Source organism: Gymnoscopelus microlampas, assembly GCF_963454915.1.
Source record: "Gymnoscopelus microlampas genome assembly, chromosome: 11".
Classification (NCBI taxonomy): domain Eukaryota; kingdom Metazoa; phylum Chordata; class Actinopteri; order Myctophiformes; family Myctophidae; genus Gymnoscopelus; species Gymnoscopelus microlampas.
The window spans coordinates 49466411-49726410 of NC_139948.1; the positions used below are offsets into that span (position 1 = coordinate 49466411).

General features: G+C 42.3%; 11 protein-coding genes and 1 long non-coding RNA gene across 17 annotated transcripts in view; 8 read left to right on the forward strand and 4 right to left on the reverse strand.

The window, feature by feature from the left end:
- Positions 1-13362: 13362 nt before the first annotated feature.
- LOC311054833 (testis-expressed protein 2-like) lies at positions 13363-32692 on the forward strand (the record flags this gene model as incomplete). Its single annotated transcript, XM_084070835.1, has 13 exons — positions 13363-14094; positions 14622-14921; positions 16555-17064; positions 20443-20643; positions 22504-22852; positions 23472-23695; positions 24255-24476; positions 26598-26697; positions 27355-27487; positions 27683-27826; positions 29264-29473; positions 31780-31900; positions 32534-32692. 13 exons carry the CDS (start codon positions 13363-13365, stop codon positions 32690-32692), a joined length of 3405 nt encoding a protein of 1134 aa, XP_083926961.1.
- Positions 32693-35304: 2612 nt separating this feature from the next.
- On the reverse strand, positions 35305-52009 carry LOC311055091 (large ribosomal subunit protein uL3-like). The gene is made up of 10 exons (XM_084071187.1): positions 51906-52009; positions 48280-48472; positions 47428-47596; positions 46664-46799; positions 41821-42007; positions 40820-40980; positions 39929-40030; positions 38161-38256; positions 37449-37568; positions 35305-35588 (listed from the first exon to the last, which is right to left on the reverse strand). Exons 1-10 carry the CDS (start codon positions 51906-51908, stop codon positions 35526-35528), a joined length of 1230 nt encoding a protein of 409 aa, XP_083927313.1. The 5' UTR covers positions 51909-52009; the 3' UTR covers positions 35305-35525.
- On the forward strand, positions 50312-155427 carry LOC311055164. Its single transcript, XR_014601766.1, has 2 exons — positions 50312-50401; positions 155122-155427. It is a non-coding gene; the product is annotated as an uncharacterized lncRNA (long non-coding RNA).
- Positions 56443-60572, forward strand: LOC311055116 (NADH dehydrogenase [ubiquinone] 1 beta subcomplex subunit 10-like). The gene is made up of 4 exons (XM_084071218.1): positions 56443-56709; positions 57899-58037; positions 59010-59149; positions 60398-60572. Exons 1-4 carry the CDS (start codon positions 56562-56564, stop codon positions 60490-60492), a joined length of 522 nt encoding a protein of 173 aa, XP_083927344.1. The 5' UTR covers positions 56443-56561; the 3' UTR covers positions 60493-60572.
- On the forward strand, positions 89856-94222 carry rps2 (ribosomal protein S2). 2 transcript variants are annotated; one of them, XM_084071897.1, is made up of 7 exons: positions 89856-89888; positions 90224-90361; positions 91326-91415; positions 92054-92161; positions 92335-92668; positions 93601-93692; positions 94104-94222. In XM_084071897.1, exons 2-7 carry the CDS (start codon positions 90227-90229, stop codon positions 94179-94181), a joined length of 837 nt encoding a protein of 278 aa, XP_083928023.1. In that variant the 5' UTR covers positions 89856-89888; positions 90224-90226; the 3' UTR covers positions 94182-94222. The 2 variants fall into 2 exon arrangements, with proteins under 2 accessions (XP_083928023.1, XP_083928022.1); XM_084071896.1 differs by having other exon boundaries at positions 89880-89906.
- Positions 103783-111074, reverse strand: rnf151 (ring finger protein 151; the record flags this gene model as incomplete). Its single annotated transcript, XM_084072015.1, has 6 exons — positions 103783-104038; positions 105801-106078; positions 107134-107230; positions 108072-108241; positions 109463-109548; positions 111068-111074. 6 exons carry the CDS (start codon positions 111072-111074, stop codon positions 103783-103785), a joined length of 894 nt encoding a protein of 297 aa, XP_083928141.1.
- Positions 111397-155427, forward strand: tbl3 (transducin beta like 3). Its single transcript, XM_084071152.1, has 23 exons — positions 111397-111542; positions 112763-112814; positions 114449-114544; positions 114662-114709; positions 116011-116152; positions 117203-117287; positions 118073-118243; positions 118907-118982; positions 120138-120234; positions 121785-122005; positions 123765-123906; positions 127568-127626; positions 130013-130119; positions 132126-132261; positions 135902-136147; positions 138029-138099; positions 140267-140423; positions 144687-144745; positions 145643-145746; positions 149500-149571; positions 149910-150068; positions 150823-150916; positions 153524-155427. The coding sequence occupies exons 1-23, from the start codon at positions 111511-111513 to the stop codon at positions 154122-154124; spliced, it is 3027 nt and encodes a 1008-aa protein (XP_083927278.1). The 5' UTR covers positions 111397-111510; the 3' UTR covers positions 154125-155427.
- Positions 155428-157129: 1702 nt separating this feature from the next.
- On the reverse strand, positions 157130-166963 carry noxo1a (NADPH oxidase organizer 1a). The gene is made up of 8 exons (XM_084073104.1): positions 166777-166963; positions 165529-165609; positions 165315-165387; positions 164667-164853; positions 163370-163575; positions 163128-163256; positions 162472-162589; positions 157130-161038 (listed from the first exon to the last, which is right to left on the reverse strand). Exons 1-8 carry the CDS (start codon positions 166846-166848, stop codon positions 160162-160164), a joined length of 1743 nt encoding a protein of 580 aa, XP_083929230.1. The 5' UTR covers positions 166849-166963; the 3' UTR covers positions 157130-160161.
- Positions 166964-174069: 7106 nt separating this feature from the next.
- gid4 (GID complex subunit 4 homolog) lies at positions 174070-186655 on the forward strand. Of its 2 annotated transcripts, XR_014601788.1 has the most exons (7): positions 174070-174477; positions 177861-177920; positions 180494-180601; positions 181302-181403; positions 181521-181651; positions 182495-183643; positions 183874-186655. XR_014601788.1 is itself a non-coding variant. In XM_084071555.1 (6 exons), the coding sequence occupies exons 1-6, from the start codon at positions 174133-174135 to the stop codon at positions 182556-182558; spliced, it is 810 nt and encodes a 269-aa protein (XP_083927681.1). In that variant the 5' UTR covers positions 174070-174132; the 3' UTR covers positions 182559-186655. The 2 variants fall into 2 exon arrangements, 1 of the variants encoding a protein (XP_083927681.1); XM_084071555.1 differs by having other exon boundaries at positions 182495-186655.
- A 1084-nt stretch (positions 186656-187739) lies between these two features.
- drc3 (dynein regulatory complex subunit 3) lies at positions 187740-201028 on the reverse strand (the record flags this gene model as incomplete). Its single annotated transcript, XM_084070836.1, has 12 exons — positions 187740-187868; positions 188494-188625; positions 189657-189770; positions 190599-190727; positions 191486-191617; positions 192611-192772; positions 193776-193841; positions 194270-194389; positions 196984-197130; positions 197382-197548; positions 198015-198131; positions 200869-201028. The coding sequence occupies 12 exons, from the start codon at positions 201026-201028 to the stop codon at positions 187740-187742; spliced, it is 1575 nt and encodes a 524-aa protein (XP_083926962.1).
- A 2547-nt stretch (positions 201029-203575) lies between these two features.
- tom1l2a (target of myb1 like 2 membrane trafficking protein a) overlaps positions 203576-260000 on the forward strand; it is an 86032-nt gene continuing 29607 nt past the window's right edge. For all 4 annotated transcript variants that reach the window (XM_084071170.1, XM_084071171.1, XM_084071172.1 and 1 more), the window contains exons 1-7: positions 203576-203678; positions 236053-236137; positions 244738-244816; positions 251223-251372; positions 254163-254297; positions 254991-255167; positions 256561-256677. In XM_084071170.1, the coding sequence (XP_083927296.1) occupies positions 203627-203678; positions 236053-236137; positions 244738-244816; positions 251223-251372; positions 254163-254297; positions 254991-255167; positions 256561-256677 (795 nt within the window). In that variant the 5' untranslated portion in view covers positions 203576-203626. The remainder of the gene's footprint in view (positions 203679-236052; positions 236138-244737; positions 244817-251222; positions 251373-254162; positions 254298-254990; positions 255168-256560; positions 256678-260000) is intronic.
- The window catches only part of LOC311055748 (cytochrome P450 2K1-like), a gene marked incomplete at both ends in the record, with an annotated part of 2417 nt that continues 1267 nt past the window's right edge, over positions 258851-260000 (forward strand). The window contains one exon of the mRNA XM_084072016.1: positions 258851-259915. Within this exon, the coding sequence (XP_083928142.1) occupies positions 258851-259915 (1065 nt within the window). The remainder of the gene's footprint in view (positions 259916-260000) is intronic.

Sequence of the window (260000 nt, forward strand, 5' to 3'; positions counted from 1 at the left end):
AAGGTTCCCAGTTCGATCCCGGGCTGGGGCGCTCCCCTAGAGTTAGTGTCGAAGTGTCCTTGAGCAAGACGCTGAACCCTTAATTGCTCCCGATGAGCAGGTTGGTGCCTTGCATGGTTTCCTCCGCCATCGGTGTATGAATGTGTGTGTGAATGGGTTAATGGCACAATCAATGTAAAGTGCTTTGGATAAAAGCGCTATATAAATGCACCATTAACAAAGTCAAACGATACAATATTTTGCTGTTTGCATATCAATATACATTTTCCGATGCAGTTACTATATGGTTACACTTCTAGTGTACTGTATTTGCACTTCTAACTGTGTGATCCTGAGTTGTTCCAAGGCCAGTGTATAGATATAACCCCCCCCATCTGGTCCTTGGTATGCCCCATGGCCTCCTCCTAGCTGGACGTGAGTGGAATACCTCACTCACCGAGGAGGCACCGAGGAGGAGGCATCCGTACTACAATACGATGCCCCCCCAGCCACCTCAACTATACTGTAGCTCCACATAAACGAGCAGTGGTTCTACTCTGAGTCTCTCCCGGGCAGTGGTGTAAAGTAACTAAGTACATGTACTCAAGTACTGTACAATTTACAATTTTGAGGTATTTTTTACTTTCTTCAGTATTTACAATTTGCAATACTTTTACTTCTTCCCCACTACATCTCAGAGGAAAATATTTTACTTTAACTCCACTACAATTATATGAAAACTTTAGTGACTAGTTAACTTTGTAGATTTTGATTATAATTATAATAGCCTAAATATATTTCAGCCATTTGAAATGCCAGCCAGCCTCCCGAGAAAAGTCATGGTGGACGCTTGTATCTGTGATCTTGTTCTTTGGGCCATGACCCACATAAGATACGATACGATACGATTAAATAGACCTTTACCTTTAAATAGATATAGTCTCACAATGCGTCACGCTGCGATGCATTGTGAGCTTGTAGATCGGCTATTTTCTAAAGATTTTTATACATTTTGAACTTGTGAAATGGGACATTTCTGCATAATGCGTACTTTTACTTTTGTACTATAAGTGTATTTTGATACCAATGCTTTTGTACTTTTACGTAAGTCAATTTTGAATTCCAGACTTTTACTTATAACCAAAGTATTTCTACATTGCAGTGTTGATACTTTTACTTAAGTAAAACATGTGAGTACTTTTTCCACCACTGGTCATGGTTTTGTAATATACATGCCAGTAGAGCAACTGTGCCACGGTGCCACGGTGCCACGGTGCCACGGTGAAGCAGGCGTCAGTAATCACAGAGCAGAACATATGGAGGTCAGGGCTAGCTGGGATGTGGAGCCATGATGGCCACTGGCACCAAGGACTGTGAGAGCATCATCATTTGCGGTTACTACCATGTGCTGCATAGATACACACTATTCTTAACTAAATGATATTTGATAGATTGAATACTTTATTAGAGAAACACCAGAAATGTTAACATCACGACGTGGTACAGTCAGTCAGACATTAAAGCTAAGGATAACACCAAAAGGCCCCGGGAACTTGTTTCTATTCTCCTAGTCCTATGTATTCAATTCATCATCACAGCATAAAGAAAAATAACACAATAATACATGTCATCGACAAATGCAAGACACTATAATATAGTGTCTTGTCTTGTACATATTATGTACAAAGGAGAAAAAGGGAAATAATGGCAGCAGTGAATGACACCTCCTTTCGATGGGAATAGTCTTGATAGATGATTTTTCAGGACAGTTTTGAAGGAAACCACTGATTCAAATCCTTTAAAAGATATTTTTGAGTAGAGTAAAAACAGGAAGGGGCCCTGGGGGGCATTCTGGTGGTTTAAGAGTTTTTTTTTTTACAGAATCCTTCCTCTGATAAATAAGAGATGGGAAAGCTGCTTTTACTTTATACTCTTCCAGGAACGAGGGCCTCTCTCTCTCTCTCTCTCTCTCTCTCTAAAGCGCTCTGGTATCATCAACAACTCCCTTACGGTTGCACTTTTTTTTACGTTCCTCCAGCTCCAGAAAACCACTCATTCTGACCGGCTGCCAAATCTCTGCTGACTCAATATATCACCGTGAGGAAGGAAGGGGGAGATTTTCTCTCTTCTCTCCCTGTCAGCATGAATGGATCCAAACGGACTCTTTTTGGTACAAATTGATTGGGATTAATGTATAGGCAGTGGTGGAAAAAGTATACTCAAATGTTTTACTTAAGTAAAAGTATCAATACTGCAGTGTAGAAGTACTCTGTTACAAGTAAAAAGTCCAAAATTCTAAATTTACTTGAGTAAAAGTGCAAAAGTATCAGCATCAAAATGTAGGCCTACTTAAATAGGCTACTAACATTTTTGAAAATAGCCGATCTACAAGCTCACAACGTGTCGCGATGGCACACGTTGTGAGCTTGTAGATCAGCTATTTTCAAATGGCCTAGGTATAAAACAGGGCTAAAGTGGTTAATGTACTGTACAGTATGTTTCATAATGGAATAATTTATATCTGCAAAATAACTAGTAACTAAAGTTATCAAATAGTGTAGTGGAGTAAAAGTACAATATTTTGCCTCTGAGATGTAGTGGAGTAGAAGTAAAAGCACTGAAAATTGGAAATGCTCAAGTAAAGTCAAAATTCCTCAAAATCATACTTAAGTAAATGTACTTAGTCACTTTCCACCACCGTCTGTTAGTACAAATTGATTGGGATAATGTAGGGGTGTGTGTGTGTGGGGATGTGTGTGTGTGGGGATATTCTTTGGCACAGTGGGGCGGGCATCACTTTTGGCTGACATAGCAGCAGCAGCAGCAACCGCAGGCTGGCACTCTGCCAGCAGCACCTCCTCCGTAGTAAACAGAGAGGGAGGAGATCGATTATGATATAATAAAACGATGAATGACTCTGCTTAAGCTTGTTGACTGCAGATAAGTGGTCATGGGTCCTCTTCATTTCGTCATGTTAACATTATTAAGTGGACTTTCGACAACGTGTTTTCAACGAGCCTATAACGTGGGAGTTTGAAATTGAACGTCGGAGAGGCGTGTGTATGATCAAGTGAATAGGGCATAGGCTATCAAATATCTAAATATTGAATCGAGCAACTTAACAACTTGTACTCAAAAGACCAAATAGATGTGAAAATGATCCCAGGAGTGTTTTAAAGGGTTTTAATTATTTTAATTTAAGTCTCAGTCATCCAACATAGAGCCAAAGGGCAAAGCAAAGTTTGTTGTTTACCCAGGGTGTCGGACTAAGTACGAAACTTGTTTCCAGCCGGACCCTGCATGGAAGCCTTGCTCAAGGGCTATTCAGCGGTGATTCATGATCGATGTGATGAATTGGGGAATCGAACTAGGGACCTTTCGGTATCAAGGCCGCCCCTCTAACCACTAGGCCACCGCTGCCACATAGTGTGTCACCTCAACAACAGCGAAACATACAGTTGGTTTGTTCTTTAAATATTTGTTTGTATTAGAATTAAGAAATACATTTTGCATTTCTATGTACACATGCAGCCTCATCATTGCATTCCATTACCTTGACCAAAAACAGCAATATAGTATGACACGCTCACAATGATGTGTTTGTTAGACAGACAGGCAGACAGACAGACAGGCAGACAGGCAGGCAGGCAGGCAGGCAGGCAGACAGGCAGACAGGCAGGCAGGCAGACAGACAGGCAGGCAGGCAGGCAGGCAGGCAGGCAGACAGACAGACAGACAGACAGACAGACAGACAGGCAGGCAGGCAGGCAGGCAGGCAGACAGACAGACAGACAGACAGGCAGGCAGGCAGACAGACAGACAGACAGACAGACAGACAGACAGACAGACAGACAGGCAGGCAGGCAGGCAGGCAGGCAGGCAGGCAGAATCAGGAGCAATGTTCTCTAGCGTGGCTAATGTTTCACATATTAACCCTGCGTCTGCATGCATGCCTTCATATTCACAAGGGGGATGAATATAGACAAGAGTAATGACAGTATAGTTAGTGAGGATTGAGGAGCACATTCAGCCTCATAACTCGTCCCTTCTCCACACGCCACAAAGTGACTTGGACAGTGGCCCTTATGCCAGTGGCCCTAATGCCAGGAGCCATCAGGCTCCACATCCTAGCTTGACCCCCTTATGCACTGTCTGTTCTGTACTCTGGGATTACTGTCTACCAGACCAGTGGTGTAAAGTAACAAAGTACATTTACTCAAGTACATAAGTACATATACTTTACTGGAGCATTTACGATTTTCAGTACTTTTACTTCTACTCCACTACATCTCAGAGACAAATATAGTACTTTTACTCCACTACGATTATTTGAAAACTTTACTCGTTACTTTGCAGTTTGCAGATATAAATTAGTACATTATAAAACATACATATTAGTCCTATTTGTACATTTGAAAATAGCAGATCTACAAGCTCACAGCGTTTGTTTTTGCAGCGTCCAGGTGGCGCTGTGGCATAAAACAGCGCTGTCAGACATAGGATAGGTGCCTGTTAGTTGGATTGGTCCAAATAAATGTCACTCAGTAATCAAAGTTTTTTTTTGCGAGGATCAAGACATGAATGGCTTCTTTGGCTTGCCGCCCCGCCCCCATCACAAGTGCAGTTGTAAACAGAGCGGCAACGTGAGAGTGAGAGAGAGCTGTGAGATCTCTGAGATTAAATGACGTTTGCGTCATGTTATCTTGATCAAATATGGACCCCCAGCCCAAGCCCATGCCCAGTAAGAAAACGAGTGGTGGAGAAAGGACAAGTGTCTGTCCTGACTGTGAGGAGACTGTTTCTAAATGACTGATATATTCAAAGCCCTCTGATCAGTCAAATATGCTGCTGCAGTCAAAGTAAGTTACACAACACACTGATTCTTCTCAACACATGGGGTTCTCTGGAATACTTTATACCAGGGGTCTTCAACGTTTTCAGCCCAAGGACCCCTAAGCTGAGAGAGAGACGAAGCAGGGACCCCCATACATTGCATACAATTGTGTTGCAGACACTTTTTCATAGATTTCATTGATGGCTTCATTGACTATCATCATCAGTAATATTTTCTGTTCAGTTCAAACATTTAACCAGTTAAACCTTCAATACTTGGTACTTGATTTGCTTATTTTCCCCCTCTACACCAAACCTCTTTGCCAAAAATAGCGGATCTACAAGCACACTGCGAGGCGTTGTGAGCTTGTAGATCTGCTATTTTTGGCTAATGTTCATCAGAATAGAGATGCTAGGGTTCAAGTGGTTAATTTGAATTAATCATTTAGCAGCTCTCAGGTCTGTGGTCTAATCAATACATCATGCACTGCAGCTGTGGGTCTGTAACATTAAAGTTGAGAATCACTGACCTAGATGCCACAACAGACCGTCCACAGTTGGACATAACTGATATAATACTCAGTTATTTGTGTGTTCCTAGGGATTATGTTACTAAGCATTGTATTCTCACCAGCCTGTAACAAGCTGTAAACATTTGAAAATAGCAGATCTACAAGCTCACAATGCCACACATTGTGAGCTTGTAGATCTGCTATTTTCAAAAGATGTTTATATATTTGAAAACTTGAAATGGGATATGGGACATAATGCACAATACTTTTACTTTTGATACTTTAAGTACATTTTGATGCCAATACGTTTGTACCTTTACTCAAGTACATTTTGAATTATGCTTTTACTTGTAACAGAGTATTTCTACAAATTGAGTACTTTTTCCACCACTGGCTGAATGTTTAGCTGTAAAAAATAACCTTGGCATTAGGCTACTAATGTACAGGTTACTGTCGAAGCTTATTCCATTTAGTGCTAGTAGATGTGGTTTGTTGTGGTATTTTGTCTCTCCTCACAAACATAAAACCTACTAGTCTCTTATAGTATAGTGAGACAACTTTGACAACTTTTAATGTTACTGAAATAAAACACAAATTGATCGTTGCTTTTTACATACACTGTAGGCCTATAGCTCCATAAAGAACCTCTCACTCCGCTATACAGCTCCGAGATGAGGTTCTATGTCGTTCTCATCCAGGATCTTTTGAACGTCCGCCAAGCTCCGCTGTTTACCCTTTTGTATACATCGTATTCCAAAACTAATGGTAGATTCCAAACTGCACGGATGTTTAAGGTTTGGTCCGGAGCATAATATTTTAGGTCCTGAGCGAAACTACCCGTTTAAATCGCTTATTTAGTCAGCCTGTGGCCATGTTTCCCATTGTAGCCAAACCGGGAGCAGTACTGGCAGCGGACGTAGGGGGGTTTTCCAGGTTGAATGGGAAACATGGCCACAGGCTGACTAAATAAGCGATTTAAACCGGTAGTTTCGCTCAGGACCTAAAATATTATGCTCCGGACCAAACCTTAAACATCCGTGCAGTTTGGAATCTACCATTAGTTTTGGAATACGATGTATACAAAAGGGTAAACAGCGGAGCTTGGCGGACGTTCGACCGATCCTGGATGATAACGACATAGAACCTCATCTCGGAGCTGTATAGCGGAGTGAGAGGTTCTTTATGGAGCTAGGCCTACTACTGTATACGTTTACTATTCTTATTGTTATTCTACTCTTGTTGAGTATTGGTATTGGCATATTGACTATTGGTAAGCTAATTTGATGACAAAATAAGACAATCATGTTTTCATAATGCCATAGTATAGCATTATTTTAGGAGTCCTGTTGTGACTCTTGTGTTGATGGAAACATTTTGTTGACAAGATGTGATGGTATGTTGTATGTAGGAAATACAAAAGCACTGGACTGGATATAGAACGGTTGTGTGACTGTTGGGGATTAATGTAACTGTTTAATTCCTATGGATTGCTCCTGTGACATGCTGTACAGTAGAAGTGAGTGTTGTAGTGACTACTACTGTAGGCCTAAAGTGTGTGGTATATGTTTGTATTTTTTGTTTTTTTTGACAAGAAACATCTCAGACAAAATAGACTATTGTTATGGTCTGAGGCACTGTCAGTGCCGCAAGGCATGTGTGTGAGTGAGCGCGGGCGGCAGGCGCATTCGTGTTCATGTAGTCTAGTAGTGTTTGGGTAGGGTGTTCATGTAGTCTAGTAGTGTTTGGGTAGGGTGTTCATGTAGTCTAGTAGTGTTTGGGTAGGGTGTTCATGTAGTCTATAGCAGTGGTTCTCAAACTTTTTCATGTCAAGGACCCCCTAATTGACACTTATTACCCCGCGGACCCCCATTTGAAAAGATAAGCCAGGGACCCCAATAAGAGAAGGTTTTTACGGCTCTCTGGCAGTGATTCTCAACCGTTTTAATTTCAAGGACCCCCAGTTTGACATGCATTAGGCTACGGACCCCCATTTAATGGCATTTATACCTCTGGGACCCCAATTCACATTGTAAAACCAATGTTAATTTAACTCTGAGAGTGTACAAATGGAACCAAATGGACCCGTTAGGGTCCATTTGGTTCCATTTGTACACTCTCAGAGTTACAGACCCATAAGGGTCCATTTGGTTCCTGTCCATCATCTAGCTGGGGACCCCCTGGAACCCCCTCAAGTACCCCTGGGGGTCCCCGGACCCCACTTTGAGAACCAATGGTCTATAGTGTTTGGGTAGGGTGTTCATGATGTAGTCTATAGTGTTTGGGTAGGGTGTTCATGTAGTCTATAGTGTTTGGGTAGGGTGTTCATGTAGTCTATAGTGTTTGGGTAGGGTGTTCATGTAGTCTATAGTGTTTGGGTAGGGTGTTCATGTAGTCTTTAGTGTTTGGGTAGGGTGTTCATGTAGTCTATAGTGTTTGGGTAGGGTGTTCATGTAGTCTAGTGTTTGGGTAGGGTGTTCATGTAGTCTAGTGTTTGGGTAGGGTGTTCATGTAGTCTATAGTGTTTGGGTAGGGTGTTCATGTAGTCTATAGTGTTTGGGTAGGGTGTTCATGTAGTCTATAGTGTTTGGGTAGGGTGTTCATGTAGTCTATAGTGTTTGGGTAGGGTGTTCATGTAGTCTAGTGTTTGGGTAGGGTGTTCATGTAGTCTATAGTGTTTGGGTAGGGTGTTCATGTAGTCTAGTGTTTGGGTAGGGTGTTCATGTAGTCTATAGTGTTTGGGTAGGGTGTTCATGTAGTCTAGTGTTTGGGTAGGGTGTTCATGTAGTCTAGTGTTTGGGTAGGGTGTTCATGTAGTCTAGTGTTTGGGTAGGGTGTTCATGTAGTCTAGTGTTTGGGTAGGGTGTTCATGTAGTCTAGTGTTTGGGTAGGGTGTTCATGTAGTCTAGTGTTTGGGTAGGGTGGCCTGGAAGGGTGTATGTGTGTGCGTTTCTGTGTGTATATAGGTAGATAGGTAGGTAGGTAGATGAACCTTGTGTATTTTGACACAAACAAACACACAGTCGTCTCCTCATTGAACTGCACAGCGTGTGCATTTCTTTGTGGAATGCTCGGACACACACACACGGACGGACAGACAGACAGAGATTCAGTGTATGGTTGGATGTTTTTCACAGTAGCATCTTGTGACTCGTACACCTCCAGCACTGATGCCACCTCTTTACAGGTGAATGCCAGCAGCACACACACACACACACACACACACACACACACACACACACACACACACACACACACACACACACACACACACACACACACACACACACACACACACACACACACACACACACACACACTCACATTCTACCAAACCACTGGCCTCCTCCAGGCTCCTTTAGCCGGCTGTGTAATCTCGCCTGGATCTCTTGAGCAGCTAATTTGGGATTAGCTGCTGTCTGACTGGCCTTGGTCTGCGGGATTAAACCCGCCGTGCTCTGCTCTGTGCCGTCCTAATTCTCAGCTGTGTCCACTCCCACCACACACTGGTTATATATTTACGTCCAGATTGACTTGTGACCTGAGAGAGAGCGCACGCGCGCACACACACACACACACACACACACACACACACACACACACACACACACACACACACACACACACACACACACACACACACACACACACGTTTGTATTGCTATACTTGTGAGGACATCAACATTTTAGGAAGCCGATTTTATGATTGATTTATGTTTTTTTGGGGCATTTTTAACTGCAAGTCTAAAGCCGAAAAATAGCCGATCTACAAGCTCACAACGTGTCGCGCTGCGACACGTTGTGAGCTTGTAGATCGGCTATTTTCCGGTGTTTGACATCGCCGCACAACTAATTATAAACTAGGGGAAAATCTAACCCCACGGCCCCTAAACCTAACCTCTAAAGGTCTAATCCTGAACCTAACCCCAACCTGAATCTTTTTCTAATTGTAAACCTCTTTTTTCTAACCATAAAATAACGATATCTCTTGTGAGGACCAACAAAATGGTCCTCACAACATCACACAGTGGTGGAAAAAGTACTCCCATGTTTTACTTGAGTAAAAGTAGCAATACACACATTATGAAAATACTCTGTTAGGGCGCGCTCCCACCGCACTTTTATTTTACCTCTGGGGCAGAATCTGCCAATGCTTTGTCAATGCAAATGCGTGGATTCTTGGAAAAAATCTGCAAGACCAGGAATCCACGCCTTTGCATTGACAAAGCATTGGCAGATTCTGCCCCAGAGGTAAAATAAAAGTGCGGTGGGAGCGCGCCCTTACAAGTAAAAGGCCTGTGTTCAAAATGTTACTTGAGTAAAAGTGCAAAAGTATTGGCATCAAAATATACTTAAAGTACCAACAGTACTAAATGTTCTAGAGATGCTATCTGTCTAGATCACAACGCGTTGTGAGCTTGTAGATCAGCTATTTTCAAATAGCCTATGTATAAAATAGGACTAAAGTGGTTAATGTATGTTATATAATATAATGATTTATATCTGCAAAGTAACTATAGTAACTAAAGTTTTCAAATAATTGTAGTGGAGTAAAAGTACAATATTTGCCTCTGAGATGTAGTGCAGTATAAGTAAAAGTATTGGAAATTGGAAATACTCAAGTAAAGTACAAATACCTACACATTTTCCTTTTTGGGGGTAAATGTACTTAGTTACTTTTCACCACTGGTCCTTGGCTAGGAGGAGAGGAGAGAAAATAGAGGGAAAGCAGCAGACTTGAAGGAGTTGCAAGAGGTAGAATTTCTGCATGCTGACATCACTGGCCTTGACTGAACAGTAAAGCTGTACTGAGAGACTTAGGTAGGTGAATAATTTGACCAGCTAGACACCCTGCCAAACGCACTGCAGTGTGTCATCCTCAGTTGTTTGCCTCCACAAAGATCAATACAGTAGAAACCACAGTAAATTCATGGTCATAAATTTAGCCACAATCCAGTAGCAATTGTTTCACAGCAACCTCTCCAGCCATTGGTCAGAGGTTGACATCTGTCACATCTTTGTTTTTTGCACATATCTGCGCAGGGGCGCTGGAAGTCATTTATTCCAAGGGGAGCTGGGCTGGGCGGGGGACTGCGCACGTACACGATTTTTTTTTTCACACATTTGTTCGCGTTTTTTTCAAAATGTTCACATTTTTTTCACCTTTTTCAGCAAATATTTTATTCCCCAAAGTTAAATACATCATTGTTTTAATATATATGTGTGTGTATAGACTTTAAAAATGATATGTATTTTTTTAATTTACTTTTTTTTTTTTTGCTTCGCACCACCAGGGGGGCTGCAGCCCCCATAGCCCCCCCCCCTTCCCGCGCCACTGTTTCTGCGTACATTTATGAATCTCTCCATGTCCATGTTCAGGGTCACATGATCACATCGTCCTTCTGCAATCACCTATCATCTGTCAGTAGCAGTAAGGAGTTTGTGTTCAGCGACCACCTGAATTAAATCAATGGCTACAGTCACAGCCAAGCATCAATAAATAAGCGGTTAGAATGAAACTAAAAACATTTGTGTCATAAGATATTCACACTTTATGGACGGTTGAATGCTGAACACTCACAGTGAGTGTATTGATTCAGCAGAAACTTGATCCAGATTCAGTGTGCATATTTTATTAGACGTCCAATTTCCTACTGGGGCAGCAATGATGATGCTAAAGGGAAACGCACGCTTGTCACTACATGGTTGCATGGTTGCATGGTTGCATAACACGTAACATTGATTTTCACTCAGTGGACAAAAACCCGGAAAGCTGCTCCTATGTTTTTTTCCCCCTTTGTAACTGATTTAACCCATTAAGACCTGGAACGCATCTCTGTCACTTTAGACTTCTTTGGCTATTCAAAAATAGCAGATAGGCCTATACAAGCTCATAGCGCGGCACATAGATCATAGAAAAGGTAAGAAAACCTTAGTCCAAAATTCCACTTTAATATGTTAACTGTATGGAAATGCCAAACGCGTTTATAAACGTTTTTGGCACACAAAAAAAAAGTACCAAAAAAAAAATCCATTTTTTTTTTATTTTTGGGGTTTTTCCGTTTTTCAGTTTTTTCGTTCGTCACAAAGAACCAGGAGATAACATTTAGCAAAAAGTTGCTGCTCCATTCACTTCAATGTTAAAAAATAAACGGACAAAAAAAATATTTTTTTCCTAATTACTAGCTTAGAAAAGACTGGCAGAGGGGCTACAGACTGTTCTAGAGAAACTCTGGCAGTCTAAGAGTAAGACATATAGTTCAATGTCGAAAATGAGTGGTATTCCCCTTTTAACCCGAGCGGGATAATTAACTATAGAAGGTGGATTCTTTTTTGTTATAACAATTGCGGTGCAGCTCAGTGTTCAAACAACAAGGTGAACTTTACGAGGACATATTATGAACAAACCTCAGCATCCATTTCAAAGACAAATCTGCAGTGATAAATGAGAGGGGGGTAAATGTGCTGTGTGTCGCGTTTTCCTCTGCCTCGCAGATATATTGTGGCTGTCAGACAGTGGTGGAAAGTAACTAAGTACATTTACTCAAGTACTGTACATCAGTACAAATTTGAGGTATTTGTACCACAAGCTCACGACGCGACAAGATTCGCGTAGCGAGCTTGTAGATCAGCTATTGTTCGCTTAATGTTCACCTATTATGATGACATGGGCAGAATGAGGAGGAGACGCTATAGGGATCATGTGGTCAGTGGCGTGCACAGACATTTTGAGGGGCAGGTGCTCAAGTAAATTATACTTTTTTTTGTTTACTTGGTCTGCTCTTTTTTCCCCTCTACACCTATACCTCTTTGCCAAAAATAGCCGATCTACAAGCCCACAACGCCTCGCAGCGCGAGGCGTTGTGAGCTTGTAGATCTGCTATTTTTGGCTAAAGTTCTCCTCAGAAAAGGGATGCTAGGTTTCGAGTGGTTATGGTAAAAAGAAAAATCATGTCACATAAAGATTTGGCGGACCCCCTGTAGTAACTCTGAGGACCCCCTAGGGGTCCCAGACCCCCTGTTGAAGACCACTGCTGTAAACTGAAAAAATAAAAACTTTTTTTCCCCCTTTTTTTCAAAAGGGCACTTCTGGTCAAGAGGGCAAAGGGCAGGTGCTGTAGCGCCACCTAGAGTCTATCTGTGCACGTCCCTGCATGTGGTCAACGTTAATAGAAGGCCTGGCGTATGAAAATTATGTATTTTTCTTTTTGTTCATCTCACTATCTCACTGTTCATCTCACTATTTTTTCATCAGTGTCCACCTGGATGGAAAAGACTTGAAAAGGATGTTCCCAGAAACCCAGACACGGCGCTTGACTCCCTGCCTCGGCACCCTACCGTGTCCCACTACCACTGGTGTAAAGTAACTAAGTACATGTACTCACGTACTGTACTTAAGTACGATTTTGAGGTATTTTTTTTACTTTACTGGAGTATTTCCAATTTTCGACTCCACTATACATCTCAGAGGCAAATATTGTACTTTTACTCCACTACAATTGTTTGAAACCTTTAGTTACTTTGTAGATTTTGATTATTATTTCAAAACCACTTCAGCCCTGCATGCATACATTTCGACCATTTGAAAATAGCCGGAACCAAATGGAACCAAATGGACCCTAACGGGTCCATTTGGTTCCATTTGTACACTCTCAGAGTTAAATTAACATTGATTTTACAATATGAATTGGGGTCCCAGAGATGTAAATGCCATTAAATGGGGGTCCGTAGCCCTAATGCATGTCAAACTGGGGGTCCTTGAAATTAAAATGGTTGAGAATCAATGCTAGAGCCGTAAAAAATCTTCTCTTATGGGGGTCCCTGGCATATCTTTTGAAATGGGGGTCCGCGGGCTAATAAGTGTCAATTTGGGGGTCCTTGACATGAAAAAGTTTGAGAACCACTGGTTTAGAGGACCTTGTATTGTGAATTGTACTTCCATGTACTGTTACCATGTCTTTCTAAATAAAGCATTCAATCAATCAATCAATCAAACTACCCAGGTGTCTGATGCTGTATCTCTGGCTGACCCGCAGACAGCATGGACGACAGCAAGCTCACCTTTAACCTGGACCGCCACCACGAGGGTCCCGTCGTGGCCTTCTCCAAAGACACGCCCCCCAGAGCCATGCGGGGGGGGAGCGGGTCAGACATGAGCCCAGAGGAGGAGGAGGAGAGAGATTTGGGCTTGGACCTGCGCCCCGCACACCCCTCCTCCTCCTCCCAGGCCTTCCACGTGCCTCGCTCCCCCTCCTCCCCCGGCTCCCTGGCCGACCTGTCCTCCTTGTCGTCGGCGGCAGGAGGAGGAGGAGGTCCGCTCCTCCTCTCCGGCGGCAAACTGTTGGTGAAGTCCTCCTCCACGGAGCTGGATCCGTGCGGCGGCTTCCTGAGAGCCACGCCTCCTCTCCTGCTCGGCCTCGCCAAGTCCCCGTCCATCGAGATGTGTCGCCGTGGTGGCGGCGGCGGCGAGCCCGAGGCCAACCTCTCCAAGTCGGACTCCAAGCTCCACATGCACCCCCCATGGAAGCAGCTCACCCAGCAGCCCAAGCTCCCGGAGGCTGCGGCGGGGAGTTGGAGGAGGAGGCCCGAGGCTCTGGTGGGATTGGGAGGAGGCGGAGCGGATGAGAACGACGCCTGGTGGTCCACCTCCTCGCCGGCCTCCTCCTCCTCCTCCCCCCCGGGCGGCCTGTCTCCCACCGAGCCCCGGGGGGGTGGTGGCGGGGGCAACTCTCTGATCGCCGAGCTGGAGGACACGCGGAGGAAGTTCTCCGAGGTAGGGATGCAAATTATCGATTTAATTCATTCATTGATAATTGATAACCTTATATCGATCGAGTAACCGATTAATTGATAAGCAGTGTTTTTTAGGACAACATTTTTTTTCGGTTTCTTGCCCGAAACCGAAGATGAGGGCAGAAACATAATTGCCTTGATGTATATAACATTAACGAGCATCAACGAGCATCAGCTGGACACAGACACACACACACACACACACACACACACCTCCCCTCTGCAGTGCTCTATGGAGTCTGTCTCATTTCTCTCCAAAAGCCCTTGAATATGATGGAATATGATTAAGGATTACTGTGATTATGGTAAACTCACATTTGATATAATCACACACACCATACCTGTAACTTTCACTAGCCCCCCTCCCCTCAAAAAAAATAAAAAATAGAATATATATTCTCAAAAATATATATTTTTCAATGAATTGAAAATCGATCATTTTAATCGAACAAGTTCTTAACGGTAGTTAATTGATTATAGATTAATTGTTAACATCCCTACTCCGAGGCCATGCAGGACCGAGGGATGAGCATGCTGAGCAAGATGATGGGCGACGAGAGCCCCAAGCAGACGAGGGGGGGTGCCGCCTCCCCACCCCCCCTAGGGAGCTGTGGGAGGGGGGAAGGCGGCGGCGGGACGACGACGGCGGCGTGCTGCGAAGACGCCGGCGCCGGCGGGCCGGACGCGCAGCAGCAGCAGCTCCGGTGCCGAAGGAGGACCGACGGCGAGCCGAGGGGCGTGTCAGTGTGTGACACGCCCCTCAGAGGAGCCAATAGGAGCGCCTCCAGATCTTCTTTCCACTCACCTGTCAGTAATTATTACATCATCGTCTAGTCCAGTGGTTCTCAAACGTGTTCACGTCAAGGACCCCCAAATTGACTCTTGTTAGCCCACGGACCCCCATTTCAAAAAGATATGCCAGGGACCCCTATAAGAGAAGCCTTTTAAGGCTGTAGCAGTGATTTTCAACCATTTTGATTTCGAGGACCCCCAGTTTGACATGCACTAGGGCTACGGACCCCCTTTTAAATGGCATTTCTATCTCTGGGACCCCAATTTATTTCATAAAATCGATGTTGATTTAACTCTGAGAGTGTACAAATGGAACCATTTGTACACTCTCAGAGTTACAGACCCATAAGGGTCCATTTGGTTCCATTTATATATACACTCTGAGTTACAGACCCATAAGGGTCCATTTGGTTCCATTTGTACACTCTCTGAGTTACAGACCCATAAGGGTCCATTTGGTTCTATCTATCATTTAGCTGGGGACCCCCTGGAACTCCGTCAAGGACCCCTGGGGGTCCTCGGGCCCCACTTTGAGAACCACTGGTCTAATCGCAATTATTTGTATAATCGCAATGATTTTGTCATAATCGTCATAATCGTTTCCATGTTGAAAAGTGTTCATACATAGCAGAAATAGCAGAAATATCTGATCTACAAGCTTATAACGCATCACGTCATGACACGTTGTAAGCTTGTAGATCAGCTATTTTTGTTATTTTTCTTTTTTATAAAATGAATACAAACATTTTATTTTTCCTTTTGTATAAAATGATGAGATATGTAAATTCTTTGTATCTATATTTAAGATATTTGATTACGAAGCCTAAAAGGCCACTCAGAAATGTAGTTTATATTCATACGCTCCAATGTCCAATGCCAAAAACACAGTTAACCCTTCAAGACCGGGAACGCATCTGTGTCATTTTTAGATTTCTTTGTCTGTTCAAAAATGACAGATATGCAAGCTCATAGTGCGGCACCGTGCGATTTAAAAAAAATAGCAGATCTACAAGCTTGTATATCTGCTATTTTTGAATAGCCAAAGAAATGCAAAAATTACACACAGATGCGTTTTCTGTCTTAAAGGTAGGGTAAGTGATTTGCTTTGGTTAAAATAAGTGTTAAATAACTCTATATTCTGATAGTACTCATTGCTATAGAGTGTTTGTTCAGTAAAAGGAGTCTCCTTGTCTCTCCACCTCTTTATTAAACAGAAAATGAATTTTCGTTTCAGTTTCATTTCCATTTTTTTCCAACCAGGACAGAGAACTCAATCAGGATACAGATTAAACAAGTGAAATTGGAAGTGATGACACTAAGAAATGAGCTGACAATTTTTTAACTGGAACACTATACAAATTAAGCTTAAAAATGGGTACTTTCTCCTGATTGGCTGAGATTTTGACACCTACCGAAAAAAAAGAAAAATCTGTTTATTAAAGAGCTGGAGAGACAGGGAGATATCTGTTACTGAACAAACACTCTATAGCAATGATTACTATCACAATATAGTATTTTAACCTTTTAACAAAATACTTTTTGTTTTAACCAAAAAATATCACTTACCCTACCTTTAATGGCTTAAATCGTTAATAATCATTTGCATGACAATTAATCGTCAACTGACATTTTTGTAACCGTGCCACAGCCCTACTCACCTGAGGCCCGCAGCCAGAGCGGAGGAGACGACCGCTATGAGATCTGCACGTACGGAGACATCATTCAAGTGGTGCAGCTGCAGGGGCGAGGGGGAGGAGGAGGAGGAGGAGGAGGAGGAGGAGGGGGGCCCAGGGGGACGCGGCCGGCGCGGCCTCCTCGCCCGCCACGCCCTCGGAGCCTCGTCGTCCCCCCTCCCCCGGGGACGACGAGGAGGGGGATGGGGCCCCTGCCTTACGCCTGGCTCTTCTGCGTTGGCGTCCTGGCCTACGGGTTCTTGGTGCTGCCGCTGCCCTCCTACGTGACGGGGCTGTCCGTGGGGCTGGCCTGTGGCTTCATGCTGGGCCTGGTGGTGGTGTTCGTGTTCGCCCCGCGACGCTCGTCGTCGTCCACCGCCGCCCGGGCCGACCGAAGGCGGGCTCGCTGGCGCCGGCGCCGCCCGGTTAGCCTGGCTGCGGCAGAACCGCCGGACGAGGAGCTCAAAGAACCGCACGTCCTGGAGGTGAGACGCACGCACAAACCATTAACCCATTAAGAACCTGGGACGCATCTGTGTCATTTTTAGATTTGAGCTAAAAAGCATTATTTTCCGCTTTGGCTGTTCAAAAATAGCAGATATACAAGCTCATAGCGCGGCACCGAGTGCCCAGCCTGATCGCCAGAGAATTAGTATACATTGCACGGATTTGTGCACGTCATTCCGTGCATAGTCGCCTAGAAACCCCCAAATTCCGTGCATATGTACGGGGAGTCCCACGGTGGGCGTAACCAGTCGCAACCCGGAAAAACCAGGAAGTAGAGCAGTCCCCACAACAAAATTTACGATTCTGTGCCTATCGGTACGTAACTCAAACGGCGCTGAGTAGGCTCAAGGGAATGTCACAATGTTCAGGACGGCAACTCGCTCGCTTTAGCTCGCTCGGTGGTCCTTCACACGGCGACAATTCCCTTGAGACTGCGCGCCTCCGAAATGGTTTAGTCACAATGGGGGAGATGCGAGGCGGCTATGCACGGAATTTGTGGTTTTCCAGTAGTCTATGCACGGATTTTGAGAAACGTTGAAAAACGTTCAATGAGAACGTTTCCTCTGGCGATCGGGTTGGAGTGCCGCGCTACGAGCTTGTAGATCTGCTATTTTTGAAAAATCGTGAAAATGTGTGCAAATCTTTGAATATATATATATTTTTTAAAGCGAACATTTTTAACTAAAATCTTTGCTTCTGGGGGTCCCTGGAACAACATACTTTTAGATGGGGGTCCGCGGCCAAATACATATCATTTTGGGGGAGTCCTTGACATGAAAAAGATTGAGCACCACTGATATAGAAACATACGTTTTTCAGAAAACTGTTGGGATTTAGGAGACATGTAGAATCGGCTTCAGGTCTTAATGGGTTAAATGGGATTTTGGCCATAATTTGTGTAACCCCGGTCTGAACGAGGTGGGCGGGGTGGCCAAGAGAACAGCCAATGGAGAAATGGGGTTTTGGGAGTAATTTGTGCAACCCGGTGAGCGGGGCTGTAGAGATTGCACAATTCCACCCCATGGAATGAGGACATTTGGGTGTAATTCCTTTCCATTGAATGGGGTGATTCATAGTAGATCGGGTGCGTGTATTGATTCAGCTGAAACCTGATCCATGTTCAGTCAGTGTGCATATTTTATTAGACGTCCAAGAAATCCTTACTGGGGCAGCAGTGTTGCTACGTGAAACGCATGTCAACGCATGGTTGCATGGTTGGACAGAAACCCAGAGAGCTGCTCCATTCTTTTGTTCCTTTGTAACATATTTAACTATAATGGAATGAGCAGGTCGTGAAGCCTAGGACTGTAATACTAATATCAATCATAAAATATTTTTTTATAAGAAACCACATTTGTAAAGTGAGACACTAGCTATAGAAGAGACTGAGAAGCAGTGACCACTGTGTGTGGGTTCGCTCTAAAACGGTGGTTTTCAACCTTTTTCATGCCAAGGACCCCTAAATTGATTTAGCCGCGGACCCCCATCTGAAAATGTTTTGTGCCAGGGACCCAGTGTGCCAGTGTAAAAAAATGGCAAAATTTGACAAAATTCTTCAAACACTTTCAAGATTTTTCGAAAATGTTCAAAAATAGCAGATGTACAAAGCTCACAGCGCGTCACTTCGTTCCGCGCTGTGAGCTTTGTACATCTGCTATTTTTGAATAGCCAACGTATTCGATATGGATAAAGGGCTGAAAATGTATCAACACCTTTTGCTGGGGACCCCCTGGAACCCCCTCAAGGACCTACTGGTGGTCCCCGGACCACTGGTTGAAAACCACTGCTCTAAAACAGTTCCTAGTAGTGCTGCCGCCAGATTGCTAACCAGAACAAACAGAAGGTCCCACATCACTCCAGTCTTAGCCGCCTTGCATTGGCTCCCCATTAACTTCAGAGTCCAGTTCAAAGTCCTGGTGCTCACTTATAGAGCTCTACATGGTCAGGCTCCAAGTTACTTGACCGATCTGTTCCCACGCTATGTCCCGGAAAGGGCCCTAAGGTCTGCTGAACAGGGTCTGTTAAAGACCCCAAACACTAATCTAAGAACCAAGGGTGACAAGGCCTTTCAAGCTGTTGCCCCCAAACTGTGGAATGCTCTCCCCCAAGTCCTGAGAGACGCAGCCTCGGTTGACATTTTTAAAAAACAACTCAAAACGCTTTTATTTGAACAGGCGTTTGTTGTCGTTACATGATTTTATTTTCCTTACCTGTGTTGTTATTCCACCTGAGAGATATGTGTACAGCCTTTTTCTTTTGTGTTGTTTTTATTGATGTATGTAAAGCACTTTGTGAGACTCCTCTGTGAAATGTGCTATATAAATAAAATGTACTTACTTACTTACACACCTCATTCTCTATTATTTGATAGAGATTATAGTTGTATGTTTGTTACTTAGGCATGTTATTTAGACCGTGGATATTCATACGGTTTACTTGTCCACAAAGGCTGAGATATGTTGCATGTTGTTTAGACAGATGCAGGTTTGATGTTTAAACTGTTATCCTAGTAAAGTTGAAGCACTTAATGGTTTTCTCTGCACTTGATTGATTATCATTACAAAACATACATTAACCACTTCATTTTGGCCATATGCATTTTGGCCATTTGACAATAGCCGATCTACAAGCTCACAATGCATCGCATGCATGGCGACGCATTGTGAGCTGCAGATTGTAGATCTTCTATTTTATAAAGATTTGTACACATTAGAAAACTTGAAATGAGACATTCTGCATACTGAGTACTTTTACAATTGGTACTTTAAGTACATTTTGATACCAATACTTTCATACTTTTACTCAAGTAAATTTTGAATTCCAGACTTTTATTTGTAACAGAGTATTTCTACATTGCAGCATTGATACTTTTACTTGGGTAAAAACATTTGAGTACCTTTTCCCACCACTGCTATTTTCTCCCACTAAAAGTCACAGTTGGTACTTATACAGCAGTGGTTTTCAACCAGTGGTCCGGGGACCACCAGTGGTCCTTGAGGGAGTACCAGGGGGTCCCCAGCAAAATTTGTTAATAGCGTCACAATCATTTTTAACCACTTAGCTTTGGCTATTCAAAAATAGCAGATATACAAGCTCAGCTCATAGCGCGGCACCGAGTGCCGCGCTATGAGCTTGTAGATCTGCTATTTTTGAAAAAACTTGAAAAAGTGTGCATATCTTTGAACATTTATATATTTTAAAGCGAAAATGTGCTGATATCTTTGCTTCTGGGGGGTCCCTGGCACAGAACATTTTCAAATGGGGGTACGCGCGGCCAAATGTATATCAATTTAGGGGTCCTTGGCATGAAAAAGGTTGAAAACCACTGTTATACACAGCATAACTCTGGTTTCCAGGGCTGGATGAACGAGATGTACAGCTACGACCCGGAGACCTGCCAGCCCTCCCTCACCCACTCTGTGTACGCCACCCTGGAGGGCAGCCGGCTGCGCCTGGCCCACCCACGTGCCAACGTCCCCCGGAGGGCCGCTTTCGACGAGCCTCCCCACGAGGCCGTGTTTGTGCACTCATGCACCTACCAGCTGGCCAACTGCAAGGTCAGTGTGCACTGCAATGCAAGCGCACACACACACACACACACACACACACACACACACACACACACACACACACACACAGATGCACACGCGCACACACACACACACGCACACACGTTTGTGTTACTATATTTGTGAGGACATCAACATTCTAGAAAGGCGTTTTTTTGAATGCCATTCTTATAATTTTTGTGCCGTTTTTATAACCGCAAGCCTAACGCCGGGAAAATAGCCGATCTACAAGCTCACAACGCGTTGCGCTGCAACGCGTTGTGAGCTTGTAGATCGGCTATTTTCCCGGTGCATGGCACTGGCACGCAACTATGTAATAAATCATGTTTAAAACTCTATTTCCTACCCCTGAACCTATAACCTCTAAAGGTCTCATCCTGATCCTAACCCCCAAGCTGAATCTTTTTCTGATTGTAAACGTATCTCTTAAACTTAAAGGCATAGTTCACCCGAAAAAGGACTTATTTTCTATCATCCCATGAAGCATTGAATTAGTGGAGATTTTTTAGTTTTTGTCATATTCCTAAGTCATTCATTTGATGATAATAATAAAGATACTAATGTATCCGGTAGCTGACACAAAGGAGACACACACAGGTCCCCGTGCAGGTGAAAGGTGACCTCTCTCACCTGAACTCTCTCCACCCTTCTCTCTGCTGTCGACACCCACTCTGTCACCCAACACACACAACACACACACAACCACTCTGTCACCCAACACACACAACACACACAACACACACAACCACTCTGTCAGCCAACACACGGAGGTGAAGCGTCACTGCCGAGGCCATGACACCTGGCCTCCTCTGTCCCACACACACTATACTGCATTGGTTCTCAAAGTGGGGCCCGAAGACCCTGCAGGGGTCCTTGGGGGCGTTCCAGGTGGTCCCCCAGCTAAATGATAGATAGTTTGATAGGAACCAAATGGACCCTTATGGGTCTGTAACTCAGAGAGTGTACAAGTGGAACCAAATGTACCCTTATGGGTCTAACTCAGAGAGTGTACAAATGGAACCAAATGGACCCTTACGGGTCCATTTGGTTCCATTTGTACACTCTCAGAGTTAACCCATTTAGACCTGAGACCGAAAAAAAAACGCCATCTAAATCCTGACCTTTTTTTTGGCCACTACTACGTGGAGGAAAATAATGCTCGGCGCTGGCATTGCCTGTGAGGGGGGGGGGGGGGGGGGGCGATAATTTACGATTCTGTGCCTATCGGTACATAACTCGGACGGGGCTGAGTATAGGCTCAAGCGAACTTCGCAACGTTCGGCACGGCAACTCGCACGCTTTAGCGCGCGCTCGTTGGTGCTTCTCGTGGTTCAAGTTGGCTTGAGACCGCGCCCCTCCGTCGCACGGTCCAAAACTATACTTTATCGGCGAAAAAAAGTAGTCAGCGGATGTTGGAAAAAGGTAATGTGTTTAGCGGGAGTCGAACCCGGGAGGTGCAGATTGAAGGTCTAGTGATTATTAACGAGGCACGCCACTGAGGCCGGTGATGAGTTTGGGTATTTGGTCTGTATTAGAATCTGACAACGCCCACCGTTCCCCAACTCTTCTAATGTAGAGGGGGCCCTACTGGGCCACAGTGTTGCCAGATTCTGTGAGAGAAACAAGCAACCAGGTCTAGAAAAAACAGCCCAAAACCAGCCCAAAAGAAGCGACTATGGGCCACATGAGCACTTTAACATATACATCAGCTATTTGAAAATAGCAGATCTACAAGCTCACAACGTGTCGTGAGCTTGTAGATCGGCTATTTTCAGGTCTGGCAACCCTGCTGGGCCAGGCTACTGCGAAGCCATGGTAAAACGCTGTTCGCGTCCTCCCATCCCCCAGGTGTCGCTTTTGCCCCCTGTCCTGGCACGTAAGAGGCTGTGGAACAAGAAGTACCCCATCTGTGTCACCCTGGCCGAGGGGGAGGTGGGGGAGGAGGAGAGCCTGGTCCTGGTGGATCAGGGTCAGCAGCAGCAGGGGGAGGAGGAGGAGGAGAAGGAGGAGAAGACGACGGAGGAGAGACAGACCAGCCCTCCTCCTCTGCCGGACCCCCTGCAGCAGCTCCCCGTGGTTCTGTACCTGTTTGGCCGTACAGGAAGGGAGAAGGAGGAGTGGTTCCAGCACCTCCTGTCGGCCTCCAGGGCCGCCGGGGCCAGGAGCAGTCCGAGCCGGGGAGAGGAGGCCAGGACGGGTGAGATGGTCCACGTAATATAGCACAAGTTTTGCTTTTTTTTTTGCTTAAAATGATCCCTGGTTAATAAGCCTTATATGCCACCCTGTGTCAATTTTTGGTCGGTGTAACCGCCCCTATATGTGAGGTTTGGACATCGACATTCGCTGCACTGTGATTGGCCACCATTGTACCCCCCTAACCCTGCACCGTGATTGGCCACCATTGTACACCCCTAACCCCTACACATTCAATGCAAATCTATACCTTTCTTTAAGTGAGCTTCCATCACTGTGATGACCACTAGCTGTAATATGATTGGCTGACTTTATTAGCTGACTCTATTCAGGACTGTGATTGGCTAGTGAAACACATGACACATGTGCATAGCCCTATAGATAGGACTATGCACTTAAAAACAGATTTATGTTTTTTTTTTAAGTGAGTCGTGGGTCTGTGATGACCACTGTGACCACACCGCCCACTTCACACTGGGTGTGATTTTTTTTATTTCTTTGGCTATTCAAAAATAGCAGATATACAAGCCCATACTTAGCCAAAGTATAACATAACGGTTAAAGTGGTTACACAGATGCGTTCCCGGTCTTAATGGGTGGACATTCATTCTTCTCTCTCTCAGAGGTGTTGTGTGGTGGAGACGCTGTCAGAGGAAGCACCGAGGAGCTGAGGGAGTTTCCGGGAGGAGGAGCCACGAAGGAGAGGCTCCTATTGGACTACGGCTCCTACATGTCCAACCTCATTGGCTCGGGAGGAGGAAGCGGTAGCCCCACCCCCAGCCCCTGGCTGGTGCAGGGACCGCTTTCGCCGCACAGTGACCAGGGAAGCCCCACGGCGCGGAAGAAGGTACATCAGAACTAAACTATAGAATTTATAATGGGCTGTATAGTTGTAGTTTTATGGAGAGGCACTAATACTGATCACAGGTCAGATGGAGAGGAGTTTGGTTTCCATTCCTCTCCCTTCACAACCATATAACTACTCACCTGATAGAAACATGATGTACATACCGCACCCCTAAGACAGAAGTTAGCCTAATTTGACTCTCTCTCTCTATTTCTCTCTTTCTCTCTCTCTCTCTCTCTCTCTCTCTCTCTCTCTCTCTCTCTCTCTCTCTCTCTCTCTCTCTCTCTCTCTGTCTCTCTCACACACTCACAATCTCTCTCAATTCAATTACATTGATTAAAGGAATGTGGAACAGAACAATCAAAATAAAACAGTGTATGTACAATTAAATGGGAATAAAGAAATGTGTTACATTGCGAGAAAACTACTGTCTACTCTCTCTCTCTCTCTCTCTCCCCCTTTCTCTCTTCCTCTCTCTCCCCCCTCTCGACCGTTCTCTTACCCTCTCTGGCTCTCCCTCCGTCCTATTCATTCTCATCTCTCTCTCTCTCTCATGCAGATCCCTAGTGAAGAGAGCGTCTCTGGCAGCAGTAGGTCTGGAGGAGACGCGCCTCCCCACCACGGCCCCCCATGGGGGTCAGGGGGGTCAGGGGGCTCCTCAGAGGTCAACCCCGCCTGGGTCAACTCCCTGGTGGGAAGGATCTTCTGGGACTTCCTGCAGGAGAAGTACTGGTCGGACCAGGTGGCTCACAAGATCCAGAAGAAACTGTCCAAGATCAGGGTGAGACAGACCCAGATGGGTAGATACATAGATACTAACTATCTATCTTTCTATCTATTAGATCAGTGGTTTTCAACCTTTTTTATGCCAGGGACTCAACTATTTTGATTTCTTGGGGTTCCCAATTGACACTGTATCATCATCATTAATGTTCATCTAACTCTGAGAGTGTACAAATGGGACCAAATGGACCGTTAGGGTCCATTTGGTCCCATTTGTACACTCTCAGAGTTAGAAACACATAAGGGTCAATTTGGTTCCTAACTATTAGTTTGGCTGGGGGCCCCCTGGAACCCCCTCAAGGACCACTGGTGGTCCCCGGACCACTGGTTGAGAACCACTGTATTAGATAGAGAGTGTGTGTGTGCAGATCCCTAGTGATGAGAGCGTCTCTGGCAGCAGTAGGTCTGGAGGAGACGCGCCTCCCCACCACGGCCCCCCATGGGGGTCAGGGGGAGGAGGCTCCTCAGAGGTCAACCCCGCCTGGGTCAACTCTCTGTCTCTCTCTCTCTCTCTCTGTCTCTCTCTCTCTCTCTCTCTGTCTCTCTCTCTCTCTCTCTCTCTCTCTCTCTCTCTCTCTCTCTCTTCTTTCCCCCGACACGGTCGAGGCAGAAGGCCGCCACCCTAGAGCCAAGGGTCTGCCTGACGTTTCTTCCAGTTAAGAGGGAGTTTTTCGTTGCCACTGTCGCAAAAAATGCTTGTTCAGGGTGGGATTGTCGGGTCTCTTCTCTACATGTAAAGTGTCTTGAGACAACTTGTTGTGATTTGACACTTTAATAAAATTGAATTGAAGTGTGTGTGTGTGTGTGTGTGTGTGTGTGTGTGTGTGTGTGTGTGTGTGTGTGTGCGCGTGTGTGTGCGCGTGTGTGTGTGTGTGTGTGTGTGTGTGTGTGTGTGTGTGTGTGTGTGTGTGTGTGTGTGTGTGTGTGTGTGTGTGTGTGTGTGTGTGTGTGTGTGTGTGTGTGTGTGTGTGTGTGTGTGTGTGTGTGTGTGTGTGGAGTCTGCTGACAGTGGACTCTTTCTCTATGATTTCATTGGGAGATGAGGAGATAAGCCACAACATCCCATAATATGCTGTTCCCCCTGTTCTCCTCTCTCTCTCTCTCACACACACAGACAGACAGACAGACAGACAGACAGACAGACAGACAGACAGACAGACAGACAGACAGACAGACAGACAGACAGACAGACAGACAGACAGACAGAGACACACACACACACACACACTTCATGTTCAGCCTGGTCACAGCTGTTCTGCTACGTTCTGCTTTCAAACTCCCTCCACCTCCCCAGCCCCCTCCTTTACCATTTAAAGGGATAGTTCACCCCCAAAAGCATGTTTTTTTCTAGTGATTAGTCACCTCATGGAGACTTGAATTCATGGATATTTTTTTGTTTTGTCGCATTCCTAAGATAATAATTTGATGACCGCCAGCGGTTCTGGTAGGAGACACAAAAAACGGAACAAATTATTGGCTTAAGAATGCGACAAAACAAAAACATATCCATGAATTCAAGTCTCCATGTTTGGGGTGACTAATCGATAGAAAAAAAAAAAAAATGTGAGTGAACTATCCCCTGTAATGTATGCCCTGAATTGATTGATTGATGTACTTTATTTAGTAAGACATGAGAACAGTACATGGCAGTACATAACAGTACATGGAAGTACGAATTCGCAATACAAGGTCTACTAAACTGGATAGCTCATTAAGCACTTAGCTTGTTTAAGATGAGATCCCCATGCACACAAATCATGTTGACATATAAGAGACAGACAGATATACACACTACTATACAGAATGTCATACAATCAGTTTACAGGTTACTGGTATGAAGTATGAAGGGTGAAAAATATGTACAAAAAAGAAAGAGAGGGGGGGGGGTGAAGGGTTCTGTTGTTGTTGATGCATAAATCTGTATCTCATCTCACAGGAGCAGAGTCTCACCGCTAAAACAGAATGCAATATATAATTGCAATAAATGGTAAATGGTTAATCCTGAGCTGAAGTGTCAAACTAAACGGTTATTATGATGATGTAAATTACATAGTTAGAAGGCTACTGTGTTATATGTGTTTTCCAGTTGGCTGTAACGGTGTCGTTTGTCTCATCCTAGTTGCCGTACTTCATGAACGAGTTGACCCTGGCTGACCTGGACATGGGCACCTGTCTACCCCTGGTCCTCAGCACGTCTAAACCCTCTCTGGACCACAGAGGTCATTTACTAGAATAATAATAATAATAACAGTGGTGGAAGAAGTTCTCAGATATTTTACTTAAGTGAAAGAGGCAATACCACAATGTAGAAATACTCTGTTACAAGTGAACAGCCTGTGTTCAAAATGTTACTTGAGTAAAAGTACAAAAGTATTGGCGTCAAAATATACTCCTCCCTGTTTAAGTTCAAATCGCACAAATTTGTCCTAATATAAATACAAATAATCAATAGCATTCAGGAGGGGTAGTTCCAGACTATATATAGTATTCAGGAGGTGTAGGTAGATTTAGTCGACTATAATTGTATGATATTTAGTCAACTAAAACTAGACGAACAGTAAAACATTTCAGATGACTAAAATATGACTGAAACTAAATGGAATTTGATTCAAAAGACTATGACTAAAACTAAATCAAAATGTGCTGTCAAAATCAACACTAAAATCAAATCAAAAGCCTTCCAGTTGTTCATATCTCCTCTCGTTGCTTGCCCCTCTCTCTCTCTCTGTCCTTGTGATGGATTACGTGTGTGTGTGTGTGTGTGTGTGTGTGTGTGTGTGTGTGTGTGTGTGTGTGTGTGTGTGTGTGTGTGTGTGTGTGTGTGTGTGTGTGTGTGTGTGTGTGTGTGTGTGCGTGCGTGCGTGTTCTCTGTTCAGGCCTGTGGTTGGAGATGGAGGTGGTCTACACAGGTGGCATCCAGATGACCCTGGAGACCAAGATGAACCTCTGTAGGCTGGGCAAAGACAGCGGGGCTGAAGCCCCCAGTGTTCCAGAGACCCGTCCAATTGGGTAAGGCTCAAGGCCCCCAAGTGAAGCGGCCACGCCTGGTGGTCAAATCTGAGAATGCACTACTTCCGCATTTAACCCATTACGACCTGAAGCCGATTCTATAAATGTCTTCTAAATCCCAACAGTATTCTGAAAGAAATGATGTTTCTATATCAGTGGTTCTCAAACTTGTGCGTGCCCGCGTGCCTTCTCCAGGTCCAAACCCAGGCAGTGTGTTCTAGCTGACAGTGATGAAGAGTCCTCCAGCGCCGGCTCGTCTGACGAAGAGGAAGTCCCTCCCATTGAGCCCCAGGGAACTCTGGGAGATAAAACCGCATCGCCACCACCGGTGGCTGATGGGTAAAACTATTTACCTTTCCAAAACTTTTCTGATGACTCAGCAGGGATAATGTGCAGTGTATGTTGTGTTAATGTTGAGATTTACAATGTAGGAATTCAGCAGAAGCTTTATCTAGGGTGACTTACTCTGGATAACCACATACATAAAATGCAGAGAGACAGTGTAGTGCCTCAGTAATCTAGGATCACAGGTAAACCAAAAACCTGTAGCATCAGTCTGAATAATATAATATCAAAATATCATAATAATCTGTACATTGAAGCTATACAAACTATAGGATGCCAGGTCAACACATGAACATGGCATCTGTCTAAATAACATGCTTTCTAAATTACATTTTAACCTTTGCAGAAGAGTGCATGGTCATCAAGGCTATAGGTCAAGTCTGTACTATACAGTATAGTAGATGTTCAACCAACATGCATGTTGGTTGAGCAATGTGTGGTCCCGAACAGTTAGAACAACTTAAAAACATATCACAGGGGTCTTTGAACATTGTTCAGTTTTGAAGCCAAATGAATCAATACAATTTGAACATAGTTGGTTACTTGTTCACATATTAAAGATTATACTGTTCATTTGTCCATAAATGCTAACAATGTTATGTTTTTGTTTTTTTTATTGATAGATTCTAGGTTTGATGTTTACCTAGCTCGAAATTAACCCTAGCATCCCTATTCTGGGGAGAACATTCTGTAGATCGGATATTTTCTGCCAAGAAATTTTGTGTAGATTAGAAGGAAGAGAAAAAAAAGGAACAGGTACCTGGGGGACCAGGTCTAAGTATAGGGTTTAAGGTTTTAGGTTTTTGATTGATTGATTGATTGATTGATCGATTGAATACTTCATTTGCACTCTATTTTCATCGAGTTTACATTCACCCTGTTGTTTGTTGACTAGATTTCATGCCATTTACTGTGATCTGGCACTAGTGTTAGTATCTTTGGATATAAGAGTGTCTGCTAAATGCCTATGCTGTAAAATTGTAATGTAATGCATTGGTTCCCAGGGGTCCTTGAAGGAGTTCCAGGGGGTCCCCAGCTAAATGATGGATAGTTGGGAACCAAATGGACCCTTATGGGTCTGTAACTCAGAGAGTGTACAAATGGAACCAAATGGACCCTTATGGGTCTGTAACTCAGAGAGTGTACAAATGGAACCAATTCCATTTGTACACTCTCTGAGTTACATTAGTTACATCAATTGGGGTCCCAGAGATAGAAATGCCATTAAATGGGGGTCCGTTGAAATGCATGTCCTTGAAATTAAATAGTTGAAAATCACTGCTAGAGCTATAAAAAAATCTTCTCTTATGGGGGTCCTTGGCAAATTCTTTCAAATGGGGGTCCGCGGGCTGATAAGTGTCAATTTGGGGGTCCTTGACATGAAAAGGTTTGAGAACCACTGACGTAATGTGTTAACTGTCTTCCTCTCAGACACACCGGTGGCAGCACGGGTCGCAAGTTCCTGAGGTTCGTGGACAAGATAGCCAAGTCCAAGTACTTCCAGAAGGCCACGGAGAACGAGTACATCAAGAAGAAGTTCACTGAGATGTCCAACATCTCTCTGCTGCTGGCCGTGGAGGTCCTGGAACTCTCTGGAACTCTGGCCGTCAACATACCACCGCCCCCTACTGACCGGATATGGTACTGACCGGGTCTTTTTCCCTTCACGTTCATCTCAATAGAGATACTCGATAAATCTATCAGTCAAAGTTTATTAAAGGGATAGTTCACCCCCGAAATGACTTTTTTTTTCTCTCGCATTCCTAAGCCAATAATTTGATGACCAGCGGACCGGTAGGCAGCGGTTCCGGTAGGAGACACAAATTATCCATGAATTCAAGTCTGGCTCAAGACACATGGTCCATAGCAACATAAAAAATACAAATACAAAGACAGACAAAGGAGGACATACTGCAGTGTAGTCCACATAAGATCATAAATTCATATACAGGCTTACACGTCAATGGTTCCACAGTTTAGAGACAAACCTGACCCAACTCAACACAGGGTTAGTCAGGATTAAAATGATGCTGTTGGCAGAATGAGACAACCTACACATGCATTTGTTACATGAGGTTCTGCAGCACAGCGGAGCAGGCGGGTACACCGATACTACTAAACAGTTGACTTGCACTGTGTTGCATCGTGGCACTTTAAGCAGCAGTCTCATGCCGTCATTACAAGCCACATAGAAATTCTGCACACCCGTGTTGATTTTGACAGCAAACTTTGATTTAGTTTCAGTCATAGTCTTTTGAATAAAATTCCATTTAGTTTTAGTCATATTTTAGTCATCTGAAATGTTTTGCTGTTAGTCTAGTTTTAGTCGACTAAATATCATACGATTAAAGTCGACTAAATCTACAGTTGAATTAGTCGACTAAAATGTATGTTGCCAGTGCCTTGATGGCGTAGTAATGGCTGATCTTACACTTGGTTGCATGCTGAAAATAGCCGATCTACAAGCTCACAACGCGTCGCAGCGCGACGCGTTGTGAGCTTGTAGATCTGCTATTGTCAGAGCGCAACACCCACACGCAAGCACAAAATGACTTGTCTTTTAGTTCTACTGGATCTCTTCTCCACTAGTCCCTCACTAACATTTTAGCCTAGTTTTTATTTGTTGACGAAATTGTCAATATATTTAGTCTTAGTTTTAGTCATCATAGCTTAGTCTTGGTTTAGTTTTTATGTAGTTTTCGTCAGTGAAAAAAGGTAGTCGACCAACATTTTTTGTCATAGTTTTACTTGACGAAATTAACACTGCTGCATAGCCTACTGCTCTTTCTGTAGTGCCGCCACAAGTGGGCAGCATACATAGGTGTGCAAAAAGCTTGGACTTCACAGAAGCTGAACACATACTAAACACTTACTATACTGTTGTGTAGAGCCTGTAGTTCTTTCCTTTAGTTTTAACATTATTTCTTTCTTTCTGTCCATTCTTTACTTTTTTTATCCTTCTTTCTTTCTTTCTTTCTTTCTTTCTTTCTTTCTTTCTTTGTTGTGTGTCCCTGTCCTCTCAGGTAGTTTCCGGGTTAAGGTTTGTCATTGTTTAGTTTAGTTCATTTGAAAAGCAAAAACCCCACAAGGTTACAGCAGCTTGAGGACAAACACAACAAAAATAGATTAAATCTATTCATCTTCTTTAATGAAGAAAATACACAAATGCACATCAAATACACATCCACATGATGTTGTCAGCCAGGGAGATACTATTTCGCCTCTAGTGGCTCCAATTGAGATCGTGTATCTTCCTATATTAACAATCGTTGGTTATACACTGTGTCTTCGTGTCTCCTCAGGTACAGCTTCCGGGTTAGGATTAGGGTTATACACTGTGTCTTTGTGTCTCCTCAGGTACAGCTTCCGGGTTAGGATTAGGGTTATACACTGTGTCTTTGTGTCTCCTCGGGTACAACTTCCGGGTTAGGATTAGGGTTATACACTGTGTCTTTGTGTCTTCTCAGGTACAGCTTCCGGGTTAGCATTAGGGTTATACTGTACACGGTGTCTTTGTGTCTTCTCAGGTACAGCTTCCGGGTTAGGATTAGGGTTATACTGTACACTGTGTCTTTGTGTCTCCTCAGGTACAGCTTCCGGGTTAGGATTAGGGTTATACTGTACACTGTGTCTTTGTGTCTCCTCAGGTACAGCTTCCGGGTTAGGATTAGGGTTATACTGTACACTGTGTCTTTGTGTCTCCTCAGGTACAGCTTCCGGGTTAGGATTAGGGTTATACTGTACACTGTGTCTTTGTGTCTCCTCAGGTACAGCTTCCGGGTTAGGATTAGGGTTATACTGTACACTGTGTCTTTGTGTCTCCTCAGGTACAGCTTCCGGGTTAGGATTAGGGTTATACTGTACACTGTGTCTTTGTGTCTCCTCAGGTACAGCTTCCGGGTTAGGATTAGGGTTATACTGTACACTGTGTCTTTGTGTCTCCTCAGGTACAGCTTCCGGGTCCCCCCCAGGCTGGACCTGCACGTCCGTCCCATGCTGGGGGACAGAGAGGTGACCTTCACCCACGTCACCGAGTGGATCGAGAGGAAGCTGCAGTGTGAGTTCCAGGTCAGTCCAACGAGTCTGTCTGTCTGTCTGTCTGGTCAGTCCAACGAGTCTGTCTGTCTGTCTGCCTGCCTGTCTGTCTGTCTGTCTGTCTGTCTGTCTGTCTGTCTGTCTGTCTGTCTGTCTGTCTGGTCAGTCCAACGAGTTTGTCTGCCTGCCTGCCTGTCTGTCTGTCTGTCTGTCTGTCTGTCTGTCTGTCTGTCTGTCTGTCTGCCTGGTCAGTCCAACGAGTCTGTCTGTCTGTCTGTCTGTCTGTCTGTCTGCCTGCCTGCCTGCCTGCCTGCCTGCCTGCCTGTCTGTCTGTCTGTCTGTCTGTCTGTCTGGTCAGTCCAACAAGCCTGTCTGTCTGTCTGTTGTCTGTACTTGTCATTAAGCTACTAATTTAGACTGAAGACTGATAGACTTAGTAATTAAAGCGGGTCATGTTTGTAATTGTAACAGTTGAAATCAATAATATATCAGTATTCAGATATGAATCTGCGGGCCGCATTAAGTGAAAGTGGGGGCCGCATGTGGCCAGTTGCCCATGTATGGGCTAAGGCTTATCAAAATGGGCTCGTTCTTGGAATTAAAACGGTTGAGAATCACTGATCTAGTTTTCCGTCCGTCCGTCCCTCTCTCTCTCTCTGCTCTCAGAAAGTGCTGGTGATGCCCAACATGGACGACCTCTACCTGCCCCTGATGACCTCCGGGCTGGAGGACGACGCCCCCGCGTCCCCCCGCCTCCACTCTCCTGCTCCGTCCACCTCCCGCCAGTCGTCCATGGAGTCCCAGGAGTACCTGTCGGAGGAGTAGTATATAGCGCTCCCCCTGAGGCTGCGGTAGGGAAATAACCTGGGGATGTAATATCCTACTGTAATTCTACAAACCTCTGTAGTGATCGAGGCCAAAATGTGTTCTGCTGCCCGGTTCTCCTCAGTGTCTGGAGCAATTGATCTGGCACACTGCCATTGACCATTACCATGTGCACGGAACACCGAACGCCCGTTTTTTTCGATTTCACCAAATCTCAGTTTTTATTAGCGTTTCTGTGTAAAAAAGAATGTCGCCATGGTTACGGCTGCCCCAGCTGTGGGATGGCCTCTCTCGCGAGCTATGGGATGAATGGCTCCCCGGGGGTTGCCAGATCATGTGCGCATATCGCATATCCCCCCCCCTCCACGGGTATGGGCTAGTACCACATAACTATTGTAATATGTGTGTGTGGCCACTGGCACAACAAATCCATGAACCTGGGTGGGAAGGTACCCGCAGATGGACAACGTATGTAATGTATGGGTGGTACGGTAGCCACGGTAACCACAGAGTGATAGAACTATGCTCTGTGAGAGGGACAGAGGGGGGGGCAGAGAGACAGAGACTGGTGTCACAGCACCCCCTGCTGTTAAGAGAGAGCAGTGGACTGATATGAATGACTGTTGTGGGATTGTGTTTGTGAGTATGGTGAGTATTTTTCAATGTATGCCAAAAAAAAGAGGTTTCGTGTAAGGCAGTGGTTCTCAAAGTGGGGTGCGGGGTGGGGGGGTCCTTGAAGGGGTTCCAATTGGGGTCCCCATGCAGAAAAAGTAGTTAATATACCCCCCAAAAAAATCAGTTGAAGCACTTTATCAGCTATTCAAAAAAAAAATCTTGCACTGAAATGTGCAAAATGTGGAATATTTTTCAAACCTTTTATCAACATAACCTTTATGGGGGGGGGGGGGGGTCCCCTGGCACAAAATATGTTCAGATGGGGGTCCTCGGCCAAATACGTATTAACCCATTAAGACCTGAGGCGAGTCTTAAAAAGGTTTTCTAAATCCTAACATTTTTTTGAAAAAAAATCCAAAAATAAATGTTTTCAAGATTTTTCTAAAATAGCAGATCTACAAGCTCATAGCGCGGCACTCGGTGCCGCGCTATGAGCTTGTATATCTGCTATTTTTGAATAGCCCAAAGAAATCTAAAGTGACACAGATGCGTTCCAGGTCTTAATGGGTTCATTTGGGGGTCCTTGACATTGAAAAGGTTTGAGAACCACTGGGTCCAGAATTGGAAACAATCGCAACTCTATTGACGGTATAACGGCTCTCCGCTGCGCTCGCGAGAGCAGGTTGCCAGGTTTGGTGACTTGACAAAAGTCACCTCTGTGACAAAAGGCGAAGATGATGATGATGATGAAGAAGCTGTTCTTTGCGTGACTTACATCATGCTCGTCGTTGTGCATGTCACTTTTGGGACAGTGCAAAAATGCTTGTATTGTTCTGTCTTTGAAAACAAAATAAATTATGGTCCAACGCCTTTTGGATTTATTTTCGTATGTTAACGTCACATGCATGCGTGAATAATGATAGTGCACCGCAAGGCTATTATAGTTAACTAATTTTAAATAATTTTAAAATAAAAAAACATAATAGTTAACTGAAATAAAAATGGTGATTTATACAAACAAAACATAACTGAAACGGTATTGTGCGTTTACAAAACTAACTAAAACTATAGCTAAAACCAGATGAAATGTCGTTAGTTTCAGTCTTTGGGAATTTCTTTCATATACAAGTCTGGAATTTTGGGTGGATATGAAATCTATCCTCAAGCTGTGCCCGTTTTGAACTGTAAATTCATCATTTGTTTTGTTGAATTTTACTTTTACTCTCTCCTGACGAAAGCCAACAAAAAAGAAAGCTGAACAAAAACGGGCAAAACCTACTTTTAAAACAAATTAAAGCTAAACTGAAATGGAAAACAAAAGTTGAAACAAGAAAATAATAAACTTATGAAGAAGAATGCAAAACTATAATAACCTTGGTGGTGCAACCGGACCAATACGTGTTTTTCTCCTCTAGGCTATACCTTCACACAGTCACAGCTCGTTCACACTATACCAGTGGTTCTCAACCAGTGGTCCGGGGACCACCAGTGGTCCTTGAGGGGGTTCCAGGTGGTCCCCAGCTAAATGATGGAGAGTTGGTAACCAAATGAACCCTTATTAGATGTTTAACTCTTGAGAGTGTAAAATGAAACCAAATGGACCCTTATAGATCTTTAACTCTTGAGAGCGTAAAATGAAACCAAATGGACCATTACGGGTCCATTTGGTTTCATTTTACGCTCTCAAGTGTTAAATTACTGTTAAACATCTGCATTACTTAATTAACAAGAAGTGTACACAATTAGAGAATGGAGAAGGATTGTTATTTTTGATCAACGTTTGCCTGTCATCTCTCCTATTGGTACCAACATCAATACAACATGGAATTGTGGACAAAATCTCATCCAACGACAACAAAATATTCTACGTTTTGTTTCTGAGAGGCTAATTCTCATCAAACGGTGATGAATCCGTGGCTCAAATGCAAAATAAAATAATGGACCTTGATATGAAACGGGTTGAAAACCACTGCACTACTAAACGACTGACCACACGGTAACTTAGAAAGACAATTTTATTGCAAATTTTTCAGTTTGCCATGTTCTTTAAATTTTCATTTGAAGAAATAAAAAGAGGAAGCAAAATTCTGCCTTCTTTGTGTCCGGTGGATTTCTTTTTGTTGCTGTTTTAAACTGCTCATGAAGGAGAGCAGACGTCATGGAACACGGAGCTATGTTAGAAGCAGCTATAGTGTGTGATGATCCGGGTCCGGTAGGTTTAGTCCTCCTCTGGTACCGGCTCTACCGGGATCTTCTTCAGGGCATCCTTCTTCAACGGGCCCTGTGAACCAAACCAGGGGTCAAAAGGTTAGATGTTGTTGATCACTTAACCACATGAACCCACAACAACATGATCCCTATCATCTGGTGGAAAACCACAAAACCACAAAAAATGGCAGGCTGTGCCTTAGCAGAATCTGACGAGAAATATCGTCAGTGGCAGGCAAAGAATTAAAGGGACATGTTTGGGGTAATTTTAACACATTGATTTGATTGCCAAGATCACATTGATGCGTTTTTTCATTTTCTTTGGAAAATTCCACAAGGGCGACCTAACACAGCTTTGGAATGATCGATCGTCACTCAGAGAAGTAGAAGTGGATGTGACGTCGTTCCAAAAAAAACAGGAAGCGAAGTTTGGGATTTTCAGAAAAACGGGCTGTAACTCAGTTTCTTTTTTTTGCATTGAAAACCACTAGTTTTCAGCGGCATAGATATAGAAACCTAGATACCTCATTGGCCTCTGCAGTACATTGGAGCAACCTGTATCGCAATACTTGTATCACTTCCGCCCTTAGTCCACTCATAGTGACTACTGGCCAATCACAGCGCTCACAGCGCTTTGACTACTGGCCAATCACAGTGCGTCTTTTCCGGGACTTGTCAGTGCAGTGGTTCTCTGCTGGGTTAAGAAGAGACCCACCCCGACCTGCCTCTGATTGGCCTACCGAACGTCCCCTTCTGTGACGCACGAGACTAAGGGCGGAAGCTGGTGCGCGCCCGAGATACAGACGCCTCAGAGCCGAAGGAGGCGTCTACCTTTATATGTCTATGTTCAGCGGGCCGAAGCCCCAAAATAGCGGATCGCGGTTGGAACGTTGTCGTTCCTATGGCTACACAGATCCCTCCGCTAACCCACAGGGACTATTTTGTTTGTGTTTTTGGGACACAATGTCGGTTCCACAGCGTTTCAAATATCATCGGATTGAGGTAATTATACACTGGCAAGGGGATGGAAAACTATGTTTAATATCTTGGCAATCAATGTGTTAACTCTGGCTTTTGTGTTTCACCCCAGACAGTTTTTAAGTTGCTTGATTCAGTATTTAGATATTTGATATTCATTTTATCAGACACGCCCTCTTCCTATACAAACCCATTGTAACTTCAAACTCCATTTTAAGCATGTTAGATTCATTGAAAACACACGTCCTTGGTTCTGGTGACTGATATTGTCCCTCTAGTGCGTGAGGGGGCCGTGTTTTTTATTTTACGGGTACTTTCAGCATGCATGTAATGAAATTCCAACAGGTGCACATGAGGCGTACATGTGCACATGTTGCGCGCGTGCACACACACACACACACACACACACACACACACACACACACACACACACACACACACACACACACACACACACACACACACACACACACACACACACACACACACACAGAGGTTTGTATTACTATACTTGTGAGGACATCAACGCTTTAGGTCAGCCATTTTATGAATTTCATTTAAAAAAATATATATATTGCAATTTTTAACCGTAAACCTAAAAGCCAAAAAACAGCAGATCTACAAGCCCACAACGCGTCGCAGCGCGACGCGTTGTGAGCTTATAGATCGGCTGTTTTTCGGTGCACGACACTGACGCACAACTAAGTATAAATCATGTTGAACTCTAATTCCAATCCCTAAACCTAACCTCTAAATGTCTAATCCTGACCTGAATGTTTTTCAAATTGAAAAGGTATCTCTAAAAATATTTTTTTTTAAACTATAAAACAACCATTGTCTTGTGAGGACAATGGTTGTGAGGACAATGTATATTTCTTCAAATTCTACTATACTTGGTCCTCGCAAGTATAGTAATACACACACACACACACACACACACACACTATACACCCACCATGAACGCCCTCTTCTCCTGTGGTGTCTGGAAGCATCCGTGACCAAACTTGGAGGTCGTGTCGATGAACTTGAGCTCAATCTCCTCCTTGTGTTTGCGTGACGTGTGCACACGCATCGACTGTGAAGGGAAACCACACCCACATCACCAGAGAAACCACACCCACATCAGGGAAACCACACCCACATCACCAGAGAAAAGAACAGAAAGAAGTTTACCCCAAAATCAGTGTTGATTTCGTCGACTAAAACGATGACGAAAAATGTTGGTCGACTACCTTTTTTCACTGACGAAAACTAAATAAAAACTAAGCTATGATGACTAAAACTAAGACTAAATATATTGACAATTTCGTCAACAAATAAAAACTAGACTAAAATGTGGAGAAGAAATCCAGTAGAACTAAAAGACAAGTCATTGTATGTTTGGTTGCGCTCGGGTGTTGCGCTCTGAAAATAGCAGATCTACAAGCTCACCGCGACGCGTTTGTGAGCTTGTAGATCTGCTATTTTCAGCATGCAACCAAGTGTAAAATCAGCCATTACGACGCCATCAAGGCACCGCCAACATACATTTTACTAAAACTAGAAAAAAACGTAAACATTTCAGATGACTAAAACATGACTAAAACTAAATGGAATTTAATTCAAAAGACTATGACTAAAACTAAATCAAAATGTGCTGTCAAAATCAACACTACATCAGACGGTACCTTTCTGAGCGTGAGGCAACGTTTCTTGGGGCCGACGACGCAGCCCTTCAGCAAGAGGAAGTCATTGTTCACCTCGCCGTAGTGGGGGAACCCGCCCTATACAGGAAACGGGAAGTAGAAAAGACACGCGGGGAGGAGAGAGGACAAGACAGGAAATAGAAAAGACAAAGGTTTTCATGTCATCATGCGTTAAAATGATCGCAAAGATTTGTGTGGGATATGTATTTGTGTTGTATTGAAGGTATAGAGAGCCGCTTTGGAGGCTGATAAAAATAAGTTAGAGAAATCTTAGATTGCGTCATATAAGAACTGCGTTCCGCAGGGCTGGATTAACACCTCTCAGTGCCCCATGGGCAGTGGAACGGCAAGGCCCCCCCCCCTCATGCGTGAAAATGTTTTAGTTTATTTTTCCCTAATCTAGCTAATTTGACACTGTGTTATGTTAAATCTTCATTATTAATTACTTCTAAAATCAAGTATTTTTAATCATTTTAACATTTATTTTTATTATTCTAAAATGGACTTGGGGGGGGTCCACTCTTATTTATTTTGACATAATTTATTTATTTCATTCGTATTATATAACAACAAAATGGGGAAACTTTTCGTGAAAAAAAAACGGTGAAAAAATACAAATTTATCCAGAGAGGAATTATCAAATGTAACTCAATGTCATCATAAACGACAGAGAGTCTCATACCTGACAGAATCGTCGGCCTGATTTGTTTATTTTTGGAAAATTTCTCTAAGGGGATTTTCATTGGAAAAATACGTTACGTGACCCAGGCGTACTAGAGGGAATGACCTCAGGACTTCGGTTCTCTATAGCATTGGTTCTCAAACTTTCCCGCGCCAAGGACCCCCAAATTAATATGTATGTGGCTTCGGACCCCCACCCGATGTGAAAATACGTTGTGCCAGGGACCCCCAGAAGCAAAGATTTATGTTAAAAATGTTCGCCTTAAAAAAAAATAAAGATTGAAGGATTTGCACACATTTACAAGATTTTCAAAAATAGCAGATCTACAAGCTTGTATAGCGCGCACGGCACTCGCTATGAGCTTGTAAGATCTGCTATTTTTTAATAGCCAAAGTATAAAATATGGATAAAGGGGTTAAAATGATTGTGACACTTTATTAGCTAATTTTGCTGGGGACCCCCTGGAACCCCACCCCACCCCGAAGGACTCCTGGACCCCACTTTGAGAACCAATGCTCTATAGAAAGAAAATAGATCAGGGGTGATGCAACTTTGATGATGTAGAGGGACACTATATTTCCACACTCACTCCAGACCAGAGGGCCACATTGCATATTTTTCGTAAATTAATGCCGTACTTCGCCATTCTATGTCACACAAAAGTAGCAAACATAGCCAATCTACAAGCCCAAAACGTGTCGCAGTGTTGACGCGTTTTGGGCTTGTAGATCGGCTATTTTTGCTACTTTTGAATTGGAATCCTGAATTAGTTTTTGCTATTTTTGAATTGGAATCCTGAAAAGTTACATTTCTATTTAATTTCAAATGCATTTGTCAAATGCATAATGTTAACTTTTACTAGTCATTTAAGCTACTAATATAGACCGAAGTAATTAAAGCGAGTCATGTTTGGAATTGTAACAGCTGAAATCTATAATTTATCAGTATTCCGTATATTAACCTGTGGGCCGCATTAAGAGAAGGTGTGGGCTGCATGTGGCCCCCGGGCCACCAGTTGCCCATGTATGAGATAGATAATGCAGTCATGTGGTGTTGCAGTAGGCCTACCATGGGATTGATGGTCTTCTGGGTGACGTCAAAGTATGTGGAAGCGTTGTTGCGGATCACTTTGCCGTCCTGTACGTGGACTCCCTTACCCATGCGGTACACCTGGGTTCAAAAAAACAGTTTGTCATAACCATTACTGCCACAGGACGCATAGTAAACATGATAGGATGTTATTTAATTAGCTGTTAAGCTATTATTATGAGTCTTTTAATATTGTGTAATGTTTTCACCTATAATGACAGGGCCCATAATAGGGATGACCAGGTTGAAAGTGTTCCTCATCACAGTAAGGGGAAATCAACTATTCAAGAGGTTGCAACAATTAATCAAACCAATTGATTTTGTCAATTATTTAAAAATAATATTGATAATCAATAATTCAGTAAAATAATTGATTAATAATCGATCCCTATCCTGGGCATAACATTATAGGCAAAAACTTAAATAAAAAAAAGGTTTAAAGGTATGGTAAGTGTTTTTTTTTTGTTTTGTTTTTTAAAGGTTAAAGTACTATATTCTGGTAGTAATCATTGCTACAGAGTGTTTGTTTGGTCACAGGGGTCTCTCCAGCTCTTTAGTAAACAGAATATAGTACATTTTCAGGTAGGTGACAACATTTAAGCCAATCAGGAGAGAGCACTGAAAATGCATTTTCTGTTTAATAAATTGCTGGAGAGACATGGAGACTGAACAAACACTCTATAGCAATGAGTACTATCACAATATAGAGCTATTTAACACTTATTTTAACCAAAGTAAATCACTTACCCTACCTTAAGTGTTTCATGGATTTGTTGATACAGAAAACAGTTTTTTTTAAGTGCTTCTAGATTATTCGATTAATGGACAAAGTAATGGATAGTTGCAGCCCATAATGAAGACTGAACGGACCTTCTTGTTGAGCTCAGTGCGGTGGTGGTAGCCCTTCTGACCGGCGCGGGCGATGGTGTAGGAGACGCGGGCAGGATGCCAGGCTCCGATACACGCCACCTTCCTCAGACCCTTGTGTGTTTTCCTGGGCAGCTTCTTCACGTGCCAACGGCTGGTCACGCCTAGCAGGGGCAGAGACACAGACACAGGCAGGCAGACATAGTCAACTGCGATTTGATGGTGTGTGTGTGTGTGTGTGTGTGTGTGTGTGTGTGTGTGTGCGCGTGCGCGTGCGTGAGTGTGTGGTCTGACATGTTTAGTCCATCGACTATGACTCAGGGTATACTTGACATTACTGTACAAAGTGTACAACAAGCTTGATTTCTGGGGAAACTATAGTTATTATTTAGTCACAAACTCTTGTTAAAGGACTAGTTCCCCCCAAAAAATACTTGATGACCGGCAGCGGTTTCCGGTAGGAGACACAACAAGTCTCCGTTGTGTCTCCTACCGGAACCGCTGCCTACCGGTCCGCTGGTCATCAAATTATTGTCTTAGGAATGAGACAAAAACTAAACAATATCCATGAATTCAAGTCTCCATGGGGTGGCTAATCCATTGAAACAAAGTTTTTTTTTGGGTGAAGTGTCCCTTAAATGTTTGGTTGTGCTCGGGTGTTGCGCTCTGAAAATAGCCGATCTACAAGCTCACAACGCGTCGCAGCGCGACGCGTTGTGAGCTTGTAGATCGGCTATTTTCAGCATGCAGCCAAGTGTAAAAATCATCCATTACGATGCCATCAAGGCACCACCAACATACATTTTAGTCGACTAAATCAACTGTAGTTTTAGTCGACTAAAATCTTATGATATTTAGTCGACTGAAACTAGACAAAAACTAAAACATTTCAGCTGACTAAAATATGACTAAAACTAAATGGAATTTGATTCAAAAGACTATGACTAAAACTGACTCAAAACGTGCTGTGTGTCAGAATCAACACTGCTCCCAGCCGGTATTACCTTTGAAGCCGCGGCCCTTGGTGACGCCGATCACGTCGACCATCTCGTCCTGAGAGAAGACGTTGGCGACGGGCACCGGCTGCTCCAGGTGCTCCCGGGCCCAGTCCACCCGGTCTGCCATGGTTCCCCCGTTCAGCTGGATCTCCATGACGTGGGCCTTCTTCTGTCTGAAGGGCAGCAGACGCATCTGGACCACAGAAAGGGGGGTGGGGGGGGGAGAGCAGAAGAGATTCAGAACACTGGTTTAACTTTTTTTTTTTCATTTTAAGCACCCCCGACCTGATATGCATTACTTCAGGGGTGATGCAACTTTGATGATGGAGAGGGCCACTATATTTCCACACTCACTCCAGCGGGCCACATTGCATTTTTTTCGTAAATTAATGCCTTACTTTGCCATTCTATATCACACAAAAGTAGCAAAAATAGCCAATCTACAAGCCCAAAACGCATGTGTGTGTGCGAGCGTGCGTGCGTGTGTGTGTACCTTTGATTACAGCTTAGAGGAAGCCTTTCTAACCAAAGTGCTAAAATATCAGCTCTTAGAGCAGACTATCTCACAGTTAGGCTATGTAAACTTGTAGTTTTTTTATTCTTCGGGCCCCCAAATGTGTGTATATTTGCCCGTAGACCCCCATCTGAAAAGGGTTTGTGCCAGGAACCCGCAGAAGAGAAGATTTGTGTAAAAAAGCTCAATTACTCAAATTCAAAAACACTTTTAATATTTGTCTTGCGTTGTGAGCTTGTATGTCTGTTGTTTCCTTTACCCATGATTGATGTCTGCTGTGTCTGACAAGTATGTCAACTGTATTGTATATGTAAGTAACAATGTTCTGCCTTATAGGCACTTTGTAACTGGCTGTTTTCCTATTGTCTGACTGCACTGGCAGTGTTTATTTGTCCTTTGTACAATGTGTTTATGTGGACATAAATAAATATTTTGAATGTGTGTGCGTGTGCGTACTGTATGTGTATGCATAGGCGATTTTTGCCTCTGCCACCAGGGGAGGCAAAGAAAATATATGAACATATATGTTTGCCCCCATGCCCCCCCTAAAAATCGTCTATGTGCGTGTACTGTGCGTGTTGCTCCGTATCACAATGTCCTATTTGATTTAAATCAATTTCCAGTCTGTCCTGCTTAAAAAGAATTGTACAAACATTTAGACTGTTATGTTCCCAATAAAGACCACCTTGAACCTTGAAGTGGCCCGTATAGGTCACGCGTGAGGCAACTTGATGTACAAGTAGACCCCTCCCCCCTCCCCCCTCCCCCCTCCCCCCTGGGCATGACGCTATATGTCACAGGGACTTTTTATAGTCTTTGGTATGCAGTGCTGGAAAGTAACTAAGTACATTTACCTAAGTACTGTACTTAAGTACAATTTTGAGGTATTTGTACTTTACTTGAGTATTTCCATTTTCCAATACTTTTACTTCTACTCCACTACATCTCAGAGGCAAATATTGTACTTTTACTCCACTACAATTATTTGAAAACTTTAGTTACTAGTTACTTTTCAGATATAAATTATGATTTCATGAAACATACATTAACCACTTTAGCCCTATCTTATATATAGGCTATTTGAAAATAGCAGATCTACAAGCGCACAACGCGTCGCGATGCAACGCGTTGTGAGCTTGTAGATCTGCTATTTTCAAATATTTTTGTACTTTTACTTTTGGTACTTTAAGTACATGTTGACACCAATACTTTTGTACTTTTATTCAATTACATTTTGAATTCCGGACTTTCACTTGTAACAGAGTACTTCTACATTGCAGTATTGATACCTTTACTTAAGTAAAACAGTTGAGTACTTATTCCACCACTGGGTATGACCCAGTGTCAGGGCGGAAACTCAAACCACAAGGCCACTGAGCTGGTAATCCATTGAAATACAGGTTATTTTTAAAGGTTTCACGCATACAAGGTTTCCACCCGATCTATCTTCTTCTATATCGTCCTCCTTTGAATTTACAAAATTAATACTGTTTCAAAACGGACTCTAAACACAACGCGTGTCCCCAGTGTGAATTACTACTGAGGATTTGCTCCTACTCAGCATAAAATCAATAGCAATATCAGTGTCTCCCACAACCACTCATCATCTGACTCAGTGTTGATTTTGACAGCACATTTGGATGTAGTTTTAGTCATAGTCTTTTGAATCAAATTCTATTTAGTTTTAGTCTAGTTTTAGTCGACCAAATATCCTAAGGTTAGAGTCGACTAAATCTACAGTTGATTTAGTCGACTAAAATGTATGTTGGCGGTGCCTTGATGGCGTCGTAATGGCTGATTTTACACTTGGTTGCATGCTGAAAATAGCAGATCTACAAGCTCACAACGCGTCGCAGCGCGACGCGTTGTGAGCTTGTAGATCGGCTATTTTCAGAGCGCAACACCCGAGCGCAACCAAACATAAAATGACTTGTCTTTTAGTTCTTACTGGATCTCTTCTCCACTAGTCCCTCACTAACATTTTAGTCTATTTTTTATTTGTGTGTGTGTGTGTGTGTGTGTGTGTGTGTGTGTGTGTGTGCGTGTGTGCGTGTGTGCGTGTGTGCGTGTGTGTGTGTGTGTGTGTGTGTGTGTACGCAGCATTTACTGGCAACATAACGGTTTCCCCCGGGCAGCCATAGGGTTAGAGCCAGCAGATTATTTTTAAACTGCTATTTGAAACTCCACACTTGTGGAGTGCCGGCCTCACCTCACCGACAGAGAGGAGAGAGAGAGAGAGAGAGAGAGAGTGTGGAGACGTGTTTGTTTAGCAGTGGTGTAAAGTAACTTGGTACATTTACTCAAGTACTGTACTTAAGTACAATTTTGAGGTATTTTTTACTTTACTGGAGTATTTCAAATGTTCTGTACTTTTACTTCTACTCCACTACATCTCAGAGGCAAATATTGTACTTGTACTCCCACTACAATTATTTGAAGACTTTAGTTACTAGTTCCTTTGTAGTTTTTGATTATTGTAACAGAGTATTCCTACATTGCGGTATTGATACTTTTACTATTACTTTTACTAAAAAATGTGAGTACTTTTTCCACCAATGTTGTGTAGAACTGTGAAGTCAAGTGGTTAGACAGATGAGACGTCTTGTCTTTGCGTGGCATGTGATGAAGAGAATAACATGTTTACCTCTGTCCTTTCCAAAGGGGGGGTATATTATTTCCCTGTCATTCACTATTGAGCTGACAAGCACCAACACTGACAAGTGTTGGTTTCGTCGACTAAAACGATGACGAAAAATGTTCGTTGACTATCTTTTTTCACTGACAAAAACTAAATAAAAACTAAGCTACAACGACTAAGACTAAATATATTGACAGCTTCGTCAACAAATAAAAACTAGACTAAGATGTTAGTGAGGGATCTAGTGGAGAAGAGATCCAGTAGAACTAAAAGACAAGTCATTTTATGTTTGGTTGTGCTCGGGTGTTGCGCTCTGAAAATAGCAGATCTACAAGCTCACAACGCGTCGCGCTGCGACGCGTTGTGAGCTTGTAGATCTGCTATTTTCAGCATGCAACCAAGTGTAAAATCAGCCATTATGACGCCATCAAGGCACCGCCACAACATGCATTTTAGTCGACTAAATCAACTGTGGTTTTAGTCGACCTTAATGTTATGATATTTAGTTGACTAACACTAGACAAAAACTAAAACATTTCAGATGACTAAAATATGACTAATATGACTAAATAAGAATTTTTAAAAATTGCTGTCAAAATCAACACTGGCCAGTGGTTCTCAAACTTTTTTTCATGTCAAGGACTCCCAAATTAATATTGTATTTGCTGTTACTGTTGTACCCTATACTGGCTCACCTGCCAGTAAGGAGCCTCTACCGGGAGGACGTATATAGCGGTCTCTGTCCTACTCCCCCCGCTGACAGGCACTGCTCCAGTCCATCAGAATTCGTTAGCGCACCGACGAAGATCACCAATGTAGTGGATTCGAACCCTAGACTCCACGGTGGTGGACGGCTACTTTACCCTGCGCTAGCCTAGCACCCTGTGCTAGTTATATTTTATTAAGATATTCTGCCATACTTATTGGCTTTGAAATGCAAACTAGCCGACTAGCCGACAACAGAGGACTCCTGGATTACATCATGCCTTCCATTCCCTCCCATCCAGCGTCAGGATCCAGATCTCTGCTGTGTTGTCAGCTCCTCTGTCACACCGCAGTGTGTCTACGTAGGTGGTGTGCCTCGATCCTCTGTCACGCCGCAGTGTGTCTACGTAGGTGGTGTGCCTCCTCTGTCACACCGCAGTGTGTCTACGTAGGTAGTGTACCTCTTTCCCCTCAAAGCTGTGCCTTTAAGGGATAGTTCACCCCAAAAATGACTTATTTTCTATCAATTACACACCCTATGAAGCCTTGAATTCATGGAGATCTTTTGTTTTTTGTTGCATTCCTAAGCCAATAATATGATGACAGGCGGAAAGATGCTAATGTCTCCACCGCCGAGGCTCATCAAATTATTGGCTTAGGAATGCGACAAAAACCAAACAATCTCCATGTAATCACGTCTCCATGGGGTGACTAATCAATAGGAAAAAAAGTCAATTTGGGGGTGAACTATCCCTTTAAGGGTTGGCTCCAACAGTGTCAGTTTGTTCACTACCACAGTTCCGGGTGCCTGACGCAGTGACCAACCTCATCCTTCTCGCTCTCAGACCTTGTCCGTGGACCCTCGGGAGGTCCACGTTTCTGATGTGGTCATTAAAACGAGTCCCGGATTGTATCTTTAAATTTGAACTTATTTTCCACACTCTGAACATGTGTGTGTGTCAGTGTGAGAGGTGATGCTGGCCTGTACGTACCTGGGTGTGGACTATGACTCTGATGGCTGAGCAGTACTTCTTCATGGAAGAGAAGTCCTTCTCCAGTTGCTTCTTGCCGGCCTCATCCTGCCACTTCTTGCTGTACTTGGTGAAGGCCTTCTTCTTGCCCTTGGCCCTGGAACACAAATTAGTTTCAGTCACAGTCTTTTGAGTAAAATTCCATTTAGTTTGAGTCATATTTTAGTCATCTGCAATGTTTTTGTTTTAGTTTTAGTCTAGTTTTAGTCTACTAAATATCATGAGATTTTAGTTGACTAAATCTACAGTTCATTTAATCGACAAAAAAGTATTTTGGTAAGCTCACATCGCGGACCCCTGTTAGCATGTGAATTGGCTATTTTTACTGCTTTGCGCAACAGTGTCATACACAACAAAGTATAAAATCGGACATCCGGCATTCATTCATGAAGAAAGAAATCATGAAAAGACACAAATATGGACGATGTGTAGTCTTGACGACCATGCAAAGGTTAAAATGTAATCTAGTTAGCACGTTATTTAGACAGATGCCAGGCTCATTTGTTGATCTAGAATCCTATGGTTTCTATAGTTTCAATGTACAGATTATCATTATTATTATTATTTTATTGTACTTTTTAGAATGATGCTATAAGTTCTTGGTTTACCTGTGATCCTAGATTCCTACCACACCGTCTCTATGCATTTGATGTATGTGTGTTTACCTTGCTTACTGTAAGTCAGATAAAGAGCGTCCGCTAAAACGTCTAAATTGTAATGTGTACCAGTTTCTGTAGAATCTTCTCCTGCACTCGTCGCTGATGTGCTCGGCGAAGATAGTCTTGAAGGAGCGCAGGCCGCGGATGGTGTCGATGTATCCCACCAGCCCCACCACGATGATGGGCGGGGTCTCGATGACCGTCACCGCCTCCACCTCCTCTCGCTTGGCCTGCTCTGTTGAACGGGGACAAACACAGAGAGAGTGCCGCGCTATGAGCTTGTAGATCTGCTATTTTTGAAAAATCTTGAAAATGTGTGCACATCTTTGAATGTAGCTCACAACTGCTCACAACTGCGACGCGTTGTGTTGATTTCGTAGACTAAAACTACGACGAAAAATGTTTGTCGACTACCTTTTTTCACTGACGAAAACGAAATAAAAACGAAGCTGTGATGACTAAAGCTAAGACTAAATATATTGACGATTTTCGTCAACAAATAAAAACTAGACTAAAATGTTAGTGAGGGACTAGTGGAGAAGAGATCCAGTAGAACTAAAAGACAAGTCATTTTATGTTTGGTTGCGCTCGGGTGTTGTGCTCTGAAAATAGCAGATCTACAAGCTCAGCGCGACGCGTTGTGAGCTCGTAGATCGGCTATTTTCAGCATGCAACCAAGTGTAAAATCAGCCATTACGACGCCATCAAGGCACCGCCAACATACATTTTAGTCGACTAAATCAACTGTAGATTTAGTCGACTGTAATCTGATGATATTTAGTCGACTAAAACTAGACAAAAACTAAAACATTTCACACGACTAAAACTAAACAGAATTTTATTCAAAAGACTATGACTAAAAACTAAATCAAAATGTGCCGTCAGAACCAACACTGCTTGTGGGTCATGTTTACATACTGAGGCCGGTGCGGTGCACCTCCCGGAGGGTGTGGGTCATGCCGGCCTTGTAGCCCATGAAGGCGCTGAGGTGAACGGGTTTGCTGGGGTCGTCCTTGGGCCAGGAGCGCGGCCTCCCGATGTGCTTCCTGCTGCGCTTGCGGGGCAGGAAGCCCATGTGCCCGTGGCGGGGGGCCTCGAACTTACGGTGAGACTGGCAGGGAGAAACACACACACATGTTTGTATTACTATACTTGTGAGGACATCAACACTTAAGGACAGCCATGTTATGAATGCTATTTAAATTTAAAAATAATAATTGCCATTTTAACCGTAAGCCTGAAGCCGAAAAACAGCAGATCTACAAGCCCACAACGCGTCGCGCTGCGACGCGTTGTGAGCTTGTAGATCAGCTATTTTTCGGTGCATGTTACTGGCGCGCAACTAAGTATAAATCATGTTGAACTCTAATTCCAATCCCTAAACCTAACCTCTAAATGTCTAATCCTGACTTGAATGTTTTGCTAATTGTAAACGTATCTCTAAAAAATGTTTTTTTAAAACTATAATACAACCATTTGTCTTGTGAGGACCAGGAAAACGCTCCTCACAATGTATATTTCTTCAAATTCTACTATACTTGGTCCTCGCAAGTATAGTAATACAAACACACAAAAGTTTTATACAGTATTTATTGTATTTCTTTTAATTGACCTACTGTATATGAGTAATATACGGTAGTCTGTCAGCCATATGGCGGTGCTTTGTATTGTAATGTCCTTTTATGTCTGTCTTTTCTTGTGGACCCATGTCACCTGCCTGCAGTGGTGGAAAGTAACTAAGTACATTTAGTTAAGTACTATGTGCTTAAGTACAATTTTGAGGTATTTGTACTTTACTGGAGTATTTCCCATTTCCAATACTTTTACTTCTACTCCACTACATCTCAGAGGCAAATGTTGTACTTCTAATCCACTACAATTATTTGAAAACTTGAGTTACTAGTTACTTTGCAGATATAAATTATTATATTATAAAACATACATTAACCACTTTAGCCCTATTGTATACCTAGGCTAGGCGATCTACAAGCTTGTGAGCTTGTAGATCTGCTATTTTCAAACATTTTAGTACTTTTACTTTTGGTACTTTAAGTACATTTTGATACCAATACCTTTGTTCAAGTCGATTTTGCATTCCTGGCTTTTACTTGTAACAGAGTACTTCTACTTTGCAGTATTGATGCTTTTACTTAAGAAAAACATTTGAGTACTTTTTCCACCACTGTATATATTGGTATCCAAAAAAAAAATCTGTTTACTTAAGAGGCAAAAAGGGATCTCCTGTTACTGAACAAACACTATAGCAATGAATACTAACATAATAAAAAGCTTTATCTTTAACCATAATAATAATTACTCCACAGGGAGTAATACAAAAAAAAAGTCTTAAAAATGTTTTGCGACAAATGTTTGTGACAAAAGGTGATTTACGGCATGCGACCCCTATTTCTGACAGTGAGGCTCCAGTGTGCACGGAGGGCCCACACATGCCATTCTGGACTCACGCCCAAGAAACAGATGTCAGGAAGAAGAGATCTAGCTGCCGCTTGTATTTTGAGAATGAATAGAGGCATGACTGTGCTCTTAACAGCTACACGCGGTCACTGTCCGTCAAGCGTACAACAGGTTTTTGTGAAGGAACGCCACTCTACACAGTATCAATCATCTGTACGCCCAGTCAGGAAAGACATATGTCGCTGTCCATCTTTTTGTTTCTCCTAACTAATGCAAGGGTCTTCAACGTTTTCAGGCCAAGGACCCCCTAGCTGAGAGAGAGATGAAGCAGGGACCCCCCTCAATATCGTATAGAATTGTGTTTCAGATTCAATTTTTTTTTGTTTACGTGGTCTGCTCTTTTTTCCCCTCTACACCTATACCTCTTTGCCAAAAATAGCCGATCTACAAGCTCACAACGCCTCGCAGCGCGAGGCGTTGTGAGCTTGTAGATCGGCTATTTTTGGCCAAAGTTCTCCTCAGAAAAGGGATGCTATAGGGTTCAAGTGGTTAAGGTAAAATAAAAAAATCCTATCACACAAACATTTGGCGGACCCCCTGTAGTAACTCTGAGGACCCCCTAGGGGTCCCGGACCCCCTGTTGAAGAATTAGTTAGTAAGTAAATAGAACTTTCCTCTGTTTTACACATTCAAAACTTATTTTGCAGTTTACATATTCAAGTTCTTTTAGGAATTACGAAAAGTTAAAGGTAGGGTAAGTGATATTTTTTGGTAACATTTTTTTTTGTTAAGAAGGTTAAAGTACTATATTGTGATAGTAATCATTGCTACAGAGCGTTTGTTTGATCACAGGGGTCTCTCCAGCTCTTTACTAAACAGAATATAGTACATGTTCAGGTAGGTGACACATTTTAAGCCAATCAGGAGAGAGCACTGAAAATGCATTATCTGTTTAATAAAGAGCTGGAGAGACATGGGAGACTCCTTTTACTGAACAAACACGCTATAGCAATGAGTACTATCAGAATATAGAGCTATTTAACACTTATTTTAACCAAAGTAAATCACTTACCCTACCTTTAAATACTTTTTCTCTACTATTCTTGTTATTATTGTTACTACATTGGCGGGGAATCAAAAACCATAAAGAATGAGTAAAGAATTTTACTTTTGCGTACTTGCATATAAGATATAACCTTACAAATCTTCAATATTGAAAATACTTGACATAAAAAAAGAGTTTAACAGCATATACTGTATCATGAAAAACAAGGGGGCATGCACACAAGTCCCATTAAGAAGCACAGCATGAATTATTTCTTAAAGAGATAGTTCACCCCCAAAATGACTTATTTTCTATCTATTAGTCACCCCATAGAGACTTGAATTCACAGATATTTGTTTGTTTTTGTCGCATTAAGCCAATAATTTGATGACCGGCAGCGGTTCCGGTAGGAGACACAAAGAGTCTCCTTTGTGTCTCCTACCGGAACCGCTGCCTACCGGTCCACTGGTCAAATTATTGTCTTAGGAATGTGACAAACACAAAAAAAATGTCCATTAATTCAAGTCTTTATGGGGTGACTAATCAATAGAAAAAAAGTAATGTTTTGGGTGAACTATCCCTTTAAGCATGTGTGTCATTTCATATTCTCAGAAAATAAAAAAATCTGTTATGGGATTATTTTAGAGACAGCTGGATGATTCTACGGCGCCGTCCAAACGATAACAGAAGAGACAAATCTATACAGGAGGAACCACGTGCAAGAAAGCAGTCGCCATTTTCACCATATAATCCATGTGGTCTCATCTCAGACCATGCACCGGGACCAGAAAGTCTGCAAAATCCTGATTGTTAATTTACATTTTTAAATTTAAATTAATTTTGAAAAATGGAAATATCGAATGTAACTCTGGCAGTGTACAAATTTCTACACTTCCCAGAGTTAAATTTACTGTTACAGTAAGTCGTACAAATCCAAACAAATTCAGATATCTATAGAAGCCAACACAAACACACACACACACACACGCACAGAGACATAGTAGAGTTTTTAACAGTGGACACTGAGGTGTCCACTGTTAAAAAAGAAAACAAGGTCAAAGACGAGATAGAACAGAGCACTGACCATGTCTGTGTGTGTGCCTTCGTCCAGGCGAGGCACGGAAAGAGAGAGGAAAGAGTGCTGATGTCAAGATGTCATGCTTAAGACGATACTCTCTCTCTCTCTCTCTCTCTGGGCTCTAATTTGGTGGGTGGCCCGAGTCGAGGAGCCATATTCACTTTCAAACTTGGTCATTGCTGCCAAGAAAGGGGGGCGGGGGTGTGAGGGGTTTTGGGGGGAGGCGGGGAGGGGGGGCAACACCCCCATAAGGTCCGGGGCAGGTCAGGTGGTGCATGGGGACCGGAGGCCCAGTGTTCAGGAGGAGGGTGAGAGAGGGAGGAGTGGCTCTTTTTAAGACTGAGGAGAGACAAAAAAGATAAGACATCAGGGGTGCCTGGCGGCTCAGTCAGTTTAGTGCATGTGGTTCTCTTAACAATATCCATGAATTCAAGTCTCCATGGGTTTACTAATCGATAGAAAAAAACATTATTTTATATTAGTATAATATAGTATATATAGTATTATTTTGGGTGAACTATCCCTTTAAGTCAATGAGACAATGTATATGAATGACTATAGGCTTCACGCTCTCCATTGTTATTTTAGACAGATAGCAGAATTGTGATCTAAAGTGAATCTGATAACAAAAGTCTGTCTGGGATCGCTGACACAAACTTTTCACGTGGGATTGGCAGCCTAAAATTGTTGTAGAACCACTGAGTTAATGCACACAATGACTCCTTTACAAGGACCCGAGTTTGAATTCGACACCGACACCTGTCATGTCTCACATGTCTCCCTTCTCTCTGATGTCCTTTTCCTGTCTCTCCACACTCTGATCTACAAGCTCAAACTCAAACTCAAGCTCAAAACACAGCTGTGACGATGGGCTTTGAGCTTGTAGATCGGCTATTTTTGCTGCTTTTCTGTGACACTGCAGTATGACGAAGTAGAGCATTCATTTATGAAAAATAAAACATAAATAGTTGAAATATGGAGGTTTTCTACACGACAGCAACGATATGTAGTGAATGAAGACTTTGTAGGAATTGAATGAACATATTTTGTGAGGTTTCAGTGACCTTGACCTTTGACCTCCTATTTCCAACCAGTCGATCCTCAATCTCGGAACCCAGAGATAACTGAAAAGGAAAAACCTCCTCAGTTATACTCTGGGACAATGCCAACGTAGCACCAGTGCGCAAGGAAACCGGGGTTTAAGTCTGCCTTCACCGCTCCATTCCCACTAACAATATTTCTACACGGAACACTAACCCTGCGTTTTAACAGCGGGCAACTCTCGGCGATGCCGGGCGATATCGCCCAAAAAGATAAAGGAAATCCATCTTTCATCGCCCCCCCGCCCACTTCGCCCGATCGCCCGTTCTCATAGACTTTCATTATATTTTTGGACGACGTCGCCCAGAGTTGCCCGCTGTTAAAACGTACCGTAACACCACTTCTCCCAGAGAACATGGATGGTTTTGGTTATAAGCCCACTTGTTTCTATGATGAAAGAGTAAGTTCAAATGTGAATATCTTTCCGTGGTTTTGTCTGCTCCGCGGACGCTATTGTTAAATTCGTTTCGGTTAGTTTCCAGTAGGGAAGGATGGACGGACACGTGAATCCCGCCCACTACATTTGATTGGGTAAAGCGCGGCCTGCTTCCTGATCTGAAGGCATGCCCACTCCCACACAGTGTGTACACGTTCTGACGAACCTTCAAGACAGATTCCAACGCAGTGCAGAATCTGTTCTTGAGAGATTAGTCGATCCTTGAGTCCAACAATTGCCATGACATTTGAAAACCTCTCAAAGCGTTCCTGAGATATTTACATTCACCATGTTGGGACGTACGGATGTACGTATAGCTCTGGTCCATAGAGTTAGAAGGAGAGTTCTCCTTAACTCCTTCTAACTAGTGTTGATTTAGAATCAAATTCCATTTAGTTTTAGTCATATTTTAGTCATCTGAAATGTTTAACTGTTAGTCTAGTTTTAGTTGACTAAATATCATATAATTATAGTGGACTAAATCTTCAGTTGATTTAGTCAACTAAAATGTATGTTGGCGGTGCCTTGATGGCGTCGTAATGGCTGCTTTTACACTTTGTTGCATGCTGAAAATAGCCGATCTACAAGCTTGTGAGCTTGTAGATCTGCTATTTTCAGAGCACAACACCCGAGCGCAACCAAACATAAAATGACTTGTCTTTTAGTTCTACTGGATCTCTTCTCCACTAGTCCCTCACTAACATTTTAGTCTAGTTTTTATTTGTTGACGAAATTGTCAATATATTTAGTCTTAGTTTTAGTCATCATAGCTTAGTTTTTATTTAGTTTTTGTCAGTGAAAAAAGGTAGTCAACGAACATTTTTCGTCATAGTTTTAGTCAACGAAATCAACACTGCTTCTAATGCTATGGACCAGAGCTAGGATGTACGGACGCACGGACAGACAACCCAAAAACATAATGTCACTATTGTACATGAGAAATTGATTCATTATAGTGATAATAACACATTAGAATAGTCACTCATTAAAAAAAAAGTGTTAATAATGTGTGGGCTAATGATTGAACTGGATTATGGAGAAATTAAAACCACTCCTTATTTGGCTGGAGAGACCCCCTGGAAGCAAAGCAAAGCAAAGCAAAAGCAAAGTTTGTTGTTTACCCAGGGTGTCGGACTAAGCACGAAGCTTGTTTCCAGCCGGACCCTGCATGGAAGCCTTGCTCAAGGGCTATTCAGCGGTGATTCATGATCGATGTGATGAATTGGGGAATCGAACGAGGGACCTTCCGGTATCAAGGCCGCCCCTCTAACCACTAGGCCACCGCTGGAACCTCCTCAAGGACCCCTGGGGGTCCCAAGACCCCACTTTGAAAACTACTGGGCTAAGCATAGTTTGGCTGCAGAGATTGAATCTAAATTTACCAATTTAGGGGGTCCTCAGAGGTACTACAGGAGGTCCACCAAATCATTGTGTGATATGAAGCTTTTTACATTAACCACTTGAACCCTATTGCATCACAATTCTAAGGACAATTTAGGCGTTGTGAGCTTGTAGATCGGCTATTTTTGGCAAAGAGAGGGGGGGCCGGGGAGCAGACTAAGTACAGAGTGATAGTTTACTAAGTATCGATGGTTTAAGTGGTTAAATGTCTGAAAATACACAGTGACATGAATCCGACATCTATGAAAAAGCTTTTATCTGCAACACAATTTTATGCAATATATTGTGGGGGGTCCCTGCTTCATCTCTCTCTCAGAGAGGGGGTCCTTGGGCTGAAAACGTTGAAGACCCCTGATCTAAATATCAAAATAACTAACTAAAGTGTCAAAACATCGTAGAAGTATAAAATATTTAAAACAAAACTTAAGTGAAAATAGCCTACCTCAGATCAGTACTTATAAAGTAATTTACTGTCCATCACTGAAGTTCACAGCACGTGTGAAGTAAATCTGTGCTGTTCGCCTTGCACATAGTAGTTATCGGTCACTGGTTACCATAGAAACAAAGGCATTAAAATAGATGCAAGCCACCATGCATCAATCTCCACTGGTAACTTAACAGACTACTATAATTTAACACAAAGTTTGTGTTATTGCTATACTCATCCACTGATGAGTTCCAATCAGTCCCACAGCACTATCTGTAGAATACAACTCTTGTAGACGTATTTATGATTCTGACGTTTTCAATCTACGAGAGTTGTAGGGTTCACCCCCCATGGACACAGGGACTTTCAGCACTATACCCCGTAGACACTCCAAACATGTACACATTGAAAATAAAGGTGCTTCCCACACGATCAAAATGTTAATTTTTGCTACGGGTTAGTAGTTTAATGTAATAATCCATATCTTTCAATAAAGAAGTGTTTTAATGCCGTCTGTGGCCGAACGCCATTTTTTCACCCTCGTTTACTTCCTGTTTACATTTAGTGTAATTCCGGGTTTCACCGGATGCGCCCCGTCACTACCACCCATTGGGAACTTCCGACAGAATCAACCACAGACGGCATTAAAACACTTCTTTATTGAAAGATATGGATTATTACATTAAACTATTACCACGTAGAAGTAGTTAATATTTGGAGCTTGGGGCTAAGCACCTTTATTTTCAATTTGTACATTTTTGGAGTGTCTACGGGGTATAGTGCTGAAAGTCCCTGTGTTCATGGTGGGTGAACCCTACAACTCTCGTAAATTGAAAACGTCAGAATCATAAATACGTCTACGAGAGTTGTATTCTACAGCTACCACAGCGCCATCTCCTGGCATGTCCACGACATTACAACCATATATATCTATGACTACAACAACAATATGCCCGGTGCTGAACTTTTACCCCTGAACCCTGACCCCTGTGTCCCTATTGAAAAAAATAACATAACATTTTTTTTTTAAAACATAAATTTGGGGAAACGTTTCACGTTGCAAATTGTTGTTCCTTTTAATAACGCATAAAAGAAACAAAAAAAAATATATATACATCATTTGACCTTCTTCCTCCGCCATGTTTAGTCTCCCTCTTCTGCGCATGCGCTAACCTCCACAGCTCGAGCGGAAGGAGGACGAGGTCGTTGCAGGATCTGTGTGTTTGTGTTTATTTATTTCATCTAAAAACATACATATATACAGATATATAGATATATATAGATATATATATCCAGAATGCCGTCGGACTTTGATAAAGACGCGTATCCAGAGCCTCCTCGTCAGACTCCTGTCTCAGAGAAACAAACAGGACTTCCTAATCCAGCTCTGATTGTGTCTAAACTCTTCTACTACTCTGTGGATCTGCCTGTGACCACCTTCAGAGGTATTTATAATATATATATAATATATATACATATACACTACACTACTACTCTGTGGACCTGCCTGTGTCTACCTTAAGAGGTATTTATAACACTAATATATATACATATACATATACACAGATACTACTCTGTGGACCTGCCTGTGTCTACCTTTAGAGGTATTTATAATATATATATTTATATACACACACACACACACACACACACACACACACACACACACACACACACACACACACACACACTACTACTCCTCTGTGGACCTGCCTGTCTCCACCTTCAGAGGTACATATAACACCATATATCTATCTGTCTGTCTGTCTGTCTGTCTGTCTGTCTGTCTGTCTGTCTGTCTGTCTATTTATCTATCTATCTATCTATCATGTACTACTCTGTGGATCTGCCTGTCTCCACCTTCAGAGATAAATATAACCACGTTAATTCATGGTTAATTCAACTCTTAAGGGTACAGTTATAGACCACAGTTCCTAAACTATCCATAATTTTATCTGGGGACCCCCTGGAACCCAGCCAGTTACGTAGTAGACTACTTTGTTTATCTACTAGTCATTTGTTAGACAGCATCAGTGATTATTCTATTGTGTTTCCCAACATTAAAGAACCAACTATAGTACACTTCTGTATGTCAGTTAGCCCTACCTACCAACAAAAACAATACATTGTCTTGAGGTGGACTGGAGACATTATTTCTATTCTCTATGTCAATGGTTCTCAACTGGGGGTCCGGCGGGAGTCCAGGGGGTCCCCAGCAATATTATTCATAGTTAATCGTCACCATTATTACAGTTAATACTGTGATACGTGTTCACTGTTATCAGATCTACATACAAAGGAATTCTGGACCAAATCTAGGTGAAGGTCTTTCAAAAATAGCGAAAATATCCGATCATCTATTTCTCTGCTTTTACAAAGTATAAACTAGGGCTTTCGTGGCTGATTTTGTTTTGGACACCCTGGAACCCCCCCCCCCCCCCCCCTCCAAAGGACCCCTGGGGGTCCCCAGATCTCCCCAGAACCACTCTTGCAGAGCATAGAATGTTACAACTCTGACGGGACATAAGCAATGACAGTTCAAAAGTAAAGGCCTATAGTATAAACTGAGCTAATCCAGCCTTCCCCATCACATATATCTAACCCTGCTGTCTGCTCTACTAACTCTCCATCCAGATGCTGTGGAGAAGATCCAGGCTGGCAACAAGTCCGTCTACTACCACCAGAAGTTCCGGCGTGTTCCTGACCTGACCGAATGCCAGGAGGGGGATTTCCTCTGCTACTACGAGGCCGAGATGCAGTGGAGGAGAGACTAGTGAGTATCATCCCGTCGTCATCCAAAGGTTCTTTCAGTAGGGCTGGGCTCTATGTCGATACTGTACCGTGATATGAGACTACATATCAGCTGGGATTTGGGATAATATCGTGATATGGCATAAGTGATGTCTTCTTATCCTGGTTTTAAAAGCTGCATCACAGTAAAGTGACTCCACTACTGACTGTTCTAACTCAAACATTTCAATGATTTGCCTTCATCCACTTAATTATTACAATAATAGGCATTACTGATATCAAAAATATTACAGTGTAAACACAAAACAGTCCTGGGGATTTGTTTCCATTGTGGTCCTATTTACAGTATTCAATTCATCATTCAACCCGTAGCACTTGCCCTAGCCTTGTTGTAGCCTATGTTGACAATTTCGTCAACATTTAAAAACTAGACTAAAATGTTATGGAGGGACCTGGAAGAGATCCAGTAGAACTAAAAGACAAGTCATTTTATGCTTGGTTGCGCTCGGGTGTCGCGCTCTGAAAATAGCAGATCGACAAGCTCACAACGCGTCGCAGCGCGACGCGTTGTGAGCTTGTAGATCTGCTATTTTCAGCATGCAACCAAGTGTAAAATCAGCCATTACGACGCCATCACGGCACCGCCAAAATACATTTTAGTGGACTAAATCAACTGTAGATTTAGTCGACTATAATCTTATGATATTTAGTCGACTAAAACTAGACAAAAACTAAAACATTTCAGATGAAAATATGACTAAAACTAAATGGAATTTTATTCAAAAGACTATGACTAAAACTAAATCAAAATGTGCTGTCAAAATCAACACTCCCTCTAGTGTTGTGGCTGTGGGTGACACTCACTTTGGGGAAGTACTAGTTAGTCAGGTATGAGGGCGTGGAGGGCCGCTGTCCCTTTGATTATGTCCAGAGGTGAACCTAAACGCGCGTGTGTGTGTGTGTGTGTGTGTGTGTACTCTGCTGTGCTCCTCAGTAAGGTGGACCAGGAGATTGTGAAGGCGGTCCAGGAACGTCTGAGAGCCTGCCAGCAGAGGGAGGGTCACAGCTATCACCAGAACTGTGCCAAGGAGGTGCAGCTTTTCACCGACACCACCAAGGCCTTCAATTCACGATGTAAGTACTGTGTGTGTGTGTGTGTGTGTGTGTGTGTGTGTGTGTGTGTGTGTGTGTGTGTGTGTGTGTGTGTGTGTGTGTGTGTGTGTGTGTGTGTGTGTGTGTGTGTGTGTGTGTGTGTGTGTGTGTGTGTGTGTTGCACCTATGATAATATGTTAAGTTAGCCACTTGTCAAGTAACACTACATACATACAACACTACATACTGTATGCATATAGTGTAACTACTAGCATCTTTTGAAATACAGTAGGTATAACTATCACTAAGTCCATTGTTCTCAAAGTGGGGTCCGGGGACCCCCAGGGGTACTTGAGGGGGTTCCAGGGGGTCCCCAGCTAAATGATGTACAGGAACCAAATGGACCCTTATGGTTCTGTAACTCTGAGTGTGTAACTCTGAGAGTGAACCAAATGGACCCTAACGGGTCCATTTGGTTCCATTTGTACACTCTCAGAGTTAAATTAACATTGATTTCACAATATGAATTGGGGTCCCAGAGATATAAATGCCATTAAATGGGGGTCCGTAGCCTCTAATGCATGTCAAACTGGGGGTCCTTGAAATTAAAATGGTTGAGAATCACTGCTAGAGCCGTAAAAAAAACATTCTCTTATGGGGGTCCCTGGATTATCTTTTCAAATGGGGGTCCGCGGGCTAATAAGTGTCAATTTGGGGGTCCTTGACATGAAAAGGTTTGAGAACCACTGCTTTAAGACCTGGAACGCATCTGTGTCACTTTTTGATTTGAGCTAAAAAGCATTATTTTACACTTTGGCTATTCAAAAATAGCAGATATTCAAGCTTGTAGATCTGCTATTTTTTTTAAATCGTGAAAATGTGTGCAAATCTTTCAATATATATATATTTTTAAAGCGAACATTTTTAACTAAAATCTTTGCTTCTGGGGGGTCCCTGGAACAAACTATTTTGAGATGGGGATCCGCGGCCAAATACATATAATTTTTAGGGTCCTTGACATGAAAAGGTTTGAGCACCACTGATATAGAAACATACGTTTTTCAGAAAACTGTTGGGATTTAGAAGACATTTGTAGAATCGGCTTCAGGTCTTAATGGGCTAAGTAGTGATACAAGAAAATAAGGAGTGGAATCTGAAGAGGTGAGTCTTCAGTCCTCCTGACTGTGAGGAAGGGGGGGGTGTCATTCCACACAGCTTTGGAGCCAGCAGAGAGAATAGCTGTTTCTATGCGGTCACATGTTCTCATTCAACGTGTCCATGTGTTTGCAGATGGCGACCTGGGAGCGTACGCCAGTGGACGGAAATGTCTGATGAAGCAAAAGGAGAGAATGATCGAGGCGGCAGCCCAGGCTCAAAAAGCCTAATAACACATTTCATGTTCCCAAGCTTATGCCCTTTGTTGTATTAAATGTACTGTATAATAAAACTTTATGGGACAAACGTGTGTGCTGCTGCATTAATTAATTTACTAACTGTACATCCAGTGTTGAGGATGTAATGCAGCCCCCCCCACCTTCACTTAATGCGGCCCGCAGGTTAATATCGGAATACTGATATATTAATGATTTCAGCTGTTACAATTCCAAACATGACCCGCTTTAATTACTTCAGTCTATATTAGTAGCTTAATGACCAGTATTACAATTATATTGTCTTTTTTATGTCCCATGTATTTCTATTTAAGTTCATAAAGTTAACATAAATATAACTAAATGCATTTGAAATAAAATAAAAATGTAACTTTTCAGGATTCCAATTCAAAAATGGCAAAAAAAAAGAATCTGGATTCCAAATCAAAAATAGCAAAAAAATAGCAGATCTACAAGCTCAAAACGCGTCGCACTGCGACGCGTTCTGAGCTTGTAGATCGGCTATTTTTTGCTGCTTTTGTGTGACATAGAATGGCCCGACGGTATATTATGCAATGTGGCTCCTCTGGAGTGAGTGTGGAAATATAGTGGCCCTCTCCATCATCAAAGTTGCATCACCCCTGATCTACAACTAGAATGAAATGGCCTTAAACCTGGTAACCTAATGAAGATTAGTCACAGCTGGGGATAAGCCTCTGTATAGGGGTGTGCCGATATATCGTCTCGCGATACGTTTTCGCGACGATATGTATCGTTTTTTTTTACAATCATAATAATCAGGCATGCAAACGGCCCCGAAGTGAAAAGAGTGACAACATGTTTTTTTTTCGGGTCAGGTGTCATACTATTTGGATTCAAAACGGCTATTGTAGCTGAAAAGCTACAAGTTTGCATGTCTGAATAATGCAAAAACAGGATTATTTGTTTGCATTTTCTTTTTTTCTCCTCCATATATTTTCATAATAAAAAAAGTGCGTATCGTATCGAAATCGTATCGAAGTTGTGAGCCAAATATCGTATCGTATCGTTTAGTGAAATTAGTGTATCGGCACACCCCTACCTCTGTATATAACTGTACATGACATATTTGACCATAATATTTCAGGGTTTGTGCAGACAATGCCATGTGTGACATCCCCAAAGCTTTCTTTGTAATAGACAAATCAGTTGTCACACCCAGCTTTGTTTTTCAGGCAGGTATGGCTTTATCAACTTATGCTTAGTTACTGGATTCAAATTCAAAAGTAGCAGATCTACAAGCTCAAGCTTGTAGATCTGCTACTTTTGATGCTTTTGTGTGACACTGTAGGATGATCAGGTAGGGCATTCATTTACGGAATTAAGGTTTGGTTCTCAAAGTGGAGTACGAGTACCCCCAGGGGTCCTTGGGGGGAGAGGGGGGGGTTCCAGGGGGTCCCTGAGCAAAATGTGTTGATATTGCAATCATTTTAACCGCTTTATCCATTTATGTGTTGGCTATTCAAAAATAGCAGATATACAAGCTCACAGCGTGTCACTTTGTTGTGAGCTTGTACATCTGCTCTTTTTGAACATCACTTTTGGGGGTCCCTGGCACAAAACATTTTCAGATGGGCGTCCGCGGCCGCAGGCCAAATATATATCAATTTTGGGGTCCTTGGCACGGAAAGGTTTGAGAAGTTCTGTTTTATAGTGCTATAAAACAACTGTTTTATAGTACTGTGATATTTATATTTCTGTGGGTAAGAAGTTTATTTCTGACTCCTGCATCTATCTAGCCTGACACTCAGCCTGAATTTTCATTTTGTTTCACTCCATTATTCACATATCGACACATATTTAAAGGTTTGACCGATACTTCCGTGTTTGACAGGTGCTTGCCAAATGTTTACGTTTGACCAGCTCAATGGCGGAATGCCATCTCATGTCTTTTTGAAAGCAATGAGAAGCCGCCGGGTATGAGAGGTGTTAACGGAAGAAGAAAGCCAGTTGAGTACAAGCTCCTTTAGCTTACTTGGTGAAGTCAATGGTACACCATGATCCTAAAACGTAAAGATCCGCCTTTAGCTGAAGGCAAGGAATGCAACGAGGGGAAATCACTTTGGGCTACCGAAGCACATAATTGGTCCCAGTTCCACGCCATCATTTAACACATGTAAAGACATTGAACAAAGAATATGTCAGGATGTTTTAAGTCGCACCCACTTCGAATCAATCAGATGCTTCAGGTGCAGACCCCTGTCATCCAGCGACAGTAGAGTTGTTAGTGTTAGCTGTGGACAGCAGTCAAATTTGCTGAGGTAGTGTAATAACAGTAAATAAGTGTACATCAAGATTCCTGTTTCCTATCTATTCTTTCCTGTCATTCTCTGTCGCTCCATTTGTGTTTCTGTCATAAATCACTGGTGGATACGGTAAAGTATAGTATAGTAGTGTAGAATACAATAGAGCAGAGTACAATAATGAGTAAAGTAGGGTATAGAATAGAGTGTGTGTTTGTGCACCAACATGTATCTATACTTGTGAGGAAGAGGTCACGGCTCTGTATACAACAAGTCAGGACCTTTTAGGGAAGTGTGGACAATTAGCTCGTCTTCACTTAGAAACGTCTGTATTCGGTCCATGGGTTCATGGTGAGGCTGTGCACATGGAAACAATAAGGTATGGTAATGCGCGCGCGTCTGTGTGTGTGTGTGTGTGTGTGTGTGTGTGTGTGTGTGTGTGTGTGTGTGTGTGTGTGTGTGTGTGTGTGTGTGTGCGTGTGTGTGGTCTTCATTGTTTGATCTCCAGGATGGATGGGTTATGGTCGAGAATGGCCAGGATGATCTTAACTACCTTAGACGGTAGTTAATCTCCTCTTGCTCCTTGAGGGCGTCCACCAACTGGAAGAGCACGTGAAAGAGAGGAAGAGGAAGGCAAATGGAGGAAGAGAGAGAGAGAGAGAGAGAGAGAGAAAGAGTGGAAAGGCAATACAAGAGAAGGAAATGAGATTTAACATTTCCAACTACAAATTAGCCATTTAACAGACTTACAAAGTAGGGCTGCGCACTATATCGAAAATGTACCATCATCGCAATATCAACATGCACAATATAGGCTAAATAGCAAAATACAATACATTGTGCCATGTATTCACACTCTGCATATCAATACATTTAGTCACTCACTGCTACTCTTCAGGTTTTTATTCATTTCACCAAGCCAGGTATAAAGATATTGATACAGTGAGAAACTGTATTGCTAAGTACATATTCATTGTCAATAGCAGGTGCAAAGTTTTCAGTAAAACATATTGTTGGAAAGTGGAGTCAAATGGTCATCGCAATATTCAATGTTTCCGCATATCACATGTTTTCCTAATAGGGTGCAGCCCTATTACAAAGTACAAGAGAGCAGTGATTTGCACGGACCCTAGTGGACAACCAACAAGGTAATTGGTGGAGTAAATGGAAAACCTGTTGACTCCACCCCCCTTTGGTGGAGTTAGCTGGTGTAGCAGAGTGTTTGAGGATCCAATGGAGTTAGCTGGTTTTGTCAGAAGTGTTTTTTAATACTTTTCATTCGTTCAATATTTTTATAACCAACACACAGACGTTGGTTGGGGGGAACCTTGAAATGAAAAAAAGTTTGAGAAACAGTGGACTCACCTCGTCTCTGGAGGCGTTGTCGATCTCTGCGGCCAGAGACTGAGCCTTGGTGTGACAGGCAAACAGGTTCTTGGCCTCGTAGAGGCTCAGACTGAGGATCTGACCGTTGAGGTCGTCGTTCGGTTGCATTTGTACTGGGAAAAAGCTGTATGATGTTAGAATCTGTGTGTATACTTAGATTATGTGTACCGGTATAATCTATACTGGTAGGATATCCTCTCTGTCGGGTGTGATAGTTATGGTTAGTGTTAGGAAAATTAGATTTGAAGTCTAGAAGTATAATGAATGTGTTGTTAGAATAGTAAAAAAAAAGGGGGCACATAGTGGCTCTTGTTTATATCCTGCTGTTTAAACATATAACTGCTTTAAGTTTAGCTATTCTAATCACTTAAGCCACACAGTGATATATAGACTATTATACTGTGTAGCTGTATATATCCCGTATATTTTAATCATTAGTATGACTAAAAGTGTTAAGTTTTAGTTTAACTATGTCATTGTAACCTTATTCAAAGAAAATGTGTTTACCAAGGAGGAGAGGAGATCATAGTGAGAGAGGCCCTGTCTTTCCCTCTCTCTCATTCACTCCCTTTTCAGAGGAATGTCTTGCTGAAAATACAGGCACCAGTGATGCCATAGAATTAATATTAGGTCATAATAATCGCATACTATTGTTGTAATACTCTTATATTAATATAGTAAAAGCTTTAATATGGATATCAAAATGATATAAAATTACACAGCAGAAGTCAGAGTGTTAGTTCCCAGCGAGGAAATAGAAAACTAAAAATGCCATATACCTTGGCCAAATTATAATAGACAAAGGGTTCATAGACGCTTATCGCAATCAAAAGTAAGGGAGTGTAGGACCATCGAAGGGAGTTGAAGGAGTCCTGAGGCCTGTGACGGGGAAGGTGTGGAGTCAGCGTGAGAACAGCAGGAAGCCTCGTCCTCCGAAGCCAACATCAAGATCTAATTGATAATGTTTTTATGATGTAACGCTGGAATAGGGAAAGGATGCTTCAGTGCAGAAATCTCGCCCTGTCTCTAGCATCTTTACTCTGTGATGAGGGAGAGATTCTTGTATCCAGCGCGCTGTTATTTGATTGGTATTGTATCTTTACTGTTTGTTTGATAATTCATTCTAATAGTTTCATAGGCTCAGAAATAATTGTAAACTTAGTTTAAGGATAATAAATGATTTGATCTTACAAATTGTAAATCTCCTGTCACTTTATTTAAGGGTGTTTAACGTCTCCCCATTTCACAGAACCTCTGAACTTGCACCTTGGTTATTTCTTAAGTACCTTAACTTTATCTCTTATGGTGTGAAGGTGCAGAAGATTCATTTCAATTGGTGACCCCGTCGGCCCGTTCTGTGGGGGGACTGCATCCTTGGCAGGCGGACCGCCTGAACATCATTTCAGCCGCCGGTCGTGACGTTGCTTTTCTGGGTGATCAAACTTGCCTTCCGGAAGGTTAAAGCCAAAGGTAAGCTGAAACCTGTTGATACGAATTCAGTGATTGGACACTCTAAACTAAGTTTGTTTGCCTATGATAAGCAATTGTCATAATCCAAAAGCATTGATGTAAATTTAGCAATTGTAGGACATTGATTTATAACCAAATTTAGCGGTGTGAATGAATTGTCATTAAGCTGTGTGTTTTAACTGTGCAAAATCGGACTTGGGGAGTTTGAGGGAAGACTGTTATTTATGGGAAGAGAGATTACCAGATAAACTCAGTTATTTTTAACGCACGAGTGCAGCATTTACAGTGATCCAGTATCTTGTTGTCACACAAAGTGAGGTTAAACCGACGTAACTGCCGACACATACAGAGTATACCTGCCGAGATATTACAGATTATATAACTGCCGACATATACAGAGTATACCTGCCGATATATTACAGTATTATAACTGCCGACATAAATCAGTTTACAGTATAGCTGCCGAGATAAACTGCCGAAATATAACAGATACCTGCCGCGATATTACAGTATTATAACTGCCGACATAAATCAGTTTACAGTATAGCTGCCGAGATAAACTGCCGAAATATAACAGATACCTGCCGCGAGATTACAGTATTCTAACTGCCGACATAAATCAGTTTACAGTATAGCTGCCGAGATAAACTGCCGAAATATAACAGATATAGTCTTGACATTTATTGTGTGGGTGGATTCCTCACATAGCGCGCCGCGCTATGTGAGTTTGTATTTGGGGAAAAGCATTTGGGTGGTGTGTACTCGCGACAATCAATTAATTGTCGCATCTCTTCTGTCTATCTCTTTCTAGTTCACTGTTAAATAATTTTATGACGTACTACGGCTCATTGTGCTAAGAAGTGTGTGCTTTTTGTGCATTCTGGCTGCTCCTAGAGACTTTTACAATAAAAGTTAGAAAGTTGGAAGGAAAAAGAAAAAAGGAAAAAGGTGTGTAGGACAACAAAAACTTCTTAAAAAGTGTGAAGACGATTTTTTTGGAAACCCCTAAATAATTTTCCTAGATAGTACGGTTCTGGGCGCTAGGAACTGTGTGTTTTTTATGTATTTTGGCCACTTATAGCGATTTGTAGAATAAACACTAAAAGATAAGCCCCGGTAGTACATCATTTTAATCCTCGCCCTGCTAGGGGGGTTCACACAGGGAGACAGAGAACAGACAGGGGAAAGGGCTGCATGCCGGTGCTTGCTGTTGACGTAAAGCCAGGGGATATTGTAAGGTCCAGCAATCATTGGTTCGAAAGGGCTTTGTGGCATAGTGACGCAAATAATTCTCTGTGGCATTGTCACGAAAAAAATTATCTAGAACCGAGGTTACGGAGGCTCAGAGATATTGCACAAGTACTTCCACCACCAAGGGGCATAGATCTTAGAGATAGGATTAGAGCCCATGCACTGGATTTGGCATACGTAACGTTGCAAGCATTGTCTGAAACGGATTTAGGCCCTTTGGGGTCAGATAATCACTTAAAACCAGAAGTTACTGTTTGGAGAGGTGCGCAGGCAATCAGACAGTTAGTTGGAGACTATGAAGTCAGTTGTCCACTGTTAGGTGCTCTCCAGATTACTGCTAAAAAGCAATTGTTTGAAAGACACTTAAAGCCATTCACTAAGGAGTGGTTAGACGCCGGTTGTAAAGAGCTAATTGCAGTATACATTACTACGCACGTCACTGTAGTCCCCTGGTGTGTGTTAGAGTTAGCTCACGCAGCATAAGAACACACACACACACACACACACACACATCCATTACACAAGTGTGAGATTGTAACAGTGACAGTAAATAAGAAACGTGAAATTTGGTAACAATATTGTGCAGTGCATACTGAACTTACAAATAATCTAGAAGTATGGACTCATTTGGGAAGCAGTATGAATACATAGTCTCTCAAATTCTGATAGGAGAGACTGATGATAAAGTTAAAAAACTAAAAGATTTTCTCAAACTGAAAAGTGATTTGCAGCAAGCTGGGACGTGCCCAAAAGACGATGGAGAGCCAGATTGGGGTGGCATTTTTGCTCACCATACGGCTCTCACTCGCCAGTTGGGCAGTGTCACCGAGCGGTTGATAAAACCAGGCTTGCTGCAGAAAGGTAAAATCACGTCGGAGTTAAAAGACATAAATAAGAATCTGTCTCTAGTTACAGCCCTTATGAAAGCAATACAGGCTATGAGACGGGCTACAGGGAGGGGTTCACACACCATGAAGAGAGGTTATGGTCAGCAGCACTACTCTGGGCCTCAATGGCCTCGCCCTATACATTCAATGTATCCTGTACTGGAGGATTTAGATAAAACGCCAACAGTGCCGGGACCACCTCCTTATGAGGATGGTGTCGGCCTCCAAGCCCCTCTTTTAGCGGGGGAAACTGGAGTGGTCAAAATCACTGGTGGTTTTCTTGAATGTACGGCAGAGAGCAGATCCCTAGATGCTATTTGCCGAGATGACACTTATGCATTACGAGACACAACACAGGATGTAATAAAACAGCACCCTCATGGCACACACTCTACACCAATAGCTAGAACTGAGGGGTGGGTACAATCACAACAAAGCCAGACTAAAGACCAACAGCTACAGCGGGGACAGGCCCATGTTTTTTCCTCCCAGAAAGAAGCGAGAGAAAGGGAGGAAGATATCAATAAATATCCTTATACGGTTGAGGCACATATGGGTGCGTGTGGGGGGCGGTCAGAGGAGAGTAAGGGGTATGCGCTCTCATCGCCAAGCAACGAACACAGGTGGGACCAGAGTAGCCATTATCTCGGGAGCCCAGCGCAGTATAGGGAGGACAGAGAGAAAAGGCAGGAGGGGATTAGACAGGCATGGTCAGAGGTGAGAAAGTTAGACCATAAGGATGAGGAAATAGCACAAGCCAGGGAAGAGGCAGAAAGACTACATCATAACCAGGCCATGAGAATGCAAGTACAGGACAGACAGAGGGATGAGGAAAGCAACAGTGGCAAAGCAGAGCTACAGGGGGGTGAGGAGAGAGACGGCAGTCAACATAGTGCAGCAATCACAGGTTCTCATCACTCAGGGTTAAGCTCTCACGTCAGCAGTGTGTCAGACACCAGTGTGCCAGGCCAACAGGTTCAGATCTCGGGGGCCAACATCACGGGGTTCATCCAGGCTGTCACAACACCCACACACACTACACGCACTCGGTCCCAAACTGCCAATGATCCTAATCATCAACACACAAGCCTAGGTCAGACACTTAATGCACCACCCTCACACCAACTGCACCCATCCCAGGGCCACATTCCTGTGAGCACAAACCCATTTCAAAGTCCACTCACGACAGAGCCTCAAAGTACTCAGATGCCACTGTACTCTGTGGCTGGCCACCCACTCTTAGAGCATTATATTCCATTTAAACAGACCACATTTGAATTAATCAAGCAAAGGCTCCCTGACATCAGTGCTGGATTCTTGGCTTGGTATAGAACCTTTGACTCAGCTACTCAGGGTGAAAAATTAGCATTGGGGGACATGAGGCACGCTATTGCATCTTGCTCTTCCGCAGGTCAGTTACAAGCCATTGAAACAGAAGCATTCTCCTCCATGGTGTCTAACACCACAGCCTGGCATCACTGGAAAGCTCTCTGGTGTCAGATTATGACCCGCATTTGGCCCAACAAACGCGTATCGGGGGAATCGGTTCGTATGCAGCCAGGTGAGACAGCTCAAAAATTTTTAATGCGCTCCACAGACGACTGGGTAGATCAAACAGGGGCTCAACCCACAGATAGCCCAGCTAGTGAAATCTTATTTAGACGCGCTGTGCACTCTGCTCTGCCTAAAGAGGCCCAAGACAAACTTGACGACACACCAAACATGGACACATGCACCTACACTGACTGGAAAAATATTGTGATACACCATATTGACAGATACAATGCCAAACAGATCAAAGAAAAAGATACCATTTCTGACATGACCACAAGACTTCTTAAATTACAGCTCAAACAGATAGAAGAGCAGACTACCGCGGCAAAGAAAAGTGCAGTTAAGACAGTGCCTACGCAGGCAGTGGTACAGGAAGCAACTCCAGTAGTAACGCCAACACCACCAGCTCCAGTAGCAACACCCACCTCCGTACAGCAGCTACAACCGCAGACACCTACCACACACTCTGCACCCATGTTTTCATTTGAGCAGGTGCAACAAATGTTGTCGCAGCAGCAGAATAGCAATAATCAACAGGGGTACAATAGAGGTGGGGGGAGAGGGGGAAATGGTAGAGGGGGAGGGCGTGGGGCCCCGCGTGACATATCGCAGGTCAGGTGTTATAACTGTAATAATATGGGACACTTTTCTCGCGATTGCCCTCTACCAAGACGACAAACGCAGGGTTTCGGCCAGCAGGGGGGTCAGGGCCAGCAAAATTATCAGCAGCAAGGGGGCTATGGGCACAGTCAGCAACACCCGCAACAATTTCAGCAGGGCCAACAGGTCACTCACCAGCAGCAACCGCAACCACACTCGGCTCCGAACCAACAGCTCATGCCGGCGTTTCAAGCACCGCAGCAATGGACGGGATAGGGGTGCCTAGAGGTTCCTAGTGCGGGGGCATTGGCAGAGCCCCTGCTGGAGGTTGAGGTGGGAGGACGCATTGTGACTTTTATGCCGGACACTGGCGCTCGTTTTTCTACGCTGAACAGCGGTGTTTCCACAAGTGATTTATCCACCACAACCGTTCCCGTTACGGGTTTCTCAGGACAGCAACAAACAATGCCAATGACTAAGCCTCTACTCACTAAAGTAGGCTCACAAGTGCTTAACCACTCGTTCATGTACTCACCCAGTTGCCCAGTCAATCTACTCGGTCGTGACTTGTTATTGGCTCTACGAGCATCTGTTTTATGCTCACCGGACGGTATTGTGCTACAGTTTCCAGATGGAACGACTATACATTGCTCCGAACATCAAATGATTAATGCCCAAATGCCCCTGATGTCCTGCCCCGGTGGGGGAACTTGTTATGCTGCAGATATATTTTGGGGCCTCTTACAACCAACGCCGGCAGGGACTACTGGTCTTTTGACACAATTTTGCTATTGGAAAACATGGATATGTACTGTAGCCCCATATTTGACACCAGACGACCCACCACATGTCACACTTAATTATGAACGCGATGACACAGAGGAAAGTCTAGATTACATAGAACAATTTGATGAAATACTGCACAACACATACCAAACTATAACATGCACACACATATATGTGGGGAAACAGGGCGTAGTCGCCAGTGTTGGGTTACCACCCCTCCTCCAAGAATTCTACAAATTGTCATCTTATGCGAAACCACATGTATCACTGCTACTGTCTTCGGGGCATGCTGCCAAGGAATTAGGTTCAATGACTAAAGAACTAGATGACCTGCTTGACTCTGACTGGGAGCCACTTGACCATCCTTCACTTAGTTATAATCATAAAACCCAGGCTTATCGCATACAGTTTGACACAGTGACTGACGAAGTTTATATGGACTACACTAGCCTGGAGAGGCACCATGGTAGAGAACTGGACGACCATGATGATGCTAAAGCGCTCATGGCCTCTTTACCTGAGCGTCTCTGGTCTAAAGGACCAAATGACTTAGGGTTGTGTGACATGCCTCCAGTCACGTTCACAATCAAAAAAGACGAACCACCAGTAAATGTAAGGCAATACTCCATGAAGTATGACGCATACGAGGGCATCAAGACCGTCGTGCGTGACATGCTTCAGGCTGGAGCATTAGAACCTAGCTTTTCTGCATGGAATACTCCCATTCTTGCTGTCCCGAAACCAGGTAGGCCTGGACAGTGGAGGATGGTACATGACTTACGACGGATTAATGACATAGTGACTACCCCACTCTCGTCGGTACCTAACCCTTATGTAGCTATGGCGGCTCTGACGCCGGATCTAAAATTCTATAGCTGCGTGGACCTGACAAATGCATATTTTTCGATGCCACTTGCGGAGGAAGTACGTGACTTCTTCTCTTTCACGTTTGACAATCAGAAATTCCGTTACACTGTGACGCCGCAGGGATTTAAACTGAGTCCGGGCCTTTTTAACCAGCTTTTGAAACATCAACTGTCTCAGTTTTCCCTTCCACCTGGTGTGGTATTGATAATGTACGTCGATGACATTCTTTTGGCCTGTCATACGGCACAGGAATGCTTAGACACCACTACATCGTTGTTGGCATACTTGTGTGAATGTGGCTATAAAGTCTCTGCTAAGAAATTACAGTTCTGTCGTCCCCAGGTCTCGTTCCTGGGTCGGATTGTTAACTGTTCGACGACGTCGGTGAGTCCCTCACAGTTAGACTCCATTTTGCACCACAAGAAACCTGTAACGGTAACGGACATGATGTCCTTCTTGGGCCTGGCCGGATTCTCGCGTCATTATGTCCCCAGTTACATAGACAACACGTGTCATCTTCGTGCCCTAATCAAAGAACATGGTATGAGAAATGGCCATCTTAAACTGAACTGGACGCAAGAGGCAGAGGAACAGTTTATTGCCATCAAGCAATTGTTAACCTCTAGTGCCACTTTGGCAGTACCTAATTACCTGGAGCCCTTCTTTCTAGATGTTTCTGAAAAGAGGGGAGTGGTAAATGCAGTGTTGTTTCAGAAACATAAGGGGGAGAGAAAGATCTTGTATTATTTTTCCAAAAAACTTTTAATACCTGAGATGGGACTCCCTCCTTGCGCACGATTTGCCACTGGACTAGGAGAGGCCGTTCAAAAGACAGCACACATAGTTCAGCTCCACCCACTCACTGTACTCACTGATCATGGCACCACAGCATTCATTGGATCAAAATCTTTCACACTGACATCGATCAAACGCACACGGTTGGAAAAGATTTTATTGGCACCTCACATCACATACCAACATGAAGGGGTTAACATGGCAGATCATATGGACCCAATGCCACCACACAACTGCGAAAGTCAAACATACACAGATCTCAAACTCAGACCAGATTTGGAAAACGACCCATTGCATGATGTCACACGCACACTATACACTGATGGTTGTTGCTACCGAGATCCTGATACTGGTCTAAGAGCAGGTTATGCCGTAGTCGAACAGATGGATTTTGGGAGATTTGACATGATTGACAGTGGAATAGTTGAATATGCACCATCAGCTCAGAAAGCAGAAATTATGGCAGTCACAGCAGCTCTTAAGGCATCTATAGGAGACAATGTAAACATCTACACAGATTCTGCATATGCACACGGGGTATGTCATTATGAGCTAGCAGTGTGGTATCGAAATGGATGGTTAACCTCATCAGGCAAAGATGTAAAGCACAAAAAAGAAATCCAAGACCTAGCATTTGCTCTAGCACTACCCAACAGAGTAGCAATAATGAAGTGCAAAGGACATGACAAAAGCAACACAGACATCGCCAAAGGAAATGATGCCGCAGATTTAGCTGCAAAATCAGTAACAGGGTATCAAGGGCCAGCATTAATAATGTCATCCAACCCATCTAAAGTAGCCACTCTGCCCACATGTTCTCTGACAGATCTAATACAGGCACAAGCTGAGTCACAAGTGTATGAGCAACAGGCTTGGATAACAGGGGGTGCTACAAAATCAGTTCAGGGACTGTGGAGATCACAGTGTGGTAGAGTAGTAATTCCGGCAGGATTAGCTCCAATCATTATTCAAGAAGCACATGGGTTAGCACATTGCTCCAGAGCTCAGACTAAGAAGAATCTTGATCAATGGTGGCATCCTTATCTGAAGGACATGGTAGATAAACAGTTGTCTGAATGTCAAATATGTGTTGAACATAACCAAAGAGCAACATTCAAAACTCCTATGGGATATTTCCCAGTACCTAGTGGACCCGGAGAACACATAGTAATCGATTTCACTGACATGGGCAAAGAGAACCGCGTCGGTGGTTATCGATACATGCTTGTAGTAACTGATTCTTTCTCTAAATGGCCAGAAGCTATACCTTGTAAAAGAGAAACAGCTGATGTGGTAATTAAGTATTTGATCAATACACACATCCCGTTTCATGGATTTCCGTTGGTCATAAGATCTGATAATGGGAGCCACTTTAAAAATGAGGACTTGGCAACAGTAGAACGCTTGATGGGAATAAAGCATAAGTTTGGTAGCGTCTGGCACTCAGAGTCTCAAGGTCAAACTGAGGTAATGAACAAGACTCTTAAGAATAAGATAGCTAAGATATGTGCTGACTCATCTCTCACCTGGGTGCAGGCATTGCCTATAGCTCTGGCCAGTGTACGCGCTTCTGTTAACGCAACCACAGGGTTCTCTCCATTTCAATTGACTAGAGGTTATCCGTTCCCCGGCCCGGCTACTGCAGCCATAAGGGGGATAGAGGTCGATCACTCTAGAATTTCTCATGCAGGATTTTATAGTGCACTAACTACCATGATAGCGTGTATCTCTCAACAGGCATTGGAAAAACGAGAAGAGGTGCACCAGAAGAGAGAGGACCTACCAAGCCCAAAAAGGACAGTTCAAGCCGGAGACTGGGTACACATTAAAGTGATAAAGAAAAAGTGGGGAGAACCACGTTGGAAGGGACCATACCAAGTGATAAACAAAACAAAATACTCAGTCCAATTAGACGGCAAAGGCTCCACTTGGTATCACATAACTCAGTTAGCCCCAGCTGAACCTCCAGGAGAGAGGTCCCTGTCACAAGTCAGAGAAGACCTTAGGGAAACTTTAATAATAGATTGGAGAGATGATCCTGAAGCTGTCAAAGAAGAGAGAGAATCACGCAAGAAACACCCAATAGAGTCAGAATTAGAAGTGTCCAGTGACCTATTGGACTAAGAGATTTTATTCTTACTATTATTTTTCCATCCTTTTCTTTTTAAGACAATTGAAATATTGTTTATTCTGTGTATTTCTGATCTTTTTGTTACAATCTAACTATACTAACCATTTAACCATTTATTTTTAGGCATCTAAGACCTAACCAGATCCACAAAGATCTAAAACCTATGCCTCTTTTAGCTAGACTAACACTTGAATTGTTTGGAGAAATATCTTTCACCACTTACTATAGTGAAGACTGGCGTATAGAATTAGTCATCTGGGATTGCGTAGTAGAGGAACAAATTTGTGGGACTCAGGAATTGTGGCAACAGGGAATCAATAGTATCTACGATAGAGACATAGTAGACGAATATTTTGGGAATTAGCCATAACCTAAATTGGGACAGATCAAAGGGGGAATCGAATATGGGGGAACCTGATGTAAGGTATCAACCATTTGCAACCTATGACAAAAGAATGAAAAGATTTAAGAAAAAATGTGAAGCCAAATTATGTACCACAAAGGGAATAGCTTTACTGGGTGGGGGAACAGCACTGGGAATAATGGTACTTGTTCTACTGTTAATGGAAAATAGAACTCTTCCAAAAAAGATTCAGAGCCCAACGACCTCCGCTAGCCTAAAACAAATCGAGAATGACCTTCTGACTCACCATGAGACTGATTCCACTGCTAACTTAGGATTGCATCGTTCTAGACGTTATGTATACCTAGCAACATCCGGTGATTCCAACACCCCGTCTGGAACTATAGAATGCTATGCAGGGGAAACCTGTACATTCCTATTCCCTGACGCGTACTCTTGGTACTCTTACTATAACGGACCCTCTGTGTCCTACCAGGCCTATGTATGTGTTCCCCCATGTGAGTACGACTGTGAAGTAATAGCACACTCCCAGAAGTTACCTGCTAATACCTGCAAATGGGCCCCACAGGCCCAAACAATTGCACAAGACCCTCGTAGAAAATGGCAAATTGACCCTAAGGCTAATCCAACCTCTTTTATCGAGCAGGGCATTGATCGACCTAGGATACTGTTAACCCGTTACAATAGAAACCTAGGAGTTACTATCTTAAACCCAAAACAGTCAGATTCAGGAACTCTAATGGCAGGGATAGAACGAGCAGGGAAGGATTCCCTGTCTTCAATACTTAGACTTATTGTTTATCCACCTAGAAGTACACGACTAGAGAGACTCTTAGACGATGACTCAGCTGACTTGGATGACTCCCAATTAGAGATATGGATGAGCAGAAACCTGGACGAACATGTAAGGACAGGTTTTGGGTTATCCAAAGCACACGTAGCTCTAGCTATATGCCATAGTAATCTGGCATGCTCACAGGCTTTCCTACATGCCAGATCCCATGGGAACATGGCCTCATGGGTGGGTGTCCCTATGGACACCCGTCCTCGTACAATCCCATTGCATTACTTAGACTTACCAGAACTGATGGCTACTAAGACATGTCCAATCCCAGTGGTTATGCTACAATTCTTAGAAGTAGCACAGTCTATGCACTACATTCAACAACACACTGACTCTGACTCTGTACCCAGTATGGCTGTAAGTGGTAAGTGGACTACAAGTATTAAGTGCACCCCGGCAGTTACCTCAACTAGGCATGCTTTAGTTACACAGGTCACTCAAAAGATTGCACCTACCTGCCTATGCCAGAACTCAACAGGAAAAGCGTCCATTGGATTTTCCCTCTGTGACAATTTTCTTCATATGAATCCAAATGTTAGACCGAACTGCTCTTTCTCTGCTAGAAACACTACCTATAACTTTACCTGTCCTTTCCTTGCTAAACTGTCTGCTCATTCTTCCCCAGGCGTGGTGTGGGTGTGCGGGGACAAGGCGTTTCACCATCTCCCTGATGAGTGGACGGGCTGCTGCTACCCTTCTCTGCTTACCTCTGGCTATGACTATCGCTTGGCATATTCCACCCCGTTGATGACTCCGGAAACAGATAAAGTAAATGTACCCCTTGTTCCCTCTAGCCTCACTCTCATTCCCCCAGGCAACCACACTTCCGCTAACCTCACTGGGGTTATCTGGAGACATGGGCCAAACAAAGTAGCTGAATGGAACCAAGGCTTTGGTCCAGACGTAGACTATTATGGAACATACAGGAACCGCACGAACATGTGCCTACGTACAGGTATTTTAACCATATCTCCTGTATTCCCCTCTGATGCAGGTACCTACTATGTGGAACTGAATGGACAAGTTCAAAATGCAGCCATAGTAATTATGTTTAATCACACCCTGGTTTCCCAAGCAGATGCCCACAAGCCCCAAGTGTCCTCAAGTGCATCTGTGCACCGAGCTACCCGCTCACTGACACCTCCTCAGTCCACGGTACCGGTCAAATCCTTGATTGACCAAGTCAGATACAAGTACCCGAACCTAAGGTTCACAGACCCATGGACCACAGTAGGTGAGTCTGTAGGATATGCTATACTTCCCCAGATATCAGTACCAGACATTTATCGTAAGATTAACATGGTAGCTGCTGAACTCTTAGAAATAAAGGGAGCACTCACGGACACTGATCAAGCTATTGCATTGCTTAACCAAGAAGCTCTCCATGAGCGTGATGCCATATTCATGCTAAAACAGACCCTTGATCTGCTTACGGCAAAGGCTGGAGGAATGTGTAGAATTTTGCTTAACCACTGCACTTTTTTCATTCCAGATGTTTCTACTAACGTAACCTCTCTATTAGCTCACTCCAAGGCCGTTCTTGACTCACTGACCCCACCACCAGAAGGCGACGACCCCTGGGGTTGGTTCTCCTCATGGGGCTCTTCCTGGATGGTTTGGGTGGCCAGTGTGATACTTCCCATTCTTATCCCAGTGGCTGTCCTCCTGCTTTGTGGACCTCCATTGATCCGCTGTTGTGTAAACCGCTCACTAGCTAGCATCCCCTCACATGACTCCACTGCCCGACAACTTGCTCTGACTAAGGTATCGACCTATGACACTGACTTTGATCCAGCCAACCTTAGAGGGTTGCCTAGAGACTTGAGAAGCCTCATACCACATGACGGACAGTACATACAGACCCAGAATGACGTGCATGACATTTATCCTAGCCCAGACACACATGACGACCCATTTGCAACTTGTGACACACCACTGTAAATCTAGGTGTACCAGGTCCTTCTAATTTCCCTTTTTCTATTACACCTTCAAAAAAGGTGTAAAAGGGGGACTGTTAGGAAAATTAGATTTGAAGTCTAGAAGTATAATGAATGTGTTGTTAGAATAGTAAAAAAAAAGGGGGCACATAGTGGCTCTTGTTTATATCCTGCTGTTTAAACATATAACTGCTTTAAGTTTAGCTATTCTAATCACTTAAGCCACACAGTGATATATAGACTATTATACTGTGTAGCTGTATATATCCCGTATATTTTAATCATTAGTATGACTAAAAGTGTTAAGTTTTAGTTTAACTATGTCATTGTAACCTTATTCAAAGAAAATGTGTTTACCAAGGAGGAGAGGAGATCATAGTGAGAGAGGCCCTGTCTTTCCCTCTCTCTCATTCACTCCCTTTTCAGAGGAATGTCTTGCTGAAAATACAGGCACCAGTGATGCCATAGAATTAATATTAGGTCATAATAATCGCATACTATTGTTGTAATACTCTTATATTAATATAGTAAAAGCTTTAATATGGATATCAAAATGATATAAAATTACACAGCAGAAGTCAGAGTGTTAGTTCCCAGCGAGGAAATAGAAAACTAAAAATGCCATATACCTTGGCCAAATTATAATAGACAAAGGGTTCATAGACGCTTATCGCAATCAAAAGTAAGGGAGTGTAGGACCATCGAAGGGAGTTGAAGGAGTCCTGAGGCCTGTGACGGGGAAGGTGTGGAGTCAGCGTGAGAACAGCAGGAAGCCTCGTCCTCCGAAGCCAACATCAAGATCTAATTGATAATGTTTTTATGATGTAACGCTGGAATAGGGAAAGGATGCTTCAGTGCAGAAATCTCGCCCTGTCTCTAGCATCTTTACTCTGTGATGAGGGAGAGATTCTTGTATCCAGCGCGCTGTTATTTGATTGGTATTGTATCTTTACTGTTTGTTTGATAATTCATTCTAATAGTTTCATAGGCTCAGAAATAATTGTAAACTTAGTTTAAGGATAATAAATGATTTGATCTTACAAATTGTAAATCTCCTGTCACTTTATTTAAGGGTGTTTAACGTCTCCCCATTTCACAGAACCTCTGAACTTGCACCTTGGTTATTTCTTAAGTACCTTAACTTTATCTCTTATGGTGTGAAGGTGCAGAAGATTCATTTCATTAGGCATAGTTTTTGTCAAGTTAAAGGTTAGGGTTCAGGCACCACCTGGGGGACACGCCAAAGAAAGAGGGAGTCCCTTCAAAACGCACCGCGTTTCGGGCTTTTATATCTGCTACTTTTGATACTTTTGTGTGACACTGTAGTACGATCAAGTGGGGCATTCATTTACGAAAAAATGTGAGATAAGAGATTGAGGTGTAATTTGTAAGGCTGTTGTTCTGTTACTTGTGGGAAACAACTCTGTCTCATCCCCCTCCATCTAATTACAATTTAGCAGACCTGCAACATGCAAGAGTGCACCCTAGTAGTCAATAAACAGGGTAATTGGTGGAGGAAATAGAATGCAAAGAAAACAATTAGGTGCTACAAAGTAACTAGAATAGCAGGGCAGACATCACACCTACAGTAACATCTCATGTTTAAATAAAATACATGGTACATGTACAGTAGAACAAAAGGTCTCTGCTCTTTATGTAAAGGGTCAACTTGATTGTGATTTGGCACTATAATAAAATGTAATTGTTGTGTTAAATTGAAAGAAACAAGGAGAGCTAGGAGGTGTGAGTCCGCTCCCGACCGGATCATATGCTGGAAGGAATGCTGCCCAGGCTACGTTTGCCCCAACTGACACTCAAAGTGACTACTGGCCAATCACAGCGCGTCTTTCCCGGGATTTACACAACTCTCAACTTCCGCAAAAAATCCGCAGTGCATTCCCAAAGCTTGCAATGCTATGCGGCCAAGCTCCTCCCTGACCTCTAAAGGACATTCTACCACCATTTGTTCTTTTGCTCTACCTTCACTCCTCTGCCTGTTAAGTCGGGTCACACAGTGAGGTTCTGTGACCATCCTTTGGCAAGGATGTTTTGACGATTGATTTGACCTCTATGGACCCTTTAGAAAAGATTTAGCCCCCAGGTCCCTCCCAAAAATCCCAAAAATGGCACCCGGCGCCATCTCTAAAAATTAACTTTTGATCTGGATGACCTAGAATCATGTATGAAGGCACTTTTCCATACAAGTCAACCATGAGGATTCCAAATCTGACACAATTTTAATTTTAAGACCTCATTTTGACTCCGAAATTCAAGATGGCCGACATCCAGTAGAGTAAAAATCACACCCTGTGTGAAGAGAGTGGTGCCTTTGATGAGCCCCGTGTTATATCCCGTCTGAGTTCTCTATCTATCCTGATCCCGTATTGATGTTGTCATCAATGTTTGTTTATTGGACATACATACATACGGACGGACACACGGAAGTCAGATATAGGAGTGGTTGGCACCACTCAAAAACTTAGCTTTAGTTTGGTTAAGTAACAAGAAGAGGTTCTCTAGGTTGTTAGCCCACTGCCAGATAGCCCCATGGCAGATTCCGTGTGTTTCCCCTTTGCTTTCTTTCGGGTGGTAAGAGAGGTCATATTGTTGACATTTCTGGAGTGGACCAGCAGTTGTTTTTCATTTTGGAGGATTGGAGCCAGCCTGACTTCATTTTGCTGCCCTTGTTCATAGTACACTCAATCCACATGTCCCAGGCCATATTGGAATAAGAGTTATCTGTGATGGACTGAGTGAAGTTAGAACGAAGGAAGGCAACCTGTTCAGCAGGGAGAGCTGTCAGCATCGCCCAGAAGTCAGGCAGCCACCTCCCATACTTGTTGTCATATGCTACCATCCACGGCTGCATAGCACGCAGAGAGCTGACATACTCTTCCCAGTTGCAGATATGGACTGCATGCACATTCTGCATTAGTGCATCTGTCATGGACAGGAAGTCCCTCCAGTAGTCTGCCATGTCACTGACCTCTACATGCGAGAAAAGGTTGGTGATGAGATCCTGGAGATCAACATCATCCTCCAGAGCTGAATGAGCAGCAGCACAGGCTTCCTGGGAGAGACTTGTATTCCTCAGAATATCAAGATTCTCTCTTGTCCCCTCTGTTAGGTTGGGTATCAGTCTCTCCTTGGCCAGCTGGCTCATAAGTGCCTCATACATCAGCCTCAAGCAACGAAGTCCCCTCTTATAATGCTTGCCTTTCAGAGCGGAATCAACGGATCCCTCAGCAATAACTCCTACCGCTAAAAGTAGATCTCCTAGCTCACTCCCCTTGTAGCGCTTGTAGATGGCACTCATCATCAACTCACTGTGTATGGAAAGGACCAAGAAAGGGCACGATGTCACGGTACTTGTCTGGGTTCTCTACCTTGAGCAGAGTGACGAGGACGTACACAGGATGATCTCCCACTAAAAAGGCAAAGGGCATGCGTTTTGTGATGATGATGATGTGAGATAGCGTTTCCATGATGTCATTCACAACTGACTTGTTCGGCGGTTGATTGTAAGACATATGAAAATAAGCCTTGCTCTTTGACTGCTCCTTATTCAAGCTGGCATGAAACCCGTTGTAGGAAGGGATAGTCTGCTCAGCTGCATCAGGACGATCACCATTCTTGTTTGCACGAACAAGGGCATGAATAATGCTCCGCTTGCGCTGAGGCTCTGTACTTGATGAGAAAATAGTGGGCTTGGGGCGGATGGGAGGTTCCCCACGCTTGCTCGTCCTATATGGTGTAACTGCCTGCATCTCCGATGCCTTCTCAGTCAGAGCCTGTGAAACAGTCAGTAGTGGTGGGTCGTTTTATCGCATACTGTGTGATAAGAGAGGTGAGGGAAAGTGTGCATGGAGACAGATCTACCTCCTTCTTCCCCCGTAAAGCAGATAGCAGCTGAACCAGGAGAGGTGAGAGCTCTTCCTCCTTCCTCTAGCTCTTCAACCCTCGGTGGCCATCGGATGAGTTTGATGGACTTAAGATCATCCCTGATCCACTCAGCCACATTGTGCACCAGTTGCTCATTACTGACACCGATGGAGTTTAATGCTGCTTCAACATATGACCCACCCCCAGACATGTCATAGACTAGGTCACTCTGGTTCCTCCGTGAGTGTGAATGGAAACCAATCTTACTTCATAATTCCCGGGTCAAGATGTCTTTGATGTAAGATGATTTAACCCCGGATGTTGGGAAGCCGTACCGAGAGATCATAGAGTTGTAGTCTAGGAGGAGGCTCTGCAGTGACCTTAGCTCATGTTGATCAATAATATGTTTTCTTATGTGATTAAAGAACATAGTCTGTGCCTCACATAGTGTGACATTGTGCATATGTGGGAGTTTGTCATCGTCGGTCATTTTCTTGTATTTTGTTACATATTTCATCCATGTAGTGATATCTAATCTCAAGTGCATAGGGCTGATCAGCTGCAGAATCGATCAGGCAATTGATTCTGTCCCGCATTGTCTGATCTTCCAGGGCAACTGTATGGCTCTTGAAAGCTGCCCATGCATGATCATATGAAATCAGCATCAGCTTTGTTTCTGGGTGCTTTGGTGACTCGGGCTTACAACACCACACACATTTTGTTTTTTCGTGCATCTGCCCAAGACTTGATCGCAGTCGTTTGGCAGGTGGATCTGCAGCTGTGGAACAGTCATTCAACGTAGAAGACTGAGATGGGGATTCATCAGTCTGTTGTTTTTTGTCTCCGCCAGTATGGCGGAGAGTATGTTTTACCCTCCGTCCGTCCGCGTGTGTGTCCGTCTGAGAACACCTAACATTGGTCAAGCTTCACGTGACATCACAATATGTAATATAAATAGGTAAGACAGGATTAATCAGGAACAGTACTGGCGGAGACCTGTGCTCCGAGGAGCACATTTCCTAGTTCTGTCTTTTTTTGGCTTGTTCCAGTTTATTAGAATTGAATAGGGTCAACCTACATGCTTCATGGACACATTTTCCAGCCGGACCTTTATCCCAATCGACAGTTGTATAGACATGTCCAAACTTGTCAAGGCCACTCCATAACAGTGCCTTTTGTTTTATGTTTTCCCATCTCTGGGTTGACTTAATGGTATCTGTGGCTTCATTACACAGACTACCACACTGGAGAATACATGACTGTCTATCTGTCCCTGTTGGTATATTATTTTTTTCCATATTCAAGCAGCTATGTATGCTGCATGCACACTGTCTTTACAGAACAAATGTGTAGCTCCTCTTTGGGCTCAAAAGCATGACTGTGGCAACATTTAGGATAGCAGCAGCACTAAACAAGCAGCATGTGCTAATCAAGGTGTTGTGGGCTTGTACAGTAGATCTGCTATTTTCACAATATCTATATGTGGAACGGAATCAATCAAATTGGGGGTTGTTCCCAGTTCAAATATGATTGTTCACAGTACTAGATGGCAGCCATCTTGAATATCGCGGTCAAAACAAAGTTGTATGATTAAAACGGTGTCAGATTTGGAATCCTCATGGTTGACTTGTATGGAAAAGTGCCTTCATACATGATTCTAGGTCATCCAGATCAAAAGTACATTTTTAGAGATGCCGCCGGGCGCCATTTTGAATTTGGCTGTCTAGCAAAAAATGCCGGGATTTTTGGGAGGGACCTGGGGGCTAAATCTTTTCTAAAGGGTCCATAGAGGTCAAATCAATCGTCAAAACATCCTTGCCAAAGGATGGTCACAGAACCTCACTGTGTGACCCGACTATGTGTATGAAGACAGTAGAGACCAGTGTTGTTAAACATCACATTTCACGTAAAGCATGCGAAACATGTTTTGACTTTCTTCCATAGAATGGACATGGATGGGGAAGAAGCGCGACAGAGTGAGCCCTTGTAGCTGCAACCAGCTCAACTTTAATGGTAGCTTTGTAGATTTTGTAGCAGCTACAAATGCCGGGTGTGTCTTTGTATCTTCATGTCGCTGGCTTGCATTGGCAATAAATGGTAGCCTGTAACTTTGTAACTACCAGTGTGGATGCATAATTATGTCCAGGACACACTGACAAACACATATTTCATGATTCTCTAATACGTATATGTATATGAACGCCTGCACGAATCTGTGTCGTTCCACAATGGTTTGTGTGTAGTTTTATAGGGTATATCCGACCCTATTATATATTTTGTATTGGGTTTGTAATTCTTCACTACCAGGCACGTTTTGAGCTGGTAGCTGGTGACCCCTAGCGGAGAGAAAGGGGTCTTATTCTTCTCCGTGTTCGGTGACGTCATGGAAATTTCCATTACAATAGTTGTTTGTGTTTGTAAAATAAGTTTGTTTAACCGTGTTTACTCCAATGTCATATGTTCTTTGTGGATCTGAATCCTGGGGAAATGTGTACAATCGGGGGTACGGTTTGGTGGGAGTTATTCCGTTATTTTTGTGATACGACAAACGTCCATATTTACTTGAAACTTATGTTAGTTACGCCAAACCAACCCCTACTGAGGCGGGAGGGAGTTTGGTGCCGAGAGTTCGATGCCGGAGCAACATCGAGGGAGCTGCTTCACCACTAGAGCTGACGACACAGCGACGCGACCCCAGTTCGAGAGGAGGACGCGCGCTGGGCTGGCTGACAACGACCATCAAAGCATTATCATCAAAAGAAATGTGTGTTTTATATTTGACTGTGTGCTGTTATTGGACGTTGAGCCGAATGTGTTTGCTAGCTAAAGAACTGTACATGCTACCTAAGGCGCTTGAAGGCTAAGTTGCAATGAAAAACACTGCTAATGCTAACTAGCAGGACATTAGATCATGTGCAGGGTCGCAGGGTCGACTGGTCGCTGACCCGGAAGGAGTTTAGAGACGCTACCGACCTAACACCACCAGCAGGGGGCACCATAAGACATTAGTAGCTTACCTCTTGAATTCCTCCAGCACCAATAGACTATTTTTCCTTGTTTACCTGTAACTTCCAAGCATCCCATCGCTATTATGGCGTACGCAGTCGTTTTTGCTGGACTAAAAAAGAGACGCTCTGTGGCGCAAGCAACGTTGTCCAGACGGCTAACGAAAGTCAATCTTAGCCTAGACAAGATTACCGAGCTTGACATGACCGCTAATATAACAGCACTTAAGGACAAGTTTGATGGTATAATGGATGATAGTAGCGATTACGTGGAAGCATTGGAGGACCCTGATGCGATAGTGGACTTATCCGGGGCTCCAGGAGGCGGTCCGGGAAGCTTTGCGACTCAGCGGGTTGACGTTCCTTTTTCCAACAAATCGCCGAAACCAGCGAGGAGGTCGGTCGGTTTACCGCCGGATTCTGGTGACACTCAACGGTGGGACACTTTTGGGGGCCGCCGGACAGCGGTGATACGTGGCGGACATCTGCTGCGTCACAGCACGTTACTGCCCCGTTACTGGGGGGCGGCTGCGCCTCCTGGCCGAGCCAACCGGGTCCCTTGATTTTCATTTACTCCACTTGTTGGACAGTGTCACGGACGCGGTGAAACAGGAGCTCAGGCTGTCACGTTACTGGAGCGCGGAGGACGTTTTCCGAGTGCTGGACGGTCGTTACAGTAACGTGTCACAAATTGCCAACAAGATTATTATGGAGTTACAGGACATGCCCTCCGTGCGGAATAACCAGCCAAAGGAGGTGCTACAATTAATAGACGCTGTTGAAAGTGAATTAATGGACCGGCAAGATTTGAATTGTGAGGACGTTATGCGGAATCAGCTTGTGGTCACGTCACTGGAGAGTAAGCTACCGGACGCTATGTTGGACAGGTGGCTGCTTTTCCAGTGTGAGGCTGCCAACGGGGTCCACCAGGGGAATCTGTTCAACAAATTGATGGAGTTCTTGCTGGTTTAGAAGACTGTTCTCATAAGGAGGGAGCAGTTGCTGCCGAGGAAACCGGGAACCGCCTGGACGGGTGGCCCGAATCCCCAGGACAGACAGGGAGAGAAGAGGTCTTTCACCAGGACAACAGCAAGCGACGCCGCGGGCAGCACCGCACAAGGTTGGTGTGACTTGTGTGGACAAAGTGGGCATGCTAGCCAGGTGTATCGCTGCCGGACATTTAGAGAGGCAAATGCATGGGAAAAGAGAGACCATGCAAAGAAAGTGGGAACCTGTTTTAAGTGTCTGGATCTGCACGAGGGAGCATGTAGAAAGACATTTTTTGTGTCGCAAGGAAGAATGCCAGAGGGGGGGGGGGGGGTATAACCTCCCGGATCACCATTACCTCCTATGCCTCGAAGTACACCCCAACAAAGACACTGCAAGAGGGGTCGCTGCAGGGGTCCAGGGAGAGCAAGCAAGAGAGCCTCGGGGTCCAACCGCTCAGCAGAAGGCCATCTTTGCTGAGCTAGGCCTGACACCGGAGCAACTAAAGGGTGTTTGCAAGGCCGTGACAAACACGGCGGAAGCGACAGTGTGCGAAGAGAGGGGATTATTGGACAGTGAGCATCCAGTCCTCCTGATGCTGGTCGATGTTACGACCAGGAGGGGGTACTGGATGGGGGCACTGATCGATCTTGCCTCAGACACAAATTATCTCACACACCAGGCGGCAGCAGACCTTGGACTTGTGGGTGAGCCGGTCACGCTGATCGTGGAGGGTGTGGGGGAAATGAAGACAAGTGTGGATACGGGGAAGTACACTGTGTCTCTCAAAGTGGAGATGGAGGAGTCCCTGCAGAGTCACAGTATGATTTGCTATGGGCTAGAGGAGCTCTTTGAGGAAGTAAAGGTCGGGTCCACACACCAACGGTCAACACACCTTGCACGCTCCATGAGGACGGCGACTGTCGAGGTGAAAGAGAGTCCCTCAGAGGAGGCCGTGAAGGAGAGAGCAGTAGAGATGGCTGCTCCTGAACACGAGGCTGTGAAGGAGACCTCAGGAGGAGAAGCTGTGAAGGAGACAGCAATAGAGGAGGCTGCTCCTGAACACAAGGCTTTGAAGGAGACCGCAAGAGAGGAGGCTGCGGAGGAGACGGTCGGGGTGGCTGCTCCTGCAAGGGAGTGCAGGGCGGCAGGCCTCAGCGGCATCCTGCAGGGAGATCCAGGTGTGCTGGGCCCTGTCCTCAGATGCCCACCCGGATTGGAGGCGATCGTGAGGGGAGTTGACACCATCAGGAAGTTAGATGGCCTCTACCTCGAGCTGCCCTGGGTACGGTTTACTCACAGTGGGAGGCTTGGAGCGACGGAGACGACTTCGGTCCGGGCTACTCACAGTGGGAGGCTTGTTGCGACAGAGTGCAGGCTGGGGGCACTGGGTCTGCCAGTGCTGCTCGGGGAGGACTGTGTGGCAAAATGGTATTGCCGCGAGGGCGCAGGCCTAGGTGGAGCCTCCCCTTGGCATATGTGTTACGAGGGGGGGGGGGGGGGGGGTCAGGAAGGAAGATGGCAGGGACGTGCGGAGGTTGCCTGATCGCAGTGGAGGAGCAGTTTTATTTTAGTATTTTCGAAGAAAGAGACTTTGTGTTCTGTTCTTCGCGCTCGAACATTGTTTCCTTCGATACGGTTCATAATGAAATTTCCATTACAATAGTTGTTTGTGTTTGTAAAATAAGTTTGTTTCACCGTGTTTACTCCAATGTCATATGTTCTTTGTGGATCTGAATCCTGGGGAAATGTGTACAATCGGGGGTACGGTTTTATGGGAGTTATTCTGTTATGTTTGTAATACGACAACGTTCATATTTACTTGAAACTTATGTTTGTTTTGGTAAGAGAGTTCCACTTGGGATCTTGCACATGCACATTAGAGTTGTTTTGATCAGCGGGATTCATTCCATCGCAGCACGAGAGAGCAATAGCACGTAGATGCGAGCAGTACAATTTGTGTTGTGTGTGACATCAGAATAGAGCTCTGGTCAACTTAAATAAGATGGTGCACACATCCAGGAACAGAGATGCACACATCCAGGAACAGAGATCTAGAAATCTATTATATATGAAGAGTGGTCGAGAGAGACAGATACAAATACAGCGAGGAACTCAGAGACACAGGGACAGAGAGACAGAGACAGAGAGGGAGACAGAGAGAGAATGTTGTGCTGGACGTTGCCCATGAAAAGAGGTCCCATGCGTCCGGAAAAAGGCCTTCTCAAGCCACTTGCTTATGCTGCTGAACCAGCGGGGGACATAGTGTACTACTTCGGAGGGTACTTTAACAACAAATCCTACACCATGGATCCGATTGATGTGAGTGGCTTCAACACAGTGAATTTACGCTGGATGAAGTTCCCCCCAGTGACACCTATAAGAGGAGGAAGACGTCCTCTTGAGGTTCCCTCCATGCGCTGGGGCCACACAGCTGTGCTGATAGAATCTATCATCTACATCTGGGGGGGTGTAGTGAAATGTAAGAGAATACGTTGTGCCGAAGATCCCATGACTATCATCGAGGGGGACTACAGGGACAACGTTCTTTATGCGTTTGATGTTGACACCCACAGATGGTTAAAGCGTAAGATTTCTGGGTTTGTTCCTGAAACGAGGGCCGGCCACTCAGCCTGTGTCTTGGCGAAGGTCATGTACGTGTATGGAGGAACCACGCTGACTGGATTACCAAACAACAACATGTACAAGTTGGACACTTGTACAATGGTCTGGTCTTTAATTAAAACCCGAGGCACCCGGCCACCTGCTTCAGAACTTCACTCTGCCACCATCATCGGGACAAAGATGTTTGTGTTTGGGGGCTTTGGGGGACAAGAGAAATACTACAACAACATCAGTGTGTATGACACAGAGACTAACTGTTGGATGAACACATCTTCTGCAAAGCTTCTTCCAGAAGGACGTCTGCGTCATTCAGCTTTTGCGTACAATGGAGAGCTGTACATATTTGGTGGTTGCGTCCTCAGCAAGACAGTGGCAGTATGGCAGTACAATGATCTGTGGAAGTTAAATTCAAAGACCTTCTCTTTTCAGAAGGTTGAGCCCAAGGGGAAAGGCCAAGATTGGAGTTCTGGTAGGTGGTGTAGCATGGTAGGAGATCGTATCATACTCTTTGGAGGATACAGAGACCATGCACAGCCCGTCTTACAGATCTTAGACTTAAGACCTAGTCTTAAGATGATATGCAAGCTAGCAATTATTCAGTATGGTCTGCAGCGGTCGGGACTCCCACACAACATCAGGTGGGAACTGGCAGCCATGACAACAGGAACACAAAGAAAACACCATGCAATGAATGAATGAATGAATTATTATTATTTTCTATTTTTTATCCCACAATTTTGTAACCATTTTGTGTACAATCGGGGGTACGGTTTTATGGGAGTTATTCCGTTATGTTTGTAATACGACAACGTCCATATTTACTTGAAACTTATGTTTGTTTTGGTAAGAGAGTTCCACTTGGGATCTTGCACATGCACATTAGAGTTGTTTTGATCAGCGGGATTCATTCCATCGCAGCACGAGAGAGCAATAGCACGTAGATGCGAGCAGTACAATTTGTGTTGTGTGTGACATCAGAATAGAGCTCTGGTCAACTGGAACTGACAACAGGAACACAAAGAAAACACTATGAAATGAATGAATTATTATTATTATTATTTTCTATTTTTTATCCCACAATTTTGTAACCATTTTTCACACCCATGTAGTTTTAGCCTTAGCCCTAGACTTTCCATCGGTCTTCCCTCTTCCTGACATAATTCAGTCTTATTCCTGGAGTCAACTATAATAATAAGAAAGGTGCTGTAGTACACGAGACTTTATATATATTCAACTTTCCATTGTCCATTCCATTCACTACTAGTGGTGTGAACTAGCCTGGCTCCAGCCCTAAAAAAATATGTTCAGGCGATATGTGTCAGAATCGCCTGAACATATTTTTTTAATGGGCGTGGCTAGTGATTCATGGGCTGGAGCCAGGCTAGCATCTATCCTGTGTTTCATGCTTCATTCTCTTCTTACTGCAACAACCTCCTTCCTTACTCCACTGGAATCAAAGAAGCTCTTTCTCTCTTTTCTGTTTACATTGCCAAAGCAAATGTAAATGTAGACAAGGATGAAAATGTAAAAAAAAAAATAGAGAAAATATAGCAGCATTGCAGCAATCTATTAATCAAACTGAGCATAGGTCAATGACAAGACGCTGACAAGACAACCAACGCTCCAAGTAAACCAGCAGAGGGCGCTCTTCTCCATCTTCGTGTCCGGTCTGCTCAAGAAGGTTAGTCTCGCGAGAACACCCTAGTATAAAACCCCACCGGAACTTGTCATCGGTCTTCTTCCTATCTTACACATCACGTAAGTCGAGTGTGCTGGGTATGTACAGAGCTGTCACTTCCATTCACAATCCGCTATTATCTCATTAATCCGTCCATTAAACGCATGGGAATTGTAATATAAGTTATTATTGAACACTCTGGAACGATTGGGTTGCGTTATTAATTGACTTTGGATCGGATAATGTTAATTCATATGGCCCTATAGCCATAAAACATGGCGGTGATGCTCGTGTGCATTGTGTGAACACTCAACATGCTTATTAACTGCGCATAATGGCAGAACTACGTTGAATTCAAGCATTTTAAAAAGCTAGGGCTTGTTGTTAATAATGTGTTTTGTGTGTGCTACTACAGCAAATGGCGGACGACGCCGGTGGTAGAGGAGGTTTTCGCGGAGGTTTCGGCGGCGGGGGCCGTGGTCGCGGCCGTGGACGCGGCAGAGGCCGCGGTAGGGGCCGTGGAGCCCGGGGTGGCAAGTCCGAGGACAAGGAGGTAAGACCGGGCTGACCAGCTGTCAAAATGTCCCTGTTTTTAAGATGCTTGTGCTGATCCAGTATCTATTAAACCTGGTGGTCTTCAACAGGGGGTCCCGGACCCCTAGGGGCTCCTTAGACAGAGTTGCCGCCAACATTTGTATTATATAATATATTTATTATCCCAGCATCCCTAGTCTGAGGAGTACTTTGGCCAAAAATAGCAGATCTACAAGCTCACAACATGAAGCCAATGATGCTGTCATCTGAAATGTATGGAAAAGTAAAATCTGCTTACCAATTTGGTACAATATGTAGCGTGGGGGGGTCCTTGCTTCAGCTCTTTCAGCTAGGGCATTGGTTCTCAAAGTGGGGTCCAGGGACCCCCAGGGGTCCTTGAGGGAGTTCCAGGGGGTCCCCAGCTTAATGATTTTATGAACCAAATGGACCCTGACGGGTCCATTAGGTTCCATTTGTACACTCTCAGAGTTAAATTAACATTGATTTTACTATTTAAATTGGGGTCCCAGAGATGGAAATGTCATTAAATGGGGGTCTGTAGCCTAATGCATGTCAAACTGGGGGTCCTTGAAATAAAAATGGCTGAGAATCACTGCTAGAGCTGTAAAAATCTTATATGGGGGGTCCCTGGCATATCTTTTCAAATGGGGGTCCGCGGCCTAATTGTCAATTTGGGGGTCCTTGACATGAAAAAGTTTGACAACCACTGAGCTAGGGGGTCCTTGGCTGCTGAAAGGTGCAGTCACTTGGTGTAACTATATAAAAAGAATTTAGTCTCAACTATCAAATGTTAAAAATGTCAGAACTTGTAGATTGGCCATTTCTGTTGTCTGAAATGGGCGTGTTTGAGCCCAATGAATGACTGTGTGACCACATTACTTATAAAGGGCCCCTCTGTAACTGTTTGAAGATAAATGCATATAAACGAGATGGTTAATTGAGATCCATTGTCATCTCCTCAGTGGGTTCCAGTCACCAAACTGGGCCGCCTTGTCAAGGACATGAAGATCAAGTCCCTGGAGGAGATCTACCTGTACTCTCTGCCCATCAAGGTAAACGGTGGTCACTTAATGACAGTGGTCATCATCAAAGCGGGGTGTCTGGGGTCTTTGTGGGGGTAAATAAAACTGAGAAGAATGTTTAATAATGGGTATTTTGATAAGTGTTTTACTGTAATTTCTGGACAGTAAATAAATTCTAGACCAAATGATCATATCGTACCATTAACCGTTCTACAATAATGCTAAAAGGATGACGGCGAAAGCCCTGAGGACTTGTTTCCATTGCGGTCCTGTGTATTCAATTCATCAAGACTTTTAAAGATATATATAATACAAGAAATCATCAATATAGGAGCAGTAAAAGTAGATTAACAGGAAAACAGTGGGGGGTAATTTCTTTTGGCAAGTTGGAAGACTTGTCTAGGTCCAGTTGTAAATTGCAGACGGATGCTCTTTAATGGTGGTTTTGAAGGAGGGTAGGGCACTGTTTGATTCCAAATTTTAGTGGCATTATAGTATTCATCTCCATGTCCATGTGTTTGCTAATCTAGGGGAAATGAGAACAGAGAAATCTTATAAATGCCCATCTTGGGGTTGACTTTAAATGGGTTGAATCATTCATGAAATCAGAATGCTTGCTGTTACTGTATGCAGTTCTCTTTGTTGACACTTTGTAAATTTGTATCCAGGAGTCGGAGATCATCGACTTCTTCCTGGGCTCTGCGCTGAAGGATGAGGTTCTGAAGATCATGCCTGTCCAGAAGCAGACCAGAGCTGGACAGCGCACCAGGTTCAAGGTGAGCCTTTATGCCACACTGTAAAACTGTGACGCACCGTGAATGGCAGATCTATAGCCACAAGCATTGTAAGCTTGTAGATCGGCTATTTTCGGCACGCGACAATTCAGTCGTCATCTTAATTGGCTTCAATTAGCCAAAAAAACATACTAACAGCCTCTTGTTTCCTGTAGGCCTTTGTCGCCATCGGTGACTACAACGGTCACGTGGGCCTGGGCGTCAAGTGCTCCAAGGAAGTGGCGACCGCCATCCGCGGCGCCATCATCCTGGCCAAGCTGTCCATCGTGCCGGTCAGGCGAGGCTACTGGGGCAACAAGATCGGCAAACCCCACACGGTGCCATGCAAGGTGACCGGGCGCTGCGGCTCCGTCCTGGTGCGTCTGATCCCTGCCCCCCGTGGTACCGGCATCGTGTCGGCCCCCGTGCCCAAGAAACTGCTCATGATGGCGGGTATCGACGACTGCTACACGTCCGCCAGGGGCTGCACTGCCACGTTGGGAAACTTTGGTGAGAATCGCCTCTATACGCTCACCTCTATACGTTAACTTTTTTTGTGTTTCGTAAATTAATGCCCAAACTTGATCTTAACCCATTGAGACCTGAAGCCGATTCTGCATGTCTCCTAAATCTCAACAGTATTCTGAAAAACCTATGTTTCTATATCAGTGGTGCTCAATCTTTTTCACGTCAAGGACCCCCCAAATGTATATGTATTTGGCCGCAGACCCCCATCAAAATATTTAGCTCCAGGGACCCCCCAGAAGCAAAGATTTGAGTTAAAAATGTTCGCTTTAAAAATATATATATTCAAAGATTTGCAAAGCATTTTCACTATTTTTCAAAAATAGCAGATCTACAAGCTCGTAGCGCGGCACTCGGTGCCGCGCTACGAGCTTGTAGATCTGCTATTTTTGAATAGCCCAAAGTGTAAAATAATGCTTTTTAGCTCAAATCAAAAAATGACACAGTTCCAGGTCTTAATGGGTTAATACGGTCTCACTCAAAAGTAGCAGATCTGCAAGCTCGAAACGCGGCGTGTCGCCATGCGTTTTGAGCTTGTAGATCTGCCCGATTTGCAATCTTTTAATCTTAAAGTGTGAAGTTTCCACCTGACAGACAATGTAAACTGAATATGAGGCTGATACAGCAGCCCTGAGCCTATAACGGTGGTCATATAGACGATATATATGTACAGTGTGTCAATGGTTAATATGAGCAAATCACACATTTCTCCTGCTCTGCCCAGCTTCACCCGTACCGTGGTATAGCTGACTTACGAGGGAGAGACAGTAACGAGTATATGCAATGCACGGCAGAAAGACCTTTCCTAGTGGTCTCTTCAGTTACCCATTTCTATGCTCTACAACATCCTACATTTTAAAGCATGGCATTGCTGCTCTCGGCTTGATCCTAACGATTGATCTCTCGTCTCTTTGCAGCCAAGGCAACCTTTGACGCCATCTCCAAGACTTACAGCTACCTGACCCCTGACCTGTGGAAGGAGACAATCTTCACCAAGTCTCCCTACCAGGTTGGTACAGGCCTCAGCGTTGCCTTCCTATCCAGGGCTGCGATTGTTCTATCGATTATTATAATTTTGTATCTACAATGTGACTCCCAAAAACAGGGAGATTCCGTTTTCACTTGATATTGTGTAAAACATTTGGGTCCAACTGACCTTAAGTCGGGTACCTAAAATGTGAATTGTTTATATAATGGACCCAAATCAATTGACCACAAATACTATTTTATTCTTCGTTTGCTGATCTACAGGCTTGCAATGCGTCTCATCGTTCGTGACGCGTTGTGAGCATCAAATGCATTTTCATAATTGATAGGCTTAACAGTTGCAGCCCTTACGTCCGACACTCATTTTAATGTGTAAAGTAGAGGCTGGCAGAGATCATGGAACTGACTTTGCGTTGCTTGTCTTTTTTAACAGGAGTTCACCGACCATCTGGCCAAGACTCACACGAGGGTGTCAGTGCAGAGGACCGCGGCTCCGATCCCGCCCTCCTAAAATGTTTGTTTTTTTACAGAATAAAATGTTCTGAAACACCACTGTAAGAAAAGTCTTGTTTTGTTTGTATTCATCTTCCATCTGCATGAACTGAAGCAGACATGCATGTGGGTTTTATAAAGTGCATGTACTCTAGAACTGGGTCTCAAAACCTTTCAGGCAGAACCACTCTCCCAAGTAATTTTTGGAGCACTTGGAATTGCAGGAGTTGAGGCATTACATTTAGTTGGACTCGGTTCCACATAAATATTTTGAGTAATTCATCAAAATGTGTGCCTCTTGGCCAGTGTTAAGCCTTTTTGGTTCTTGATAAAGTGGTCTTAAATATTTAATGGGTATTAGAAGTCTACTTAAGTCCTTAACAACCATTAAGACGATTCTGCAAATGTCTCTTATAAATCCCAACAGTATTCTGAGAAACGTATGTTTCTATATCAGTGGTGCTCAAACCTTTTCATGTCAAAGACCCCCAAAACTATATGTACAGGGTCCCCACGGTCATGAAATTCCTGGAAATATTTTGAAATTAAAAAAAAAAAAATCCAGTACTGGAAAAGGTTTGAAATTGATCAAACATCATCAAAGGTCCTGGAATTTATCAAGGGTCCTGGAAAAATATTTGGCTATGCATTGTTTTTGGCTATTGATTTTGTTAAAACAAAACATTTTCATAAACATGAATAATATTACACGAAATATGTAACATAAGTAGTTTTTCGCCGAACGGGCTGTGTGACGGCAGCCTAATGTATGTCTCAAACTTTATTTTTGCTACACTGCCTATCTTTGGGCATTCTACATAGGAGTAAGAGACACATTATTGCGCCGAATGATTGTTATATAGGCCTGGAAAGTGGGCTAAATATTCTGGAAAAGTTTTGGAAATTCATTGCTAAAAATGTGTTTATTGTATATTTGCTATTTTTTAATAGCCAAAGTGTAAAATAATGCTTTTTTTTGGCTCAAATCAAAAAGTGACACAGATGCGTCCCACGTCTTAAAGGGTTAAATATCCAAATGTGCAGATACCCTGTATACCCTTAACACTATGTTGGTTTGTTAAATGAGTGAGAACTATTACACGTGAGGCAAATTATTAAGTGACCCCCAGGTAGTTAGAGGACCACTGCTGTAAGAAATAAAGTACGAGTGTGGTATAGTTCGGAAATCTACATTGGGCAGTGGAGACGTCTATTATGGGGAAATGATGATTAATGTGTTCCCTATAGTGTTAAGTAACGGGTCTCCAGCTCTTTGGTAAAACACATATTCAGGTGGGTTACACCTTCATCCACTAGGAGAGAAACTTGTGTCAATTTTGCCTGTTTTTTGTTCATTTCAAATTGAACTTGTGTATACTAGTGTATTCTCTCCTGATTGGATGAAATTGTTATCCCAAGACTGACCTGGAAATGTATTTTGTTAACTAAAGCACTTTCCTGTACACAACAGGAGACCGTGTTGCACGAATATCAGCGGAGTCGGACAACTTCTTTGAATGCAATTAAAAGCATTTATTTTCCTATAAGTTTAACAATACTAATAAAATCAGGGGAAAGGGGAGGTGGAACAATATGCTGGCACTTCATTCAACAAACATTTTCAAATCAGTCCATGAAGGCAGGTGTCTCTGTCTGCCTAATAAGCAGGTAGCCTGGTCTCTCTGGCACAGATGGGCTCAATCCCACTAATTAGGGATGACACTAGTATGACAATGGGCACTGTCCTGTTGTCTTAAAGGGTCCTATAGACAGATTTCCGCGCGACGTCATCACAGAGCAGAATGCGCAATCTGCGCATGCCCGGGTGAAGGCGCGTTCGAAAATACAGCCCTGAGCGGCAGTGAGCGCACTGGCCAATACAAACTAATAGGCGAGTGTGCTCCGGTGCGTAATTTCCAAACGCACCCATAGGCTTCCCCCCGCAGCTGCGCGGTCATATTCCTCTCATGTTTACTAACAGGAAACCTCTCTATAGTGCTTTAAACATTACATAAACATTTTCCACAATATATCTTCAACAAACTCCGGCCCGATGAACGTATGACATCAATAGTTCATCAATCCACTTCAAGATGGTATAGGAGTTGAATAGGTCTTCTGATGAACATCTTAGAAGATAATCTGATAGAACAAGCTCTGACATTATTGTCTCTTCCATGGAAAACCTCTACTACTCGTCCCATTTTCCACATGTGACGTGGTAGTCTGTCTTCGTGAATAAGAACTAGATCTCCAACCTTGAATAGAACTGGTTTTACCATGCTCGTACAGTGCGCTGAGCGCAACTCCATCAGATATTCTGTTTTCCATCTGTTCCAAAAGTTGTTTATTAGTCTTCGTCTGTAATTCCAACGTCTTGTCAGTTGCTCTCCGTCCACTTTTCTTGTCTCTGAAACATGAATGGGTCCTGAGGGCAACGTTGTTATTCTTTGTCCAATTAAGAAATGAGCAGGAGTGAGTGGTGATGGGTCTTCACTGTCTGTGTGCAGGTAAGTGAGTGGTCTTGAGTTGATCACTGCCTCCGCTTCTGTCAACACAGTTTGCATCTCTTCATATGTCAGATAGGCTCTCCCAAGCACTTTTCTGATACATGTTTTTGTAGATCTAACTAAACGTTCCCAAAATCCGCCCCACCAGGCAGCTCTTTCCACTATGTATTTCCATGTGATTTTCTTTCCTGAAAAGAATGTTTGCATTTCCTTTCCTTTCATCACATTCCACATTTCCTTTAAGTCTTTGTCAGCTCTTTTAAAGGTTTTTGCGTTATCTGAATAGATGGTACTGCACACTCCTCTTCTGGCAATAAATCACCTGAATGACAGTAAGAATGAATCAGTAGTCAAATCTGAAACTAATTCTAAGTGAACTGCTCTTGTAACTGCACATGTGAATAATGCTATATACACCTTTTGACTGTGCGGTTTGACATATAATGGTCCAGCAAAATCTATACCTACTACATCAAAGGGTTGAGTCTCTGTAATGCGGTCACGTGGTAAGGGTGCTGTATGTTGTTGTCCAGCCTTGACCTTGTACTTGCGACAGATAAAACAACACTTGACAATCCTCTTGGCGAGTTGTCTGCCTCGTACAATCCAGTACATTTCTCTGACTTGTGTCATTGTGTCCTGTAAACCTGAGTGCATTACCTCAATATGGCATCTTTTGATTAGCAACTCAGAATACTTGTCCTCAGATGGTAGAATCCATGGGTGCTTTTGTCCATATTCCCAGTTTGTTCTCTGAAGTCGGCCTCCCACACGCATGAGGTTATCTTCATCCAAAAAGGGTTTCAAAGAAAGCACTTTAGATTTTCTGTCCAATTCTTTTCCATTTTTTAAGTCTGTCATTTCTTTTGAGTAGCTTTTGTTTTGTGTCACTTTGATCCAATATTTCTCTGCTGAGATTATTTCTTCTGTGCGCAACTCTCCACTGCGCTTCTCCACGCTCCGTGCGTTGTGCGCAAATCTCTGGATCCAGGCTGTAATTCTAAGCACTCTGGTTAAACTACTGTATTTCTCCAACAATAGAATAGGTTCAGTTGTTAACTCATTATTTGTGTTTTCTGTACAAATTTGATTTTGTGTAACACACTCATCATCAATTGTCTCTTTAATTGTTTGCACACTGTCCGCCTCACTCATCAGCTGTGCGTCCGCTCCCAGCCAGTGCGGTCCATTCCACCATAGAATTTCATTTTTCAGTGCGTCTGCTTTTATTCCTCTTGTTCCTCTGTCTGCAGGATTGTCCTTTCCACTGCAGTGTCTCCAGTTTTCTGGTAATGTCATACTTTGGATTTCCGCTACTCGGTTAGCAACAAATGGTTTCCATTGTTTTGTGGCGCTCTTAATCCAATGTGTGGCTATCATAGAATCTGTCCAATAGTGACATTGTACATTTTGCATTTTCAGATTTTTGCTTACATAGCTGCCAAGTCTTGCACCAATTAAAGCTCCCAGTAACTCTAATCTAGGCAGAGTAATTTTTCTCAAAGGTGCTACCCTTGTTTTGGCAGATATTAGACTAGTAGTGCATCCCCCATCTGCATTGATTGTGCGTAAATAAGCAGCAGCACAATATGCACTTTCACTAGCATCGCAAAATACATGAATTTCTTGTTTTTGCTGTGACTTATCACTTTGTTGTAAATCATAACTTCTGTCTATGCACACTTTACTCACATCTGGTAACTCTGCGCACCACTCGTTCCATCGTGTGGCTAGATCTATAGGAAGATCTTCATCCCATTCCACACCTCTTTCCCACATCTGCTGGAATAGAATTTTCACCCTGATAATGAATGGGGACAGGAATCCAATAGGATCGAATATTCTTGAGGTGGTTTGAAGCACCGCTCTTTTTGTGAGTCTTTTGTCTTTCACATACTCAAGTAGATCTGTCATATCGAAAATGAAATCGTCTGTTCCAGGTCTCCAGACTAAACCTAGAACTTTCAATGGTGAAGACGATTTTAATTCCTCCGTGTCCTCCTTGGACCATTCTGCTTGTAGATCTGTGTCATTTGTTCTCCATTTACAGAGATCCATTCCAGCGCTCGCCATAATCTCTCTGGCTTTTACGCGCAGCTCCGAGGCCTCTTCTTTACTTTCAGCTCCACTAATATAATCATCTACATACAGACATTCATCCAGTGATTGCACCACTTTAGGATATTTTTCTTCATATTGTCTGAGGTGATGTCTAATGGTGGCTGCTAATAGAAATGGGCTTGATGATACTCCAAATGGAACTCTTGTCATTCTCAGAGTTGTCACTTTAATCTCATTTTGGAGCATTGGCTTTTCTTGTGTCCATAGAAATCTCAACACATCTCTGTCTCTTTTGTTGAGTGAAATTTGTAGAAATGCCTTTTTGATATCTGACATCATGGCAATTTTGTGCTGTCTGAACCTTATCAAAATACCCAAAAGGTCAGGATTTAAATTGGGTCCTGCTAATAAGCATTCATTTAATGAACAGCTGTCTTTCTCATGTGAAGATGCGTCAAATACGACTCTTAATTTGGTTGTCGTGCTCTCTTCCTTTAGCACTGCATGATGAGGTAAATAATAAATTTGGCCATTCAAATCATTGCTTTCTACTGGCTCTACAATGCTCTGTGCCAAGTAGTCCTGAATAACCTCATTATATTTATCATACAGTGTCGGGTTATTTCTGAATCTTCTGAGAAGTGAATCAAATCTGTTCTTGGCTGTGACATAATTGGAGGCTATATTCACCTGTTCGTTTTTCCAAGGTAAGTTGACTTCATATCGATCTCCAATAAATTTCACATTTTCTTCGAATAGTTTCATAGCCATTTCTTCCTTCTCAGAATGTATTTCTTTCATGTGAATTCCAAGGGATTCGATTTCCCAAAAGTTGCGTAATTGATCTGAGAGAGCTTGTTCCTCTCCGACGCTGACATGCATCATTTCAACGTCCACAACTTCAGTTATGATATTCATCGTGGTGACTTCTCCTTGCACCAGCCATCCAAACACACTTTCAAGTGCGACTAGGCCTTCATTGAGTCTCTCCATTTTTCCTGTGACCATTTTCCAGTACTGGTCTCCGCCAATTAGGACTCCCAATTCCACCGAATCCATCCCTATGACGGGAACATCAGCTATGGGCATTCCTTTTGTTTCCAAGTCCTTCCTTATCTTTGCATTTGGCGCTTTAATCATTGAAGAGCTCAGTTTGGATGTTTCCAGTAACTGGACATCAATACTTTGATTGCTTCTGATATTTCTCAGACGAGCCTTCACTTTCCTACATGTAATTCTTTGTGGTGTTTTGGAACCAAATACATACACATTTAGTGTCTCTTTTCCAATCACTGGCAGATTAAGTGCTCTGGAAATATCCTCTTTAATAAAACTGCGGGTGCTACCCCCATCTAATAGGCACCTTGCTACTTGGCTTTGTGTTGGTGCGTCTATCCAAATAGTAGCTGTCTGCAGTAATACTGTACTGTGGTCAGAATTGCATGGTGAACTTGCAACTATTGCATCTGAGGCACTGCTGCGCTCAACCTGTCTGTCGCTGCCGTGGTGCACATCAGAGCGTCTATCTTGCGCTGAATATTGACCGGCCGTTTGATTGCAAACTGTTTTGTGATGTCTGCGCCCGCACTCGTCACAGTTAATGCCTTGCGCTCTGCAATTACGCGCAACATGCCTGCTACCCAGACATACAAAACATCTGCCTTGTGTCCTCAGCTTTTCTCTCCTTAGTTCAACAGTTAGCTCTGTACAGTTCTTTGATTTGTGATCATTCCTATTACAAAATATGCACATTGAATCATCTCTGTAACTCGCAGCATGAAATGCGGCTGTTGAAGATGCGCCGCTGTAGGCTTTCCTTTTTTCCGTTCTTTTCTCCCAGGAGCGCTCCCTGTTTGTTTCTCTCTCTGGGGGGTCTTGCGCTCTTTGCGTATAATTGGCCGTTCTCTCACGACTCTCCACTTCTTTTTGCACAAAGGACATCAGGCCTTTTACACTGAATGCATTGTTCGTTTCTTCACCCTCCTCTTCATCACCGCCAGTTTGACGTGTGAAATCGAGGGCTATTTCCTCCGGTATCATTTTCATTAGAATTGGGCACAACAGATTTCCATAGGTATTGGATACAACTCCCATTGAATCGAGGCTTCTTACTTGTATCTCAATGTCATCATACAGTCTGCGTAATGCAATTACATCTGTGGCCTTTTTCACTGGAGTGAGATTTAACAGCTTATTCATGTGGGCATTAATTATTAAATCTTTACGCCCAAATCGACTGGTAAGCATTTTAATGGCATTGTCATAATTCTGGTCTGATAAAGCCAATCCAGCAACTACATTAGCCGCTGTGCCACTTAAGAATGACTTTAAATACGTGAATTTGTCAGACTTACTGAGACTTGTGTTTTTGTCTATTGCTGTCTCGAATTGACTCCAAAAGCTTTGCCACTGACTCACATCTCCAGTAAACTTTTCCATGACCAGTTTAGGCAACTTGACTGACTGTTGTCTTCTCATGACATTTTCTGAGTTAGATGCAGACTGATTAGATGCATTTTCTCCGTCTTCAGCATTTCTCCGAATGCGCCTTATTCTCGTACATCTCTGGCTTATTGAATCCAGATATTCCAAAGCGGTATTCACCTCTTCCTCCAGGTGTTCCATCTCTGTTTCACCTTCAATTTCCCGATCATATTCTGTTAAAGTTCTTTCTCTTGCCAACAATTGTTCCAGATACTCCTCCAATATTTCCACATTAGGCCGTTCCATTGCGATCTCCTGATCGATCTTCGTCAACAATCTAGTTGTTGCGCTTCTTACGGCTCCCCTTAATCTCTTATTTCTTTGAATGTCCGACATCCTTTCATGTGTCTGTGTATTCGCGTCTTCTTCGCTCATAGATCTTCTTGTAGATTTTCTCCCTCCCGGGTTTCGGCACCAAACTTTGTTGCACGAATATCAGCGGAGTCGGACAACTTCTTTGAATGCAATTAAAAGCATTTATTTTCCTATAAGTTTAACAATACTAATAAAATCAGGGGAAAGGGGAGGTGGAACAATATGCTGGCACTTCATTCAACAAACATTTTCAAATCAGTCCATGAAGGCAGGTGTCTCTGTCTGCCTAATAAGCAGGTAGCCTGGTCTCTCTGGCACAGATGGGCTCAATCCCACTAATTAGGGATGACACTAGTATGACAATGGGCACTGTCCTGTTGTCTTAAAGGGTCCTATAGTGCTTTAAACATTACATAAACATTTTCCACAATATATCTTCAACAGACCGTTACCGAACAAACACTAGCATTTGTTATGGGCGTATGTAGTTGTGTTGTCAGTGAAAAAGTTGTTGTCAGTGAAAAAAGTTCCATCACTACAAATTCTGCCCTGTACTATCCTAATGTTAACCCTTCTATTCTGTTATGGTAATGTTTGACCCATTCAAGTTTAAATGGGTAAAAAGTACCCATTACATTTCTTAATTGGAACAAGGCTTCATGATATTCTCAAATGGCTATTTCAACCCAACATTAGTTACCATTTTAGTTAACTTTGGTCTTTATAAAAAGGTGACATCTGTGGTGTTAAGGATGAAAAGTGTGGCTCAATTCCCCCCAAATTGTCAATATTCACAAGAGTATAATGTTTGGGTTTATGAAAAATAAATGACTTTACCTTCACTGTATATGGGTCAATTTTGACCTGTAATGCCACAGATGTCACTATTGTTAATAACTATAAACTATGTCTATTATAGCCAGATAACATTATGCATTGTCTTCATTATAGGAAATGTAAGTGAATGTTTCTTTTTTTTGTATTGAAAACGTGCTGCCTATATTGAAAGATGAAACCCTAACCCAAAATAATATTTCAAATGGTGTTTACATGGATATGAATGCATAACAAGTCAGCTATGAGGTGGGGGAGAAAAAATATTTATTTTTTGAGTATTTTTGGCCGAGTTAAATCACGGGTCAAATTTGACGCGCTAACACCAAAAGTGTCAGCAGGTTTCTAACACAATGCAAGTGTTAATAAGAATATGAGGACAATATGATAATAGTTCCTTTATTCACAGAGGTGGCAAAGCAACATGACTTGTCACAAATTCAAACATGTCAATTTGTATACCTGCCTACATCATCAAAAACACAATTTCAAAGAGAACAACCATGGACATTTTAAAATGAATTGCACACACACAAGCACGCATACACACGCACACACACACACACACACACACACACAATAAAACTGGTTCTCTTGGGGTCCGGGGAACCCCAGGAGTCGAGTGAGTTCCAGGTGATCCCCAGTAAAATAAGGGGTCCTCAGCTAAATTATTTATAGAAACAAAATGGACCTTTACAGATCTGTAACTCAGAGAATCTACAAAATGGATCAGTGACGAGTCCATTTGGTTCCATTTTGTACACTCAAGAGTTATGGGGGTCCGCAGGGGTGATGCAACTTTGATGATGGCGAGGGCCACTATATTTCCACACTCACTCCAGAGGGCCACATTGCATATTGTCGGCCAGACACCTCTTATCTCTGTATTTTATTCTATGATATGTATACGCCATTCTATGTCACAAAAGTATTCAGATTTCCAATTCAGGATTCCAATTCAAAAATAGCAACAAAAAAAACAGATCTACAAGCTCAAAACGCGTCGCACTGCGACGCGTTTTGAGCTTGTAGATCTGCTATTTTTGCTATTTTTGAATTTGAAAAGTAACATTTTTGTTTAATTTCAAATGCATTTTGTTATACTTATGTATAACTTTATGAACTTAAATACATATTAATACTAGTCATTAAGCTACTAATATAGACTGAAGTAATTCAAGCGGGTCATGTTTGCATGTTTGGAATTGTAAACAGCTGAAATCAATAATATATCAGTATTCCGATATTAATCTGTGGGCCGCATTAAGTGAAGGTGGGGGGGGCGCATGTGGCCCCCGGGGCCGCCAGTTGCCCATGTATATGTCCTAGTAGTGTGTACCAAACTGGGAGGGTCCTTGAAATGGAAATTGTCTGAGAAGAACCACTGGCTGTAACCCAACAACAGCACCTCTCTCTCTATGAGCTACTGCTGCTGTTGCTCAGGGTCCCAGCGGAGGAGGAGGAGTTTGGACCACCGTGGTGAGCGCTGCCCCCCTCCCCCAGGTGGTGGTGGGGGTGGGGGTGGGGGTGGTCCTCCTCCTCCACCTCCACCACCTCCTCCAGGTCGTCCATGACCTCCAGGCTCTCACAGATCAGGCCGATCTGCCTCTTCATGTGGGCCATGGTGCTCTGCATCCTCCGCATCTTCCTCTGCAGGGCGGCGGCGATGGCCCTGTGGTTGGAGTCACAATCAGAACCGACTTTATTGTCACATCACTGCAGTGTTGATTTCGTCGACTAAAACTATGACGAAAAATGTTCGTCGACTACCTTTTTTCACTGACGAAAACTACATATAAACTAAGCTATGATGACTAAAACTAAGACTAAATTGACAATTTCGTCAACAAATAAAAACTAGACTAAAATGTTAGTGAGGGACTAGTGGAGAAGAGATCCAGTAGAACTAAAAGACAAGTCATTCTATGTTTGGTTGCGCTCGGGTGTTGCGCTCTGAAAATAGCAGATCTACAAGCTCACAGTCACAACGCGTCGCGCTGCGATCTGCTATTTTCAGCATGCAACCAAGTGTAAAATGTGTAAAATGTCAACCAATACGACGCCATCAAGGCACCGCCAACATACGTTTTAGTCGACCAAATCAACTGTAGATTTAGTCGACTATAACCTTATGATATTTAGTCGACTAAAACTCGACAAAAACTAAAACATTTCTAAAATATGACTAAAACTAAATGGAATGTTATTCAAAAGACTATGACTGAAACTAAATCAAAATGTGCTGTCAAAATCAACACTGGGGTGAAATTAGTTTTTGTTATTTCCATAAAAAGAGAAAGGTAAGGGGAAGAGAGAGAGATCAATAAAAAACTATTTATCTACAACATATTTACACATGGTAAGTACCTGAGGTAAGACATAAGGTGTGGTAAGTACCTGAGGTAAGACATAAAGGTGCATGAGCATAGCAGCAGATCAATATGCTGTACATGATATGATATGGACGTTAGTTAAGGTGCAAGAATAATAAGAAATCAGTGCGTTGTACGTGGGATTAAGGTGCAGAGTGTAAGCATGTGTTATAGGTTCAACCGCATTGTCCACGTAAGGTAACTGTCACTGGTACAGTTATTATGGGATGGCAGGAGCTCAGGTGGAGGTATGAAGCATGATCCGTCTTGGAATTGGAAGGTTCCTGGTTCCAGTCTCCCCCTGGCTGCGTGTCACAAAGTGTCCTTGAGCAAGACACTTTGAACTCCTAATAACTGCTCTCAAACGAGCCACCCGATCTACTATGAATCACCTCATTCAATGGATAGTAATTCCATCCAAATGTCCTCATTCTATTTGGGTGGAATTGTGCAAATCTCTACAACAGAGCAGGTTGGTGGCTTGCATCAAGCGACTTTGAGTACTTAGAAAAGCGCTACATAAATAAAATTATTACGTTCCCCATGTTCCCAAAGGTAAACACACGATTAAATTATGAATCATAATTATTTGTATGACAGCTAAACCACTTTAAAAAAAAACATATGGTTGAACGGAGTCCCTCAGGGCTCTATACTAGTGTATTTTCTGTTACTGTGGGGAAAGCTTTTGCAGGAAAAATAGCAGATCGACAAGCTCACGACGTTGTCGCGACCCCACAACATGCTGTGGTTTAAGTGGTAACGGGATAGTTCACCCAAAAAATAACTTATTTTCTATCAATTACACACGGCGGAAAGATGCTAATGTCTCTGGTAGGAAACTCAAAGTTGACACTTTGAGTAAACTTTGACTCAAGTTGACACTTTGAGTCTCCTACCGGAGCCACCGCCACCGCCGGTCATCAAATTATTGGCTTAGGAATGCGACAAAAACTGAAAAATCTCCATGAATTCAAGTCTCCAATCGATAGAAAAAAATGTCATTTTGGGGGTGAACTATCCCTTTAATCATGGTGACTGACAGACAGCCCTATAGAGTACCTGTGGTTCCTCTGCCGGGCCTCGTACTCCTGCCTCAGCTGCCTGTAGCAGTTGTGCTGGGCCTCGGTGCGGTGGGACAGCAGCGTGCCACAGCCCATGTGACAGGGCTGGCGCCAGTGGTCGCAGTGGCGGGCGTGGGCGTCCAGGTCCCTGCGGAGCAGCTGTGCCCGGCAGCCCTGGTACGGGCAGGGGATGAGCTCGAACAGGCAGGACATGCTGTGGCAGTACTGCTCCGACAGCGCCAAGGTGTTCGGGCAGCCGCGGATCTCATTCTTGCACTGGGAAGAAAGTTCAATTAATGAGATTAAATGAAATACCTACCATTTGGGGTAACCGGAACGTTCCCAAAAACGCCCCAAAACACACTCGCCCCAATTTGTTTCCGCAGACCGCTCACGCCCCCCCCAGCGGTTCTTGTATTTTTTTATTCTTTTTTACTAAGGTTAAGGTTAAGGTTAGGAATAATAAGTTTAGGTTTAGGCATAGTTTTACTAAGGATAAGGTTAGGAATACGGTTAGGTTTAGGCATAGTTTTACTAAGGATAAGGTTAGGAATAAGGTTAGGTTTAGGCATAGTTTTACTGAGGTTACGTTTAGGAATAAGGTTAGGTTTAGGCATAGTTTTACTGAGGTTACGTTTAGGAATAAGGTTAGGTTTAGACATAGTTTTACTGAGGTTAAGGTTAGGAATAAGGTTAGGTTTTAAAGGCATAGTTTTACTGAGGTTACGATTAGAAATAAGGTTAGGTTTTAAAGGCATAGTTTTACTGAGGTTACGTTTAGGAATAAGGTTAGGTTTTAAAGGCATAGTTTTACTGAGGTTACGATTAGAAATAAGGTTAGGTTTTAAAGGCATAGTTTTACTGAGGTTACGTTTAGGAATACCTGGTGGCGACCGCTCCGAGGTCGCCGGATTTGACCTGTGGCGAGCGTATTTTGGGTCGAGCGTTCTTGTACCTGTAATCACTTGGGGTGTCAAATGTTTTTTATCGGAATAAAAAGAAATGAGCAACAATCGAATCATTAAATTGCGAGGAAGAGCGTGATTGGCACGTGCTGTTTGATGTTAAGAGTGCACACTGTAGTTAAAAGAAGAGCCATAACAGTACATGGCAGAAGGGGACTTTAGGCCAATAACAGCAACGGTGTGTTCTAGAAAGTTTAAATCAAAGTGAAATCGAACAGTGACACCCCTAGTAATCAATCACACATTTTTTCAGAGTCACCCAACTATAATTGTGCTTCGCGTTGTATACAAAATGCGTCACGAGAACGTGGTTGTGTTGTCAGTGTGTGTCTTCCAGAACTGGAGATGTTTTTGTACATTTCTTACCTTGACCTTTAGCCGTCCAATAGATTTACTCAACTTGAACATGACAAAGATCAAGTTATGATTGACAGCCTTTCTGCAGCAGGGACAGGTCTCCTGCCTATAAAAGGGAGAAATGACTGTTATCTGTATCTGTGTCGAGAAACCTTCTAAGTTTTGAGGGACAACCAACCAACAACCATGTGAAGTAGTACAGTATATGGTGAATGCATTCGCCTCTTGTTCTATGCAATCAATTACTGATTGATCCAGAATTCCTCGCTGCCCCCCCAGCAAATCCAACCTTACAGCCATCAGTGGTGGAAAAGGTACTCATATTTTCTACTTGAGTAAAAGTATCAATACTGCAATGTAGAAATAGGCTAGTTACAAGTAAACGTAACACTGTTAAAAAATGTTACTTGAGTAAAAGTACAAAAGTATTGGCATCAAAATGTACTTAAAGTACCAAAAGTAAAAGTGCTAAAATGTTTGAAAATAGCCGATCTACAAGCTCACAACGCGTCGCCATGCGACGCGTTGTGAGCTTGTAGATCTGCTATTTTCAAATAGCCTATGTATAAAATAGGGCTGAAGTGGTTCATGTATGTTCTATAATGTAATAATTTATATCTAAAAAGTAACTAGTATAACTAAAGTTTTCAAAAAATTGTAGTGGAGTAAAAGTACAATATTTGCCTCTGAGATGTAGTGGAGTAGAAGTAAAAGTATTGGAAATTGTGTAAGTAAAGTACAAATACCTCAAAATTGGACTTAAGTACATTACTTAAGTAAATGTACTTAGTTACTTTCCACCACTGACAGGCAGTCATATTGACCTCCTCTGTTTGGATGGACAATAAGCCATAACCATGACGGTTTGAATGCATTCTTCTCTCTCTAGTTCTATGAATCCATGGTGTTGGTGTTTGTGGTGAGGTGGTACTAGAGAGACGGTATACCTCTTCAGCCACTGTAAGATGCATTTCTTGCAGAAGATGTGGTGGCACGCGGCTCGTACGGGACACTTCAGGACCCCCTGACATATGGTGCAGATCAGGTCATAGTCGGGGGTCTCCACGAACATGTCCACGTCGTAGCCCCCGCTCTGCGATGACACGTCTGGGTCCGCCTGGATTGATTGATTGACTGATTAATTGAATACTTTATTTATACAGGGGACTTCAACAGGGGTCTTCAACACAAAAAGAGCAGACCAAGTACCAAGCCAAAGGTCAAGTTTACAAAGTATTGAGGGTTTAAGTGGATACATGTCTGAAAACACACATTTAACATGAATCCAACATGTAGTGGGGCGTCCCTGGCCCTGCTTCATCTCTCTCTCTCAGCTAAGGGGTCCTTGGCCTGAAAAACTTGGCCTTGAAGACCCCTGCTTTATTAGTCAAAAATGTGTACAGCACGGAGGTACAGTAAAACATTTAGGCTAATAGGATAACACAAGTCCTGGGAACTTGTTGTTTCCATTGTGGTTCTATGTGTTAAACAGAGCATAGAATAATGTATTAACCCATTAAGACCTGTCACTTTAGATTGCTTTGGCTATAGAGCGTCGCAGTTCCCGCCCACTTCCAGTTGCCGGAAGTAAATACTCAATGCATTTTTCCCATTGACTTTTCCGAAAATATTTATATAAATTAATTTAAGCCTAGAATCAAGCTATCCAGGATCCTGGTGAATCATGACCATAAAACGTTTGATTCTGTGAAAAAACTTTTTTGAAAACGGCAAAACAAAGGGTATTTATTAAACATAGTATATCATATCATTAAATATAAAATGTAAAAAATCACAGAAAAAAGGTTTTATGGTCATGATTCACCAGAATCCTGGATGGCTTGATTCTAGGCTTAAATTCATTGATAAAAATATTTTTGGAAAAGTCAATGGGAAAAATGCATTGAGTATTTACTTCCGGCACCCGGATTCTGCGCAACTGCGATGCTCTATTCAAAAATAGCAGATATACAAGCTCATAGCGCGGCACCGAGTGCCGCGCTATGAGCTTGTAGATCTGCTATTTTTGAAAAATTGTTTAAAAAAAAAAAGAATCGCCTCAGGTCTTAATGGGTTAACACATTAGTAAATGTCATCAACAAATACAAAATAGCTATATTTACAGAGGACAAAAAGGAAAAATGGCGGCAGTGTATGACCCCTCATTAGAAATGGGATTTGATATCAATCTCCATGTGTAGTTTTCTGACAGATCAGTTTTGAAAGAAGCCAATGATTCACATCGTTTTAATGGATGATGTCAGGACATTCCACATTATAGGTGGCAGAGTAGTAGAATGATTGTTTTCCCCATGTTTGTGCTAAATCTGGGGGGTACCAGATCATAGGTGCTCCCTCTGGTGTTGTGGCTGTGGGTGTTACTTTGGAGTTTGACAGGTATGAGGGCACTGTCGCTCTGAGTATCTTAAATGCACATGGACACAATGTTACAAATAAAGACGATACTGTACATCATAAAGACTTGATACGTGTGTTCAAGCTCCTGAAAACAACAAATGATGGAGCTTGGTGACAATACATTTGATTCTTGATTCTCATAATTCCTGGGTTATTGTGACTATAATACCACAGATCTTCTGTGTTAATATCTTTATAGCTTTACTTGCAGAATTATGTTTCAAGTAGGCTGTTTTTTTTCTCTCATGCTGACAGAAGCTACATCAAACCACTACATTTTCAGTGGCACATCAGCATAATAAAATAGTACCACATGGTGAGTTCTGAGTGCAGTTTGGCATCACATCAAAGAGAGAATTCTCCTTCTCCATCCATTTGTAGCTTTTACAGTCATATATTTGATTAAATCACTCATAAAATGTGTCATGAAATGTCGTAAACCACATTACCGACCACATTAGTTACAAACTAGTAGGTTCGATGTAGTTTATTATGGACTATATTTTTTAAACAGAGCTTATAGTATAGCTCAGTTACTTTTTATGAAGAGTATAACTATATCTAAATTGTTTAAGTAGCTAGACCAACACTGCAGTTATTTTGTATCAGACTGAGTGAGCTTGTCATATTCATAATGTCATTTAGTGATTTAGTGCAATTAACTTTAGTTTACGTATCTACTTGCCAAAACACTGTATTGTAAAAGCATTGAGTTGACTACACAGTAGCCCTAGAATGTCTGTGATCTTACGTACATTTCATGTATTACATGAAATGTATGTAAGATCACAGACATTCTAGGGCTAACTACACAGATGCACATTGTTGTCAAAAAGCATTGAAAAACTGAAATGACAATAGCCTTGTTCTGGAAAGTCACATGTGATTTAAAAAAAGCAGGTAAACATGCTTTTCTCAAGCAATTAAAAAAAGCCTTAAAAAAGAAGAAGGAATTATATAAATTTGCCATTGATTTAAATATTTGATCAAAAAAGCTTGAATCTCTAAAATCGAATATACATACAGACACTATGGAGTCAATACTACTAATACAGCCAACATACTATTACAACACATCAAATCATGAATGACGGTTTCAAAACATGAAAACGGACACATCTCAAATATGTATTTGAGGAGAACAAACACTTGTCATACTAAATAATAAAACTATTGTACTGCATAGATTTTAAATAAACAACTCACCATGACAATCCTCTGTGTTTACCCCCCTGTGTCCATTCCTGTTGTCATATTATCAGTCCCCACACACACAGACACACATACACACCCACCCACATTATCAATGCTCCACATACATGAACATTCCTGACACAACGTGCGCCTCACACACCAAACCACTTAATTATAGAAGGCCGTTCGTTGGAAGCCCGTTGTCCTTTCCGTGCCGTTCTAGACTATAGCAGCTAACCTGTGTCACTGTCAAAACACTAACTTTTGATGAATTCTCTCTCTCTCTCTCTCTCTCTCTCTCTCTCTCTCTCTCTCTCTCTCTCTCTCGCACCATCCATTGTACCTCTTTGTCAATGTCACTAAACGTGTCACTAAATTGTCAGGTTTTACAAATGTTGGTGTTGTAGGAAGTAGCTATAGTTGATGAATTGAGTGAATAAACTGAGATGTATTTCAACGTGGTGCTCTCTCGCTCTCTCTCTCTCTCTCTCTCTCTCTCTCTCTCTCTCTCTGTCATTTTTATTTTACCATTAAATAATATATGATGGTTATTTATGTTTTTCTTTCGGAAACCTTCCAGCCAATCAGCGCGTCGTGCGTCTGCGGCTCTGGATGACGCACAATGCGTGCGACGCACACACTCACTCACTCACTCACCAGCATGTGGGATTTGTTGATGGTTTAAATGTGATCTGATGTTAAAGACATTATTATTGATTATTGCTTCATTATTATCTGTAAAACCCTGTGTTTGTGTCCCGTGTGGTGAGCAGCATGGCAGACACCAGTCTACAGTTCAAAACCAAGTAAGTCTCGTGTTACATGTGGAAAATACACTGTATTACACTGGTTAGCTTTAGCTCAATGTGGCTAACTGAGCTACAACACAACATTCAAGATGGTTTTCATTTGTATTATTAGGCCTGCATCTTATTTATATACGAGTAATAAACACAACACTATCATTCTTTGGTTTCGGCTCCTCAACATTGTTGCAGCAATAACAACAATAAGAAATTAACATATAATGTAACAGTAGTAAAGTAGAAGGTAGAGAGGATGGAATATAATGTATGTACATTAATATCTGTATATTATATTATAATATTGTATAGTATTATATTGTCTGTATTTATATAACTGTATTGTCTGTATATCCAGTCATTTTGGGGCATAAATAAGAAGTCAATTTAAGTCTGATAATGATGTACCATGCATTTTCACATTACTTATACTACATTACTTAAAACCATTTTTCAAGTCTTTTATTTTTTTTTACATTTTTTTTTAACAAAATAGCAAATGTTACATTGAGGTGCCCACTCTTCCTCAGTGCCCACTCTTCCTCAGTGCCCACTCTCCCTTAGTGCCCACTCTTCCTCAGTGCCCACTCTCCCTTAGTGCCCACTCTTCCTCAGTGCCCACTCTCCCTTTGTGCCCACTCTCCCTTAGTGCCCACTCACAATATTGTAGTGGGGTGTGTGAGGGCTGTGATGTGCCACCGTTTGATGAGATTTTAGCCTCTCAGACCCAAATCTTAAAATATTTTGTTGTCGTTGGATGAGATTTTGTCCACAATTCCATCCATGCTGTAATGACGTTGGTACCAATAGGAGAGACGACAGGCAAACGTTGATCAAAATAACAATTATTTAATCAAGTAATGCAGATGGTTAACAATAATTTAACTCTTGAGAGCGTAAAAATGGAGTTCCATTTTACGCTCTCAAGAGTTAAAGATCTATAAGGGTCCATTTGGTTACCAACTCTCCATCATTTAGCTTGGGGACCACCTGACCTGGAACCCCCTCAAGGACCACTGGTGGTCCCCGGACCACTGGTTGAGATCCACTGGTCTATAATGTCAATCGTTCATAACCTGATCGCTTGGTGGAGGAAGTAGCTTTTCCTCAGCCTGGTACTGTCCTTGGTCTTGAGGATGCAGAACCATCATGTCATAACATGTGCATTGATTTCAGTATTATAACAGTGACTCAATCTATGTCCTCTGTCTGTTCCCCTCCAGCTATGCTGCTTCCAGCAAGATAGAACCGTTTTATAAAGGAGGAAAAGTGCAGGTGAGCTGTTTGACTTGACTTTTAATATCTGTCCTGCCTGGTCGTATATAGAGTACAGAAGTCCTGACGTCACTCGTTCATCCGCTGGTTCGTAAAGTAATGTCTCTATGGAGAATAACATTGGGTCATCTTAGAATCGTCTCATATAAGAATTGTGGTCCAAAAATAAACAAGCTATCCTGGCGATATTGTCAGGGAGGAGGTTCTATTGTTTATGATAGTCAGTCACTTATATTTGATACAGTCTGTTTCTGGCGAAAATGTAACTAATTCGGCGGAAGTAACATTATTGTTTTCTCACCGTCAGTTGATGGTTCATATCCATAAGAGTCAAACCGCCGGGGTCATTTGGTTATTTTTGGAACACAGTTCTTATTTGACGCGATATTAAACACATCTATGGGAATTCAGAATGGGGGTGGAAAACCGTGAACCAGGTAGGATGTGTAAATTATGTCAGACTTCGGTGCTCTATACTGTGTGCACTGTGCATCCAAAGTGACCAAATGTCCATGTAATGGACACGGTGTTTCTCAGAGTGGACCCCCCAGGAGTCATTGAGGGGGGGGGGGGTCCCGAACAAAGTGGGGATCAGTTTGATTTCACTGATATTTTACGTTTAGAAGTTATCACATAGGGGTCCCTAAAACCAAATCTAATCCCAATTGATAGATTGACATCTTTATTGACAAAACTGCGTATACATATACAAACATATATTTGCGTATAATCTGTAAAAATTATAAAACACAGTAAAGCTTGAGAGCTTATTCCCATTGTGGTCCATTTTGAATGGGGGTCGGACGGTGTACTTTTACATACCAAATTGAGGGTCCTTAAAGAAGCTGTTCTCCCCAAAAAAGGACTTATTTTCTACCAATTGCACACCCCATGAAGCCTTGAATTCATGGATGTTTTTTTAGTTTTTGTCCCATTCCTAAGCCAATAATTTGATGACCGGCGGAAACATGCTAATGTATCCGGTAGGAGACACAAAGTAGACTCTTTGTGTCTCCTACCGGGAATACACCCGGTCATCAAATCATTGGCTTAGGAATGCGACAAAAAAAAAAAAAAAAACGAAGTCTCGCTAGTCGACATTGAAATATCGAAATTGAAATCTCGTCTAGCGAGACTTCCGGTGGGGGCGCATTCAAGACAATCACGTTGCATAGTGTTCTGTCACTATGAACATCAGTTAACCCATTGAGACCTGAAGCCGATTCTACATGTCTCCTAAATCTCAACAGTTTTCTGAAAAACGTACGTTTCTATATCAGTGGTGCTCAATCCTTTTCATGTCAAGGACCCCCAAAATTATATGTATTTGGCTGCGGACCCCCATCAAAATATGTTGTTCCAGGGACCCCCCAGAAGCAAAGATTTGAGTTCAAAATGTTCGCTTTAAAAATACATATATTCAAAGATTTGCACACATTTTCACGATTTTTCAAAAATAGCAGATCTACAAGCTCATAGCGCGGCACTCTGTGCCGCGCTATGAGCTTGTAGATCTGCTATTTTTGAATAGCCAAAGTGTAAAATAATGCCTTTTAGCTCAAATCTAAAAATGACACAGTTCCATGTCTTAATGGGTTAATGTTCAATTCTACATTTTCCGTCCTCTTCTTCAGATCAGCACAGATGAGAAGTACATATTTTGCACGTGCGGCTCACGCGTCAACGTGCTGGAAATCAGCACGGGGAAGATCGTCCACAGCGTCGAGCAGGTCAGGAGTCCCACACACTCCACACGCTGACAAGATAATAACACGTGGTTAGCATAATATACCACGTTCGTTCCACTGTAACATCTACCCTAATTATTATTGTTATTATTATTACAGGATGATCAAGAGGACATCACGTCATTTGCGCTCAGCTGTGATGATGAGGTAAGAGCAAACACTGGAGAAACAAACATTCTTTTTATTTATTTATGCTCATGTCACTCTACTTCTAAAGCCTAATCTATGATCCATAGTAAGCCACTAGCCAAAAAAGAACAGACCTACAAGCTAATGACACGTTATTAGCTTGTAGATCTGTTCTTTTAGGCGAGCGACAACCCTGGTGTGATAGATCAGTGGTTCTCAAACTTTTTCATGTCAAGGACCCCCAAATTGACACTTACTAGCCCGCGGACCCCCATTTGAAAAGACATGCCAGGGACCCCTATAAGAGAAGATTATTTTTTACGGCTCTAGCAGTGATTCTCAACCATTTTAATTTCAAGGACCCCAGTTTGACATGCATTAGGCTACGGACCCCCATTTAATGGCATTTGTATCTCTGGGACCCCAATTCATATTGTAAAATGTTACAATGTTAATTTAACTCTGAGAGTGTACAAATGGAACCAAATGGACCCTAACGGGTCCATTTGGTTCCATTTGTACACTCTCAGAGTTACAGACCCATAAGGGTCCATTTGGTTCCTAGCCATCATTTAGCTGGGGACCCCCTGGAACCCCCTCAAGTACCCCTGGGGTCCCCGGACCCCACTTTGAGAACCACTGTGATAGATCATTATGCTGTTGTCGGAACCTTGTATCAAATGTTTTCGTAAATTGATGCTTCATCACACAAGAGTGTTGCACAAAAGCAGTGAACATAGTCCATCACAAGCTTGCAGATCGGCTATTTTCACTTTTTTTTTGATATTTGGAAAATAATAATAAAAAAAGGAATGTTTTTGGACATACAAGGTTTCCACCCGACAGCAACGATAAATTAACACATCGGGTGCCAGCATTTTTTCATAACAACTTACCGTGGGTGCCAGCATTCTCCCCATTGACTGCGCTTTGCTGTTTAAACTTTCCGCGTGCGTTACAAGCAAATCCACGCAAAAAAAAAGCATCGATTCATGTTCTGCCATGAGCCTGGCTACTGCCTGGAACCATAACATTCCCCTCGCGGGTTACAACGGGGGGGGGGATCGCGCATGACCGTTTTTCCCCACAGGAAACAGATTCGGAGATATAGGCGTTTCAAAGTAGGAAATAGACAGGAAGCGGATGGGGGGGGGGGGAGTGTTTCCGACCGTGTTCGGCACCGAAGCTTCGGAACCGCCACTATGTAAACACACGGTTCAGACCGTGTTTGGCACCCGATGTGTTAAGCACGACACTTTATCGTTAAAGAGACGTCGTATTGCATCATCACGCGTGTCTCTCTCTCTCTTGTCTCCCAGATGTTGGTGACGGCCAGCAAGGCTCTGGTCCTGAAGCAGTGGGACTGGAGGCAGGCTCAGTGCACCCGCTCCTGGAAGGCCATTCACAACGTACCCATAGCCAGCATGACCTTTGACCCCACCTCCACGCTCCTGGCCACAGGTCAGTCAGCTGACCTGGGTTGCCAGGTCTGCTTAGTATAATTTCCCCGCAAGATTTTATTTGAAAATAGCTGATCTACAAGCTCACAACTAAAAGACAAGTCATTTTATGTTTGGTTGCGCTCGGGTGTTGCGCTCTGAAAATAGCAGATCTACAAGCTCAGATCTACACGCGTTGTGAGCTTGTAGATCTGCTATTTTCAGCTTGCAACCAAGTGTAAAATCAGCCATTATCAGACACGCAAAAGTGTCACTTTTCAGCTACAGTCACCTTTTTGAACCCAAATAGGGTAATTGTGTGACACCTGCCCTGAAAGAAAACAACATGTCACCTTTTTCACCTCGGGGCTGTTTGCATGCCTGCATTATGACGCCATCAAGGCACCGCCAACATGCATTTTAGTCGACTAAATCTGTAGATTTAGTCGGCTATAATCTTATGATATTTAGTCGACTAAAACTAGACAAAAAATGAAACATTTCAGATGACTAAAATATGACTAACCCTAAACAGAATTATATTCAAAAGACTATGACTAAAACTAAATCAAAATTTGCTGTCAAAACCAACACTGCTCCAAATGACACCTTTTATGACCGAGCTGCACCAAATAAGTGGTATAAAAGTCAATCAGAGATATATAGTAAAATATCGCTTTGTATCTTTGTGACAGTCCTAGACATGCTCCCCTTCCCCCCACACACACACAGGAACAGTTTTGACGTAGGTTTTGACATATAATACTTTTGGAAATATTACATTTTTCCCCTTACACACAAGATTGGTATCGTTATCGGCTGATCATGAGAGAAAAAAAACGGTGATTGGGATCGGTCCCAAAAAAACCTGATCGGAGCATCCCTATTTCCTAATACACATTCTTTGCACTGGAACAATTGACCTAATTGGGAATTCTAAATAATTATGAATAATTATAAATAAAACAAATGGAACAATTACCCCAAGCATCTTTTTTCTGCATTATATTCTGTAAACCCAAGTTTTTATATTTGGCCATTTTAAATATATAAATATTGTGTTGTGTTGCAGGTGGCTGTGACGGAACCATTAAGATGTGGGATGTAATAAAGCAGTACTGCACTCACAACCTTAAAGGCTCGTCTGGTGTTGTAAAGTAAGTCCCCCAACTCTGTGCACATGAGACCACCTGCCTCTAAACTAAGCACTTGTAGGTTGAGAGCTTGTTTCTTGGTTTAAAGCAGGGGTCTTCAAAATGGTTCAGGCCAAGGAGTTCCCCGTGGCTGAGAGAGAGTTGTATAAAATTGTGTTGCAGATTAAACCTTTTCATAGATGTCATAGATAGCTTCATAGACTTCTTTGAATGACAGCACTATCATCAGGGGTGCACCTTTTTGGTCTAGTACTCAGAAGAACACCTGGCGATGTTAATTTGCCCACCAAATAAATGGTCAATAAAAGATTCCGGTTCCGACTGACTGTGTCTGTGTGTCAGGATTCGAGGCCACACTCACACAATCACGTGCAGCATGCGTCCCCTCCCCCTCCGCCTAATGGCTGTGTATGGGGCCGACTCGTGCTTTAGCGTGATTGTGTGAGTGTGGCTTCAGGAAGTAAATTCCTGTCCCAGCGGTCCCAGCTGTTGGTACGCGAGAGCGCTTCCCTTCGTCTGATGTGCCGTGCAGCATGCATTTTGACGACGCATGCGCACCAGTTATGTGCACCCCTGACTATCATCATGTTTTTTGTTTTTTTTTGTTATCTGTTCCATTAATATGTTAGATTCATGTTTATTGTGTATTTTCAGACATTTAACCACTTATATTTAACCCATCATGTAAAGCGACTTTGAGTATCCAGAAGAGCGCTATATAAATCTGAGATATTATTAATCTCAGATTTGAGATATCACAATAAGTGTTCTTCTTTTGTGTGGTCCAGCCTGGTCCAGTTCCATCCCGACATCAGCCTGCTGCAGCTCTTCTCCTCCTCGCTGGACTGTGGCATCAGGCTGTGGGACCTGCGCTCCAGTCAGTGTGTGTGTGTCCTCCAGGTCCACTACAGCGCTGTCACCTCCCTGGCCTTCAGCCCCGACGGTGACACCATGGTCAGGTTGGTACGATAACACCCACCACAGACGCTACGGTACACTACTCTACAGGACAAAAAAAACATACTTTCTGTTCCTGCTTGGGTCGACTTGATTTTGTCGACTAAAACTATGATGAAAAATGTTCATCGACTACCTTTTTTCACTGACGAAAACTAAATAAAAACTAAATAAAAACTAAGCTATGATGACTAAAACTAAGACTAAATATATTGACAATGTCATCAACAAATAGAATCTAGACTAAAATGTTAGTGAGGGATCTAATGGAGAAGAGATCCAGTAGAACTAACAGACAAGTCATTTTATGTTTGGTTGCGCTCGGGTGTTGCGCTCTGAAAATAGCCGATCTACAAGCTCACAGCGCGTCGCTGTGAGCTTGTAGATCTGCTATTTTCAGCATGCAACCAAGTGTAAAATCAGCCATTATGACGCCATCAAGGCACCGCCAAAATACATTTTAGTCGACTAATTCAACTGTAGTTTTAGTCGACTATAATCTTATGATATTTAGTCGAGTAAAACTAGACAAAAACTAAAACATTTCAGATGACTAAAATATGACTAAAACTAAATGGAATGTTATTCAAAAGACTATGACTAAAACTAAATCAAAATCAACACTGATACATTAGCTTTAATACTTTGTGTGTTGGTGTTTACAGCTCTGGCAGGGATAACGTCTGTGTGGTGTGGGATCTACAGACGCGTGTGGCCAAAAGAACTGTACCCGTCTATGAGGTGAGACTGTTTATGTAACGGGTATAAATGTTTTTATGGTGTGACGAAAAGCCAAGCCTCCTAAAACAATGTTTTTTTTTAGTTTTTAAGATTTTTTTTTGGGGGGTGTGGGCGTTTCTGCGGGGAGTGACATGCAGAAAAGGCCGCCAGGCTCGGGAATCGAACTGTCGACTCGCTGCATTAGAGCCCATATGCAGATATATATATATCTACTGTATGTAATATGTAAACTGAACACATAGAGACGTACTGTTGACAGCTAAAGAATGGACGGGGAGGCCATGCCGTTATTAGACTGAAGTCTTGATTTCTTATCCTTTACAAAGATGTATTGATTTCAGTGTCTTGCCTGTATTACATTTTATCAAAAATTGTACTTGTTTTTAGTATGTTATTATAACAAGCAAAAAAAAAAGTGGAACGTTATCAGCTTGCCTGCCGTTGGCAGGTTTATTGTGCTGACGATAGGGCCGGGTATTGCCTGCAACCTCACGATAGATACGTATCATGATACCAAGGCCACGATACCATATGTATCGCGATAGGCATTGATTCAATCAATTTGAAAAACTTAGTTGATAAAATTTAAACAAAAAGGAAATAAATACATATAAAAATAAATGTTTTGATATTTAATCATTAATAAATGCAAATGAAATATTCTCTTCATTTATTTTTTTTACTTCAACTCATGTCTGAGTCTCAGACACACACGCACGCACGCACGCACGCACGCACACACACACACACACACACACACACACACACACACACACACACACACACACCATAGCTGATGTTTTTTTGTTTTAAAGCCGTGTCACACCGGCCGTATCGATATGGTATCCTCTATTGATACGATTATCGCCAAGCAATACAATAAGATTATAGCCGTATCTATTAATTGAACACACCCCTAGCTGACGAGGGCGTTGCTTTTGCACACGTCGAATCATTGTGTTCAGGTTTTGGTACCCAGCATTACCGGCCGGGTTATTGCGTGGGTGGAATAGGGTCTCTCTCTCTCTCTCTCTCTCTCTCTCTCTCTCTCTCTCTCTCTCTCTCTCTCTCCTGTAACAAAGCAAGCAGTAGTATTGATGTGAAGGTTTTCGGCACCGTATGCCTGTCGCTCACATTGTTGTGTTTTGCCTGCAGGCTGTGGAAGCCGTTGTGTTGCTCCCTGATGATGAGGACCTCTCGCAGATCGGACTGAAGAACAAGGACTTGCATTTCGTCACAGCGGGCAGCAAAGGTCTGTCTGCTGCACTGACCTCACAGACAAACCCACATAGTAATACTGTCTACTGCACTGACCTCACAGACAAACCCACATAGTGATACTGTCTGCCAGTGTTGATTTTTACAGCAATTTCTGATTTAGTTTTAGTCATAGTCTTTTGAATAAAATTCCATTTAGTTTTCCATTTAGTATTGTAATCATCTGAAATGTTTTAGTTTTTGTCTAGTTTTACTCCACTAAATATCATAAGATTATAGTCGACTAAATCTACAGTTGATTTAGTCGACTAAAATGTATTTTGGCGGTGCCTTGATGGCGTCGTAATGGCTGATTTTGCACTTGGTTGCATGCTGAAATCTACAAGCTCACAACGCGTCGCGCTGCGACGCGTTGTGAGCTTGTAGATCGGCTATTTTCAGAGCGCAACACCCGAGCGCAACCAAGCATTACAAAAAATGAATGAGTTCTACCCGATCTCTTCTCCACTAGTCCCTCACTAACATTTTAGTCTAGTTTTTATTTGTTGATGAAATTGTCAATATATTTAGTCTTAGTTTTAGTCATCATAGCTTAGTTTTTATTTAGTTTTGATTTAGTTTCGGCAGTGAAAAAAGGTAGTCGACAAACATTTTTCGTCATAGTTTTAGTCGATGAAATCACCACTGCCGTCTACTGCACTGACCTCACAGACAAACCCACATAGTAATACTGTCTGCTGGCGTCTGTCGTCAGTGGCTCAGGGCCAGGGGTAGAGTGGCTGGTAGAGCGGCCGGATGGGAACCGTGAGGTTCCCAGTTCGATCCCGGGCTCCCCCAGAAGAGTTAGTGTAGAAGTGTCCTTGAGCAAGACACTGAACACCTAGCTAATTGCTCCCGATGAGCAGGTTGGTGCCTTGCATGGTTTCCTCCGCCATCGGTGTATGAATGTGTGTGTGAATGGATAAAAGCGCTATATAAATGCACCATTTACCATTTAACCACTTTCAACCTGGCACCCCTGTTTTGGGCATGTCATTATAAGCGGGGAAAAAATTGGTAAAAAATTACAGATCTTCACTTTTAAGTTTTTATTCAGCGTAGAGAGTAGCGTTCTTAAGACAGGAAAATATACAGTACATATGTATATTGATTTATTTTTCCCCATACGTGCAGACGAACATAACATGTACAGGACTTCACACCCAACATAACAACAAGAATATGAGATAATTGAATGGTTTAACTAAATGAGAACATTAAAAACAAAGCCAAAGACATTCCCTTACCCTTTTCCCTCCTACTTGGAACTTTGTCTCCCTCTCACCTCACCATATAGAAGGCATACAAAAGATATCTTGAAAATAATTGACTCTACAAAAAATCTACAAATTATAACGAAAGAATATAAAGTAAAAAAAAGAAAAATAGCAGATCTACAAGCTCACATCGTATGTCATAGCGAAGCGTTGTGAGCTTGTAGGTACGATGAAGTATAAGACCTTAAGTTGGTTAAGAACTGCATGGTTAAGTGTTTGTCCCCTCCTCCTGCTTTCTCCTCCTGCTTTCTCCTCCTTTCTCCTCCAGGTGTGTTGAGGGTGTGGCAGGCCAGCACGGGGCGCTGCGTCTACACCCAGGTCATGACCTCCTCGGCCCCGGCCTCCGACAGCGAGGAGAAAGAGGAGGACGCGGGCCCCCGCAGTCTGACCCACCTGCTCCCCATGCCCTCCTCCTCCAGACTGGCCACGGTCACAGCAGAACACAACATCCAGCTCTACCAGCTGCCTGTCCTCAGCACACAGCAGCAGGTCAGTGGAAGAAAGCTCAGATATCTTACAATTTAGTCATTTAGCGGACGCTCTTTATCCAGACCGACTTAGCGGTAAGCAAGGTAAACGCATACATTAAATCCAGGGGTCTTCAGCAGGGGGTCCAGGACCCCTAGGGGGTCCTCAGAGTTACTACAGACGGACCGCCAAATTTTAGTCTGATATGATTTTTCTTTTTTGCATTAACCACTTGAACCCTAGCATCCCTATTCTGGGGAGAACTTTAGCCAAGAATAGCAGATCTACAAGCTCACAACAGCGCGAGGCGTTGTGAGCTTGTAGATCGACTATTTTTGGCACAGGGATATTAGGTGTCGAGGGGAAAATGGAGCAGACCAGGTAAAAAGGAGGAGAGTGTAACGTTAGAGTCAGCAAAATGTCATAGTCAGAATGGCATTCATTCTTTATTTGTTCATGTTTTACAAAGAGTTTAACATCTACTGTATTTGTATACTTTTTTGGATGGTACTTGGTATCGACCGATACGTTAGGTATAGGTATAGTTTGGTATTGATATTGGGGAAGGAAACAATGTAACATCTCTGCAGTGTTGATTTTGACAGCACATTTTTATGTAGTTTTAGTCATAGTCTTTTGAATAAAATTCCATTTAGTTTTAGTCATATTTTAGTCTTCTGAAATGTTTTAGTTTTTGTCTAGTTTTAGTCGACTAAATATCATAAGGTTATAGTTGACTTAATCTCTCAAGAACAGATTCCGACCTGCGGTGGAATCTGTCGGAGCGGTTCGTCCTAACCAGTGCGCATTGGATACAAGTGGGCGTGCCTTCAGATCAGGAAGTGGGCCGCGCTTTACCCAATCAAATGTAGTGGGCGGGATTCACGTGTCCATCCACCATGATCCACCCTCCCCCCCTCGAAACTAGCCGAAACTAATTTAACAATAGCGTCCTCGGAGCGGACAAAACCACGGAAAGATATTCACATTTTAAATTACTCTTTCATCATAGAAACAAGTGGGCTTATAACCAAAACCATCCATGTTCTCTGGGAGAAGTGGTGTTAGTGTTCCGTGTAGAAATATTGTTAGTGGGAATGAAAACATGGTCGCACCAACCGGAAGTGATGCGCTATAGGCAGACATGAAACCGGTGTTTCCCTGCGCTCTAGTCTAACATTATACTCCTGCCAGACTCCACAGAATATCAGAAAAGCAGAGGTCGCTGTTTTTCATTTTCTGTGGGGTCTGGCTACGCGAGACTATAGTTGACTAAATCTACAGTTGGTTTAGTCGACTAAAATGTATGTTGGCGGTGCCTTGATGGCGCCATAATGGCTGATTTTACACTTTGTTTGGTTGCATGCTGAAAATATAGCCGAGCAGCGCGATGCGTGTGAGCTTGTAGATCTGCTATTTTCAGAGCGCAACACCCGAATGCAACCAAGCATAAAATGACTTGTCTACTACTGGATCTCTTCTCCACGAGTCCCTCACTAACCTTTTTAGTCTAGTTTTTATTTGTTGACTAAATTGTCAATATATTTAGTCTTAGTTTTAGTCATCGTAGCTTAGTTTTTATTTAGTTTTCGTCAGTGAAAAAAGGTAGTCGACCAACATTTTTCGTCATAGTTTTAGTCGACGAAATCAACACTGCATCTCTGGTGGCGACGTAATTAGTGTCAGCAAGGCAGACCACATTACCTGCTTTGCTAATAGTCTTAAGTCTTAAGGTAATTCTTGTGCCGTTTTCTTGTCTTCGCCCTCTTTCCCCGTGCAGTTTGTGGGCTACAATGACGAGGTTCTGGACGTGAAGTTCCTGGGCAAAGGGGACAGTCACATCGTGGTGGCCACCAACAGCTCCCAGATCAAAGTGTTCCACCTGCTCAACAACAGCTGTCAGATTCTCTATGGACACACAGGTCAGTAAGAGGCGCCCACCAGCAGAGGGCAGTACATGACTGACGAATGAACTTGTGAGGTCTATTACTCACTCAGAAAAAGCTGGAAGCAGTTGCACATCCTCTATGTCATTGGTTCTCAAAGTGGGGTACGGGGACCCCCAGGGGTACTTGAGGCGGTTCCAGGGGGTCCCCAGCTAAATGATGGATAGGAACCAAATGGACCCTTATGGTTCTGTAACTCTGAGAGTGTACAAACGGGTCCATTTGGTTCCATTTGTACACTCTCAGACTTAAATTAACATTGATTTTATAATATAAATTCGGGTCCCAGAGGTATAAATGCCATTAAATGGGGGTCCGTAGCCTAATACATGTCAAACTGGGGGTCCTTGACATTAAAATGGTTGAGAATCACTGCTAGAAAGCCGTATAAACCTTCTCTTATTGGGGTCCCTGGCATATCTTTTCAAATGGGGGTCCGTGGGCTAAATAAGTGTCAATTTGGGGGTCCTTGACATGAAAAAGTTTGAGAACCACTGCTCTATGTGCCTTCCTTGGCCGTGGATGTTCAGCTAACAAACACATAGTTAAAAAGAATCCACAACAAAGTGTAAATAAATGGGAAAGACAGGACTGAGTTTACATGAACTATATAGATTGTTGCGCCATGATAAACACGGAAGTGCAGTGGATCAAATAGAATCACTTGTCGGTTGTTTTCAAAAACATTCTTGAGAGCAACGTTTAGTTGTAAATGGCATGGTGTGTTTGTTTACATGGCTGTCATGTTGGATAAAGCATAAAACCAAGCAGCGCAGGTTGACATGAGCAGGTGTTCTGAGTCTCTGATTAGACAGCGGTCCGTTATAGAGCTCATCGGTCATTAACAAGAAATAATGACCGATGATTGACCAATCAGAATCAAGCATTCATCCAAGCCGTGTAATAAAGAGCAATAAATACCCCTCCGCTTCGCGTTGGGGTCTAATAACCCTGTCAGGGTTTATATTTCTCAATAATGACCTGCTCCAGCGAAAGGGCCCACTCTGTGTGGAGTTTGCATGTTCTCCCCGTGTCTCTCAGGGTAGTTAATACCCTCACAAAAACATGTAGTAATTCTGGTCACTATAACGCCTCCCCCATGACAGCCGGGGCGCCTGATGGAGGGGAAAGGAACTGGTTGGAATAACGTGTTCCTTCCACGCGCTACGTCCTACCAGGGAAACTCCCCCCTGTCAGATGACAAGAAGGTCAGTTGGCTCTCATGCATTGAAGGAGGCATGAGCTCGGCCCTGGCCTCCCTAGGCTGGTGAGGGGAGTGTAGTGCCCAGGATCACTTAGAAAATTGGCACCGGGTGAAAAATAAGGGTTACAAAGTTGCGGGATAAAAAAAATGATAAAAAATAATAATAATAATGACCTGCTCCCCATTGATTATCCCTTGTTTACTGAAGCCACCAGAGGGCGATGGCGCCTTTTTAGTGACAGTATTGAACACTAGCTCACAGCAGATGCATCTCATCACCTTCAAAGTGCAAGTTCACTGAGCGAGGGGAAAACCTGTCCCCCCCCCCCCTTTATGAAGATAGAGAACCATGGGAGCCATTGTCTTCACTTTGAGCACACAAGTTAACCCAGAGAGAACGTTGGGCTCACTTTGTTTAACTTTGTTTACACGGTTAAACTCTGGGAAAACTTTGATTAATATGTTTACCCTGTTAACTCAGAGAAAACATTGGTTCACATCTCAAGAAGAAACACAGATTTGCTGCGATTGTTCGAGTTTACCACTTAACCCATGAAGGCCTGAGGTTCCGATTCCACAAAATATCTTCTAAATCCTAACAGTTTTTTGAAAAAAACGCATGTTGCTATGTCAGTGGTGCTCCAACCTTTTAATGTCAAGGACCCCCAAAATGTATATGTATTTGGCCGCGGACCCCCATCTCAAAATATTTTGTTCCAGGTACCCCCCAGAAGCAAAGATTTGAGTTACAAATGTTCGCTTTTAAAAATATATATATATTCAAAGATTTGCACACATTTTCTCGATTTTTCAAAAATAGAAGATCTACAAGCTCGTAGCGCGGCACTCGGTGCTTTGGAATGACGCTTTTATAAATAAGGTTTACTTACTTACTTGTAGATCGGGTATTTGTGAATTATTTTTTATTTTTTTAAATCACTTATGATGATGTTATAATGATGGCCAAAACGTGGACGCCAGGTTAGAAGTAGTTAAATGAGACAATGATGAAACGTGCCCTCGCTGGCACAAATCCAATCAAATCAACCTTCATTTATAAAGAACATTTAAAACAACTGAGACTGACCAAAGTGCTGTACATGGTTAAAACAAACAATCAAAGCATAGGCATATACATTTACTAAACTATTTATATGGCTATGCACAAAATAACATAATTAAGATGTGATTAAAAGTCAAAGGAAACAAAGAGGTATTAAGTAAAGATATAAAAAAAACCTCTGCTGGACTGAGTGGATCTAATGGGGAGGGGGGCAGGCTGTTCCAGAGCCTGGGGGGCTGTAGCCGCAAATGCACACGGTTTTCTAAGTCAGTGGTTCCCAGACTTTTTAGCTCGAGACCCAACGGGGAAATTTGATGTCTCTCCGCGACCCAAACTAGTGAAAATAGTCGATCTATGAGCTTACAACGTGTGGCACGTTGTAAGCTTGTAGATCTGCTATTTTTACTCTTAAAAGTAATTTATGGAATGATTGTTTTTATTTTATTTATGAAATTATTTTGAAAAATGTTTTTAATTCGTTTTTAATTCATGAAAAATTGTGAATTTCTGGGGGGATTTTTAGAAAATGTTTTGAAATAACACTCAGAAACAAAATGAAGGAAACAAAACGTAAAGGGATTTTTTTTTACCCGCGAATCCACGACCCATAAAAATCTGCGGTTTGTGTGCCTGACTCACTGTTTAGGAAACCGTTTAGGAAACATGTTCTAAGTCACGAGATGATGGCCTGATATCCATCAGCGTGAAAAAAGTGAGCAGTCACTTTCGACGTGACTCAGACTTTTCCTCTCTGTCGGCTGGGCTTTCTTTGTGTTGAGCCGAGGGGACTGGTTGTGCAGGTTTGACCGACGATCGGTGGTGGAAAAAGTTCTCATATTTTTTTACTCAAGTAAAATGATCAATACTGCAATGTGGAAATACTCTGTTACAAGTTCAAGTCTGGAATTCAAAATTGACTTGAGTAGAAGTACAAAAGTATTGGTATACAAATGTACAACTTTTTCAGAATGTCCTATTTCACAAGTTTTCAAATGTATAAAATGTATTCAAATGTTTTGAAAATAGCAGATCTACAAGCTCACAATGCGTCGCATTGTGAGCTTGTAGATCGGATATTTTCAAATGGCCGAAATGTATATAGGGCTGAAGTGGTTAATGTATGATTTGTAATAATAATCTACAAAGTAACTAGTAACTAAAGTTTTCAAATAATTGTAATGGAGTAAAAGTACAATATTTGCCTCCCAGATGTAGTGGAGTAGAAGTAGAAGTATAGGAAATTGGAAATACTCCAGTAAAGGAAAAGTATCTCAAGATTTTACTTAAGTACAGTACTTGAGTATATACTGTATACTTAGTTACTTTCCACCAACAATGAAGGCCTCTCCTCTCCTCCTCTTCCTCCACAGATACCGTCTTTGCGCTGGAGGTGTTCAAGAAGGGATCGCTCTTTGTCAGCAGTGCCAAGGTGAGCGACAATGTTGCCAGATTTCGCGAGAGAAATAAGCAACCAGGACCATGAAAACAAGTGATTAGCAACTATAGGCCACACGAGCACTTTAAACCTAGATACATCGGCTATTTGAAAATAGGCGATCTACAAGCTCACAACGCGTCGCATCGTATGCTTGTAGATCGGCTATACATTAATACACATTAATACATCGGCTATACATTAATTTGGGGGTCCTTGACATGAAAATGTTTGTTTAAACAACATAAGGAAACAAGCCCAAATAAGCAGCTACATTTTACAAGCAACTTCATTTTACAAACGAGCCCAAAAAAACTGCAAGCACTACCAATATTTACAAGCGATTTTACAGAAAAACAAGCCCAAAGTCGCTTATAATAAGCAGACACGGCAACACTGGTGAGCGGGCATGATGCAGCCATTTCCCTGTTTGAGTAGGAATGTCGAACGAACACGTGTCGGACATCCACTGGGAACTTGAGACAAAACACGACTGTTGTGGCGACTGTTTGAGGAAGTCTGAGGAATTTTGTTTGTCTCGGGTTTGCCAGCAACAGTAGATAAAAATAAAAAAAAACTGTCAAGAAGAGTAATTGACTCGACCTTTCAAATTCAAATGACACCGTACAAGCAAGAGATGCAAGCCAGGCAAGTTTATTTGTGTATATAGCACATTTCAACATTTCAACAACAAGGCAATTCAATGTGCTTTGCATAACACACTACGAATTACAACACAGAGAATTAAGACACACATTAATATTATATTACCGTATTTTCCGCACTATAAGGCGCATCTGAGTATAAGGCGCACCTTCAATAAATGTATTATTTTCATATATAGGGCGCACCGCATTATAAGGCGCATCCGCACTATAAGGCGCACTATAAGGCGCGCCTTATAGTGCGGAAACCAAGGGAACCAATATTGATACATATATAAGGCGCATTGGATTATAAGGCGCATCCGCACTATAAGGCGCACTGGCGGTGCGCCTTATAGTGCGGAAAATACGGTACTAGGCCGATGCCTATTGGGAACACACGCCCCTCTAGTTATGCAATACCCGTTATAAGTAAGCTTTATTTATAAAGCACCTTTCACAAATACGTTACAAGGTGCTGTACAATGAACCACAGTGTAAACAATCAAGTTAAAACAAGTCAACACAAGGCACATACTGTAACTAGGAGCAATAAAACATGAAAGAAATGAAAGCAAAAACATTGACCTGCACAAGTGAGTCAGGTAAAAACTTCATAAGACAAAGTGCTTAAATACGAAACAAATGTGTAAAAACAGTCAGCTCATGCATTTTTCTTTTACAACCAAAGGTAGAGCGTTCCATAGATTTGGCGCAGCCACTGCAAAGGTCCGGTCATACCATTCTATTTCAATTTAACCCATTGAGACCTGAAGCCGATTCTACATGTGTCCTAAATCTCAACAGTTTTCTGAAAAACGTATGTTTCTATATCAGTGGTGCTCAATCTTTTCCATGTCAAGGACCCCCAAAATGATATGTATTTGGCCGCGGACCCCCATCAAAATATTTAGTTCCAGGGACCCCCCAGAAGCAAAGATTTGAGTTAAAAATGTTTGCTTTGAAAATATATATATTCAAAGATTTGCACACATTTTCACGATTTTTCAAAAATAGCAGATCTACAAGCTCGTAGCGCGGCACTCGGTGCCGCGCTACGAGCTTGTAGATCTGCTATTTTTGAATAGCCAAAGTGTAAAATAATGCTTTTTAGCTCAAATCTAAAAATGACACAGTTCCAGGTCTTAATGGGTTAAGCCAGCGATATGAAGATTCAAAGCTACAAATATGCTTTGTATCTTTTGTACCTGCCAGTGTGAACGCAGCATACGATGTCAATACTATTGGGCCACATTAATGACATCATCAGAGATCTCCATACAGGTGCATAAAAGGGACTCAGAGAGACGAGACAGATAGAGACCTTTTGATTTTAGCTTCTGGACAACCGCTGCTCCGACTGACCTTCTACTCTGTACATCACACCCTGGGATCCTCAGTGATTAACACACAAAGCTAGAATTAGCTGGGAACAGACAGACTGACACACACACACACACACACACACACACACACACACACACACACACACACACACACACACACACACACACACACACACACACACACACACACACACAGTACGTGCATTTATAGATTATTATTATTAAATAAGCTGTGAGATGTAATTGAGGACAAATGATTTGTTAGTTGTCGCGTAATGGAATATTCACCTAATTTGATAAGTGTGTGTGTGTGTGTGTGTGTGTGTGTGTGTGTGTGTGTGTGTGTGTGTGTGTGTGTGTGTGTGTGTGTGTGTGTGTGTGTGTGTTCAGGACAAGTCGGTGCGTGTGTGGAGAATGGACGTGGCCAGTGGTCAGGTCTCCTGCGTGGCTCAGGGCACCGGTCATTCCACCGGCGTCGGCACTGTCACCTGCTCCAGGTAAACTATGACATCACAGTGTCACCTATGACATCACACTGTCACCTGTGACATCACACTGTCACCTGTGACATCACACACACACTGTCACCTGTGACATCACACTGTCACCTGTGCCATCCTACTGTCACCTGTGACATCCTACTGTCACCTGTGACATCCTACTGTCACCTGTGACATCACACTGTCACCTGTGACATCCTACTGTCACCTGTGACATCCTACTGTCACCTGTGACATCACACTGTCACCTGTGACATCCTACTGTCACCTGTGACATCCTACTGTCACCTGTGACATCACACTGTCACCTGTGACATCCTACTGTCACCTGTGACATCCTACTGTCACCTGTGACATCCTACTGTCACCTGTGACATCACACTGTCACCTGTGACATCCTACTGTCACCTGTGACATCCTACTGTCACCTGTGACATCACACTGTCACCTGTGACATCCTACTGTCACCTGTGACATCCTACTGTCACCTGTGACATCCTACTGTCACCTGTGACATCCTACTGTCACCTGTGACATCACACTGTCACCTGTGACATCACACACACACTGTCACCTGTGACATCACACACACACTGTCACCTGTGACATCACACTGTCACCTGTGACATCCTACTGTCACCTGTGACATCACACTGTCACCTGTCACCTGTGACATCACACTGTCACCTGTCACCTGTGACATCACACTGTCACCTGTGACATCACATGCTGCGTTCACTCTGACAGCTTCAATAAATATAAGATACAAAGCAACTCTTTTATTATCTGTCACTGAGTTGCTGTTGACGCGTTGATTGATCATCACGCTCGTTGACGTCAAGCAGGCGTCTGACAAGCGAGGAAAATGTAACGGGAAATATAAAGCCTGCAGGGTTCAAAAAGAACACGGGATTGGATGACAGAAATAATTGCTTCTCCCCTATCATTACACGTTGATGCCAGCTCAGCTTGGATTGTAGTTTCGTAGACTTTGTAGCAGCTACGCAGTGGTGTAAAGTAACTAAGTACATTTACTCCAGTGCTGCACTTACGTAAAATGTTGAGGTATTTTTTATTTACTGGCGTATTTCCAATTTTCAGTACTTTTACACTTGCAGTGTTGATACTTCTACTTAAGTGACAAATGTGAGTACTTTTTCCACCACTGCAGCTACGCACGCCAGGCGTCGCTTTGTGTCTTCATGTGGCTGGCTTCCATTGAAAATGAATGGTAGCCTAGTAGCCGCCAGTGTGAATGCAGGAACACTGCAGTGTTGATTTTGACAGCAGAATGTAGTTTTAGTCATGTTTTAGTCATCTGAAATGTTTTTGTCTTCTAGTTTTAGTCGACTAAATCTACAGTTGATTTAGTCGACTAAAATGTATGTTGCCGGTGCCTTGATGGCGTCGTAATAGCTGATCTTACACTTGGTTGCAATGCTGAAAATAGCAGATCTACAAGCTCACAACGAGCTTGTAGATCTGCTATTTTCAGAGCGCAACACCCGAGCGCAACCAAACACAAATTGACTTGTCTTTTAGTTCTACTGGATCTCTTCTCCACTAGATCCCTCACTAACATTTTAGTCTAGTTTTTATTTGTTGACGAAACTGTCAATATATTTAGTCTTAGTTTTAGTCGTCAAAATCAACACTGGAACACTGTCACCTGCTCCCGGGTCAAACAACATCACAGTCATTACAGCGTGGCATGTAGGGGGTTTCTGTTTGTTTTTATGATGGAGCCAACTCATCATTTTTAGGAGGAAGTTGCTCTGTAAACTGTAAATAGTTTTGGTTTGTTGCTGGGTTCTAAGTTCAATAAGGATATAAGAGCAGAAATTAGCATAATCCTTCTGCCTCTTTCCTCTCTGTGTGTGTGTGTGTGTGTGTGTGTGTGTGTGTGTGTGTGTGTGTGTGTGTGTGTGTGTGTGTGTGTGTGTGTGTGTGTGTGTGTGTGTGCGTGTGCGCGCGTGTGTGTGTGTGTGTGTGTGTGTGTGCAGGTTGAAGGAGTCATTCGTGGTAACTGGCAGTCAGGACTGTACTGTGAAAGTGTGGGATCTCCCCGATGACATCACCGCCTCGGGAGGGGACGTTAAACGACTGTGTGCACGTGTCACTGAGAAGGCCCACGACAAGGTGACCATAAAACATGATGTCTTTATGCTGTAGAGGTTGCAAAACACACACGCTGCTAAAGCACTCACGTATACACCTGTTAACTATGTTTAACCCCATGAACCCTGTAGCGTTCACATCGGTCTAGTTTTGGCTTTGGAGAAAAGCGCTACATAAATGCAGTCCATTTACCAGATGTTTGGTCTAGAGAGAGAACTGGACGGTACCAAGTCAATTAACCCATTCAATCCGGGAACGCATCTGTGTCATTTTAGAATTCTTTGGCTATTCAAAATAGCAGATATACAAGCTCATATTGAGTGCTACTATGAGCTTGTAGATCTGCTATTTTGGAAAAATGTTGAACATTTGTGCAAATCTTTTAATATGTATTTTTTTTAAAGCGAACATTTGTAACTCAAGTCTTTGCTTCTGGGTGGGTCCCTGGAACAAAACGATGGGGGTCCGCGGCCAAATACATAATCTAAAAATGATTTCTAAATTGCTATATCAGTGGTGCTCCAACTTTTCCATGTCAAGGACCCCCCAAAATGATATGTATTTGGCCGCGGACCCCCATCTCCAAATATGTTGTTCCAGGGACCCCCAGAGGCACAGATCGAAGTTAAAAATGTTCGCTTTAACAACCTTTCTGCAAGTGTTATCTCTGTTATCCTAGAAATACATGATGGGGTCCGTCTGAAACGAGCCCATGTTTACTCAGCCAGTCATTTTAAGATTTCTTTAAAATGGCAAAAACATAGCAGATATACAAGCTCATTGCACAGCACCGAGTGCCGCGCTATGAGCTTGTAGATCTGCTATTTTTTTTAAATATCATGGGAAAGTGTTGCAAATCTGAATGTATATATTTTTAAAGCAAACATTTTCTCAGAAGCAAAAAAAAAAAGTGCTTTGAAAAATGTATATATAAACATTTGCACATATTTTCAAAAAGAAAATCAAAAAAATGCAGATCTTTTTTATAATGTAATAAAATTCATATCTGCAAAGTAACTAGTAACTAAAGTTTTCAAATAATTGTAGTGGAGTAAAAGTACAATATTTGCCTCTGAGATGCAGTGGAGTAGAAGTAAAAGTACTGAAAATGGGAAATACTCCAGTAAAGTAAAAAAAAGACCTCAAAATTGTACTTAAGTACAGTACTTGAGTAAATGTACTTAGTTACTTTACACCACTGTTGCTTGGTGTGTATATATAGAATATAGGATTTCATCGTGACTTGTTGATTTCTTGGCACAGTGGGAGCACTAAAACGGAAACCACATTAATGGAAAGCAAGTGTTACAGTGGAAGACATGTGGTCCATGTAAAACCACAGAATATTACATGCATTACGTGTCTGGATGAATAAAACACTGTGTGTGTTGAGTCATACACAGCCTCTTCTTAGAAGGAAGTGCATTTTGCCACGGAGCATTCCGGTCATTACAATGAGACACCTGTGAAGTGGATAATAGGTCAACATCAATCACAATCATAATCCTCCTCCCACTTGTCAGTCTTGGTTATCATCTCTCTTTCAGAACATAATTAACCCATTAAGACCGGGTACGCATCTGTATCATTTTAAGATTTCTTTGGGCTATTCAAAAATAGCAGATATACAAGCTCATAGCGCGGCACCGAGTGCCGCGCTATGAGCTTGTAGATCTGCTATTTTTCTTTATTTTTATATCTTGAACATTTTTGCAAATCTTTGAATATATATATATGTTTTAAAGCAAACATTTTTAACTCCGATCTGTGGTTCTGGGGGGGTCCCTGGAACAACATATTTTGAGATGGGGGTCCGTGGCCAAATACATACATGTCAAGGGGGTCCTATTTTTGAATAGCCAAATAAATCTTAAAATGACACACAGATGCGTTCCCGGTCTAAATGGGTTAAACGAAACAGAACTGTGACAGGTGATACACGCCTGTCACAGCAGATTAAAAACATGGCAGACATGGCAGCAACACAGATCTGCACCAATGAATAATGAGCGTGTTAGATTTTCATTGGTGTATCCAGAGCCATGGGGTCTTTTTACTATTTTTGGCCCAGACATGCTATTTTCAACATCAGACAATTAATGTCAACAAGTTTGCGATGACCTCGTTGACATTTGTGAAACCCTCAGTGATTAGCCCCCATCAGGGGATCGATTATACTGGAGATACAAATTCTGTGACTACTTGAAAATCTAAGATAAATTGAAAAATCTCTGGCATAGCTGAATGAGTGCCAGAAATAATTCTGGCACTCAATGAGTTAATAAAAACGAAATAAAAACTAAGCTATGATGTCACTCACTCTCTGTGCAACAACAGCAGTATCATAAACACAAGATAGTACTAGGTTTAGAAAATAATAATAATAAAGAGCAAGAAATACAAGATGAGATGAAATAAAGAAATAAGGTTAAAAGGGAAAGGCAAAGAATCACTAAATCTTCTGTAATTAGGAACGTTCTCCTCTCTCCAATTTCCTCCTGAGTCACTTTCCTCTCTCTTGTTCTTTTAACTGCCCTGAAACCTGATCCGACCACAACATTTACCTCCTTGTCAGATTGCTCTTTTAGCGGCCCGCCAACAGAACGCCTTTGTTTTTGAGCGGAGGAGCTTTATATCATGCATTAGGCATTATATGTGCTCCTCTCCAAAAGTTTAACTATTTTAGAGCTTGACGCGCACAGACCGCTCTGCCAAAACCCCCTTAAACAGAATGCTCTGCGTAAAATTGGCAATATATCCCAAAATGTAAAGAAATTAAATATCTGGGAAAATGGTGTACTTACTGCAAGTAAAGTACACACATGATTAGAACATGCTTGAACATTCGACAATTGAGGTCTCATATTTCTACAACAAAAAAGCTGTATCCTCCTATAATTCTTGTGTCCCTCTTCACCATAGAAAAGCATGGCAATCTGTTTACTGTCATCTTTTGTATTTGATGGATTGCACTGGAGGAAGCTTTTACGTGTCTGTTCAAGTACCGATGCTGAATGCTTCTGTGGAAAATCCAATAAACAAAATAAAAAAATAAAAGCATGGCAGAAAGTCACTGGCAGCTAAAGGGAAAAAAAAGAAAACCGTTATCCGTGGACACGGTCCCCTAACACAGTGGTTCTCAAACGTTTTCATGTCAAGGACCCCCAAAATGATATGTATTTGGCCGCCGACCCCCATCTCAAATATTTTGTTCCAGGGACCCCCCAGAAGCGATGATTTACAAATGATTTTTACAAATGTTCACTTAATTTACTTATCTAGTTATTTACTTATTAGTTACTATTAGTTAGTTACTTATTAGTTCACTTATTTTACAAATGTTCACTTAAAAATATATATATATTCAAAGGTTTGCACAAAATTGTCACGATTTTTCAAAAATAGCAGATCTACAAGCTCATAGCGCGGCACTCGGTGCCGAGCTATGAGCTTGTAGATCTGCTATTTTTTGTTATAGCCAAAGTATAAAAGGTTAAGATTATTGTGATGCTATATTAACACATTTCAGCTGGGGACCCCCTGGAACTCCCCCCGCAAGGACCCCTGGGGGTCCCCGGACTCCACTTTGAGAACCAATGCCCCCCTAACCTGATGTGTTTTCTCATTGGCTCTCTCTCTCTCTCCACGTCGCCCCCTTCAGGACGTGAACAGCGTGGCGGTGTCGCCCAACGACAAGCTGCTGGCGTCGGGCTCCCAGGACCGCACGGCCAAGCTGTGGTCCCTGGCGGGGGGCCAGGGCGAACCTTTACCCTTGCTGGGGGTCCTCCGGGGCCACAGCCGCGGGGTCTGGGCCGTCTGCTTCTCGCCCGTGGACCAGGTGCTGGCCACCTCCTCCGCCGACGGCACCGCCAAGCTCTGGGGGCTGCAGGACTGCAGCTGCCTCAAGGTGGGTGGGGGGGGCGCGCGCACACACACACACACACACACACACACACACACACACACACACACACACACACACACACACACACACACACACACACTCACACACACACACACACTAGGGCTGTCAACTTTCCTCACAAATTATATTTGAATATTGGTCTTAAAAATGTGCAGATATTCGAATATTATTATTATTATTATTATAAAAATCACACCCAGTGTGAAGAGAGTGGTGCCTTTGAAAGTGTAACTGGTTGCATCCGCAACAATCAGCAACAATATGTTGTCACGTGACACGTGACAACATATTGTCACGACATGTCACGTGAAGCTTGACCAATCAACCGTGCTCAAACATACGGACGGACGGACGGACATACGGACACACGGACAAAGACAAATGTAGGAGTGGTTGGCACCACTCAAAAAAAAAATATATATATATATTTTTTTAAATATATATTTAAAAAAAAAATGTTGACAGAAACAGTACAAAAAACAATGTATCGAGTGCTCGGATCCATACATATCTTTTGTTTGTTTTTATAACTTCATACATTGTTTTTTTGTATTGTCCCTGTCAAATAAACATAAAAAAAAATATATATATATGAATATATATATTTTTTTTAAATTTGAATATACATTTTCATATTCGAACATACATATGTTCCCAATATTCGAATGATATTCGAATATTCGTTTGACAGCCGTAGCCCACACACACACACACACACACACACACATACACACACACACACACACACACACACACACACACACACACACACACACACACACACATGCTGTGGGGGGTGGGGGGGGGCGCTAGATGCAACATTCTAAAGTTCACACTGTTGTTATGGCATCAGGAATCAAGAAAGGGGCATGAAAGCTCACTGAGCTTGTAGATCTGCTATTTTCAGCATGCAACCAAGTGTAAAATCAGCCATTACAACGCCATCAAGGCACCGCCAACGTACATTTTAGTCGACTAAATCAACTGTAGATTTAGTCGACTAAAATCTAATGATATTTAGTCGACTAAAACTAGACAAAAACTAGAACATTTCAGATGACTAAAATATGACTAAAACTGAATGGAATTTTATTCAACAGACTATGACTAAAACTAAATCAAACATTTGCTGTTAAAATCAACCCTGACACCAAACAAATTAATTAATGAGTTTGTTAGATTTTCATTGGGCTGTCCAGAGCCAGGGGCGTGGCCAATGTGCAAGCATGAATAGACAGTATTGACACACCTAAAAATATTATTATTACTACTTACCATTTAAACACATTAAGACCTGGAAGTGTGTCATTTTTAGATTTTAGCTAAAAAGCATTATTTTACACTTTGGGCTATTCAAAAATAGCAGATATACAAGCTCATAGCGCGGCACCGAGTGCCGCGCTACGAGCTTGTAGATCTGCTATTTTTGAAAAATCGTGAAAATGTGTGCAAATCTTTGAAATATATATATTTTTTAAAGCGATCATTTTTAACTAAAATCTTTGCTTCTGGGGGTCCCTGGAACAACATATTTTGATGGGGGTCCGCGGCCAAATACATATAATTTTGGGGGTCCTTGACATGAAAAAGTTTGAGAACCACTGATATAGAAACATACGTTTTTCAGAATACTGAGATTTAGGAGACATGTAGAATCGGCTTCAGGTCTCAATGGGTTAAACACATTAGAACTTATCCTCATATTGTCTCACACATCAATAATGTCTAGCCTCTGTTTGTCTTATTAGTCATGAACCAGTTTTTGACTGGAAGTTCAGGGTAAATAAATGTCAATATTGTTTTTGGCCGTGTGTGTGATTTATTATAATGTTTTTAATACATTCTCACTGTGAATTTGTCCAGACATTTGAGGGACACGATGCGTCTGTGCTGAAGCTCGTCTTTGTAAGCAGAGGGACACAACTGCTCACCAGGTATGACCCCCCCCCCCCCCCCTGACCTCTCACATGACCTCCACACATGACCTCCACATAACACACCAAGAGCATATTTACAATGGTGCACTTAACCCATTAACACCTGAGGCGATTCTTAAAAATGTTTTCTAAAACGAAAAAAAAAACCTTTAAAAAAAAATCACGATTTTTCAAAAATAGCAGATATACAAGCTCATAGCGCGGCAATAGCCAAATAAATCTTAAAGTGACACAGATGCGTTACAGGTCTTAAAATGTTAAACCCTATGTACACAGTTGACAATGCAAACATGACCCGCTTTAATTATTTCAGTCTATATTAGTAGCTTAATGACTAGCATTACAATTCTGTATTTTTTTCATTTGTATTTAAGTTCATAAAGTTAACATAAGTATAACTAAATGCATTTGAAATTAAAAATTAAACTTTTCAGGATTCCAATTCAAAAATAGCAAAAAAAACTATCAGGATTCCAATTCAAAAATAGCAAAAATAGCAGATCTACAATCTCAAAACATGTTGCACTGCGATGCGTTTTGAGCTGGTAGATCGGCTACTTTCGTGTGAAGTTGCATCACTCCTGGTTTAAGTGGTTAAAATATTTCTATTTTTTACATTCCGATGTTGAGACTCGTTGTCTCAACATCTACAGTAAAATGTGCTGTAGTTGCACACTGTACGAGTTTGGCTGTCTTATACAATCAATCGATGTCACGCTGTGCCACATGGAAAAGGTCAAATCGCAATGTTCCGTCTTGTGTGAGATGAATTGGAGATGAATCTATTACAAAACTGCAACCTACTGTAAATCAGCCAAGGACGTGGCAGGGTTCTTCCTTGAGAGAAAAGGAGGAAGGATTTGGTCCCTAACTCGACTTCACAGAGGAGGATAACAAAAGATGGCACTTCTCCAAAGGGAAGCTGAAAATATCTCCTGCTGTTATCAACTAAACTGTCAAGCACACAGTTGATTGATTTCCCAGGCTTTTATAAATAGACATGAAACCGGTCAAATTGACAGTCTTCCGGTAAAGATAGCCGTTTCTGTAAACCCAACAGTGAACAGGGAAGTTGATCAGAAACTGCTACCTTTTTTAATGGATGTGTTAATGATGTTGGCAGCGCCAGCCTCACCACGTCAACATGCCCTGACATTTCTGACACTGCCAGAACTAAGGCCAATATACACTGGATGCATTACGATGCGGAGCCGCTCTGCAATAGAAATAGAACAGATGCGTATTCTTGCTGCCATTTGGTTGCAACTCTTCCCTGTTCTTTGAATGTAAACAAACTTTGTAAAAAAAATAAAACATTTTTTTTATTTGTAACACATTTTACATTCTTACAAATCTCAAAGTGCCAGGAGGCAGACGGCAGCCGTCAAAGTGCTCTCAGTTTTTGCCAAGAATGCACAAAGATCCAATCGCACAGACAGTTGTAGTCAGTGGCCTCCGCTGTGCATGAAATATAACTTGCTAGAGACCAGTGTTGATTTTGACAGCAAATTTTGATTTAGTTTTAGTCATAGTCTTTTGAATACAATTCCATTTAGTTTTAGTCATGTTTTAGTCATCTGAAATGTTTTAGTTTTAGTCTAGTTTTAGTCGACTAAATATCATCAGATTATAGTCGACTAAATCTACAGTTGATTTGGTCGACTAAAATGTGTGTTGGCGGTGCCTTGATGGCGTCATAATGGCTGATTTTACACTTGGTTGCATGCTGAAAATAGCAGATCTACAAGCTCACACCGCAACGCGTTGTGAGCTTGTAGATCGGCTATTTTCAGAGCGCAACACCCGAGTGCAACCAAACAAAAAATGTCTTTTAGATCTACTTAGTCCCTCTCTAACATTTTAGTCTAGTTTTTATTTGTTAATTAAATTGTCAATATATTTAGTTTTTATTTATTTTTCGTCAGTGAAAAAAGGTAGTCGACCAACATTTAAAGTCATAGTTTTAGGCGACGAAATCAACACTGTTGCTAGCGACAAAATAAGCTAAAATATCACAATGAAATAAGCAGAATATCGCAAAAAGATTTGGTGGTGGAGAAGCGGCGAACAGACAGCGCCAGTGTCCTCTCCTCTCTCTCCAACTCACTGTACCATTGTCATCCCCCCCCTCTCTCTCTGCCCCCCCCCCCCCCCTCCCTCCCAGTGGCTCAGACGGCCTGGTCAAACTGTGGACCATCAAGTCCAACGAGTGTGTGAAGACCCTGGACGCCCACCAGGACAAGGTGTGGGGTCTGCACGTCAGCCGCAAGGACGACAGGATGGTGACCGGCTCGGCTGACTCCAACGTCATCATCTGGGACGTGAGTGGAAAAAAAATCACTCCCCCCCCCCCCCCCCCTTCTGCGTCCCGGGCCCTGGGCAGGGACGTGCACAGATAGACTCTAGGTTTACAGCAGGGGTCTTCAACAGGGGGTCCGGGACCCCTAGGGGGTCCTCAGAGTTACTACAGGGGGTCCGCCAAATCTTTTTGTGATATGATTTTTCTTTTTACCATAACCACTCGAAACCTAGCATCCCTTTTCTGAGGAGAACTTTAGCCAAAAATAGCAGATCTACAAGCCCACAACGCCTCGCAGCGCGAGGCGTTGTGAGCTTGTAGATCTGCTATTTTTGGCAAAGAGGTATAGGTGTAGAGGGAAAAAAGAGCAGACCAAGTAAACAAAAAAAAAGTATGATTTACTTGAGCACCTGCCCCTCAAAATGTCTGTGCACGCCACTGCCCCTGGGGGACCCCGGTCAACTTACGCATACGGTGTTTAAGTTGTTAACACTTTGTCAGATAACAACAATAGGATTCACATTTTATCTACAGTCGTAAAACCAGGTTTGCGTCTCGCATGCTCCTGTGACACTATGGTATGTAATCATGTTCTTGTACGAGGCATTTCTCTCCCATTCATAACTTGTCTGTTGGCCTTCTTGGCCCCAGGTCAGGACCCAGGTACTGTACTGTATTTCCTCATACCGGCAGTGGTGGAAAAAGTACTCAAATGATTTACTTAAAGTACCAATACTGCAATATATAAATACTCTGTTACATGTAAAAGTCCAGAATTCTAAATTTACTTGAGTAAAGGTACAAAGGTATTGGCATCAAAATGAACTTAAAGTACCAAAAGTAAAAGTGCCAAAATGTTTCAAAATAGCAGATCTACAAGCTCACAACGCGTCGCATCGCGACGCGTTGTGAGCTTGTAGAACGGCTATTTTCACATAGCCTAGGTAAAAATAGGGCTTAAGAGGCTAATGTATGTTTTATAATATAATGATTTATATCTGCAAAGTAACTAGTAACTAAAGTTTTCAAATAATTGTAGTGGAGTAAAAGTACAATATTTGCCTCTGAGATGTAGTGGAGTAGAAGTAAAAGTATTGGAAATACTCCATTAAATTAAAAAAGACCTACAAATTTTACTTACTTGTACAGCACTTGAGTAAATGTACTTAGTTACTTTCCATCACTGGTCAGGACCCAGGTACTGTACTGTATTTCCTCATACCAGTCCGGTGCCTTAAACACATATTTGCCGATGCATGGCTGTAATTTCGAGGAAGCAGGCCCTAAGCTATATTAACTTACGTCTAGATTCCTGTAAGATGTGCTCCGCCCAAAGGGGCGAGCTCGTTCGTCTGGTTTATGGTTCTAAAGAAACGTCAGTCAGTCAGTCGTCATGCAGACTACAGAGATGCCGAAAGGATTAGAATTCCACAGATACTATAGGCTGCAGGATTGTTGAGACACAATGGAACTTTGTCGCCCTTACAACCATTTGACGGATGATGAGAAATGCCGTTCCCACTCACTTTGCAACAGAACGGATGCTCTCTAGGGATGGCCATTTGGGACACATTTTCTGAACAGCTTAATATTAATCGACTCGTTATTAACACATCCACCGCCAGAGGTTAATCTCATAATGTATTCACTAGTGCCAAGGTTTTATTGTTGTTTTTTGTTTTTTTCACGTCGCCATAAACCCCGTTAAAATCCTTAAGAATGCGCGATGCACTGTTTGTAAACATCGTGCACATGTCCCTGTGTCTCCCAGTGCAGAACACGTGTCAAACAGGGCATCCATGTTGTAGTTAGAACGGTTTATGTTAAACAGTGATGACCGAGGAGAAAAAACTACAAGGGAGAAAAAGGAGTTTTAGTGTGCGCTTTAGAATGGAGGCCGACGGGAACGGCAAAACCGGATCGCAAATAGTTCCGTTCCAGTGGTGTTACACTGAAATGGTCCGTGTAGAAAATTACAAAAAAAAAAAAAAATCGAAAAAAAAGGAAAAAGCACCCGGACCGTAGCACTACGGTCTCGGCGCTTAAAGTCCCCAGGACTTTTAGCAATGCGCAAATCTGTGTATTGCAAAAAAATATAGTAATTTGTGCATCCACTGTTGGTATGATAAATAGAATAAGGCTTCACAATATCATATCATTGTATGTTGGGACATACATACAGTCAGGGCAAATACAAATATTTATTTATACGTTGAGCGGTGCGCATGGATTAAAGGTCTCAGTCGCCAAGACTGATTAGAGTCATTTGGATTCCATGGAAGCCAGCTTGTCTTCTATGAAAGCATGTTGCTCAGCAAAAATAGCCGATCTACAAGCTCTCAATGCGTCGCAGACGCATTGAGAGCTTGTAGAAAGGCTATTTTCGGTTATTTTAAGATTAGAGCATTTGAAGTGGTCAAACTAGCAATATGTTCAGAAGCATCTTCCATAATATCTTAATCGTCTCGGATATTTAATATAAAAGCAACGGTTAAAGCCTGAATCTGTGAATTTGTGTTTTTGAACCCGTTGGCAGTATGTAGAACAGCAGGACCAACATTACTAAAGCATCCTAATTTTACATATTGTGTTCATCGTTTAGGAATCGGCGCTAGTGTGTGTGTGGGGGGGGGGGGGATCCTTTCACACTGTTTCACAAATCGCGCATTAGGTTTTCAGTCGTGAGATAAAATTTTGCTTTAATCCATGGGCGCGCTGTGGCCGGTTTTATCAGTTCCACTGTCTCCATCCCGCATCACGGTGTTTATCACGTACCCAGCCTTTATTTGTCTTGCTGTGGGTGAGACGGCCCAGATCTAATAACTTATCAGCCCTATTCGTGTAAACGTCTCCACCCAGGACTGATAACGGCATTATCTGACCAATCAGCTTCAAGCTTAAGATCCCCCGCATGCTGAACTGTCACCTAGTTGGAATCGATGCAGCGACCTGTGGCGGCAGGTCACTCACCCGTCGCCGCCCGGCCGATGCCCATCGGGAAGGACGCCATAGGGCAGGGTTTCTCAAAGTGGGTGCCGTGACACCAGTCCAGGGGGTGCCTCAGAATGTTTTGATAATATTTGGAATTGATCCATATCACTTTTAGGACCTACACCAGATCTCTTTGTCAAAAATAGCAGATCTACAAGCTCACAACGCATCGCAACGCGATGCGTTGTGAGCTTGTAGATCTGCTATTTTTGACGAACGTTCCACCCAGAGTGGTTAAACGTCAAGTATAGAATTATTTTCAACCTGCCCTGATGTAAATTGATATTCTCTCACGCTTTTCCTCATGGCATACTGTATCTTAGGCGAAAGTATTTACATTTTTAAGTACCGTAATATGACATAAATGGATGGATCCTATAAGTAAGTGAGTAACGATGTAATTCAGGGTGTCCTGGATGAAAATGTTATTTACAGGGGTGACCAAAAAGGTTTGAGAACCACTGCCATAGGGAACCGAAGTGTGAAATCCCTGCCGCTAGAAATAAACATATACCTGTCACATACCTGACAGAATCACCGGGCTGATTTGTCTGTTTTTGGAACACAGTTCTTATATGACGCGATGCTAGGTTGACTATCAAAAAAATGATAGGATACCAGGTAAACAATGAATTTAACAATGAGTTTGTCTAAATAACATGCTATCTAAATTACATTTAGATAGTAATGTAGTTAATCGGTCCCTGTACCGTACCGTAGTTATACGTGAAATGTGTCTTCTGCATTTAAGCCATCCTATTTCTTAGGAGCAGTAGGCTGCTATTAATACAGCGCCAGGGGAGCAGTTAGGGGTTCAGAGTCTTGCTCAGGGACACTTCAACACACAGATCTGGGCCGGGGGTAGAACCGGGAACCTTCTGATTCCCAGACAGACGGCCTCTCCACTCCACTGTAGCTAAACACGGTTCATGTCATGTTTTTTTCTGAATGAAGTGGTGAAGTACTATTAAAAATATCACACCCCGTGTGAAGAGAGTGGTGCCTTTGATGAGTATCGTATTGATGTTGTCATCAATGTTTGTTTATTGGACAGACATACATACATACATACGGACAAAGCCAGATATAGGAGTGGTTGGCACCACTCAAAAATAGCAGATCTACAAGCTCATAGCGCGGCACTTACAGTATGAGCTTGTATATCTGCTATTTTTTAATAGCCAAAGAAATCTTGGAATGACACAGATGCGTTCCCTGATGGAATGGATTAAACCTTTTAAGACATGAGGGCTGATTCTACTAATACTGCCCCACGTTGTGTCTGTGCCTGTAGGACGTGACCAAGGTGGAGCTGGCAGAGGAACAAGCTAAAATGGAAGGACAGATCGTCAAGTGAGTTCCCCCCAAAAAACACCTTCTGTATGGTCTCTGTCGGAGGTGGAAACCTCATGTGTGCAAAACTGTTACTTTTCAGGATTCAGATATTTTTGATTGTCTGTCCTGATGAACGTCTAACGACCGAAACGTCGAATAATAAAGAGCTACATTTTGTGCAAGTTAGTTGCATATTAGTGATGAGCGGGTCGGGTTTTTTCATGACCCGCCCCGCCCCGCGACGGAACCCAACCCGCCTCAACCCGCCCCGCGAACCCATATATAAATCTATGGCTCAACCCGCCCCGCGACCCGCGATTTTTCTTTTTAATTCTGTAAAATCATGGTCAGAAAAGAATCCCCAAGTATATTCAAACTGTTTTATTGTTATTATTCTTATTCTTATTAGGAATACAGACAAAACAAGAGCATGTGATTATTTTAATTTTTTTTGCGTGTGAGAGCGGCTGACCCGCTCACCCACAGCCCGCATAATTGCCTCTGAAATTCTGACTCGACCCACCCGTGCCGCGGGTTGACCCGCGGGTCCCGCGGGTTACGGGTCGACCCGCTCATCACTAATACATATCGTCACGAAAGCGTATCGCGATATATCGCGGGACGATATATCGGCACACCCCTAGTGTCGGTCCTGGATGGACTTCAAACTCATTACAGCGTAGATCCTGTAGTAGGGTGCTTTTTTTTATGATGGATTAAGTAGCTCTGTAAAATGCAAATAGTTATCAACTAACGTCAGTGTTTGGTTTGTTGCTGAGTTCTAAGTAATACAAATAATCCTTCCGCCTCTTTCTTGTGCGTGTGCGTGCGCGTGTGTGTGCGTGTGTGTGTGTGTGTGTGTGTGTGTGTGTGTGCGTGTGTGTGCGTGTGTGTGTGTGTGTGTTACACATGCAGGCAGCAGGAGTTGTCCAACCTACTGCACGAGAAGAAGTACCTGAAAGCTCTGGGCCTGGCCATCTCCCTGGATCAGCCTCACACGGTGCTCAATGTTATCAAAGGTACGTTAAATCTGACCCTGGATCAGCCTCACATTGTGCTCAGTGTGTGATTGATATACTTTCTTTGTGCGCTAGAAAAATAGCCTAATTATAAATTTGGCTTTATCAAAGGTCCGCTCTCACACTCCTTCCCTACCCTGCACTTCTTCACTCATAGTTTTTAACCTCGTGCCATTTAAGGTTCCCATGGGAAACAAATGCTTTCCCAGATGGATTCAGAATGGCTGCATGACAGGTGCTATGGAGGCCATGACAGCCTGCGGTTCATTATTACCCCAGGGTTACATTGGGTTCGTCAAAAAATAAACCCTCTGAAAATCTGCGCTCTGGTTTGGACATCACAGAGTGCACTTAACGAACGGCCAGGGTAGATAGTCGTTAACTCACGTGTTTTCATCCTTAAGATTTGTTCAAATGAACGTTAATTCATCTCATGTAAAAAACATGATTATTAGCTGTTGTGTTATGCATAGATAGCGTGTTAAATAATACTGTATAGACTCCACAGAGTACCAAATTAGCAGCAACCCTTGCATGTGGCTGTGTGCTCTTCAGTGCTCCCAGAGCGCAGCGCTCTGAATGTGTGAACGACGGAGAGCACCCTGGGGTGCACCCTCTGGTGCTTTCACCGCATATTTACCACCAATTAACGTCTGGAAACCAGCTGTGCTCATTGATACCGGTTACATCAGTGGTGATAATATGTATGAAGGGTGTGTGGCTGTGCGTGTATATTGCGTGACAAGAACTATGCTGAACAAAGTATGGGTATTAAAAATAAACTTGACGTGAGAAGGAGCGTACAGCACCTCTGCAGATTTTCAGGGAGTGTTTTGGTGACAAATAGTCACCTGAAGAATCATACTAAGAAAGGTATTTTAATGGTATTCGCTGTTAAGCCTGCAGCTTACTCTAGTCTAAACAAAGTCTACACTTTTTCCCGCCTTGGCAGGTCTTGCCAAAATGCGTTCTCGGAGGAAGCTCAAAACGCGTCGCACTGCGACGCGTTTTGAGCTTGTACAGTAGATCGGCTATTTTTGCTACTTTTGTGTGACATAGAATGACTAAGTAGGGCATTAATTGCGAGAAAAAAAAGTTAAAATACGGAGATAAGAGGTGTCTGCCCGACAGTATATGAAATGTGTCCCTCTGGAGTGAGTGTGTAAATATAGTGAACCTGATCCAGAGGAAGCTCATTTTCCAGAAGTACAGTACCTACTGTACATACGGGGGCGGCCATAGCTGAATGGTTAGTGAGCCCGCCTAGGGAGCCAGAGGCCCTGGTTGCCCCAGGTTCAATTCCAGGCCAGGCCAGCATGTGTCGATGAAATGAAATTTGTCCCTGCAAGCAAGACTCTTAACCCCTAATTGCTCACAGGTTCTCATTGGAAACAAGACCGCAAGGACTTTCATGAACGACCTGTTAAAAGGAATTATCATTATCCTTACTGATTGCTTTTGCAATCAGAGCGCCACGGCTTTGGAATGCGCTGCCAGAGGAGGGCATTCCACAGAGTAGAAGAAGCTCTTGATTGCAAAAGGCTGGGCTCCTAATTCAGTGGTTCTTAACCAGGGGGGGTCCCCACATGATTTTTTTTTGGCGGGGGGGGGGGGGGGGCTTTTAAGACCCCAATAAAATAAAGAAAAGACAAAGACCATTACTGCATCAAAAATAATCAACAAACTATACTATATAAACTATAAAAACTTTAAAATTGGTTGCGAACCACCGTCCGAATTGAGTAAAGCTTGCTCTTATGGTGCAGGACAGGAGAATTCATTAGCTACCATTAACCCACTGAACTAATGATAGGAACTTGTGTCACAATAAACATGTCTTTGTCATTGGAGTTACTCATCAATTGATATGGTAAATAACACCAGTGACACACTTCTGTAATAGTGCTGTGTCGCTGTGTCACCGTTCAGCCCAGTGAATGCTGTTCACTTTGTCTTCAGGGTCAGGTTTTTTCTCATTCCATTTGACACAAGTTCCTGCTGCAATAATGGCATTTATCTGTCTGTTATGCAACTTTCGGTAATACTGTATAAGCCGTGCTCATGTTGGATAAACGCACATGGAACATGTCAAGTTTATGCAATGCATCCAGTGAACAGTTCTACAGAAGTGATGAACATGCCATTTACTGTAAATGCTGTATGTATGTACTTTTACAGGTATGTACTTAGAACCAGTGGTGGAAAGTAGATAAGCTAAGTAGATTTACTTAAGTAAAAATGTTAGGTATTTGTACTTTACTTGAGTATTTCCAATTTCCAATACTTTCTCTATCTACTCCACTACATCTCGGTATCCAAATATTGTACTTTTACTGCACTACAATTGTTTGAACACTTTAGTTACTAGTTTCTTTGTAGATTTTGATTATTATTACAAAACATACATTAACCACTTCAGCTCTGTATACACTTGGGGCATTTGAAAAATAGCCGATCTACAAGCTCACAATGCGTTGCATCGCTATTTTGAAATAGGCTATTTTGAAAAGGTTTTTATACATTTTAAAACTTGAAATTCTGCATAATTAGTACTCTTACTTTTGGTACTGTAAGTACATTATGATGCCAATGCTTTTGTACTTTTTGAAGTACATTTTGAATTCCGGACTTATACTTGTAACAGCGTATTTCTACATTGCCGTATTGATACTTTTACTTAAGTAAAAAATGTGAGTACTTTTTCCACCACTGCTTAGAACATATCATGTGTCATTGTTGCTTCATAGGCACGAAATCTACGCAGATACGTTTCAAGATCCAAGAAAATTCTAGATGTTTTTGTTTAGTGTGTGAGGGTCGGGGCTATGTGCTATTGTGTGTGTGTGTGTGTGTGTGTGTGTGTGTGTGTAGCTGCCTCTAAACACAGGCAGGGGGGGAGGGGTTGACACCATGACCTGGTGTATGTGTTGAACCATGATGTGAAGCGGTTAGGTGGTGCACGCACATCCAAGTATTGCAACGGGTGCTGGATCCAACTGAATAAGTATAAACAAAGAAAAAGAGTCTGCACACCGTCTTACTGCTCCCGACAATTTAATGAATAGAGCGGTCAGTAACAACGTTTCGGCCGGTGTGGCCTTCGTCAGGTATACTGAAAAGTGTGAGGAGACTGGTATAAAAAGAACAGAGGAGGGCAGGATACACTAATCACTGATTGCAAGCACCCGGGGACAACACCCCAATTTGAGAGTCTATGACTCACAAGTTAACACACAGACCTATGACAATTACATAGAACTAGACCATACCCGGTCGGCGCAGCGCATCCGTGGGGGGATATGCGCACATGATCTGGCAATCCGGGAGGCAGTTCGTCCCATAGCTGGGCAGGCCCGTAACCATGGCGACATTGTTTGACACATAAACGCTAATAAGAAGCTGAGATTTGATGAAATTGAAAAACGGGCTTCACAGTTGCGTTCAGATGGTAATGGTCAATGGCTGTGTGCAAAATCAGAGCAATTGCTCCAGCCACTGAGGAGAACCGGGTAGCTTCACGTACTCACGTACTCACCTACTCACCACTACAGACAGAGGTTACTAGAATTATAGTAGGATAGCCATTATTCTTTGGTGGCCATCAGGAAAGAGGGAAACATTTATGGTGAATAATTGTCTATACCCTATACAAAATACCAGTCTACCACAATGTTGAACCATGATGTGAACTTGAACATCATTATGTGCACTGTGTGTTTGTTTGACCTTGTGACCTTTGCATTGTCCCCCCAGCCCTCCGGCAGACTGGAGACAGCTCTGAGCTGCTGGAGAAAACCGTGCTGAAGCTTCGACAGGACCAGAAAGGTGACTTGTTCTTAACCTGTTACACCTATTCACACAGTGGCCATTTTGCTCTTATTATAGTTATTATAGTTCTTAAGAGCAGAATGGCCACTGTGCACAAGTGGCCAATAAGGGTTTACAGGGTTTATGCGAAAACCGGAAAAAGATACATTTTCGTGGCTTTCAATAGGCATTTTGGAGATAAAGGAAACTGCGGAGCAGCCCCGCAAATCAACCAGTTTTTTATCCCACATGAAGTGAACAGAGCACATACTACTTTGAGTGCGCAATGTGAGAGCAATGTCATTTTTCTGTCTTCTATTTTAAATAATAAAGCTGTTGTTGTTGTGGGTCCTCAGAGTCTCTGCTGCGGTACTGTGTGGTGTGGAACACCAACGCACGGAACTGCCAGGACGCCCAGGCTGTGGTGAGGGTCCTCCTCACACACGTCCCCCCCGAGGAGATGCTGCAGTACCAGGGGGCCCGAGCCCACCTGGAGGGCCTCATACCCTACACAGGTCAGTGGAGATCATTGCTCTTGTGAAATAAGTATACACAGGGGTGCACATAACAGGTGCGCATGCGTCGTCAACATGCATGCTGTGCGGCACATCAGACGAAGGGAAGCGCATTCGCGTACCAACAGCTGGGACCGCTGGGACAGGAATTTACTTCCTGAAGCCACGCTCACACAATCACGTTAAAGCACGCGTCGGCCCCATACACAACCATTAGGCGGAGGGGGAGGGGACGCATGCTGCACGTGATTGTGTGAGTGTGGCCTCGAATCCTGACACAGACACAGTCAGTCGCGCGACTCGCACGCAGCACGCTGCTGGCTTTGTTACAGGCACTCGTCACCAATGATGAACGCACCGTGATGGTGCAAAATATGCCGTGAACGTCCCAATCTGGCGGATAAAAGCAGCGCAGCACAGGGCACCAACCTTGGGGGGGGGGAGGGGGGCAACCAATCGGCGTGAAGAAAAAAAAAACGTCGAAACACGGCGGAATGTAGAAGCAGGGCGCTACAACGTTGACAAAACGGCGCCGGGGGCACCGGAGCTTTTATTTACCATTTATTTGGTGCGCACCAAGTAACATCTCCAGGTTCTCCCCTGAGAACTGGACCAAAAAAGTTATGTGCACCCCTGAGTATACAATGTTTTCCAAGCATTTTGACATCATGTCAATGTCAACTTTTCATAATAGTCAACCCCCCATGTATAAAATACTATGTCTTTAGTGGTTAAAGCTGTTGTCTCTTCACAGACAGACACATGCAGAGGATTGGCCGCCTGCTCCAGGCCTCCATGTTCCTGGACTACATGTGGCAGAAGATGAGAGTGACGGGAGCACAGGCCAGGTGAGAGAGCGTTTTATCTGCCACATTTCTTTTCCACGGTTGTCGGAAAAATGGTGGAGGAGGCGGGATTCAATACCGGGAGGTTGAGACTGTCAGTCTAATGATCAGCGGGGCGCGCTACAGAGGCAGGTGATGAAATGGGGTTTCGGGGTGTCCTTCTTGTCTCGTTCTTGCATTCAGCCAATCGAATCGCAAGCAAGCAAGGGGCGGTGCTTGGCAGAACCTAGTTACCATTGAATTACACGTCAGAGGCAGAAACCGCAGAAACACTCAAATGCTTCGTCCAGCAATCCAGTCAGGCCACAAGCCAACTGGCTTTCCACCTCCAGGAAAGCCACATCTCATATGGAAACGTGTTGAGCACAGAAAAGACTACTTTTAGATTAACTCCAAATTGCGAGATTGACGTAGGTTGAAAAAAAAAAGGTGGTTAATTCTAGAATAGAAAATGCTGTGTTGTCACAATGTTCATTAATAAAACGAATCGGGTGGATTCAATGTGGATCTCGGATATAATGTGGCCAGTCTGTGATGTCAGTCAGTCGTCTATGACGAAGATATGATATTTCATTTTTTTCTTATTGTTGTGATACTTTTGGGCGCCTTTGGCCTTTATTCAACACAGTAGTAGAGAGACAGGAAACGGGGAGAGAGTCGGCGAGTGGAGCAAATCCGCCGCCAGGCTCGGTAATCGAACCCGGGGCAAACTGTCAGGCATCAAAGCCTATTATGTGGTACAATAGAAAATACCAACGAGCACTCTCAGTATATGATGCAGTTTACGGGTGCACGGCTCACGAAGATTCACAGTAAATAAAGCAATAGCCAGCACCCCGAAGTCCTTCTGGTACTTTTAATTCATATGCAGCATGGATAACAGAGCACACACGGACGCGTTTCGGCGTCAAGCCTTCTTCAGCGTGTAAAATTAGTCAAATACCAGTAGATCATTTTTTTTAAACACAGTTCATATAAGTACACTCCCTTGACTTTCTGTCATAAACAGGAATGCAGTGATAAATGCAAAATACAAAGAGGGGTATAGGGATTTATGTGATGTATAAACAACTGTGATGAGGCCTATTAACTAGCCTGTCTTTAGACGGACCGACTTCCGTGTTGCACCCCGGTCCCCCTATATAAATGTCCCCAAATGTTTGCATTATCATACACACTGAAGAAGGCTTGACGGCGAAACGCGTCCCTGTGTGCTCTGTTATCCGTGCTGCATATGAATTAAAAGTACCAGAAGGACTTCGGAGTGCTGACCATTGCTTTATTTACTATTATGTGGTACAACCTCAACCACTTGGCTGTCAGTGCCCCCCGTCCCCGTCCCCGTCTGTGACAAATCTATGACACATAACTCCAAATTTGACCAAGTTTACATCCCAATCCGAGCCCCTTTGACTTCCGTTTATAAAAATGTGTTAAATATTTAAAAATGTATAAAACGTGGAGGTACTCGTGTTGCTTACTGACGGTGTGCATACCAAGTTTGACGCTGATCGGCTTAAGGGTTTAACTCCAGACAGACACAGACAGACAGACAGACCGACCGTCCATCACGCAGCCCTATTGCAGCCCTATTGTTGGCCTCGTGTGGATTTCACTGAGCATTGTGTTATGGATAATCCAACTGGTTTGCCCTTTTGCGTGACACTGGACTTTCTGTGTGACATTCCCGTTCAAAGAAACAGAATATGGTTCAGGTCACGTGATCCGTCTGTCCTCGTGTGTCCTTCCACGCGACACGAAAAGGATCAGTAACCGATCTACGGTAAAAATCACGCGTGCAAATGCCAGTAAGGAACAGAAAATGGTTACACGTGGGCAAACATTTGGCCCTCGGATCCCCATCTGAACATGTTTGTGTGCCGGGCAGGGACCCCTAGGTGCCGCGCTATGAGCTTGTATATCTGCTATTTTTTGAATAGCCAAAGCTAAGTGGTTAAAATGATTGTGACGCTATGTTAACTCATTTTAGCTGGGGACCCCCTGGTACTGCATTTCACATACATCTAATCCAATCAGCATTGCCTAACAATAGAGGGGTGGGGGATATGGGGCGGGGGGGATGGGGGACATGGCCAAACACCCAAAGGAAGCTTTTTTCTAGTTTCATGAACGTAGTGTTGATTTCGTCGACTAAAACTATGACGAAAAATGTTGGTCGACTACATTTTTTCACTGACAAACTAAATAAATATAAGGTACGATGACTAAAACTACTGTAAGACTAAATATACAAACAAAACAAATAGTTGACTAAAATGTTAGTGAGGGATCTAGTGGAGAAGAGATCCAGTAGAACTAAAAGACAAGTCATTTTATGTTTGGTTGTGCTCAGGTGTTGCGCTCTGAAAATAGCAGATCTACAAGCTCACAACGCGTCGCAGCGCGACGCGTTGTGAGCATACATTGAACATACATTTTAGTCGACTAAATCAACTGTAGATTTAGTCGACTATAATCTTATGGTATTTAGTCGACTAAAACTAGACAAAAACTAAAAAATGTCAGATGAATAAAATATGACAAAAAATTTGCTGTCAAAATCAACACTGCATGACTGACTAAATCCCAGTGACGTTGTCTTCTCTCCAGCATGGACCAGGATGATGAGGAGATGGACGCTCTGACAGAGACACAACCTCTGTTTGTGATGGACAAAGACCGCGGTGAGGCCGGAGACGATCAGGAGGACGAGGACAAGGAGGAGGAGGAGGAGGAGGATGGTGTTGATGGAGAAACCACACGCCCCGCAGCAGACATCATGGAGGTAGATGATGATGATGAAGAGGTCAGCGCCACCCAGAAAGCCTCGCTCAACGGCGTGGGAAACGGAGCAAACGGCCGAGCAAACGGCGCCGGCCACCGGTATGGAAGCAAGGAGGACGAGGAGGAGAGCTCTGCGGAGGAAGATGAGGAGGAAGAGGACGAGAAGGAGGAGAAAAATGACGAGGATGAGGAGAAGAACGGGGAGGAAGAGGTGAAGAAGAACGGGGAGGAAGAGGAGAAGAACGGGGAGGAAGTAGAGAAGAAGAACGGGGAGGAAGTGGAGAAGAATGGAGAGGAAGAGAGGAACGTGGAGGAAGAGGAGAGGAGCGGCGAGGCGGCTCAACCTGCAGCCCAAGCGGTGAAGTGTCGACCAGCCGCCTCCTCGCCGCCTCCTCCTCTGATACACCCCCAGGCTCTCACCAGCTGACGGGGGGAATCTCCACAAAAAATAACCCAAGAAAGGTGACTCAGTCCTGGGTGTGGAAAGACCCAGGAAGTCCCCCCCCCCCCCCCCCCGTTGGCGGGTGGACTGTGGACTCAATAACATGACTGTTCGGGAACACGGACTGACGGACGGACACATCCTGGATGGCCGACATTAACGCTTTAAGGCGGGGGAACGCATCTGTCTGTGTGTCGTTTTTAGATTTCTTTGGGCTATTTTTTTTATTAAAGAATTGGGGAAATATGTGCAAATCTTTGAATATATACATTTTTTTAACTCAAATCTTTGTTTCTGGGGGGGTCCCTGGAACAACATATTTTGAGATGGGGGTCCGCGGCCAACTACATATCATTTTGGGCGGTCCTTGACATGAAAAAGTTTGAGAACCACTGATGTTATAGCAACATAGTTTTTTTTTTTCAAAAAACTGTTTGGATTTAGAAGACATTTGTAGAATCCCCCAGAAGCATTAAGATTTGAGTTACAAATGTTCGCTTTAAGAAATATATATATATTCAGAGATTTGCACGAATTTTCAAGATTTTTCAAAAATAGCAGATCTACAAGCTATTTTTTTATATCCAAAGAAATCTAAAAATGACAAATGCGTTCCCGGTCTTAATGGGTTAAACAACAGGACTGCTTTTATTGGCCTCCTGTCATCTTGGCAGCTGGTTCTCGACTAGTTCTAATCCAGATCGGACGCATAAATTCATAAAAACTCTTCTCTTTTTTTCCTGTGTGGCTTTTCTGAACCAAATACATGTCCTGATCGACGGCATCAGATTGAGCTATTTGTCATCAATCGGTGTGTCCACACTTTGACCACATGAACCCTAGCCGCTCTTTATTGTGGGACGAACATTATCCGGAAACGGCTGATCTACAAGGTCAAGACGCATCACATTGCGAAGACGTTGTGAGCTTGTAGATCAGCTATTCTGTGCTCAAAATGTTTAGTGTAGATTGAAATAAGGAGCAGGCATAGTATATAGACCCCAGGTGGTCAACTCATTATAATAGTGGTTGCATTGGTGAAAGGAAGGAATTGAACATTTATTTCAAGTATGACCCTCACAGACATCAAATAACACCTGTTATGAATATCCTGAGCAGGGATTCCCCAGTATTTGTCTTTACCTGCCCTGCCCTGCCCGGGGTTCCCCGGTGATTCTGTCTGTCCGCTGGCTCTCTCCCACGTTGTAAAGACCAGCGAAACAAAAGCTCCTTTATATTGCTTGTTTTATATTTTGAAAATTATGTTGGTAATAAAAATGTATCAAGACCTTTTTTTAGTGGTGTTTTATCAACCTAAAATGTGTTTCTTATTTATGATTTTCTTTTGAATCACGTTGTTTATTATTCTCTATATCTGGGGTGATGCAACTTTGATGATGGAGAGGGCCACTATGTTTCCACACTCACTCCAGAGGCAGGGCCACATTGCACATTATGCTGTTGGGCAGACATTCTATCTATGTCACACAAAAGTAGCAAAAGTAGCAGATCTACAAGCTCTGAGCTTGTAGATCGGCTACTTTTGAATTGGAATCCTGAAAGGCAACATTTTGTTGTACTTATGTTAACTATATGAACTTAAATACAAATACATTAAACATAAAAGACGATAGAGCTTTAATACTAGTCATTAAGCCTGATGACTAGTGTTACTGAAGTAATTAAAGCGGGTCATGTTTGCATGTTTGGAATGGTAACAGCTGAAATCAATAATATATCAGCATTACGATAGTAACCTGCGGGCCGCATTAAGTGAAGGTGGGGGCCGCCAGTTGCCCTGTATGCTCTATATGATGCAATTCATCATCAAATATAACTGGCTACAGCAAGTGTTCCATCTAGGAAAAAAAATAAAATACGCACCCCAGTATGATGCTCCAATAGGAGAATTATAATGGTGTGCAGGCTTTATTCTTGTTTCTACTGCTCAAGTTTTGATCCAGCACCCAGCATGATATGGGACGTGCGGGTTATTTGTCATCGTTTTGACAGAAAAGTGCTCTGCCATGCCAAGCATAAATTGTAATTTCATGCCCATTGTACTGGTGGGTGTCATCGTGTTAGTCATGGATATCATTGTGGTTTCAGTGACATGCTGGCTCTACGCCAGAATAAGTTAAGAATGGAGGACAAGACAAGCTTTTGATTTAATTCCACCCCTACTGTGTGTGAGCAGGAGAGAACAATGCCAGGCTGAGAGTTGGTACGGCACAGGTTTATTTAAGGGAATGCTCGTCAAACTGGTTTGGTTTTGGTCTGGTCTGTCACACCTTTGAGCTGATTGTTGTTTTTTTACTTGTGAAAAACAAACTAAACTACTGTATTAATGACCAATCAATATATATTGTCCATAATCCTCAGTGTAGTGGATTATGGACAACATTGATTGTTCATTTATGATTGGTTGCGATGTGTTGTGAGTGGGGTTCTAGTATAGACCCCTGAGGGACTCCGGTCAAAGTATTTGGTTCAAGTGGTTATGCAACAGCAAGGTACCAACACAGATGTATGAACAGGAAAATGGGCCGACTAAGAAATACTGTATGTTAGAATTCACCGTTCTTTAGCTGGAACAATGCCCATTAAGGAACATTCCATACATGAAGGTTAAATGAATCAGCTGATCGTGATCTCATGTAAACATGCCGGATTTAGCTAGAAGCTAAAATTACATCCGTTGTCCCCACAAAAACATGGAAAATACAGAAAACTACCCAGTGTTTAAGAATACCATACCTAGTTTAAGCCTAACTAAAAAACCCAACTACTTACGAACAAGTCAAATACCTAAAACGGCAAAATGTGGACATTTTAAGGGACACAGGGTAGATACGCCTGATAGAGTTACAGTATTGGCCATTAGTGTCTTGCCATTGTCTGAAAAATGAAAGTCACCATTGGAGAATAAATGATTCAATGAAGTCACTCCGAATAATGTGAACGCACACAGAATTTAGATGGTCATAAATGGTTGCATTTAATGTAAAACACACTTAAGAACTTTGATGGTCTGATAGACAAATCAGATCTACTCTTTTTACACAATCTGAACACACACACTTCCACTATGGAAATACATTTAAGACTCAACACGGTGGGAAATAATTTACATATCCTAAACTATTAATGACAATTGTCATGTTCATAAGTAATGCAGCCTGTCATTAGAATGACATTGCATGCATGCAGTAATTCAGTAGATTTAAGAAACAAATTTAAGTGATTAAAATGAAAAACCTTTTAAAGTACGCCGGTCACTCAAATACAAAATGCAATTAACTTTAAAAAAAAAGTAAAAGTACACACAGAATCTGACCACCACCTTAGGACTGTGAATCAGATCATCCTAGTATCAATACATTAACTCATTCACTGCCAGAATTATTTCTGGCGCGTTTGAACACTGCCATATTTTTCATTGAAAAAAAAAAAGTACTCAGGAGCTGAGATACAGAATTTTTAAGTTTTAAGTTAACAAGGAAGTGGATGGGAGTCTATATCTTCGAAAAATCATATCTCCTTGGTCTTTGGGTCAAAAAAAAAAAAAAAATCAAAAAAAAAAAATTTATAAAAAAAAAATATTTTTTTATTTTTTTATTTTTAAAAAAGTCGTTTTAGTCGTTCTAGGCAGGCATGGCTTATGGACAGAAGTCGTTTTAGTCGTTCTAGGCAGGGAATGAGTTAATAGAACAATAAAACTCATACAGTAAACAATGTCACAGCAAGTGTGCTGCGATATGAGCTTATATATCGGCATTTCTTTAGAAAAAACGTGACAATTTGTGCAAATCTTTAGTTTGAACATATGTATTTGAGTTACAAATGTTAGCTTTAAAAAAAATACATTCAAAGATTTGCACAAATTCAAGATTTTTTTTTAAATAGCCAAAGAAATAAAAAGTCAGTTTTAATGTGTTAAGGCAGCTTCATAGTTGTGTTAATCGGGCGCGTTGGCCCCAAGTTACAACATATCATTCTTCCACAGGACAAACTGTCTATCCAGGGTTCCATTTGTAAAAAAAAAAAAAGAAAAGTTTAAATTAAATAAATAAGACTCTTTTAATCCCACGGGGGAAATTCAGTTTAACCCAGCTGAGTGCTGCCCACAGAGGAGGGTTAAGTGTCTTGCTAAGCGACACTTCGTCACGTTGCTGGCCTGGCATCGAACCTGAGGCAACCCGGTGCCTAGCGGCTCCCCAGGCAGGCTCTCTAACCAGTCAGCTATGACTTAGATTAGAGATGATTTATTTTATTTTATTTAACCTTTATTTCACCAGAGAAATCACATTGAGACTAGTGTCTCTTTTACAAGTGTGCCCTGGCCAAGAGAAGAGGCAAATAAAATGTTACACAGCTCTGCCAGTAACGACAATACAGGACATAACAAAACAAAGACAAACATGACATCCGTAATACCAAAGACCTACTACCAATAGCACCAATACAGACTATTTAAAATACTAATAACAACAATACATCATAAAACTAATAAACTAATATAAGACTAAGATCACAGCAATTGCTACTTGTCAAAGCAGGAGCAATGGTTGGAAAATGTGCCCATGGCAATCCTCTTAAAAGACACTAGAGGGATCAATGAAGCCAATTTTAATCTGGTCTGTAGATCGTTCCACGACCAAGGCCCAAAAAACGCAAGGGTTTTTTTCCCTGCCTCAGATTTAGTAGTGGGTACGACATAGCGCATCCAGGCATTCGATCTGAGGTTAAGCGAATTTTGGACAAGATTAAATTTTGAACAAATGTACGAGGGGGAATTTCCAAGAATGGCTTTATATATAAAAGTGTACCAGTGTAGCAACCTGCGAGATGCTAAGGAGGACCACCCTACTAGGGAATACAGAATACAATGATGTGTCCTATAGGTGGAGCTGGTAATGAACCTCAACGCAGCATGATAAAGGGGATCAAGTCTACCCAATATTGAGGGACAGGCGAATCGATACACAATGTCGCCATAGTCGAGTTGCGACATAAACAGGCCAGTGACCAGCCTTTTCCTTGAAGCAAAAGAAAAACAGGACTTCATTCTATAAAAGAAGCTTACTGTGAATTTTAACTTCTTAATCAACGCTTCAATGTGATGATTGAAGTTTAACTTGTTATCCAACCAAATTCCCAGATATTTGTAAAGCACCACCCATTCGATGGTTACTCCTTCCAAGGTGGTGATATTTGGGGGGATAATGTCAGCTCTATTTGGAGTAAATAGCATGGCCTTGGTTTTTTGGCCGTTTAATAGCAATTTGCTATTTACCAATTCATGCTGCAATGAGACAAAATCTGAGGCCAAGTTTGACACTGCTACATCAAAAGAAGGAGCACAAGAGTACAGAATTGTGTCATCGGCATACATATGATACTTACAATGCTTAGATTGACTACAAATATGATTGACATACAAGAGAAAAAGCAATGGACCAAGAATGGAACCTTGGGGGACTCCTTTCTCAAGGGTGATGGAATCAGAAATGGTATCACCAAATTTGACACACTGTGTGCGGCCAACTAAATAGTTTTTGAACCAACCAAGCACATTTTGGCAAAAACCAGCTTTAGAAAGGACCTTGAGCAGTACGTGAGGATCCACGGTATCGAAGGCCTTACTCAAATCAATGAATAAGGCCGCACAAAAAGATTTCTTACCCAGGGCTGCCCTGATGTCGTCGATAACATTAAGGCATGCCGTTACAGTGCTATGTTTTGCTCAAAAATGGAAAAAAAAATCGAAGCCAAACGTATCAGACCGTCTACATTTACCAAGAGAAAATGCATGAATGTAATTCAGTCTGTCTGAGCAGAAGCCAGAGAGGAGGAGATCAAAAGCAAAGGCATGGATGTGCCCCCCCCCCCCTCCCTCAGCAAATAGAACCCAGACTACTGCATGTCAAATAACAGTCTCTGCTTCAGCGCTTGCTTCAGTAGCATTTCGTACAACTCAGTACATCTCTACGGGCATGATCATGTGACGATCATGTGACGATCATGTGATGATCATCGGCGCGGGCGACCCGGCTCTGTTGAGGTTCTTGCGGGTGACCGTGGAGCAGCGGGTGAGGATCTCCTGGGCCTTGGGTCTGGGCGGCACCTTGGGAGACGTGGGCCGCTTGTAGAGGCTGGGGTCCGAGGTGCTGGGCATCAGCGTCACCCCCCCTGCGTTGGGGCTCAGATGGTGGCGGCTGCTGCTGCCGCTGCTGCTCGAGACCATCGTCTGCTGAGACTGCCTGCCCGTCGGGGGAGGGTTGTAGCTTTGAGACGACTGCCTGCCCTGCCTCTGCGGTTCGTCGGCGCTCAGGTTGAAGTTGGAGCCTTGCGAGTCGGAGCTGAGGCCGCTGATGCTGAAGTCGCTGCTGTCACTTCCGAAGCTGTCCTCGCTGTCCACCTGCGTCTGGCCGGTCCAGCGCCGGTCCCCGGCGTCGTCCAGCTCCACCGTGATGACGGGCGTGGTGGGGCTGGTGGGTAGGTTGGCCCTGTGCCCCATGGGAGTGCTGGCTCCCACGGGGAGCACGCCGGCGTCGCCCCCCAGGCTAGTATTGGCCCTGGCGATCACCAACTGGAGCTGTTGAGCGTCGGGCATTATGTCGGTGGCGGGTAGCGAGCGTGACCTTTGCACCGTCGGGGGCAGCAGCAGCTCGTTGGACGAGGAGGAGGGGGAGGGGAGGCGGACGCCGGGCACCCGCAGTGCTGGGATCTCCAGCGAGTGGCTGTGCTGGAGGACGCCGGGAGGAGAGGCTCTGGGTCGTGAGGGCAGGTCCAGGGAGCTGCTGTGCATCTTGTTGGTCATGCGGTTGCAGGGGTTGCAAGGGTTGCTGTAAGGCTGCAGGAACAGCGTTGGGACGTAGCCCGCCTTCCCCTTGTGCCTGTTGGACAGAAAGAAGAGAGGGTCAGAGTTCTGGTAGTTAACCACTTGACTCCCTAACACAGTGGTTCTCAAAACTTTTTCCAGGTCAAGGACCCCCAAAATGATATGCATTTGGCCGCGGACCCCCATCACAAATATTTAGTTCCAGGGATCCCCAGAAGCAAAGATTTGAGTTGCAAATGTTAGCATAGATATTCAAAGATTTGCACACATTTTCCAAAATGGCAGATCTACAAGCTCTGTGAGCCTTTGGTGTAAAGGTAAAAGGTGCCTATAGTATAGACTGAATCATCATGACGTCACCACGGCCTAAAGTGTATTTCCGGTTAGAGAACGCCAGCAGCGTATTATTCATCAACCTCATTTCCGGAAGAACAGGACACTATGATATAATTGTTACTGACTACAGGTTGACAAACTAGACATTCTGTAGCTAATGTTCTCAGACGTTCTGCCTGGAAATACCCGTTTGTTTACGAACATTCAGATCTTGTCTATAGAACCCTTGAGGGACTCAGGTAACTCACCAAGTATACATCATTGCTTTCGGGGCAGAAATCCCTCATCTCCAGATTTTTTTTCTTTGTGTTTTTTCATAAATGAATGCCCTACTTGATCATACTACAGCATCACTCAAAGGTATAAACAATAGCAGATCTGTAAGCTCAAAGCGATGCGTTTTGAGCGTGCAGATCTGCCATTTTTTTAATTTGAAGCCTGAAAAGTAACCGTTTTAGACATATGAGGTGAATGAGAGGTCAAAAGAAAATTGACCTCTGGCTTCCTCTGAACTAATGTTATGCAATATATTCTGAGAATCCCGTCGGGCTGATAATCTACAGCTAGAATCTGCAGCTTGCTTCAGACGTGTGAAGTCAACCGGAGCAGAACAATGCATGCTATTCATTCAGAACAATAGAGAGCAGTCAGTCCTCATGTTGTTGCAAAGTTTGTTTCCGCAAGGCTGATGGTGCAGCGTTAGCCTGTTGCTTATAATGATGACGAGTTTGCACTTTGCAGAGTTATCTGTGCATGACATGTAGTCTCCTGTCACTGATCATAATCAAAATGCCTTAGCTGCTGTATCTGGACAACCATGCATCCTTGCCTGTCGACAAGATAGATATCTATCTATCTAATCGACCTGTCATCTTTTGATGACAGATCCAGACCAATGTCCATGACAGGCACAAAGAAAAAGCTCATTCGAGCCTTGTAGATCTGCTATTTTTGATAAGTTTGTGTGACGCTGTAGTATGATCAAGCAGGGTGTTAATTTACGGGGAAAAAAAACACAAATAGTTCAAACATGGAGATGAGGTTTCTGCACCGACAGCAACGATATGATAAATTCCACATGGTTTTAGAAGCATATTAGTGTACCTAATGATATGATAAATTCCACATGGTTCTAGAAGCATATCAGCGTACCTGATGAGCCACCAGCCGTTGTCAGACTTCTGCAGGACCTCCACCTGCGTGCCGATCTCCACGGACAGCTCGTCCCCCTTGGTGGCCTTGTAGGTCCTGACCGCGATGTACTCTGTACCTGGAGGTGTGACAACATGTGACATCACAGAGTACATTATCACTCACATTTCTAGAGAGGCAGAGTTTTACTTAAAGTAGGGTAAGTGATAATTGTTGGTTAAAACAAGTGTTTTTCTTTTGTTGAAGCTCTATATTCTGATAGCAATGCATTTCTATAGAGTACTTTGTTCAGTAACAGGGGTCTCCCCGTCTCTCCAGCTCTTTAATAAACAGGAAATACATTTTCAGGTGGGTTGCCAATTTCTACCAATCAGGAGTGAGTACCCAGCTGGTCTTGGATGAAGACGAAGGAACCGCTGGTGCATAATACACAGCTTCAATTTTATAGTGTTCCAGTTACAATGTCTGCTCCATTTCTTTGAGTCATCACTCACTCCAAATGTCACTTGTTTATCCTGTATGGAGTCTCTCCTGATTGGATAAAATTGGTATCCCGACCTAGAAAATGTGTTTTCTGTTTACTAAATCTGGAGAGACCCCCCGTTACTCTATACATAGCAATACACACTACCTTTAAGTGTTGTGTAGGGCCTTACCTCCTCCTTGAGCACCGTCCACATCATCTTCCTCATAATCCCCAACATCATCATCATCGACGACTTTCTCCAGGTAGGGAGCAGGAAACCACGCCATGTTTTTGTTCTCATTCTCCACCAGCCACCAACCTGGCAACACATAAACAAACAACAGGTGAGATTAGGGCTGGGTCACCATTATGACATTGTATAAAAAGAAGCGGGGCGAAGAGGATGAAGGGATAATGGTCTCTCTCTCTCACCTGCTTGGTCTTTGATGAGCACATCCAGCCTCTCGTCCACGGCCACTTTGAAGGCTCTGTTCTTGGTGTCCTTGGTGTCGAAGGCGGCCACGCAGCGGTACGTCTCCGTCACGAAGGGCTGTGTGATGTTGGTGGCGTGGTCGACGTGAGCGCGTCCTCCTCCTCCGCCTCGTCCCTCCACCTCGTCCGACGGCACGATCATGACGCTGTAAAGACGATGAGAGAGAGAGAGCGCCGCCATGAGTATACGTTTGGAGGGTATACAGCTTCTCCACAGTTCAACAAAAACACAGCATGTTGTTTGTGTCCTACTGTAACAGGGTTTCCCAACCAAGTTCACAGGGCCTTGTCTTGCGCCATAGATAGATCACAGGCTTTGTCGGTCCATTTTTTTCTGAAAATAATCAAGCTAACACGTCCCATCGGAACACATTTGTGTGCTTGTAGCTCTGCCATTTATCACATGAGAACGTATATAGGACTCAAGTGGTTAGCAACTTAGCATGTCTGAAAAAAGGTGTTTGCACGTGTGAAGAAAAAAAGGTTCAGAAACCAGTTCTATGAAGACGTTTTGGGTGCTAGACTAGGGAAGACGGTAAAGTACACCCTAAAGCAGTGGTTCTCAAACTTGTCCAAGACCCCCAAATTGATATGCATTTGGCTGCAGACCCCGCCCCCCCCCTCTGAAAATGTTTCCCCAGAAGAGAAGATTTGTGTTTAAAAATGTAAAAGTAGTCAACATGTTCCAATACTTTAAGATTAATATTGTTTAAAGTCAGGGGTCTTCAACGTTTTCAGGTCAAGGACCCTCTAGCTGAGACAGAGATGAAGCAGGGACCCCCTCTATATTGTATAAAATTGTGTTTCAGATTAAACTTCACCTATACCTCTTTGCCAAAAACAGCCGATTTACAAGCTCGCGCTGCAAGGCGTTGTGAGCTTGTAGATCTGCTATTTTTGGCTAAAGTTCACCTCAGAAAAGGGATGGGTATTCAAGTGGTTAAGGTAAAAAAAAAACATATCACACAAAGATTTGGCGGACCCCCTGTAGTAACTCTGAGGACCCCCTAGGGGTCCAGGACCCCCTGTTGAAGACCCCTGGTGTAAAGCACAGCGTGGCACAAACTGATGCACTGTGAGCTTGTATATCTGCTATTCTTAAAATAGCCAAAGTAAAAAAAGATAAGGGGTTCAAATGATTTTGACGCTGCATTAACAAACGTTGGCTGGGGACCCCCTGCCCGGACCACACCACTGCCCTAAAGTAGGGCCATTTCCCCAGAAGGTCATCGGTTACCTGTTCTTGGAGAAGTCGCTCTGCAGGTCCTGGTCCCTGGGGTGGAAGAACTGGGTGAGCTCTGAGTTCTGGGTGACCCGTGGGTCACAGCTCAGCAGCTCGTTGCAGTACTTCTCCAGGAGCTTACAGCGGAGGATGGATCTGCTCGCCCCCTTCTTCTTCACGCGCTTCCCCTTCATCTTCACGTCTGTTTGTAAAGACACAAGAGACATCGATCAGTCAGTCAAACTATTTATAAGACACCTTCCATACATCGGGTGCCACTCAGATAAAGCCCAAAAAAAAAGCAATAAAGAACCTAGTTAAAAAGCAACGCTAAAAACGTGCATGCATCTTCAGATTTTCTTTTAGAAATGTCCATATATATATATATATATATATATATATATATATATATATATATATATATATATTCATTTTGAATTTTTAGGCTATATTTACATTTAGTTTATAAATGAGGGGCCAAAGACATACAATAATATTTACATTTAAGGCCCAATATATTTCTACAAAACCTATGATATTCATGGTCGAAAAAATTAAAAGTTATTAGTTTTGTTATTCTTATTAATAACTCATTTCTACTTCCATTCAGCTTGTTTGAATGCTTGGACCAAACAGGAGACAGAAATCTCACAAACAACCTACCTCGAAACTTGGGGATGGTCCTGTCTGATTTCTTCAGTGCACTGGCAGGTGGAAAGATTTTCTTCATCCGTTTCTGCAATGTAAAAATATATATAAATATAGATTTATGCATAGGGCAATACAACTTGCCACGTGAACTTATGGCTATAATAGCATTGAAACATTACTGCGAGTCTGTAGGCCTGTATGTATTCGCCTACCAGTTGGTACTTACGTGAATTACATTGAATTCCTCGAAGCTTCGGTAAACTGCAATGTTGTTCTGATCTGACCAAAGTACTTGCGACATATACAGCTGCAAATGGAAATCATGAACATTTGTATTAAAACAGGAAATCCTGCAGAAAATCAAGTAGAGTTTCAAGAAAATGAATAATAATTCGTAATTTTGCATGTTTGCTAGGGGAAGTGATTTTCTTTGGTTAAAATAAGTGTTAAATAGCTCTGTATTCTTGTAGTACTCATTACTAGAGTGTTCGGTTACAGGAGTCTCCATGTCTCTCCAGCGCTTTCATAAACAGAAAATACATGTTTTCAGGTCAGGATACCAATTTTATCCAATCAGGATAGAGAACTCAACTAAATTCGAACACTATAAAAATTAAGCTGATAAATTGTACTCTGTTTATCAAAGAGCTGGAGATACAGGGAGACTCCTGATTAGTTACTGACTAGCCCCGTTTGGAACTAACCTGACACCGTCAAATGCAAGAAGCTTGCCACACATCTGGCTAGTCAGGTTAGTTTGGAACCTCACTTCCACTAAGCTCAGAGATGAGGTCCCGCTGTACCGGGTCTCGGCAGAGGTAGAGTCCGTCTAAATGCAGCGAAGATCAGCTTTTTGCAACATCGTATCCAAAAAGTAAAGGTAGTCCAAGATACCTACAGATGTTTGACATTTCACCGGAAAGTAACATTTTACAAACGGGGATGAAAAACCCCGTTTAAATCGCTTATTTAGTCTGTCAGCCTGTAGCCATGTTTTCCCATTGTATCCGAATCGGGAGAAGTACTGACACCTGCCGCCGGGGGTTCTTCCAGGTTGAATTGGAAAACATGGCACAAGCTGTCAGACTAAATACGCGATTAAAACCCGTTTGTAACATTTTACTTTCCGGCTAAATGTCAAACATCTCTAAGTGTCTCGAACTACATTTACCTTTTGGATGCGATGTTGCAAAAAAGGTGATTTTCACTGCATTTGGATTTTGGACTGACTCTACCTCTGCCGGGACCGGAGACAGCGGGACCTCATCTCTGAGCATAGTGGAGCGTGAGGCTCCAAACGGGGCTTTAAGTTACTGAACAGACACACACACACTATCTATAGCACAATGATTACTATCAGAACAAAATGCTTTAACCTTTTAACCAAAAAAAAGGTGTTTGTTTTAACCACAAAACATCACTTTAATACCCTACCTTTAAGATCAGATTATAATATACTTATAAATCTACTTACTTTGGTCTTTTCATGCAGCAGCACTCCAGAGACCCGCACACTGATAGGATACCTCGGCCCTAGATCCGCCATCCTGTTCTCCTGTTAGACTGAACGTGAAGGTAAAGGATTCCAGATGAACAGAGACTCCAGACGGTGGACCTGATGTAGGACAGACAGTCAGTCTAGTGTGAAGTGATGCTCCGCACAGACATGTGCATTTATAGTCTGTAGGCTGTGTGCTCCTGCCTCCTGCAGGTGCCTGGGGGCGGGGCGGGTCCATGCGGGAACACCACGTAGACCCATGTGTGCTTAAAGGGATAGTTCACCCCCAAAATGACCTTTTCCCCCCCCACAGATAAATATTGTGATGAAAATAGCAGATCTACAAGCTCACAATGCGTCGCATCGTGATGCATTGTGACGCACTATGAGCTTGAAGATCTGCTATTTTTTTGAAAAATCGTGAAAATCTGTGCCAACCTTTAAATATATATATATATATTTAAAGCAAACATTTGTAACTCAAATCTTTGCATCTGGGGGTCCCTGGAACAAAATATTTGAGATGGGGGTCCGCGGCCAAATACATATCATTTAGGGGGTCCTTGACATGAAAAGGTTTGAGAACCACTGCCCTAGGAAACTTGTGGATAGGGCTGAAGTGGTAACTGTATGTTTTGTAATAATATTAAAAATCTACAAACTAGTAACTAAAGTTTTCAAATAATTGCAGTGGAGTAAAAGTATAATATTTGCCTCTGAGATGTAGTGGAGTAGAAGTAAAAGTACTGCAAATTGGAAATACTGTAAATAAGTTGTACAAGTACAGTAGGCCTACTTGAGTAAATGTACTTACTTACTTTACACCACTGGAATTAGTAGTAGTTCAAAGTAGGCCACGTGCTTCATGGGTGAGACGGGCGGTTGAGTTTGGAGTGCCAAAGATAATACTTTTTTGTTTAACTGGAAGTAGTTTGTCGCCATCCAGCCTTTGATGTCTTCCTGGCAGTTAAAAAGATGTGTCAGAGAGCTGGTATTGTCAGGTGTAGCTGGTAAGTAGAATTGTGTGTCGTCACTCGTCAGCATAACAATGCTAAGGGATGTTGTAGGCTTTTGGAAAATGGCACCAAGAGTATGGAGTTACATTTGGGAGCATAATACAGAGAGAACGGTAAAGGCCCTAAACTTGGAGGGCCTTTTACTGTTCCATGCACCATACAGTAGGTAGGCCAATTTCACATCACATAGAAATGTGTTTCTCTTGTTTCTTATTTACTTTCTCTATTCTTGTGCCTTTTTTTAGCTGCAAAACGTTGGGAGCATTGGGTAGAGTAGGCGTAGGCTTACCCACCCTACCCACTAGCCTACTTGTCAACAATGGTGCCAATGTGTACTGTGTATGTGAGATTGTTTCCAATGTGTTGATAGGATGCTGAGTGATGAAGACCTTCTCTGGCTCTTTTATCTCAGGTTACGCATTTTTTTGGTGTGACACAGATCCAGGTCATTAGATCAAAACAATGGGTTGTGCACGTGTGGTTGCACATGTGGGTGATTTATTTGATAAAAAGCAGTCTCTTGCCTTTTTTTTAGCTGCAAAACGTTGGGAGCATGAACAAAAAAGAACAAATCATTTCAACCACTCTTTACACCTGTAAACCTGTGGTGTGACTGACAATACATTTGAAGTTGGAGAAGGTAGTTGCCTAATACTTTGACAGCATATGTTTTTGTTTGGTCTTTTTTAGAGAAATAACTAATTAGACTAATTAATCTCATTAGCCCTGACACTTATGGGCTATAGTCCAACTGTCATGCCAACACACCATTTAGGTGAGGCGACTAAAGACCACATGATAGCTGTCTGGACACACATAATAAACACATTATCGTAATTCATAATGATGATGTTTATGATGTTATTATAGAGGGCATAACCGTTTCAGGTAGTCTGCTTCCTCATGTAAACGGATAACAAACCAAGCAGTATCCTGTCACTGTGTCACTTAAAAGAATGTTTTTACCTTCCAGAATATGTAACAATGTTGTATTTTGATACAAGATTTGGTCACAGGTATTTTGTTCTGCGATCAATGTTTCAACCCACATACAAAATGACGTTTTCCACATTTGAAACAGGCCACAGTAGTATTGATCTCACTGGTGGAAGTTTGTTCATTTGGGTTGAAAGTCTGTTCATTTGGTCTTGTCATTCTTATCAGTTTTGTGTTTCATGCACAGTTTGAACTTGTTGCTGATGAATTGACATTTCTTGCCAGTAGGGAGTATAGGGACAGACATGTGTTCTTTTTTTGTATCAACATTAATATGATGCATTGCACATCAAATAGAAATGGTGGCAATAGGTGAGAATAATTCCAATATGTTGATAAAAATGCTGAGTACTGAAGTGCATCTCTTTTCTTTTTAACTTATCTTACACATTGGTGTGACACACACAGACACACAGATCAATGCAGCGTCCATGCAGCGTCTGTGTGTGTGTGTGTGTGTGTGTGTGTGTGTGTGTGTGTGTGTGTGTGTGTGTGTGTGTGTGTGTGTGTGTGTGTGTGTGTGTGTGTGTGTGTGTGTGTGTGTGTGTGTGTGTGTGTGTGTGTGTGTGTGTGTGTGTGTGTGTGTGTGTGTGTGTGTGTGCGTGTGTGTGTTTGTCAAACAGCAACAGTATATTTAAGCCCCATATACTAAATATTTTCGGTTTAACCAAAAACACAGCAACACCTGTGGATTATTGATCTAAATTTGAATACTGCAAGCTGTGGTGATTTATATTGATAAAGAAGTATTTTTCTATGGGTGTCCAACTGTCCATACTCCCCCAAAGAGGGACATGATGTTCTCCTTTGATCATGCAACTGGTCTGCTTGGGTAGAGTAGGCGTAGGCTAACCCACCCTACCCACTAGCCTACTTCCATGGAATTTCAAGGGAAACTGTACCGGTTTACCTGGTTGAGTCATCATTTATAGGATATGTGCCCATATATCAATCGCATGTGCTTGCTTGTACTTGTGCAATTCGAAAATGGCCCCTGTCTAAGTCTTAGCAATTAGGCTATCAATTATGGCCTGATGATTCTGGTTTTACTTAAGTTGTGGAGCTAGGCTGGCATCTATGCACAACTGTCCATATAGATCCAAATTAATCACATTCACAGAATTACTTCAAATGATTATGAATATCCAGTTATAAATTGGTCATTGTAACCTACCTGGTGTATGTAATTCTATGAGCAACAAAAACACACTTAAAAGAGGATACGTCTGTGTTGGAAATCGGGATGAAATGTCAACAATGGTGCCAGTGTGTACTGTGTATGTGAGATTGTTTCCAATGTGTTGATAGGATGCTGAGTGATGAAGTCCTTCTCTGGCTCTTTTATCTCAGGTTACGCATTTTTTTGGTGTGACACAGATCCAGGTCATTAGATCAAAACAATGGGTTGTGCACGTCCAGGTCGTTGCTGGTGCAGTGGACACAAAGTGACAGTTTCAAAAGAATAAAAGTCTGCACAACAGCAAAAGTGTTTAGTTTACTTTAGAACACAGAAATGATGTTGATCATTGAAACATAATACTGTTGTTTAAGGAGACAGAGGGAGTAAGTGAAAGAGCAGGGCACTATTTTTACTGGGAGAGTATGAGGGCAAGAGTGTCTGTTGTTGTCCTGTTTTTGTTTGTATGTTTGTATAACTGTTTTTTATTTTTTAATGTTTTGTTTGTTATATATTTTATTTGAACTCATCTGGAACATTTACCAAAGTATCTGTCATTGTCCTGTCTTGTTTTATATTGTATAGTTGTTGGTTATACTCTGATGGGATTGTCATGTTACAAAAAAATCCAATAAAAAGAGTATTCAAAAAAACTAAACACAGAAATTACATGGTACAACGTTTCGGACAAAGTTGGCCTTCATCAGGTTCAGATCAATACAGCATGAGGTCGAATAACAGCTATATGATATAAAATCAGCTATAAGATATATAATCAAAATACAAAGATTAGTATGTATTTGTTTTACTCTGGGTTGTATTGTTTTAACCAAAGACTGTAAGGATCTAATCGGAAGACAGCAACGTCTAAAATGAATACAAACTGTGGGTGATTTATTTGATAAAAAGCAGTCTCTTTATTCTTTTTAATGAGTCTGTGGGTATCCATTCTCCATCAAAGAGGGACATACTGTATACCTCTTTGATGATGCAACTGGTTTAATGTTACTTTCCAGTCATAAGAAAGTACCCATTCTATACTTCCTTACGGACAGGAAACATCATGATGTAATGTAAGGAATGTGTAAAATATTCTTTCTCCACATTCTTTCCAGTGGCAGTCAGTGCAGTAGTCAAATATGTGTTTCCTGTTCTGTATGGGAATGCACTCTATTCATTCACTTTAAACCTCCATCCATACTTTGCCCATGTTTTCAAAGGCTTAAGGCTCAACAAATATACAAGTTATGGAAACCTGAGTTGACAAAAAAAAAAGGATGTGCGTCAAGATTATTCGATTAATCGACAAAGTAATGAAAAGAATAATCGCTAAGAAAAGAATCAACGGTTGCCGCCCTAATGCAGCCATGAATTAAATAACTATATTGTTGCTGTCGGGCAGAATTTTATCTCCATATTTCATCTTTTTGTGTTTTTTCGTAAATTAATGCCCAACTTGATCATACTACAGCGTCACACAAAAGCATCAAAAGTAGCAGATCTACAAGCTCGAGAGCTTGTAGATCTGCTACTTTTGCTACTTTTGAATTTGAATCCTGAAAAGTAACAGTTTTGTTTTTTTGGACACATTCCACCCGACAGAGACAAGATATATATTTATTTTTTTTAAACATTAAAATCAGAAACTTGTGTTTGCCCACCATGATATGAAGACTAATGTGAGAGATTCATCTACAATTAATGTTTCTATTTTTAAAGTTGACATTAATGTTGATCCAAGAATGATCCTAATCACCATGTTCCATAAACACAACCATCAACCTGGTCCTTTGGAATCCTGTTGGAAACTGGAGGAAGGCATGGCGTGTGTGTGTGCGTGTGTATGCGCACGCGTGCGTGCGTGTGTGTGTGTGTGTGTGTGTGTGTGTGTGTGTGTGTGTGTGTGTGTGTGTGTGTGTGTGTGTGTGTGTGTGTGTGTGTGTGTGTGTGTGTGTGTGTGTGTGTGTGTGTGTGTGTGTGTGTGTGTGTGTGTGTGTGTGTGTGTGTGTGCGTGCGTGCGTGCGTGCGTGCGTGTGTGTGTGCCTGTGTGCTGAGGGTGGAGAAATAAAGAAAGACAGAGACAGTGTTGAAATAAAATAAATGTTGCTTTTGACTGGCAGTTCACGCTCTGCAAGGAATAATGATTGACTATCAGAGTTCAACTAACACTAATTGTTTCCTTCTTCATCTTCTTCTTTTTCTATCTAAGTCTTTAGATAAAGAAGATAAAGAAGGACTAGGCCTACATTCTTTCCAGTGGCAGTGCATAAGTCTTAGATTCTAAGACTTCTGCACTGCCACCTGAAAGAGTGAATAGCCCTGTAGCCTAATTTGTTGTACGATGAATAGAAGAAAAATAGCCAATCTACAACAAACTCACAAAGCATCGCACAGTGACACATTGTGAGCTTGTAGATCTGCTATTTTTGCTATGTCAGAACATAATGATTTTTTTTTGTAACACATTTCTATTATTACACTTTTTTATTATTATAATAAAACCCTATAATGACATACCCACCATAGGGACATCAGGTTGAAAGTGGTCAACTCTACTGCTAATCAATAATGTATATAAAAGTGAAATCTGTTTTCTTTTCCTCAGTGAGGGAGAGAGGAGAGGGTTTTTAGAATCATATTCATGGTTTACTTCTGCCATCTAGTGGTCATGTAGAGTGAGAGCACTAATCATTGGATCAACTGCTATAATATTATAACTCTATCTCTATGGTAACTATGATATTATAACTCTATCTCTATGGTAACTATAACATTATAACTATATCTCTTTGGTAACTATAATATTATAACTCTATCTCTATGGTAACTATAATATTATAACTCTATGGTAACTATTAACTGCTTTGGGGTTGATAGATTTTGAAGTAAATGTGAACACTACTCCTCCTCACTCAAATCCACCAGCACTACATTATTATTAGTGGGGACTGCCCTGGCCTTCATAGCTTGAAGTATACAATGTATGTAAATAGTGTGTAGATTTGATGTGGTGCTATTTAAACATTGTTAGTTGTTTAATAACTTATGGGCAAGAATTCCATCTGAAACTACATACATTCGTCAGAAAGACAAATCATTCTGTTGCTTCATTCTTATTTACATTGTGAGTGTAAAAAGGGGTATTCAAATAAATTCAACTCTTATCAGTGCCCCCACCACTAAGTATACTTTTTGAAAATAAGATAAACACAAAAAATTACTGGGAGAGATAAAAACAAAAGTGAACACATAAACAATTAAATATAATATTTACCATAAAGACATTCTCAAATTTGAGAATTATACATTTGCGCCCCCCCCCCCCCCCCCCCTCCTCCATCATGGCATGAACAGGTTAAAGGTTGTGAAAATGAATGAATGAACGAACGAATACAATTAATTGAAAAAAAAAAAAAAAAAAATACAATAAAAAGTCCCCAAAATGCCTAGGTATGACTTCCAATCACATTCCAGCACGAGCTCGTGCCCAGCCAATCAAACGCAGTCAAGCTGCTCTCTCAAATGCGACGTTTGACTTGCAGCCAGCGTTGCCATGTCCGCTTATTATAAGCGACTTTGTGGCTTGTTTTTAATGTAAAGTCGCTTTTAAATATTGGTGGTTGCGGTTTTTTGCCCTTGTTTCCAAAGTGTAGTTGCTTATTTGGGCTTGTTTCCTAAATTATGTTTAAACCAGTGGCTCTCAAACATTTTCATGTCAAGGAAATTAATATTTCGCCGCGAGGGCCCCATCTGAAAATATTTAGGAGAATACAAGATTTGTGTTCATAAAGATGTTTGTGTTGTTTCCAAAATATTAAATTTTCCGATTTAAAAAAAAGATTTGCTTTGAAAATAGCCGTTTTTTTAAATTAATTGAGTACAATTTGACCCCAATGGAAACAAGCCATAGGCTTTTTTTGGGCCTTTTTCCCACAACGCGTCACTTCTTTTGGGCTAGTTTTCATAGACCTGGTTGCTTGCATCCCTCACAATATGAGGCAACACACTGCCTCCAGAGCACAGCTGACTGTAAGCACACAGCACAGTCAGTCAGCTAGTCAGAACGGTTTAAACACCCGGACGGACCGGAGCTTCCCTCACACACGGCCCCCGGACCCCAGTGTCCCTCCAGCAGCACCCTGCATGTCGCTAGTCTCCTACCCGAGAGGAGGGTTGTTGATGACCGCGGTGGTCGCGGCGGTGGGTGACAACAACAACACACGACACGGCGGCGTCCCCCCCCAGGCCCCCCCACAGACCCCCCAGGCCCCCCCATCAGCAGCGGTCAGAATGCCCGTCCGCTGCAGCAGCAGTAGGACCCCCGGCCCCGCCGAGGCCTCCTCCTCATCCCCGGCCTCGCTTAGCCCTCCCGCCCCGATCAACACGCGCCAGCCGGGGGTCGCCACGTCGCTGCTCTACAGCGGCTCGCAGTTCCGCGGCCACCAGAAGAGCAAAGGGAACTCTTACGACGTGGAGGTGGTTTTACAGGTACAATACTATAAAAATAATAATAATACGAGGAAGAATGGACAATATTATACTTTTAGGCATTTTTGATTAGTTTTTATATTAATACCGCGAGACTATTAATCCATTTAGACCGGGTACGCAGCTGTGTGTAATTTAAAAAAAAAAGATTTCTTTCTGGGCTATTCAAAAATAGCAGATATACAAGCTCATAGATCTGCTATTTTTGAAAAATCGTGAAAATTTGTGCAAATCTTTGAATATACATTTTTTAAAGCGAACGTTTGTAACTCAAATCTTTGCTTCTGGGGATCTCTGGAACAACATATTTTGAGATATTTATGTTTTTTAAATATTTAAAAACATTTTTAAAATATATTTAAATATATTTTTTTATGTTTAAAAAAAAAGGATTTAGATAACATTTTTAGAATCGGCCTCAGTTCTTACTGGGTTAATGTGTAATGTAGCAACCTAGCTAAGCTAAAAAGCTAACCAGATACAGTAGTATTACAGTGTGCTGCTATTTGTGGCTGTTGATGGAACCATGATGACACCCTGACCTACTTTCTGCTGAAGCCATCCATCCAGGAGGTGATTGATCTGCACTCAAAGCGTCGTATAGTAGTGCAGGCAGGCAGGGGGGTCTCAACCAGTGGTCCGGGGACCACCCCAGTGGTCCTTGTCTGGGGGGGGGTTCCATCCAGGTGGTCCCCAGCTATAAATTGATGGAGAGTTGGTAACCAAATGGACCCTTATTGGGTAGATCTTTAACTCTTGAGAACGTAAAATGAAACCAAGAGGTCCATATAAATGATGGAGAGATGGTGACCAAATGGACCCTCGTTGGGTAGATCTTTAACTCTTGAGAGTGTAAAATTAAACCAAATGGACCCGTAAAGGGTCCATTTGGTTTCATTTTACGCTCTCAAGAGTTAAACATCTGCATTAGTTAATTTAAAAGAAGTCTACACGATTAGAGAATGTAGAAGAATTGTTATTTTGATCAACCTTTGCCTGTCATCTCTCCTATTGGTACCAACATCAATATAACATGGATGGAATTGTGCACAAAGTCCTATCCTACGATAACAAAATATTCTAAGTCTTGGGTGTGAGAGGCTAGAATCTCATCAAATGGTGATGAACCCGTGGCTCAAATGCAGAATAAATAATGGACCTTGATATGAACAACGGGGTCCGGGACCTCTAGGGGGTCCTCAGAGTTACTACAGGCTGGCCGCCAAATCTTTGTGTTCTCTTTTTACATTAACCACTTGAATCCTAGCATCCCTATTCTGGGGAGAACTTGAGCCAAAAATAGCAGATCTACAAGCTCACAACGGCTCGCAGAGCAAGGCGTTGTAAGCTTGTAGATCTGCTATTTTTGGCACAGGGAATATAAGTGTCGAGGGAAAATGGAGCAGACCAAGTAAAAAAAAAGACGTTTAATCTGAAACACAATTTTATACAATATAGAGTAGGGGTCCCTGCTTCATCTCTCTCTCAGCTAGGAGGTCCTTGGCCTGAAAATGTTAAAGACCCCTGCTATAGATGCACAACCATTTCCGTTCACATACATTTTGATGCATATTTGATATTTTGCTGCGTATTATGTGGCATCTGCTGCTGTTTGATATGTCCTTTGTTTGCACAAAGAGGAACTCTGCCACACTGCTGTATTTGTTTTCATGTTTTTACTCTCAACTTTCAATCTAATTTGTGTTCTTTATTTAACCACACGAAGCCTAATAAGTGAACATTGTACAAAAATGGCAGATCCACAAGCTTGCATGCGTTGTGAGCTTGTAGATCTGCAATTCTCGCTGTTTGACGGACAAGAAAGTACATCATTTTTTTGTAGGTGTTAAAATGTAACTGCAATTCATGGGAACCTTGCACAAAATAATGTCACACACTCTTATGTACCTGGTGTAAACGTGCGATGTAACAAAATGAAGCAGTTGTACTGTAAAGCACCCTTCAACAGGGGGTCCTCTAGCCCATTGAGACCTGAAGCCGATTCTACATGTCTCCTAAATCTCAACAGTTTTCTGAAAAACGTATGTTTCTATATCAGTGGTGCTCAATCTTTTTCATGTCAAGGACCCCCAAAATGATATGTATTTGGCCGCGGACCCCCATCAAAATATTTTGTTCCAGGGACCCCCCAGAAGCAAAGATTTGAGTTAAAAATGTTCGCTTTAAAAATATATAGATTCAAAGATTTGCACACATTTTCACGATTTTTCAAAAATACCAGATCTACAAGCTTGTAGCGCGGCACTCGGTGCCGCGCTATGAGCTTGTATATCTGCTATTTTTGAATAGCCCAAAGTGTAAAATAATGCTTTTTAGCTCAAGTCTAAAAATGACACAGTTCCAGGTCTTAATGGGCTAGAGTTACTACAAATCTGTGTGTGATAGGAAGGTTTTTACTTACTTTTGTCACTTGAATCCTAGCATCCCTAACATTCGCCTGAAAATAACAGATCTACAACGCGTCACACTGCAAGTTCTGCAACCTGTTGTGAGCTTGTAGATCTGCTATTTTTGGCCAAGGAGGTTTGGTGTAGAGGGGAAGTACAGGGGCTAAACGTCACGTATTGAGAGTTTTCAGTGATTAAACATCTGAAAATGCACATTAACACTAATCCAACGCTGATGATAGCTCTGTCAAACACGTCTATGAAGCCATCTATGAAATCTATGGAAAAGTTTAATCTGCAGCACAATTTATATACGCAGTGGGGGTCCCTAGCTTCATCAAGCGGTCCTTGGCCTCAAAAACGTTGAAGACACTTGCTTTAACCCATTAAGACAGGCAACGCATCTGTGTGTCATTTTTAGATTTGAGCTAAAAAAGCATTATTTTACACTTTGGCTATTCAAAAATAGCAGATCTACAAGCTCATAGCGCACCGAGTGCCGCGCTAATCGAGAAAATGTGTGCAAATTAATATATTTATACACATTACGCCACACATACATTTTTAACTAAAATCTTTGCTTCTGGGGGTCCCTGGAACAGCATATTTTGAGATGGGGGTCCGCGGCCAAATTCATATCATTGGGGGTCCTTGACATAAAAAAAGATTGAGAACCACTGATATAGAAACATACGTTTTTCAGAAAACTGTTGGGATTCAGAAGACATTCGGTGCAGCGCTACAAGCTTGTATATCTGCTATTTTTGTATAGCCAAAGTGTAAAATAATGCTTTTTTAGCTCAAATCAAAAAATGACACAGATGCGTTCCAGGTCTTAATGGGTTAATGCATGTCCTGACCTGCCTTATACAGAGACGCAGGTGAACCTGTTTACAACACCTGACTGTGTCAGCCATGAGATAACTAACTGGATCTGTTTGCGTTGATGTGCTTGTTTTTTTTCTTCCCGGGCAGCATGTGACTGTGGACGACTCCTACTTGTGTGGCTACCTGAAGATCAAAGGTCTGACTGAGGTAAGGACCTCCAAACAGTGGGTCAGATTATAATTTGTACTGTCAGGGTCTGTTTAGCTCCTAACCAGACAGAAACTGGTCAAAACCGGAGGTTTTCCTCGCCAACTAGTCCAGACTAGTGTTGAGTTTGACAGCACATTTTTATTTTAGTTTTAGTCATAGTCTTTTGAATAAAATTCCATTTAGTTTTAGTCATATTTTAGTCATCTGAAATGTTTTAGTTTTTGTCTAGTTTTAGTCCACTAAATATAAGATTATAGTCGACTAAATCTACAGTTGATTTAGTCGACTAAAATGTATGTTGGCGGTGCCTTGCTTGATGGCGTCGTAATGGCTGATTTTACACTAGGTTGCATGCTGAAAATAGCCGATCTACAAGCTCACAACGCGTCGCAGCGCGACGCGTTGTGAGCTTGTAGATCGGCTATTTTCAGAGCGCAACACCCATGCGCAACCAAACATAAAATGACTTGTCTTTTAGTTCTACTGGATCTCTTCTCCTCTAGTCCCTCACTAACATTTTAGTCTAGTTTTTATTTGTTGACGAAATTGTCAATATATTTAGTCTTAGTTTTAGTCATCATAGCTTAGTTTTTATTTAGTTTTTATTTAGTTTTCATCAGTGAAAAAAGGTAGTCGACCAACATTTTTCGTCATAGTTTTAGTCGACGAAATCAACACTGCGCGTAAGGCCACTTGGTCAGGTCTAAAAGAGACTCCTAGCATATATATATATGTGTCAGTCGTGTTGCCGCCATATTTATGTAACGTGGTTGAAAGGGCAACAGTCACAGGGTTCCGTGTTTATGTCCTGTGAAATAACAGCTGTCACCGACGGACCTGAATTTGTGAATGTGCAGATCTACAAGCTCATAGCGTGGCACCGAGTGCCACGCTATGAGCTTGTAGATCTGCTATTTTTTGAATAAAAATCATGAAAATGTTGCATTGTTGCATAATGTATACAGACGGGCCTCATGGCCTTATTTTTGGGCCAAATGCCATCATGCCAAAGTCCACACAGCAGCCTTGCTGCTGCTTGTGGCTTATTTAGATTTACTCTTTAACCAGCCATCAGAGCAATGTCAGCATGGCTGGTGTTGTTTTGACCCTGTGTGTGTGTGTGTGTGTGTGTGTGTGTGTGTGTGTGTGTGTGTGTGTGTGTGTGTGTGTGTGTGTGTGTGTGTGTGTGTGTGTGTGTGTGTGTGTGTGTGTGTGTGTGTGTGTGTGTGTGTGTGTGTGTGTGTGTGTGTGTGTGTGTGTGTGTGTGTGTGTGTGTGTGTGTGGTATTTATGTCTGTGGACAGATTCTGTCAACCTAACCCAAATAGAAAAAGTAGCAGATCTACAAGCTCAAAACGTGTAGCTTCGCACTGCGTTTTGAGCTTGCGAATCTACTACTTTTGATGCTTTTGTGTGACGCTGTAGTACGATCAAGTAGGGCGTTCATTTACGAAAAAAACACAAAGTTAAAATATGGAGATAGGAGGTGTCTGCCCGACAGCAACTATAATACAAGCTTTTATCTTAGTGAAGGATGGAACATATACTCTGCACCGTGCTGCTGTCTCTGAGTGTCGTCCTCTCTCCACTCATCTCTCTCTCTCTTTGTCATTCTGTCCTTTTTCACAGGAGTTTCCCACTCTCACAACATTCTGTCCTTTTTCACAGGAGTTTCCCACTCTCACAACATTCTGTCCTTTTTCACAGGAGTTTCCCACTCTCACAACATTCTGTCCTTTTTCACAGGAGTTTCCCACTCTCACAACATTCTGTCCTTTTTCACAGGAGTTTCCCACTCTCACAACATTCTGTCCTTCTTCACAGGAGTTTCCCACTCTCACAACATTATGTCCTTTTCCACAGGAGTTTCCCACTCTCACAACATTCTGTCCTTTTTCACAGGAGTTTCCCACTCTCACAACATTCTGTCCTTCTTCACAGGAGTTTCCCACTCTCACAACATTATGTCCTTTTCCACAGGAGTTTCCCACTCTCACAACATTCTGTCCTTCTTCACAGGAGTTTCCCACTCTCACAACATTATGTCCTTTTCCACAGGAGTTTCCCACTCTCACAACATTCTGTCCTTTTTCACAGGAGTTTCCCACTCTCACAACATTATGTCCTTTTCCACAGGAGTTTCCCACTCTCACAACATTCTGTCCTTTTTCACAGGAGTTTCCCACTCTCACAACATTATGTCCTTTTCCACAGGAGTTTCCCACTCTCACAACATTATGTCCTTTTCCACAGGAGTTTCCCACTCTCACAACATTCTGTCCTTTTTCACAGGAGTTTCCCACTCTCACAACATTCTGTCCTTCTTCACAGGAGTTTCCCACTCTCACAACATTCTTTGTCCTTTTTCACAGGAGTTTCCCACTCTCACAACATTCTTTGTCCTTTTTCACAGGAGTTTCCCACTCTCACAACATTATGTCCTTTTCCACAGGAGTTTCCCACTCTCACAACATTCTGTCCTTTTTCACAGGAGTTTCCCACTCTCACAACATTCTGTCCTTCTTCACAGGAGTTTCCCACTCTCACAACATTCTTTGTCCTTTTTCACAGGAGTTTCCCACTCTCACAACATTCTTTGCGGGCGAAATAATCAGTAAAAAGAGACCTTTCCTCACCAGGAAGTGGGATGCAGACGAGGACGTGGACAGAAAGCACTGGGTACGTACGTGCTGCTTTTCATCGATCGTGATGTTCTGTTAGTGCAGTAATTTTCAACCACCGGTGGTCCGGGGACCACCGGTGGTCCTTGAGGGAGTACCAGGTGGTCCGGGGACCACCGGTGGTCCTTGAGGGAGTACCAGGGGGTCCCCAGCGAAATTAGTTAACATAGCGTCACATTCATTTTAACCGCTTTGCTTTGGCTGTTCAAAAATAGCAGATATACAAGCTCATAGCGCGGCACCGAGTGCCGCGCTATGAGCTTGTAGATCTGCTATTTTTGAAAAACCTTGAAAAAGTGTGCATATCTTTGAATATTTCTATTTTTTTTAAAGCGAAAATTAACTGATATCTTTGCTTCTGGCGGTCCCTGGCACAAAAAAAAATCAAATGGGGGTCCGCGGCCAAATGTATATCAATGTAGGGGTCCTTGGCATGAAAAAGGTTGAAAACCACTGTGTTAGTGGCCTCTAGTCTACTAGAAAAAAAACTCTCTGAGCCTTGAGCCCCCAGGCTGTGAGGCACTGCCAGTGCTTTCCAGTCCGTACCGTCCCAAACAGGCTATTACTGGGGTGGTGTTTGTCTTTCATCTGCAGTTTTACCACGCTCGGCTCAAACCTAGTCAATCCTGTGTCACACAGTCCTGTTGTCCAATATATGTCACGTTCTCTAACCGGTTCTTCTGTTTGACTTTGTCCAGGGCAAGTTTCAGCCTTTCTGTAAATACACCAAAAGCTTCAACTCGGATGACTTCGACTATGAGGCCCTGGACAACAGTGACTACGTCTTCATGAGGTGGAAGGTCAGTTCAGGAGGGCTAATGCGGCTAACGGCCACCTGAGGGCGCTCATCTCTCTCACTCTCTCTCTCTTTTAAACTAATTTCAACTCTGACCTCTGCCCTCTCTTGACCCCCTCAGGAGCAGTTTCTGGTTCCAGACCACACTATCAAAGACATCAGCGGTGCCTCTTTCGCTGGCTTCTATTACATCTGCTTCCAGAAGTCCACGGCCACCATCGAGGGCTACTACTATCACAGAAGCTCTGAATGGTAAGTAGCAGTGTTGATTTTGTCGACTAAAACTATGACGAAAAATGTTCGTCGACTACCTTTTTTCACTGACCAAAACAAAATAAAAAAATAAAAAACTACGTTGACTAAAGCTAAGACTAAATATATTGACAATTTCGTCAACAAATAAAAACTAGACTAAAATGTTAGTGAGGGATCTAGTGGAGAAGAGATCCAGTAGAACTAAAAGACAAGTCATTTTATGTTTGGTTGCGCTCGGGTGTTGCGCTCTGAAAATGGTTTTCGTATAATTGACTCCATAAACGAATAAACGATGAAAATGTTTTGGTGAATCTTTAGCAAATTTGTGTAATATTACTGTTCTTTGTGAATGTACTCATGTCGCAAAACAACACTTAGAAAATACATATTTTCGGGTGAATTAATCACAGGAAAGAAAAACGCTCTTAAGGGAATGGACGGATGTGACGTCATCCCAAAAAAACGGACGTGCATCCGCCCCAATGATGGGATATTGAGAAAAAGGTCCATATCTCCATATATATATTTTTTTGGTCAAAACAAGCCATTTTCGACGGGCGATCTCTCTGCAATGGCGGATCACAGTAGACATGTTATATTGTTCCAGTCGTTAGACGGGACCCTTGGCCATCGCCCAGACACCCTTTGTTTACATCCGGGTCCTCGTTGTGGCTTCTGCAGCTCTAAAAATATCGCCAATAAACAAAAAATGAATGAAACATAAATAAACATAAATTAATAAAAAAAATCAAGGCTTCATTGGGTGTGTAATTGATAGAAAATAAGTCATTTTTTGGTGAACTATCCCTTAAACTCACCAGTTGACGCTTGTCGCCATAGGTACCAGTCACTGAACCTCAACCATGTCAGAGAACGCAGTATGCCCATCTATGAGTTCCGGTGACATCGACACGCCCGCTGTGCAGCTGGCAGAGAGAGGAGAGGGTCCTGCTGACTGACGGACACGTTGGGTTGGAAGAGACGGGTCGACCCGCCCCTTTTTAGTGCCAAGACTGGAGTTTACCCTCCGTTCCCTGCAGGGTGGGGGGGAAGAACGTGGGGCGAACACACACAACGCCAGGCGGACTGCTGGACATGGACAGATGAGCTGATGATGCAGGTGATGTTTTGATAAAGTCAGGAGATGGATGAACGAATCGGATCGAAGAGAAAAAAAAGGCCCAGGTTGAGGACAAGATCGATAATTCTCCCAGATGTCTCGAAGCTTGATTCAGAAAGAAAGAAAGATGGGATTTACATTTTTTTTTTCTCTTGACGTTCTTCTCTCTATCTTCTTGTCCTCGGGGTGGAATCCATCTCGTCATCGTTTGGGAAATCAGTGTTTCATTTTTGACGGAGACAACACACCTTACCTCTACCTTTCAGTTCAGAGTTCAGAGGGAGGGGGGGCAATACCAGTTATCTGTACAGTGAGGTTTAATTTTACAGTGAAGTTTAATTTATATTTTTAATTTGTCTTTTTAAAATCTAGTGTACTATAAAAATTGAGGGTTCATGCCAAGAGATTTCAATAGAAGCAATGATCGCATTAGGGCTGGGGCAGTATATGGATATTATATCTATGGTGATAATGACACTAGATATCGTGATCTTGCACGTGGTAATATCGTGATATGGCACAAAGTGTTTGTCTTTTCCTGCTTTTAATAACTTTAAGTCTTATATTATACTTGAAAAACAAAAAAACAAATTTGAACAATTAGAAAGTAAAATGGATATTGTCCATATCTCCCAGCCCTAGATCACACGTTTTTTTTATGCAAGGTGTATGGAGGATATCACCTATTGATCATGGAGGATATCACCTATTGATCATGGAGGATATTGCCTATTGATCAGGGAGGATATCGCCTATTGATCATGGAAGATATCGCCTATTGATCAGGGAGGATATCGCCTATTGATCATGGAAGATATCGCCTTTTGATCAGGGAGGATATCACCTATTGATCAGGGAGGATATCGCCTGTTGATCAGGGAGGATATCGCCTATTGATCAGGGAGGATATCGCCTATTGATCAGGGAGGATATCGCCTATCGAGCATGGAGGATATCGCCTATTGATCAGGGAGGATATCGCCTATTGATCAGGGAGGATATCGCCTATTGATCAGGGAGGATATCGCCTATTGATCAGGGAGGATATCGCCTATTGATCAGGGAGGATATCGCCTATTGATCAGGGAAGCGTTTGAAGAAAAGATGAATGTTTGGTGAGGTGAACGTGACAGAGTGCTAGTACGGCTGAGGACAACTTAATGCCATCAGGACTACTGGGTTTAGCCCTACATTACACTCAAGTCTTATCGATTACTACTATACACAAGCGGGTTCCCGGGGACCCCCAGGAGTCCTTGAGGGGGGTTCCAGAGGGTCCTCAGCAAATTAAGTTGATATAGCATCAATACATCTGAATGGAAAATCATTTTTTTCACCATTTTAACAAAATCTTGTCAGATGGGGTTCCGTGGCCAAATACTTTCATGTCCTTGACATGAAAAGGTTTGACATCCACTGCTAGCTATATGCACACCTGGGGGACTCAACTAGGGCTCTATACTAGGGTTTTTTCTGTTATTGTGGGGAAAGCTTTCGCTGAAAATAGCCAATTGACAAGCTCACAACCAGCGTTGGGGGGTCTCCAGTCAAGTATAAGTATATTAGGGTTTAAGTGGTTTATGGTTTGAGAATGTTTCTATGCAAACAGATCATCACCACTGGCTTGCATTTTGGTTGGGGGGGGGGTTAAGGAATGAGTATATGGCTTATTTGGAGCGTATGAAAACAAAAATCGCAAAGACAGAGTTTGGTGTCGTCAGCATTTGAAGCTCTTAAGATTGGTTTCTTTTGTGTCTTTTGTGTCCCACTAGTGGTGTCTTCTGTCCCAGGGCCCAAGAGTTCAGATTTGTGGATCAGATTTGTTTTTTTGGGTGTTCATCATATTTGTTTTATATTAATCTAACTTGTATTTCGTATTGACATAATGGTTGCTGAGATACTTCTATGATCGCCGATTTAGATATCAAAGTGATTTTGTTTTGAACTGCCCAAAATAGGGTTGTGAATCTTCTGCTATCTCACGATTCGATTCCGATTCTTGGGGTCACGATTCCCATTTTTTTCTACAAAATAAGCGATTCTCGATTCAAAATCGATTTTGAAAAAAAAATAAAGAAAATAAAAAGAATCGATTCTCAATCGTCCCAACATGAGAATCGCTATTCGAATCGATTTTTTTCCCCCACACCCCTATAGCCCAAAATCTTAAAATGTGATCCACTCTGATGGGGGAATTAAAATGTTGAACCCATGGTCCCAGAAGACCAAAACGACACAGATTCATAGTAGTACATACACAGCAGAGCACACAAACGGAGATGAGGGACAAAATGAATGAATGAATGTTTTAAGACGATGATGATGCACAGAAGTACAGTGTAGTGGTCAAAATGACTTTTTTTTGTGTTTTTATCTTGATGTGGTGTTTGCATACAGTTACACCCCTCCCCCCCTCCTCCCCGAATGTGATTTTTTTTTTTCCTTTTCAAGTGGGTGTGACGGCGTAGTGAATGACCATGTTATTAATATTTCGTTGGTTGAATGTGATCGGGAACGCATCTGTGTGTCATTTTTTAGATTTATTTGGGCTATTCAAAAATAGCAGATATACAAGCTCATAGTGCGGCACCGAGTGCCGCGCTATGAGCTTGTAGATCTGCTATTTTTGAATATATATATATATATCTTATTGCTTCTGGGGATTCTACAAATGTCTGCTAAATCCTAACAGTTTTTTGGAGGAAAAAAAAAACATGTTGCTATAATATCAGTGGTTCACAAAAATGTATTGTATGTATTGGCCCTCCTGGACCCCCATCTCAAAACATTTTGTTCCAGGGACCCCCAGAAGTTGTAACAGTAATATTTGCTTTAAAATATATATATGTATATTCAAATTTTCTCGATTTTTCAAAAACAGCAGATCTACAAGCTCATAGCGCAGCACCGAGTGCCGCGCTATGAGCTTGTAGATCTGCTGTTTTTGAATAGCCCAAAGAAATCTTCAAAATGACACTCAAATGCGTTCCCGGTCTTAATGGTTTAACCAAATATTTACCAGACCCCTAACCTCCTGACTACAGCACCTAATGGACACATAACTGGACTTTTACCAAACATTTTGACTACCTAACCCCCCCCCCCACCTACTGTAAGGGGAGAAAATCTGTAAAAAAAAAAAAAAAAAAGAGAAAAAGAAATTGCACCAAAAATAACCATCATTTGACGCTTTATGAAAAACCTGCTGCCTTAAAATGTAAATGTTTGTACAAAGCACTTTTTTTTATTGAGTGACTGATTTTTTTGGTTAAGAGTTTGGTCTTGGGATGTAATAATTAATGTGTGAAAGCATGTTTTATTTGACTGTTTTTGTAAACGGGGAATAGTGCAAAGAACGAGGGACAACACAGCACAGCACCCCCTAGAGGTCTATGGGGTGCGGTGCGTGTATTCAGCCTACCTCAGTGGTGTCAGCGTGCTTGGCCTGATTTATACTTCGTCCTATGACGGCATGCTGGAGGAAAAAAAAGCCGATCTATAAGCCCATAGCGTGACTCGCGGGAGCTTGTAGGTCTGATGTTTTCGGCGCATGTCGTACGATGGAGCATAAATTGGACGGGATGTGAGAAACATTGTGGGACTTTTCTCCTCAAAGGGCATGAATGAGGATGCCATTGTTCTGTGGATGTTTTTGTTGTTTTTTTTAAACACCTGGATAGAGAATGTTACAATCTGAACGACTATTAAAAATTGTGCAATGTAAGAGAAAATGTAAAGGGTGGATTATAGGAAAGCATCAAAAAATCTTGATTGACTATACCTTTTTTATATATATATATAAATGTCCAGCACAGATCCTGTATGATAAATCTGCAAAGGTGAAAAATGCACAATTGTGACGATTAAAGATTATTGTTTCAGATGAATGCTTATTCCTGCTGTGAGGAGATGCTTTATTTGATCACTATGCCGTATAACGGGTGGGCAACATTGACGATGGAGAGGGCCACTATATTTCCATACTCACTGCAGAGGGCCACATTGCATATACTGTTTTTTTTGCCAGTCTGTCACACAAAAGTAGGAAAAATAGCCGATCTATAATTGTAACAGCTGAAATCGATAATATATCAGTATTCTAATATCAACCTGCGGGCTGCATTAACCCATTAAGACCTGGAACTGTGTCATTTTTAGATTTGATTTGAGCTCATAGCGCGGCACCGAGTGCCGCGCTATGAGCTTGTATATCTGCTATTTTTGAAAAATCGTGAAAATGTGTGCAAATCTTCTGAATATATATGTTTTTAAAGCGAACATTTTTAACTCAAATCTTTGCTTCTGGGGGGTCCCTGGAACAAAATATTTTTGATTGGGGTCCGCGGCCAAAAACATAATTTTGGGGGTCCTTGACATGAAAAATATTGAGCACCACTGATATAGAAACATACGTTTTTCAGAAAACGATGGGTTAAGCGAAGGTGGGGGCTGTATGTGGCCCCCGGGCCGCCAGTTGCCCATGTAGTGGGCAGGATTTTTTTCCCAGGGGACCATACTGAATGAAGTGAGTCAAGGGCCACACATTGGGAAATTGAATTGAAACTTGAAACGGTGCTGAATGATGTTGAAACTATGAATTTGATAGACACTACTTGGATTAGAATAGACTTTACAACAGGGTCAACTTTTATCACATTATCAAACATTGCATTATGTTATAAATATGGATCCATGACGGATTTTACTGTTGCATGATAAGTAAAACATTTGGGTACTTTTTCCACCACTGGTTAGGAGGTTTAGTCAGAAGCACTTTTTAATATTTTTCATTGGTTCTATATCTGTAAAAACCCACACACAGACATAAAGGGTGTTCAATAGCACTGATTTATTAAAACAAATGCAAAAGTTGAAAATTTGAGATAGTTGGTTTCTGCCTGACAGTGGTGAAATATGACTTGATAAATTGTTCTCCCCAGAATAGCTAAGCTAGGGTTCAGCTGGTTAATATCCAAGGTACTCTGCCTCCAGACTGTCATTGGCCACAGTGTGGAGCTGATCTTTGACATATTTAATGTAGACGTTGATCTCTGAGATCCGCAGTCTGTTCCTCTTCACTTCCTCCTCCTGGATCTGAGTGAAAAAGCACAAGAAGAAGAAGAGATAAGAAACCAATGACACATCACTACAGCATAGACATGTAGGATTTTTAACATGTTAGATTCATCAAAAAAACACCCGTCCTTGGTTCTGGTGACTCATCCTGCCCTCCTAATACGTGAGGGGGCCGTGTTTTTTCGATTACTTTTTTCATTTATTTAATTTTTTTATTGTTTTTCATTTTCCAAAAGAAATATTAAGAATAAATGAAAAAAGTAATTGAAAAAACACAGTCTCACGTATTAGAAGGACAATATCAGTCACCAGAAACAAGGACGGGTGTTTCCGATGAATCCAACATGGTTAAAATGGAGTTTGAAGTTACAATGGGTTTGTATAGGAAGGGGGCGTGTCTGATAATGAATAATAATAATAATAATGAATATCAAATATCTAAATACTGAATGGAGCAACATAAAAACTGTCTGGGGCACTCCCAAAAGCCTGAGTAGACGATAAAATGACCCACATTTTTTTTTAAGTGAAATATCCCTTTAAGTACAGTACTTGAGTACATGTACAGTACTTAGTTACTTTACACCACTGCCTGTAGGTGAGGCTGTTTTGGGGGGGGGGGGGGGTGGTCTTCTCTTCCTACCCGTCTCATGAGGTCTCCCATCCACACGTTGACGCGGGTCACCAGCTCGTCCTCTCGGTTGTTGATGTTCAGAAGGTGTTTCTCGTGAGAGGAGGTCACTGTGTTGGTCAGGCTGTCTTTGTTTACAAACAGCTGTAATGAGAGGAGTTCACTGTGTTGGTCAGCGTGTCTTTGTTTACAAACAGCTGCAATAAAGATGCAAACACGTTCAAAATGTTACACCGGTTCTCAACATCCAGTTCGAGGACCACCAGGCGCCCCAAAAGGACCCTTATGGGTCTGTTACCGCTGCCGCACATGGAACCAAATGGACCTATAGATAGATGTAATCATAAATCTGAGCATTGAGTGTTTCTAATGCCCCAAAAAACATAAAATAGAGGTGTAACTCACCTCCACATAGCCGTCATCTTGGAAATATGCAAATTGGGGGTCTAGACACTCTTCAATCATAAAGATAAGGATTCCAACAAAACATGAAATAGACGCCAAGTTTGCATTTGTAGCTCATCTGGTTCAAAAGTTGTAGCCAATCCCGTTTTCAGGTGGTGGCCATATTGGATTTGACCGCTATGGCGACCCCCCTTAGCCTCATATCCCCCTTATTAGAGCCTGGACTATGGTCAGAAGACGAGATGGTACTCCGGTCTGCCACCTCGGGGCGACTGACTCCCTCGCCACTCAACGGTCCTTCTGGTCGATCGACACGGTCACAACTTTTTTCTGTTCTGGCCCCACAGTGGTGGAATGAACTTCCCACTGATGTCAGGACAGCAGAGTCACTGCCCATCTTTCACCACAGGCTGAAAACCCACCTCTTCAGGAAACACTACCCTTCCTCTTTGCCTGGCCTACTTGTTGTTAACTAGTTGTAGGAACTATTGTTGTATTGTTGTATTGGATCTATTAGCTCGTGCTCATTTGATTTGGCTATTCTATCTCATGTGTTTATGAAAGTAGGTAGCTGATATATTGCACTTTTACCTTAGCGCTAGGTATACTCTTGGTTGCTTGTTTTTACAGGAAATGCACTTAAGACCTCTGGTGATTAGTAGTTTCGTTCCCTACCTATGTTGAATGCACTTATTGTAAGTCGCTTTGGATAAAAGCGTCTGCTAAATGACTGTAATGTAATGTAATGTAACATGTGACGTCACACTGACCATTCTGACATCATCAGGAAGCTCCTCCTCCAGTGTGTTCTTGGCGACCTTCTCCAGGGTCGCCACGGCGACCTCCGTGACCTTCTTATGGTGGTTGTTCTCGAGGTCACGACACTGGGCGAAGGTACGGCACGGTCAAAGAAGATTCCATTTAAATGTCATTAGTGAGCGATCAGCTCTGTGCACCACTGTTGATTTCGTCGCCTAAAACTATAACGAGAAATGTTGGTCGACTACCTTTTTTCACTGACGAAAACTACATATAAACTAAGCTACGATGACTAAAACTAAGACTAAATATATTGACAATTTCGTCAACAAATAAAAACTAGACTAAAATGTTAGTGAGGGACTAGTGGAGAAGAGATCCAGTAGAACTAAAAGACAAGTTATTTTATGTTTGGTTGCGCTCGGGTGTTGCGCTCTGAAAATAGCCGATCTACAAGCTCATAACGCGTCGCGCTGCGACGCGCTGTGAGCTTGTAGATCGGCTATTTTCAGCATGCAACCAAGCGTAAAATCAGCCATTACGACGCCATCACCGCCAAAATTCATTTTAGTCGACTAAATCAACTGTAGATTTAGTTGACTATAACCTTATGATATTTAGTCTAGACTAGACAAAAACTAAAATATTTCAGATGACTGAAATATGACTAATAACTAAATGGAATTTTATTCAAAAGACTATGACTAAAACTAAATCAAAATTTGCTGTCAAGATCAACACTGCTGTGCACAGCCGTAGTGCCTGCTTTCAGCAGGTAGCACACCCATTTCCTGTTCCAGTTCATTTTCCCTTAGCTTCCGTTTGATTGGCTCGGCAGCAGGTTGGAACTGGACACACATCATGACACCTTCACACGTGTATCCAGTTCAAATCCGCTGCCGAGCCAATCAGACGGAGCTATGGTAAAAAAAAGTTTATATTTAAATGTAAACATTAGAGTCTTCAGTGGGAATGTCTGTAGGCTGTGAAGTTGACCCATACAAAGGATATATTCCTTGCGCCGTTTCAGTGAAGCTGCCGACCATGTTAGAGATGTTCCTCTCAAAGTCTTTGATGAGGTCCTGGAATGAATGAATGAATGAATGAATGAATGAACTGTGTCAAGTAAAGAAACCTCTTATCTCTGTATTTTAACTTTTCGCCATTCGTCACACAAAAGTAGCAAAAATAGCCGATCTACAAGCACAAAACGCGTCGCGGTTGTGCTTGTAGATCGGCTATTTTTGCTATTTTTGAATTGGAATCCTGATTTATTTATTTTTGCTGTTTTTGAATTGGAATCCTGAGAAGCACTTCTTTTAATTTAATTTCAAATGCATTTATTTATACTTATGTTAACTTTACGAACTTAAATACAAATACATTGGACATAAAAAATAGAATGTTAATACTAGTCATTAAGCTACTCATATAGACTGAAGTAATTAAAACTGGTCATGTTTACATGTTAGGAATCATAACAGCTGAAATCAATAATATATCAGTGTTCTGATATTAACCTGCGGGCCGCATTAAGTGAAGGTGGGGTCCGCATGTGGCCCCCGGGCCGCCAGTTGCCCATGTATGGGATATATCATAGAAAAAGTCAAGTCAGCTTGAATGGTGACCCCCCAGAACCTTCACTGTGTCGCATACTTCTAATAACTATTTTTGCGACCCGACACAATCATACGACAATCATACGACATCATACGCACAGACACAGACACACACACACACACACACACACACACACACACACACACACACACACACACACACACACACACACACACACACACACACACACACACACACACACACACACACACACACACACCTCCAGTTGGTCCACCAGGTGCATCTCCAGGGTCATGACGCCGTCACGGAACTGTGTGATGTCATCGTTGCACTGCATGAAGGTGACTTCCTGTACGTGAGCGTCTGTCACTTCCTGTAGATCCAGCATCCACTGGAACACATGACATCATCACATGACCTCACATGACCTCACATGACCTCATATGAACTTACAGTCAGCTGAGTCTCCTTTCCAAGCTCACAATGCGTTGTGATGCGACGCGTTGTGAGCTTGTAGATCTGCTATTTTCAAATAGCCTAGGTATAAAATAGGGCTAAAGTGGTTAATGTATGTTTTATAATATAAAACATACATTTTTAGCGGCGCTAGCCGGTATGGGATATTAGCCCTCTATACCTGGCTTTTGCGTCAACGTTCTGATTGGTCAGACACGTCAACAAAGTGATTGGTCAAGCTTCACGTGACACGTGGCTATAAACACATTATAAACACTTATTGATGACAAAATGCATCAAAGGCGCCGCTACCTTCACACAGGTGTGATTTTTATAAACAGCAAAGTAACTTTGTAACTAAAGTTTTCAAATAATTGTAGTGGAGTAAAAGTACAATATTTGCCTCTGAGATGTAGTGGAGTAGAAGTAAAAGTACTGAAAATTGGAAATACTCCAGTAAAGTAAAAATCACACCCAGTGTGAAGTGGGCGGTGTGTGGTCATCACAACATGACTCACTTTAAAAAAAGGATAATTTACTTTTTTTAAAGTCCATACTGCTATTCATAGGGCTGCACATGTGTCATGTGTTTCGCTAGCCAATCAATCACAGTCCTGAATTTGCAAAGTCAGCCAATCACATTACAGTTAGTGGTGATGACACTAGCTGTAATGTGATTGGCTGACTTTGCAAAAGTATCGATTTGCATTAACAATGGAAGGGTTAGGGGTATACAATGCGGTGTAGACTATTGGCCAATCACGGTGCAGGATTGGTCAGTGTCCAAAACTCACTTATAGGGGGCGGCTACACCGCCCCCCCCAAAAAAAACTCAAAATTGTACTTATAATAAGTACAGTACTTGAGTACATGTACTTATTTATTTTTACACCACTGAACACGAATGAAGGGTCTTCTTCAGGCTCACCTTTCTCCTGTGCTTCTCAAACTCTGTGACCAGCTGAGCAGCCATCTGCTGGTTCTCTGCCACAGCCTCTTTTAAACCAGCGAAGAAGAGCAGCACCTCAGCCTCTCTCTGCTGCCGCTGAGCCAGGCCCGCCTCAAACACCTGCGCACACAGCTCCCCCAGCTGGTGCTTAAATGTAACTGCACCGTTAAGGGAAAAACTTTTTTTTTAAAAGCATCTTTCGAAGGAAAAATCATTTATATACAGCAGTGGTTCTCAACCAGTGGTCCGTGGACCACCAGTGGTCCCAGGGGGTCCCCAGCTAAATTAGTTAACATAGCGTCACAATCATTTTAACCACTTAAAGGACGACTTCACCCATTTTCAACCTATCTTCATATAATAGGCCCTCACTAATACTCATGATAAAATGGTACCATTTTTTTCTACTTGGTCTGTGTCTCATAGGAGGGCTGTGGACAGTCCATAAACCCGTCTACCAGTGACATCATCATTAGGCAGGATTTTTTTTTTCAACAAGATTTAAAACATTTTATTTACATTTGTATTAACGCTAGAACAATGGCTTCTATTATTGCATTGCAACTTTCCAGGAATACAAAGCCTGTAGTTTCTATTAGCTTGGATTCCCCATCGATGATGTCACTGGTAGACGGGTTTCTGAACTGTCCACAGCTCTCCTATGAGACACAGACTGAGTAGAAAAAAATGGTACAGTTTTATCATGAGCATTAGTGAGGACCTATTATATGAAGATAGGTTGAAAATGGGTGAAGTCGTCCTTTAAGCTTTGGCTATTCAAAAATAGCAGATATACAAGCTCATAGCGCGGCACCGAGTGCCGCGCTATGAGCTTGTAGATCTTCAATTTTTTTTTAAAATAGTGAAGATGTGTGCAAATCTTTGAATATATATATATATAATATATATCTTTTTTTTAAAGCACATTTTAATTCAAATCTTTGCTTCTGGGGGGTCCCTGGCACAAAACATTTTCAGATGGGGGTCCACGGCCAAATGTATATCAATTTAGGGGTCCTTGGCATGAAAAAGGTTGAAAACCACTGATATTATACAGTATTTGGGATGATTTATGGGGCCATGGAAAAAAAGGATATATTTGCAGCAGATGGTCTATTCCAGACAGGTGGCTGAGTTTGTGTGCCTGTGGGTCGTGGGTGAACATGCTGTCGTACAGATGGGAGCCGTTCAGGAACTCCACGAAGGCTTCCTGACACAAACAAACAAACAACCAGTGGTGGAAAAAGTACTCACATTTTCTACTTAAGTAAAAGTATCAATACTGCAATGTAAAAAAATACTCTGCTACAAGTAAAAGTCCGGAATTCAAAATTTACTTGAGTAAAAAGTACAAAAGTATTGGTATCAAAATGTACTTAAAGTACCAAAAGTACAAAGTACTCATTATGCAGAATGTCCCATTTCTCAAATTTTCAAATGTATACAATTTATGGAAATCATTTGAAAATGGCAGATCTACAAGTTCACAATGCGTTGCGACGCATTGTGACCTTGTTGATCGGCTATTTTCAAATGGCCGAAATGTAGGCTATATAGGGCTGAAGTGGTTAATGTATGTTTTGTAATGATAATCAAAATCTACAAAGTAACTGGTAACTAAATGGTTGTCTCCGTTACCTTGTGCAGCTGTAGCGCCTCCTCCTGGCTCAGTGTGTCTTCCACAGCCTTTCTGACCTGCATCTCATGGTGTTCAGTCTTCTCAACAGCATCCTGATGTTTGACCATCGCCTGTTCCCTCTGCACCCAGACACATGTTATTATGCATACTACAATGCACCCAGACACATGTTATTATGCATACTACAATGCACTGGTGGAAAGTAGCTTGTTCAGAAAGCTGCGGCTCGTCTGGTGTTCAACCGCCCCAAGTTCTCTCACACAACTATCCTTCTCCGTTCCCTGCACTGGCTCCCCGTAGCGGCTCGCATTCAGTTTAAAACCCTGGTGCTAGCCTATAGGGCAGCGAAAGGAACAGCTCCCTCTTACCTCCGGGTATTGGTCAATGCCCACAACCCTTCCCGACCACTCCGGTCGGCCACCAAGGGGCGACTGACTCCCCCGCCACTCAACGGTCCTTCTGGTCGATCGACACGGTCACGACTTTTTTCTGTTCTGGCCCCACAGTGGTGGAATGAACTTCCCACTGATGTCAGGACAGCAGAGTCACTGCCCATCTTTCGCCGCAGGCTGAAAACCCACCTCTTCAGGAAACACTACCCTTCCTCTTTGCCTGGCCTACTTGTTGTTAACTAGTTGTACGAATGCTTGTTTTATTGTTGAATTGTTTATTGGATCTTGTTTAGTCAATACAATTATTTGTTTTTAGCTCCTGCTCATTTGACTACTTTGTCTCATCTGTTTAAGGAAATAGGTAGCTGATATATTGCACTTTTACCTTAGCGCTAGGTATGCTCTTGGTTGCTTGTTATTGCAGAAAATGCACTTATAACCTCTGGTGATTAGTAGCTTTCGTTCCCTACCTTTGTTGATTGCACTTATTGTAAGTCGCTTTGGATAAAAGCGTCTGCTAAATGACTGTAATGTAATGTAATGTAGCTAAGTATGTTTACTCAAATATTGTAACAGAGTATTTTTATATTGTGGTATTGCTACTTTTTCCACCACTGCTACAATGTATACAGATCCTGTATACTTTACATGACTTCAAACTATTTTCCCAAATCATATATTTTTCTTACATTTAGGAAGTAATTGCAACTAGAAAATGTGCTCCTCGGAGCACAGGCGAGGGGGTAAAAGAAAGTACTGTTCCTGGTTAATTCTGTCTTACCTATTTATATTACATATTGTGATGTCACGTGAAGCTTGACCAATGTTAGGTGTTCACAGACGGACGGACACGCGGACGGACAAAGTGAAAACATACTCTCCACCATGCCTTCGGCCTGGCGGAGACAAATATAACATTGAGGTGCCCACAATGTTGAGGTGCCCACTCTTCCTGTATGCGTTCAAGCACAATAGAGCACCGAAGTCTGACGTAATTTACACATCCTGGTCGTGCCCCCCCCCCCCCCAGTTCTGAATTCCCATAGACATAAGAACTGTGTTCCAAAAATAAACAAATGATTTGGTTTGACTCTTATGGATATGAAGCATCAACTGACGGTGAGAAAACGATAATGTTACTTCCGCCGGATAATAACATTTTCGCCAGAAACAGACTGTATCAAAAGTGACTGACTATCATAAACAATCAGTGGTGTAAAGTAACTAAGTACATTTACTTAAGTACTGTACTTAAGTACAATTTTGAGGTATTTGTACTTTACTTGAGTATTTCCAATTTCCAATACTTTTACTTCTACTCCACTACATCTCAGAGGCAAATATTGTACTTTTACTCCACTACAATTATTTGAAAACTTTAGTTACTAGTTACTTTGCAGATGTAAATTATGATGTTATAGAACATGCATTAACCACTTCAGCCCTATTTTATACATAGGCTATTTGAAAATAGCCGATCTACAAGCTCTCAACGCGTCGCATCGCGACGCGTTGAGAGCTTGTAGATCTGCTATTTTCAAACATTTTAGTACTTTTACTTTTGGTACTTTAAGTACATTTTGATACCAATACTTTTGTACTTTTACTCAAGTACATTTTGAATTCTGCACTTTTACTTAACAGAGTATTTTTATATTGCAGTATTGGTACTTTTACTTAAGTAAAGAATTTGAGTACTTTTTCTACCACTGTAAACAATACAGAACCTCCTCCCTCACAATATCGCCGAGACAGTTTGTTTATTTTTGGACCACAATTCTTATATGAGACGATTCTATGACGACCCAATGTTATTCTCCATAGAGACATTACTTTACGACCCAGGGTATGAGCGAGTGACGTCAGGACTTCTGTACTCTATACAGTGGCGTGCACAGACATTTTGAGGGGCAGGTGCTCAAGTAAATTATACTTTTTTTTGTTTACTTGGTCTGCTCTTTTTTCCCTCTACACCTATACCTCTTTGCCAAAAATAGCCGATCTACAAGCCCACAACGCCTCGCAGCGCGAGGCGTTGTGGGCTTGTAGATCAGCTATTTTTGGCTAAAGTTCTCCTCAGAAAAGGGATGCTAGGTTTCGAGTGGTTATGGTAAAAAGAAAAATCATATCACATAAAGATTTGGCGGACCCCCTGTAGTAACTCTGAGGACCCCCTAGGGGTCCCGGACCCCCTGTTGAAGACCCCTGCTGTGCCCTTTTTTCAAAAGGGCACTTCTGGTCAAGAGGGCAAAGGGCAGGTGCTCTAGAACCACCTAGAATCTATCTGTGCACGTCCCTGACTCTATACTATAGTTGCTTACAGTTTGTTCATCCAGTAGCCTGTAGTCCAGGTAGGCCAGGTTAGGCAGGTAGGCGGCGATGAAGGACCTGTAGTCTTCATCGTTGCAGATGGGGTTTCCAGCTAGATTGACACAGTGCAGGTCCTTGAACCTCCTGAGATAGACCACCTGGGGGGAAACATGCGTCTTTCTTTATGGTGTGAAATCTGTGCCACTATCTTCAGAGCGTGTAACATGCATTATGGTATCTGTAAAAAACAAACAAAAAAACAAACAAAAGGAAAAGGAATCTATGAGCTTGTAGATCTGCTATTTTCTTTTAACAGCCAAAGAAATCCAAAGTGACACAGATGCATTCCCGGTCTTAATGGGTTATTATAGTTTGAGCGATTCACTGGAAGATAAGGAGCTTCACTCACGTGTTCTAAGTCGTCCAGGAGGTTGTTTCCAACGGACAGGATCTGGAGGCTCTTCAGTGAGTCCATGTTCTCCAGCACACTGATCCTGTTGTTGTACAGACTCAGGTCTTCAAGCTTCACCAGACATTCCAGACCTTCAATCTTCTCTATGTTGTTGAACGATAGATCTTGAAGAGGAGAGACACATTTAGGCTATATGGTCCGTTCTCTCTACAGCGTCCAGAGCAATGCTTTTCTGCAGGGACGGATTAGGACCAGTGGTACTTGAGTAAAAGTATCACTACTGCAATGTAGAAATACTCTGTTACAAGTAAAAGTCCGGAATTCAGAATGTCCGTTTCACAAGTTTTCAAATGTATAAAATGTATAAAGATTTTGCAGATGTTTTTTTTTTCAAATAGCATGCCTTTGAATATATATTGAATATTGAATCAGTTTATATATTTACATTTAAGTAAACTGCTGAAGGGCCTTGTGGCCCACACAGGGCCGCAGCTATGGGGCCCCTGGTATTGTCGAGGGCCCTTGGACACTGACTGGCCTCATTGGCCCGATCCATAATCTGTCCATGCCTTTATGAAGTCTTTCAGTTTACGTACATTGCCTTTATTTTTTTAATTTATTTTTTCTTACCCAGCCATGTGAGATTGGTGAGACATGCCAGTCCCTCTATCTTCTCTATGATGTTGTTGTTCAGCTGCAGTTTGGTCAGAGATGTGAACTGTTTGAGGTGTTCAATCTTCAGGATGTCTGTGGACACACAGACCATTCAATAGCAATGATGGACAGACAGTAACCAAGTACATTTTTTTTTTCATTCTCACGTTTATATTCCAGTCTGAGGTGAAGGACATACGTTTATATTCCATTAGCTGTAGACGCTCGTAGACGTATTTATGATTCTGACGTTTTCAATCTACGAGAGTTGTAGGGTTCACCCCCCATGGACACAGGGACTTTCTGCACTATACCCCTTAGATACTCCAAACATGTACAAATTGAAAATAAAGGTGCTTACCCCCAAGCTCCAAATGTTACCTGTCTCTATGCGGTAGTAGTTTAATGTAATAATCCATATCTTTCAATAAAGAGGTGTTTTAATGCCGTATGTGGCCGAACGCCATTTTTTCACCCTCGTTTACTTCCTGTTTACATTTAGTGTAATTCCGGGTTTCACCAGATGCGCCAGTGGCAGCGGTGGCCTAGTGGTTAGGGTCACCAGACCTGTCGACCCAAGACAGGTCAACCCGGACCGGTCGACCCGCTTGGACCCGACAACTCGACCCAAATTCGACCCGGACCGAGAGAGAGAGAGAGAGAGAGAGAGAGAGAGAGAGAGAGAGAGAGAGAGAGAGAGAGAGAGAGAGAGAGAGACAGACACACAGACAGAGACAGACACACAGACAGAGACAGACACACAGACAGACAGACACACAGACAGACACAGACAGACACAGACAGACAGACACAGACAGACACAGACAGACAGACAGACAGAGAGAGAGAGAGAGAGAGAGAGAGGGAAAGAGACATAATAATAATAATATGTACATTGATTTACCAAAGAATTATTATTTGTCTGTCAAGGCTTTCAAGCAAGCACAGCCATTGAGATAGACACCTCCTTACCTCAAGCCCTATTGTCTTCTTGATGTGATAAGGCTTTCAAGCACAGCCATTAGACACCTCCTTACCTCAGCTCTAAATCCTTACAGTGTGTCTATTATCAATTGGTTCAGCCTGGCGATCCTCAATCTGTGTTGTCTGACAATTATTCTTGCACTCACTTTATTCTCCCCTTTTCAGGTAAAGTGCAAAGTTGCCATGTTATAATACGTTTCTATGAATGCTTTAGCTTCAAGACTGTATTGGTGTGGGACTGTTGGTGTTTTTGTTGCACTCGTTACAAAGCTAATGGAGGCTAAAGGGAGCCACCCAGAGGCCGTTTACAGAACATCATAAAGTGACGTTCAGTCTACACATTAGCAGCAGCTCAGTCAGTGTTGTCGTATATGAGATGCAAATATTATAATTGGGATTTCATTTATATTGCATATTTCATCTTACTTACATTTTGTTTACCAGGTGAATATGTATGCTACACAGCATATGACCGTGTCCTTGTTTAAGGAAGGATAGGCTATCATAAATGTTTAGCTTCAGCCTATTTCCTTTTGATCACCTCAAACACTGATGGATGTAAGACTTGTATACATGTATGCTTGTACTGTCACAGCATAGCAGAGTAAGACCTGTCCTAGGGGTTTTGTGAATAATCACATGAAGTATAAAAGTCTGATATATAAGAAGTTATAGTTATAATGGTAATGCCTTTATTGATTGTATGCTGTGCTTTGAATACACTATATTATTTGTATGTGTTATGGAAATGATTATTTTGTCATTCAGTCATAAAGTGACGTTCAGTCTACACATTAGCAGCAGCTCTGTGTTGTCTGACAATTATTCTTGCACTCTATTTCCTTTTCATCACCTCAAACACTGATGGAAAGTAACTAGTAACTACAGTTACTATAGGCTTTTTTGGTTGGTTATATCATTTTAGTTGACCTTGTAACAGTAAACTCATGTACTGTACTGGTACCTTTTCCTGTGCAAACTTCAATCAATCTAAAGGATCTGGTATTTCTATTATTGGCATATCTTTTTAATGTTAATAATGAGAGCTATACATTTAAGGAAGGATAGGCTATCATAAATGTTTAGCTTCAGCCTATTTCCTTTTCATCACCTCAAACACTGATGGATGTAAGACTTGTATACATGCTTAATGTCCCTTTAAAGTTAAAACTGTATATAGAATGCAGATATATGCTGCCAGCTATATAGGTAAATGAGGAAGAAGAGAAGAGAGACAATAAAACAAGTTAAGAGAGAGAAGGTAGAGAGAAGGTTTGATAATGGAATGGAATGGATAATGGATGGTGGCAGCGGTGGCCTAGTGGTTAGAGGGGCGGCCTTGATACCGGAAGGTCCCTAGTTCGATTCCCCAATTCATCACATCAATCATGAATCACCGCTGAATAGCCCTTGAGCAAGGCTTCCATGCAGGGTCCGGCTGGAAACAAGCTTCGTGCTTAGTCCGACACCCTGGGTAAACAACAAACTTTGCTTTGCTTTGCTTTTGCTTTGCTTTGCCCCGTCACTACCCGTCACTACCGCCCATTGGGAACTTCCGACAGAATCGGCCACAGACGGAATTAAAACACTTATTTATTGAAAGATATGGATTATTACATTAAACTACTACCCCGTAGAGACAGTTAACATTTGGGGCTTGAGGGTAAGCACCTTTATTTTCAATTTGTACATGTTTGGAGTGTCTACGGGGCATAGTGCAGAAAGTCCATGTCTTCATGGGGCGTGAACCCTACAACTCTTGTAGATTGAAAACGTCAGAATTATAAATACGTCTACGAGGGTTGCATTCTACAGCTACTATTCCAGTCTGAGGTGAAGGACATACGTTTATATTCCAGTCTGAGGTGAAGGACATCAGTGAACTGGATGCCCTCCTCCTTGGCGATGCGTCCAGCCTGCTGCTGAGGGCCCTGCTCCTCCACGGCCTCCTGCAGTACACTCTCATCCACGACAGAGGGCTCCACTGTGCCATATGACCAGCTCATCCTTTTGATTGATTGATTGAGTACTTTATTAGCAGTTTGCAACAAAAAAAAGCACAGGAAAGTACAGTTCAATACCAGGTCTGCTAAGAGGATTCTAAACCCAAGAAAGCCTATGGCTTGTTTCCATTGGGGTCCTTTGTCCTCAATTCATCAAAACATTTAATGACAGACAAATATATACACTACTATGCAAAACATCATATAAACAGTTTGAAAACAAAAACTAATATATGTACAGTAAACAGTTCATATGTATAAATCCCAGGTGTAGGGTAGGCCTATATGTATAAATATAATTTGAAAATAGCCGATCTACAAGCTCACAATGCGTCGCACCGCGACGCATTGTGAGCTTGTAGATCTGCTATTTTCAAATGGCCGAAATGTATATAGGGCTGAAGTGGTTGATGTATGTTTTGTAATAATAATCAAAATCTACAAAGTAACTAGTAACTAACGTTTTCAAATAATTGTAATGGAGTAAAAGTACAATATTTGCCACTGAGATGTAGTGGAGTAGAAGTAAAGGTACTGAAAATTGGAAATACTCCAGTAAAGTAAAAGAAACAAACTCAAAATTGTACTTAAGTACAGTACTTGAGTAAATGTACTTAGTTACTTTACACCACTGACTCGCTGGAAGATTGTAGTAAACTTTTCAGATCGGTGGCCTTATAGAAATAAAATGCTGATTTTAGAGCAACAATAAATGCTCTAAAAATGAATTAGAAAAGTATCACATGAATTCAATTCAAAGTAAAGAAGCCGTTAAGGATAAAAGAGTAGTTTTAGTATTAACCACCTTACCTTCTGTGCTTCTACCCAGGCGTTGAGACTGGAGGAAATGTTTATGGTTGCTTAGCAACAGATGAGCTGCATTCAACAGACTCAACCTGCAAACAACTTGGAACGTCTGTGGTGAAAGTAGAGTAAAGAGTACATTTACTCCAGTAGCCTACTTAAGTACTTTTACTTTACTTGAGTATAATGTCCATTTTGTAATACTTTATATTTATTCTACTCCATTACATCTCGGAGACAAATGTACTTTTACTCTACAATTATTTGAAAACGTGAGTTACAAGTTACTTTGTAGATTTAGATTAGCCTATTATTACAAAAAAAAAACATGCATTAACCAAGTGTCCTGTACTTCATTGATGCATAAAAGGCTGTAATGTGTTGTGTTATAGCCTACTTATGAGTGCTTTTTAACTGTAATTATACAGTCTTATAAGCAGATGCTTGTATACTTGACCATAAGTAAAATGCTTTATAATGTGCTCTGATTAGCGTATTTATGATTTCTTATTACTGTAATTATAGTCTTATTATTATAAGCAGCTAGTGGTGGAAAAAGTACTCACACTTGAGTAACCGCAATGTAGAAAGTAAAAGGCCTGTGTTCAAAATGTTACTTGAGTAAAAGTACAAAAGTATTGGCATCAAAATATACTTAATAATGTATATTAAGTTTATTTAAAAATATGTTTGAAAATAGCAGCCGATCTACAAGCTCAGCTTGTAGATCGGCTGTAAATAGCCTGTGTATAAAATAGGGCTAAAGTTGTTGATGTATGTTTCATAATATCATAATTTGTATCTGCAAAGTAACTAACTAAAGTTTTCAAATAATTGTAGTGGAGTAAAAGTACAATATTTGCCTCTGAGATGTAGTGGAGTAGAAGTAAAAGTATTGAAAACTAACTCCACTAAAGTAAAAAATAGCTAAACATTTGATTTAAGTACAGTACTTGAGTGAATGTACTTATTACTTTACACCACTGCTTATAAGTAGATTAACAAACAAACAAACAAACAAACAAACAAACAACTCTGTAACAGCAACCGTTGTGTTGTTGAACGTCCCTTCAGTCAGCAGTGTGATTGACAGCGGGGTCTGTCCATACGCGTTGCACGGTCACACATTCCCACCAATAGGAGCCATGGTTCACATGACGCTCGTCTGTCACACGCGTCATGGCGCAACTTGTTCTTAGTTTTGCAAATGTCTCCATTTACAACCCGTACATCTACATAAACGTTCAAATTTCAAAGATAAAGTGCTGACCCCATGGCTATTGATGTAACAAGTTAAAACGCCTAGGTCTAAGCACCCTTATTCTCGATATTATTCAATAAAAAGCATTTTAATCGAATTGGTGGCCATTTTCTTAAAATGTCCTTCTTATGCTTTCAACTACGCGACCCTATCGGTTGGAAGTTATATTACACTCTGATACATTATAACTCTAAGATAAAAATGGCCGCCAATCGGATTACAATGCTTTTTATTGAACAATACGAAAGATAAGGATACTTACACCCAAGCGTTTTAACTTGTGACATCCATGGTCGTAGGGTAAGCACTTTATATTTGAAATATGAATGTTCATGTAGCTGTACGGGTTGTAAAATGAAGAAATTTCCAAAACCCAGGAACAAAGTTGCGCCACGACTGTCATGATACGACAGTCATTGTTTCAGGGCTACAACCAATAGGAGCTCTGTGGGGGCGGGACTCGGCGGTAAGGGGCGTCACGGCCCTTCAGGCTGGCTGTCATTCTGTTAGAGCTGCTTCTTGTTATTGTTGTCAAGATGGAGTTCTTACTGGGAAACCCGTACAGCACCCCGGTGGGACAGAGTATAGGTGAGAAACACAGCTTTAAATGGACATTATGGACCGTGTCAGCGTTGAACCATGACGATACACTACCAGATAAGACTCTCAAAGCGTCATAGTTGTCATTTACTGGAGGAGCTTGTGAACTATTAGCATCAATAAGGAGAGAGAGAGAGAGAGAGAGAGAGAGAGAGAGAGGAGAGACTTCGGTCAAAGCTAGCAAGATGATGGGGAGAGGAGACTGTCTGTCTGTGTGGATGGAGTGGAGAGCCCAGGAGGTCCTGGGCTGTTTCCCCTCTCCCCTCTGTCTCTCTCCCCTAGTTAAACAAAGCTCCAGACACAGGGACCGAGGCTGGCCGTCAGGTGTATGCGGGGAAAGGAAGGCTTAGGGCGGGGATAGCAGCGGTCTGATGGGCCCTGGAGGGATGACTGGTCTGGATTCTAACTGGTCTTTGTGTTGTGAAATATGAATGACTTTCATTTTTGCAGTGGTGTAAAGTAACTAAGTACATTTACTCAAGTACTGCACTTATAAGAACACGTTTTTTTTTTTTTACTTTATTGGAGTATTTACCATTTTCTGTACTTTTACTTGTACTCCACTACATCTCAGAGGCAAATATTGTACTTTTACTCCACTACAATTATTTGAAAACTTGAGTTACTAGTTACTTTTCAGATATAAGTTATGATATTATGAAACATACATTAACCACTTTAGCCCTATTTTATACATAGGCTATTTGACAATAACCGATCTACAAGCTCACAACGCGTTGTGAGCTTGTAGATCTGCTATTTTCAAACATTTTTGTACTTTTACTTTTTTGTACTTTATGTATATTTTTAAGTATATTAAAGTACCAAAAGTAAAAGTACTAAATATTTGAAAATAGCAGATCTACAAGCTCACAACGAGTCGTTCAAATAGCCTAGGTACAACATAGGGCTAAAGTGGTTAATGTATGTTTTATAATAGAATAATTGATAATTGCAAAGTAACTAGTAACTAAAGTTGTCAAATAATTGTAGTGGAGTAAAAGTACAATATTTGCCTCTGAGATGTAGTGGAGTAGAAGTAAAAGTATTGGAAATTGGAAATACTCAAGTAAAGTACAAATACCTCAAAATTGTACTTAAGTACAGTACTTGAGTAAATGTACGTAGTTACTTTACACCACTGAGGCTAAGGAAGGCTCCTGCTGTTGACACAGACGTGTCATTTCTATTGTAAGACCATGACAACATGGTGGTGAGCGTTGGTTGCCGGGCGGACATCTATCTGTGCCTGTCATGGACTTTATGACTATTTGATGATCTACAGGACTATGTACTTTTCCATTCTGCTTCTGTTTGCCTGGATTGACCCGTCCATCAGTGACGTTCAGTACAACTAATGGGTACAACAGTTAATCAAAGTAATCGATTCTTTAAAAAAGAAAATAAATCACTTTAATTGATAGCTTAAAGCAGGGGTCTTCAACAGGGGGTCCGGGACCCCTAGAGGGTGGTCCTCAGAGTTACTACAGGGGGTCCGCCAAATCTTTGTGTGGTACGATTCTTTTTTAGCGGCGCTAGCCGCTCTATACCTTTAGGTATAGAGCTTTAGGTATAGAAGGATCCTGCTCTATACCTGACTTTGTCCGTGTTCACCGTCAACGTTCTGATTGGTCAGAACCGTCAACGTTCTGATTGGTCAGACCCGTCAACAAAGTGATTGGTCAGACCCGTCAACAAAGTGATTGGTCAAGCTTCACGTGACACATGGCTATAAACACATTATAAACACATATCGATGACATAATGTATCAAAGGCGCCGCTACCTTCACACATGATTTTTTTTTTACATTAACCACTTGAACCCTAGCATCCCTTTTCTGAGGAGAACTTAAGCCAAAAATAGCCGATCTACAACGCCTCGCACAATGCCTCGCGCTCGCGCTGCGAGGCGTTGTGAGCTTGTAGATCTGCTATTTTTGGCTAAGAGTTGTAGGTGTAGAGGGAAAAAAGAGCAGCAAAAGTTGATCAGAAACACAATTTTATACAATACAGAGGGGGTCCCTGCTTCATCTCTCTCTCAGCTAGGGGGGTCCTTGGCCTGAAAACGTTGGAGACCCCTGGCTTAAAGGCATATTATGTAACCTTGCCCTGTGTTTTTTTTCCATACCAATCATTTCCCTCTACACCAGTCAAGGTCCATTTATTTATTCTGCATTTGAGCCACAGATTCATCACTGTTTGATGAGATGTAGCCTCTCACACCCAAAACGTAGAATATTTTGTTATTCGTTGGATACGATTTTGTCAAAAATAACGATCCTTCTCCACTCTAATTGTGTTAGACTTCTTGTAAATTAAGTAATGCAGATGTTTAACAATAATTTAACTCTTGAGAGTGTAAAATGAAACCAAATGGACCCGTCAGGTTAAGACTTTGGCAGAGGCCAATTTGGAATTGCAGTCTCCTGAAGGTGTCTTTTTTTTAGGGCAGATTTGAAAGAGTAGGGTTTTACACTCCTTCACTCCTTTAGTCCTTTTGGTAGGGCATTCCACATTTGTGTTGCATAGTAGGAGAACAAGTTCATTCCCTTGTTTGTGCCAAATCTGGGTTGCACATGATCAGTGGAGCTGCCTCTGGTGATGTTGTGATCGTGGACTTCATTTACGTTTTTGAAATACTTTGACAGGTACATGGGTATCTTAATGTTGTGGTGTATCTTGTAGACCAGGCCCATTGCCAGCTGCCGTACTCTGTCCTCAACCCTGAGCCATCCGACCATAGCAAAGTGAGCAGTGGTTAGATGGGTTGTATGTTTAAGGCCAAGAAGTAGCCTGACTAAAAACCTTACTGTGATCTAGGATCACAGGTTAAACCAAAAACCTATAGAGTTGCTGCCCTCAGTGTGAGACTCGAGTGAATCTGTGAAGGAAGTGTTTTCTCCTGGGGTTTTCCCTGAATGTTTTGTGCCTCTTTCTCTCACCTCACCGTTGCTTCTGTTCCTGTTGCTAAAGAAACAAAACCTTTTTTTGTGTGTGTTTTTTTTTGGATTGTTTACTCCTTTGCCACTTAAGCGCCTTACTCTAACTCTAAACAGTTCCTGCTCGATTGGAAGTGCTGCTGGGAAGTGTTTGTGAGCAGCCAGGCCGCTTGCTTAATCCATTAAGAACGGGAAAGCATCTGTGTCATTTCAAGATTTCTTTGGCTATTAGAAAATAGCAGATCTACAAGCTCATAGCGCAGAAAAAATCGTGAACATTTCTGCAAATCTTTGAATATATATATTTTTAAATCGAACATGTGTAACTCAAATCTTTGCTTCTGGGGGGTCCCTGGAACAACATATTTTACAAATGTTCGCTTAAAAAAAAATATATATATATTTGCACAAACTTTAATGATTAAAATATTCTTTTTGCAGATCTACAAGCTCACTCATTCGAGTCGGTGCCGCGCTATGAGCTTGTATATAATCTGCTATTTTTTTGAATAGCCAAAGAAATCTTAAAAATGACACACAGATGCGTTCCCGGTCTTTAATGGACTAAACTAAACTATCTGGTGATAAGGAGGAGGAGGAGAGATGTTTGTTGGAAGGAACGTCAGTCAGAGGCATTTCCTGTGTTGTTGTTGAACACGGCGTTACTTTTGCTCAGCATTCTTTTCCCACACTGTCATCCTGTGTTCAAGCTGCGCTCTGACTGGAAGCTGGGCTGCAGAAACACCGTGGGTTAGTGCATTGGCTCTCAAAGTGAGGTCCGGGGACCCCCAGGGGTCCTTGAGGGAGTTCCAAGGTGGTCCCCAGCTAAATGATGGGTAGTTAGGTACTAAATGGACCCTTATGGGTCTGTAACTCTGAGAGTGTACAAATGGAACCAAATGGACCCTTATGGGTCTGTAACTCTGAGAGTGTACAAATGGAACCAAATGGACCCTTATGGGTCTGTAACTCTGAGAGTGTACAAATGGAACCAAATGGACCCTTATGGGTCTGTAACTCTGAGAGTGTACAAATGGAACCAAATGGACCCTTATGGTTCTGTAACTCTGAGAGTTAGATTAACATTGATTTTACAATATAAATTGGGGTCCCAGAGATAGAAATGCCATTAAATGGGGGTCCGTAGCCCTAATGCATGTCAAACTGTGGGTCCTTGAAATGAAAATGGTTGAGAATCACTGCTAGAGCCGTAAAAATCTTCTCTTATGGGGGTCCCTGGCTTATCTTTTCAAATGGGGGTCCGCAGGCTAATAAGTGTCAATTTGGGGGTCCTTGACATGAAAAAGTTTGAGAACCACTGGTTTAGTGTATCTTCTTTAATTTAACTGTTTAGTTGCAAGGACTCATGCGCTAGTTGCATTGGTGCGGTTTGGCCTTTTAAACAGGTCTAAATGGGTTCATATCTTCACCCTGTCCTCTGGCATTGGCGCTGAGGTGATAAGATTAAGAATGGCATTGTTGGTCGCTCTCAATGTGGTAAAACTGGCTTTCTTTCTGCTGATGACGTCACAGACAGACAGTGTTTGCATTAAATAAACACTGATCATTTGTCTGTGGTGAAAGACATTTATAAAACTCACTTTCGGCCTGGCTGGCATCCCTATTTTGGGCATTTCATTAGAAGGGAAATTTGTAATTTCTTCCCCCCCAAAACAGTGAAAAATGTGACACATTGTAAGCTTGTAATGTAGATCTGCAATTCTTGCTACATTAACCTGACATTGTCACAAAGTATAAAATAGGCCATTAATTAACAGCGATGATTTGTAACCTAACCTTAACCTCAGTAAAACTATGTCTAAACCTAACCTTATTCCTAACCTTAACCTCAGTAAAACTATGTCTAAACCTAACCTTATTCCTAACCTTAACCTCAGTAAAACTATGTCTAAACCTAACCTTATTCCTAACCTTAACCTCAGTAAAACTATGTCTAAACCTAACCTTATTCCTAAACGTAACCTCAATAAAACTATGCCTAAACCTAACCTTATTCCTAAACGTAACCTCAGTAAAACTATGCCTAAACCTAACCTTATTCCTAACCTTAACCTCAGTAAAACTATGTCTAAACCTAACCTTATTCCTAACCTTAAACTCTGTGGAAAACATGATGGTGAATGGACTATGTGCATGTTCACACGCTTCTCTCAGGGGGGGGGTGGGGGTGGGGGGGGACTATTGAATGGCTGACCGCACCAACGCGCTGGGCACAGTCACAGTACAGTATGTGTTCTGCTGGTCATACCACCAGTTATATCTGGAAAATTGTTTTACGGTGCACTGAACGCGCCAAAACACAAACTGTCATCATCATCATCATCATCATATTGCTCAAAGCTTCTTTTTTTCCCGACTACCTTTTTTCACTGACGAAAACTAAATAAAAATGAAATACAAACTACAAGCTATGATGACTAAAACTAAGACTAAAATATATTGACAATTTCGTCAACAAATAAAAACTAGACTCAAATGACTAGTGAGGGATCTAGTGGAGAAGTAGCCTCGGAAACCCAGCCATTTTTTTTTGTTACAAAAGAAAAAAGTCTGGGGGAACGATGCAGGAACGATGGTCTTTGAAGCTTGTTATCTCCTAACCATTCAGAGTGCAGAGGGGCGTCGCTCTAAATTTGGTGACGTCAGCCTGCTCCGTGCACAGACCGGGGGGGGGGGAGGGGGGAGGGGGGGGGGAGGCGGGGACATAGATTGGTGAAGCAATCGGAGGACGCGCCTGCTCCGGGCGCCTGGGTTTGGATCCGCCCTTCGAGACCATGGATTGCTCTCGTTCTCTCAGTCTAGTGGAGAAGAGATCCAGTCGAACTAAAAGACAAGTCATTTTATGTTTGGTTGTGCTCGGGTGTTGTGCTCTGAAAATAGCAGATCTACAACAAGCTCACAACGTGTGAGCTTGTAGATCGGTTATTTTCAGCATGCAACCTCCAAGTGTAAAGTCAGCCGTTACGAGGCCTTGATGCTGACTAAATCGTTTTTAGTTAAAGGTAGGGTAAGTGATATTTTTTGGTTAAAACAAAAAGTATTTTGTTAAAAGGTTAAAGCACTATATTCTGATAGTAATCATTGCTATAGAGTGTTTGTTCAGTAACAGGAGTCTCCCTGTCTCTCCAGCTCTTTAATAAACAGAAAATACATTTTCCGGTAGGTGTCAAACAGCCAATCAGGAGAAAGTACCCATTTTTAAGCTTAATTTTTTTATAGTGTTCCAGTTCCAATTTTGCCTGCTCATTTCTTAGTGTCATCACTTCCAATTTCACTTGTTTAATCTATATCCTGATTGAGTTCTCTGTCCTGATTGGATACAATTGGAAATGAAACTGAAACGAAAATGCATTTTCTGTTTTATAAAGAGCTGGAGAAACAAGGAGACTCCTTTTACTGAACAAACACTCTATAGCAATGAGTACTATCAGAATATAGAGCTATTTAACACTTATTTTAACCAAAGAAAATCACTTACCCTACCTTTAAACTAAATCTACAGTTGATTTCCAGTCCACTAAAAATATTTTGTCATATAATCTTAGACCATCTATAAACTAGACTGACAGTAAAACATTTCAGATGACTAAAATATGACTAAAAACCAAATGGAATTCGGTTCAAAAGACTGTGACTAAATCAACACTGCCAGGCAGTGCATTTAGTCATGGCCCTGGGCAGTGGGCAGGGTTGCCAGATTTGCTTATTATAATTTCCCCGCAAGATTATATTTGAAAATAGCAGATCTACAAGCTCACAACGCGTTGCATCGCGACGCGTTGTGAGCTTGTAGATCGGCTATTTTCAAATAGCTGATGTATATGTTAAATTGCATATATGTGGCCCATAGTTGCTTCTTTTGGGCTGGTTTTCCTAGACCTGGTTGCTTGTTTCTCTCGCAGAATCTGGCAACACTGGCCCTGGGGCAGTGAGTGCCATGGAAACAGAATGGTAGGGATTCTTTTGAAAAGGAAGGAAGGTTTTGTGTGTCTGCAGCAGCAGGAGGGGAGGGTGGCAGCCTTCATTCATTCAGCGCTGTGGTCTACAGCCTGCTGGGGGGGGGGGGCGCGTCTGTCTGTCCTCCCTTGGCCTCTCGCCACCCTCAGCCACCCCACCAGTGGTGTAGAGTAACTAAGTACATTTACTCAAGTACTGTACTTAAGTACAATTTTGAGTTTTTTTTTTTTACTTTAGTGGAGTATTGGCAATTTTCAATACTTTTTACTTCTACTCCACTACATCTCAAGAGGCAAATATTGTACTTTTTACTCCACTACAATTATCCGACAACTTTAGTTACTTTGCAGATATAAATTATTATATTATAAAACACACATTAACCACTTTAGCCTTATTTTATACATAGGCTAATTGATAGCTGATCTACAAGCTCACAACGCGTCGCATCGCGACGCGTTGTGAGCTTGTAGATCTGCTATTTTCAAACATTTTAGCACTTTTGCTTTTGGTACTTGAAACGTATCTTGATGCCAATACTTTGGTACTTTTACTCAAGTGACATTTTCAACACAGGCCTTTTATACTTGTAACGGAGTAATTCTTCATTGAGGTATTGATACTTTTACTCAAGTAAAAGTACTTTTTCCACCACCCAGCCATGCACCCAGCCCACCGCTGGTCAGCCTGCTTTGTGCCAAGTCATCCAAAATGGCCGCCCTCCCTCCCTCCCTCCCTCCATCCATAGTCCATAGGCGTCAAAGAAACACAAAGGCCTTCCTCAATGAAGACTCATGTTACAAACAAGCAGGGTGGCTTGAGGTCAGTGTGCTGGCCGGTACTACGCCGCCATGCAGGCACTGCTTGTGTTTCAGATCTGGCAACGGAGACGTTGCCAGATCTGCCGCTTGCATCTCTCTGGTTGAGTTGCTGTGCTGTGCTGTGCTCTGTGTGTGCGTGTGTGTGTGTGTGTGTGTGTCAGTGGTGTAAAGTAACTAAGTGCATGAGCCAAGGACATGAGAATCCATCCACACACCATGTTGGTGTGGCCCGCTGCCTGTAAAGAACCTTTAATTGAGTTTTTTCATCTCCTAAGTGACAGACAGGGAGGTGGAGGTGGTGAATGATGTGTGTGTGTGTGTGTGTGTGTGTGTGTGTGTGTGTGTGTGTGTGTGTGTGTGTGTGTGTGTGTGTGTGTGTGTGTGTGTGTGTGTGTGTGTGTGTTCGTTTTTTTGTTTTTGCAGATCTAGGCCTGTCACAATTATTCCGTAATCGTCAAATCGCAATTATTTGAGATAATAGCAATTATTTTGACAAAATCGTCAGTCATAATCGTTAATGATTTTTCACACGTTGAGAGCTTTTTCATATATTTTCAAACATTTTCTAAAATAGTGAAAATAGCAGATCTACAAGCTCACAACGCGTCGCACCTGCTATTTCCACTCTGTGTCATAATTATCTGCCATGTGCAAAGCCTTTAAAAGCCAAACAGAAATGTCATTTCAACACAATTTAAATCGTTAATCGCAATTATTTGAGTGACAATTAATCGTCCTGTAAAGCATTGGTTCTCAAACTTTTTCATGTCAAGGACCCCCAAATTGACACTTATTACCCCACGGACCCCCATTTGAAAAGACATGCCAGGGACCCCAATAAGAGAAGGTTTTTACGGCTCTCTAGCGGTGATTCTCAACCATTTTAATTTCAAGTACCCCCAGTTTAACATGCATTAGGCTACGGACCCCCATTTAATGGCATTTATACCTCTGGGACCCCAATTCATGTATAATCAATGTTAATTTAACTCTGAGTAACACCTCGCACAATGCCTCGCGCTCGCGCTGCGAGGCGTTGTGAGCTTGTAGATCTGCTATTTTTGGCTAAGAGTTGTAGGTGTAGAGGGAAAAAAGAGCAGCAAAAGTTGATCAGAAACACAATTTTATACAATACAGAGGGGGTCCCTGCTTCATCTCTCTCTCAGCTAGGGGGGTCCTTGGCCTGAAAACGTTGGAGACCCCTGGCTTAAAGGCATATTATGTAACCTTGCCCTGTGTTTTTTTTCCATACCAATCATTTCCCTCTACACCAGTCAAGGTCCATTTATTTATTCTGCATTTGAGCCACAGATTCATCACTGTTTGATGAGATGTAGCCTCTCACACCCAAAACGTAGAATATTTTGTTATTCGTTGGATACGATTTTGTCAAAAATAACGATCCTTCTCCACTCTAATTGTGTTAGACTTCTTGTAAATTAAGTAATGCAGATGTTTAACAATAATTTAACTCTTGAGAGTGTAAAATGAAACCAAATGGACCCGTCAGGTTAAGACTTTGGCAGAGGCCAATTTGGAATTGCAGTCTCCTGAAGGTGTCTTTTTTTTAGGGCAGATTTGAAAGAGTAGGGTTTTACACTCCTTCACTCCTTTAGTCCTTTTGGTAGGGCATTCCACATTTGTGTTGCATAGTAGGAGAACAAGTTCATTCCCTTGTTTGTGCCAAATCTGGGTTGCACATGATCAGTGGAGCTGCCTCTGGTGATGTTGTGATCGTGGACTTCATTTACGTTTTTGAAATACTTTGACAGGTACATGGGTATCTTAATGTTGTGGTGTATCTTGTAGACCAGGCCCATTGCCAGCTGCCGTACTCTGTCCTCAACCCTGAGCCATCCGACCATAGCAAAGTGAGCAGTGGTTAGATGGGTTGTATGTTTAAGGCCAAGAAGTAGCCTGACTAAAAACCTTACTGTGATCTAGGATCACAGGTTAAACCAAAAACCTATAGAGTTGCTGCCCTCAGTGTGAGACTCGAGTGAATCTGTGAAGGAAGTGTTTTCTCCTGGGGTTTTCCCTGAATGTTTTGTGCCTCTTTCTCTCACCTCACCGTTGCTTCTGTTCCTGTTGCTAAAGAAACAAAACCTTTTTTTGTGTGTGTTTTTTTTTGGATTGTTTACTCCTTTGCCACTTAAGCGCCTTACTCTAACTCTAAACAGTTCCTGCTCGATTGGAAGTGCTGCTGGGAAGTGTTTGTGAGCAGCCAGGCCGCTTGCTTAATCCATTAAGAACGGGAAAGCATCTGTGTCATTTCAAGATTTCTTTGGCTATTAGAAAATAGCAGATCTACAAGCTCATAGCGCAGAAAAAATCGTGAACATTTCTGCAAATCTTTGAATATATATATTTTTAAATCGAACATGTGTAACTCAAATCTTTGCTTCTGGGGGGTCCCTGGAACAACATATTTTACAAATGTTCGCTTAAAAAAAAATATATATATATTTGCACAAACTTTAATGATTAAAATATTCTTTTTGCAGATCTACAAGCTCACTCATTCGAGTCGGTGCCGCGCTATGAGCTTGTATATAATCTGCTATTTTTTTGAATAGCCAAAGAAATCTTAAAAATGACACACAGATGCGTTCCCGGTCTTTAATGGACTAAACTAAACTATCTGGTGATAAGGAGGAGGAGGAGAGATGTTTGTTGGAAGGAACGTCAGTCAGAGGCATTTCCTGTGTTGTTGTTGAACACGGCGTTACTTTTGCTCAGCATTCTTTTCCCACACTGTCATCCTGTGTTCAAGCTGCGCTCTGACTGGAAGCTGGGCTGCAGAAACACCGTGGGTTAGTGCATTGGCTCTCAAAGTGAGGTCCGGGGACCCCCAGGGGTCCTTGAGGGAGTTCCAAGGTGGTCCCCAGCTAAATGATGGGTAGTTAGGTACTAAATGGACCCTTATGGGTCTGTAACTCTGAGAGTGTACAAATGGAACCAAATGGACCCTTATGGGTCTGTAACTCTGAGAGTGTACAAATGGAACCAAATGGACCCTTATGGGTCTGTAACTCTGAGAGTGTACAAATGGAACCAAATGGACCCTTATGGGTCTGTAACTCTGAGAGTGTACAAATGGAACCAAATGGACCCTTATGGTTCTGTAACTCTGAGAGTTAGATTAACATTGATTTTACAATATAAATTGGGGTCCCAGAGATAGAAATGCCATTAAATGGGGGTCCGTAGCCCTAATGCATGTCAAACTGTGGGTCCTTGAAATGAAAATGGTTGAGAATCACTGCTAGAGCCGTAAAAATCTTCTCTTATGGGGGTCCCTGGCTTATCTTTTCAAATGGGGGTCCGCAGGCTAATAAGTGTCAATTTGGGGGTCCTTGACATGAAAAAGTTTGAGAACCACTGGTTTAGTGTATCTTCTTTAATTTAACTGTTTAGTTGCAAGGACTCATGCGCTAGTTGCATTGGTGCGGTTTGGCCTTTTAAACAGGTCTAAATGGGTTCATATCTTCACCCTGTCCTCTGGCATTGGCGCTGAGGTGATAAGATTAAGAATGGCATTGTTGGTCGCTCTCAATGTGGTAAAACTGGCTTTCTTTCTGCTGATGACGTCACAGACAGACAGTGTTTGCATTAAATAAACACTGATCATTTGTCTGTGGTGAAAGACATTTATAAAACTCACTTTCGGCCTGGCTGGCATCCCTATTTTGGGCATTTCATTAGAAGGGAAATTTGTAATTTCTTCCCCCCCAAAACAGTGAAAAATGTGACACATTGTAAGCTTGTAATGTAGATCTGCAATTCTTGCTACATTAACCTGACATTGTCACAAAGTATAAAATAGGCCATTAATTAACAGCGATGATTTGTAACCTAACCTTAACCTCAGTAAAACTATGTCTAAACCTAACCTTATTCCTAACCTTAACCTCAGTAAAACTATGTCTAAACCTAACCTTATTCCTAACCTTAACCTCAGTAAAACTATGTCTAAACCTAACCTTATTCCTAACCTTAACCTCAGTAAAACTATGTCTAAACCTAACCTTATTCCTAAACGTAACCTCAATAAAACTATGCCTAAACCTAACCTTATTCCTAAACGTAACCTCAGTAAAACTATGCCTAAACCTAACCTTATTCCTAACCTTAACCTCAGTAAAACTATGTCTAAACCTAACCTTATTCCTAACCTTAAACTCTGTGGAAAACATGATGGTGAATGGACTATGTGCATGTTCACACGCTTCTCTCAGGGGGGGGGTGGGGGTGGGGGGGGACTATTGAATGGCTGACCGCACCAACGCGCTGGGCACAGTCACAGTACAGTATGTGTTCTGCTGGTCATACCACCAGTTATATCTGGAAAATTGTTTTACGGTGCACTGAACGCGCCAAAACACAAACTGTCATCATCATCATCATCATCATATTGCTCAAAGCTTCTTTTTTTCCCGACTACCTTTTTTCACTGACGAAAACTAAATAAAAATGAAATACAAACTACAAGCTATGATGACTAAAACTAAGACTAAAATATATTGACAATTTCGTCAACAAATAAAAACTAGACTCAAATGACTAGTGAGGGATCTAGTGGAGAAGTAGCCTCGGAAACCCAGCCATTTTTTTTTGTTACAAAAGAAAAAAGTCTGGGGGAACGATGCAGGAACGATGGTCTTTGAAGCTTGTTATCTCCTAACCATTCAGAGTGCAGAGGGGCGTCGCTCTAAATTTGGTGACGTCAGCCTGCTCCGTGCACAGACCGGGGGGGGGGGAGGGGGGAGGGGGGGGGGAGGCGGGGACATAGATTGGTGAAGCAATCGGAGGACGCGCCTGCTCCGGGCGCCTGGGTTTGGATCCGCCCTTCGAGACCATGGATTGCTCTCGTTCTCTCAGTCTAGTGGAGAAGAGATCCAGTCGAACTAAAAGACAAGTCATTTTATGTTTGGTTGTGCTCGGGTGTTGTGCTCTGAAAATAGCAGATCTACAACAAGCTCACAACGTGTGAGCTTGTAGATCGGTTATTTTCAGCATGCAACCTCCAAGTGTAAAGTCAGCCGTTACGAGGCCTTGATGCTGACTAAATCGTTTTTAGTTAAAGGTAGGGTAAGTGATATTTTTTGGTTAAAACAAAAAGTATTTTGTTAAAAGGTTAAAGCACTATATTCTGATAGTAATCATTGCTATAGAGTGTTTGTTCAGTAACAGGAGTCTCCCTGTCTCTCCAGCTCTTTAATAAACAGAAAATACATTTTCCGGTAGGTGTCAAACAGCCAATCAGGAGAAAGTACCCATTTTTAAGCTTAATTTTTTTATAGTGTTCCAGTTCCAATTTTGCCTGCTCATTTCTTAGTGTCATCACTTCCAATTTCACTTGTTTAATCTATATCCTGATTGAGTTCTCTGTCCTGATTGGATACAATTGGAAATGAAACTGAAACGAAAATGCATTTTCTGTTTTATAAAGAGCTGGAGAAACAAGGAGACTCCTTTTACTGAACAAACACTCTATAGCAATGAGTACTATCAGAATATAGAGCTATTTAACACTTATTTTAACCAAAGAAAATCACTTACCCTACCTTTAAACTAAATCTACAGTTGATTTCCAGTCCACTAAAAATATTTTGTCATATAATCTTAGACCATCTATAAACTAGACTGACAGTAAAACATTTCAGATGACTAAAATATGACTAAAAACCAAATGGAATTCGGTTCAAAAGACTGTGACTAAATCAACACTGCCAGGCAGTGCATTTAGTCATGGCCCTGGGCAGTGGGCAGGGTTGCCAGATTTGCTTATTATAATTTCCCCGCAAGATTATATTTGAAAATAGCAGATCTACAAGCTCACAACGCGTTGCATCGCGACGCGTTGTGAGCTTGTAGATCGGCTATTTTCAAATAGCTGATGTATATGTTAAATTGCATATATGTGGCCCATAGTTGCTTCTTTTGGGCTGGTTTTCCTAGACCTGGTTGCTTGTTTCTCTCGCAGAATCTGGCAACACTGGCCCTGGGGCAGTGAGTGCCATGGAAACAGAATGGTAGGGATTCTTTTGAAAAGGAAGGAAGGTTTTGTGTGTCTGCAGCAGCAGGAGGGGAGGGTGGCAGCCTTCATTCATTCAGCGCTGTGGTCTACAGCCTGCTGGGGGGGGGGGGCGCGTCTGTCTGTCCTCCCTTGGCCTCTCGCCACCCTCAGCCACCCCACCAGTGGTGTAGAGTAACTAAGTACATTTACTCAAGTACTGTACTTAAGTACAATTTTGAGTTTTTTTTTTTTACTTTAGTGGAGTATTGGCAATTTTCAATACTTTTTACTTCTACTCCACTACATCTCAAGAGGCAAATATTGTACTTTTTACTCCACTACAATTATCCGACAACTTTAGTTACTTTGCAGATATAAATTATTATATTATAAAACACACATTAACCACTTTAGCCTTATTTTATACATAGGCTAATTGATAGCTGATCTACAAGCTCACAACGCGTCGCATCGCGACGCGTTGTGAGCTTGTAGATCTGCTATTTTCAAACATTTTAGCACTTTTGCTTTTGGTACTTGAAACGTATCTTGATGCCAATACTTTGGTACTTTTACTCAAGTGACATTTTCAACACAGGCCTTTTATACTTGTAACGGAGTAATTCTTCATTGAGGTATTGATACTTTTACTCAAGTAAAAGTACTTTTTCCACCACCCAGCCATGCACCCAGCCCACCGCTGGTCAGCCTGCTTTGTGCCAAGTCATCCAAAATGGCCGCCCTCCCTCCCTCCCTCCCTCCATCCATAGTCCATAGGCGTCAAAGAAACACAAAGGCCTTCCTCAATGAAGACTCATGTTACAAACAAGCAGGGTGGCTTGAGGTCAGTGTGCTGGCCGGTACTACGCCGCCATGCAGGCACTGCTTGTGTTTCAGATCTGGCAACGGAGACGTTGCCAGATCTGCCGCTTGCATCTCTCTGGTTGAGTTGCTGTGCTGTGCTGTGCTCTGTGTGTGCGTGTGTGTGTGTGTGTGTGTGTCAGTGGTGTAAAGTAACTAAGTGCATGAGCCAAGGACATGAGAATCCATCCACACACCATGTTGGTGTGGCCCGCTGCCTGTAAAGAACCTTTAATTGAGTTTTTTCATCTCCTAAGTGACAGACAGGGAGGTGGAGGTGGTGAATGATGTGTGTGTGTGTGTGTGTGTGTGTGTGTGTGTGTGTGTGTGTGTGTGTGTGTGTGTGTGTGTGTGTGTGTGTGTGTGTGTGTGTGTGTGTGTGTGTTCGTTTTTTTGTTTTTGCAGATCTAGGCCTGTCACAATTATTCCGTAATCGTCAAATCGCAATTATTTGAGATAATAGCAATTATTTTGACAAAATCGTCAGTCATAATCGTTAATGATTTTTCACACGTTGAGAGCTTTTTCATATATTTTCAAACATTTTCTAAAATAGTGAAAATAGCAGATCTACAAGCTCACAACGCGTCGCACCTGCTATTTCCACTCTGTGTCATAATTATCTGCCATGTGCAAAGCCTTTAAAAGCCAAACAGAAATGTCATTTCAACACAATTTAAATCGTTAATCGCAATTATTTGAGTGACAATTAATCGTCCTGTAAAGCATTGGTTCTCAAACTTTTTCATGTCAAGGACCCCCAAATTGACACTTATTACCCCACGGACCCCCATTTGAAAAGACATGCCAGGGACCCCAATAAGAGAAGGTTTTTACGGCTCTCTAGCGGTGATTCTCAACCATTTTAATTTCAAGTACCCCCAGTTTAACATGCATTAGGCTACGGACCCCCATTTAATGGCATTTATACCTCTGGGACCCCAATTCATGTATAATCAATGTTAATTTAACTCTGAGAGTGTACAAATGGAACCAAATGGACCCGTCAGGGTCCATTTGGTTCCATTTGTACACTCTCAGAGTTACACACCCATAAGGGTCCATTTGGTTCCTGTCCATCATCTAGCTGGGGACCCCCTGGAACCCCCTCAAGTACCCCTGGGGGTCCCCGGACCCCACTTTGAGAACCGATGCTGTAAAGTTTCATAATCGTGACAGTCCTAAGCAGGTTGTGAGTTTATTTTCAAATAGCCAATGCATGCATAGGGTTATAAAGTGGTTAAACTGATGTTGATGATATACAGTATTAACTCATTAGATTTTTTTGTTTACTACTGGGGACCCCCTGGAACCCCGGACCCCACCTTGAGCACCATTGAATAAAACATGAACATTTAATTAGCTCTGTATGCAACTTTTAAAAAGCATTTATGTATGGATCAATTATTGATTTATTTATGGACCTTTATCGCATTACAGTGTAGTAGCTCAGTGGTTCTCAATGTGTGGTCCAGGGAACCCTTAGGGGTCCTTGGGAAAATTAGAAATAGTTTAAATTTGATTTGTGGCTATTTTTTGAAATATCGTCTCTTATTTGTGGGGGTCCCTGACACAAAATCTTTTCAAATGGGGGTCTGCGGCCAAATACAATTTGGGGGTCCTCCTTGACATGAACATGTTTGAGAACCACTGTGTCAGAGCCCGACCGATAGCAAAAAATAGCCGATCTACAAGCTCAAAACCCGTCGCAGTGCGACGCGTTTTGAGCTTGTAGATCTGCTATTTTTGCTATTTTCTGAATTGGAATCCTGAAAAGTAACATTTTTATTTCATTTCAAAAGCATTTAGTTATACTTATGTTAACTTTATGAACTTAAATACAAATACATTGGACATAAAAAAGACAATAGAATTTTAATACTAGTCATTAAAATTAAAGCGGGTCATGTTTGCATGTTTGGAATTGTAACAGCTGAAATCAATAATATATCAGTATTCCCATATTAACCTGTGGGCCGCATTAAGTGAAGGTGGGGGCCGCATGTGGCCCCCGGGCCGCTAGTTGCCCATGTATGACCTACGTATATTGGCCATTATTTGACATTCTTTTACAACATTGGTATCAGCAATTATGCAGCCGATCTGTCCTGTTTTTTGACATTCAACCTGGCATCTCTTATCTTGGGCATGTGATTTTTCAGGGGCCAAGATTTATACTTTAAAAAATAGCTGATCTACAGTACAAGCTTGTAGATCTGCGATTTTTGAAAACATTTGAATATGGCTTAAGTGGTTATGTAACCACATGAACCCTATAGCATCTAGAGCAGGGTAATTAACTGGAAATATACCGACATTTAGATCCTCTCACTGACTTTAATCTGGCTCATTTCGGTTCATTCCGTTAATGATTTCCCTCAGTGCTTTGTGTATGTATGAACTGATGTGACCTTAACGGGACGTTGTGTCCAGAGTTATGTCGTTTAAAGGGACAGTTCACCCCCAAAATGACTTTTTTTTTCTATTGATTAGTCACCCCATGGAGACTTGAATTCATGGATATTTTTTTAGTTTTTGTCTCATTCCTAAGACAATAATTTGATGACCGGCAGCGGTTAGGGTAGGAGACACAAAGAGTCTCCTTTGTGTCTCTTACCCTAACCGCTGCCTACCAGTACACTGGTCATCAAATTATTGTCTCAGGAATGTGACAAAGACAAAAAAAATATCCATGAATTCAAGTCTCCATGGGGTGACTAGTAATCAATAGAAAAAAAGTCATTTTTTTGGGGTGAACTATTCCTTTAAGTCAAATCACTTGTGCAGAGACATGGATTGTAAAAAACAAAGTTGCTGTATTATTATTCAGTTGAATTGCCTGACCACCAAGGAAGAGGAAGTGAGTTAGGCGTGAAACAGAGTTGTCGCCATTCTCGCTTTGTTTACGTTCGAGCACTTCAAGCTGTCACCATGCCGACAGCAAATACACCCTACAGGACGTTTTAATGGTTAATGAGTAAAGTAGTGAAGTGACTGTTTTGGACAGTGAGGAATACTTGTTTTGGGCTATATAGGTTTTAAGGCCTGAGGTTCCGATTCTACAAAATGTCTTCTAAATCCTAACAGTTTAAAAAAAAAACGTATGTTGCTATGTCAGTAAGCAAAGCAAAGTTTGTTGTTTACCCAGGGTGTCGGACTAAGCACGAAGCTTGTTTCCAGCCGGACCCTGCATGGAAGCCTTGCTCAAGGGCTATTCAGCGGTGATTCATGATTGATGTGATGAATTGGGGAATCGAACTAGGGACCTTCCGGTATCAAGGCCGCACCTCTAACCACTAGGCCACCGCTGCCACAGTGGTTTTCAAACTTTTTAATGTCAAGGAGGACCCCAAAATGATATGTATTTGGCCGCGGACCCCCTTCTCAAAAACATTTGTTCCAGGGACCCCCCAGAAGCAAAGATTGGAGTTAAAATGTTCGCTTTAAAATAATACATATATTGAAAGATTTGCACACATTTTCACAATTTTCCAAAAATAGACAAAGTGTAAAATAATCCTTTTTTTTTAATAGCTCAAATCAAAGAATGACATGCGTTCCAGGTCTTAATGGGTTAATGAGTAAAGTAGTGAAGTGACTGTTTTGGGAAGTGAGGAATTCTTGTTTTGACTAATGGGTTTTAAAATAACAAAACTTGAATGAATGCTAGTACCTCACAGCTTGGATATGATTGTAGATTAGACTGCTTGTGTTTTATAGGTGGTAGCCTTTTGAGGGGTTTGCACTGCAGGTACCAGCAACTAGGCCAAAGAAAAGGCTTTTTGGTCATGGCAAGGTACCAGTCAAGTCAAGGTTCTGTCTCTGCAATCACTGACAGTGGCCACATTTAGAGAAGAAGTCCTTAGATGGAACCCTAACATTATCTAAGAGTTTATATTACTAGTCCATTCCCGTTGGGGATCATTTTCATAGACCTGCTTACTTATTCCTCTGGCACAATGTGGCAACACTGATCCCAATCCCATAGCATTGGGGGAGCATGTAGAGTTAGACAGTGTTTCCAAAAAACTGCTGTAATTTGGGTAAAGTGAAAAAAACAGGCTTCCTCCACGGTGGGCATTTGGTAATGATGAATGGCAAGTGCAGAGACATTACTTCAGCCACTGAGGAGAACCAAGCACTTCAGACACACTGACAGACTGACATTCTGTTAATTATATGTAGGATTATGTAGGATATACCATGAACCCATTAAGATTGTTTATACCATGAACACATTATAGTTTATGTACCATGATGGCATAAAAACATTATCAAGTTAGTTTATATACCGTAGTATAGAGACCCATGATCATACACAGTATCATTCTGTGCCCTTAATTTCTTGTTTATTTGATCTTTTTGTACATGTGAAGATAAACATACTGTAAGTGGGGGTAAAAGTACACGCATCAGTTAGTGCAGAGCTTTACTTAACCCTTTAAGACCTGAAGCCGATTCTACATGTCTCCTAAATCTCAACAGTTTTCTGAAAAACGTATGTTTCTTTATCGGTGGTGCTCAATCTTTTTCATGTCAAGGACCCCCATAATTATATGTATTTGACCGCGGACCCCCATCAAAATATTTTGTTCCAGGGACCCCCCAGAAGCAAAGATTTGAGTTACAAATGTTCGCTTTAAAAATATATATATTCAAAGATTTGGACACATTTTCACGATTTTTCAAAAATAGCAGATCTACAAGCTCGTAGCGCGGCACTCTGTGAGCTTGTATATCTGCTATTTTTGAATAGCCCAAAGTGTAAAATAATGCTTTTTAGCTCAAATCTAAAAATGACACAGTTCCAGGTCTTAATGGGGTAAGTTCTACTAATGTTTGATGCTCTGAAAATTCAAGGCACATTTTTTTACCCGCTTTTTTTTACCCGCTGTCTGACATACCCTCCATTTGTCCTCACTCCACATTGACCTCTTGTCCTCACAGAGTCTATTTCTCAAATTCTTCCATACTTTTGGCTCTCTAATATAGAAGTAATCCAAGTACACACTGTGGCACGCCCTCCTGTGACTGTGCTTTTTTTTCATGAAAGTAACAGTTAGCAGTGGAAGGAGTGCAGGCTGAAATAAAGCGTATATAGTCACACACATGAGGGAGGCAGCTCAATATGTGTCCATTAATGCATCCAGACCGGGAACGCATCTGTCGAGTGCCGCGCTATGAGCTTGTAGATCTGCTTTTTTAATTTATTTTTTTGATAAATTTGTGTAAATCTTTGAATATATATATATATATGTTTTAAAGCGAACATTTTTAACTCCGATCTGTGCTTCTGGAACGCAACTGTCATTCTTTGATTTGAGCTAAAAAAAAGCATTATTTTACACTTTGGCTATTCAAAAATAGCAGATGTACAAGCTCGTAGCGCGGCACCGAGTGCCCCGCTACGAGCTTGTAGATCTGCTATTTTTGAAAAATTGTGAAAAATACGTGCAAATCTTTCAATATACGTATTATTTTAAAGCGAACATTTTAACTCCAATCTTTGCTTCTGGGGGGGTCCCTGGAACAAAATATTTTGAGATGGGGGGGGGTCCGCGTCCAAATACATCTAATTTTGGGTGGTCCTTGACATGGAAAAGTTGGAGCACCACTGATATTATAGCAACATATTTTCAGAAAACTGCAAAGATTTGAGTTGTTGAGCAACAAATGTTTGCTTCAAAAATATATAATATGTATTCAAAGATTTGCACATATTTTCACGTTTTTTCGAAAATAGCAGATCTACCAGTTCGTAGCTCATTATACATCTGCTATTTTTGAATAGCCAAGAGAAATGTAAACATGACACAGATTCTTTCCCGGTCTAAATGGGTTAATGCGGTTCAGACATGGATGTGTTCACTAAACTGAATGGAAACACTGATAATTGCCTCGTTATGTGAAAGGAGGTTGAGAATAAGCAGACAAAATGACCAATCTTGTTCCATTTCCTTCCTGGGTCTTCTTCCCTTTTTATAATGAGGTAATATATATAGTGTATAGGTCTATGGATGTCTCTGTCTGTGGAGCTTAAAGGAGAACTCTGGACCACGTTATTCATACATTTTTACAGTATATGATATTATTATATCCTATAGGACGAGTGGCACTGTAGAAAACTCCATCCCGACTCGGGTCCACCGCAGCTAATAAGCAGAGCGGGCGGTCCATGCGCTAGATTGTGTATTTTTATCGCGATTTTATATATCAAGTCAATTTTGAATTCCGGACTTTCACTTGTAACAGAGTGAGTTCTACATTGCAGAATTGATACTTTTACTTAACTCTTTAACACATTGACTGCCTAGATCGAATTCATTCGATATTAGCTTATCATCACTTGCATGCCTAGATCGAATTAATTCGATATTAGCAAAAAATTAATTTTTCAAAAAAAATTCAAATTTTTTTTTTTTTTTTTTTTACTTTTTTGACCCAAAGACCAAGGAGATATGAATTTTCGAAGATCTTTACTCTCATCCACTTCCTTGTTAACTTAAAACTTTAAAATTTTGTATCTCGGCTCCTGAGTACTTTTTTTTTCCCATTGAAAAATCTCTGGCATGAATAACAATGAAAAGTGAAAATAGTTCTGGCAGTCAATGTGTTAAGACCGGGAACGCATCATCTGTGTGTCATTTTTAGATTTCTTTGGCTATTAAAAAATAGCAGATATACAAGCTCATAGCGCGGCACCGAGTGCTGTGCTATGAGCTTGTAGATCTGCTATTTTTTTTTTATCGTGAAAATTTGTGGCAAAATCTTGGATTATATATTTTTTAAAGCATTTGTAAAATATTTAGTTCCAGGAACCCCCAGAAGCAAAGATTTGAGTTACAAATGTCTGCAAAAAAAAAGAAAACAATTCAAATATTTGCACAACTTTTCATGATTTTTCAAAAATAGCAGATCTACAAGCTCATAGCGCGGCACTCGGTGCCGCGCTATGAGCTTGTATATCTGCTATTTTTGAATAGCCCAAAGAAATCTAAAAATGACGCACAGATGCGTTCCCGGTCTTAAAGAGTTAAGTAAAAAAAAAAAAAGTACTTTTTCCACCCCTGGTTTTTAGTGCCAGCGTCAGAGTCCGAGTCAGGCAGACTTTACCACCAGTCTGCTGTTTAGTTCTGTGAAAGAAGCTGAATAAAATGCCACTAACCTTCACTGCCTGACCGCACAATGGACTCCTTCCCTGACATGCTTAAGATTGGCTGCCTGGTGCCTCAGTGGCCTTTTGAGTTTTTATTGTTGTTGTTGTGTTGAGGACAAACAGTCCCTACACTTACTTTTTCCTAGAATGCCAATTTTCTACACAATCCTTTTAACCGCTTCCTTTTAGGAAGAAAAGGCCACAAAGCCTGATCTTAAAGCCTGTGGTTTTTGGCTTCTAAACAGCTGTAGATCTGCTTTAGTTGCTCCGCCAGGTCCACATAGCAGCTCCATACGGGCAACTGGCGGCCCGGGGGGCCACATGCGGCCCCCACCTTCACTCAATGCGGCCCGCATGGTTAATATCAGAATAATGATATATTATTGATTTCAGCTGTTACAATTCCAAACATGCAAACATGACCCGCTTTAATTACTACTTAAGTCTATATTAGTACGGTAGGTTAATGACTAGTATTACAATTCTATTGCGATGCATTGTGAGCTTGTAGATCTGCTATTTTCAAAAGACATTTATTTATACATTTTGAAAACTTGTAAAACGGTACATTCTGCATAATGAGTACTTTCTGCTTTTGGTACTTCTCAAAGGAAATTTTGAATTCCGGACTTTTACTTGTAACAGAGTATTTCTACATAGCAGTATTGATACTTTTACTTAAGTAAAACAAAAAATTGAGTACAACAGGGTTATGGTGAAGGAAAAGATGTGATTCTTGAGACTTTTGAGAGCGAGCTATAGCAAGAGAGAGAGAGAGAGGTAAGAAACAAGCCTCCTCCGGTCTGAGAAACAGAGAGAATAAATGACTGTGTGAGAAGGAAGGAAAGGAGGGGGGGGGGGGGGGGACAGAGGCATAAAGAAGATGTGTGGGCTGTGTTGGCCGTGGACGGCACGGCACGGCCCTGCCACCCTCTATGCCACCCTCTGTGCCACGTGACACTGTGGTCTGCTGTCAGTCCCAGCACTGTGGGACTGGACCATAGGGAACAATGGATGGACTCCCAGCTCATTCAGCTATATATAGTCAGCGGTGTAAAGTAACTAAGTACATTTACTCAAGTGCTGTACTTTACCCATTAAGACCTGAAGACGATTTCTACAAATATCTTTAAATCCCAACAGTTTTCTGAAAAAAACCTATGTTTCTATATCAGTGGTGCTCTAACCTTTTCATGTCAAGGACCCCCAAGATGATATGTATTTGACCACGGACCCCCATCTCAAAACATTTTGTTCCAGGGACCCCCAGAAGCAAAGATTTGAGTTAAAAATGTTCGCTTTAAAATAATATATATTCAAAGATTTGCACACATTTTCACGATCTTTTCAAAAATAGCAGATCTACAAGCTCGTAGCGCGGCACTCGGTGCCGCGCTACGAGCTTGTATATCTGCTATTTTTTAATAGTCAAAGTGTAAAATAATGTTTTTTTAGCTCGAATCAAGAAATGACACAAATGCGTTCCAGGTCTTAATGGGTTAAGAACAATTTTGAGGTACTTTTACTTTACCGGAGTATTTCCAATTGTCTCTGTACTTTTACTTCTACTCCACTACATCTCAGAGGAATATGTTATACTTTTACTCCACTACAATTATTTGAAAACCTCAGTCACTAGTTACTTTGCAGATACAAATGATTACATTATGAAACATACATTAACCACTTCAGCCCAACCCACTGAGCATTTTTCGGGCTATTAGACGTCTAGAATACGTCTAAGGGCTAGGCTAAAACTAGGTTATAACTGGTCTACAACAACAGTGAAAGTTTTTTAGCCGTCTAGGCTTAGCCTAGACGTTGATTAGCTGTTTTTTAAGCGTCTATTTATAGACCGTCTATATTATAGCCGTTGAAATGACGTCTATAATATAGACTTCTATATATAGACGCTTAAAAACAGCTAATCAACGTCTAGAATAAACCTCAGAGACGTCTAAAAAATGTTCGCTGTTACACCAATTATAACCCTGTTTTAGACGGAGGTCTAATAGCCGACTATGGCTCACTGGGTATTTTATACCACTGGCTATTTGAAACTAGCCGATCACTGTTTAGTTTAGCCCCTCCCCCTCTGCTAGCCAATCCAATTAAGGGGATTACTCAGGATATATCCCAGTGGAAGTCGCCGCCGGTTAAGTCTTCTTTCCAAACATAATGCTCCACTACACACTGAGCAGTGCTGGGGGAAAAAAGTACTCACATTTCTTACTTAAGTAAAAGTATCAATACCGCAATGTAGAAATACTTGTCCGTTCACAGTTAAGTCTGGAATAAAAAAATGTACTTGAGTAAAAGTGCAAAAGTGTCGGTGTCAAAATGTACAAGGTTATTCAAGTTTTCAAATGTATACAAATCTTTTTTTTTTTTTAAAAGAGCAGATCTACAAGCTCACAATGCGACGAAATTGTGAGCTTGTAGATCTGCTCTTTTTACATGGTCGAAATGTATACAGGGCTGAATGTGGTTAATGTGTGTTTTGTGATAACAATCAAAATATACAAAGTAACTAGTAACTAAAGTTTTCAAATAATTGTAGTGGGAGTACAATATGTTCCCCTGAGGTGTAGTGAACATTGGAAATACCCCAGTAAAGTAAAAAAAAAAAGACCTCAAAGTTGCACATAAGTTTGATTGATTGATTGTAATTTTTATTTGGCAAAATAATGTAAAACAACACAGTTACATTTATAATACTTTTGTCTAAAAGGTCCTTGCGGACTTGTTTCAGTTGGGGTCCTTGGTATTAATTTCATAGACATAGAAGCAACCAAACAGTTCAAATATCAACATAAAAATACAGAGAAAAAATACCAATATGTACAAAAAAAAAGCATGAAAAAAATATATATACAAAAAAGGGGAGGGGGGGTGTCGTCTGTCTACCGGGAAACTGGTACTACCCCCTCTTATGGAGTTTTTAGGGCTGTTTTGAATGAGCCCAGCGAACTACATTTGTTGAGGGATGGGGTTAGACTATTCCATACCGTGGTGGCCGTGCTGTAGAAGGAGAATTTTCCCATGTTTGTTTTATGGGTGGGTGGTACCAGATTGTTGTTTACGCTCCCTCTAGTTTCGTGACTGTGGGTGTCACTGACTTTCTGGAGGTATTTAGACAGATATGCAGGTATAGGGGGCATTTCGGGCAAATCTGCATTTACAATTTTGAAGACCAGTCCCATTTTTAGTTGTTTAACCCTGTCTTCCACCCTGAGCCAGCCTAGGCTGGCAAAGTGAGTGGGAGAGAGGTGGGTCATGGGCCCCGGTCCGAGAAGTACAGTACTTGAGTAAATGTACTTTACACCACTGATCCATCCATGTGTCTGCCACCTCTCCCAGCACACTGATGTAACAGATGGATCCTTCAGAGAGGAGGAGGAGGAGGAGGAGAGGTTAAGGTAGCAGAGCTGAGTATAAATAAGTCATGGAGCTTCCCCTGTGTTCAGCAGCCAGGTGATACAGCAACACCATACACACTGCCCCAGGGGAGAGTAGTGTCCTGGCCCTGGGCATGACAGCTGGCACCAGGGCGGGGGGGGGGGGAGTAACTAAGTACATTTACTTAAGTACTGTACTTAATTACAATGTTGCTATTTGAAAATAGCCGATCTACAAGCTCACAACACGTCGCATCGCGACGCCTTGTGAGCTTGTAGATCGGCTATTTTCAAACTTTTTTGTACTTTTACTTTTGGTACTTTGAAGGGCAAGACCACTTTGGTAGAGGTTTGGGTTGTGTAGTTACCTTGCCATGATGTAACTCCAAAGGTGGGCAAGAAATAAAAAATAATTGCTCCATTGATTAGAAATTGATAATTAAAAATATGCTCCTCATTGACTTACATTGTACGGTAAAACAGCTCTCAAAGTCACTCTTTTAGCACAAAAACGAACGCAAACAAAGTTGATTCAGACAATATAGAACATCACCAACCCCAGTACTGTTTTTTTTTTAAATAAAAATGTCAACTTCCTGTTGATTTTGCCATTAGAAAACCTGGACTGGATCGGCGGATCCGGATCCAGATCTTCAAATAGTAAAATCAACAGGAAGTTGACATTTTTATTAAAAAAACAAACAGTACTGGGTTTGGTGATGTTCTATATTGTCTGAATCAGCTATGTTTGGGTTCATTTATGTGCTAAAGGAGTGACTTTGAGAGCTGTTTTACCGTACAATGTAAGTCAATGAGGAGCATATTTTTAATTATCAATTTCTAATCAATGGAGCAATTATTTTTGATTTCTTGCCCACCTTTGGAGTTACATCATGGCAAGGTAACTACACAACCCAAACCTCTACCAAAGTGGTCTTGCCCTTTAAGTACATTTTGACTAAAGCTCTAACATCTGTCTAATGGGACTGTATTGATCGTCAGTCAGTCACACAGAAACTCAGCCTAGGGGCTGTCGGGAGATATGACTGCAAATCGATATCAGGGTTTCAAGCTTTTGCCTTGGTTAAAAATAAGTGTTAAAGGAGTAGTTCACTCAAAAAAAAACGTATTTCCTATCAATTACATAACCCATGAAGCATTGAATTCTTTAATATGTTTTTGTTTTTGTCGCATTCCTAAGCCAATATAATAATAAGACCCTAATGTATCCGGTAGGAGACACAAAGGAGACTCTTTGTGTCTCCTACCGGATACATTAGGGTCTTGTTATTATCATCAAATCATTGCATCAGGAATGCGACAAAAACAAAAAAATCTCCATGAATTCAAGGCTTCATGGGGTGTGTAATTGATAGGAGTCATTTTTTGGGCGAACTACTCCTTTAAATAGTTCTGCACTGTGATAGTACTCATTGCTATTAGAGTGTTTGTTATGTAACAGGAGTCTCCCTGTCTCTCCGGCTCTTGAGTAAACAAAATGCATTTTCAGAGTCGGGATACCAATTTTATCCAATCAGGAGATAGATCTCAGGCAGGATGCAGATTAAACAAGGGAAATTGAAAGCAGACACAATTGGAACTGGAACACTATAAAAATGAAGCTGATAAATGGGTACTCTCTCCTGATTGGCTGATTTTTTTTGCAACCCACCTGAACATGTATTTTGTTTTAACTGAAGAGCTGGAGAGACAGACCCTGTTACTGAACACTCTGCAACAATGATTACTATCAGAATATATCACTTTTAATATCACTGAACCATTATGAGAAACAGTGGAAATATCTATATAAAGATCTGCAAGCTCACAATGCATCACAAGTTCACAACGCTTTGTGAGCTGGTAGATTGGTTATTTAAAAAAGCATATATATCACACCACCATTGTACAACAAAATACTCTTGTGGTTCACTACCTGAGGGCTCAGGTGGTTAATCAGACATATCTATTTAGGCGATCATAAAACAAATCTATTAGAATTTGTTTCTGTCGATTCGTTGATATATACGAAATGTAAAAGAAATTATCTCAAAAAAACCTTGCTTCTCGATTAATCAGTTAAAGGGCAAGACCACTTTGGTAGAGGTTTGGTTTGTGTAGTTACCTTGCCATGATCTAACTCCAAAGGTGGACAAGAAATGAAAAATAATTGCTCCATTAATTAGAAATTGATAATTAAAAATATGCTCCCCATTGACTTACATTGTACACTGAAACAGCTCTCAAAGTCACTATTTTAGCCCATAAACGAACACAAACTAAGCTGATTCAGACAATATAGAACATCACCAAACCCAGTACTGTTTATTTTTTTAATAAAAATGTCAACTTCCTGCAGTGGCGCGGGAAGGGGGGGGCTACGGGGGCTGCAGCCCCCCTGATGATGGGAAGGGATTAAAAAAAAATGTTTTATTACATTTAAATTTAATTAAAATAATTAAATAACGTAACCCTAACCTAACCCTAACCCTAAAACCGAAATAAAGTAAAGGAAATAAAGTGCCAAAACCCACCCAAACCCGCACATTTTTCGACCCGAACCCGCAAAAAAATCGCGCGCGCGGACGAGACGCATGCATGCGCGCGCAGCGCGCGTGCATGCGTCAGGCGGATTCCCCCGACGCTCAGCCCCCCTCTGGCTATTAAGTACTTCCCGCGCGCCTGACTTCCTGGTGATTTTACTATTTGAAGATCCGGATCCGCCGATCCAGTCCAGGTTTTCTTTCTAATAAAAATAGCTAAATCAACAGTAAGTTAACATTTTTATTTAAAAAACAAACAGTACTGGGTTTGGTGATGTTCTATATTGTCTGAATCGACTTTGTTTACATTCGTTTACATGCTAAAAGAGTGACTTTGAGAGCTGTTTTACTGTACAATGTAAGTCAATGAGGAACATATTTTGAATTATCAATTTCTAATCAATGCAGCAATTATTTTTTATTTCTTGACCACCTTTGGAGTTACATCATGGCAAGGTAACTACACAACCCAAACCTCTACCAAAGTGGTCTTGCCCTTTAACCTACATGACCAGGTTCGGTTATTGGTAAAAAATATTCTAAGATATATTTTTGGTTAATTTGCCCAGCCCTTAACCCATTAAGACTGGGAACGCATGTGTCATTTCAAGATTTATTTTGCTCTTCAAAAATAGCACATATACACGAGCTTGTAGATCTTCTATTTTTTTTTATTGTGAAAATGTGTGGAAATCCTTGAATATATATATTTTTAAAGCAAACATTTGTAACTCAAATCTGGGGGTCCCTGGAACTAAATATTTTACAAATGTTCGCTTTAAAAGTATATATATTTTCAAAAGATTTCCACCAATTTTGACGATAATTTTTTTTTTGCAGATCTACAAGCTCATAGCGCGGAAAAAAATAGCAGATCTACAAGCTCATTGCCGCGCTATGAGCTTGTAGATCTGCTATTTTTTGAATAGCCAAAGAAATCTGAAAATATGTTCCCGGTCTTAAAGGGTTTAACTCTGCCCCAGCAAATCAACTTCAGTGAGCAGCTGTTCCAACATCTGCAAGCTGAACCCATAAACACTGCATTCCCTGACCTAACGGATCTCTCAACATCTTAACATGTTTATGGTTATTATTATAGCCTGACAAACATCACATGTAGTATCTCTGCAGAGTCCTCCTAACCCACACATTATTGTTTTCACACATATTTTGTCAAAAAGTGCAAAATATTTGATTAAAGTTAAAATGCTCTTAATAGTCGCAACATTTTTATTAAGCATAGTTTATTAAACGTCAGTATATGAAGAGAACACTTAACTTAATGAACTCGCAAACAAGTATTGCATTGTTGCATAATAGCTACATAATTGCCGATACCAATGTCGTCAAAAAAGGCAAATAATTGCTGACCGGTGTCTCATCACATATATATATCATCTGCAGTCCCTACTTAAAGGAGACTGACTTCCGTCAGTCCTCCCTGACTTCCCTGTCTTCCCGGACTGATAACAAAACATCTTAAGACGTTTATGATGGATGGGTCGAGGGAGGAGGAGCGAATGGAAGCAGAGGAGAGGAGAGAACACACTGATTACTTTATAGAGGCAGTTCACCACTGTAGCCTGTCTGTGTCTGTCTCTGTGCCTGTGAGGGTGAGGAGGAGGTGCTGTTACATTGGGTGAGGGGGGGAGGGGGGGGGGGGGTGCGAGAAGAGGAACGCTGGGCTCTCTGTGGCTTCTGCTTTTACAACTGTTATGAGTGTGACTGGATGGTTGTAGCTGAGTGCAACCCCACCCCCCACCCCCCCACCCCCCCCAGCCAATTCACTTCCCACTGAGATGACCAAGAGTCAAACTGACTATGTAGTGTCATTTATTTGATTCTGCCATGACCAGGACCAGGGTGGGTAACACATTTTGTTCTGTACTTGTGTGGCATGACAATAAAACTCCATGAACCTTGAACCTTGACAACAACAACAACCCTGGTGACTGTTTGGAAGTTGATAATTCAGTATCTGGTAGTGGATGGATGGATGGATGGTGTCATGTGTCTGTGGACTGTTTGTTTGTTTGCTTGTTTAAACCACACTGGAAGGAATAGGAATGAGTTGGTGCTGTGGTGGTCTGACCTGCTTGACCCTCCTCAACCACCACACATTAGTTTGGCTTGCCTGGGCCTAATCTGAGTTCCCAGAAGTTTTCGCCAGCTCTCGCATACAAACGGGAGGGGCGAGGAAACTTCTGGGCGGGATGTAACTTACGCTCAGAATCTGAGCGGACACGCCTCTTACCGGTCTGAGAGCTGTGCAACTCGTCTAAACCATTGGTTCTCAAAGTGGGGTCCGGGGACCCCCAGGGGTACTTGAGGGGGTTCCAGGGGGTCCCCAGCTAAATGATGGACAGGAACCAAATGGACCCTTATGGGTCTGTAACTCTGAGAGTGTACAAATGGGACCAAATGGACCCTAACGGGTCCATTTGGTCCCATTTGTACACTCTCAGAGTTAAATTAACATTGGTTTTACAATATGAATTGGGGTCCCAGAGATAGAAATGCCATTAAATGGGGGTCCGTAGCCTAATACATGTCAAACTGGAGGTCCTTGAAACTAAAATGGTTGAGAATCACTGCTAGAGAGCCGTAAAAACCTTCTCTTATTGGGGTCCCTGGCTTATCTTTTCAAATGGGGGTCCGCGGGGTAATTAGTGTCAATTAGGGGGTCCTTGACATGAAAAAGTTTGAGAACCACTGGTCTAAACAGTCCGACGAGAGGCAAACAGCAGTACACAACAATGGCGGCCGCAATTTCTCAAGGAGAAATTGCTTCCCGTCGCTCCTATTTACATGCAACACCCACTGCATGTGGATCCCGCCCCCTTGTCTTCATTGGCTGTTGATTTGAATCAGAACGCAGTGGCCGCGCCCCTGCTGTCCAGGCTCTGAGGCGAAGTCTCCCAGACTATAGCCTGGGCCTGCTTACACTTAATACTAGAACTAGAACTAGAATTACTAGAAATACTGTAGCATCACGGTTAGGCTGGTCACTGTCATTACATACTCGTCTAATCACAATATTATTTGAGATACTCGCAATTATTTTTGCATACTCGTCTTAATCAAATATTGACCCATTGAGACCTGAAGCCGATTCTACATGTCTCCTAAATCCCAACAGTTTTCTGAAAATCATATGTTTCTGTATCAGTGGTGCTCAATCTTTTTCATGTCAAGGACCCCCAAAATTATATGCGGACCCCCATCAAAATATTTTGTTCCAGGGACCCCCAGAAACAAAGATTTGAGTTAAAAATGTTCGCTTTAAAAATATATATATTTCAATGATTTGCACACATTTTCACAATTTTTCAAAAATAGCAGATCTACAAGCTCATAGCACGGCACTCGGTGCCGCGCTACGAGCTTGTATATCTGCTATTTTTGAATAGCCCAAAGTGTAAAATAATGCTTTTCAGCACAAATCTAAAAATGACACAGTTCCAGGTCTTAATGGGTTAAAAAAGCAGAAATAGCAGATCTGCAAGCTTACAACGCGTCCCTCTGTGACATGTTTTAAGCTTGTAGATCAGCTATTTCCGCTATTTATTTATTTTTGGGGAAAAAAAGAACATCTCATCTCTGACACCCACAGAGCATTGTACGTACGTCGGTCAGGTCAGCATAATGTGAAAGAGATAACGCTTACAGTACATAATCATTCTTCACACCTAACATTGCGTAAGTTATAAGCCACATCCTGGCTGTACAGTCATTAGTCTGCATTAGTATAGCAAAGCACAGCTCCACTCAGCTGACATGATGAACCTCACCCGCTCAGTGCTGTAGCTGCAATACGTATGTTGTTTACTGGGTTAGTGTCTTTGAAGCGCTACATGGTTCTTCTCGTTGCACTCTAGTCTACTTAACAATTACAGTTTACAATGTAGGCATTTAGCAAACGCTCTTTATCCAGAGCGACTTCAAATGTAGGATCACAGGTAAACCAAGAACCTAGCATCAGTCTAAACAATATACTATTCTGTTGTTAAGCCGTGACGTACAGTATGTGCCCGTCAGAACAACTTCCGGGTCCAAGTGTGTGTTTTGCCAATATGCACAGTGCTGTGTCCCTCGCTGTTTTAACAGATCTGAGACTAAAATAACGACTTAAGCGTCATTCTACCGCTTACCTGGCAACGACAAAGAGAAGAGGAAATGGTTACTTATATATATATATATATATATATATATATATATATATATATATATATATATATATATACACAAATATTATATATATAATAATGATAATAATCATATATAATAAATATGTATATAAATACATGTATTAGCCTACTTTGTACTGTCTATGATATTAGCATTAAGACCCTTTTTACCGCTCAATGGTTCATTTCTAAAAAAAAAAAGGAGGTTAAAAATGTCATCGCAACCTCCCGTTCCCTTTATTCCACCTTTGAAAATAGCATGTCTCGGTCAAAAATACATAGTAAAAAAAAAAGTACACAGGGGCCGAGATACAGGATTTTTAATTAAGTAATAAGATAACCAAGAAGTGAATGGAGCAGTACATCTTCGGATCACGTTATCTTGGGTTCTGGACGTCCCCCCCCCATGAGTTAAATGTCACAGACTTAACGATTGATGTCTTTTTGTTGTTGTCACAGAGAGGGCCACAGACGGGGGTCTGCAAAATGAGGACTGGACCCTCAACATGGAGATCTGTGACATCATCAACGAGACGGAGGAGGGGTGAGTTGTATGAGCGTTTTATGTGACCAATCAGTGTGACCTGTTTAATGCTATTATTGGTGCTTCATGTGTAAGGGGGGGGGGGTCCGAGGGGGGGTCCCCAGCTAAATTCTTGATAGTTGAATTTAGTACCAAGTGGACCCTTATGTAACTGAGAGTTAACTCTTAGTGTAGATCGGGGTCCCACAGTTAACTCATTGAGTGCCCAAATTATTATTATCTATTTCTGGCCATTACAATTTTTATTTTTTTATTTTTTCAAAGTAAAAAAAAAGTGCTTAGGAAGCGAGATACAGCCTTTTTAAGTTATAAGTTAAATAAGGAGTGGCTGCAGCTGCAAATCTTCAGATGATGATATCTTGGGTTTTGAGTTTTTTTCTATTTTTTTCAAAAACACGTGAAACACGTTAATGGCACTCAATGAGTTAAATGAGTCAAAAGATGATATGAAAATGGGAAACCGTGGTCTTAAAGTGATAATTCACCCAAAAAAATGAACCATCCCTTTAATGCGTATGAAACTGGGGCGTCCTTGGAAAGTTAAAAGGTTGAATATCACTGTCCTACTGTCCAGAAGCTGCTGTCTGGTAACAGTTCTGTTTACATCATGGATCATGAGAGAGAGTGTAAGTTCAGCATCAGGGCAGGTCCATGACTCATCCCACACTGACACCACTGCAGTGTTGCCAGATTTTGTGAGAAAAACAAGCAACCTGGTCTACGAAAACAAGCCCAAAAGAAGCGACCACATGAGCACACACACACACGGCTATTTGAACATAGCAGATCTACAAGATCTAAAAACATTTGGAATGTTTTTTAAACATTTTAAATTTACACACATTTCGTATAGGGGTCCCTGGCACAAAATATTTTCCGGTCCACGGACAAATACTTATTAATTTGGGTGGTCCTTGACTTGAAAATGTTTGAGAACGACGATTAGGAAACAAGCCCAAATAAGCAACTACCCTTTAGAAACAAGCCCCAAAAAACCCCGCAACTACCAAGCGACTCGACAGAAAAACAAGCCCAAAGTCACTTATAATAAGCAGACCTGGCAACACGGATGAATGACTGAGGGACAAGAATCGTTTGTTGTAAAAAAAGTAAAAATTATTTTAAAAAATGAAATAAAATAAAATAAATAAATCTGTTTGAGTCTGTTTTGGCCACATGGAAAAGTGTCTTTTTTATGTTTTTGGCGAAGAATTTCCCAAATGTTCAGAAATAGCGACAATAGCTAAAATAGCAGCTCCATTAATTCCTATATTTGGCCGTTTTGACTGAGTGACACCATCGGATGACAAAGTAATAAAACAGGGCTCAAATGGTTCAAATGTTCTATTCAGATGTTTTTGTTTCCTGCTATTCTATGAGCACTGTTTCTCTTCATCGTGCACATTCCTGCCGCCCACGTGCACTCTGTGGTGTGGCACACACACACACACACACACACACACACACACACACACACACACAGCTCAATCTATATTCTCCTCAGCAGAACACTAGAGAGTCTTGTGTTCAGTAGAAACTCATTCATTTAGACAGCACCACACTATGGGCTCTGTTGTGGGAGAGAGAGAGAGCACAAGAATTCCAAAAATGCATCTCTGTCGTTGTTGTTTCTTTATGAACAAAAGTGGTATTAATTGGGATTAACGTCCAGCCACCACTGTTCCTGGGGAAAGAAAGCAGAGCGATCGCCCATTTAACCTCGATCAACCTCAGAAACTCAACGTTTTTACTTAAGTTTGTATAGGAATTGGTTGTGTCTGATAAAATTAATATCAAATATCTAAATGCTGAATCAAGCAACTTAAAAACTGTCCGTGGTGCTCCCAAAAGCTTGAGTAGACGATAAAATTACCCATTCCTTTTTGCTATGGTATTTAAAAAAGGGTGGGAAAAGATTTTAATATATATATTAGTGATGCGCGGGTTGACCCGTTACCCGCGGGCCCCGCGGGTTGTCAACCCGCGGTGCGGGCGGACAGTCAAGATTTCAGAGGCAATAATGCGGGTTGCGGGTAATCAAAACCACTCACACGCAAACAAAATCACATTTAAGCCTATTATTAATATTTGGATAAAACTACCATTGAACCCATCATAATTATTGAAAGTTTTTATCATGATCTGACAATTTCAGTGTGGGTTCATTCCCGACAGCCTGGTGCTGCTGTGTCTCACAGCGCTGCAGTTATCCCATAGATCAGCCTGTTCTTCGTACCATGGTGTTGCGCGTTGAAAATATCAGACCTACAAGCTCACAACACGTCGCAACGCGCCGCGTTGTGAGCTTGTATGTCTGCTATTTTCGATACGCAACAACACCGCCATACGGCGAAGCACAAATGAAGCTTTACACATCTCCTCCTAATCAGCGCTGCGTACGGGTGGTTCGCTCGGGTGTAATGATAAACATATATAATATATATATAAGGGTGTAATGATAAACATATATAATATGTATATATATATATATATATATATATATATATATATATATATATATATAGGGTGTAATGATAAACAGAACCAGGGTCCCGAAGTGATAGAATATGAACCAAGCTGGCCCACTTGACGATAATAAAACCCGTCAAAACCAGAACTCGTATGGGTCGTGGATATTATACAAGCAAGCACAGTGACTGTCTGTCTGCAATAGATAAAGTGAAAGTTGGTGACACACATTTCAGGCAACTAAGGCAAGTAATCAACCTCCCTTGTGCCATCATTCATGTATAACATTAACAAAATTAAACACAAGCTGTATGTTTTGCATATTAAGGTTGAATGAGATGTAAAGGCCAAAACATTTATTGATTTGTTCATACTGATGTGCGATGTAGGCTACGGTGTCGCGCAGCAGTTCACTCACACTCACTCATGATTATCTTCTTTTTTTTCACCGCGGGTCGCGGGGCGGGTCGAGTCGTTGATTTATCGTTTTGTGGCGCGGGTTGAGGCGGGTTCGGTTCCGTGGCGGGGCGGGGCGGGGCAGGTCATGAAAAAACCCGACCCGCGCATCACTAATATATATATAATCAAATATATCAATTTCCATTTAACTATTGCAGCTTAGTAGTAGCTTATTACTGTTATCATTATTGCTGTGTGATTGGCCTGCTCGTGATGAGAGTCCTGCCCACAAAGCTTACTGATGTCAACATTATGTCTTACTATCTGTGAGACATACTGGGACTGGGACTGGAAAATCACACACACACTGATTTTTATTTTATTTTACGGCCCCCCGGCTATGTGTCGAGGTGTCCATGAGCAAGACACTTTTAACCCCCCCCCCCCCCCCCCCCCCCTCACCAGAACCATCTGAGCAGCCTTCAGCTGGGTAAAGCTGGTGAAAACTGAATTTTGCCTGCAGGATTAACCAGGTCTCCCCTTTCCTTTTCCCTCTCTCTGTCTGTCTCTGTCTCTCTTTGTCTCTCTCTCTGTGTGTGTCTGTTTCTCTCTCTCTTTATCTCTCTCTCTGTGTCTCTGTGTGTCTCTCTCGCTCTCTCTCTCTCTCTCTCTCTCTCTCTCTCTCTCTCTCTCTCTCATGTTCTCTTCCTCTTAACTCTAACTCTTCTAAGCTCTCTATAAAGGCCTTTGGGTTCATAAATGTCTCTCTCTATAAAAGGAGTTCATAAAGGTGTGTTACTTGGGGGGAGAGACCAGGGAGTGGAGTCGACCTGCGTTCTTTTTATGACAAAGAGAGAGAGACAGAGAGAGAGAGAGACAGAGAGAGAGAGAGAGAGAGAGAGACAGAGAGAGAGAGAGAGAGAGAGAGAGAGAGAGACAGAGAGAGAGAGAGAGAGAGAGACAGAGAGAGAGAGAGAGACACAGAGAGAGAGAGACAGACAGACAGATGGTTAACGTCTGCCCTGAGTGACACTCAGTCAAACTGTCACACTGTCACACACGCAGACTGGCTGGTATCTGTTTCTGTGTCACAGAAGAACAGTGGTGGAAAAAGTACTACATTTTTTTTTACTTAAGTGAAAGTATCAATACTACCGCATTGTAGAAATACTCCATTACAAGTAAAAGTCCAGAATTCTAAATGTAGTTGAGTAAAAGTACAAAAGTATTGGTATCAAATCATTTCAATAGTTTTCAGATGTATACAAATATTTTGAAAATAGCAGATCTACAAGCTCACAATGCGTCACACCGCGACACATTGTGAGCTTGTATATAGGAGCTTGTATAGGGGACTGAAGTGGTTACTGTATGTTTTGTGATAATTTTCAAAATATACAAAGTAGCCTAACTATAACTAAAGTTTTCAAATAATTGTATTGAAGTAAAAGTATAATATTTGCCTCTGATATACAGCAAATGTTCTTAGTTACTTTCCACCACTGGTCACAGAAGAACTAGGGCTGGGCGATATGGACAAAATCAAACATTACAATATACAGTGGCGTGCACAGACATTTTGAGGGGCAGGTGCTCAAGTAAATTATACTTTTTTTTGTTTACTTGGTCTGCTCTTTTTTCCCTCTACACCTATACCTCTTTGGCAAAAATAGCCGATCTACAAGCCCACAACGCCGAGGCGTTGTGGGCTTGTAGATCTGCTGTTTTTGGCTAAAGTTCTCAGAAAAGGGATGCTAGGTTTCGAGTGGTTATGGTAAAAAGAAAAATCATAATCACATAAAGATTTGGCGGACCCCCTGTAGTAACTCTGAGGACCCCCTAGGGGTCCCGGACCCCCTGTTGAAGACCCCTGCTGTAAACTAAAAAAAAACAAACAAAAAAACGTTTTTTTTCTCCTTTTTTTCAAAAGGGCACTTCTGGTCAAGAGGGCAAAGGGCAGGTGCTCTAGCACCACCTAGAGTCTATCTATGCACGTCCCTGACAAGCTGTAGGTTTTGCATATTAAGGTTGAATGAGATGTAAAGGCCAAAACATATATTAATTTGTTTATATCGCGACACCGTAGCCTACATCGCACATCAGTATATTATACTGATGTGCGATGTATAGGCTACGGTGTCGCGCAGCAGTTCACTCACACTCACTCAAGCTTATCTTCTTTTTCTTTCACCGCGGGTCGCGGGTCGAGTCGTTGATTTATATATCGTTTTGCGGCGCGGGTTGAGGCGGGTTCGGTTCCGGGGCGGGGCGGGGCGGGGCAGGTCATGAAAAAACCCGACCCGCGCATCACTAATATATATATATAATCAAATATATCAATTTCCATTTAACTATCGCAGCTTAGTAGTAGCTTATTACTGTTATCATTATTGCTGTGTGATTGGTGATTGGTGATAAAGCTGGTGAAAACTGAATTTTGCCTGCAGGATTAACCAGGTCTCCCCTTTCCTTCTCTGTCTCTCTTTGTCTCTCTCTCTGTCTCTCTCTCTGTGTGTGTGTGTGTCTGTTTGTTTCTCTCTCTCTTTATCTCTCTCTTTATCTCTCTCTCTCTGTTTCTCTCTCTCTCTTTTTCTCTCTCTCTGTGTCTCTCTGTGTGTCTCTCTCTCGCTCTCGCTCTCGCTCTCTCTCTCTCTCTCTCTCTCTCTCTCTCTCTCTCTCTCTCTCGCTCTCGCTCTCGCTCTCGCGCTCTCTCTCTCTCTCTCTCTCTCTCATGCTCTCTTCCTCTTAACTCTAACTCTTCTAAGCTCTCTATAAAGGCCTTTGGGTTCATAAATGTCTCTCTCTATAAAAGGAGTTCATAAAGGTGTGTTACTTGGGGGGAGAGACCAGGGAGTGGAGTCGACCTGCGTTCTTTTTATGACAAAGAGAGAGAGACACAGAGAGAGAGAGACAGAGAGAGAGAGATAGACAGATGGTTAACGTCTGCCCTGTGTGACACTCAGTCAAACTGTCACACTGTCACACACGCAGACTGGCATCTGTTTCTGTGTCACAGAAGAACAGTGGTGGAAAAAGTACTACATTTCTTTTACTTAAGTGAAAGTATCAATACTACTGCATTGTAGAAATACTCCGTTACAAGTAAAAGTCCAGAATTCTAAATGTAGTTGAGTAAAAGTACAAAAGTATTGGCATCAAATCATTTCAATAGTTTTCAGATGTATACAAATATTTTGAAAATAGCAGATCTACAAGCTCACAATGCGTCACACCGCGACGCATTGTGAGCTTGTATGTAGGAGCTTGTATATAGGACTGAAGTGGTTACTGTATGTTTTGTGATAATTTTCAGAATCTACAAAGTAACTGTAACTAAAGTTTTCAAATAATTGTATTGAAGTAAAAGTATAATATTTGCCTCTGATATACAGTAAATGTTCTTAGTTACTTTCCACCACTGGTCACAGAAGAACTAGGGCTGGGCGATATGGACAAAATCAAACATCACAATATACGTGTATTTACTTTACCTACTGTACTGTATATTATGCATTTTTCAATGTATATTTTCAATGTATGTACTCGATGATATTTTGATAAATAATCATCACCAATGCACCTTTACAAGTCGGTTTTATGTTCACAAAATGACATCAGTTACCGTAATGTAAAATGACATCAGTTCCATTGAGACCTGAAGCCGATTCTACATGTCTCCTAAATCCCAACAGTATTCTGAAAAACGTATGTTTCTATATCAGTGGTGCTCAATCTTTTTCATGTCAAGGACCCCCAAAATTATATGCATTTGGCCGCAGACCCCCATCAAAATATTTTGTTCCAGGGACCCCCAGAAGCAAAGATTTGAGTTCAAAACGGTTCGCTTTAAAAATATATATATTCAAAGATTTGCACACATTTTCACGATTTTTCAAAAATAGCAGATCTACAAGCTCGTAGCGCGGCACTCGGTGCCGCGCTATGAGCTTGTATATCTGCTATTTTTCAATAGCCCAAAGTGTAAAATAATGCTTTTTAGCTCAAATCTAAAAATGACACAGTTCCAGGTCTTAATGGGTTAAGACCGGGAGCGCATCTTCATTATAACAAACTGTTTCAACATTTTTTAATTTTTTTATAGAAAATATTTTGTGACGTGCAAGACCGCCAGTCACACAGCGAAGTATAAATAAATGTGGCTTAAGTAGTCACTTAGTACAGCTACAAAATGACAGATCTTCAGGTCAACAACGCGCTGCTGCGACAGCGTCGTTGAGCTTGAAGATCAGGTTGCGTGTGGACGAGCGTCCCCGCCGTGCGTCAGACTATGAATGAATGTTTACACGGAGTGTGTGCGTGTTGTTTTCTACTGTGTGTCTGTCAGTGGTGGGAAAAGTACTCAAATGTTTTACTTAAGTAAAGGTATCAATACTGAAATGTAGAAATATTCTGTTACAAGTAAAAGGCCTGTGTTCAAAATGTTACTTGAGTAAAAGTACAAAAGCATTGCCATCAAAATACAAAGTACTAAAATGTTTGAAAATAGCAGATCTACAAGCTCACAACGCGTCGTGCATTCAAGAACAGATTCTGCTCTCCGCTTGAATCTGTCGGGGGGTGGGGGGGGGGGGGGGGGGTTCGTCATAACGTGTACGCACTGGCCTACAAGTGGGCGTGCCTTCAAATCAGGAAGCAGGCCGCGCTTTACCCAATCAAATGTAGTGGGCGGGATTTACTGTCTCTGCTCTCGCTTCCCACTGAAAACAAACCGAAACTCATTTTTAACAATAGCGTCCTTTGAGCAGACAAAACCACGGAAAGTTATTCACATTTTAACTTGTTCTTCCATCATAGAAACAAGTGGGCTTATAACCAAAACCATCCATGTTCTCTGGGAGAAATGGTGTTAAGTGTTCCGTGGAGAAATATTGTTAGTGGGAATGAAAACATAGGGCGCACCACCGGAAGTGGAGGGCTGAGGGCAGAGACCAAACGCCGGTTTCCTTCCAGTCATCGTCGGTCTATTTAGTCACTCCCCCCAGAGTCAAATGCAAAAGTGAAAAACGCTGGAGGTGCTGTTTTTCCTCTTTATTTGACCTGGGATCACAGATTGATACAGGCCTAAATATGTGTTTTCTACTTTGTGTCTATACACACCTAAAGATGTGTTTTTTTTACTGTGTCTATACACACCTAAAGATGTGTTTTTTGACTGTGTCTATACAGGCCTAAAGATGTGTTTTTTTACTGTGTCTATACAGGCCTAAAGATGTGTTTTTTTTACTGTGTCTAAAGGCCTAAAGATGTGTTTTTTTTACTGTGTCTAAAGGCCTAAAGATGTGTTTTTTACTGTGTCTATACAGGCCTAAAGATGTGTTTTTTTACTGTGTCTAAAGGCCTAAAGATGTGTTTTTTTTTACTGTGTCTAAAGGCCTAAATATGTGTTTTTTACTGTGTCTATACAGGCCTAAAGATGTGTTTTTTTTACTGTGTCTAAAGGCCTAAAGATGTGTTTTTTACTGTGTCTATACAGGCCTAAAGATGTGTTTTTTGACTGTGTCTATACAGGCCTAAAGATGTGTTTTTTTACTGTGTCTAAAGGCCTAAAGATGTGTTTTTTACTGTGTCTATACAGGCCTAAAGATGTGTTTTTTGACTGTGTCTATACAGGCCTAAAGATGTGTTTTTTTACTGTGTCTAAAGGCCTAAAGATGTGTTTTTTACTGTGTGTCTACAGGCCTAAAGTTGTGTTTTCTACTGTGTGTCTACAGGCCTAAAGACGCCATGCGTGCTCTGAAGAAGAGACTGAGTGGGAACAAGAACTACAGAGAGGTCATGCTGGCTCTGACGGTATGACGTGTGTACTGTATCTACTGAATATTCATCACATATTAACTCATTGAGTACCATTGACGTGTTTCACGTGTTTTACCGCAATGGCACAACGTGCCAATGACGTGTTTGACGTGTTTTTGGAAAAAAAAAACACGTTCAGAACCCAAGATATCATCATTTTAAGATTTGCTGCTCCATTCACTTCTTGTTTAACCCATTGAGACCTGAAGCCGATTCTACATGTCTTCTAAATCCCAACAGTTTTCTGAAAAACGTATGTTTCTAAATCAGTGGTGCTCAATCTTTTTCATGTCAAGGACCCCCAAAATTATATGTAATTGGCCGCAGACCCCCATCAAAATATTTTGTTCCAGGGACCCCCCAGAAGCAAAGATTTGAGTTAAAAATGTTCGCTTTAGAAACATATATATTCAAAGATTTGCACACATTTTCACGATTTTTCAAAAATAGCAGATGTACAAGCTCGTAGCGCGGCACTCGGTGCCGCGCTATGAGCTTGTATATCTGCTATTTTTGAATAGCCAAAAGTGTAAAATAATGCTTTTTAGCTCAAATCTAAAAATGAGACAGTTCCAGGTCTCAATGGGTTAACTTATTACTGAAGGCTGTATCTCGGCTCCTGAGCACTTTTTTTAACTATGTATTTTTCAGTGTTATTTTCAAAAGGCAGACAATTAATGTCAACACGGTCCAATGACCTCGTTGGCATTTGTGAAACCACACAGTGCAACCCTCAGTGATCCCATCAGGGGATCGATTATACTGGAGATAAATATTCTGTGACTACTTGAAAAATTTGAAAGAAAATTAAAAAATTGCTGGCAAAGTTCACAATTATTTTTTTATTTCATTGGCACTGAATGAGTTAACAGTGGTGGAGGAAGTACTACATTTGTTTACTTAAGTAAAAGTATCAATACTGCAATGTAGAAATACAAGTAAAAAGTCCGGCATTCACAATTTACTTCGGACCTCTGAGTTGCGTTGCCATGCGTGCATCAGACCTGTTTTCAGTGAGTGCTGCTGGTCTGAAAAAAAAAACAGATTTTAGTTATAAAACTTTTATTTTACTGCTTTGGAGACATGCAGAGCGTTAGAGACTATATGGATTTTCACAGATCTTAACTCTTTCAGTGCCAGAGTATTTTCATAAAGTACTCCCCCAGTGCCAGCAATTTCCGTTTTTTGTTTTTTTGTTATTTTGTAATTTAATTTTCAAATAGCTTGTCTATATGCAGTTTTAAACTCATACGACAGTTCTACCAGTAGAGAGCAGCAAATCGAGACATTGATCACCTCGTTGACTCGCTCGCCCCCTCCCAAACAGGCCCGACGTCACATCCGGTCATAAACGGATGTGACGTTTTCGACAATTTCTGATCGGGTTAAAATACGATGTTATACACGACTACGATGACTGATCGTCACCCAGACCAAAGAGAGTAGCAGTAGACCTCTCCGTTCGTTTTGTATACCGTGTGAAAAAAACGTGACTTTCCCTATTCTGGCCGAAAATGACCGCGGGAAAAAAATGAGAACCGGGAAACGGAATCTGCGTCATGAAACCGGAACCCAGTGACTCTGAAGGAGTCAGGAAGTGAAAGTGGTCATGAGAAATAAACAGAATAGCGTGACCACAGTAAAAAGTAAAAACTCGGGATTTCTCGTTCTGGCAGCGAGGGTGCTCGGGGAAAACTCGGGGTATCTCGGGGCGTGGCACTGAGAGAGTTAAGAAGATCTTAAAAAAACAACAACATCAAACACAAAAAAACCCTCTGATTTATGTGGGAGTGGGTCGAAAAGACCAGATAAAAGTCCCAGCAGTGAAGCAAAGCACATTCTGTCAAGAAGAGTGTTAGTGAGGCTCGTCTCGACGCTTCAGTGCGACTTGGCCCTCCCTCGTGAGTTTGATACCGTAGCTCTGCTCATTAAAAAGGCCGCTCCGCCATCCCGCTATGCCGTCAAAGATCAAAGGCAGCCAGAGAGCGTGAAGTCTCCCACGCACAAAACTTTTCTCCTCCCCCATATCTCTCCTCTTATAACCCTTTAAGACCAGGAAGGGAACGCATCTGTGTGTCATTTTAAAGGTTCTATGACATTCATTTTCACTTTTTTTTATTTTTTATGTTTTTTGGGGGGTTTTATGACCTCAATTACACCCAAAAAATCTGAACTTTGAACATTCAGTGGATTTTCTGTGGTCTGGGGTTTTCTGAATAATTAGGCTGAAAAGTAATCTGAGCTTGGCCCTTCGACAGTGAGGTCACTGTCGATTAATCCCGCCCACTCTCCTCCTCGCCCCTCCCCTCCCCTATCCTTTCCTTTGGGGGGGCGGAGCAGAGGCGATGATTGACAGGCAAAATCCCTCACCAGCGACACCCACAGGCAAAGATTTCTTTTTTCATTGCAGTTGAAAAGGCTTTAGAAATGTGAGAGAAAAACACCTGCCATGGATCAATGGAGTGGACTTTTTGGTTAAAACTTTCTATACACGTTTGAAGGACCATGACAAAGACTTTTAATGTGTGGTAAAACTGAACGTCATGAAACCTTTAAGATTTCTTTGGCTATTTGTGAAAAAAAAATCGTGAAATTGTGTGCAAATCTTTTGAATATATATATTTTTAAAGTGAAAATGTCTAACTCAAATCTTTGCTTCTGGGGATTCTACAAATGTCTTCTAAATCCTAACAGTTTTTTGAAAAACGTATGTTTCTATATCAGTGGTTCTCAAACTTTTTAATGTCAAGGACCCCCAAAATTATAAGTATTTTGCCACAGACCCCCACCTCAAAATATTTTGTTCCAGGGACCCCCCAGAAGTAAAGATTTGAGTCAAAATGTTCCCTTTAAAAAATAACATTCAAATATTTTCACACATTTTCACGATTTTTCAAAAAATAGCAGATTTTTTGAAAAATCGTGAAAATGTGTGAAAATATTTTTGAATAGCCCAATGAAATCTTAAAATGACACACAGATGTTCCCGGTCTTAATGGGTTAACCATTCTCCTTCCTCTCTCTCTGCCTCTCTCTCTCCTTCCCTCCCAACCAGTTCATTTTGTCTTCTAAAACTATGATGAAAAATGTTTGTCTTTTTTACCTTTTTCCACTGACGAAAACGAAATAAAAACGAAAGCTATGATGACAAAAACTGTGACTGAATATATTGACAATTTCATCACAAACACAAACTAGACTAAAATGTTAGTGAGGGACTAGTGGAGAAGAGATCCAGTAGAACTAAAAGACAAGTCATTTTATGCTGGGTTGCGCGTGCGTGTCACGCTCCAAAAATAGCCGATCTACAAGCTCACAATGCGTCACAGACTATTTTCGGCATGCAGCTTAAATCAGGCATTACGACGCCATCACGGCCCCGCCAAAACACACTTTTTAGTTGACTAAATAGACCATACATGGGCAACTGGCGGCCCAGGGGCCATATGCGGCCCCCACCTTCACTTAATGCGGCTCGCAGGTTAATATCGGACTAGTATTACAATTCTATTGTCTTTTTTATGTCCAATGTATTTGTATTTAAGTTCATAAAGTTGACAAAAGTATAACTAAATGCATTTGAAATTACTGTTCAGGATTCCAATTAAAAAATAGCAAAACAAATATCAGGATTCCAATTCAAAAATTGCAAAAATAGCAGATCTACAAGCTCAAAAGTGCGACGTGTTTTGAGCTTGTACTTCGGCTATTTCTGCTACTTTTGTGTGACATAGAATGGCGAAGTACGGCATTAATTTACAAAAAAAGTTAAAATACAGAGATAAGAGGTGTCTTTCTGACAGTATATGCAATGTGGCTCCTCTGGAGTGAGTGTGGAAATATAGTGACCCTCTCCATCATCAAAGTTGCATCACTCCTTAAATCGACTGTAGATGTAGTTGACTAAAAACTAAAACTAGACTAAAAATAAAACACTTCAGATGACTGAAATATGACTGAAACTAAATTGAATCTAACTATATAAATGGCGAGCAACTTCCGCACCCTCGGTGGCGACACCCCACAGCTCTGTTATCGAATAAACAACGCACCGCCAGACCACATGTCGCCTACTGACTCGCCACGGCCGCCGCGCTGAATTTACGCCTCGCGTAGGGGACATCTCACTGCTCACTACACCGTTTCCACCGCGCAACATAATTAATAGAGGATATGCGTGTGACATCATCATGAAACCCGGAAGTTATGCAGGAATGCCTACTGAGTGTCAAAAAAATACTTTCTGGCATTGACAGCCCATGCATCCAAACAGAAAAGTCATATCTGATTGCATTAAACAACATTAAACAATGTTAAACTCACTTTGCATGTTGCTTTGCCACTCGATTTGCCACTCGATGTGCCATTCACTTTAAGCATGCGCATATCCTCTATTCTACTCACCAAATGTCGGACAAAACGGAAGGGGAGCCAGCTTCGTACCGTTTACCGTGCGCACGACCTCATCACCACAACAGCAGGCAGCCGCTGCGGGGGTTTTTTCCTTTTTTTCAAAACTTTTTTTTTGGTCACCATTTTCTCCAGGCACCATTTCCGGTGTAACGTCGGGTGTTTCTTTTCACCAGCCAATCACCTTTCACGTTGCCACGTCCGTTGCCACGTCGCGCTGACGTACGCGAAACAAGCGCTGCCGTGCGCACAATGCAAACGAGCCCAAAGGCGCGCAAAAATAAGCCGACCATTGCTTAGACACAAAGTCAGACCTGGCAACGCAGCCTACGCCAATCATGTGTGAGAGATCTACAAGCTATGGGGCAGAGACGCCACCGTATCTTAGCAACAACTACAGCGCTCACTCTCATTGGTCGTGTCACGCTAACAGCAGTCTCCAGACAATGGCATCGCAGACAGCTTGCTGTTACTGCTGTAGCCATCACAGGCAGTTGCAGCACGACGGACAGGGCGCTGTGATAGCTGCCATGTCGCTAACGCTAACCTGGTTGTCATGCCTGCAGCGGCTGTGCAATCACTTTGTCAACAATGCACGTTCGTGTGGTGAATGTCTATATTGCTGCTCAGTTCGTCCATTGTAGATGGTGTATGTTTGTGTGTGTCTTCTGGAGAACTATGTAGCTCCACAGCAACTACAGTAACTAACGTAATGGCAGGACCGCCACGTGCAACGCATGTTACGCTGCATTATGGTCATGTAGTCATTTCAGATAATTTCGCTCCGATTACAGCAGTGTTTATCAACCCTTTCACGCCGCCCCCCCCCCCCCCCCCCCCCCCCAAATACACGTACTTGATCTGGGACCCCCCCATTCTGTTTGACTCCGTTCCACAAGTAAATATTGTGAAAATAGCCGATCTACAAGCTCGAAACGCCTCACTCCACTCTGTGCTGCAGCTACACGGACACACAGACAGGGACACGGAGGGACCTACAACATGTCTGGACATGTCTGTGTAAGCGAGAACTATACTTCGCGGACCCCCTGGTGGTCCGCGAAACATACAAAATATAATTTCTTCTACTTATTTTTCATCATTTTGTAACTTTTACATTATACTTTCTTACAATTTTTTTTTTTTTCCCCCCTTTTTGCAAATGTTACTTAGACAATTTGTCTACCCCCATATACACACGCCCACGCGGGCCCCGTGCGCGTACATGCCTCTAACAGCCATAATCCCCATCTATACTGCCCACTCTGTGCTGCAGCTACACGGATACAGAGACAGGGACACGGAGGGACCAACAAACGCAAAGCCCCGTGCGCGGCTGGGGTTGAGGGGGGCGTAGCCCCCCGAAACTCTAGTTTGATATAAGAGACTATGACTAAAACTGCATCTAAATCTGCTGTCTCTAGGGTTGTAGTCGAGACCACCTAAAGCGAGTCCAAGTCAAGACCAAGTCCGAGGGGGGGCGAGTCCGAGTCAAGACCGAGTCCGGGAGGCCAGAGAGGGGGTCGAGTCCGAGTCGAGACCGAGTCCGGGAGGCCAGAGAGGGGGTCGAGTCCGAGTCAAGACCGAGTCCGGGAGGCCAGGGAGGGGGTCGAGTCCGAGTCGAGACCGAGTCCGACTCGAGGCGAGACCGAGTCGAGACCGAGACCAGATCTTTTTGTAATTATTATTATTTGATAGCTGTCCATAAGCACCAGACAGCTCTCTTATAATGTTAATGTGAATGGGCTCCTCATAATATGGGTTTAATAAAATGATTTCATTGCATTATAGTGACTTGGACTGAAGTGGACTCGGTGGGGGGTAGAGTCCCGAGTCCCTTAGTCCGAGACCGAGTCAAGACCGAGTACAATCATGGGCGAGACCGAGACGAGACCGAGTAAATCAAAATGCAGACTCGAGACCCGTCTCGAGTACTACAACCCTACTGCTGTCAGAATTAACACCGCTCCCCCCCATTACCGCCGTGCAGGTGTTGGAGACGTGTGTGAAGAACTGCGGTCACAGGTTCCACGTCCAGGTGGCCCACAGGGACTTCATCGAAGGCGTGCTGGTCAAGATCATCTCCCCCAAAACCAACCCCCCCACCATCGTCCAGGACAAAGTGCTGGCCCTCATACAGGTATACCAGGGGACGCTTGTTATAATTCCACCACTTGGCGCTCAAGGTTCTTATCCTCTAGAGCAGGAGTTCTCAACCTTTTTCCATGTCAAGGAACCCCAAATTTACACTTATTAGCCCGCGGACCCCCATTTGAAAAGATATGCCAAGGACCCCTAAAAGAGAAGATTTCTACGGCTCTAGCAGTGATTTTCAACCATTTTAATTTCAAGGACCCCTAGTTTGACATGCATTAGGCTACGGACCCCCATTTAATGGCATCTCTATCTCTGGGACCCCAATTTATATTGTAAAATCAATGTTAATTGAACTCTGAGAGTGTACAAATGGAACCAAATGGACCCGTTAGGGTCCATTTGGTTCCATTTGTATACCCTCAGAGTTACAGACCCATAAGGGCCAATTTGGTTCCTAACTATCTATCATTTAGCTGGGGACCCCCTGGAACTCCCTCAAGAACCCCTGGGGGTCCCCGAACCCCACTTTGAGAATCAATGCTCTAGAGATGTTGGCAGCGACTAATTTCACTGACGTCTAAACGGTGTCTTTTTTGTAATCAACCAAACGACTAGTGTAAAATTAAAGGAACACAGAAAACCCGGCTAAAACTGAGCACATTTTTATCTATAAGACCAAACATCATTGGCATTTTAAATGCTGCAGAAAAGCAGTGCATTTTTTTCAACCATGCTTCATGGTTATCCTACATTGAAATGCATGCAAAGAAATCTGTCGTTGATAACTACAAAATGGCTTTATTTCAGACAACAATAAGGAAATCAAAGTCTTTCTCTCCTGAAATTTAAATGGGGGAAACCCACGGTTAAGTTCACTGAATTAAAAAGTACTGTATGCTCCAGCGATCATTCTGACGGCCTTTATCCCGTGGTGCAGTAGGGGTGTGCCGATATATCGTCCCGCGATATATCGCGATACAATTTCGTGGCGATATGTATCGTTGTGGCGTTTTTGGGAAGAAAAAAAAAAAAATATATGTAGTACATATATGCAGTGGTGGAAAGTAACTAAGTACATTTACTTAAGTGCTGTACTTAAGTACAATCTTGAGGTATTTGTACTTTACTTGAGTATTTCCAATTTTCAATACTTTTACTTCTACTCCACTACATCTCAGAGGAAAATATTGTACTTTTACTCCACTACAATAATTTGAAAGCTTTAGTTACTAGTTACTTTGCAGATATACATTATTACATTATAAAACATACATTAAGAACTTTAGCGCTATTTTATACATCGATCTACAAGCTCACAACGCGTCGCGTTGAGAGCTTGCAGAACGGCTATTTTCAAATATCTTAGTACTTTTACTTTTGGTACTTTAAGTACATTTTGATGCCAATACTTTTGTACCTTTACTCAAGTAAATTTGGAATTCCGCACTTTTACTTAACGGAGTACTTCTGCAATGCAGTATTGATACTTTTACTTAAGTAAAACATTGAGTACTTTTTCCACCACATATGTGGCATACATGTGGACATATATATGTAGAGACATATGCAGGCGGACAATGTCACATACAGTATATGATAAACATATATGTTGCATAATATATAAAAACATATATGTTCATATATTTCCCTGTTGGCAGAGGCAAAAACATCTTCTATGACCACGCAGAACACATCCTCATGCATGGTCTCCCATTACCTGACCGGCCAGGCAAAAAGAAAAAAAAGAACGGGTGGCCTTCAAAAAAGCGTCGTGCCTAGTCACAGTCTGTCCTCTCAGTATTTATAGGGATGGATTTACCAGAGGTTTCAGGGAGAGAGAGAGACCCCTGGGACTGTCCTGTTTTTAGACCAGAGAGAGAGAGAGAGAGACTCGTTCCCCGCAGCACTGTGTCTGTTTATCCTGCGTCAGGAGGAGGAGGAGAAGGTTGTGTTGAAGGATGTGAGACACAACGATGTGACCTTGTTTTATACTGATCAGGGTTCTGCTGGTCATCCGGGATACACGCTGGATGACGAGGGAACAAAACTCCTCCAGAGATGTAATTGATGGCCTGGCTGTATTCATTGGCTTATGTACAGGGGTTGCCAGATCTGCTTATTATAAGTTCCCCGCAAGATTTTATTTGAAAATAGCAGATCTACAAGCTCACAACGCGTCGCGATGCGACGCGTTGTGAGCTTGTAGATCTGCTATTTTCAAATAGCTGATGTATATGTTTAAAGTGCTCATGTCGCCCATAGTCGCTTCTTTTGGGCTGGTTTTCCTAGACCTGGTTGCTTGTTTCTCTCACAAAATCTGGCAACACTGGCTTATGTATAATAATATCGTTGCTGTCGTCGGGCAGAAACCGGGGGGGGGGGTACCAGGGGGTCCCCAGCAAAATTGGTTGATGAAGGGTCACAATCATTTTAACCCTTTTATCTATATTTTATACTTTGGTTATTAAAACATTGCAGATATACATTTGTTTTAAAAGGCGAACATTTTGAACTAAAATATTTGCTTCTGGGGGTCCCTGGCTCAACATATTTTCAGGTCGGGGTCTGCGGCCAAATACATAACAATTTGGGGGTCCTTGGCACGAAAACGTTTGAGAACCATTGATGTGTGTAGGGCATTCATTTACGAACAAACCATACGTTACAGTATGTGTTTAGGAGCAGACCAGACCCTGACGGTTGTTTAATTCATTGTGTGTGTGTGTGTGTGTGTGTGCGTGCGTGTGCGTGTGCGTGTGCGTGTGCGTGTGCGTGTGTGTGTGTGTGTGTGTGTGTGTGTGTGTGTGCGTGTGTGTGTGCGTGTGTGTTACAGGCCTGGGCGGACGCCTTCAGGAGCTGCCCTGACCTGACGGGGGTCGTCCATATCTACGAGGAGCTGAAGAGGAAAGGCATCGAGTTCCCCATGGCCGACCTGGACGCCCTGTCTCCCATACACACCCCTCAGAGAGTGAGTCCCCCTGCCTCCTAAAACTAAGCTATGATGACTAAAACTAAGACTAAATATATTGACAATTTCGTCAACAAATAAAAACTAGACTAAAATGTTAGTGAGGGATCTAGTGGAGCAGAGATCCAGTAGAACTAAAAGACAAGTTACTTTATGTTTGGTCGCGCTCGGGTGTTTTGCGCTCTGAAAATAGCAGATCTACAAGCTCATTTGTAGATTGGCTATTTCCAGCAACCAAGTGTAAAATCAGCCATTATGACGCCATCAAGGTACAGTCAAAATACATTTTAGTCAACTAAATCAACTGTAGATTTAGTCGACTATAACCTTATGATATTTAGTCAACTAAAACTAGACAAAAACTAAAACATTTCAGATGACTAAAATATGACTAAAACTAAATGGAATTAAATTCAAAGTCAACTAAAACTAAATAAAAATGTGCTGTCAAAATCAACACTGGTCCCCTGTCTCCCATACACACTCATTCAGAGTGTGAGGAACGCACACACAGCATCGCACACAGACACATCTAACGCAGCAAGCAGCACGCGTGTTGGACAAAGACCAGAAAATAAAATTGTATACATAACTAAATTTTATTTTTTGTGCTCAAGTTTTCGTTATGTTGTCAGTTTTAGTTGAACACACACACACACACACACGCTCATAAATGTGTGTTTGTTGTTACAGGGTGTACCAGAAGTGGACCCGGCCATGATGAAGTACAGAACGGCCCCCGCCCCTCCTCCTCCCGGCCCCCCTCCTCCTCCTCAACCCGCGGCGGCCCCCGCCCTGGCCCCCGTGTCCGTGTCCCAGATCCCGCACGTCCCCAGCGTGCCGGGACCCATCACCGTCACCCCTGAACAGGTACAGACACACCCACGCAGGGTGACCTGAACAGGTACAGACACACCCACGCAGGGTGACCTGAACAGGTACAGACACACCCACGCAGGGTGACCTGAACAGGTACAGACACCACCACGCAGGGTGACCTGAACAGGTACAGACACACCCACGCAGGGTGACCTGAACAGGTACAGACACACCCACGCAGGGTGACCTGAACAGGTACAGACACACCCACGCAGGGTGACCTGAACAGGTACAGACACACCCACGCAGGGTGACCTGAACAGGTACAGACACCACCACGCAGGGTGACCTGAACAGGTACAGACACCACCACGCAGGGTGACCTGAACAGGTACAGACACCACCACGCAGGGTGACCTGAACAGGTACAGACACCACCACGCAGGGTGACCTGAACAGGTACAGACACACCCACGCAGGGTGACCTGAACAGGTACAGACACACCCACGCAGGGTGACCTGAACAGGTACAGACACCACCACGCAGGGTGACCTGAACAGGTACAGACACCACCACGCAGGGTGACCTGAACAGGTACAGACACCACCACGCAGGGTGACCTGAACAGGTACAGACACCACCACGCAGGGTGACCTGAACAGGTACAGACACACCCACGCAGGGTGACCTGAACAGGTACAGACACCACCACGCAGGGTGACCTGAACAGGTACAGACACCACCACGCAGGGTGACCTGAACAGGTACAGACACCACCACGCAGGGTGACCTGAACAGGTACAGACACCACCACGCAGGGTGACCTGCTCAGCATGAACGCAGGAGGACCTGCAGAAGGGTTTGGAGAGGCAGGGGCTGGATTGGACCTTCCGTTCCAGAGATAATGAGTTTTGGTCATTGTCGCCCGGCTTTCTTTAATAACACAGGCTAGGAAGGTCGGATGGCGACACACTAGATACCTGAGTAAAGTTCACATTGAGCTGTATCCAGCACATCCATTGCCATTTCCGTCGACCTTACCGTTAGGCCACTAGGGGCAGTTGAAAAATGTTTTATTGCGTATTCCACGTAGAAAATGTGTACACTCTTGAGTTCATTAACCGGGAACGCATCTGTGTAACCACTTTAACCATTATATTATACTTTGGCAATTCAAAAATAGCTCTATGAGCTTGATCATAGCTCATAGCTGATCACTGATCTATTGCTGTCATCGAATAAGCTTGACATTTGACCTCTGACCCTGTGTGTGTGTGTGTGTGTGTGTGTGTGTGTGTGTGTGTGTGTGTGTGTGTGTGTGTGTGTGTGTGTGTGTGTGTGTGTGTGTGTGTGTGTGTGTGTGTGTGTGTGTGTGTGTGTGTGTGTGTGTGTGTGTGTGTGTGTGTGTGTGTGTGTGGCGTGTGCGTGTGTGCGTGCGCGTAGATCGGCCGGCTGCGCAGTGAGCTGGACATCGTGCGAGGAAACACCAAGGTGATGTCAGAGATGTTGACGGAGATGGTCCCCGGGCAGGAGGACGCCTCTGATCTAGAACTGCTTCAGGTCAGATCTACACACACACACACACACACACACACACACACACACACACACACACACACACACACACACACACACGCACACACACACACCACGTCTTTATAGGCGACAGCTTGTAGATCTACATGCCTGTTCTAAATCCCTACTCTAAATAAATTACATTCAGTTAGGTGTTGTTTTTCTATATGTCCACTAGGGGGAGTAATGTCTCCAGTAATCACAGAGATCACCTAACTTGCCCACAACTTCACAGTGGTGGAAAGTAACTTAGTGCATTTACTCAAGTACTGTACTTTATAGGGATGGATTTCAATACTTCAATACTTTATACTTCTACTCCACTACATCTCATAGCAAATATTGTAAGTGTTTTACTCCACCACAGTTAGTTTGACATCTTTAGTTACTAGTTACTTATTTAGATGAGATTGTAGGTCGCCTATCTATTGTCCAAAATGTTTGAAGACTTTTTTGACTTTGGTATTGGAAGTGTATGTTGATGCCATTTACTTTTGCACTTTTACTCAAGTAAAATTCTGAATGTAGGCCTTTTTATTTTGTTGTTTTGCTACTTGTATTTAAGTAAAGAGAACAGTACTTCTGTACTTCCACCTCTGCAGCTTGGCCAGTGACAGCATCTTGTGGTAGATTTCTCATAACCTCAGACTCCAGAGTCTTAATCCCTGTTGGTAAATCCACTGTGGTATTTGGGTCAACTGCAGGCTTTAAAAAAATGCCCTTTACTTGCCAAAATAGCAATATATTATTAATTAGGGCTGGGACTCGATTAAAACAATGTATCTAATTAATTAGAGGCTTTGTAATTAATGAATCGCATTTTAATCGCATATCAATATTTGACCTGAAAACAGTGAAAAGCATTTTTTTGGCATACGTCTTTAAGTACATCAAGAACTGTACTTAAGTTCAATTTTGAGGTATTTGCACTTGACTCGAGTATTTCCAATTTCTAATACTTGCGATAGATAAAATAGGTGCGATTAAAATGCGATATTTTTTCTGTAATTAATTGATCGAAATTAGCGCGATTAAGTCCCGGCCCTATTATTAATCGATTATTTTATTAAATTGTCGACTAGCGATTATTTTTCTTATATTTTATTTAAATGGATTAGTTTGATTAACCGTTGCACCCTTCTTGAGGGTTACATTTATGTAACCTTATAAGCAGTGGTGTAAAGTAACTGAGTACAACTACTTAAGTACTGTATTTAAGTACAATTTTGAGGTAATTGGAAAGTATTTCCAATTGTCAATTCTACTCCACTACATCTCTGAGGAAAATATTGTACTTTTTACTCCACTACAATTATTTGAAAACTTTAGTTAGTAGTTACTTAGATTTATATTATTATTACAAAACACATTAACCACTTCAGCCCTATACATATTTCGTCCATTTGAAAATAGCAGATCTACAAGCTCACAATGCATCGCATCGCGACGCATTGTGAGCTTGTAGATCTGCTATTTTCAAATTACTCTTTATATACATTTTTAACTTGTGAAACGGGACATTCTGCACAACGAGTACTTTTACCTTTGGTACTTTTAAGTTGATTTTGATGCCGATACTTTTGTACTTTCACTCGAGTACATTTTGAATACGGAACATCTACTCGTAACAGAGTGTATCTACATTGCATTATTGATACTTTTACTTAAGTGAAACATGTGAGTACTTCTCATAAGCCACCCATGTCGCAAGCAAGCTATGGCCCAGTCTGAGAAGCCACAAACAAAGGCTTAGTGTACTGTACTATACAGTACAGTACGTGTGTTGAGGTGGAGGGTAAAAACACTGTTTCCTGGTCTAGACAGACGCTGATGAAGACCCTGCTAGGTCGATACGCGTTGGTCATATTTTGTTGCCTTGCTCTAAAATAAATCTATACATTTTTTCACTTAAGACGGAGTGCCTTGGAATTCTTTTCTTTGTAAGTCTGCAGTTCACACCTTTTTGGCAAGCAGTACGTCTTTGGAAACCTTTTTTTTGTTCATATGTTCCTACCTGTGTCACCAAAGAGCACCTTATCTATCAGAGCCACTGAATGATCCCTGCAGCGCTCCTTTTTTTCTCTTTTTAAACAGTTTCCTGGTCAGTTTTTTAGGCACACAAGTTGACAGCTTGTGGTGAAGCACAACAAGAAGAGAAATGTCTCTTTTAGAAGATCATCATCTTTTCCAGTCTCCTCCCAGTTCGGGGGCGTTGCTGGGAGCCCTTGTTTTCCTGCTGGTTCTCCTGTACCTGCTCTCCTCCTCCTCCTCCTCCTCCACACAGGAGAGGAGGAGGAAGGAGCCTCCAGGCCCCAGACCGTTGCCTCTGCTCGGTAACCTCCTGCAGTTGGATCTCAGCCGACCCCACGTCACCCTCTGCGCTCTGTCCAAGACGTACGGGCCGGTGTTCACGGTCCACCTCGGACGCAAGAAGGCGGTCGTCCTGGCGGGATACGAGACGGTCAGACGGGCTCTGGTCGACCGCGCCGACGAGTTCGGCGACAGAGAGATCACGCCGCTGTTCCACGACTTCAACAAAGGCCACGGTATACTCTTCGCCAACGGCGAGTCCTGGAAAGAGATGAGGCGCTTCGCCCTGACCGGCCTGAGAGACTTCGGCATGGGCAGGAAGACGAGCGAGGAGAAGATCGTGCGGGAATCCCGTCACCTGATCGCCGCGTTCGAGAAACACGAAGGCGGAGCCTTCGATCCGGCCGGTGCGGTGCGCTACGCCGTCTCCAACGTCGTCTCGGCCATCGTCTACGGCGAGCGGTTCGACTACGCCGACCCCGTGTTCCGGGCGATGGTGCGCAGAGACCACGAGGCCATACGTCTGTCGGGAACGGTCGCCGTTCAGCTGTACAACGCGGCTCCCTGGCTGGGCCCGTGGATACCCACCTGGAGGACCCTGATGGAGATGGTGGAGGACAACAGAGAGGACATAAGGAGGACGATCGCGGGTCTGAAGGAAACCCTGAACCCTCACGCTCTCAGAGGCTTCGTGGATTCCTTCCTGGTGAGGAAGAAAAGCCTGGAGGATTCGGGAATGGCGGACTCCCACTACCACGACGACAACCTGCTCTACAGCGTGTACAACCTGATCGGCGCCGGCACCGACACCACGGGGAACACCGTCAGGTGGGGTCTGCTGCTGATGGCCAAGTACCCCCACGTCCAGGACGAGCTTCAGGAGGAGCTCGGCAGGGTGATCGGAAGTCGTCAGGTAGGGACGGGAACGATTGTCGTTATTATCGTTTATCGTGATAAAAAAACGCTCACAATAATCTTATCGCAGAGATTTTAAGTTA

Bases quoted from the DNA above. Each gene is read 5' to 3' on its own strand.
- LOC311055091 (XM_084071187.1), bottom strand. The intron at 42,008-46,663 runs GTACGTACAGGC...TCTGTGGTCCAG, and splicing joins GAGTCATAGTCCACACCCAG to ATGCGTCTGCTGCCCTTCAG. The intron at 37,569-38,160 runs GTACCGTCTGAT...TTCCCTTCACAG, and splicing joins GTTGCCTCACGCTCAGAAAG to TCGATGCGTGTGCACACGTC.
- LOC311055116 (XM_084071218.1), top strand. From the start codon at position 56,562: ATGCCGTCGGACTTTGATAAAGACGCGTATCCAGAGCCTCCTCGTCAG. The intron at 56,710-57,898 runs GTATTTATAATA...CTCTCCATCCAG, and splicing joins GCCTGTGACCACCTTCAGAG to ATGCTGTGGAGAAGATCCAG. The intron at 59,150-60,397 runs GTAAGTACTGTG...ATGTGTTTGCAG, and splicing joins CAAGGCCTTCAATTCACGAT to ATGGCGACCTGGGAGCGTAC.
- rps2 (XM_084071897.1), top strand. From the start codon at position 90,227: ATGGCGGACGACGCCGGTGGTAGAGGAGGTTTTCGCGGAGGTTTCGGC. The intron at 91,416-92,053 runs GTAAACGGTGGT...ATTTGTATCCAG, and splicing joins TGTACTCTCTGCCCATCAAG to GAGTCGGAGATCATCGACTT. The intron at 92,669-93,600 runs GTGAGAATCGCC...GTCTCTTTGCAG, and splicing joins TGCCACGTTGGGAAACTTTG to CCAAGGCAACCTTTGACGCC.
- tbl3 (XM_084071152.1), top strand. From the start codon at position 111,511: ATGGCAGACACCAGTCTACAGTTCAAAACCAA. The intron at 112,815-114,448 runs GTGAGCTGTTTG...CCTCTTCTTCAG, and splicing joins ATAAAGGAGGAAAAGTGCAG to ATCAGCACAGATGAGAAGTA. The intron at 144,746-145,642 runs GTGAGTTCCCCC...TTACACATGCAG, and splicing joins ATGGAAGGACAGATCGTCAA to GCAGCAGGAGTTGTCCAACC.
- noxo1a (XM_084073104.1), bottom strand. From the start codon at position 166,848: ATGGCGGATCTAGGGCCGAGGTATCCTATCAGTGTGCGGGTCTCTGGA. The intron at 163,576-164,666 runs GTAACCGATGAC...TCGTCTTTACAG, and splicing joins AGCGACTTCTCCAAGAACAG to CGTCATGATCGTGCCGTCGG. The intron at 163,257-163,369 runs GTGAGAGAGAGA...ATGTGTTGCCAG, and splicing joins GCTCATCAAAGACCAAGCAG to GTTGGTGGCTGGTGGAGAAT.
- gid4 (XM_084071555.1), top strand. From the start codon at position 174,133: ATGTCGCTAGTCTCCTACCCGAGAGGAGGGTTGTTGATGACCGCGGTG. The intron at 177,921-180,493 runs GTAAGGACCTCC...CCTTTTTCACAG, and splicing joins AGATCAAAGGTCTGACTGAG to GAGTTTCCCACTCTCACAAC. The intron at 180,602-181,301 runs GTACGTACGTGC...GACTTTGTCCAG, and splicing joins ACGTGGACAGAAAGCACTGG to GGCAAGTTTCAGCCTTTCTG.